The sequence below is a fragment of the Erpetoichthys calabaricus genome, chromosome 3, assembly GCF_900747795.2.
Source record: "Erpetoichthys calabaricus chromosome 3, fErpCal1.3, whole genome shotgun sequence".
NCBI classification, from domain to species: domain Eukaryota; kingdom Metazoa; phylum Chordata; class Cladistia; order Polypteriformes; family Polypteridae; genus Erpetoichthys; species Erpetoichthys calabaricus.
The window spans coordinates 291,021,345-291,252,397 of record NC_041396.2 but is presented as its reverse complement, the minus strand read 5'-3'; the positions used below and the strand labels follow the sequence as shown (position 1 = coordinate 291,252,397).

At 40.0% G+C, this 231,053-nt stretch overlaps 3 protein-coding genes and 1 pseudogene across 6 annotated transcripts; 1 reads left to right on the top strand and 3 right to left on the bottom strand.

The window, feature by feature from the left end:
• Positions 1-21,267: 21,267 nt before the first annotated feature.
• On the bottom strand, positions 21,268-55,295 carry LOC114649090 (transmembrane protein 106C-like). The gene is made up of 8 exons (XM_028798521.2): positions 54,808-55,295; positions 48,113-48,350; positions 47,440-47,503; positions 34,647-34,806; positions 34,300-34,440; positions 27,353-27,402; positions 22,247-22,300; positions 21,268-21,684 (listed from the first exon to the last, which is right to left on the bottom strand). Exons 2-8 carry the CDS (start codon positions 48,327-48,329, stop codon positions 21,558-21,560), a joined length of 813 nt encoding a protein of 270 aa, XP_028654354.1. The 5' UTR covers positions 48,330-48,350; positions 54,808-55,295; the 3' UTR covers positions 21,268-21,557.
• Positions 28,560-165,595, top strand: aaas (achalasia, adrenocortical insufficiency, alacrimia). Of its 3 annotated transcripts, none has more exons than XM_051924357.1 (17): positions 28,560-28,582; positions 74,106-74,231; positions 80,657-80,784; positions 82,745-82,800; positions 90,300-90,388; positions 92,816-92,862; positions 102,827-102,925; positions 111,866-112,009; positions 112,277-112,397; positions 112,514-112,638; positions 113,138-113,198; positions 115,224-115,314; positions 131,240-131,333; positions 132,343-132,413; positions 140,887-140,965; positions 156,288-156,372; positions 163,740-165,595. In XM_051924357.1, exons 2-17 carry the CDS (start codon positions 74,121-74,123, stop codon positions 163,884-163,886), a joined length of 1,548 nt encoding a protein of 515 aa, XP_051780317.1. In that variant the 5' UTR covers positions 28,560-28,582; positions 74,106-74,120; the 3' UTR covers positions 163,887-165,595. The 3 variants fall into 3 exon arrangements, with proteins under 3 accessions (XP_051780317.1, XP_028654350.2, XP_028654349.2); XM_028798517.2 differs by lacking the exon at positions 28,560-28,582 and adding an exon at positions 69,279-69,364 and having other exon boundaries at positions 132,346-132,413; XM_028798516.2 differs by lacking the exon at positions 28,560-28,582 and adding an exon at positions 69,279-69,364.
• LOC114649091 (ferritin, middle subunit-like) lies at positions 65,669-66,202 on the bottom strand (annotated as a pseudogene).
• Positions 165,596-171,070: 5,475 nt separating the features above from the next.
• On the bottom strand, positions 171,071-220,123 carry LOC114649088 (leucine-rich repeat-containing protein 3-like). Of its 2 annotated transcripts, none has more exons than XM_028798518.2 (3): positions 219,951-220,123; positions 216,991-217,076; positions 171,071-172,066 (listed from the first exon to the last, which is right to left on the bottom strand). In XM_028798518.2, exon 3 carries the CDS (start codon positions 172,009-172,011, stop codon positions 171,238-171,240), a length of 774 nt encoding a protein of 257 aa, XP_028654351.1. In that variant the 5' UTR covers positions 172,012-172,066; positions 216,991-217,076; positions 219,951-220,123; the 3' UTR covers positions 171,071-171,237. The 2 variants fall into 2 exon arrangements, with proteins under 2 accessions (XP_028654351.1, XP_051780333.1); XM_051924373.1 differs by lacking the exon at positions 219,951-220,123 and adding an exon at positions 219,501-219,939.
• Between the last annotated feature and the right edge of the window lie 10,930 nt (positions 220,124-231,053).

Below are 231,053 nucleotides of genomic sequence, written 5' to 3'. Positions count from 1 at the left end.
TTCCAGAACGTTCTTGAGCAACTGTGATGCATTCTGTTGGGAAGAGGAACATAATAATGGGGATTGAATGCATTACATGTTGTGGGAGAGATGCTTTGGGCTTGTCAGGTTTAAAGATTCCCAGTAAAAATGTTCAGTTAACGGCTCGGTCAACCAAATGAGTCCAAAAACTTTAATCACCTGAAGGCAAAATGTTGTGTGTTCTTTGTGGGACTGATGCCTTTATCTGAGGTGACGTTCCAGATCATGAAATACTGGTGTCTGTTTCCAAATAAAGTTTGGGGCGCAGGCAGGTTATACAGGAAGGCAAAGGTGGGATCAGAACTGGCAACCAGGTGGTTTGAAGTCCACTGCTTGGTGCCTGACATTCTAGTGGGAAACATAAAAATGAGAGACATTTTATAAAGAAGTTAGTCCATGAAGCTCACCTGATGGATTCGATAGATAGATAGATAGATAGATAGATAGATAGATAGATAGATAGATAGATAGATAGGCACTATATAATAGATAGATAGATAGATAGATAGATAGATAGATAGATAGATAGATAGATAGATAGATAGATAGATAGGCACTATATAATAGATAGATAGATAGATAGGCACTATTAGATAGATAGATAGATAGATAGATAGATAGATAGATAGATAGATAGATAGATAGATAGATAGATAGATAGGCACTATATAATAGATAGATAGATATGAAAGGCACTATATAATAGATAGATAGATATGAAAGGCACTATATAATAGATAGATAGATACTTTATTAATCCCAAAGGGAAAATTCACATACTCCAGCAGCAGCATACTGATAAAGAAACAATCTTAAATTAAAGAGTAATAAAAATGCAGGTAAAAACAGACAATAACTTTGAATGATGTTAACGTTTACCCTGAAGGGTGGAATTGAAGAGTCGCTTAATATTAATAATTAATATTATTAGAGGCTTTTGATGACTGCACCTTCTAATCATTCTGGACTTTATTATAACTTGCTTTGTAAGTCGCCTTGGTTAGACGTGTCTCGTAAGTAAACTAATAATAATCAGTAGTAGTAGCAGTAGCATCGTCACAAAGTATACTGAAGTTTTTACTTAACTTACCGGACCAACAAGCAACATCAGTGGCGTAGCTGTGTGCTGGAGTGGGGGGGGGGGGCTAGGGGGCAAGGCGCAGTATCCAGGGGGCGCCGAATTAATGTTCCCCATTGCATTTTGGCAAACAGGAGGGGTCGCGAAATCTTCAGTTGTCCCCGGGCGCTGTAAACCCGAGCTACGCCTCTGAGCAACATGTCGCCACTTTCCAGCACCATGATAAACAACAATGTATTTAAACAGAGAACTAAATTTTATTTAATAGACACAAAGCAGCTGACCCAGTGCCGGATTAACCAATAGGCACATGTAGCATATGCTACAGGCCCCGCAATTTCGGGGGCCCCCAAATGGTGGACCCAATATTTAATTGAAAAACTGGTCTTTAAGAATATTATCTTTACGTTTTTAAACTGTAAATTTCTTACACAACAAAACTTTAGGGGCCCAACACATAAAATTCACATAAATATTATAAGATTCTTATTATAATCGAGAGTAAAATAATTATTTAGTCTGGTTTGAACTGTTCAGAATCTAAACTTCAGATGATGCAGACCAAAAGGGCCCCCAAATTTGAAATGTGCTACGGGCCCCCAAAGCTCTTAATCCGGCCCTGAGCTGACCTGATGCACAACAGCGTTGCCCTGATGTTTCATCCATCTTGTTTTTAAAAATCATTCCAGCGATATTGATTTAGTAGTTTGGTCCAAATTCCCAGGAACTGTGTGTGTGAAAATGAACTCCTTGTGCCTTATTCTTGAATACTGATAGCATATTATCTCTTCAGTCGACCCCATTGTGACATCATCCATCATCCTCCTTAGTTCATGCTGGGTGTCTTAAGGTGTATTAAACCTATGGCGGACAAAATTAAATAAATGCGAAAATAAACGTACTGTGAAATGTGACCATTAATAAAGAAAAAGAGCATGACATGTAAACATTAATAAATAAATGTGTTATGGAATATGTTTTTTCTTTCATTTTTTTTTTTGTAATGCTCCTTCAAGCGCCACATAAAATGCGGCTAGAGTTTAAAACTGTCACTTTCACTCGTCAAAGCGCAGAGGGCGGGCTCTATCGAGTACGGTTATTTGATTGGCAAATCGCACGCGGTGGGCGTGGCTGTATGTGCTTTGATTGACTTGGGAATCCAGTGGTTCCTGTGCATCTTCGAATATGAGTGCCCAGAAATCCTGCACGAAGCGGCTACTTTAATTCCATAAACTCAAAAATCATCATTAGGAGCCTACATCTGAAGTGTCTGCTGTAAATATGATATTCGATGGCTGATTGTTTGAATCCGGTGTACCGACGACTCACCAATTAAAGCACAGCACGTGCAAGAGCCCGCCCTCTCAGCTTTGACAAGTGAAAGTGACAGTTTTAAATTCAAGTAGCATCATGTTGCATTTGGAGGAATAGTCAGTCATTCAGTCAGTCAGTCTCCAACCCGCTATATCCAAACACAGGGTTCCGGGGGTCTGCTGGAGCCAATCCCAGCCAACCCAGGGCGCAAGGCAGGAAACAAACCCCGGGCAGGGCGCCAGCCCACCGCAGGGTACACACACACACCAAGCACACACTAGGGACAATTTCGGATCGCCAATGCACCTAACCTGCATGTCTTTGGACTGTGGGAGGAAACCGGAGCACCATTTGGAGGAATATTACGGATAAAATTAATTAAACAAATTACTATCACATTTTATGCTCCCCTTTCTTTATTAATTGTCACATTCCACGGTCGATTTAATTATTTGCGTATTTGTTGATGCATTTAATTGTATCCAATGGATGCAGTCTCCTGCTGCTTTCTGTATAGCGTGCACTTCCTCTTAATAGCCAGTAGATGTCAGAATATGTGCGCGCATGCTTGCACTCGGGTTAATAATCTGGGATCCTCGGGTGTTTTGTCACGTGGTGGGCCCAGCAGCGCGCTGTATCAGCGTATGCTCCAAACCTCTCTCTGTATATTTAACCGGGTGCGTTTACATGTGTTTTAATAAGCCGATGTTTCACTGAAACTGGTTTCAAATATGCTACTTATACCGTTATTCCGTTCAGAGAAACCAGGTTTACCATAATAAGTAACTCAGTTATGTGATCATGTTAACCCTTCAGAGTAGTTCGTAGTTCGCGCATGCCCGTTGCACTCTGTTAACCCGCACGTGTCCGTTGCTTCGCACACTCAGCAGGCACGGGTAGAATAACGATGGAAGCGTCAACAAAGATCAATTTTCTAAGGCAAAAGGTCGTGCGATCGCATTATTCCTTCTCCTGTCTGAAATAATCTGTCTCAGTATGTCAGACATCGTTAAATTTATGTTGATGAGGTGAACGTTCAGAGTTAAACTCAGCAACAACAGTCACGAGAGATTCAGGCTCCTTTTCTTGTTCCCGGATTCACAGTGGCCGTTGATGACGTTTGACCTTTTTTTTTAGTGGATTATTGTGACATCGGAGCGTTTTGCCAAAGGAGAACTCCGTAAGTGGATGCGCACAGATAAACCTTTATAAGAAAAACGAGGTTTCTGTCAGTTTTGTGTGCGCACGTAAACGCACTCAATGATCTCTTCGTTTTGTATCGCGTGCACTTCCTCCTTATGGCCACTAGATGTCAGCATATGTATTTCAGGAACTGGGAGGACGCAGTGTTTCCGCCTCAGTGTCGCGTGCACCTCCTCTTAATGGCCACTGGGTGTCCAACACCATCCATCCATTTTCCAACCCCTCTTATCCTGAGCAGGACTGCGTATTTAATTCACTGTTTAGCTGAAGGAATTCTGTTGACTCACCTTTGAGGTCTTTGTGTTGGTGCCTTGATTGCACTTCTGGGTGTCATCAGATGTACGTTTTACTGTGAAGAACTCTTCTGCGCAATTGTTACGTATGTCTAAGGCCATTTAAAACGGGGCCGGTTTTGGAAAGCTTAGGCTGGTGGGCCAGTTAATACCACTATAAAAGAGCAGGGGGGGTGTCGGTGTCCCCCTTGACATTTGACAAGCAGTGGGGGTCCCCCTTTGCGTTTACCAAGCTTGCAACATGATGGGGTTGGGGTCATACTCCTAGATCCAGCCTTGATTTTAAAAAGCTGCTTTAGGTCTCCACGTCCCTTTTTCAGTTTCATCTTTTGTCTGCCAAATGAGCACATGCCGTTCCATTGGGGGGCTGTGCCACTCGACACCCTTTTTAATGCCACTGTGGCTTTTTTGGTAACGTGGTGATGAGAACATCACACGGTGCTGCAGAGGTGGTCTTACCTTCACATCAGTTTGTGAAGAATGTTCATTAAATTGAATTCAATAGATTTTATGATACTGGAATTTTACAGTTTTGCTTACTGTCTCCTTCCCCTTCCTCCTCTTCATCTTGTCCCACTTCCACTTGGGGTCAGTGTGCTTGATCTACCTTCTCCAAAAAGCTTGGTCATCCAGCGGCTTCTTTTACTTCATCCATCCTCCTCCACTTTGGCCTCCCTCACTTTCTCTTCCACTGGACTTCCACTCCCATCATTCTTTTCCACACGTATTCATTGACTCTGCTCATCACATGTCCATCATTCCACTTTACCCTGCTTTCCTCTTCTTTCTTAGATGTCTCTTCCACTTTTGTTGTCTCTCTGATTATCTCATTTCCCATTTTGTCTTTTTTTGTAACTCCACACCTCCATCTCCACATTCTCATTTCGGTCACATCCAGCTTCTCCTATGCTCCCTTTACTTCCCAAGGTGTGGCTCCATACATCATTGCTGGTCTCACTCCTGTCTTAAACACCTTTAACCTTTGCCGTAATTCTTCGATCACACAACACTCCTTGTACCTTCATCCAATTGCTCCATCCACTCTGTTCTCAACAGGTTATCTCTGCATCAACTTTTCCATCTTAAATCCTAGATATTGAAATTTATCCACTCTTTTCAGTGGCTCCCCCTACCGGCTAATTTCTGAATCAGTCAAATTTGCCTACTGTCCGGCAGGGCTGTCTTAACAGGATTATAGTCCACCCTGGGGAAAGCACTGCACTGGGATCCCTACCCACACAACCACTCACAGGAATAAAAATGTAAATGGTGGATAAAATTAAACATATATTCATTGTATTGGTACTTCCAACAAAATCAGTGTTTAAACATTAAAAAATATGCTGTACACCAAAGATTAATCAACAAAAACGTCTGAACAATATAACATGAACCTTGAAAATCACAAAACTTTCAACATATAAGTGATACTCAATTGGTAAATCATACAGACGGAGATGGCACAGTATGAAATTACTATGATTTTGTTCAACATAAACATTTGTGAAATTTCTGTACAGAGAATTGAGTTGAAGTGACGTTAACACATACGCTTTTATTTTATGTAGTGCATGAGATCCGTACACATACAGGAACGTGAGGGTGCAGAGGTGAGTGACTGTGATACTAAATCAGAGGCGAATGGCAATGTCCACTTGTAACACAATAACACATATTGATAGTTTAGTATAGCATAGTATTTATTTATAGTATTATAGTTTATGGTATTATAGTAGTATATTATTAGAGTTTATAGTAGTATAGTATTTATTTATAGTATTATAGTTTATAGTATTATAGTAGTATATTATTAGAGTTTATAGTAGTATAGTATTTATTTATAGTATTATAGTTTATAGTATTATAGTAGTATATTATTAGAGTTTACAGTAGTATAGTATTTATTTATAGTATTATAGTTTATAGTATTACAGTAGTATAGTATTTATTTATAGTATTATAGTAGTATAGTATCTATTTATAGTATTAGTTTATAGAATTATAGTAGTATATTATTAGAGTTTATAGTAGTATAGTATTTATTTATAGTATTATAGTTTATAGTATTATAGTAGTATATTATTAGAGTTTATAGTAGTACAGTAATCCCTCCTCCATCGGTGGGGATGCGTTCCAGAGCCACCCGCGAAATAAGAAAATCTGCGAAGTAGAAACCATATGTTTATATGGTTATTTTTATATTGTCATGCTTGGGTCACAGATTTGCACAGAAACACAGGAGGTTGTAGAGAGACAGGAACGTTATTCAAACACTGCAAACAAACATTTGTCTCTTTTTCAAAAGTTTAAACTGTGCTCCATGACAAGACAGAGATGACAGTTCCGTCTCACAATTAAAAGAATGCAAACATATCTTCCTCTTCAAACGATTGCACGTCAGGAGCAGATCATGTCACAGAGATAGAGAAAAGCAAATAAATCAATAGGGCAGTTTGCTTTTAAATATGTGAAGCACCGGCACAAAGCTGTTGAAGGCGGCAGCTCACACCCCCTCTGTCAGGAGCAGATAAAGAGAGAGAGAGAGAGAGAGAGAGAGAGAGAGAGTTTGTTTTTCAATCAAAAATCAATACGTGCCCTTTGAGCTTTTAAGTATGCGAAGCACCGTGCAGCATGTCGTTTCAGGAAGCAGCTGCACAAAAGATAGCAACGTGAAGATAATCTTTCAGCATTTTTAGACGAGCATCCGTATCGTCTAGGTGTGCGAACAGCCCCCCTGCTCAATCCCCATACGTCAGGATCAGAAAAAGTCAGCGCAAGAGACAGAGAAAAGTAAGCCGGGTAGCTTCTCAGCCATCTGCCAATAGCGTCCCTTGTATGAAATCAACTGGGCAAACCAACTGAGGAAGCATGTACCAGAAATTAAAAGACCCATTGTCCGCAGAAACCCGCGAAGCAGCGAAAAATCCGCGATATATATTTAAATATGCTTACATATAAAATCCGCGATGGAGTGAAGCCGCGAAAGGCGAAGCGCAATATAACAACAACAACAACAACATTTATTTATATAGCACATTTTCATACAAAAAGTAGCTCAAAGTGCTTTACATAATGAAGAAAAAAAGAATAAAAGACAAAAAAGAAATTAAAATAAGACAACCTTAGTTAACATAATAAGGAGTAAGGTCCGATGGCCAGGGTGGACAGAAAAAAAAAAAAAAAAACTCCAGAAGGCTGGAGAAAAAAAATAAAATCTGTAGGGGTTCCAGGCCACGAGACCGCCCAGTCCCCTTTGGGCATTCTACCTAACATAAATGAAATAGTCCTCTTTGTAGTTAGGGTTCTCACGGAGTCACTTGATGCTGATGGTTATACAGACTTCTGGCTTTTAATCCATCCATCATTGTTGGAACATCATGGTGCTTTGGGTAGATGGTGGTGGCACAAGCCACCACCAATAGGACACCGGAAAAGGAAACAGAAGAGAGAGTAGGGGTTAGTACAAATTTTGAATGAATAGTTATTATAATGCTGCGGTGGGTTGGCACCCTGCCCAGGATTGGTTCCCTGCCTTGTGCCCTGTGTTGGCTGGGATTGGCTCCAGCAGACCCCCGTGACCCTGTGTTTGGATTCAGCGGGTTGGAAAATGGATGGATGGATAGTTATTATAATGAATTGGATATACAGAGTGTCAGGATTAAATTACAGTGAAGTTATGAGAAGGCCATGTTAAAGTAATGTGTTTTCAGTAGTTTTTTAAAGTGCTCCACTGTATTAGCCTGGCGAATTCCTACTGGCAGGCTATTCCAGATTTTAGGTGCATAACAGCAGAAGGCCGCCTCACCACTTCTTTTAAGTTTTGCTCTTGGAATTCTAAGGAGACACTCAGTTGAGGATCTGAGGTTGCGATTTGGAATATAAGGTGTCAGACATTCCGATATATAAGACGGGGCGAGATTATTTAAAGCTTTATAAACCATAAGCAGAATTTTAAAGTCAATTCTGAATGACACAGGTAACCAGTGTAGTGACATCAAAACTGGAGAAATGTGTTCGGATTTTCTTTTCCTGGTAAGGATTCTAGCAGCTGCATTCTGCACTAACTGCAAACGATTGATGTCTTTTTTGGGGAGTCCTGAGAGGAGTGCATTACAGTAATCTAGCCGACTAAAGACAAACGCATGAACTAATTTCTCTGCATCTTTCGATGATATAAGAGGTCTAACTTTTGCTATGTTCCTTAGGTGAAAAAATGCTGTCCTAGTGATTTTATTAATATGCGATTTAAAATTCAGATTACAATCAACGGTTACCCCTAAGCTTTTTACCTCCGATTTGACTTTTAATCCTAATGCATCCAGTTTATTTCTAATAGCCTCATTGTATCCATTATTGCCAATCACTAAGATTTCGGTTTTTTCTTTATTTAATTTGAGAAAGTTACTATTCATCCATTCTGAGATACAGGTTAGACATTGTGTTAGCGAATCAAGAGATTTGGGGTCATCAGGTGCTATTGATAAATACAGCTGTGTGTCATCAGCATAGCTGTGGTAGCTCACGTTATGTCCCGAGATAATCTGACCTAATGGAAGCATGTAGATGGAGAAGAGCAGCGGACCCAGGATAGAGCCTTGTGGAACACCATATAGAATATCATGTGTCTTTGAGTTATAATTACCACAACTAACAAAGAATTTTCTCCCTGCCAGGTAGGATTCAAACCAGTTTAAGACACTGCCAGAGAGGCCCACCCATTGACTAAGGCGATTCTTAGGAATATTATGATCAATAGTGTCAAATGCGGCACTCAAATCTAAGAGGATGAGAACAGATAAATGGCCTCTGTCTGCATTTACCCGCAAGTCATTTACTACTTTAACGAGTGCAGTTTCTGTGCTGTGATTTGTTCTACAACCTGACTGAAATTTATCAAGAATAGCAGGTTTGTTGAGGTGCTCATTTAACTGCATAATGACTGCCTTCTCTAGAATTTTACTTAAGAAAGGCAGGTTAGAGATGGGTCTATAATTTTCAGCGAGGGATTACTGTATAGTATTTATTTATAGTATTATAGTTTATAGTATTACAGTAGTATAGTATATATTTATAGTATTAAATTTTATAGTATTATAATAGTATAGTATTTGTTTATAGTATTAGTTTATAGCATTATAGTAGTATATTATTAGAGTTTATAGTAGTATAGTATTTATTTATAGTATTATAGTTTATAGTATTACAGTAGTATAGTATTTATTTATAGTATTATAGTTTATAGTATAGTAGTATAGTATTTATTTATAGTATTATAGTTTATAGTAGTATATTATTATAGTTTATAGTATATAGTAGTATAGTATTTATTTATAATATTATAGTTTATAGTATTATAGTACTATAGTATTTGTTTATAGTATTATAGTAGTATAGTAGTTATTTATAGTATTATAGTTTATAGTATTATAGTACTATAGTATTTGTTTATAGTATTAATGATAGTATAGTATTTATAGTATTATAACTTATAGTATTACAGTAGTATAGTATTTATTTATAGTATTATATTTTATAGTATTATAGTAGTATAGTATTTATTTATAGTATTATAGTTTATAGTATTACAGTAGTATAGTGTTTATTTATAGTATTATAGTTTATAGTATTATAGTAGTATATTATTATAATTTATAGTATTATAGTAGTGTAGTAGTTATTTATAGTATTATAGTAGTTTAGTGTTTATTTATAGTATTATAGTTTATAGTATTATAGTATTTGTTTATAGTATTATAGTAGTGTAGTAGTTATTTATAGTATTATAGTTTATAGTATTATAGTAGTATAGTATTTATTTATAATATTATATTTATATTATTACAGTAGTATATTTATTTATAGTATTATATTTTATAGTATTATAGTAGTATAGTATTTATTTATAGTATTATAGTTTATAGTATTATAGTAGTATAGTATTATAGTAGTTTAGTATTTATTTAAAGTATTATAGTTTACAGTATTATAGTAGTTATTTATAATATAGTTTATAGTACTAAAGTAGTATAGTATTTATTTATAATATTATATTTTATATTATTACAGTAGTATATTTATTTATAGTATTATTTTATAGTATTATAGTAGTATAGTATTTATTTATAGTATTATAGTATTATAGTAGTTATTTATAATATAGTTTATAGTACTATAGTAGTTTAGTATTTGTTTAAAGTATTATAGTTTATAGTATTATAGTAGTTATTTATAATATAGTTTATAGTACTATAGTAGTTTAGTATTTATTTAAAGTATTATAGTTTATAGTATTATAGTAGTTATTTATAATATAGTTTATAGTACTATAGTAGTATAGTATTTATTTATAATATTATATTTTATATTATTACAGTAGTATATTTATTTATAGTATTATTTTATAGTATTATAGTAGTATAGTATTTATTTATAGTATTATAGTAGTATAGTATTATAGTAGTTTAGTATTTATTTATAGTGTTATATTTTATAGTATTATAGTAGTTTAGTATTTATTTAAAGTATTATAGTTTATAGTATTATAATAGTTATTTATAATATAGTTTATAGTACTATAGTAGTTTAGTATTTATTTAAAGTATTATAGTTTATAGTATTATAGTAGTTATTTATAATATAGTTTATAGTACTATAGTAGTATAGTATTTATTTATTGACAGCAAGTCACAACATAGCAACTGCCCAGTGTCCCCATGCCTTAAGACGGCCCTGCTGTCTGGTGTACACAAACTTTACATCAGGGGTCTCGTACACCAGTCCTGGTGGGCCACAGTGGCTGCTGGTTTTCATTCTCGCCCATTTCCTAATCAGCGCACAGTTTTCACTGCTAATTAATTCCTTTTCCCATCATTTTCATAGCCCTATTTTTAAGGTTTCAGTCCTCTGAATTGATTCTTTTCTTCGTTAAATGGCAGCCAAACAGAAATGAGACGTGAAACGAGCCGACAGATGAGCAGCTAAACTGGGATTTCAAACTCCAGCCAGTTTCTTAATGAGAAGCCCATTTTTGTTGTTACTAAAACCCGTTCAGTTATTTCCATGGCTTGTTGAAGCCACAGCAGACATTTCCGATTCCAATTTGGTTGATTTTCTATTTTTTCTAAGAACACCGTCCAAATGTTTTGGTGCCCAAGCAGATCAGCCGTACTGCGACCTTCATCTTTCTTTATTTTCAGATCTTGTGTGATGGGCACAGGTGAGCTGGTCATGTGGCGGCTTGTTTTGTGTCTCATTATTGTTTGGCTGCTAATTAAAGAAAAAGAGACAACTAAGGGGCCTGAGTCAAGTTAATTAAAACTAAAGCAAAAGAAGTTAATTAGCAGCAAAATTAATAATTAGTATCACTACTTAAAAGATAGTTAGACTGAAAACCTGCAGCCACTGCGGCCCACCAGGACTGGAAGTGGACACCCCTGTCGTAAGGGAATGCAAACATGCGTACACGTGCCGATAAAGGTGAAACACGTGTCATGAGGGCTTTATATTACAGTATTTGGCAAATAGTGTATTTTATGTATATACTAGGGGGCTTTGTCCCCTGCTTGCTTTGCTCGCCAACCCCCAGGTAGGTGCTGTGTGCTACCCACTTCACGGATCTGCTGCTCGCTTAAGGGGAAGCGGCTGTTCAATTTAAACAGATTGTTATTTTCATGGGAATTCTTACAAATGCACAATAGAACTGACTATTCTACATTACAGTGAGTAATTAACCACAGTAAAAAATAGTAAAACGTAATAAATTGAAAGTAAATTATGTTTCATCATGACGAAGCAACATATAACTGCCCGTGATTGAATTTTGTTTCTTTTTCTTTTAAATAAAATGACTTTTTTAAATGTTTGTCTCTGAGATTTGTAAATTGTCTTTCCAAAAGCTATTCTAACAGGAAACTGTTAACGTTTTAATATGAATGGCATATCAAGATCTCCTTTGGTGTCTAATGTTATCCCCTGAAGATGTACTACATTACCTTTCTTGGATACATCTTTCTTTCTACAGTAATTCTTGCAGTGGAAGACCGGACGGTGTTAACAATTGTTGATATTCTTCATGAGATTGTAAGTTGATGTTTTCATCTTCCGCACGATCACCACCAACTGTTTCAGCGTAGTCTATTGATAGGCATTTAATAAATTTGCAGTGTAACCGATCGACAATTTTCACATTAATTTGTTTGACTTCATTGTTTCTCTGTGCTAGGATTGCCCGTGTCCTCATTTTTCTGTTGACAACAGTACCGTGTGTGTGGTTGAATATGGTTGAGTGGAGGGCAGGACTTGAAAAAAATCTCATGGCGAAAGTCTTGTCTCGCAGGACTTGAAAAAAATCTCTCGAAAAAAGTCTCGTCACGTCCCAGGATTTTTTTATATAATAGATATATATATATATATATATATATATATATATATATATATATATACCCTGCCCAGGATTGGTTCCTGCCTTGTGCCCTGTGTTGGCTGGGATTGGCTCCAGCAGACCCCCGTGACCCTGTGTTCGGATTCAGCGGGTTGGACAATGGATGGATGGATGGATGGATATATATATATATATATATATAATATATATATATATATATATATATATATATATATATATATATATATACACACTAACTGTCCCCCGCGGCTCGGCTCCCGTAGTAGTGAAACAGGACAGTAAGGAGGGCCCTGCTGCCCGGCTCCCCACTCCTGATGTCACCTCAGCCCGTAGCCTCTGTCTCGAGTTAGCTTGAATGTATGAAACTTTGATATTTAGCGCGATGAGAGAAGTCACAAAATCAACCGGAATGTTCAAGCAAATAATAGAAAAAAAAACCAGATCCGTTAAGTAGTTCTCTCGTGAAAAGCGGACAGACAGACAGACAGACGTTGTATTTTATATAGAGAGATAATGTCTTTTGGTACCATATTTCTCTCGTCTGACTATTTCTGCGATGAAGATGCTCGTACACAGGTTCAGATACCGTTTGTCCTGCATTTCTAAAGAAGAACACAGTCCCAAAGAGCAAGTGCCCCCTGCTGGAGTCAGTTAGCATTTGATGACAAATCAGTTTAAGACTTTTTACTATGATTTCAGTTTTAGTTTTAGATTAAGGTTCATCTCCCGAGCCTCTTCAATAAAAGTCCTTCGTAGCTTAGCTGGTTCAGGGTGGCAGAGTACCAGTGTCTGTTCCAGCCCCACTGGGTGCCAGGTGGTAATCCGCTCTGGTCCAGGGCCCGACTCCATCCCAGAGCTCAGTCCCACACACCCAAAACTCACTCACAGGGTGCCAGTTTATTGTTTTCTTTCAGCTGCTGTCTTTATCCAAAGTGACTTACAATATTTGAGTTTCATTCCAACAGTTCATTCTTTTTCTATTTTATTTGTGCACAAGCAGCCTGAAGTGATTTGCTCGGAGTCACACACTGTGAGTAGCAGGAACACACAACCTCTGGGTCTGATGTCCAAAACCTTAACCACTACGCCCACCACAATGGAGTGTCGCCAGTTAACCTTAAAGATTAGAACTCGTTCAGTTTGCGACGTACACATGGGGCGCTACAAGAGGGGCGGCCAGGGAAGGTGGCAGACACCGGCGACACCTCCGTCTTACTGAGTTTGCTGCAGCGCCACGGGGATTAAAGTCCTCATCAGCCACCAGCGAGCTGAACAGCAGGAAGGTAGGAGGTGTGAATGGAGGTACTGAAGGGTGAGAACTGGCACAGTGAGCTCTCATCTGAAACAAGCAGCCGTCTGTCCCATCTTAGACAAGCTATATATATATATATTTTAATTCCCCTTCTTTCATATTTTCCATCTACATAATTAACATGGTTTAGTTTCAGTGCAATGCTTTTAAAATTACTCTGAATTATACACAAAAACCAAGGCCTACAGCGTGCAGCTGGGTATACACTGAAGCAGACCAGACACACAGCCATCATATTGTGTGGCGTCAAGAAGCTGCCGGCAACTTCCTACGGGACGTCTTGTGTTCAGCCACTGCAAATGAAAAAGGAAAGATGTGCAGATGACTTGGCAAATAAAATAAAATAAATAAAAAAATAAAAAACAACAAGGGAAACTACCTCTAAAACTACAAAAGAAGGACCAGTGTACTGCTCTGCTACCCGTACCCCTTCATGGAATGTAAATGCTTAACAGAAGGGGTCCGTACTGTCAATAGATGGATATTAGGAGCAGCACTGTATAACATATAGATAGATATGAAAGATACTTTATAATACACAGATACAAAAGGCACTACATAATAGATAGATAGATAGATAGATAGATAGATAGATAGATAGATAGATAGATAGATATGAAAGGTGCTATATAATAGATAGATAGATAGATAGATAGATAGATAGATAGATAGATAGATAGATAGATAGATAGATAGATATGAAAGGCACTATATAATAGATAGATAGATAGATAGATAGATAGATAGATAGATAGATAGATAGATAGATAGATAGATAGATAGAGTGCATCCAGAAAGTATTCACAGCGCATCACTTTTTCCACATTTTATGTTACAGCCTTATTCCAAAATGGATTAAATTAATTTTTTTCCTCAGAATTCTACACACAACACCCCATAATGACAACATGAAAAAAGTTTACTTGAGATTTTTGCAAATTTATTAAAAATAAAAAAAATTGAGAAAGCACATGTACATAAGTATTCACAGCCTTTGCTGTGAAGCTCAAAATTGAGCTCCGGTGCATCCTGTTTCCCCTGATCATCCTTGAGATGTTTCTGCAGCTTCATTGGAGCCCACCTGTGGTAAATTCAGTTGACTGGACATGATTTGGAAAGGCACACACCTGTCTATATAAGGTCCCACAGTTGACAGTTCATGTCAGAGCACAAACCAAGCATGAAGTCAAAGGAATTGTCTGTAGACCTCCGAGACAGGATTGTCTCGAGGCACATATCTGGGGAAGGTTACAGAAAAATTTCTGCTGCTTTGAAGGTCCCAATGAGCACAGTGGCCTCCATCATCCGTAAGTGGAAGAAGTTCGAAACCACCAGGACTCTTCCTAGAGCCGGCCGGCCATCTAAACTGAGCGATCGGGGGAGAAGGGCCTTAGTCAGGGAGGTGACCAAGAACCCGATGGTCACTCTGTCAGAGCTCCAGAGGTCCTCTGTGGAGAAAGGAGAACCTTCCAGAAGGACAACCATCTCACCAGCAATCCACCAATCAGGCCTGTATGGTAGAGTGGCCAGACGGAAGCCACTCCTTAGTAAAAGGCACATGGCAGCCTGCCTGGAGTTTGCCAAAAGGCACCTGAAGGACTCTCAGACCATGAGAAAGAAAATTCTCTGGTCTGAGGAGACAAAGATTGAACTCTTTGGTGTAAATGCCAGGCGTCACGTTTGGAGGAAACCAGGCACCGCTCATCACCAGGCCAATACCATCCCTACAGTGAAGCATGGTGGTGGCAGCATCATGCTGTGGGGATGTTTTTCAGGAGCAGGGACTGGGAGACTAGTCAGGATAAAGGGAAAGATGACTGCAGCAATGTACAGAGACATCCTGGATGAAAACCTGCTCCAGAGCGCTCTTGACCTCAGACTGGGGTGACGGTTCATCTTTCAGCAGGACAACGACCCTAAGCACACAGCCAAGACATCAAAGGAGTGGCTTCAGGACAACTCTGTGAATGTCCTTGAGTGGCCCAGCCAGAGCCCAGACTTGAGTCCGATTGAACATCTCTGGAGAGATCTTAAAATGGCTATGCACCGACGCTTCCCATCCAACCTGATGGAGCTTGAGAGGTGCTGCAAAGAGGAATGGGCAAAACTGGCCAAGGATAGGTGTGCCAAGCTTGTGGCATCATATTCAAAAAGACTTGAGGCTGGAATTGCTGCCAAAGGTGCATCGACAAAGTATTGAGCAAAGGCTGTGAATACTTATGGACATGGGATTTCTCAGTTTTTTTTATTTTTAATAAATTTGCAAAAATCTCAAGTAAACTTTTTTCACGTTGTCATTATGGGGTGTTGTGTGTAGAATTCTGAGGAAAAAAATGAATTTAATCCATTTTGGAATAAGGCTGTAACATAACACAATGTGGAAAAAGTGATGCGCTGTGAAGACTTTCCGGATGCACTGTAGATAGATAGATAGATATGAAAGGCACTATATAACAAATAGATATGAAAGATGTAATATAATATACAGAGAGATAGTATGACCAGTAGGGGTGCTGCAGCTTCCCATATCTCAGGTACAACCACACAGACACAAGTCCTGGGTTCAAAATAAAGGATTTGTAATCCACCTAACTCAAATACAACAATGATCACAGCCAATATACGGACTATAAGAAGTCTCTCTCGCGCTCTCTTTCTCTCCTTCAATGAGTGTCGCCCCCTGCCTCCCAACTCTGACTGGCAGCGGGCATTCTTTTAATATCAATCCAGGAACTGATTCCAGTCTCCTCTCTCTTCTCCCAAGTTGTTCAGAGTACTTCTGGGTTGTGTAGGAACCAGGGCAGTCTTCCCCTGGCAGCACCCTCTGGTGGTCCACAAAGACAGCGACAGGGTTGTGTTTCTGGATTCCATTTCCCATGCAACCCTGTGGGTGTCCTAATCAGGTTTAGTCCTGTGGAACACTGCCACCGGCTGTGTGGGAGGAATGACCTGCTCCTGGTTTGCCCATTCTCCCAGTCCTTCCATTATGGCCTCCTGGCCAGGTATGAAACATTCTGTTATCCCGGCCATGATGTCTGTCCTCCATTCTGGGAACCCACAATAGATAAATATGAAAAATGCTATATGATAGATAGATAGATAGATAGATAGATAGATAGATAGATAGATAGATAGATAGATAGATAGATGTGAAAGCACCATATAGTATAAAAAGATACATAGTTTTGTCGTGGCAGGGTGACCCTAATTCTCTCTTTCAGCCTCTTTACTATGTAGACTGACCAGAATGCCCCCAAATCCCACCTACAGCCCGTGCGTGTGTACTTTAATCAGCCAGGTCACTCTTGGGAGTGACTGCTACTGTAGTTCATTACGTCTCCCTTTCATATTCATTTATGATCCCGGTGAATCAGGCAGAGTACCAGAACAGACAGGAGAGAAAGTCACACTTTTATTTCATACACAGATTTATTTCAGGTTTCCAATTGTACCGCCAAATACAAGCAGAATCATACAACCCGGATAAGTTCATCTAAGTGCTTAGTCTCCTCTACCAGGTGGTTCCCGGTCTTAGTTTGCAGAATGGTCTCTGGTCCGATGTGGTCCGGCACTGCCCTTGGATTGAATGGCCAAAACAATACAGCATGGCCTTCTGAATGAATGAAGCAGCAGAGAGATATTTTGCCTCTTTGTTGGCCTAAATCTATGCTAGTCGGGCTTCCTAGATGTTCCCTCTCAGACCACTGAGATGTCCCCCAGTTCATTCAAGTCCTGTTTAGGTATGATTCAGCCCCAACCCCATTCCAGATACCGGCCAGAGCAGATCTGTTCATTTTAATTTCATCTTGGCCACTTTTATACCCCCAGGCTGTCATCCCAGCAGGGGAAGGGGTGCTGGTGCTTCTATAACTTGTTTGCCTTCTGGAGGCTGTCAAATTCTACCTGTGCAACTAAATCCACACTTGTGATGTCACAGATAACATTATCAAAGAGGCAGCTTCACACTCCGCAGGGGTGATGGTTATAGCAAAGCACTTTGTGCAATCAGTTACAACCCTATCGATACAGAGCCTTCAAGCCCCAGTCCAGTTCCAGCCAGTCAGTCAGTCAGTCAGTCAGTCAGTTCCTACTTGTGGCATCAACAGCTGCTCACAGAAATCTGATCTGGTACATTGTAAAGAACTGCCTGATAAAGCTTATTATTTTTAATGAAAGTAAGAAGTGTGACTTTGATATAGTTAATCTAGAAAATATTTATCACCATTTATGCTAGATATTGCCAAATTTTCGCTCTCCACTATCGACAGATAGGAAAGGCACTATATATTGATGTCTATATGATCCTTTTTTCCTGTGTTCAGTGAAATTCTTACATGTATAAACTAATTAACATGTTGCCACTCTCCACGGCCGTAATTAGTTAAGTATAACAACCTTACGTCAAAACGTTGGTCATCCTTACCTGAACAAATCTCTCAACACACTTTACAACACTACCTTCCTTTAGGAGATCACTCCAGATTATAAAAGCTTATTCTTGTACATAAAGTTTCTGAATAACAAAGCTTCAATTACTAAAGTGGAAACATCAAATTTTATTGGAATTGTTGCCAAGTGTCCGCTCCATATTTCAGAAATCGATAAAGTTATGTTTATGAGCTGAACACACAGTAACACAATCTGGGGAGCAGAAGGGTAATAAATTATTGAACACCCAGTCATATGTAACACGCGTTACATTTATGAGGGAAGCTCAAAAAGTTTCCGTACTTTTTTTTTACCTCAAATTATTAAGAATTTCAAATACAAATGACATCACTTTTCTACACAGTCACCTTAGTTTGCAATGCAATTTTCCCAGTGTTGTACCAACTTTTAATGCCCAATTACTACTCCTCCCGCCTTCACCGTTTCCAACAAAAATATAAAAGTACACTGCGGTGGGTTGGCACCCTGCCCGGGATTGTTTCCTGCCTTGTACCCTGTGTTGGCTGGGATTGGCTCCAGCGGACCCCCGTGACCCTGTGTTCGGATTCAGCGGGTTGGAAAATGGATGGATGGATGGATATAAAAGTACAGAAACTTTTTGAACGTCCCTCGTAAATGTAATGTGTGTTACATACTGTACGAGGGGTGTTCAATAATTTATCTACCCGAGTATAAAAGAAAATAACAAGCATAACAAACATGGTGAAACAAGTCTGGGGATGTGGTGACAGGTCTTAAGGTTAATCCTGCACAGTTGTGGCACAGTGCGAGTCTAACATTCCAAGAGACAGGAGATCAGGAGAGTTTTCGTGAGAATCCATCCATCCATTTTCCAACCCGCTGAATCCGAACACAGGGTCACGGGGGTCTGCTGGAGTCAATCCCAGCCAACACAGGGCACAAGGCAGGAACCAATCCCAGGCAGGGTGCCAACCCACCGCAGGACACACAAACACACTCACACACCAAGCACACACTAGGGCCAATTTAGAATCACCAGTCCACCTAACCTGTAGATTTGAAGCAACGTTCAGTGATAAAATTTCTCACAAAAGAAGGGAAAAAGCCAAAGGAGATCCCTGAACGCATGACTGCAGTTTATAGTGAGTCTGCCCTATCATCCTACAAAGTCAAAGTTTGGTAGCAAGCCATTTAAGTGGGGTAGAGAGTCTATTGAAGATGACCCTCACACTGGACGGCCTGTGGAAGTGTGCAAGAAAGTCGAGGATTTCATTTTATCAGATGGACGAATTAAGGTTTTCCAAATACCTGAAGAAATGGGCCTCTTGGCAGATGCAGTTTGGAAAATAATTTGTGAAAAGTTGGGCAAGTCAAAGGTCAGTGTGAGATGGGTTCCAAGAATGCTGACGCCATGTCAGAAGGCCACAAGGCTCCTGTGCAGTCATAAGAGCTTGGAGATGCTCCTTGAAGACCAAGTGAATTTTTTTCATCGTTTGGTGACTGGAGATGTGAATTGGGTCTGTCAGAGATCCTGAGTCCAAAATGGAGTCAATGCAGTAGAAGCACAAGTCTTCCCCCACCCCAAAAAATTTCAAGACAGAAAAATGTGTAAGCAAAGTCATGGTAACTGTCTTCTGGGATATTGAAGGACTTTTGCTTTTAGAGTTTATGTAACACAAGATAACCATAGCCGGTTATGGAGAGTTACGCCAACTCAACAATCGTTTTGCGGGAGTCAATCAAGGAGAAAAGATGTGGAAAACTCAAAAATGTGCCAATGTCACGTCAATCACAGGCTGCCATCAGAGAAGGTGGGTTCTGCAGCAGAACCATCCACCCTAAAGTCCAGACCGGGCTACCTTGGATGGTTTCCTTTTCCGAGTTTTGAAGAAATCACTCTGTGGACAGCGGTTTTCAAGGGATGAACATGTCATGGCAGCTGTGACAGCCTGGTTTGAAGGTCAAACAGAAGATTTTTTTCAAAGGGGTAAAAGCCATTACAGGAAAATTCTCTCTCTATTAGATATATACATATATATCTGTGATATAAAAAATCTTGGGACGAGACGAGACCTGTTCAGAGGGATGAGACGTGACTTTTTCAGTGAGATACTTTCATGTCCTGCGAGACGAGACTTTGTGCCAAGAGATTTAACCACACCAGGGCCTGAACTAAAAGACAAAGAGTAGATAACAAAGTACAATGTCGTAAAGAGGTTCCAAAATTTCTCTTTTACCTTTTCGTCAATATTGCATTCAATTTTGATTCCGTGTTTGGAATTACATCGTGACAACGCAACGTATAACTGCCCGTGAGTGAATATCGTTTCTTTCTCTCTACAAGAAATGTGTCTTGACATAACCACGCAGGACTTTTCCCAATCTCTTTGCATAAGCTCTTGTCTCACGGGGCTTCCGGCCCCAGCCATGGTTTCATCACTTGGCACAAAGACTTGTCTTGCGGGACGTGAAACTGTCTCTGAGACAATCACGTCTTGTCTTCATCCAAGATTTTTTTTAATAATAGAGAGATATCCTTCTAGAAATAAGCAAAGTCACAAACGCAAAAATAAGGCCTCTTTGCTTTTTTTGCTTTCTGGTATATGAAGTATAGGAAAGTATTGAAATCGTCCAAAGATTCGATATCGAGATTTTGATGAATCTCGATGTTTTAAACCTCCATGACTTTCTCGTATACAAAGTATAGGTAAAGTATTGGAATCCTCCAAAAATTCAATTTTCGACATTTTGAAGAATCTCGATGTTTTTGGAATTATATATGTATGTGTGTGTGCATGTGTGTGTGTGTGTGTGCGTGCATGCATATGTGTGTGTGTGTGTGCGTGTGTGTGTGTATAAACACGATAACAAGTATGCTTTCACTTAGGACAACCAAATTTTGCATACAAGTATTAGATACAAAACATAGAAATCTGTCAACTTTTGAGCTATTTCCGCTAACCAGAAGTGGTACTTTACCTTTAATTCATGCAGCTGCAGAGTCAGATTTATTCAACTTTACTTTTATAACAATTATTCAATATATTACTAATTTAATTTGATTTGTTGTTGATGGTCCTTTAATGTACATAATATAAAAATATAATCATTTCTTGCAGTTTACTTCTCAAATATCCACCCCATATCTGAGTATATGAGAAAGTCCAGGGGAGACCACTCCCGATTATTAAATAAATAAATACTTGCATCAAGGAAATTGAACAAGATAACTATAATAGTTGAACACCAAATATTTAATCTTATATACTGTTTGTCCATTCATATCAAGAAAAAGAAATGCCCCTGCAGCATGACACACATCTTTTGTAACAGAAAGCTGACTCTGACCAATTCTGAAAACATGCTCAATACTTAGTCTGTCCTGAGAAAGCCTCAGTCAGTCCCTCAGAAAGTGCCACCATACATCATAAGAGAGTGGCATGGATGTTCACAAAAAAGGCAGGTTGGCAGCTCATTCCGATTCCAAGAACATGTGGCTTTTATCTGCAGCCGCCAGCAAGCCTCTCACTGAGCTACAAAAGGAACTGGATACCCACTGCGTGCTGTCGAGTTTGAACCACAGTCAATGTACCGGTACGATTCCAAAGACTTCTGGGTAGTCCTAACCATATAAGAGGTCTTCACAGAGGTCCTGAAATGAAGTAAAGTGGAGAGAGATCAAGTAACAAAATAATTAATACCTTAAACTCTACTAGGAAGCTTATTACAGTACAAGTTAGAGACAACAAAGTCACCAAACACTTCAAAGTCTCCTTCTAGAGTTCACCTGTGCCCTGGAGTATGACAATATTAACATGGAGGGTAGATTAGTACAAGAACAGTGCAGTGTTTGTGTCTGCTAATGTGTAAAACAGCCAATGAGAGGCACTTGGACATTCTCACTACCTACTATATAATGAAGTAAAGAAGTTGTACTGAAGGTTATTTTAATAAATATTCAAACTCATTATAATAAACTGAATTAAAAAATACATATATAAAATAAGAATTTTAACAAAACTAAAAAGACTGATTAAAAACATGCTACACTGCAAATGTTTAAAATAAATCAACCATAAAAGCTAACAACCACTGAACCTGTAATCTGAACCACTCAAAGTGTAATCTGGAGATACAAGATAGGAATCAACACTCAAAGGGGTGCAGTTACCCAAACATCACCCACATTAAATGAATAAAACAATGATACTTACTGCATAAACACTACGATGTTATGCACCTTAACTGTGGGCATCGTGCAGAATGTGCTGTGAAGAAACAACCAAGAGCATTTTACAAGTTGGACACAAAGTGCCAAACGCCTTCTTTCGATCAAAATTGAAACTTCACCACTGTGACCACAGACTGATGCCTCCCACCCAACCTGTCCCCCCCACACCTCAAGCCATGTAAGCCAGGGGTCCCCAACAACAGTCCTGGTGGGCCGCAGTGGCTGCAGGTTTTCATTCTAACCCTTTTCTTAATTAGTGACCCATTTCTGCTGCTAATTAACTTCTTTTGAATTAATATTATTTGACTTGCTCTTGAAGACGCACACCCCTTAATTGTTTTGTTTTTCCTTAATTAGCCACCAAACAATAATGAGATACAAAATGAGCCAAAACAGGACCAGCAAACTGTGACCATCATATGAGATCTGAAAATAAAGAAAGATGGCTGTCTTAGGAATGTTGAGCTGCTCAGGTCCCCAAAACATTTGACCAGCGCTCTTAGAAAAGAGAAAATCAACAATTTTAGAAATGTCACAATGAGAGCAGCAACAAGCCATGGAATTAAAGAACAAGTTTAATTAATGACAAGACTCAGCACCTCATTAAGCAACTGGTTGGAGTTTGAGGCCCTGACTTAGTTGGTCTTCTGTTGGCTCACTCACTTCACATTTCATTTCTGATTGGGTGCCATTTAAGGAAAGAAATTAAACAATTCAGAGGAACAAATCTGAAAAAAAAAACAATTAAAATTAATTCAAAGGAAGTTAATTAGCAGCAAAAACAGGCCACTAAGTAAGAAAAGGGTTAGAATGAAAACCTTTAGCCACTGTGGCCCTCCAGGACCACAGTTGGGGACCTCTGGTGTAAGCTATACAGCAGACCAAAATTAAATTACAGTGATCCCTCCTCGATCGCGGGGGTTACGTTCCAGATCCCCCCGTGAAAGGTGAAAATCCGCGACGTGAAAACCATATGTTTATATGGTTATTTTCATATATTTTAAGCCCTTATAAACTTTCCCACACTCTTGTAATCATTTCCCGCACAGTTATACAGCATAAACCCTTTGTACAGTGATCCCTCGCTATATCGCGCTTCGCCTTTCGCGGCTTCACTCCATCGCGGATTTTATATGTAAGCATATTTAAATATATATCGCGGATTTTTCGCTGCTTCGCGGGTTTCTGCGGACAATGGGTCTTTTAATTTCTGGTACATGCTTCCTCAGTTGGTTTGCCCAGTTGATTTCATACAAGGGACGCTATTGGCAGATGGCTGAGAAGCTACCCAACTTACTTTCTCTCTCTCTCTCTCTTTCGCTGACGTAGGGGGGTGTGAGCAGGGGGGCTGTGTGCAGCTGCTTCCTGAAAGACATGCTGCACGGTGCTTCGCATACTTAAAAGCTCAAAGGGCACGTATTGATTTTTGACTTTTTTTTTTCTCTCTCTCTCTCTCCCTGCTCCTGACGGAGGGGGTGTGAGCTGCCGCCTTCAACAGCTTTGTACCGGCGGTGCTTCGCATACTTAAAAGCCAAAAAGCCCTATTGATTTTTTTTTTTTTGACTGCTTGCTTTGCACTCCTTTGAAAAGGAAGATATGTTTGCATTCTTTTAATTGTGAGACTGAACTGTCATCTCTGTCTTGTCATGGAGCACAGTTTAAACTTTTGAAAAAGAGACAAATGTTTGTTTGCAGTGTTTGAATAACGTTCCTGTCTCTCTACAACCTCCTGTGTTTCTGCGCAAATCTGTGACCCAAGCATGACAATATAAAAATAACCATATAAACATATGGTTTCTACTTCGCGGATTTTCCTATTTCGCGGGTGGCTCTGGAACGCAACCCCCGCGATGGAGGAGGGATTACTGTATTCTCTTAGATATTAGGTAGGATTCGTTGAAATTATGTATGTAAACACAGTTTATATATAGTAAAACCTAAATGTTATTTTAAAGATATCAAGCGTCTCCGATATCACATATGTTACAGCCTTACGATAGACAGGCCACCAGCAATAAATACATACAATGCAAGAAAAATTGTATACAGTAAAATGTGTGTACAGTGACACTAAACATACGTACATGTACTAAGTACTGTACGTAGAAAATTAATTATGGTTACTCACCAACAATGACACGACGACTTGTCTGATAACGATGAGTTTAATTTTACTGCACGACAAAGGAGAGCGTTACAGGTCTTCTAAAGGAGACTCCTCTTCAGGCGACTGTGTAGCACCACTGTTGTTCTTCTTCCAGCAGTCTTCAATCCAAATCCCTAAAGCAGACTACCGCCTTATTACGTCCACTTGCGACTCATTTCGTGCCCTGGTTAAAGTACACTGCGGCAGTAGATCTTATATTCTTTTCCTCCTTTTTAAATAAAAAGAACCATGGACTCACTGATGCCATAATGGCGTCCTACAGCAGCGTAGCTGTTCCCTTCCTTCAACATATCCAAAACTTTACCTTTTCGGGAATTGTTAGCATCTTCTGTTGGCGCTTAGGCACGGCCCCTGAAGCAGTAGCAGGAGCAGATCGTTTTGGAGACATAACGAAGGGCTTGACTATGCACAAAAGTTAACTCTTTACACAGCGAAACACGTTGATGCTGAATGAGCGAGACAAGATTTCCTGGTTAATGCAAAGCAGAATCGAATTCGCCGCTCCGTCGCTGAGCCAATCAGTACCCAGGAACTTAACCGTGTGCTCTGATTGGGTAACTTCTTTGCCATCCGCCAATAGCTTCCCTTGTATGAAATCAACTGGGCAAACCAACTGAGGAAGCATGTACCAGAAATAAAAAGACCCATTGTCCGCAGAAATCCGCGAACCAGCAAAAAAATCTGCGTTATATATTTAGATATGCTTACATCTAAAATCCACGATAGAGTGAAGCAGCAAAAGTCGAAGCAAGGGATTACTGTACCACAAAAGTGTAGATAATTATTGAAGTGACCTCATATTTTGCAAAAAATGAGATGAACAAAGGATTGGTGGCCAAGCTGTTCTGATGTTCAGGATAGTGCGGGACTTCCTGGTTAACTACACATTTGCACAGCTCCCTTCTGCAACACCTCATGTTTTTCAGTGCCACAGCCTGATGTTTGCTTATGTCTTATTAACAGTTATGGAGAAGCAGAGACGCTGACAGGGTACTAAGTGGGGTTTAAATTTTGCTATTTAAATGTAAACAATTATTATTATTACTTTTCATAGTGAGTGGGGAGCCACTTCCGTAGAAGGCTGGTGTGCTTCAATATCTGCAATAAGATGCAGCAGATGTTCTATCAGAAGGTTGTGGCGAGCGCCCTCTGCTACGCGGTGGTGTGCTGGGGAGGCAGCATAAAGAAGAGGGACGCCTCACGCCTGGACAAACTGGTGAGGAAGACAGGCTCTATTTTAGGCAAGGAGCTGGACAGTTTGACATCTGTGGCAGAGTGACGGGCGCTGAGCAGACTCCTGTCAATCATGGAGAATCCACTGCATCCATTGAACAGTATCATCTCCAGACAGAGGAGCAGCTTCAGCGACAGACTGATGTCAATGTCCTGCTCCACTGACAGACTGAGGAGATTGTTCCTCCCCCGCACTATGCGACTCTTCAGTTCCACCCGGGGGGGGGGGGGGGGGGGGGTAAATGTTAACATTATACAAAGTTATTGTCTGTTATACCTACATTATTATCACTCTTTAATTTAATATTGTTTTTTTATCAATATGCTGCTGCTGGAGTATGTGAATTTCCCCTTGGGATTAATAAAGTATCTATCTATCTATCTATCTATCTACTTGAGCTACCACTAGTAGTAGCATCCACCTGGATGATACGGTGGCAGCCATTTTTTTTGTCTGTTTTGCACCAGTATGCTCATCACACATTAACTATTAGGTGGAGATGTGGTGAAAGAGATAGCCAGTTAGAGACAGAGGATGTTTAGGGGGCCAGAGTGACTATGACATGGGGGACAAATTAGCCTGGACATCAGGATACACCCTACTCTTTATAAAGGATAACCAGAGATCTTTTATGACCACAGAGAGTCAGGACTTTGATTTTACATCTCATTCGAAGAACAGCGCCATTTTTACAGCACAGTGTCCCCAACACTGCACTGGGACATTGGGATCAACATTCAGACCACAGGGTAACCACCCATTGCTGGCCTCACCAACAACTCTTCCAGCAGCAACCCAAGCTTTTCCAGATGGTCTCCCATTTAATAGTTAGTCAGAGGATATTAATGAAATGTAGGGGTTAAAAGACACATTCTGAACACAAAGTGCCAGCATATACAATTGTAAGTGTCGGAGTGGATGGACTGGCATCTCCACAGGGATCAAGGTTAATTCCCTACTATAATGGAAGGACAGAGGGAGGCTGCTTTCTGGGACCGTGCAGTCCACCTGTACATAAGGTGACAGCATCCCTCTGGGGGAAATCCCATTTGTAATCCCAAAGGACATACTGGGAGCTGTAGTCTCAAGAGGCAGCCCTATTGGGGTAATCCGGTGCCGCCATGAGGAGCTTCAGGGGAACGCTGTCCCTACGGTCCCCAAGAGTCGAGATGAGGTGGGCAAAACTCATGGAGGAGTGGTGGAAGGAAAGAAGAACGTGACTAATTGTATGTATTATTATTGTGATGAACTGATTTAACCCTGTAAGGGTTAAAGTTCTTTTTAAACATCCTTTTATTTTACCTAAAATTGTGTTTGGCTGAGTTGTGTCTGCTGTTTGGGGCTCTGTGGCACCCCCTTATGGCCACACACTATACATGGATATACAGTAGTTCCTTGTACTTAATGAATCATATCACACTAACCGCAAACCCATGATCAAAACGCCACAACAATGTACTGAAAGTACATGAAAAATTATTAACTTGGTGTCAGGAATGAATTTAACATGGCGAAAAAAAACAAAAACACAAAGCGTTCTTTTTAAAACAAAGGTCTACAACGCCTGTGGGCTTCCACAACCACATTGGCCCCTTCGTGCAGTAGTTGAAGCAGAAAAGAATATAAAGCTCAATGCGAGCTCTTGAAATGTAGAACAAAATATAGATTTCCATATTTAATTTACTCACTAGACAAATGACAAGCTGCTGCCAATTTCCATATCGACTGTAAAGTTCACCTGCAAAAAAAAAAAAAACATCTTAAGCACGGCCCTATGAAGGCCAGCTGTAAGGAGCGGCTAGAGAAAGGATTGAGAAGGGCTCTAGTATCACTTTTAGACCTGAGCAGAACGTCCCAAATCCTTCACATGCTTAACAGACCATTACAAACCAGAACAAGTAGGAGATGTGGTTTAAACTTGTATTCATACATTACAGATTAACATTCTTTATCTCAAGCATTCTAATTATGCCCAAAACAGAAGCAAATTAATGAGTGTGACAACATACCACCAATACAACCTGGATAGGGAGCTGCTTGTCTTGCTAATGCTAGACTGCCAGGTAGGCTGATCGGTCTCTGATCTAGCATGCTCTCTTAATGTATGTAATGACAGAGAGTTTTCTGTATTAGCCTGAATTTATTTTGGGCTTCCCTTACGCACTACTTGGACCATTGTGATGTCATAGTGTAGGGCCGACTCCTGTGTCATGTTCATTCCTTATGCCCTTAGAACAATCTTGTTTAGGCATGACTTATGTCCTTGAAATTTCTGACAGCTCAGCTTTTCACTATAGACCGTGGGCTAATGCATACTTATTTTTCTTCTTGCACGTTCACTACTTGCATGTGAAGGCCTCTAGTTCTTAGTTTACACTGTGTGGTAAAGCGACGTCCGCGGCTGATTGGCGTATTTTAAATAAATAATTACCGCACTTGTGTATTAGTGTGGGGTGTGGCGAGAGTGGCTCATGTTCGTGATGTGGGAGCAGACGGCTCTGCACTCAGTACACAGGTGCTGGATTGCCCGTGACCCTAATTGGCACCGGGAGCTGAAGATTGCCGCAGCTGTGCTACATCCCTGGTTTTATAAAGGAAGCCAAGTGCTACACCAGGAAGAAACCAAAAAAGGACAGATCGGAAAGAGAAAACAAACGAGACTGAGAGACAACCGTGACAACAGCATTGGGGAGAGCGGCAGGATGAGCCCGGAAGCCTGCCGGGGGGGAGCAAGGGATTGGTGCTCTTGGGTCAGATCGTCCCCACTGATTAATTTTCAAGGAGTGGGTGTGATCGAGGTGGCGTCCTCCCCTGGGATCCGAGTGACTACTGCAAGAGCCTGAAGGAAGACTGGAAGACAACCGATCCCAAGCAGTCTGGCCGACACCACTCCAGGCGGCTAAGACGGGGGTCGGGAGGTAAGGACCATGGCTACTAGTGTCTTCACCAGTTAAGCGAGCAATGGGTGAGATGGGGAGACAGAATTGGAGAGGTGCTGGGCTTGTTAGGCAAGATTTGAAGGACCCGATGGTCATTTGTTTTTAACTCGTTTTAATCTGGATTTTAAACTCACAGACTGGCACCGTTTGCTTCGCTCGCCCACCCCCGGGTTTGGTTAACCGGATATGCAATTTAAAAAGATTGTTATTTTCATGGGAATTGTTATATACTATTTCGATTCTATGTTGCATCGCTTCTCCCTGATCATAAATATACACCTGACCGAATTGTGGTTTCTTCAAAATTAAACTTGTCATAGCTTTAATTGTTGCAGGACCACAGATTCTCATAGCCTATGGTCCATTATTGTGTAAATCTACGTTTTGTGCATTGAATGATGTGAACGCGAAAAGATTATTGTAGACTCGGATATTTTGCCTGTAGTGTTTGTGGATTTCACTTTCACTAAACAACAAATCTTTTATTTTCCGTAGTTACGCCTCTTCACTGGGAAGAAACACTACTTTTCCCTGATGGCAACATGAATTAGACAATCTGCAAGTCTCTGACTTAAACTTTAAAGCCTTACAATATCTACATACTTCTGTCATATCACCTATGTCCATATATTCAATCTCTTTTTGCTGTTCCATTATTTCATCGAGTAATAATTTCCGTTTGTTTGTGCTAATGCGATCTTTACTTTTTTTTTTTTTTTTGATACTTTCGAATTCCACTGCTTTCATAATCTGTAACTTGCTCTGTATGTGTATCACGCCAATGTTTTTGAACGTCTTTATGAAGTCTTTTATTTCTGACCTCAATTGGACCTACAAGGTTTTCAGTCCAACTTGGTCCGGGCTGATTATTACTTTCCTTATTTTCTGAATTTGCATTTAGATTATTATTGTTCTTTTTTGCCTTCTTTTCTCTCCAACGCTTTTGGGTCTCTTTTCGATGCGCTGCTCTTTTTTCTTCGCTTAGTTGTTGACGTGCAATCTAGAATGTATAAAATTTTTAAGAGCTTAGAGCACAATAAGTGCGTCTGCCAAAAGCATTCCAGCAACTGAGAGGTTAGATGTCCGTGATCTTATTTTAAATTGGTTCTTCTTGTGGGACGTCAAAGTGTCTTTCCCGAGAAGGTCACGTCTCGACCCAAGATTTTTGTTTATATACAGTAATAGAGAAATTTATTTATTATGGAAGGAGCACTGCACTTTGGAACATTTGTTTCTTTGGACTGTTTTGAATAAAGTACTTTTTCACCCCTTGCTTTGTGTGCGTTTGTCCTCATTTGCCGGCTCATCCTGGTCATGACTATTGATGGTGTTGAGTTCAAGAGGCTCCCAAAGCAGAAGTGGGTCCCGCACTGTCACATACTTATTCCTGTGATAAGTGGTCCGTGGCACTGTGCAGGCTTTTAAATACTGTAAGTAATCGCGTCCCTAGAGCATGCAGGCTCAAAAAAAGGTGCAAGTGTACATATGACGGCTCTGATCTGGGGTTGATTGCAATGCTTTGCGGATCACACACTCACATGCAATTGCGAGTGGATCAGTCAGGTGCTTTATTCACACCTCGGGTCACATCTGCACTCGATCAGGCTATATAAAGGAGCCTGCACAGCACAGGGAAGGGAGAGAACAAAAGATTGTAGGAGGTTAAAGAGGGAAGAGAGAGCGTGAATGAAAGTGGCAGGATCAGGGAATGCAAGGGTGCAGAGGAAAGGAGGCAGGCAGCTGGGAGGAGAGCACCTAGGAGGAGCACAAGGATGACACTCAAGGGGGCTGAAGAGAGCCACTCCAACTGAACATTTTTTGGGGTAGCCCAATGTTCACAGGGAGCTCCCACGTAAGGCCAAGGAGTAGCAGCAAGAGACGAAGGGGCAAGACGAGGTGAGGTGTGTGACGCAGTGCTGAAAGCCCATGGGACAGCAGTGACCTGAGCCTGTGATAAAATGTTGGCTGTGCTGTCGATTTTAGAAGGATGCTCCTGGGATTGTCAGTTTTTGGAACCGACTCCTGACTTGGGATTGTAAGCTCATTTTAATGGATCATTTATTTGATTGCTTTAACCTCTACATTCACTTTGAACTTTATGGATTATTTATTGATGACTTTGATCAATGCACTGTTTGGACACTGTTTATTTGGTTCTGTTTTAATAAAAGCATTGAGCACTTTTACGCCAACTCCTTGCTAGAAGTGTGTGTAGTCATTTGCCTGGCTCATCTCGGTTCACGACCATGGATGGTGCCAGGTTTCAAGAGGCTCCTGCTAGTGACAGGGAAGTGTGGAGCTAACTGGACCATTACAGTTCTCAGCTGGCATTATTTGAAACATAACAGGATCTTATCCATACTAGTTCTGACCTGAGGCCTTAATTATAAAGCTTGCATCCACACAAAAAGAGTCTTGAAATAGGCATATGCAAACGTTGGGATTTACAGAAGAAAACTTGATGGACAAATGTGCGTATATTTACACCAACTCTGACCCATGCGTACGCAATACAGAGACTGGGAAATGATGACACCCTTGATAAAGTAGGGAAATGCAGCCAAACCAGTTAAATGACAATATACACACAATATTAGAATATTATAATTATAATGGATCGGTGATAATTCATATCACCAAGCTGTTGTAATAATGTGTGTTAAATTGACAAACACGTTAAACCTCAAAGGTGTTGAATATGATGTACAGACTGTATTTTAGTTTCCTTTTAAGAAGGCCAATGCAGCACAATTTCACTGAAGAACGTTTTGGGTTTTTCGTCATTTTATATCGGCTACCTGTTGTCACTTCTAAGGGAACTGGCTGACAGGTCAGGAATATCACATCTAAGTATCACTCCATCATGCCTGCTGTGCTGAACAACAACAACAACATTTACTTAAATAGCACATTTTCATACAAATGATGTAGCTCAAAGTGCTTTACAAGATGAAGAAAGAAAAATATAAAAATAAGATTAGGAAATACTAAGTAACAAATAATAAAGTAAGGTCAGATGTCCAGGAGGACAGAAAAAAAAAAAAAAAACTGGAGGAAAAAAAAACAAAAAACAAAAGCTGCAGGGGTTCCAAGGCCACGAGACCGCCCAGCCCTCACTGGGTATTCTATCAAAAAAAATGATCTTAATCAGTTCTCATGGTTTTCAGGCTTCACGTGGAAGAATTAGAAAGCCATTAGCTGACAAAGGTCAGGTCAAGTCAGGTTGGGGAGCATGCACTGGTATAGTACGTTGTTGCACACACCACACAACAAAACAGCTTGAGATCCTGGTTGGTAACCCACCCAGGTCCAGCTGGTCCAGTCCCACCCTCCAGAAATGAGCATCTATCTTCCGCAGCCAGATGTTACTTGGGCATCCACTTGGCCTGGTCCAGCTGCTCGGGTATTAAACAATGAGGATCCTGTGAACCAGATCACTCTCAGGTAATCGCACCACATAATAATTCATTAATAAATAATAATAATAATAATAATTCATTACATTTATATAGCGCTTTTCTTAGTACTCAAAGCGCTATCCACACAGGGAGGAACCGGGAAGCGAACCCACAATCTTCCACAGTCTCCTTACTGCAAAGCAGCAGCACTACCACTGCGCCACCTGTGAGGACATGGCCGTAGTGCCATAACTGACGCTCACTCACAAAGCAGGTAATGTGCCTCATTTGGGACTCCATAAACAACTGCTCATTCGACACAAAGTCAAACCAGCGGTACCCAAGGATTCTCCGAAGAGACAACAGTACCGAAGCTGACCAATCACATACATATTTCTATCAACATAAAAAGTCAATTTACATTAGTGTCCAGTTCTCCTAATGTAATCGGATCACTTTACTGCACCCATATTGGAATAAGGGCATCTAGCGAGAACGAAGTTACTTTTTTTAACTGTAAGCTGTTACATTATAGTAATGCACAAGTCATATGTGATGCCAAGATGAAGCTGACAAATATTGTGTCTCCATGGCCTCAGTCAACCCATGATTAATTTATTTTGTGGCAAACTAATTTTGTTAGACAAACCAAAGTTTTTCATATATTCTATACAATTTGTGCCAGGTAATAGCAGCTACCCACTGAGATGGGGGCACCTTATGCCTTTCCCAGTTCCCAGAACACAGAGGACAGGCGCTAGAATGCCACACATGATCTTGTGCACTCAGTTGCAGCATGCAGGCAGATGCTCTTGAATGCAGGTGTTGGGGTCTCAACACGTCAGGAGGAAGGCTGCTCTACTTGCCAATGAACATGTGCAACATCGCAATCGAGTAAGTATGTGGGTGATTAGCATTGAGGCATGTTTGTGAACACACATTTGTAAGGTGATTGTGATTTGTAAAGAGTAACTTGCATAGAAATGTGCGTACGCCAGGTTTTATAAAACTGATTTTTTTGGTGTACCAATTTCCCTGCTTCTTTGGTGTGCGCATACTTTCAAGATCGAATTTATGCAGTTTTATAAATTAACTTTTACAGCTTTGTTCCAAGTACATATCCATTCATCCATCTTCCGCTTATCCAAGGTCGGCTCGCGGGGGCAGCAGCTTGAGCAGAGATGCCCAGACTTCCCTCTCCCCGGCCACTACTTCTAGCTCTTCCCCCGCAGTCCCGCCCACGTAGTAGTGAATTTGGACAAACTTTAAAAATCAATAAACCAACAGGTATTGCTAGCTAAGCACAAGCAAGGTATGCTCCGAAATGTGGCCAGAGGTACACCAATTCAAACGGAGGCTGGCGATTGAGTGAGGAGGGCCCACGCGGCTCCCCACTCCTGACGTCACGCTTCCCCCTCCCCCTAGGCCTGCAGCCTCTGTCTCGGAATAGCATGAATAAATCACTCCTGCAAGTTAACTATAATAGCGCGATGAGAGAAGTCACAAAATCAAACAGAATGTTCAAGCAAATTATCGAAAAAACCCAATCTAAATCCGTTAAGTAGTTCTATCGTTCGGTAGTTAAGTGGAGGCAAGGTACACTCTAAGGCTGGTGTGTGAGTGAGGAGGGCCCCTCCCAGCCCCCCACTGCTGATGTCACGCTTCCCCCCTCCCCTCGGCTCGCAGCCTCCATCTCGGTTTAGCAAGAATAAATTGCTCCTGTAAGCGATTTATGATACTAAGTGCGATGACAGAAGTTGCAAAATCAACCAGAATATTCAAGCAAATTACCGAAAAAACCCGATCTAAATCCATTAAGTAATTCTCATGTTCGCTAGCTAAGCGGAGGTAAGGAACACACCGAGGCTGGAATGTTAGTGAGGAGGAGGAGGAGGAGGAGGGCCCCCCCTCCCCTCAGCCTGCTGCATCTCTCTTGAATTTGCGCAAATAAATCTGTACCGCACACAAACTATGATATATAGTGCAATGAGAGAAGTCGCAAAATCAAACGGAATGTTCAAACAAGTTATAGAATAAAACAACCTAAATCCGTTAAGTAGTTCTCTTGTGAAAAGCGGACTGACAGACAGACGTTGGATTTTATATATATATATATATATATATATATATATATATATATATATATATATATATATATATATATATATATATATATATATATACACACACACACACACACACACACACACACACAGAGAGAGAGGAGTAAAATAAGAAAACAAACCACACCATCCTCATGTCAAAACTATAGAAAAGCCATAAAGCAGCATAGCCCACCTGTTTTTGTGTGAGAGGCTGTATTGCCATGACCCTATTTAGCTGCTGGGTGCCAATTATGGTCTTCATAAACAGAACTTGACTGGTCACACTGTCCACATGCACGGTAAAGAAGTTGGAGTTGCTGACGTTCAGGGTGCTCTGCAATAAAAACAGCCTACCAATAACTGCGGTCCTCCTTTAGTTTGTCACATGTTAAGCTATCTATCGGAGCAGTATGTACCCCAAGAGCTGCATTTTTATAATCAGAATCAAAGCTCCTATATTAAATTGAAGTGTTTGACTTTAATACATGAACCCCATATAACATTTAATTTATAAAAAAAAAAGAAAAGAAAAACACTTACTGTCATGCTGATGAAAACTTTAGTGTGGTTCTTATCAAAACGTACAACTACCACTTTAGTCCCATCATCTTCCACCAGAATGGACCGAGGAAACAAGAAAAATGCCACAAGAGATGAAGCGAAAAGGCACATAATCACAGAGATGACTACGTAGAGTTTCCTAAAAGAAAGAGGGCAAAACACAAGTGTACATTTTCACCAAGTACACAGCAAGCAAAAGGATCACACTAACAATATGAAAAGGTTAATGAGAATGGCCTGGTCGCACTTTTAAATTTGATATTCTCCCAATTCATACATAACATACCAAAAAAGGGTCACATTGTGGCCTCAATATACACCATGAACACCAAGGATTTAAAGGATATTTATACCAATTGTGACCCCTGTTGCTGACCATTCGCCATCTCGGACGGTGCCAGCTACACAAAGAAAGCTTGGTAGGTGGTCTGCTGTGCATTCCTCCTGACTGCCACCAGCAGCTGCACACTGGCACTTTGTTAAACAGTAAACCAACAGCAAACTAGCACCACTGCTCTTTAAAAACTCCCTCTTAGGCTGTATTTCAACTGGATACAAGCACACTCTTAACTTGCCCTCTACAGCTCAGCTGTGTGCTTAACTGTGTAGTGTGCTTGTCACACGATGTTTAGAATATTTAAAACCGAGTTCTCACCTGCCCTTTTGGTCTCTCCTTTTCCGCTCTTCTCTAGACTGTGTCTGCCCCAGCCAGTGTTTCTCAGCTGCTGACCCTACTCATGGAAGCAGGCTTTGTGTTCGGTTAATCTGAAGAAGGGATTGTCCTTGTCGCTGCTCATATCTTGTGTGTTTGTGTGTTGAAGTAAAAGCTCCTATTTTGAATAAAGCCTTAAACCTGTTCCTGCCTGGTCAACAAAAAATTTATTTTGCCTTGGAAATCAGGTCTTGCCTTCCTGACTCTTGTTCAACTCTGCAACCCAAGCTTGACAAAATGTGTAAGGATATCACAAGGAATAATACTTGGCTACCAAGTCAATACCAAAATTCCAAAAAATATGACGGTACAGTGGAACCTCGGTTTGCGAGCATAATTCGTTCCGGAAACGTGCTTGTAATCCAAAGCACTCGTATATCAAAGCGAATATACCCATAAGAAATAATGGAAACTCAGATAATTCGTTTCACAACCCACAAATATTTATATAAAAATGATTTATACAAAATATAAAGTAAAAATACATAAAACAAATTAACCTGCACTTTACCTTCGAAAAGAATCGTGGCTGGTGTTAGGGAGACAAGAGGAGTTATTGTGTAGGACGACTTTTACTCTAACTAACGGAATCACTGCTATCTGTTGGCTCACTGGAATCTTTTCTTTTTTTTGCGAATTTTAACAAGGAAACGTATCCAATGACAGTTGCTTTTGCCTGAAGAGTCAGTACACTTGGACACAAAATAAAAAAATGCTTTATGCACTGTAAGGTTTCTAAACTCTTTTGGGAGTATAAAAATAGCTTACATTGGTGTTGATATGGCATTGCACCAACACATGTCGAAAAGAAAAAACAAAAAAAGCTTCAGCCATGGTAAACTCCGTTTTCCACGGCATGCTTTGCCATTTTGTTTATGGGTCGTACTTGAAACGCTGTATTTCATCACCCGTATAACCCTGTTAAAGATGTGTTCATCTGTAGAAAAATTAGTCGCAACTTCAAGCCACTGCTGTTTCTGTTTCTGTTCATCTGCCACGAGGCAAACAGGCAACACTACATGGCCAATCCTGGAATTAAATTGTCATATCCCATTGATTCGTATGTGCTTGGAGAACACAATGATGTGATCGATGAGATGCAAGATGTAATTGTTTAACTTGTAGTGTCACAAATTTGTAGTAGGAGATAAAATGATGACGAGATTAATGGCTTTTTAATACCATGACCTACAAGAGTTCCAATAAAATAACAGAGGCTTTGTATTATTTCTCCGATTGTAATGAGCACATTACAGATGGCCATCCAAGGATTTGTTTGTTTTCTAAGTGGAGTATATAGTTTTCGGTTGTGGGAGAAAACCATGCAAGCTTCAACAATTACACATATAGGACTGTGGAATTCACTAATTCAACAGTACAGATATAACAGTGCTTCAATTGTTATTTTTAGATACTGATTTTAAGCAGTATTTTCCATTAACTGGAAAGAAAATGCAAAAGAATAAATTTAGAATTTGGACAAGGTTAAGATAAATCAGGTGGTCCACCTGTGCGTTTACATAAGCCTCAATAACCCAGTTATTCAAAGACACCAGATTTTTAAAATGTCATGTAAACTGTTACTCCGGTTGAAGAAATCAGACTGTTGGTTTCTGAGAAACCTGGTTAACAGAGGTAGAATTCTCCATGAATACCGATTAATGTGGCCTTGTAAACCCTTAATTGGGTTACTGTTAAGAATTTTGTGGTTTACGAAGTTGGACACAAAAATAAGAATTTTTTTCAAAGGCTGGAGGGATGTCAGTTCCGACATTTGCCAGTAGGTGAGTGTACTAGACTGCCCTCTGCATCACTTGGCCAAGTGGCGTCCTCGGGGAAAGGTCTGGAAGGTCTGGAATTCATGCATTTATTTCTAGTAGGATTGAATACTGCAATGTGGTGTTCACTGGATGTTCAAACTGTTCTCTATACAGTTAATCCAAAGCAGCTGCAAGAATTATTACAAGAACAAGAAAGTATGAACACATAACTCCAGTTCTTAAATCCTTACACTGGCTCCCGGTTAAGTTTAGGGCAGATTTCAAAGTTCTCCTTTTAACATATAAAGCATTAAATGGCCAAGGTCCGGCTTACTTGTCTGAACTTATCATGACTTACAAACCACAGCGCACATTAAGATCTCAAGCTTTTAAATCCCAACTGAAGACTCACTACGTCAGTTTAGCACACCCTGACTAGAGCTGCTGATTAACTGTACAGACTGCATCTCTGTTGTTAGTCATTAGCACTAAAACATAAGTAACATGATAGTTATAATTTGTTACTAACTCTCACCTATTCTGTTTCTCTTCTCTGTACTCAAACGTGGCACTTGGTGCCACGGCCTACCTGCCAAGTTGTTTTGCCTGCCTAAGATAAAGTCATCCCTGATGGAGGATCGCAGGAATCTTGGGGTAGAGGGGTCCTTTCATCGGATTGGCTGGCCAAGCAATGTTTCAGCTGTGGAATGGCCAAATGGGTGAGGCAGCTTGATGGCTGAGGTCTCCAGGACTTCAAACAAATCCAAATCATATTATGTGATATCATCTACTGTTAAATTCTGGTCCGTACTTGTAAAAGTTTTATTTTTTATACTGTATTGAGGATTTGTTCTGTTCTGTGTATTGTATTGTATTGACCCCCTTCTTTTTGACACCAACTGCATGCCCAAGCTACCTGGAAAGGGGTCTCTTTTTGAACTGCCTTTCCCAAGGTTTCTTCCATATTTTTGGGAGTTTTTCCTTTTCTTCTTAGACAGTCAAGGCTGGGGGGCTGTCAAGAGGCAGGGCCTGTTAAAGCCCGTTGTGGCACTTCTTCTGTGATTTTGGGCTATACAAAAATAAATTGTACTGTATTGTAAGGTCAATGTCATTTTTTTCTTGTGCCTGTATTACCGTCTTCATCAATTATGTGATGGAAGACAAGTTCAGTTTCCTTTTGGGGAAAACAGCAGTAGAAGCTGACACAATGCTTCGAGAGAATTTCAAAGAAGAATCTTTGAGCCATGCAAGGGTTTTTACCTGAAAGTGCTCAAACAATTGTGTGATGCTGTGCAGAGAAAACAACCTGAATTCCAGCGATCAGGCGAGTGGCTTTGGCATCACGACAAATGCTCCCGCCCACACAGCATTGAGTGTGCGGCAGTTTCTCATGAAAAACGGGATAACAATCTTCCCCACGGACCTTGCACCCTGTGATTTTTTATTTCTTTTTTTTTTTATTATTATTAATATTTTTTTTTTATTAATTTTCATTGTAATCATTCCATACAAACAGATCAATTTATAACCCAACAAATTTGAAGACAAATCAAACCCCACCCCTGAGAAGGAGAGCTTAGCTAAAGGAAAATTGCTTTAAGCTTTTTAATAAGGCAACATTAGACAAAAGAAGGGGAGAAGTAAATATCTATATAAATAAGAGATGGAGAAGGGAGTTAAATGCAATAATAGTTAATTCTCTTATTCTAAAATAATATTGATTAAATCCTGCCATGTTTTGAAAAAATTTTGTACAGATCCTCTAACTGAAAATTTGATTTTTTCCAATTTCAAATAATATAAAACATCGGTTTCCCACTGACTTATAAGAGGAGAATTAGGATTCTTCCAATTTAACAAAATAAGTCTGCGTGCCAAGAGTGTAGTGAATGCAATCACCGTTTGCTTGTCCTTCTCCAATTCCAGTCCATCTGGAAGGACACCAAACACAGCTGTTAGTGGGTTAGGAGGGATTGTGATACTAAGGCTGTCTGAGAGGCACTTAAAAATTTTTGTCCAAAATGATGTTAGTTTGGTGCAGGCCCAGAACATGTGACCCAGTGAGGCAGGAGCTTGGTTGCAGCGCTCGCAGGTTGGATCCTGGCCTGGAAACATTTTGGACAGTTTTAAGCGAGACAGATGAGCTCGATATATAATTTTTAGTTGAATAATTCTATGCTTTGCGCATATAGAACTCGAGTGAATTCTCTGCTTTGCTACCTTCCACTCCTTTTCTGATATATTGATTAAGAGATCTTCTTCCCAATGTCCTCTTGGATCTTTGAAAGGTAGGGAATCTAATAAGATTTTATATATTGCGGAAATAGTGTTTGTTTCCTCGGAATTGAGCAGTATTTTTTCCAGCATTGTGGAGGGTGCAAGGTGGGGGAAATCGGGTAATTTCTGTTTAACAAAATTTCTAATTTGAAGATAGTAAAAGAAATGTGTAGCTGGGAGGTTAAATTTTGAACGTAATTGTTCAAAAGATGTAAATATGTTGTCTATATAAAGATCTCTGAGCATTTTAATCCCAAAACTTTTCCAGGTATTAAAAACTGGATATACTTGCGAAGGTTGAAAGAGGTGGTTCTCTTGCAGAGGTGCCACTGATAAAAGATTTTCCATCTTAAAATGCTTCCTAATTTGGTTCCATATTCTGAGTGAGTAAAGCACAATTGGGTTATTAGTATATTTGCGATAACTTTCATTTATTGGAGAGCAGAGCAGGTAATATAAAGAAGTACTACAGGATTTTACTTCTATTGCGGACCAAGCCGGTGTATGTTCATTTATTTGTGTCCAGGTTTTTATGGCTTGTATGTTTGCTGCCCAGTAATAAAACTGAAAATTAGGTAAAGCCATGCCACCTTCTGCCTGAGGTCTTTGTAGGGTCGCTCTTCGGATATGTGGGTGTTTTGAGTTCCAAATGAATGAGGTTATTATTGAATCTAACTGTTTAAAAAACGATTTATTGATATATATTGAAATGTTTTGAAATAAAAAGAGAAGTTTAGGAAGGATATTCATCTTAACAATGTTAATTCTTCCGGCTAGAGTGAGATGAAGGGTTGACCATCTATGCAAGTCTTGCTTAATTTTTTCCATACAGATGCCAAAATTTTGTTGATAAAGAGCTTTATGTTTACTTGTGATATTTACCCCTAGGTATTTAAACTGATCTGCTATGGTAAAAGGTAGGGTGTCTAATCCAATATTATATGCTTGTGAATTCACTGGAAAGAGTATACTTTTATTCAGATTAATTCTAAGACCAGATATCTTTTGAAATTCTGTTAGTGCTGTTAAAACAACAGGGACAGTGTTTTCTGGGTCCGATATATATAAGACCATATCATCTGCATATAGAGAAATTTTCTGTTCCAGTCCTTCTCTGACAATCCCCTTTATCTGATAAGAATTTCGGCAGTGAACCGCCAGTGGTTCAATAGCGATTGCAAACAACAGTGGCGACAAGGGACATCCTTGTCTGGTACCACGTTCTAGTTTAAAGTAGTCTGAGCAAATGTTATTAATACAAACTGAAGCTTCTGGACTGGTATACAGTAGTTTGATCCAAGCACAAATATTCGGGCCAAACCCAAATTTCTCCAATGCAGTGAAAAGGTAATTCCATTCGATCATGTCAAATGCCTTTTCTGCGTCTAATGATAGTAATATCTCTGGGGTGTTTGATTTTGCTGGTGAATATATAACATTAAACAAGCGTCGGAGATTTGAAGATAGATGTCGGCCTTTAATAAATCCAGTTTGATCTTGTGATATTACCGAGGGCAGCACTTTCTCCATCCTTCTAGCTAGGATTTTTGAGAGTATCTTAACATCATTATTCAGGAGTGAAATTGGTCTATATGATGCACATTGTAACAAGTCCTTATTTTGTTTAGGAAAGACGGTGATTAATGCTTGTCGAAATGTTTGAGGTAGTATTTGGTGGTCTTTAGCTTCTGTAAATGTTGCCAATAAGAGTGGAGCTAGCTGAGTGGAGAATTTCTTATAAAACTCTACGGGGTAACCATCAGGGCCTGATGATTTCCCGCTTTGTAGTGACTTTATAGCGTCTAGTAATTCTGTTAGCGTTAGAGGTTTATCCAGTTCCTCAGCACTTAAAGCATCTATTTGTGGTATTTGTGAATTATCCAGAAATGCATTAGATTGCGTGTTGTCTTCTTTGGGCTCAGTGGAATATAAAGACTTATAGTAATCTCTAAATGTGTGCATTATTTTATTATGGTCGATGATTTCTTCTCCATTCTTGTTGGTGATTACTGGTATTGCATTGTGAACTTCTTGTTTATGAATTTGTTGAGCTAAAAGCTTATTAGCTTTTTCTCCGTGTTCATAGTAATGCTGTCTAGACTTATAAATAAGTTGTTCAGTTTCTTTAGTTTTTAAGATGTTAAGTTCTGTATGCAGGGCCTGCCTTTTCCTGTGAAGAGCTTCACTTGGACACCTGGCTTGTTCTTCATCTATTCTAGTAATTTCATTTCTTAGCTCTGACACTTTCTTGGTTTCTAATTTATTTCTATGGGAAAGATATGAAATAATCTGGCCTCTTAAGAAGGCCTTTAGAGTTTCCCAGAGTGTTCCTGCAGAAACCTCTGTGGACGTGTTTGTCTCTAGGAAGAAGCTGATTTGTTTCTTATTTCTAAGAATGAAGTGGGACCTCTAAAGAAAAGCATTTTCAGGATGTAGAGGAGGCCAAGAAGCAAACCATGGAGGTACTGAAGGCTATCTATCACAAGGCAAGAGTTTCAGAAGAGTTTTGAACAATGAAAAAAGCAGTGGGACAAGTGTATTGTGTCTCAGGGAGAGTATTTTGAGGGTGATTAAATTTTGGAAATGTATATCTCTCTGAACATTTTTTTAAATAATCTCTGTATTTTTTGTTCCCCCTCGTATGTATGTCCATTCACTCTGTCAGCCTGCGCATGTATTTGCTTCACACACAATTTCAGCAGCCATGGGCAGAAGCATCCACAAAATATACTTTCAGAGGCAAACATTCCACAGGATTTCATTATTCCTTCCACTGGATGAAATAATCTTTCTCAAAATTTTAGAAATCACTAAATTTATGTTGATAAGCTGAATGTACAGTGCTAAACTCAGTAGCACAATCTTGAGAGCAGTAGGGTACCATTGATGGATTAAAGGCCAGAAGTCCACATGATCATCATCATCATCAAGTGCTTCCATGAGAACCTTGAATACAATGAGGACTGATTGAGGTCATTTATGTTAGGTAGAATGCCTAGAGGGGGCTGGGTGGTCTTGTGGCCTTGGAACCCCTGCAGATTTTATTTTTTTCTCCAGCTGTCTGGAGATGTTTTTGTTTTTCTGTCCTCCCTGGCCATCAGACCTTACTTTTATTCTATGTTAATTAGTGTTCCCTTATTTTAATTCTTATTTCTTTTGCCTTTTTTTCTCTTTCTGCATCATGTAAAGCACTTTGAGCTACAAAATTTGTAAGAAAATGTGCTATAGAAATAAATGTTGTTGTTGTAGGGTAACACGTTAAAAGTAATGTGCGTTACTTAGTCCAGTTACTTTTTACAGTATTGAATAACCTAAAGCAAAACTTATCTTACTGAAGTAAAAATACCTGCATTATTATTATTCCAGCCACACCTGGTATTAGGCAAGAAGCATGTATACTGATACACTGCTCTTTTGCAGGGCTCAGCCACACAGCTAAGCAGAAAAGAGTGTGCTGTGTGAAATCAGGTAATAAAAACCTATAAATAAATCATCAATTTAACTGAACAGATTTATAAAAAACAACAAAATTATCACAGTGTCATGATTATTTTTAGATTCACAGTGGCCGATGATGACGTTGAACTCTTTTTTGCAGAGTTTAATGATGTTGAAGCACTTTGACAAAGAGGAACTCATTGGGCCCCATGTATAACGGTGTGCATACAATTCACACTAAAACATGGTGTACGGACAAAACTGGAAATGTGCATGCACACAAAAAACTCCAGATGCATAAAACTGTGCATACACCAAGTTCCACACACATCCCCTTTATAAATCCCAATGAACGTGAAATTTAACACACATGCACGCGTCTACAGCCCCACCCCAACTCCTCACCAGAATTTCACATATTTGTATATGCAAATCAATATAAATAGCCCCTTCTGTTCTGAGTTTTGTTAAAAGATACTGGCAAAAGAACAATTTCAGCTAATGCAAAGTGGAGGCAAGCAAAAATGCACTATTTGTTGGCTTAAGCAGGGGTATAAGCAACAAAAGGAAATTGATGGAGTAATACAGCATGGCAGAAACACTACAAAGTTTAAGTTTAGACAGTTGTACAGTGTCAGAAATAAAAAGTGGTCAGATATCAAAGTCGATGTGAAAAGGTGAGTTGCAGTCCACAGTCTGTTTATTCTGTTTCAAACAATATTAGAAAAGCTGACACCCGTGCCAAAGATGCAAATCCACGTGGCGATGGTGCTGCTGTGCCCAGGACATCTTCGGGTGCTGGCCGCACACACACCTCTTCCTTAGAAACCACTGGGCAACCATCTAGCCATTAGTTGACAAGATGATGTTGTGGGGTCACAAATTGCAATGCAATAGATAGATAGATAGATAGATAGATAGATAGATAGATAGATAGATAGATAGATAGATAGATAGATAGATAGATAGATAGATAGATAGATAGATAGATAGATAGATAGATAGATAGATAGATAGATAGATAGATAGATAGATAGATAGATAGATAGATAGATAGATACTTTATTAATCCCAAGGGGAAATTCACATTCTCCAGCAGCAGCATACTGATACACAATAGTGTATACTGTAAGAGATGTGGCCAATGAACTAAGGAATATAAGGGCTGTACTATGTGAAATTGACCACAAATTAAATGAATTGGTTAAAAATAAATGCTGTGTCTGATTACATTCAAACTAAGTTGTAACGCTGTTCGATTTGGCTGATCATTTGGTTGGTCAGGTTCATCATACCACATCTCTTCAGGTGCAGGTAAGCCAAAATTGTGTGCCATAGTATGCAGCACACCACATGCTTGCACAATGCAACACACTTCAGTGGACTATAGAGCAGCATATTAATAGATTGGAAATACTTTCTATTTACATAAGCAAATTAATTCTCTAAAGGCACCTTTATAGTGTAGCGTTGGTGCCGAGTGCCACAATGGATAGATTCCCTACTCTTTACATGACTCTTTGAGGTGACTCACTATCCTTAAAAAGGACAGCTTGCCTTTTGCAGTACTAGTTTGAAAAAAGCATATGCCACCGTGAGGAGTTGCCGTTTTTATAGGCACTCCTTCTATAGATGATATAATGCCAACTCATTCTTTTGGTGGTTCATCCCTGTCTGATGTAACTTGACCAATGCCATTGCAATAGCAATTTGTGTACAGTTGACAACTCTGATTACATTTGGAAAACTAGATGTCGCTGCGAATTGTGCTTTGATGTTTCCCAGTTCAACCACAGCATAAGGAAATCATATATATCTGGATGGCAAGCGGATCCCATACAATCAGCATGACGTGACATGGCAATAACTGAGAAAGACCTGATCAGTCAGCAAGTTTAAGTTGAAAAGCTGCTGTGGCTAAAAACCTGAGAGTAGACAGAACTTGCAAAGGAGCAGGTAGAGCACAATTCCTCAAAGTCCGCCTTTGAAAAGTCAGTTCCAGTTCAGCACACAGCTTCAAGAGGATAGCTCTTGGAAATCAAAATCAACTTAGAAGCCTGTCATCATCATCTATAAATACTTTATTCTTCCATTTGCAATGTCTTCTAGCAACGCTAAAGCAGCTATGGTAGTTGGAATAGTTTGTCCATTCTGTGCACCATTATATTGTTACAGAATGATTACAATCAAGTGAATTACATTTGTAAACGATATGCAATTAATTTTGAATCCAGCATCATTGATGCAAATATAAAAAAGAAAGGCAGAACACAGAAACAGTGGCACTGCGCTGACGCTGAATGCCTCCCGTTTGCAAAACCGAGCAGAAACTTGCATATGCACGGTGTGAGGCTGCCGTGAAGATGTGTGTTGCTTTATGCTAAGTTTAGTTTTTGTATATCTTGAAGTATGCGTGGGAACAGGCGTATGCAACATTTTTCTGCATACACACCGTTTATTCATGAGGCTCAAGAACATTACTTGCGCATGTAAACCTGGATTATTATCTGGATTATTCACCTTAATCCGGTTATTTGTGTGAAAATAAAAACACTGCATGATAATGACAGTCTTTATAAACCCAGTACAAGTTTATAATATCTTGTCCTCCTCTTCATTACACTGGGGAAATTTCTTTGTCTATCATACATTAAAATCCAAGCTCTGCATTGTATTTTGATATTTATGAACGCCAACACTTGTTTATTTAAATGACAGTTGGGTAACTACTTGATGGTTATTTTAAAGTAGCTGTGTAAGCCTGTGCTTTAAAAAGCCTGGGCTCATAGAAACCATGGATTCTGGCACTTCAATCAATCGCATCGGTTGTGCATTAGCGGCTAAGCAAAGTTCTCTTTCCTTGGCAGTTTCGTTTTGCCGATGTGCTCGACTCTGTTGTCTATCAGTGGCTAAGTGATTTTCTCTCTGTCCTTGGAGGTTTCATTTTGCCGATGTGCTCGCCTCGCTTGTGTATTAATGGCTAAGCGAGTTTCTCTTTTCTCTGCAATTTCACTTTGGCAACAGAGTCGATTTCTTTGAGGTTCATGCTGTAGCCTCACACTTCCGGGCCACACAGACAGATAGACACACACACACACCTCCACGTGTAGACGTTTATTTAGAAGATACTTTATTGGCCATTTTAAAGCTGCTGTTAATATTAGTATCTTTATATTGAATATTCCAGGGGTACAGAACCCCAAGCCTGGAGGTCCACAAAGGCTGTAGGTTTTTGCTTTGATCAAATTGTTAATTAGAACCCATTTATTTACTACTAAAGCATAGTTTTTTTGGTCTTAGTTTTAGTTAACTCGGAACCCTTAATTCGTCCTGCGGTGGGTTGGCACCCTGCCCAGGATTGTTTCCTGCCTTGTGCCCTGTGTTGGCTGGGATTGGCTCCAGTAGACCCCAGTGACCCTGTGTTTGGATTCAGCGGGTTGGAAAATGGATGGATGGATGGAACCCTTAATTCCCTATTTTAGTTTTAAACAGTTGAATTAACGTTTTAATTCCTGCCTCTTTTCTTAACCAGCCATCAGTTAATAATGTGGTACAAATACAAATATGACAAACAGCTCTCCAGCTAATGTGCTTCCATTTAAACCTGTGTATGTGCATCATGAGGTATCTGCATTAGTATAATCATCTTCTTCTTTCGGATGTTCCTGTTAGGGGTCACCACAGCGGATTACCTTTTTCCATATCTTCTTGTCCTCTGCATCTTGCTCTGTCACACCCATCACCTGCATGTCCTCTCTCCCCATATCCATAAATCTTCTCTTAGGCCTTCCTCTTTTCCTCGTGCCTGGCAGCTCTATCCTTAGCACCCTTCTCTCATTATACCCAGCATCTCTCCTTTGCGCATGTCCAAACCAATGCAATCTCGCCTCTCTAACTTTTGTCACCAAAATGTCCAACCTGCTGGCATTCTGAATCAAAAGGGTTACCACAGTTTGGCTGTTATATCAGCAAAATGTGTCTACTGTGTTAAATCAAAAATTTGAATCAAATTTTGTGCACTTAATGAGTTCTTGACATTTTTTTATTTTTTATTTGCCATTGTTTATTTGTTCTATGCCTCGATTTCCTGAAACAGTAAGACATTAAGCTAGGTGCATTTCCATAAAAACTGAGGTGTTCTAAAACATTTAACTGGTAGTGTAGCCGTCATGTTTAAAGCCTTTATGCAGAAGAATCCAAGTGGGCTCGAGTTTGCCCTGCACTGATACTGAACTGATAAATTTCTACCAAGCCAAGTTTCGGTTCCCCAAAACTCTATACTGAATAAAAACAATAAAAGGAAAATAAATATACATGGGCAGATGAAATGCATTGAAGTTTGCATGAACTAAGAAAACAATGGCTACCTGATCCTGATTTACAGGCTAGGCTTGAAATGTCAAAATTGTGCAATTTTCAAGACCTAAAACTGGAAATGCTGATTCAAATTGGCCAGTGTAGGTGATATATCAGTGATTTATTCCTGACATTAAAATACAAGCCATTACGCCCATAGTTTTGTTTTTCTTTTTTTTCACTGGAGCTAGTGACAGAAAACAAACTCTTAAGCATTCACTGTACTCACGTTCTCTGTGGCTGTAGTCTGTGATCACTGTATGGAATTAAAGCTACCAGCTCATTCACTTGATCTGTAACACAAAAGGGGTAAGTTTTAATGACATACCGTTGAATATTAAACCATCCTCCATTTTACTGTTGCCAATATGAATCAAAGCATTTCTTAGATCTACATCAACAATCTCAACACTACATTTTAAAAACCATGTGTCTTAATCCATCCATCCATCCATTATCCAACCCACCATATCCTAACACAGGGTCATGGGGGTCTGCTGGAGCCAATCCCAGCCAACACAGGGCACAAGGCAGGAACAAATTCCTAGGCAGGGCACCAGCCCATTGCAGGACACACACACACACCAAGCACATACTAGGGACAATTTAGGATTGCCAATGCACCTAACCTGCATGTCTTTGGAATGTGGGAGGAAACTGGAGCACCCGGAGGAGAACATGCAAACTCCACGCAGGGAGGACCCAGGAAGCGAACCCAGGTCTCCTTAATGCGAGGCAGCAGCGCTACCACTGCACCGCCGTGCCACCTGTGTCTTAATCTTTGGATCAAATATCTACAGAATTTTCAGTGGTGCATAAAACTCCCTTCCATTGGTAAGAAGCATCATGTCTCTCATATGTTTCCGAGTTACCACGTCTCCAAAAATGCAAGGAAGACTCACCATTAGGTATTCGTCCTGTGCCCTGGCATGTTGGACATGTGACACTGTCCCTCCCAGTGAACTCCACATAGGGAAACTGGGCAATGTCATTTTGTCTGTCCAGGTCATCCAGAGAGTTGTTACCATCGTTGTTACTCCTGTTCTTATGGTCATTCTCAACCAAGGGCTGAAAGGCCCTCTGGGACAAGTATGACCCCATTGCTGGAAAGTTGACCATTTATCCAGCTTTCTAATGGAACTGTAAAAAAAAGAAAAATGAATCAGTCTACTTTTGGAAGTTAAGAATTTTTTGAACCCTAACCACATCATCTTTAATACCTCATTATTTACCACTTAAAAATCATAAAAGAAAGACTCTAGCTCACATTGGCTGAAATTTAGTATGTTCCACTGAAGAAAAGACAGACAACAACAGCATTTATCTATATAGTGCATTTTCATACAAATGATGTAGCTGAAAGTGCTTTACAAGACGAAGAAAGAAAGGTTTATAAAAAATCTACTCTATATACAGTGTATATATAAAATCCTAAGTCTAAAAGTGCAACGATTTTGTGCAATGATTTTATGTGACGTTCTATTTATTTATTTATTATTATTTTATTGATTTTATTGAAATCACACAACATTCCATACAAATAAATCAATTTTTACAAAAATAAGATGTGATGTTTTTATGTCACTTTTTTGTCACACTTAAATCGGTTTATTTTAAAACCTACATAATAATAATAATAATAATTCATTACATTTATATAGTGCTTTTCTCAGTACTCAAAGCGCTATATGTTTGGTATCATTCTTTTCAGAATTTATCGAACTTTAATGTGATGTTGTTAGATTTTCAGATTCTTATTCCATTTTTAAATTATAAACTAAAATATTAATAAAGCTATGGTTTTTATTTTTGATCAAGTAAACTTTTTTTCACAGGAACAAACTATTAAAAAAATATCTATTCATAACACCAATGTTTGTATTTAGGTGATTTAGTTAGCTGAATGTCGAGTTACAATGACCCATTGCATACCACTTTAGTTTTCACGTGATTTTTCCTGTTATTTAAATGAGTAACTTTTTAAAAAACAATTTTTTTATCTATAAGAATGTTAGTTAAAACGAATGGATCGTTTATTTAGTCTCTTATAAATACTCATCAAGCATAGTGTACCTCAGTTTAACGTGAATAGTCCAATCAGTAATAGAGTAAACATTTTATTCTCATTTCATGATTTTTCCTCCATTAAATAATTAATTTTTCTTTTACACATTTATAGAATTTTGTGATTTTGACTCCAATAAATAATCATTTTTCTTTTATACATTTACAGATTTTACTAATATTCTGGCCGCAACGGGGGTTTGGGCACCAAAGGAGCCGGGGGGGCTTGCTCCCCCTAGTAGAAATATAAAAATAAGATTAGGCAATACTAAATAACAAAGAATAATGTAAGGTCCGATGGCCAGCAGGACAGAACAAACAAACAAACAAAAAAAAAAAACTCCAGAGAGCCAGGGGAAAAAAAATAAAATCTGCAGGGGTTCCAAGACCATGAGACCACCCAGCCCCAACTGGGCATTCTACCTAACATAATAAATGATCTAAATTAAATCAAAATCAAATGATCAAATGATCTAAATCAAATGATCTGTCAAACGGCCTTCACAGCCATGAAGAGATGATCACAGATTTGTGAAATGCCAGTGGTTTCCTCATTTTAAAAGGACTCTTGCTGTATATAATCACACAGGCTAAGTTCACATTTTCTTCATCTGTTATAACTGCTCAGTCGCCTACTCTACTGTATATTCAAGATTTCTATTTTGTCCACATATTAGGAATCTTTGCAAAGCCCAAAGAACAAGTTTCACGTAAAAGACGCCATCACTGAACTAAATGGTTCTTTGTCAAGCAATGGTTCTATGAGGAGCCACACAACCCAGTAAATTACCATTACAGAGCCAGGATTTTTTAAAGTGCAAGTCCTCCCATAATGTTGAGTTTCTCACCTGATCACAAAGACTGCTACACAGCATCTAGTCTTTATGCTTATTAAAATCTCTATAAAGTCAAGCTTAACCTTGGAGGCAGAAAAAAATGAATAGTTATATTAGTGGTTCAACTAAATATACAAATTGGAATTTGAAACCGATACAGAAAAATAGTTAAAGAAAATGTCAGAGTGGACAGTCTGACGATACAAAAGCAAACACAGGCTCAGTCCAGGAACATCGTTAGTTTTAACAGATATCATGAACAAAGCCCCCCTCTGAATATTACATGAGCCGCTTAGCAGATAGTACGTTTAGGGGTTCACCCGCGGGGTTTTGTGCAAGTCGTACTTAACCTGTAATTGCTGAGCGCTTTGAGTAGTGAGAAAAGCACTATATAAATGCAAAGAATTATTATTATTATTATTATTTTAAACAACTTTGGAGGGTTGATTAGTCTGCTTGAAGATTAGGGCCTGAACATCAGAGATCAGGGGTTTAAGCCTGTGATGCCCCCTCAATGACCTGAAGCGACAACCCCCCTCCCCTCGTGACACCACTGGCTTAGTAACAACTATTTTACTAAAAGTGTATGATCAAAATAAGAAGTACATTCTACACACTAGTCTAACAAGTCTGAATTCATTAACACCAGTCTGCAACAAAATCTTCCCATGCAAAAAAAAAAGCAGAGGATGTGATAGGCTTAGGTGTGCTGAACTTATTTCTGAAACTGGAGTTTCTTTACCACAAACCCTTTAAGCATGATTTTGATTGAGTGAAAAATGCTGTTTTGAAAAATAAAATGTTTTTTCATAAAATAAACTACAATAGATAGATAGATAGATAGATAGATAGATAGATAGATAGATAGATAGATAGATAGATAGATAGATAGATAGATATTTTTATTTTATTTGAGGTATATTTTGATCTGAAAAAATTTTATTCATTCAAAATAGCCAAAATGTTATATTTAGAAGGTTAGACAGATGTCATTTTCATGTCCAGAAGACAGAAAGTTGTTGTTTAAATGGTTTTTACAAAAACTTGAATTTTCAGTTTGACCTGTCCATTGTCATGACCAGAAGCGGACTGGGTTTCAAAATCGGCCCTGTCCTCCTTCAATGAGTAAGGTGACAAGGTGAAACGCACTCGGCCCATTATTCATTAGAATTTTCTTAAAATTTGTGATGAGTACGCAGCTCGCTACTTGCTATGAGCCTATGATATGAACTGTTGCCAAACTTAATCTGTACACCATTGTTTAGACACAACTTAAAATTTGACAACATGCATAAAATGTAATGAAAAATAAAAATTTAGCAACATGGCTTACATGTTATTAGAGTACATGTCACATGTCAATGTCATGTCCAAGTGCCAGTACTCTAGTAGGCTAGTGGCTTACGCAGTTCGCTGCTTATAGATAGATAGATAGATAGATAGATAGATAGATAGATAGATAGATAGATAGATAGATAGATAGATAGATAGATAGATAGATAGATAGATAGATAGATAGATAGATAGATAGATAGATACTTTATTAATCCCAATGGGAAATTCACAATTATTTAGCAGCCACATCATCAACAATACTGTTAGTGTCAAGTATGGCTACAATACTTTTCTCCACCGAAATCAACATGAACGCCTCAAGATGTTTCTCCTCGTTTCTTTTGCTTCCTCCATATTTGGCAACAGATGCTGAATGGCTGAAATCAACAACAATGATATAAGGTCAAACAAGGACGAGATCATAAGTGTGTGTTAATAGACCTTTACTTAATTCAATGCCAAATAATTACCCATATAGGTGGTTAGGCGGCCAAAAGCAAAGTAAGTGATTACAGGTATGAAACAATTATTTTCAACTCGATAATCAAACTGCTCATTTACAATGGAAAAAATTGAAAATGGATTGAAATGTTCCATTAACTTAACGATAAACTATAAATGTTCCGTCCTAATATGAAAAATTCCTATCCTGTGGTTTAGAACTTTATTTCATCATACTAATAATCACAGCTGAAAACCACTAATTATCGTTCACGCCGAGGACCAGAGAACAATAAAATGCATAATACATAATCTAAACTAATTATTAGTACCGAAGAATTTAAATACTTGATATGAGATAAAATAAATTGCAATAATGTACAGTATATGCTAACCAAAATGTAGCGGTATCGAAACAGAAATTGGCAAAAGGCAGTTTTGACCAAATTTTTCACTGCAACGTTGTGTATTGACAACTAAAACAACTTGATGACATAATACGGTATATTATATAGGACTACTGTATATAAATCACAGTATGGGACAGATAATGTTTAGTAGTTTAGAAAATTTATTTTAATGTCAAACAGTAACCAGTACATAAAATTTATTTCATGAAACGGCCGGCCCATGATCAGACCAGAGTCCGCACCCCACCGGGCATTGCCCAAATACCCTAATGGCCAGTCTGCCCCGGTCATGACCAAGTAACAGGTAAACAAACAGTAAAAGATCAATATTAAATTATTAATTGTAAAAATAAGTTTACTTTTTCTGTAAAATGTTTTTTAAATGTTCATCTCTTAAAAACCAGATGTGATAGATCAATTCTGGCACCATAATTGGATTCAGCATTCTCAGATCTAAAAGATCACCTAATAGTTTTAATGAAAACAAAAGTTATTTTGTTTTGCAGAATAGGATAAAGCTGCTGAATGGGTTTTTTTCCCCAATATCACACAGCCAATGAAGCACATCTTTCAACACAATTAAGCACCTTAATGATAATAATAAAGAACCAGGAGTAGCTTACATAAAATGTAAGAATGAGGAAAACAATAATAATAATAATAATACCGGGCTATTCAAAATGAAAGAGCAGATTTCAAAAATGTATTTCAAACAAACTGTATAAGACAGAAACACATTCTGCACATCACTGGATAGAGGAAAGTTCAAAGTTTAAAAGCCCGCCTAAAAGTACCAGTGAATGCCACTGAGCGCTGTTTCTGGGTTATAGTAAAATGGTGACAACACCACAAGATCCGGCCTTACCTGAACAACACCATTCCAGGACGATGGACTGGAAGAGGTGGACAACAAGATCTTGCTCTTCGTCTATGGCCTCCCAGGTCTCCAGACCTAACCCCCTGAGATTTTTATCTATGGGGTCCATTAAAGAAAGCGTGTTTGTTCCACCTATGCCTGCTAATCTTCAAGATTTGCGATATTGAATTGAGGAAGCTTAAGGACCAGTTGACTCGTGTGTTGCAAGAAATGGTCTACGGTTTTGATGTTTGTCACGCTACACACAGTGGTCATGTTGAGTGTTTGCAACCTCAAGGACCAAAGGACCAAACTTTGAACTTTCCTTTATCCAGTGATATGCGGAATGTGTTTCTGTCTTAAACAGTTCGTTTGAAGTAACTTTTTGAAATCTGCTCTTTCATTTTGAATAGCCCTATATATTGTTGGTATTATATTATTATTATTTAATAAGAATTCATAAATAATAAAGATTGAAAATCATAAAATACAGTGAAATATATAAGGGTCATGGAACTATTAAATATCCATTAAACTGCATCCCCCAATTAAATTTACCAATCTTTCCAGAGTTCTTTTCTTCACATACTTTAAGTCATTTAGAAAAATTGAGAAACAAGGAGTAATATCATGAAGCTTAAATTTCTGAAAAATGGATCTTAAATAGATCTTTAAAAGGTCATCCTTTTTTTTCTAACATAAAAGCAAAAAATAATATAATCTCCAGGGAAACTGTCAAGGTAATAATTTTTTTTGGTGTAACAAATACCAGAATTTTTTTGAATAATACAAAAGAAAAATTCAGTTATTATAATAAAACCAAATCGCAGTCTTAAAAGTTCCTTACAAGGGTATATATTATTTAAATGTCTTTAGATTTTGGAGATTTTGGAGGAACAGGAAACTTGAAATATTTAGTTCTTAAATGATTGTTCTCTGAATAATACTGTGACGAGAAGTTCTTATTTGAATAGATATGACATAATATGTTGTTAAAAGGACAACGAATGAATTCCTTTGACGGTGCACTATTGCTGCAAGTCCGTGAATTGATAATGAAATAAGATGGGCAGTTACTGCAACAGAATTTGAAAATGTACTCAGTGCCATTCTTAGAAATGTAGCTGGAGTAGCCTTAATTATCAAATCATATTTTTTTTTACTAACTTTGAATTTATATTTTGAATAGAAATTTAGAAAAAGTGTCATATTTTCTTTTCGTATCTATTTGATGCCGTGCAGCACAAATTCCCAGTGCAATCCAGATCAATAACGGGCAGCCAAACGTGTGAGCGCGTGTGCCAGCTCGTTGCTTGGCCTCCCTGCCAGTGTATGGTCCGGCATTGCTTCCCATGATCCCAGAAGTCACGCAGTCACAAATACAAATGCTACTTTGTTGATGCGCTCTTCGTGTTCGGGGCAGCATTCTGATCAGAGTGGACGGTGCTCAAAACGGCCTCCCTTCTTTTTAATTTCTTTACGTATGAGTGCCAGATAATAGATGGCTGAATATTTATAGAGCCATATCGGGACTACGAACCGATGTAAATCGCACACTTTCTCTTTAATTTCAATCAAAATGCTCTTTCATTTATTGCGAGGGCAAACGTGGTTGCCTAAAAACAGATGCCTATACAGTAGGGAAGACCTCCCACCTGTTACTGCAGCAGCCTCGACGCGCTCTCCGCCGCCACGCATGAGCAAGGCTCCTCCACACTTCCCACCTCAAGGCAAGATGCCACTAGGCTGCGCTTCTGTTCTTGTAGTTCACCAACTGTTTTCCAGGTACCTCAACCGCCGTCCTCGTAGTCTACTTCCGATCTTTCTTGTCTTTCGTATCGAAACCGAAAAAAAAAAACGCCCAAGTGCTCTGCTAGTAAAGAAAGCGCGTCTCCATCACGTGACGATGAGTGGGCGGGGTCTTGTCCACGAGATTGGCGATGCTGGGCTACCTGAACGCTCCTGAAGCTAGCATGGAGGAGCTCGCTTGTCTGTTGTCATTTGCTCAATGACTTTGTTCTGGCATATTTCAGTCACACAGATGTGATACAAACATCAGGACTGAATACAGTCAGTATGCTTATGCAATCAATACACCAGGCATCCCACACTCATGGCTGGATTAATCAAATCGGGGGACCCTTGGCTGTGGCATCTCTCCTCCCCTTACACAACGTAAAAGTGGATGAAAAGAAAAGAGCGTAATGGGATGTAAATAAAAGTGATATTTTAAATGAAACCGAATCACAGAAAATGTCTAGCCCAAACCTAAACAGAACAAAACATAATCCACTTCTTAAGCAACGTATACAAACACGATTGCAGGAGACTTAAAAGTAGGAAGAACATGATAGTTTGCCATAGAGGACAAATAACGGATTTTAGAATATCGCCTCAGATTGGCCAGTAAAGACCAGCCATTCTTCAACTGTTTTTTTCTACTTCCAAACCACCTTGTAAAATGAAGGCCATAACGGCCAATCCTACAGACTCCTTCACATTTTACACATTTTGTTATATTACAGCCTTATACTAAAATCATTTAAATTAATTTTCCCTCACCAGTTAACACTTAATATTCCAGAGGGACAAAGTGAAAACAAGATTTTAGAAATTTTTTGGAAATTTATTAAAAATTTAAAAAAAAAAATGTATTCTATTGACACAAGAATTCAAACCTTTTACTGGGTACTTAGTTGAAGCCCCTTTGGTAGAGTCTTCTTGGATCTTCTTGGGAATTTTCTGCCATTCTTCTCTACAGATCCTCTGAAGCTCTGGCAGGTTGGATGGAGACCGTCAGTGGACAGTTACTTTCAGGTCTCTCCAGAGATGATTGGTTGGTTGAGTTTGATTTAGCTGGGCCATTCAGAGACATTCATAGAGTTATCCCTAAGCGAATCCTGTGTTGTCTTTGCTTTATATTTAGGGTCATTGTCCAGTTGGAAAGTGAACCTTTGACCTAGTCTCAGGTCCAAGAGATCTAGAGCAGGTTTTCATTAAAGATATTGCTGCACTTTGGTCCATTCAGCTTTCTCACAACTGTGTCTAGTCTCACAGTCCCTGCTACTGAAAAATAACCCCATGCTTCACTGTTGGAATAGTATTGTACAGGCGATGAGTGGTGCCTGGTTTCCTGAAGACATGATGCTTAGAATTGAGGTCAGACGTTTTCTTGTTGGTTCCATCTCTCCAGAGAATCTTGTGTGAAAGGATCAGACTCGACACACTTCAAAAGGTTTGGGGCAGCCACCCATATATTATCCCTGGCTGCAATGGGTTTGTTTTTTGTAGACAGAAGTGTCTCTGATGGAGTCCAGACATGAACTGTTTGAGGTTTGAGAAAATGGTGGTTTTAACAGACAAGACCGGAAGTGACTTAGGGGAACCGGAAGTGACCTTCTTCTGACATCATCGTAGGCATTGGAGCCGGAAGTGATGTCAGCCTAGGCACCTGAACCAGAAATGACGTCTTCAGAGATGAGTCAGACAGGTTTTCCCTGTGGCTGGTCTGCAGAGATAACAGGAGAAGGTTTAATGCACCCCGCCACCCCCTGGCCAGGCGTGGAATTACATTTGCTTTGTCCATACAACATCCTCCTACTCGCACGTGCGTGACACTTGACTCTCATAGATTGAGAGCAAGCAAGCTTTCATGTGTCTTCTGGCCACTCTGCCGTAAACACCTAGAATAGTGAAGTCTTGAAGTAGTAGTTGTCCTTCTGGAAGTTTCTCCCATCTCCATGCAGGTCCTCTGCAGCTCAGCTAGAGTGACCAATGGGTTTTTGGTCACCTTTTTTACCAAGGTGCCTTCTCCCCTGGCTGCTCAAATTGGCCAGGTGGTCAGTTATAGGAAGGATGAGAGCTGGTCTAAACCAATTTAAGAAAATATAGAAGCCACCGTTTTCTTGGGAACGTTCAATGCTATGGAAATTTTTGAATCCTAGTGCATATCTGTCCCTCAGAACAATCTTGTCTCTAAACTCTGCAATAAATTCTTTGGACCTTATGGCTTTGTTTTTGTTCAGCTGTGGTACCTTCTATAGGTAGGAGTGTGAAAGTCCATAATCATGTAATCCTGTCCAATGGATTGAATTGACCACAGGTAGACTCCAAACACAGTATAGAAACATCTCGATGATGATGAACATAATGGGATACACCTGAGGCAAAGCAAAGGATCTAAATACTAGTGTCAATGTGGTATTATGTAGCTTTTTTATTTTTAATAAATTTGCAAAAAATTTCGAAAATGCTGTTTTCATTTTAGCATTCTGTGGTATTACGAGTTGTGTGATGAGGGAAAAAATAATCTAAAGAGAATGTTTGAATGAGTGATAGTTGTTTGATTAACTGACTGTTTTATATGGGCCAAAATATGGCTCCAATGTGGGTGACCCGTATAGGATGCATCAAACTGTGCACTCAGGGATCTTATGTGTTCCATATAGTGTAGTACAGTGCACTATTACTGATTGTCTGGTATAGGTGTGCTGGGAGAAAGCAAAAACTTGGACACTTTGGGGGTCTCTGGGGATAGGGATATAAACCCTTGGTCTAGATAAATGCACCTAAGTTTGAAGCAATCATTTAAAATAATGAAAAATTTTTTAACTTACATTTACTTATGTGGGTGTCATCTTTATTCTAGCATTTGAAATACGATTGGTTACAATTATTTTGTTATTGCAATTGAAGCACAGTCTGGTGAAGTGAATCGCTCCTTGTTTCAAAAGTCCAAGGCCTTAACCACTATGCAACACTTACGCCAAGAATTTATTCAAAGAACATCAAAACATGTTTTTACATTTTACTTTTAACAAACTTAAAATGCCAGTGGCGGCACGGTGGCGCAGTGGGTAGTGCTGTTGCCTCGCAGTTAGGATACCTGGGTTCACTTCCTGGGTCCTCCCTGTGTGGAGTTTGCATGTTATTCCTGTATCTGCGTGGGTTTCCTCTGTGTGCTCCGGTTTCCTCCCACACTCCAAAGACATGCAGGTTAGGAGTATTGGTGATCCAAAATTGTCCCTGGTGTGTGGGTGCGTGTGTGTGTGTGTGTGTGCCCTGCGGTGGGCTAGCACCCTGCCCGGGGTTTGTTCCTGCCTTGCATCCTGTGCTGACTGGGATTGGCTCCAGCAGACCCCTGTGACCCTGTGTTAGGATATAACGGGTTGGATAATGACTGACTGACTAAAATGGCAATTTAAATTACACCAAATTTCTTACCATAAAAGTAATCTTGTCACACACGTGCGATTAGGAGGCAGCTAAGGGCTTGAGTAACGGTAATACTATGCCAGACCAGGGGTTGGCAGTGTGCTGATTGTCTCTCTCAGTCTCTTGCAGACCATTCTTGGGAAATCCCATCGGGTTCCAACGCCACAGATGACATCACTTCCGGTTCCTGCACCACTGATGACATCACTTCTGGTCCCGATGGTGCCGCTTCCAGTCCTGGGGCCACTGATGATGTCACTTCCAGTCCCTGAAGATGTCACTTCTGGTTTCAGCTTGGATGACCTCATTTCCTCTCCCAACCTTTAAAAACTGCCATCTTACCTCCATTTGATCAGTTCAGTTTTGGACTCTGTCCTGTAAACAACTCAGCTTTGTTTCTAAACCTTTTGCAGCCAGGATCATATTATACGGGTGGCTGCCCCAAACCTTTGTGACTGTCTGGAGTCAATTTTGTTACATCTCCAATTAAAGTTCCATATCCTGCAAATTCATAATCTGCACAGGAAAATGTTCTGATGTGTTTTAACAAATTTGTGGTTCAAGTGTGGTATAGTGGTTATGGCTTTGGACCTCAGACCCTGAAGTTGTGAGTACAAATCCCACTACTGCCACCATGTTTAGGTTTAGGTTTAGGTTTCTTTATTTAGTCATGTTTACACAAGAAAACATGAAATTTGCCTTCTCAGTTGCATCTAATAACAGGAAACAGACAGAATGAAATAAAACAGACAAATAGAAATAAGAAAGTTTAAGGTAAGGCAGTTAGATAAAACATATTTACACCAAAAAAAAAAGGTAACAGGATATATATCAAAACCTTAAACATAATCTCCGATATTTCTTATTGAAAAGTCGTGTGGTACTAGGAAGAAAGGAGTTTCTGGAGCGATTTGTGTGGGTTTTCAAAGCAACTATCCTTCCTGATTTACTGAAGTTTAGTTCTGCATGTAATGGATGTCTGTCATCAGTTGAGATGATTTCCAGTTTCTTTAGCATTGCCCTCTGACACACAGTAGTCAAATCATCTACATCAGCCCCAATAACTTTAGCTGCATACTTTGTAATCTGCTGGAACTTTTTTGAGTTTTGGTTTGTCAGACTGTTAAACCAGGCAATGAAACTGAAAGTGACCACAGACTGGATCATACTGCGATAGAAGGACAACATGAGGTCCTTGTCTACTTTAAATAGTTTGAGTTTATGGAGGAGAAATAAGCGCTGGTTGCATTTAGAATATAATTTTTTTGTATTTGTATTCCAGTTAAGATTGTTATCTAGGTAAGTTCCTAAGTATTTATATTCATTCACTATTTCTACCTCCTCTCCCAGAACTACAATACGTGAATATACAGATTTCTGTCTCTTAAAATCAAATATCATTTCTTTGGTCTTTTTTACATTCAGAGTGAGAGAGTTTTTATTGCACCAGTTTACCATATAGTCCACTTGATTTAGATAGTGGCTTTCATCCTCCCCAGATATGCACCCTATGGTCATGGTGTCATCCGCATACTTAATTTAATTTAATAATGGAGCAGTGGTCATTGTTCTGTCTCAGGTCACTTGTGTACAGAGTAAACAGTAATGGTGATAAGACACCCCTGTGGATTTCCTGTGTTTGAATGAATGACTGATGAAAAAGTGTCCTGAACTTTAACTGTCTGTGAACGATTTAAAAGAAAGTTCTGAATCCATAGTGTGATAAATGGGTTTACATTCATACTGTTTAATTTCCCAATCAGTATATGAGGCTGTATAGTATTGAATGCTGAAGAAAAATCCAAAAATAGTGCTCTGACATATGAACCAGGCTGATCAAGAAAGGTATAGATTTGATGTAAGATAACAAGCAAAGCATCTTCCACACTTCTGTTTGCACAATAAGCAAATTGATTGTTGTCTTGAAAAGACTTTGTCTCTGTCATTAAAATGTTTTTCACCAAGTGTTCAAAGCATGTCATAATGAACCAGGTACTTCATCTGCCTCTGTTCCAACTGGAAAAACAAAAGTAATGTAACCAATTGTATCTCTTATGTTAAAGTCACCTTGGATAAGGATGTCAGCCAAATAAGTAAATTTAACTTAATAAACCTTTAATTATTTTAAATGTTTATCTCAAGCTTTGGTGCATATTACCTAGACCAGGTTCTCCCATTCCAGCCCTTATGGATTTTTGCTTTCTCCCAGCTCGCCTGTACCAGGCAATCAGTTAACAGTGTACTAACCCATATAAACCCCATATGATCCTTGGAGGCATAATTTGATGAGTCCCATGCAGACCATCCATATGTGATCCCCATTTTGGCCCGTATAAAACACAGTGGGGGCCCATATGGGCTGGCTACCTTTGTATGTCTAAGAAACAGGTAGAAGGTTGCATTTTCAAAACTAAAGTTATGACTTCCTGGTCTGTTATCAAATTAAAAAAGTGGTGTGTAGAAGGTGACACTTGGATTTCCAATGTAGCATTTAATTTGTGAGGTGACAGTGAAATCTGTGATCTTATTGTATATTGTCAATTTTGTCATTAAAGAAGTTCATAAAGTCTGCACTGCTAATACCTGCCTGCTTCTGGGTATTTTGTATTGTAGTTCACAGTTCCTATTTGTTAGATTTGCAGTTGTTCTAAACTGTATGCTAGGGTTATTACAGTTGTTATCTATAAATCTTGAATAGCAGAATAACAGTGAGCAACAGGGAGAGCTTTCTTTTTATCTCTCTCTGTTCATCCAATTCTGAAGATCTGCAGTAGTTTTATTAAACTGGGGTAAGTTTCTATGATCTTTAATCATTTTTGTTTTAAGGGGAGCTAGTGTATCAAAAGCCTCTTTCAAAGTCACATTATAATTTGATGTTAGCTGATCAAGTTTATCAAATTATCTACAGATTTTAATGCAGAATTATAATCTAGATCAGGGTTTCTCAAATGTTTTTCAACCATGGCCCCCTTTCGACCTTGTTTCCTTCCTGTGGCCCCCCGCCTTACCGGTAGAAAGGTAGCTATCTAAAAGTTTTGTTTGTAAATAGAACATGTTTTATTATAACAAAATACAATTTATTACATTACAATGCAAATTACATACAATCACTTCTTAATTTATAAAATACAAAAATGTATACTTTAAGTATTTCTAGATCAATGTGACCCTTGTGCTTGATGACCAAAAACAAGGTTTTTTAAATCTGTTTCTATTGCTGTGAGGGATAACTGAAGAGGCTCAGTAAATAATTCACACCCCTGAAACCTAATTCTGTATTACTACAAATTTCACTTGTTGACTCCAAATCTGAAAACCGTTTTCGTCCAGTACATCTCATTGTTTAGTTATGATGTTCCAGGTCTTGGACAACTAGTTCCAGGTCTTGGACAACTAGGGTGACTGGACAGTAAAGGTGATGCGTTTCAGCATTTAAGAAATAAGTCTGATCTCGAGAAAAGTGAAGCCAAATTAAGGAAGGTGTTTTTGTTGGCCCTGAAATACATGAACTGATGCTTGACAATGAGTACAAAAAGAACTGAAGCCAACTGAATCAGCACCCTCATTCGTGCAGGTTGTCCAGAATGTTCTTCATAGTCACAGAGCAGAGAATTATACTGAGCTTGTGGAGAATATGCTGAAAGTATATCAGCTTACGGGAGCCAGAATGTCACTGAAGGCGCATTTTTTACATTCTCATCTCAACTTTTTTCCACCAAATCTAAGCAATGTCAGAGATGAGCACGGGGAAAGATTTCATCAAGATATAAAGGTGATGGAAAACTGATATCAGGGAAATATTCACTCTGAACATGATAGGTGACTACTGTTGGTTCTTGCAAAGAGAGACGGATGTGCAGTGCAAGAGCAAAAGCGAGTGCCTCCAATAATTTTGGGCATGCTGACCTCACTTTTATATTGACGTAAATTGACATAAACATGTTTTAACGTGTCTCTGGTATCGTCTTCTGGTTTGTTTTCAGATTAAACACATCAAAACAATTTTGGTGAGACATAGTTCAAACTCCAGACTATAGATAGATAGATAGATAGATAGATAGATAGATAGATAGATAGATAGATAGATAGATAGATAGATAGATAGATAGATAGATAGATAGATAGATAGATAGATAGATAGATAGATAGATAGATAGATAGATAGATAGATAGATACTTTATTAATCCCATGGGGAAATTCACATACTCCTGCAGCAGCCTGCTGATAAAGAAACAATATTAAATTAAAGAGCGATAAAAAATGCAGGTAAAACAGACAATAACTTTGTATAATGTTAACATTTACCCCCCGGGTGGAATTGAAGAGTCGCATAGTGTGGAGGAGGAACGATCTCCTCAGTCTGTCAGTGGAGCAGGACGGTGACAGCAGTCTGTTGCTGAAGCTGCTCCTCTGTCTGGAGATGATACTGTTCAATGGATGCAGTGGATTCTCCATGATTGACAGGAGCCTGCTCAGCGCCCGTCACTCTGCCACAGATGTTAAACTGTCCAGCTCCATGCCTACAATATAGCCTGCCTTCCTCACCAGTTTGTCCAGGCGTGAGGTGTCCTTCTTCTTTATGCTGCCTCTCCAGTACACCACTGCGTAGAAGAGGGCACTCGCCACAACCCTCTGATAGAACATCTGCAGCATCTTATTGCAGATGTTGAAGGATGCCAGCCTTCTAAGGAAGTATAACCAGCTCTGTCCTGTCTTGCACAGAGAATCAGTATTGGTAGTCCAGTCTAATTTATTATCCAGCTGCACTCCCAGGTATTTATAGGTCTGCACCCTCTGCACACAGTCACCTCTGATGATCACGGGGTCCAAGAGGGGCCTGGGTCTCCTAAAATCCACCACCAGCTCCTTGGTTTTGCTGGTGTTCAGGTGTAGGTGGTTTGAGTTGCACCATTTAACAAAGTCCTTGATTAGGTTCCTATACTCCTCCTCCTCCTGCCCACTCCTGATGCAGCCCATGATAGCAGTGTCGTCAGCAAACTTTTGCACGTGGCAGGACTCTGAGTTGTATTGGAAGTCCGATGTATATAGGCTGAACAGGACCGGAGAAAGTACAGTCCCCTGCGGCGCTCCTGTGTTGCTGACCACAATGTCAGACCTGCAGTTCCCAACATGCACATACTGAGGTCTGTCTGTAAGATAGTCCACGATCCATGCCACCAGGCATGAATCTACTCTCATCTCTGTCAGCTTGTCCCTAAGGAGCAGAGGTTGGATGGTGTTGAAGGCACTAGAGAAGTCCAGAAACATAAAGATATCGTGTTGATATATTATATTGATATTCAAAAGTGTCAAAATGTTAATGATGTGTATTTCAAAAACCTGACATGCTAGCTAATTCCGATTTCATATATGAAATCAGTGTAAAAAACTTAATAAAGAGATGCTCTGAAGTTCCCAGAAGTAAACAAAAAATATTTTTTTGTAGACCAGTGAATTGAAAGGCTATTTTCAAGGACATTCATTTTTTGGTTTTAACGAAATATGCAAATTTTAAAAGAAATATTTGCATTCTTTATTATTTTGCAAAATGAGTCTATTGTAAATTTTGAATGTGCAGATTGATTGGAAAAGGTGCATCCCTAATTCAAGATAAACTCTCAAATTGGAAATAAAAGTTATTTTCAACAGCAACTGTGAAAGGAATGGCAAAAACAAGAGCTACAATACCTCTAATATTCATAGGAAGAAACAGCACTAACACTGCTACAGCCACTCACCTTTCCCGTGACACATGAGATACTGAAATCACCCTAGGGTACCACACAGGGGTTGGAGTGAGATAAAGGGAGGAGGATGGAAGGGGGAAGCGATGTTGCCGTAACAGAGTGTGCTTGTAGTTTCGTCTACTTGGAAGCACAGTCATTTCACTTCTGTTTTCTTTTTTCTTCGCTTCCGACTTCTCTCTGTGGCCCCCTAATCTTGTGCTGTGGCCCCCCTTTTACGTAATTTTCACCTGTGGCCCCCTTGGAAAATCCTGTGGCCACCATATGGCCCCAGGTTGAGAACCCCTGATCTAGATGTCAGACAATCCTTGTTTTGATCATGGGGTGTATTGGTAAAGGTAAGATCAATCTAAAGTAATTAAGTAGTGTTCAGAAAAAACTTAATTTAATGGAGTAATAGTTCAGTTTTAAATCTCAACTCTGTAAGTAATAATTAAAGCTAATGTGTAGTTATGGCTATGAGTTGGGCCATTGACAACCTGTCAAAACCCCACTGAGTGTTAGTTTCCATATCAATGTGTATATTTAAATACCCATCAACACTACATGATAGTAATTTATAGTCAAATCAGTATGGAGAGAGCTGGGAAGACTCTGCACAAATAAGGCTGCAGTGCAAGATGGAGCTAGTTCCAGGGTTCTTAAAAACTGGTGCCAGTCAGTTCTGTGGAGTCCCTCAGCACCTGTCCTCCCTTTTTCTGAGTTTGAAGAAGAGTTCCACAGCTGTGGAAAACATCCTGTAGAGTCCCATTGCCATCGACAGGGCATTCCAGTGATCCCAAGGATTTCAGACAAGTTACTCTTACTTCATACATCCTAGAATTAAGATAATGTAGACTTTATTATCCCAGAGGGAAATTTGTTTGCAGCAGGAAAATACAAAAATGCAGAAAGCATTGTTACAGAGATCCAATAGATAAACAGAGACGCAACATTTGACAACCAATGTTATTGCATAAACACACACTCAAGATCAATACAAAAAAGCATAATTACTATCAGTCAGTCATCGTCCAACCCGCTATATCCTAACACAGGGTCAAGGGGGTCAGCTGGAGCCAATCTCAGCCAGCACAGGGTGCAAGGCAGGAACAAATCCCAAGCAGGGCGTCAGCCCACCGCAGAAAATTACTATCAACAGTACACAAGATAACAATGTAGAATTTAACATTTAGCAGCATCCCTACAAGGAACAGAATTTAAAATGCGTATAGCTCTAGGAATAAAAGAGTTCTTAAACCTGTTGCTCTTTACATTTTGAAACCTAAATCTGCAGCCTGATGGCAACAGCTGGAATTTAGAGAAAATCCTGAAGACCTTTGAGAGGCAGGTCCTGAAACACCTCCACCCCCCTGGTTTCCAAACATATTGATCCTCTGCAGTTTGCTTATAAGACACATACAGGTGTGGAGGATGCTTTAATTTACATGCCCCACAGATACTACTCACACTTGGACAAAGCTGACACAAAGCCGATTTTTGCACTGCCTTACACTTGTACATTGGTTTTTGAGGCCAAGTCACCAACACATTAATTATTTTATGGCTTAAGTTGGTTTAGCTGCTCTCCTTTAGAGTAATCTTGTGCTCTACAAGCCTGCTGTTACTGGCTGCAGTCTTGATCAGGTTAGTGATGTGGTCACACAGCTTCTTAATAGTTTCGACCTGTTCATTCCTGTAGTGAGTCTCCAAGAAGTCATGCAAATTATGGTCTACATGGGTAGAAGTGATGTTGTGCAGATCCAGCACAGCCTGGTTGACACTTTTCTCTAGCTTCAGGACAGCCTGCATGGCATCCAGACCAGAACCCCATTCATCTTTTTCAGGTTTCTTAAAATCCTGGAGGAAGATGCGGCTGCTTTGCTTGTTGTGGAATGCCATGAGCTTGTTGGCATGTTCTTGTTCCTCTCCATTCCGCTCCTTGAAGAACTTGGCAAAGCCTTTCAGGGCCACATCGTCACACTTGAAATAGTGAGCCATGGACAGGTAAGTGAAATATGTAGTCAACTCCATGCTGATCATGAGATTGATGGCAGTCTCACAGTCGCTGTGGTAATTCTGGAAGATTTAGGATGCCATTGCGATGGTTTACTTTACAATCCAGATAAAAAAACAGAGTCAAGAAGACAAAGTTGGAGTGTTAAAAAAAAAGCTTCGGAATGTTGGGTAGAGTGGTGGCTCTGAGGCAAGGGATCTGTGGCAGCAATCGAAAGGTTGCTGGTTAGAATCCTGTAAATGCTGGAAGTAACTCTATTTATTGGGTCCTTGAGCAAGGCCCTTAACCTGCAATTGCTTTGTTCTGGGTATGACATTAATCTGCATCCAACTTGCAGGGAAAACTTGGGGGTTGGTGGCAGGATTGGCAGTCCAGCCACCATAAAAAAAACCTCCCAGTGTTCCATTGTGGTGCTGAGGTGTCACCCATTCTATGGCTGCACTTGGTTCCTAATCTGGGTGGTTCGTCATGTGGTGGGTGCAGCAACCCGCTGTAATCTGTGCATCCTCCCAACTTCTTTAACGTCATTCTGCCTCATTTAATGGGGAAACAGCTCAAGGCTATGCATCTTGATAGCTCCACAAACTTGTGGATCATGGACTACCTGACCAACAGACAGTTTGTGAAGCTGAGGGACTGTGTGTCATAAATGGCGGTGTGTAATACTGGAGTACCAAACGGAACCATCCTGTCTCCCTAAATGTTTACCCACTAAGCAATGGACTTGTAGAGCTTGCCATTTACATAAGTTCTCAGATGACTCATCCATCATAGGCAGCATTAATGATGGAGAGAAGTTGGAATGGGGGACGCTTGTGGAGGACTTTGTCTTGTGGTGCAGGTAGAACCACTTGCAGCTCAACATCAGCAAAACAAAAGAGGTGGTGGTGGCATGTCATGGAGCCTCTGAGACCAGTCGACATTCAGGGAAAGGAAATGGAAGTGGTGCAGAGCTACAAGAATTTGCAGGTTCACATAAACAGCAAACTGGACTGGTCTGACCATAGTCTGGCGCCACACAAGAAGGGCCAGAGAAGACTGTACCTCCTGAGAAGATTCATGCAGTAAACTGCTGGAGATGATTCACCAGTCAATAGTAGCCAGTGTGTTGTTCTATGCTGTGGTCACCTGGGGAAGCACCTTGAGCTCAAAAGAAGCACAATGCCTGATCAAACTTCTCAGGAGCACCTGCTCTATCACAGGGCTAACTGTGGGCACACTAGTAGTGATTGTAGAAAAAAGAATGGTGGTAAAAAAAAGCAAAATCTGCAGGGATTCTGAGGCCACGAGACCACCCAACCCCCAAGGGCATTCTACCTAAAATTCTTCTTCTACTTCTTTTGGCTGCTCCCGTTAGGGGTTGCCACAGCGGATCATCTTTTTCCATCTCTTTCTGTCCTCTGCATCTTGTTCTGTTACACTCATCACCTGCATGTCCTCTCTCACCACAACCATAAACCTCCTCTTAGGCCTTCCTCTGTTCCTTTTCCCTGGCAGCTCTATCCTTAGCATCTTTCTCCCAATATACCCAGCATCTCTCCTCTGCACATGTCCAAACCAACGCAATCTCGCCTCTCTGACTTTGTCTCCCAACCATCCAACTTGAGCTGACCCTCTAATGTACTCATTTCTAATCCTGTCCATCCTCGTCACACCCAATGCAAATCTTAGCATCTTTAACTCGGCCACCTAAAGCTCTGTCTACACTCTCTTTTTCACCTCTCTCCCACAATCCCCATTACTCTGTACTGTTGATCCCAAGTATTTAAACTCATCCAACTTCACCAACTCTGCTCCCTGCATCCTCACCATTCCACTGACCTCCCTCTCATTTACACACATGTACTCTGTCTTGTTCCTACTGACCTTCATTCCTCTCCTCTCTAGAGCATATCATCACGTCTCAAGGGTCTCCTCAACCTGCTCCCTACTATCACTACAGATCACAATGTCATCAGCAAACATCATAGTCCACGGGGACTCCTGTCTAATCTAATCTGTCAACCTGTTCATCACCATTGCAAATAAGAAGGGGCTCAGAGCCGATCCCTGATGTAATCCCACCTCCACCTTGAATGCATCCGTCACTCCTATTGCAGACCTCACCACTGTCACACTTCCCTCGTACATATCCTGTACAACTCTTACAAACTTCTCTGTCACTCCCGACTTCCTCATGCAATACCACAACTCCTCTCGAGGCACCCTGTCATATGCTTTCTCCAGGTTCACAAAGATGTAATACAACTCCTTCTGGCCTTCTCTATACTTCTCTATCAACATCCTCAAAGCAAACATTGATTTTGTGGTACTCTTTCCTGGCATGAAACCATACTGCTGCTCACTAATCATCACCTCACTTCTTAACCGAGCTTCCACTACTCTTTCCCATAACTTCTTGCTGTGGGTCATCAATTTTATCCCCCTGAAATTAATACAGTCCTGCACATACCCCTTATTCTTAAATATCAGCACCAGTACACTTCTCCACTCCTCAGGCATCCTCTCACTTTCCAAGATTTCATTAAACAATCTGGTTAAAAACTCCACTAAAACTCCATTCTACCTAAAATAAATGATCTAATTCAGTCTTCATGGTTTTCAGAATTCACATGAAAGAATTTGACGGCACGTCCTTAATGATAATACTTTTTAAGTTAATTTTACAATGTCTGCACAATATGCATTTTATTTATGTATTGATTGTATTATTTCTCCTATGAAAATGTTTGTGTTTTTTTTATTTTTGCTGCTGTATTCATCTAAACTTTATCTAAACTACTGGAATCAATTTTAATATCTATTATGAGTGCTTCAAAGGATGTATATTCACTAGTGATTAGAAATGTGCTTATTTTGCTCTTTATTTAAGTCAGACGTTTCACTTGGATTATTAATAAGAAATCGCAGCATGGTTTGTCCCTACTTATTTAATTAAATTATGGATCGCAATACCTGAGCAAATGTATTTGTTATCCCAAATGTTTTAAGCACCGGTCGGTTTTCGTTTGTAATATTATTAGAAATCCTTCTCTTCACGCTTTAATCACCCATCTTCATCACTTCAAGGTTTTTCAGCAGCCCATTTCCACACGCCTCCAAATTAGAAATACAAGCAATTGGTCCTCCCTGTCGTTAGAGGGCGAACTCAAAGTTCATCGGGCACTTTAGAAGGTTCCGCCTACAAGACGTTCTACGTCGGCGGGCTTTATAATCACACTAGCAGAGGTCTGATTTATTCGGACCAAGCGTTGTTGGTGAGTAGCGTAGGTTAGACGGGAGAAATGTAACTTTGAAGTTGGAGTTTGCAGAATTCATTATTACAATAGTCATGTAACTGAAATTTAAAGTAAACGTTAGTGATCTGTGAGACGCGCGGTGTATTCCGTATAAGAGCCAAAAGCGTCCAGCCGCTACCTCACACGGAATTTGTTTTTATTTTGATACATTTATGCTTCCTGTCACTTATGTATTAGCGATTTTAATCTGCATATAGATGTACTGCATGGGTGTTCATCAGAAATATTTTATCTCACTGCCTTCCTTGGAGTAATTGATGGAAGAAGCGCAACCTTTTAAAATTAAACTACAACATAAGCAGTGCTAATTTGGACTAAACCCTGCTTAAGAAAATGAGCTTTTAATTCTCAGTGATGATACAATCATACCTTCCTCTTTGGCAAGAAATGTCGTATTTTTGATGCTTTCATTTTACGCTTGCCATATAATACATTAACAAAGATTTTCTGACTTTCACCCCCGCAATATATTCCGTGTCAAGTCGTTCTCTTTTCTGATACGGAGAAGCGGCTTCTTTGACCTCCCGCACTAACTACTGTACCTCTGCCAGCAAGTAGCCCCTCTAATTCGTTACCTCAGATGGTTCAGAACTCTCCATTAGAGTCCCATTCAGAGATGCAACAGGGAGCAAATACCATTTGTTCCAAATTTAATGACATTCTTTGTCAGTATTTACCATCGGGTAAATATCAGTCCGGGAGACAGTTAAGAAGCAAATGTTCCGAGTTACAAGGTTCGCAAATGAAGAGCTCAGAACAAAATTGAAATGAGTTATACTTCCCTTAGTTACAGGAGCCAAACAGCTTAGACTAAAATTAATCAAACAAGAGAGTCTTGAAATGCTTCTTAAACACGGTTAGGGAGTCAAAATTCCAAATGGAGGTAGGAACTGCACATGAAAAGGGTCAGCATTGAGATTTTCTGCAACACAAAGGTGGCATAAGCAGAGGCTGTTCATAAGGACACCTGTGTGGTTAAGAAAGAGGATATGACTTTACAAGTGTCTCGATACATACAGTAGACATTGATATACAGTAAATAGATAGCTATCTCACTAATTCATATAAAATAACTGTACAACAGTGAACTCCTACATCACTACAGTCTTGTTTGCTTACTCCAATTCACAGATGGCGAGTGTCTTGTCCTGCCCCAGGCTAATATGTGCTCAGTGTATGACACAGCTTTAAGTTCTCTTGAACCCAGACTTTGGAATACCTCCATAAAGATTTGGCTTTTAAAGGGCAGCTTAAGAAGCATCTGTTTAGGAAGGCTTTTAACAAGTCTCTATATATCCAGGTCATAAATAAATAAATAGTATTTACAAATTGTTATGTATCCATGGTATTTTAGAATTGTCTCCTGTTATAATTCACAAAAGTGTTTCATGTATTTATCTTTTATTTGATGTTTATTGTTTAATATTAGCTTCTGTCTAGTGTTACTTATTTCAATAGCTTTTTCTAAGCTTTTATTGCTGCTGGACCCCCTTTAATATTTGTGAAGTGCTTTGAGCACAGGAAAAATGCTGTATAAATTTGACCTATTATTATGAAGCACAAAATGCTTTCAGCTGTCAGCTTGTAACAAAGTAGTTGTGCCGTAAGAGCTACCCAGGGGTGCTGTGTAAATAATAGTATAGTGTACCTGGGTGTGAACCCGAGAGGGACAATATCCTTGGGTGATCAAGACCAGTCTGAGGAGGACAAGACTATCTGGAGAAGCCGGCATAAAAGCAGCTCCGTGATTGTGATGTTGCAGACATGGCACTTAGGGGACTTAAGACGCATCTCCAGGCTGCTTGAGTCCATCTGCCTGGGTGTGTGGTTGCCAGTGAGTCTCACAGGACCAGTGGATAGTAGGCATACATGTTGCCCCTGAGGCAGAGAGGGGCAGGCAAAGCAGCTTGGAGATGCCACCAAAATGCTCACTAAGTGCAGTGTCTGCGAACACTGATCACCAACTCCAAGCTGTTTTTCTACTGGTTCTCTGGTAAATGTTTGAAATATAATGTGTTTGTGGTTAGTAAGATAGTGGTGTGCCTTGGGGTGATTTTGGTTACATAAAGTGTGCCACCACATACTTTAGTAAAGAGTGTAAAACAGTCTGTTGCATTATATTTATGGATGCAGCATATCATTATATTACACATTTAACAGCCGAAAAAAATATATATACTTAGTTCCAAGTAATCTAATTTAGAGTTGCAGGGAGTCCGAGCCAATTCATCACAGGGCCTGCACACTTACACCAACACTCACATAGGGGCCAAGTTAAAAACAGTAGTATTAAATAGATTTCTAGAGCTGCCTGTGTTGGGTTTCCCTAAATTCCAATTTAAACATGATGTGTTGTACTGATATCAAAAGTACCAATTGGTGAATATGGTAAGATGTTACCTGCATCTCTGTAACTTGGTGCTTACGCGTCCGGCCATATCCTTCTTACACAAAGGTTGTTACAGTATTTTTAGAAGTATTTTATCCAGTATATATAACAATAAGTTTGTGATTTTATCTGTTTGTGCTCCAGGTGGCTGGAGAGAAAAAAAAATCTGCAGGGGTTCCAAGGCCATGAGACCGCCCAGCCCCCTCTAGGCATTCTACCTAAGATAAATGACCTCAATCAGTCCTCGTGGTTTTCAGGCTTCCATCAATGTAGGGACATCACGGTGCTTTGATCAGGTGGTGGGGGCGCAGATCACCACAACAGAAAACCGGAAAAAGAACAGCAGAGAAAGTAGAGTTTAGTATGGATTTTGGAGCCACCATGAATCCATCCATCCATCCATTGTCTCCCGCTTATCCGAGGTCGGGTCGTGGGGGCAGCAGCTTGAGCAGAGATGCCCAGACTTCCCTCTCCCCAGCCACTTCTTCTAGCTCTTCCGGGAGAATCTCAAGACGTTCCCAGGCCAGTCGAGAGACATAGTCCCTCCAACGTGTCCTGGGTCTTCCCCGGGGCCTCCTCCCGGTTAGACGTGCCCGGAACACCTCACCAGGGAGGCGTCCAGGAGGCATCCTGATCAGATGCCCGAGCCACCTCATCTGACTCCTCTTGATGCGGAGGAGCAGCGGCTCTACTCTGAGCCCCTCCCGGATGACTGAGCTTCTCACCCTATCATTAAGGGAGAGCCCAGACACCCTGCGGAGGAAACTCATTTCAGCCGCTTGTATTCGCGATCTCGTTCTTTCGGTCACTACCCATAGCTCATGACCATAGGTGAGGGTAGGAACATAGATCGACTGGTAAATTGAGAGCTTCGCCTTGCGGCTCAGCTCCTTTTTCACCACGACAGACCGATGCAGCGCCCGCATTACTGCGGATGCCGCACCGATCCGCCTGTCGATCTCACGCTCCATTCTTCCCTCACTCGTGAACAAGACCCCGAGATACTTGAACTCCTCCACTTGGGGCAGGATCTCGCTACCAACCCTGAGAGGGCACTCCACCCTTTTCCAGCTGAGGACCATGGTCTCGGATTTGGAGGTGCTGATTCTCATCCCAGCCGCTTCACACTCGGCTGCGAACCGATCCAGAGAGAGCTGAAGATCACGGCCTGATGAAGCAAACAGGACAACATCATCTGCAAAAAGCAGTGACCCAATCCTGAGCCCACCAAACCGGACCCCCTCAACACCCTGGCTGCGCCTAGAAATTCTGTCCATAAAAGTTATGAACAGAATCGGTGACAAAGGGCAGCCCTGGCGGAGTCCAACCCTCACTGGAAATGGGTTCGACTTACTGCCGGCAATGCGGACCAAGCTCTGGCACCGATCGTACAGGGACCGAACAGCCCTTATCAGGGGGGCTGGTACCCCATACTCTCGGAGTACCCCCCACAGGATTCCCCGAGGGACACGGTCGAATGCCTTTTCCAAGTCCACAAAACACATGTAGACTGGTTGGGCAAACACACATGAATAATATTGATAATTAAATGCACATACAGAATATCAGGGTTACACTAAAATGAAGCTATGAGAATGCATGTTAAAATAATGTGTTTTTAGCAGTTTTTTAAAGTGATCCACTGTAGTAGTCTGGCAAATTTCTATTGGTAAGCTATTCCAAATTTTAGGTGCAAAACAGCAGAAGGCCTCCTCACCAATCAATGCTAATCAATGCTTGGAGTTTGTCAGAATTGGTGGGTTTTTGTTTGTCCACTCGCCTCTTGAGGATTGACCACAAGTTCTTAATGGTTTTGAGGTCTGGTGAGTTTCCTGGCCATGGACCCAAAATTTTGATGTTTTGTTCTCTGAGACATTTAGTTATCACTTTTGCCTTATGGCCCAGTGTTCCATCATGCTGGAAAAGGCATTGTTGGTCACCAAACTGTTCTTGGATGGTTGGGAGAAGTTGCTCTCAGAGGATGTTTTGGTACCATTCTTTATTCATGGCTGTGTTCTTAGGCAAAATTGTGAGTGAGCCCACTCCCTTGGCTGAGAAGCAACCCATTGAATATGTATACATTTAAATTACCCCCTATATATCCTTCACTAATGTAACACAAATTACTGTGGATAGGGATTGGGTTCTGGTATAAATACAACTGTTCTTTTATTACAACCTTCTTGCTTTGTTTTTTTTATATTATTTGGGCTGTTTAAATCTTCAAAGTTGCACTTTCTTCATTTTGTAGATATTTGTTATGAGTTTGGCAAAACAGAGTGTTGAATGACATTGTTTCTTTACCCTTAGCTTAGTACTTCAGCCATGTGCTCCTTGTCGTTGTTCCCTCCTCCTCCACCTGATGGACACACCACATTATATGAATCTAACAATGAGCTGGTACACAGCAACAGCCTGGACAGCTACCAGAAGCAGGTATGGAAAGCAGTGACTGTGATTAAGATGTTACAAAAGCAATGCATAATGATAATCTGAATAGTTCAACTGGTATTAATAGCAGTAATGATTGTGAAGTAAATATCTAATGATTGTTATATTGAGTGTCTTGATGTATTAATTTGTAATTTCTCACATTTTCATTGGTTTTGTAATGAATCGATTTTAATGTAACTTACAAGTCAATTGGGCATATAATGGTATGTCATGTACAAATCAAATATAGGTCAATATATCAGAAGATATCGTATGAATTAATCCCTGAGATGTGTAAGCATCCTTAAGGTTAGCATGTTTAAAACTGATCAATATATTAACAAATCTCATCCCATTATCTGAAACCACTTCTCCTACTGAGGGTTGTGACGGCACCAGGCTGAGCAGATCAGCCCAGCCCAGCCCAAATCAATATACGGACAGCAATACAAATTTCCATACTGGATCGGTCGAGCCCCGGGTTAACAACAACCGCCACCAGTATACTGTTAGTCAACAAGGTGCTGGTGGAAATTGGGCTACTGTTGGCCGAAGAAGGAGAAGAAGAGGGGGGAGATGTGTCCGGAGGCAGGAGGAGAGGAGGAAGGTAAAGGGAGTGGAACTGAGGGTAGGAACTTTGAATGTTGGCAGTATGACTGGTAAGGGGGAGAGAGTTAGCCGATATGATGGAGAGAAGGAAGGTTGATATATTGTGCGTGCAAGAGACTAAATGAAAGGGGAGTAAGGCCAGGTGGGTCGGAGGTGGATTCAAATTGTTTTATCATGGTGTGGATAGGATGAGAAATGGAGTAGGGGTTATTCTGAAGGAACAGTATGTCAAAGTGTCGGACAGAGTAATGATTATGAAGCTGGAAATTGGAGGTGTGATGATGAATGTTGTTAGTGCATATGCCCTGCAAGTTGGGTGTGCAATGGATGACAGAGAAGATTTTTGGAGTGAGTTGGATGAAGGGATGAACAGTGTACCCAAGGGACAGAAAGTGGTGATTGGAGCGGATTTCAATGGACATGTTGTTGAAGGGAACAGAGGAGACGAGGAGGTGATGGGTAGGTATGGTGTCAAGGAGAGGAATGAAGAAGGTCAGAGGATAGTGGATTTTGCCAAAAGTATGGACATGGCTGTGGTGAATACGTATTTTAAGAAGAGGGAGGAACATAGGGTGATGTACAAGAGTGGAGGAAGATGCACACAGGATGATTACATCCTATGCAGAAGAGTCAATTTGAAGGAGATTGAAGACTGCAGAGTAGTGGCAGGGGAAAGTGTAGTTAAGTAGCATAGGATGGTAAAGAAGAAGTGGGATAGTCAGAGAGATGCAGAAAGTAGACAAGAGTACAAGGAGAAAAGGCACATGGTGAAGAGAGTGGCGAAGGCTAAAGAAAAAGCGTATGATGAGTTGTATGAGAGGTTGGACACTAAGGAAGGGAGAAAAGGACCTGTACTGATTGGCTAGACAGAGGGACTGAGCTGGGAAATATGTGCAGCAGGTTAGGGTAATAAAGCATAAAGATGGAAACGTACTCACAAGCGAGGAGAGTGTGTTGAGCAGATGGAAAGAGCACTTTGAGAGGCTTATGAATGAAGAGAACGAGAGAAAGAGATGGTTGGATGATGTGGAGATAGTGAATCAGGAAGTGCAACGGATTAGCAAGGAGGAAGTAAGGATGGCTTTGAAGAATGGAAAAGCCGTTGGTCCAGATGACATACCTGTTGAAGCATGGCGGTGTTTAGGAGAGATGGCAGTGGAGTTTTTAACCAGATTGTTTAATGGAATCTTAGAAAGTGAGAGGATGCCTGAGGAGTGGAGAAGTGTACTGATGCCGATATTTAAGGATAAGGGGGATGTGCAGGACTATAGTAACTACAGGGGGATAAAATTGATGAGCCACAGCATGAAGTTATGGGAAAGAGTAGTGGAAGCTAGGTTAAGAAGTGAGGTGATGATTAGTGAGCAGCAGTATAGTTTCATGCCAAGAAGGAGCACCAGATTTGCGATGTTTGCTCTGAGGGTGTTGGAGAAGTTTAGAGAAGGCCAGAAAGAGTTGCATTGCGTCTTTGTGGACGCCTCGAGAGGAGTTGTTGTATTGTATGAGGAAGGTCGGGAATGGCAGAGAAGAATGTAAGAGTTGTACAGGATATGTACGAGGGAAGTGGGACACTGGTGAGGTCTGTGGTAGGAGTGACGGATGCATTCAAGGTGGAGGTGGGATTACATCAGGGATCGGCTCTGAGTCCTTTCTTATTTGCACTGGTGATGGACAGGTTGACAGACGAGATTAGACAGGAGTCCCCGTGGACTATGATGTTTGCTGATGACATTGTGATCTGTAGCGATGGTAGGGAGCAGGTTGAGGAGGCCCTGGAGAGGTGGAGATATGCTCTAGAGAGGAGAGGAATGAAGGTCAGTAGGAACAAGACAGAAAATGTGTAAATGAGAGGGAGGTCAGTGGAATGGTAAGGATGCAAGGAGTAGAGTTGGTGAAGGTGGATGAGTTTAAATACTTGGGATCAACAGTACAGTGTAATGGGGATTGTGGAAGAGAGGTGAAAAAGAGTGCAGGCAGTGTGGAATGGGTTGAGAAGAGTGTCAAGAGTAATTTGTGACAGACGGATATCAGCAAGAGTGAAAGGGAAGGTCTACAGGACGGTAGTGAGACCAGCTATGTTATATGGGTTGGAGACAGTGGCACTGACCAGAAAGCAGGAGACCGAGCCGGAGGTGGCCGAGTTAAAGATGCTAAGATTTGCAATGGGTGTGATGAGGATGGGTAGGATTAGAAATGAGTACATTACAGGGTCAGCTCAAGTTGGATGGTTGGGAGACAAAGTTAGAGAGGCGAGATTGCGTTGGTTTGGACATGTGCAGAGGAGAGATGCTGGGTATATTGGGAGACGGATGCTGAGGATAGAGCTGCCAGGGAAAAGGAACAGAGGAAGGCCTAAGAGGAGGTTTATGGATGTGGTGAGAGAGGACATGCAGGTGATGAGTGTAACAGAACAAGATGCAGAGGACAGAAAGAGATGGAAAAAGATGATCCGCTGTGGCAACCCCTAACGGGAGCAGCTGAAAGAAGAACATATCTACTAACTAATATGCCACTGTCTAATTGAGATGGCCTATTAGACTGCATTTAGGACACTAAACTAAACTCCACCACCACCTGCACCTGGATAAAGTTAGATCAACTGACAATGAACCCCTTTCTGAGTTCCACAATAGTGATGTCACCAGTGTGTCCTGGTTATGCAATGACATTCACTATGTTTTTATATATATATATATATATATATATATATATATATATATATATATATATATATATATATATAATATTTCACCCCGTAAATTTTATATTTACAAAAAAACTAATGTCTGTTAGAATCTATGACCCCAACAACCTAGGTGTAGACCCAAATACCATCATTCTATGTCTTGGTTATGGAGATATTCATCTATAGTTGTTCTATGGCAGCCATCATGGATGCCATATTTAATATAGCAGCTCAGATAGCATTTATGATAAAATATAATATCTTTTTTTGTGTCAATGGCTTTGAAAATTGTCTAGAGCCCCAACACATTTTTCGTATGCCAATTACTTGCTGTGATATATTATAGTACTAGAAATGGCAGCCATGTTGAAAAATGACCACCATCTTGAATTTTTGAATGGCCAGCACACTTTTTGAAGTGGACCATAAAGAAAATCCTTGCCAACTTTCTTGCTTGTATCACTGTTTGAACAATTCTTATGGAATATGCAATTATCTGCTGCTCTATAGAATTTTGTCTTTAGACAAAACCATGGACTAGTACAGCACCTGCCGAGCAGCTTCTGCCACTACTGTATGCTTGTTGATCTCTTCCATCACTCGTTAACTGATCTTGTGGTGCTTGAACTCCTCCACTATGGTCAGGTCCCCCCCGCCACCAAACACACATACTTGGAGAGAGCAATCCTTTCTTTTCTGAGAGAGAACCATAACCTTGTACTTGGAAGTGCTGATCCTTATTTCTGACACTTCTCACTCTGCAGCATATTGCTTGAGAGTGTGCTGAAGGTCACATTCAGATGAAGCAAAGAGAACATCATAAAGCAGCAATGCTACCCACCATAGCTTTCCGAAATGGACAGCCTCACTTCCTCAGCTGCACTTTAATATCCTGTCCATGAAGACCAGATGCCGGTAATGTTAATATACAGCCTTGATGGAGTGTGGTACCATTCTCTTTGGTCATTTTTTAAGTATTGAGACCACCACACCATTCTGCCAGTCCAAAGTTACTTGACCTGCCTTTTATGTGAGAATGAATAGATGTGTTAACCATGTTATCCAAATGATGTCCAAAGCTTTCAACGTCTCTGGCCAGATCTCCTACATCACAGCTGCCTTACCACCATGGAGTCCTTGTGCCTCCATAGTGACTTAAGCATTACTGATGAGATCCCCCACCAACACGCCTCTTGATAGGATGGCATGTTCAATGGGTTGAGAAATACCTTAGAACGTTACTTCTACCGCTCAAGAGTTTCCCCAGAAGAGGTTAGAACCTCTCCATGCCTGCATAACCTATTCTGGGCAAGGTCATGCCTTCATCTTCTGAGAGGTCAAACAGTTTCCCAGAACAGCCTCAAGACTGTCAGATTGTCTTTCTCTAATAGCTTCTTCAAACTCCTTTTATGCTTGAGTTTTTGCTTCTGTATCCACGATTACAGGATCTCTTCTTAGCCTTTCGGTACCTCTCAAATGACTCGGAAGATCCTAATGAGAACATTTCTCTGAAGGCCACCTTCTTCAGTCTGGCAGCATCCCTTACTTTTTAGTGCCCATCATTGGGTACTTAGGTTGCCTTCATGTAATACCCTGACTGCCTTAAGACCACAGCTTTTAGCAGTGATTTTCACAATTGAGGTCTTGAACAGGGTTTATTTGACCTCAATATCCCCAACCTCACTTTGCAGGTAAAAGCTTAACTGATCACAAGCGAGAACCTCAGCAAACTGGTGACAAAAAAGCCATACTTTTACTAAGTTTTACTAAGTGTTGAATCATGAAGCAAACTATGCACATTCCTGTTTGGAGGTGGGGAAGGAGGTGTGTCTCATGATTGGCTGGTTAGTACTCCCATCGCCTTTGCCTCGCTATTTTTGCTCTCAAATAATTCTGGCAGTAGATCACTACAAGAGTGCCGCAAAAAATCATGCGACTGCAAAACACGTGGCAAGTGCATTGCTCTGTCCAGCAGAGAGCGCTAACTCCCTTGTTGGAATGAGTTCTTTTTTAATTGTGGCTTGTTACATAACCCGAAGCTATATAGATATAATATAAAAAAGCAATACCCTTCCCTTAGTGATACGGCGGTAAGAAATCACATAGGAGAAATAATTTGGCTTTCTTTAATGACGGATTATGCTGCATAACAGACAAAGGAAGCCATGAGTGGGGAGTGGGGGCCGGATGTGTAGAGTCTACCATTTTTTCCATTTCGTTGGAAGGATTTTCAGGATCGGATGATGTTATCTCCCATCCGTCCGTCGGCTGCAAAGTTGTGCCGGGCAATGTTCCAAGCCTTTATACTCTTTCTTCATGTGCAGGCCCCCACTTAGGTGAATCATGCCATTCCAAACAAGGCAAAGAGAATACAGTTTCATGCTGACTTTGAAACACAAAAATAGTATACAATGCCCATTTCGCAGTTGTCCCTGTCTTATCTTCTAATGCTTGCCTAGCAGTTCTACATGATGAGCCCCCGTGCTAAATCTGGCTTTGTGTTAGCTATGCATGTGAGTAGAAGAAAAGTAGATTTATAAAATATTTGTACAGAGCAGAGTGACATATGAAACATATACACTTACTACAATCGCTCATGCTCAAAATGTAATGGGTTTGTAAAATGCTCTCAAAATGTAACTCTCGCTTACAAAATGTGTTTACCTCGCATACAAACTTTTGGCTGTAATCTAACTCCATATAGCAACCCAAGCTTTTCCTATCTGGTCTCCCATCCAAGTACTGACTGGACTCAAACATGCTTAGCTTCAGATGGATGAGCTGTTCTGAAGTGCATGTGGTGTAGCTGCTGGCCATTCAGATCTGTTAAAGGATTAAAGATTGTTCTGAAACCAAAACTATCTGATAAATAAACAAAAACCTGATTTGAATAGAAGCTATGCATGTGACATGACCTAGTTGGGCAGTTGCCTGATGACAACAGGGCCAGATAAACTTTGGATGATCTGAGTTGAGAGAAATGCATGCCATGCACAACTTTAAATTGAATTAGACCATGCTTTCACAAACGTTAATGAGTAATTTTTTTAAAATTTGTTCCTGAGTCAGTATCTGGAATTCTGTTTAAGAAGTCCTCTTTCTGATGCTTGATTTGATAGTTGTTCTTTTTTAGGAATGGGATCCCCCTTCTCTCCATATTTCTAAGGAAACACTGAAGCCCCACTGCCGTCCCGAGAGCAGCAGTAAATCTGCCTTTATCCATCATCAGGAGACACTGTGGATGAGGACTGCCAGTGCCTGGTGAGAGACACAACCTGCTCTGAATAGTCTCTCTTTATGCAGAAGTCTGTCTAATAATTGGCCATTTGCCTTGGTGTTTTTTGCTGCATTTCTGAAAGACAACACCATTTTTATTACACACTTAAGCAAAGCAAGCTAACAAAATATGTAATGTAGCTTTACCAAGAAAAAAGTATTAAAGACCAGTTGTATTTACAAATATGTGGAGATACCAAGATTTGATCTTCATTTAAACAGTACTGTATAGATAAAGGATATATAATTTGGGAGTGGAAGGAGAGAGAGAGTGAAAATTTGACTTGGCAATAATATGTTAAACAATGAACAGATTGAACAGATATGCCTTTTCCACCAGTACTTTTCAATACTTTTTCAGTACTGGTATACTGTGCAACCCTAATATAAACATAGCCTATAATGAATTTTTAAAAAAAAATTTTTATATAAGCTATATGGGTTTGCTGACTTATCGTTTCATCTGTTAAAAAGCTGTAACTACATAATTGATGCTAGGGATATCATTTACAGTATGTATTTCATATTAAACTTTCTGAAGGAGGTGAAGGTAAATATTTTGGTGTATAGAGGAAAATATTGAACATGAGTGTTAGAAACAGAACATATTCAGCTTGCTTCTAATGTGGATTAGAGGACGGTGATGATGTGCATACCATCAGTGTGTTTTTGAAATATGCCAGTTAATTCCAGAAAATTTCATTTTCAGAAGTCTTTGTATTTGGGATTAGTTCCATTTGAGATATGCTACCACTTCGACCATTTAAACCCAGTACCATAATATACTGTAGGTATTGCTTCTTCATCCATGCAGTGTTTTCAGATTGCTGAGCATGACAACCATTAACCTACCTGTTTTCTTGTAGATTTAACTGGTTTAGTTGTGCTTTTATCCTGTGGAGAAAAGATGTTTAAATCTTTATAGTTAATATTTATTTTACCTACACAATTAGCTACTGCTTTTTCTGTATTTAAAAAAAAAAAAAAACCTTGTAAGATTCAAGTGGGAGCGTATGGTTTATAGTTCAATAAATGTGAGGCATGGTATGTGCATGGTTTGGTAGTATGATAGTGTCCTGGAGAGCAACTTACCCTTCACTTTTCTTCTTTGTTTTAATGTATCTTCAGGAATCTGAATGTTTTGTGCTCTTGACATTAAATTGTTTTAAAACTGACAATTTACAGTAATTAGCAGCAGGCACAAACCTCCATGTGCCCTAGGGTTCTCTGCCCTATTCACTGTTCTCCAAAAACATACAGTTTGTCATTTAAAAAATATAAATTTGTGAAGTGCTGCTGGCTTGAACAGCTAATTATGACACAGTCAACTGAACTCTGTTTCTTCCATACCGAGTCTTCTTGCATCCACCAGTGAAGAACAGCACCTGTGATTTTTCTTTTATCCTCTCCCGGCTCAACAAACCACTTGAGGATCCCTGTTTTCGGCGCTGACCTACATGTGTGTCTGTCAATAAGCAAGACTTCTACTTTCATGATTTCCCAGTGGAACTGGACTTGGATAATCTCCAGCTACTTAAAGAAAACCGGAGTATTTCATCTAAGCGTTTACTTTCACATACCCTCCTGAGACATGAGCTTGATTTGTTAGTTTTATACTTTTTTTTAAAATTTTCGTTTAAACTGGACTTGACTCCAAAATATACTCATGAAATAGATAGTGATGTGGTTATACATATTATAAATTGGTGGTTTTATGTAATCTTGCTCTCTGCTTCTGTCAAGTTTTATGTAGAGGAGAAAGTAGGGTGAAATTACATCTTTTATTGGCTGACTAAATAGATTTAATAAAAGGTGTCATTTCACCCTACTTTCTCCTGTATCAATCTATGGCTAACATGATACAACACTCTACTGCTAAAGTTGTATGTAGAAAATAATCAGTTTCATGATGGAAATAAAGAGTTCTTTCCTCTGGTTGTTTCAGGCATGATGCTGGTCTTACTGGTTTATTGGATGAAATTTCTCACTCGGCAAATGAAGGTACGTGATGGTATGAGCACTTTTTCTCAGGAGACTGTTTTCCTTTAATGTGGATTGTGATATCCTTTACATGTTTCATGTTCTATATCTCTGAGATGGCTTTTGCAATTTTCTACACTGTGGTGTGCTGAGCTGGGCCAGAAACATCACTTTAAGAGAGGCCTACCAAAACAACAAGCATATTTGTAAGGTGGGGATCAGTCATGATCAGTCTTGTCCTGTTGGAGGTAGCAGCAAAGGAGAAATTGAAAAGGAAACTGAGTGCTATTATGAAGAATGCTGCACAACCTTTCTCTGGCGCCTTATCATTAAGAACTTTCAGGCTACACTGTTTTCAACAAAAGTGTGTAAAGAAATGCTACTAGGGCTCCTTTAATGGCAATATGCCTTAATAATGTCTCACTTTTTTTCCTGAGCTTCCATAAAAAAATTCAGTTTTACCCTTAGGATAAGTAAAGACACATCTATCAATCTATCCAACAGTTGCTGCCCCAGACTAGTACGGAGTCTAATTTGTTGCTTCATCTCTTTGACTACTTGGAATGATCTTTCAATTCTTTTATTTGTCAAACACTAGTCTAAACCTTTATGTAATGACACTATTTATAGTTTTTACTTTGGGGCCTGTATTTTCAATGTAGCCTATTTAATGCAAGTATTTTAAAATATACACAACATTGAATACTCTTTACTTAAAAATAATACGATTATTGAAAGATGACCCATTTTTAAATATTTCACATTTTAGTGGTATTGACCATTGGTGGACTCGAGTTTTGTCATATAGTGTGTGTGCATCCTTTAGGAAGAACATTATATTTTTGCCAGCTTAATTATTTCTTAATTGGAGTAAAGGCTTTTATACTGTACAACTCCTGAACTTTTAGTTTTGTGGTATCAACAGATTTGATCTCTTTAAGAGAGACTCTATCAGTTGTAACATTTATTTTAAAATAATTGCCCATATATCCTCTCCTGCTTTTTGCAAAAGTTCTTCTTCTTGTTTAATTTTGAAGCAGCCATTTAAGAGATCTATGGTTTAGAATGTTATAGCTGATCATGCCTGTGCATCCATTACTGCCTATTAACATGATTTTTGTATTTCCATGTGTATTAATTTTACAAAGAGTTTGCCAATTTGATTACATAACAAACAGTATTACAATATAGAAAGTGTCTTGTGGTGGTGCTGCCTTTTATATAAAATTAGCTGTGAAATTTCCAAAGACAATGGCCCTTGGTTATATTGCAGTTGGTTAATCAAGTGTGTCAAAATTACTATGTAACTAACTCAGTACTTTTTGTATACAATATTTGTAGGTTTAGTTCACTGCAGCTCCTTGCTTTTGAATATGCTACATACAATTACACTTGACTAAAGTATTCCTGATATTTATCAATTCTTGCTTCTCTTAGTGACTGGCCTTGGCTTTTGTTGATGATCACTGCAAAACACAATTTTAGACTAAACTATTTTTTTTATTTAAATGGGTAATCAGTAAGAATAACCTGAATTTTGGGAGTATTTACTACTGTTGTTTGATTTTCATTTGTTTGTATCGGTCACTCAGGCATTACTTATTGTGTTTTTCATTAGTTATATATTCAAGATTTAAGTTTTTGTTTTGTTCAAATCATAGCCAGACAAAGTTGAAGCACTGAATCATCTTGTACATTAAATTATTACAAACAGCAATGTTGTTTGGTGCTGTACATTTAGGTGTTGCAATGAATTTGTTTTAATTATGGGGTGGATTTCAGCAGTAGTTGAAGTGGAATATAACAGCTGGTACTATGGTGTGAAGGCTTCTTATATGATTGCTAGGGGTTGCATATCGGCTCTCTTCAAGTACTGGTTTTCTCCAAGTAAATGTATGGTAGTGATGTCTTTGTTGGTCAAGAAAAGAAGACACAGGAGTGAAAAATGTAAGCAATGAAAGGAACGACTTTTTTATGAAGGAGTGAGATTTAAAATGGGAGAGAAGTAAAGATTGTGCAAATAGAGAACAGGTAACACAAATCTTGTGAATTACAGTATATGCACAGTTGCTCACCCCTTTCCCTTTTGGTTTTGTGGGGTGGTTAACTAAACTGTGTTAGTTTTTAAAATGATGCAGTTGCCGCCTGGATTTGTTGGACACAAGGAAACAGCTTCTCTTGTATTTCTCTACGCCTCTCTGGCAATTTGACTCAAGCTTTACGCTAAACATGTCTTACTTGAGCTTAGTTGAACCTTCCTCCTTTCACTTCACAGCTCATACCATATATCTTCTTGACCAGTGGTTGAAGTGAATCCATACAAGACGTACTCTGTGTTGTTGACTTCTTTTTCCCTTTTGTGATGCGTTAAATATTTATTTGACATTTTAGCATAGTGGTTAGCCCTCGTAGATTGGAGTGTGTTTATTTTTGTATATGAGTTTTAGATCGGAACGTGTTGATGTTACTGTATGAAATCAGAGACCATCAAGCCCTGGGGCCTCATGCATAAAATGTGTGTACGGACAAAAATTTTGTGTACGCCCATTTCCACGCTCACTTTGAGATGTATAAAAACTAAACTTGGCATAAAGCCACGCACATTCTCATGCCTTAACATGTGCGTATGCAAGCTCCCACTTGGTTTTGCAAACTGGCGGTACCCAGCATCAAAGCAGTGCTACTGTTCTATGTGGTTTCCCATTCTTTAGATTCATATCCCTGATGCGACATTAACGGCATATTGTTTATAAATTTAAGGCATCAGATTGTAATCAACCTGTAACATCATAATGGTCCACGGAATGGCCGAACTATTCCATGTACCACAGGTGCTTTAGTGTTACTCATAGTACATCTCTCACTGCCTCAGCCATGCGCACAGTCTATTTCAACCTCTCCCATTCTGCAAACGCTTCAGAGCCTTTCCTGCACGAACCTCGAGGTTCAAAAACCGCTTCATTCCAAGAGATATAAATGCACTCATTCTGTCCATCAAGTGCTCCCGGTAGAATTATTTGTACTTAGAATTACAATAACTTCACTGTAAACTTGGACAACAGTTGTAATATTGCACAACCTGAGCCACTTTATAAACCATTTGCCCTATCTGCACTATATGTATATGTATATTGTACTTATGCTTTCATATTGTGTATTTCTCATTGTTTTTAATTGTAATATTATTTTATTTTTTATAGAAAAATAAGTTTATGGAGGATTTGCATATTGAATCTCATTGTACCATACAATAACAATAAAGGGATTCAATTCATTAGAAGAGAGCACATATTTGCAGATGATGACTGGCTTCTAAGTTGATTTAGATTTCCAAGAGTTATCTTCTTGGAGTTCTTGATATCATTTTTAAAATGAAATGCAGTAAAGTATGTATATTACATTATACAGATACATTTCTAACTTCATTTAAATAATGCATACTGCTAATAATGTGTGGTCACGGTGGCACAGCGGTAGTGATGAGCTGGCTCCCTGTCCAGGGATTGATCCTGCCTTGCTCTGTATGCTTGCTGGGACTGGTGGGACCCTGGCTGGATAGAATGCTGGATGTAATAAGTAAACATGTACTGTGAAGATATTTCAATGTTCTTTAAAAGTTTTGAAGAATCTGCTTTCTAAGCTTACAAATGGCTTGGCATTTAATACAGGACTTATTATGTGGCGATTGGTTACATGGAGAAAGAAAAGGAAGGACATGAATTGGGGGTTGGTACATTTGAAAGAGGCAGTACTGCTGTATTAAATTATTTCATTGAGGGTCGTGCACGTCCTTCAAAGGGTCTTGCGGGAGACAGAAGCAATCTCTGGACGGGGCGCCAGCTCATCGTTACCACTGCGCCTTTGTACCTCCATGCTTTAATCCACTTCATCATGAAAATGATATCAAGTGTACATCTTAGTATTTAAATTGTTTAGTGAGCAGTAATGTCATGAATATAATGTATTCTGTGTCCTGTTGGCTTAAGAGAATACCCATTTAAGAAGCACGTAGTGATTCACACATGCAGAGCACATAGAAGAACACATACAATACAAAGCATTTAATGTGCTACTTTAGTTACGATGGGATCTGAGAAACTCTGGTAAATTTAACATTGATTTTAAAATTAAGATTACGACGTTCTACTTTAATGACAAAATAAACTCTGAGATTAAAGTGGACATTTCAACCTTTTTTTCACTTTGTCCCTATTTTTTTTTTTCTTTCTCTGTACCCAAATGCGCTTCTGTATGACACTCAGATGGTGGGCTATGACTCGCCTTTTCACGGTGACTTTGATATTTGACCAATTCTTGTTTTATTTCAGTCACTATGCATCTTTAAGATCATGAGTGTCTCTGCCACTTTGTCGTCTTAACACTTTCTACCCTATTACTAGTGGTAACAGTTGTACTTATGTCACAGAGGTCATCTTAAAAGGATGAGAAATTGTGTTTATTAAAAAAATAATAATTCTCAGCAGCTTATTGCATGACATAACCACTGTCAGTTTCACCACTGATATTGAGCATCAGTGTTTGTCCAGTGTCTATTATCACTTAATTGCACAGTGGATAGGGGAGAACTTTGCTATCCAGTGGGTTATTCTCCATGCAGAGGAATTTTGAAGCCAAACTATAGCAGATACAGTTCAGAAAATGCTTGCCACTATGGCAATTCCAAAAAATTGCTCGAGGGGCACTGGACAATGGCTGACCCTGCGCTCTGACCCCAAGGGGTATGCGAAAACTAACAAATTTCTAATGCAAGAAATTATATAAAGCGAAATAAAGAACAAAAAAAAAAAAGATGTTGTAGTCCCAAGATTTTCCTGTGTTGCTCATACACTCTGCTGTGCAAAAACACCCTCTGCCACTGCCAGCTGAAGTGTTGCAGATGCTGTGACAAAAAAAAGAAATCACTATTTAAACTAAACTACATATTAATTTCAGAATGCTTAATTACTTTCTAAGCTTTTGTAATTTAGACATAGGAGGGCATTTCTTTGCAAATTGCTGTATCGGATAGAATGGTTTTCTGATAGAATGTGATGGAATAGAATCCGTGGTGTGCTTCATCATTGCTTCATAATGTGAAGTATTACTGGTATAGAGCCTTGCTGTTTACTGTAACACTGCAAACAAGCACTGGACATAAAACTTGCATGTTGGCTTTATTGATCTGTGTGTTAGCATCAATATTGACAACTCTGTATTCAAAGTGATTATTTAGCTAGAGCAATGCTGTTTTTGCTTTTGTCTAAAAAAGATCACACATTTCTGTCCCAATTCATTTTTAAAAAATTTTCCATATACAGTACTCGTTAGTAGCCTCCTTAGCGTTACATTTTTTTCTTGAAAAAACATGTAAGAAGCGTTGCATTTTTTGGCTTAAAAATGACACAATTATTAAATCTAATCGTTCTACTATTAAACGAGCAAAACGCAAAAAGTACAAAGTCCGAAGTGTAGAAAGTATAATAATGATACAAATAATAATGAATAATAATAATAAATATTCTGCTAATACCATACAGTATATACTGTCAAAATGTATAATTTGTGTGGTATACCTTGAAGCATGGTGAAATACACAATCCTACCTCCGTCGGGACAATAGCAGCTGATTTTCTTTCCAGACTGATCATCTTTTGAACTGCACATGTGAGATTGACACAAGCGTCACTTTTGGATTCATCAGTATCACTTTCAATTTCACTGCCTGCAGACAGATTCACTTTGTCATCACTGCTTGTGTTATCATCAAGAGTGTGCAACATACGGGCTGCTGAACAATGTTTTTATGAGGCTAGGAGAAGACGTGTCTGCACCGTTGCCTGGGTAACACTAAGGCCTGTCGCTTAATTAGGACACACCTATATCGTTTCCCAAGCAACCCTTGGCACAAATGCTGTTGGCACTTTTATAGCCTGAGTAATCCTTGGAATCTAACGCTTAGACGAGACACATCTGTACAGTTGCCTGAGTGACGCTGAGGACTAACGCTTTTAGCACTGTTTGTTCAGCCCAAGTGATGCTTAGGTCTAACACGAAGGAGGTTAAAAACTTGTTCAAATTTTTAATAGTGGCTAATTAAAAAAAAAAAAAACCCAAAAAATCCTTATTTGCCAAAATTTCTTAAATATGTAGCCTTTTTAAACAATCTTTTCAATTACTTCAAAGTTTGCCGTCTATGGGAGAAAATACTGTCAAAAAAATAAGTAGATACAAAAAAGGCCTTGAAAAATCGTTCACTAAGTAAAGGTTTATTTTAACAAAAGACACTGAAATACACAAAGCTCTAAGAAAATAAAGGAATTGTCTGAAAAGGCTAGGTAATCCATAGCACCAAAGTCCCAAAACAGAATCCAAGGACAGTCAAAAACAGAGTACAGGTTCAAAAATCAAGGAATTCACAAAGCAATAGCAAAGGCACAGTTAAACACAAGAAACACTCCACTACCTAGCATGTACGAAGTGAACTGTCAGGAACAATGGAAAGCCCTTCCAATATATAGGTTGGAGGGCAGTTCCTGGTGGTGATTGGCAGGGGGTGGTGATTGGCAGGTGCTTCTGCCCCTTGGGGAACCACCCACAAAACACATAGGATGTAATCAAATAAACATGAAGGATATACATAATAAGCAAAAGAAACATTAATACAAATAAATGAAACAAAATGGACAAGAAACACTACTTTGAAAAAGTTGCCTATTGTTTGGACATAAAACTGGGATGCATATAATTAAAAAAAAAAAAAAAAAAATGTTTTCTATTATAGATAAAAGGATCAGTTCTTTTCAAACATCAGTACAGCCAAGGAGGCCAAAGAGATGACGTAGCTGGAGCTGCAGGAATTGTGTGGCCTTGAGGCAGCTGACAGCAGCACCACCTGCCCAATTGTCCCTGGAAGGACCAGCCAAGTAGTAATTTGGAGCATATGTTTAATGAAAATTATAAATCGGGCATGCAGTGGCATCAATGAGCTGTGTTCTGGTAGCTGCTGACATACATCTGGAAACTACCTGGGAAAGACTTCAGTTTCTCAGTTAGACAAACCATTTAAGTACTGGCCAGTTAAAGTACAGTTTCTCACTTTGGCTAAGATGTGCACTGTCACATATTGTTAATGAAACCAGAAACAAGTTTACAGCTGGAAACATGCAAAGATGCATCTGTTCACCAAAAGTAATCTGCCACTTTTAAAAATGGGGTTCGAATCTATTCTATGCAATGTACAGTACCCTACTTTGACTGCATTATACTGGTCTTTGCATATTTACAGATGTTTGCTTCCTCATGAAATGTAAAATTATATCTGACTTAACAGCATAGGTAATCAGCTTTTTTTTGAAGGAGTAGATATTTCTCGATATTTTTACTGCTTTACAGTGGGTTTAAATTAGAATAATTTACATTGTTACCATTTTTCAAAAGAATAAGTTATTGGTGTTTTTCTGATTAGGTTGTGTTAAAAGATAAACAATCCTGACTATATTTATTGTTTCTTGTCTCTACAGTCCCAAAGTGGATGAAAGTTGCTTCTTGCCTGACCCTTGCACTTCTACGGTGGACATCTTTTCATGGGTCTTTGTTTCCTCATCTCAGTGTAAGTTTGAAGAAACATGAGCTGTTAAAGTTGGGTGATCAGAAACATGGCTTTATTTATAATACATTGAGTTATTTAAAAATGTAAAAAATACACCTCTAATAAAGTTATAGAACTTTGCCATAAGAAAATGTGTTAATAAAAAAGTCTTAATTTTAAAGATTTATTAAAAGAAGCACAGTAACCATTTTTGGCTGTTAAGGGTTGCCAAGTTTTCCCAGATGCCAGCCAAATGCCTTTGCTCCATAAAGTGATTGATGATGATAAACCTGATAAAGGTGTATTTCAACTGTATGGAAAAATTATGTATATTGAAAAGAAACACTTCAAAGCCTAATTTCATTATGGTGTCGTTAAAATGCTGCTTCACCATCATAATTACTAAATTTAATTTTATATGATGTAGGAGTGGGCAGTATGGTCAAATTCCATATCATGGTATAATTCAAAATTGTGATGATTTCAGTAGATGCCGGTATAATGTACTGTTTGTATATACTTTTTTTATAATGAAATGTATTCTTGAACAAATAAAAATGTATTAATGATTAACTGTTAAACACAAGTAAGCCTTTGTCAACCCCCACTGGTCTAATGGATTTGATAGCCCAGCCTGAACAGAAAACAGAGCAACTACTTTCTTACTCACTGAGACATGCTACATCCCAGAATACACAGGACAAGAGACAGTTTTTTCTGTCTTCTCTCCCTGCCTCAAACTGTAGACTTTAAACATTCCTACACCTGTCCAACCTGCCTAATCCAGTTTAGAGTGGTAGTGGACTAGAACCAGCATAATCGGGTTGAACTGTACATCACTCTATGTAATAATGTAAAAAGTGTTAGGCCCACTTATTACACACAGTTCATGCACAAGTTAATACGTAGCCAATATGTGTAAGCCACTAACTAATATACATATTTGCCAGTTTGAGATTTGTTTTTTGTATTTAAATGTTTTGGAAGTTTTACACTAAAGTGCATCATACTGATAAAATGTTTTTTTTCCTTTCTAAATCCATACTGCAAGAAACATTTCATCCACCTTGTCAGATCAACCAAAATATATATTGCCCATTTCTAATATGAGGTCATTCCATCTTAAAGTTCTTCATGGGTACTGTACAGAATATTTGCTTCCATACCTTTTACAGTTGAGGTTTAGGAAGTTTAAGTGATTCATTCAGGGTCATATAACACTAGTTAGGCCTATACTTTCTGTTTTATTTTCTGTTTCATGCATTTGCCATTTGATTGTAATCCTGACTTTAAGCTGAAAAAAAGTTATATCCTACACATTTGCTTTGTTTAAAGAATTATTGGTATCTATATGGTTGCGAGACATGGATGCTATCCAGTGACCTGAAACCAAGACTGGACTCCTTTGGTACTGTGTCTCTCTCCTTGGGTACCGCTGGTTGGACTTTGTGTCAAATGAGCAGTTGCTCATGGAGTCCCGAATGAGGCACATTACCTGCATTGTGAGGGAGCGTCAGTTACGGCACTACGGCCATGTGGCACGTTTCCCTGAGGGTGATCCAGATCGTTAAATCCACATTGTTGGGGACCCGAGTGGCTGGACCAGGCCAAGGGGTTGCCCATGTAACACCTTGCTGCGGCAGATAGAGGGTCATTTCTGGAGGGTGGGACTGGACTCTGCCTGGGGGGTTGCCAACCGGGATCCCGAGTTGTATTGTCGTGTAGTGGGTGCGGCAACGCACTGTACCGGTCCATGCTCCCCAACTTGACTTGACTTGGTATCTAAAGTTGGTTAAATACTGTTTGTTTTTCCCTAATATTAAATTGTTGTAATATGTAAGTTGCTTGGGGTAAAGGTGTCAGGTCCGCAAATGGATTTTAAATGCTGCTTGTATGTGAATTTTCATTTGTACAGTAAACTGATGCCTGAAGTGTTATTTCTGATTATAAGTTACAATTTGTAGCTTAGTAAAGCATTTGAATAATTAAGTATTCCCCTGGTCTCATCTATCAAAACATTTTGCTAAATGAAAGTGAAATTATATTTATCTGTGGGAACTGTATAAAGTAATTTATTACTTAATCTTTAATCTTTATTTTGAGAAATTAACAGCATGTACCATTTTAAGGTACTTTATAAGGATTGCAAGTTTACTGTACAGTTTTGCATGTATCATACCCAATTACTAATGGGAAACTGGAAGGTCTTGTAGGTTCTGGTAAGTAAAAAAGGACAAGTCTTCATATTATTTACAAATGTATTATAACTTTTTGATGTGTGTGGTGCAACAGTTTTTCCACTAATAATGTAGAGATGATTGTAGTGACAAATGTGTACTTCCTATTTCACTTCATAAATACGTTCATAAAATGAAAACCAACATTAGTGACTTGGAGAAAAGACAAAGGCTTTTTTTTTTATTCACTTTTTTTTTTTTATTTCCTCAGATGAGCAGTGATGACATGATAACAGAGTTTTCACAGGCCATGGACTGGTAAGTGGGAACACTTAAAATCTGCATCTTGAACATCCTTAAATTCTGAATTGATTACTAAGTTTCAAAATCTTGTTTAAACAATCATTTTTATTTAACAATGATGAACTGGCAATCGTATTAAATAAAGCTTGTACAGTAGGTAAAAGCCATGAGTGATCACGTCTGCATCTGTACCGTATGTACCTAAACTTTCACAATATGGCTATTTACATATTGCTAACTTCCTGAATCCTCCAAATTGGTAACTTGACATTTGCATGTCAATATTTTGTCCCCTCCAACATAAACCAGAAAAAACCCTTTGCAGACGATAACATTCAACGTAAAAGTGCAGCTTTATTTTCAGAGCAGGTATCTACTTCTGCCCTTGTTCCTTTATAAGAGGAGTGATTCATTTTGAATCTGTATCCTAATCAACGAGATGTGAGGTGGTGCTTTTGTATAGTACAGTGCACCGTGTCATTATTCCTACAGTATCCTACAGATAATCTGTAAGAAGCTACCAATGTTTTAAAACTTGGTTTGCTACTGAACTGCCTATGTGAAGTAGAGCATAGAGGGCCACGTGTATCTTAAGCAGTGCTTTAGAACTGTATGTGCTCAGTCGAGAAGAATGTTTTGGGGTCAGTTTCAGGGGATAAAAACACATTTTTTGATTGCTCTGTTAGCCTGTTTCAGTTCCGCAAGAATGACAGGAAAGAGAAATGGTGGAAAAAAAATACCATCCGGAAACACTCTTATTTGACATCTTAAACTTTTTGGTGTCGGGCAGTATTAAAACAGCAGTCTGAACCCTATGTAATCTCAATTGCATATCAATGTTAAACATGTTTTGTAATGATATTAACAAAAGCAGTTTGTCCTGGGTGGAACTAGACACAATTGATAAAATGAAACCAGAATTATACTCCTCAGCCAAATTTTATTTTATAGACTATTTTCCTTGTATTTAGGTGCATTTCCAAACATCAAATTGAGTATGTTAACAATCGGCTAATCTTTACGACCATAACATTCTAGCAAGAAATGAATGGACCGTCATTTTTAAGGTGCTTCAGATGAATAGCAGAACTGTTTAAAGACTAGATGGTTTTGTTTGATCCAATGCTGCCTGGGGCATGATGGTTGAAAATACTGAGCAATAGACCCAATTTCTGCAGAGCCCAAATGGAGAAACGTGCTGTTTTAACAATATCAGATGTAAATCTTATTTTATTGTAAGAGAAGTTCTTCATATATTAATACATTCATCTGCTGAATGCCAATACCAGAGGCAATGCTCATTTAACTACTAACCTTCCATACTTCGGTCTTTTATTGCTTTCCATTTCTGGCAATTAGTGACATCCCCTGCACATTAATTGCATTTTGATTAATTAATGCATGCATTTGAATTTAGTGTACATAATGCTAAGAGAGTGCATGAAGTTTAAGTGTTTTGAAGTGACATCCACATTGTCAAAGTCAAAAGGTACAACATTCACTCCTTCACTTAAGTTCAGTATTACACTTTTTACCACATTTACTTTGTTTGTATTTATGCGCATAATGGCAACATTCAAATCTGACATTGCTAAGCTTGTGTTTCAAAGTGGTTGTTCATTCTACAATCCGTTGTAATAGCATGGAATAAAAGGTGATTCAAAGGTTGGGAGATTGAAAGAATTAATGCAATAGCTGCTGGGAATTAAGGCATTGACTTTTCCAGGTGTTGGCTCTCCATGCTGACATCAAGGTGAATTTAAGAGTCTCCTGCAGTGAAGAAGATTGGTTATGGAGGAGAGAGGTTGAGAGTTTGAAGAATAACAGTGAGAAAGAGAAGAGGGATGGATCAATACTAATAAGCTGAAGTGGATTGGCTAGTAGCAGAATAGAAGTCAAAGTTGTTAATTCGTGCTAAACAGTTGCAGTTACTGCAGTTGCAGTTGCAGTAACAGTTGTTACTTTAATTTTGTCACTTGAATAAATAATATAATACTGTATGTCCCTGATTGACTTACAAGAAATTGTTGGCTATTTGCAGATTGATAATACCTTTTATTATCCCTGTGTCTTTGTGAGCTTCCCTCAGGTGCTCTGGTTTCTTCCCATTGTTCATAATCATATAGGTTAGGTGAGCTGACGTTGTTAAATTGGCCCAATGTGTGTGTTTGCCATACAGTGTGCTGACACTCTGTCCAAATTGGCCTTCCTTTAGTGTTAGATTAGTATTGGCTTTCGGACACGGTACCGGCAAGGTGTGTAGCATAATCATGTGCTCCTTTGCTTTGCTACAGGCTATGATTCCACTTTCAAATTCTCAAGTGCTTCGAGTAGCCTCTTGGGGGGTCTTCTGTCCATGAAAAAGTCTAAAGTACTTTGAATGGGAGGCTTCCCCTTTAAGGGGATAATTTTCCATTAAACCTACAGCGTAACTCCATGCCTTGCTAGAAGCAGTGGTTCCCCTTTGAATACTATAGTACTGGTCTTATTAAACTTTTGAATCTGAGGACCCAAGTTAGAAAATTGGTATGTGAACACTCATTAAAATTATAATGGCTGAGGTCTTTAATTGCATTTTAAATCCAGACCTAGATAGGTCTCCTGCCAAAGGGGTGATGACATCTAACACAGCAAAGACAATTAGTTTGTAACTGATCACAACTTATCAGACCCCTGGAGATTTCTAAACCCAAACTCAAGAGCATATTCCTTCTACTCACCAATGCATCATTGCTACTCATGAATTGATTATTTCTTTGTAGATAATTTCTACAAATACATCCTTAGAGGATTCTGTAGGAAACAATTAAGGCTTTCTTAAGAGGACAAATTATCTCCTATCTTTCCCACAGAAGTAAATTGGAAACCAAAAAGGTATCGGAGCTAATCAGTGAAATTACTAGAATAGATCAAGAACAATCCAGGTTTCCAAATGAGGCACTTCATAGGAAAAGACAGACTCTGCATTCAGAAGTCAACCTCTTGACAACTAAAGAAACAGAACAACTCATTTTTAAATCAAGACATCATTACTATGAACATGGAGAGAAAGCTAATAAGATCTTAGCTCAACAAATCCAGAAGCAGGAAGTTTGCAATGCAATTACCAACATAGACGGGAGACAAAATTATTGACCATATAAATATAAAGCACACATTTAGAGACTACTATAAGTCCTTGTATTCTGAGTTTAAAGACAAGACACAATCTAATGCATTTCTGGATGCATTACAGATACCACAAATAGATACTCTCAGTCCAGAGGAATTGGATAAACCTCTGGCACTATTAGAATTACTTGATACTATAAACTCACTTCAGTGTGGGAAAGCAGCAGGCCCTGATGGCTAACCTGCTGAATTTTATAAGAAATTCTCAATTAAGCTATCTCCCATTTTATTAGCCACATTTACTGAAGCTGGAGACAATACAATTCTAACTCAACCTTTTTACTAAGCATCAATTACTGTCTTTCCTAAGCAAAATAAGGACTTATTACAATGTGCATCATACAGACCAATTTCACTTTTGAATAATGATGTTAGGCAGCACGGTGGCACAGTGGTAGCGGTGCTGCCTCGTAGTAAGGAGACCTGGGTTCGCTTCCCAGGTCCTCCCTGTGAGGAGTTTGCATGTTCTCCCCATGTCTGCGTGGATTTCCTCCAAAGACATGCAGGTTAGGTGCATTGCCAATCATAAATTGTGCCTAGTGTGTGCTTGGTGTGTGGGTGTGTGTGCCCTGCGGTGGGCTGGCACCCTGCCAAGGGATTTGTTCCTGCCTTGCGCCCTGTGTTGGCTACACCCCGTGACCCTGTGTTAGGATATAGCGGGTTGGATGATGGATGGGTGGATAATGATGTTAAGAAACTCTCTGATGTCCAAGCTAGAAGGATAGAAAAAGTTCTTCCTTCGGTAATATCACAAGACCAAATTGGATTCATTAAAGGCAGACACTTGGCTTTGATTCTTCGATGCCTGTTTAATCTAACACATTCACCCACAAAGTCTAACACCCTGGAAATGATTATATCGTTGGATGCAGAAAAAGCATTTGCTATGGCTGAATTGAACTACCTTATTACTACATTGGAGAAATTTTGGGTTTGGCCTGAACATTTGTGCATAGATCAAACTACTGTATACCAGTCCAGAAGCTTCAGTTTGTATTAACAACATTAATTCAGACTACTTCAAACTAGAACGTGGTACTAGACAAGAATGCCTCTTGTCACCACTGCTTTTTGCATTTGCCATTGAGCCACTGGCAGTTCACTGTTAAATGCTTATGAGATAAAGGGGATTATCAGAGAAGGACTTGAACAGAAAATTTCTCTATATGCAAGTGATATGGTACTGTATATATCAGATCTACAGAATACTGTGCCTGTAGTCCTATCAACACTAACAATTTCAGAAGATTTCTGGTCGCAGAATTAATTTGACTAAAATTGTGCTCATTCCAGTGAATTCTCAAGCACATATTATTAGATTGGAGACCTTCCCTTTTATCATTGCAGATCAGTTTAAATACCTAGGTGTTTAACATCAAAAGTAAACATAAAGCTCTTTATCAACAAAATTTTGCCGTCTGTTTGGAAAAAATTAAGCAAGACTTGCATAGATGGTCTACCCTTCATCTCACTTTAGCTGGAAGAGTTAACATTGTCAAGATGAATATCCTTCCTAAGCTTCTTTTTCTATTTCAAAACATTCCAATATTCATCAGTAAATCTTTTTTTTAAGAAATTAGATTCAACCATAACCTCTTTTATTTGGAATTCAAAACACGTATCCAAAGGGCGACCCTACAAAGACCTAAGGCAGAAAGTGGCATGGCTCTACCTAACTTTCAATTTTATTACTGGGTAGCAAATATGCAAGCTATAAAAACATGGACATTGACACAAATAGATGAACATACAGTACATTGGCTTGGTCCTCAATAGAAATAAAATCATGCAGTACTTCTTTATATTCCTTGCTTTGTACACCAATAAGTACAAGTCATCGCCAATATACTAACAACCTAATTGTGCTTCACTCACTCAGAATATGGAACCAATGTAGGAAGAATTTTAAGGTAGAGAAGCTTTTATCTGTGGCACCTCTTCACGAGTACCACATTTTACCTCCCTCTCTCAAACGTACTAGGACAGGATCTCTGTAATGTATGAAAACATTTTACAGTCCTTTCTTTTCAACAATCCAAGAGTACAATGGGAAAAGGATCTCTCACTTAACATTTCAGTATAGGAGTGGAAGGTAGCAATGCAAAGAATTCACTCGAGCTCCATATGCGCAAAGCATACAATTATTCAACTTAAAATTATATATCAAGCCCATCTGTCTCATTTAAAATTGTCCAAAATGGTTCCAGGGCAAGATCCAAACTGTGAATGTTGCAATCATGTTCTAGCCTCACTGGGACACATGTTTTGGAGGTGCACCAAAATAACATCATTCTGGACCAAAATCTTTAAAAGCCTTTCAGACAGCCTTGGAGTCACAATCTCACTAACAGCTGTGTTTGGTGTACTTCCAGGTGGGCTTAAAGTGGAGAAGGACAACAAACTGTGATTGCCTTTACTACAGTAGTGGCATGTAGACTTATCTTGCTCAACAGGAAGAATCCTAACTCACCTATTCTAAGACAGTGGGTAACTGATGTTATATACTATTTGAAATTGGAAAAAAATCAAATTCTCACTTAGAGGATCTGTTCAAAACTTTATTAAAACCTGGCAGAATCTAATAAATAACATTTTAGAATAAACATTTAAATTGAGGACGCAGATTCTCTCTCCTTTCTTATTCCATTTATTTTTATTCATTTATTAATTTATTTACTAGTTTAAAGTTTTACTCTGCTGGCCTAGCTCTCTTTCTCATGGGTGGGGTTTGATTTGTTTCAAACCTAATATTGTTAAACTTGACTTGCTTGTATGGAATGTTATTTGATTTTTATCATAATGACAGCGGAGTTGCAAGAGACAGGTAACTGACTATATAATAAAAAATTGGAGAAAAATGGAAGAGAGTATTTTTTTTAAAGAATTCACCATGTATCCATTTTCCAAACCCACTTATTCAGAGCAGGGTCGTGGTTCAGCAGGAACCTATCCCAGAAAGTATGGAATGCAAGGCAGGAACAATCCCCAGACAGGGCTCAAGTCCATTACAGAGAAAACACGCACACCAGGACAAATTTAACATTACCAGTCCACCTAACCTGCATGTCCTTGAATTGTCGAAGAAAACCAGAGCACCTGGAGGAGTCCCAAACGCAGACAAGGAAAACATGAAAAATCCACAGCTCACCTTGAGCTTGAACCTAAAACAGTAATTATTTAAAATAGGAATAGATTCCTGATGTATATCTATGCCAGTGAAATGCTTGAAAAATTCTTAGGGTACAGTGTCAGGGTATGAGGACTTTGGAAAGCATAGTATTGAAGGTCACTTAGTACCAGATAAGAATTGAAACAGTTCAACAATTAATTGGTGCAGTTTATTTACTTTGTCTAAAAAAAAAAATACATTTTAAATAACATTTTTCAAATGAGCTCCGCCATTAACAATTCAGTTTTCTAAATGAGTTTGCAAATAGTCCAATCTACCTTGGTTTCCATTTAACAATTCAGTTAACCTGTGAAAAAAGTCAAATTATTTAAAATGAATAAATATCCACTACCTTAATTTTATACTGGTGTTGGGATAAATCTTGCTGAATAATTCAGCACACAGTCCAATATGAAATATTCAACTGTATCAACTAACATCTTGCTGAACGTCTACAGTGTGTTTCAACCTTTACATAGTTTGTTCTTACAGTTCCCAATGGTCTAACATTACCATTTTATTGATATTTATGCAGACTACTTTAAAATATCACGAGAAGGGATTCTTCCTTGTAAAGGCACATTAAACTTTATGTAAAATCTTCTTTGCATGTCCATTACAGATTCACTGTAGATTCAACGTATGCCTCAACAGTGAACCAGCAACGAGGCACTGACCAGTTCTACGTTACCACCAATACTGTATTTAGCTTACAGCAGTGCCATGGCACATTATATATACTTCATGCACTAAGCCTGAACATTGTCACATTCTTGTCTTTCACTGGTCATTTTTATTTCAACATTTCAAATTAGTGCTGCTGTCCCTTCACCTCACAAGCTCATCTGTCATTCTCTCCTGCCTCCCCTTTCTTATGTTTCTTTGCTGTCAGTCTTGACTGATTGTTTAATAGGTTGTGTGACAGGAGATTGGGAATATTTGTTATATTTTCATTCCACAGAAGTGAACGCTCTCTGTAATGAGTCACCTGAGTTGTTTCACATCTTATACTAGAGAAATAAATAGTATGCTAAATGACAGCTGGCATATTATTTAACACAGAATTTGAACCTGGATGCAACTCTGCAAGTTTACTCTACAATCATGTAAGAAATGTAGTTTAAGAAACACTGACCTTGTGTGTTGAAAGGGGAGGAGGGTGGGGTTTGTCTAAAGTGTGTCAGAGAATGGAAGAACAAACAAACGGCTTCATCACTCTACCTGCCTTGCACCCGATGATTGCTGGGATAGGCTCCAGCTTCACTACGACCCTGCCCTGGATAAGCAGGTTAGGAAGAACGAAAGATGGATGGATGGAAATTAAGAGTTTACAGAAGTTCAAGAGAAACAGAACTATTATAAGAGAGAACAACCAGAAGACACGCTCGATAACTTTCAACTTGGCTAAAGAAAAGAGGTTTTGCCATCTAATAACAGGCTTATAGATCATTTTGGGGTCAGATCTGCCCAGTGGTGCAAACAGTTTCACATATAAAGGCATCTTTAACATTTAAATAAAGCAGGTCCAGCTTATTGTGTTCACAAGCAGAGTGTGGCACATACTGATGGAAGTTTTTTAATAGCTTCTTCCAAAGTGATGTGATTATAGTCACCACATATAACTGCAGGGTCAGAATGATTCATCATTTAAATGTTGGTAAAAAGGGTGAATCCTTTCTGTTGCTGTGTCCTTATTTGTAGAGAAAGCTACATAAAATTTAATTAGGATGATGTGACTTATCTCCCTAGGCAGATAATGTGGACAAATTCCTACGGCCACTATTTTAATGTCTGCAATACAAATTTTAACTTAATTCTTCATTCTTCTTTCACATAGATGACCTGTCCCCATCTTGCCTTTTTTTCCACTCTATCAAATCTTATCAGATGAAATCCATCTAGCATAAAAACACTGTCAGGAGAATGAAGTTTAAGATAGCCTGAAGAATTTTTTTTAAATATAAATTGATTCATCATATGGGCCTGAGGCCCAGGAAAAAAAAAACTCACTAACTTGTTATTTAAATGTTAAGAAAAATGCAGAAAACAGTCATTTTTCACATTTAATAGTTGTAAAGAGTGATTGTTAGTGCCAGTCTATGGCATCTGCAAAATAGCACAGATAGTACCAAGTAAACAGCTTTATAGTTTGAGTCTATTCCCTTTTTATCAATATCTTCATCTTATTAAGGGTTTGACATACAAAAATAAATGCAGAAAAATTCTTACCAACAAAATAAGTGATCTGAAAGAGAAAGGTTTATTACAGTAAATTGAGCTCATCATATAGAACACATTGTCGCACTTTGTTAAAAAAAAAACTTTGTTGGGATATGTATCAAGACGTGCATTTATTGTCTGGATGCTTAATGTATTTTGATTTCCTTTGTGTTTTCCCGTTATTTTCTTCAATATTGTGTACATAATTTGAAATGATTATCAATGTCCCTTAGGAAGTCAGAAATGCAGTTGTTTCTGTCCTACATTGTTCTGTATTAGTTCACATGTCTGATTTGCTCATGCACAATTATTTAGGTATTTAAAATTATTCCAGTTTGCAGGTATAAGTACGTTATTAGTATCCTATACATTTCTCTGTTCCTATATGGACCACTGTGATAACTGTTCCATTAGATAATGGAATAGCTTGGGTAATGCAAGCCTTACTTACTGGAAGTAATTTAATAACCAAATTCCCGAATATTAGAGTGGTTTAAATATCTGGGTGCACACATACAATGACTCACTTTGCAGACCATTGGACTCGTGCTTCTAGACCACAATTTAAAAACTGTCTTACAGGATATTTTGACTTTCCCCATATTCAAAGTGAATGTCATGTTTTTCCAATGTATTGTCATGAGTTTCCAATGAATTTGTAGACTTAAATTTGCTGCATTAAAAGCATTTGTGTATCCTTCCAATTTCAGTGTGCTACAGTGTATTTTTATAATTTGCTGTAATTTCAACTTACAGTCAAATGTATAGCAGTTATTAACTGGCAAGACACTTCTTACAAATTAAAGAATGTAGTTTTTTGTAGGAACAGAGACAATATAGAATATGTACATACTTTGTTGAGAGTCACTTTGGTTATGTGGTATAATATTTTTGACCATCCCAGACCCTGAAATTGTTTAGAATCCTTAATCTAAATTAATTTAGAAACTGAGAATCATGTTTAGCTAAATAAGTTCAGTGAAAGTTATAAATTAGCTTTAACTAAATGGACTGGTTATAATGAAAACCTGCACCCACTGACCCTGTGCAGACTGATTGAGTGGCCAGGTTTTAAGGAACTGTAGCCGTTTTGTATTCTGGGGTAAATTTCTCACTTGGAAGAAAATTGTTGTTTAATTTTTTAATAAATATTAAAATTACCAAGAGGTCCTAGATAGTAGTATGATTGACACCTGAAAATCTTAATAATTCAGGTGAACAGTGATTGACAAACTAGATTGGGATAAATCTAGACCCAATCAATAAATTAAGCAGTTATGCGTCACACGTTCAGTATTTTGTCATTAACCAGACTATTTTATGCTTTGTATCTTATGTGGGTATGCTTGAAAATTCCCACTTGTGAGCATGTCATACAGTATGTGCCTAGATTAGCATTATTTATTTGTCATGTTTCAGGGCAGGCTGTTCTGTTCGTTGTCTGGCCTGGCATCCTCATGCTGACAAGTTCGCTGTGGCTCTGCTGGATGATTCAATTCGAGTACACAACTCCAAAAGGTAACTGCAGTTATATTAAAACTTTTAGTTGCTCTCTGTTCAGATTCTAACTTTACTCTTTATCAATAATTGTAACATGGCAATTTAAATATGTTGTGGACATGAGCTTTATTCACTGTCGCCAGGTATGAGTTATGACATATATGATAGTGAAAATTCTTAAAATCATAAAAATCTTAAAAGCATAAAATACCACTTATCTCTTCTCCAAGGTTTTACATATTTTTAAACCCAGTTTATTCTTCTTACTGGGAAAATGTTTAGACAAATCATGGCACCCTATCCAGAAGTCATTTGGTACTTACAGGGAATTTCTAAGCTCTTCTAGGGTAACTGAGACATATAATCCCTTTATCTTGTTCAGAAGGCAATCTCAATACATGTTAACCTCCTTAGCGTTGGACCCGAGTATTACTTGGATTGTAAAAACAGTGCTAAAGGTGTTAGTCCCGAGTGTGACGCGGGCAACTGTCTTGTGTAAGACCCGAGGTTTACAGATCAAGTAAAAGTGCCAACAGCATTAGTGCTGAGCGTTACTGGGGCAACGATATAGGATGGAGTGTTGGCTCTGAGGCTAGGGATATGCACTGGCAATCGGAAGGTTGCCGGTTCGAATCCCGTAAATGCCAAAAGGGACTCTGCTCTGTTGGGCCCTTCAGCAAGACCCTTAACCTGCAATTATTTTTATTATGTCTTTTGTAAGCATCAGGCATGAGTGTTACCTGGGGAACGGTGTCATCATGCCTATAGCCTCATAATGGCAACTTGTAAGGAAATTCTTCTCTTCAGTACTGATGACGAAGTGAATCTGTTTTCAGGCAGTGAAACTGCAACATTCAGTGAAACAAAGTGATTAAAGACTGAAGAACAGTCGTAGACTACTAAGCACTGTTGTAAGTCGCTCTGGATAAGAGCGTCTGCTAAATGATGTAAATGTAAAATGTAATGATTTTGGGAATCCGAAAGTGACACTCTTGTCACTCGCACATGTGCAGTGTGCTATTCATATTATTTGCATCATTATTATATTTTCTAGGGATGCACGATAATATCGGATTTATATTTGTATCGGCAGATAATGGGTTAAAATAATTTTATCGGCATCGGACCGATGACTAAATTGGACCGATAATTCGAACCGATATTGATGACGCATTCACTGTGTTCCGGATGTGCCGGACGTTTAGGCGACGCTGGGCTACTGTGCGAAAATGTCTGCGGTGTGGAAGTTTTTCATAGTGAGTGAGAGTGACATAAAATATGCCATTTGCAACACTTGTTTGACTAATGTTTTGCGTGGAGGGACCAAAGTGCGAAATTTCAATACCACCAACTTAATTACACACTTGAAGACACGCCATCCCGACAAATATACAGAATTCCTCAGAGCAAAAGAGGAGAATCCTGCGCCACCGCGCACAAAATCAAAAACTGCCGTTAATCAACGTGTTGATCAGTTACTTGAAAAATCAAAGAAATTTGATAAAGACAACCCTAAAGCTAAAACAATTACTGCAAAGGTGATGGAATTTATTGCCCTGGACGATCAGCCATTTTCTGTTGTCGAAGATACAGGATTTCGAAGGCTGCTTGAGTATCTCGAGCCCCGTTACCAGATACCCAGTCGCCGTTATTTTTCGGACATAGCGCTTCCAGAGTTGCATAAAATTGTGGAAAGTCATGTGCACACACTCCTTGCTGAAGATGTCACAGCCATAAGCTTTACCACTGATATATGGACATCTGATATGAGTGCTATTAGTATGCTTAGTTTAACTGCTCAGTGGATCGACCACAAGTTTGAATTGCAGAAAGCAATCTTGCACGCCCAAGAATGCTCCGGATCACACACGGGTGCTGCACTCTCTGTAGCTTTTAAAAGAATGTTTGAAACATGGAAAATACCCAAAGAGAATGTTCATGTAGTATTACGAGACAATGCACGCAACATTGCAAAGGCTATGGAGGAATGCGGGATCCCAAGTCTGCCATGTATGGCTCATACTTTACAGCTTGCCGTGAACGATGGCGTACTATCCCAGCGCAGTGTCTCTGATACAATAGCGATCGGCAGAAAAATAGTCGGTCACTTTAAGCATTCACAATTAGCCAACTCGCGTCTCAAAACTATACAAACTGAACTTGGTATGCAGCCGAAAATGCTTCAGCAAGATGTTTCGACTAGATGGAGCAGCACATTCTATATGCTGCAAAGCTTGCTGGAGCTGAAAAGAGCCCTTGGGGCTTATGCCTCCGATTTTGAGTTACCTGCAACTCTAACGCCTAATCAGTGGGGTTTGATCGAGAACATAATCACACTCCTTGCTCCATTTGAACAACTGACAAAAGAAATTTGCCAGTCTGAAGCCTTGGCTTCTAACGTTATTCCCTCAATTAATGCCTTAAAACGACTGTTGACTAAAAGTGCTCATACTGACTTCGGAGTCAAAACCAGTAAAAGCGCTCTCTTGGAGGCTGTAAACAATCGTTTCATTGAGATTTACAAAGAATCCATGTACTGTGTTGCCACTATTGTAGACCCGAGATACAAAGACCGCTATTTCGATGCAGATGTAAAATCACTGGCATTCAAAATGTTGCAAGCTCAGGTGGAACTTGCATCGAACGAAATGCAGACGACTGAATCACAGATAGATGGTCCACAAAAGAAAAGGGCCAAGAGAAATGACGAAGTGGCTTGCACGCTCTTCGAAATGTACAACGAAATTCTTGAAGAGAACACATTGATGCCTCGGGAAAACAGCCAGATGACAACAGAGGTGAGTTAAAAAAAAAAGGCTCTGTGGAGATCATTACAACATTGTTTTAAGTAAATAACATGGGCTGTCGGATATAATATCACTATTCTAACATAATTCGAATGTATACAAAATCTTGGAAGGCAAAAAAGAAAAACGGCAATCGAATGTAAAAAGAGCGGTTGTTGGTTTTACCTCGCACTAACTTTGGCTTCATGTTACTTAAGACGTGCTGGACACTTTTGTGGGATTTTACAGATCTGTTTTTGCACGTAAGTTTTTAGGATCAGTCTATGCGTATTTCTAAATTGTTAACCCATATTGTTATTAGTCATTAGTTAAACGGTCGGCATCTTCTGTGTTAAACACAACCATTTTAAAGATTGCTAGTTTTCATCAAGCGACTGAGCCAACTATAGCCTATGCTTCTTTGCTTCATATTGTTGTTCGGTGCGTGTTAACTAAATAGTTTCATAAATAAACAAACTCGTTTTACATTTTTTTGTTACTTTGAAAAATGCTGTCTGCTAATAATTGATTATAATACTTTGTTGAGGTCTTTCAAGTATTTTGTGTAACATTTAATACACTTGTTTCATTTGTAAAACACTTAAAGGGTCACAATGCTTCAGTTTATTTACTGTAAAAAATAGACAAAGGGATATAAGGTCCTCTGGCCTCTAGGAAAAAAAGAAAAAAAAATGACTGCATTTACTTTGTTTGAGCAATCACTGACAATTTTGTTTGTTTTTCTTTTGAACGTTGTCTTTAGAAAGTGCCAGTGCGGTTTGTGTCTTACTTCTCTTTGCGTTGCTTTTTGTGGGACAGCCAATCACATTCATGGAAGACACTGTTTTCAACTGAGTCTCTTAAGCAATAATGAGCAACTTGTAAGCAGATCATGATCATGCCCAATGCGTCGATCGTGTTGCATTCAAAAAAAATTTTTTTTTAAACGTTAGTCTATCATATATCCTCCCTATGGCATCTGCCACTTGATTGACATACAGGGCGGCCAGTCTGAGATCTCTTTTCTTCTAACACACTAGTCATCCCGCACTCACGATCAAACGCGCGAGCTACTGCAAAACTCCGGCTGTTGATCTAGTTAGCCTTCCAATTTATATCGACTAAAGAAGGGATTTAAAAAAAAAAAATTTGTTTGGGCAGGGTATGGGCTGGATGTGGAATTGGAAGAGGATTTTTTACTCACAATGTCACAATCGAAGTGCGTTTGTCTGATATGTCAATCTATCATTGCTATTCCAAACAAGGAAAATGTGGAAAGGCACTTTCGGACTGTTCATAAAAACTACGAAACTGACTTCCTTCCGAAAAGCGATCCGAGAAAGAGAAAGGAGAGGGAACTAAAATCGCCGTTAATCGGACAGCCGTCATTTTTCACATTCAGCTGAAGTCTGAGGCTCATGGACAGTTTTGGAACTTACTCACAGAGAAAAAGTTCCCAAAAATGAGGAAATGTGCTGCCTCCTTGACTGCATTATTCGGCTCTACTTATTTATGCGAGTCAGCCTTTTCCCATATGAAGATTATTAAATCCAAGTACTGTAGTGACCATAAATGTATTGAATTGTTATTGTGCCATAAGGGTTATTCAGTTATGCAAGGTATGACAACATATATTTTATGTATAATGTATACTCAGTATATATATATATATATATATATATATATATATATATATATATATATATATATATATATATATAATTTTTAATGTAGGTAGATCATTTCGATCTGGTCATTTTAAAAGTAGCTCGCAAGCCGAAAAAGTGTGGACACCCCTGATCTACAGTGAAAAGCAAAAATATTAATAATAAAATGTTTCAAAAAACAGCAAATACAATACAGACATGCATTCAATTCAAATGCCATATACTTTTTTTTATTGTAAGGATTCTAATCTTAATCTGACAGCCCTGGTAAAAGCCAAAATGCAGATCTATCTTTTAGATATGAAAGATGACACAGAATATAATATTGTATATGTATGCATGCTACTTGGCAGGTGCAGGGATTTCTTTCTGAAGCACCAATCCCGAGGAATGAAAATCCACTGAAATATTGGAACAACAACTGGAGTCGGTTTCCTACCATTGCCAAAGTAGCACGCAAGTTCCTGTCAGCCCCATGTACTAGCGTGGATAGCGAGAGATTATTCAGTTTGGCTTCTAATGTGATCAACGAAAAGAGAAACAGAATTTCCTGTGGCAAGGCAGAGATGCTCTTGTTCGTTAAGAAAAACCTCCCCATCATGCTTAAAAAATAGAAAAGAATGATAAGCCTCCAGAAAAAAAAAGTTACTTATTTCTTTACTGTTGTACGCTTTTCTGATTTTTAAAATTATAGATTGGTTAGATTTATTCCATCAAAAAAGAAAGAAAAAATGTTACGTGGTAAACTATTTAATACTGCAGACTGTAAAACAAAGGATCAGATAGCCAGTCAAATGTGATTGAGCAGAAGCCATTTTAATGATTGTAAATAATCTGCAAAAGTTGTTATTCTTAAGTTGTATTGCTTATTTCATTGTAATTGTACATTTTACCATTTTTTTTCAGTTTTCATTTTTTTTGATTATTGTTGAATTTGTTGTATTTGTTCCATCAAAAAGAAAGAGAAAAGTTATTTAAAGCAAAAACCTGTAGAACTGTTACCCATATAACCAACAGGTAGCCAGCTAAATGTGGCAGATATCATTTGTTTTTAATGATTGAATGTGGTGTGCAAAATTGTTATACAAATAAATGTTCACTTTGTCTGTAATTCTTGTCCAGACAGATCAAGTCTCATTTTTCTCTGTATCTTATAAATATGTATATCGGCATCGGCAGATAAGTACATAGACATTATCGGATATCGGCATCGGCCCAAAATTCCCATATCGGTGCATCCCTAATATTTTCTATACTTTTGACTTTGTACTTTTAACGTTTTGCATGTTTTGCAGTCGATAGATGAGATTTAATAAAAAATGTAAATTTTTTTAAGCCAAAAATACAATGCTTTTACAAGTTTTTTTGACAAAAAATGTAATGCTAAGGAGGTTAATGCAACCTCAACTGGGTCCTCAGTCCAGAGTGGTAGCAGTTCTAATCACAGAACTTTATTCTTTAGTACCTCACCCTAACAGAGAAAATGATCATGGCAACAGTCTCAGTGGCTGCTGTTATCAAAAGTTTAATTCTTCTGACCATCACCCAAAGCTCGTATTTATAGCTAATGAGGTGGTGGTTGACTGAACATAAACAATTGCCGTAACCCTCAGTCATAAACCAAACTCCAGAGTACTTAAATTCCTGTACCTGAGATAACTGTTCCTGCCTTTCTTGCAGTGAGCAAACCAGAGTTTTCCAGAAGAGGATTATGGCCTCTAGTCTTGACTGGATATATAATACAGGTGCTAATACATCTGTCATCACGAAGTGCTTTGAGAAACTGGTGCGGAGTCATATCATCGCCTGCCTGCCAGCAGACCTGGACCCATTTCAATTTGCTTACAAAGCAAAGAGATCCACGGAGGATGCTGTGGCCACAGTCCTTCATGCTGCCCTGACCCACCTGGAGCAATAGGGCAGTTACGCCAGACTGCTCTTTGTGGACTTCAGCTCGGCGTTTAACACCATCCTTCCACAACAACTGGTGTCCAAATTGGCAGATCTGGGACTTCCATCACTCACCTACAGTTGGATACTGTACTTCCTGTCTGGTCGCTCCCAGAGGGTCAGGCTGGGTCCCCACACCTCCACTGCTCTCAGCCTCAACACCGAGACACTGCAGGGTTGTGTGCTCAGCCTGCTCCTCTACACCCTCTATAAATATGACTGTGTCCCCACTCACCATAGCAACAAGATCATAAAGTTCGCGAATGACACGATGATGGTCGGATTCATCTCGGGCAAAGACGGCGAGCTGGCATACAGGGATGAAGTGGAGCGGCTGTTAGAGTGGTGCAGAGTCAATAACCTGCTCCTCAACACCACAGAAATGAAGGAGCTTGTTATTGACTTTAGAAAAAACAAAACTGACATCCAGCCACTCATCATTGGCGGGGACTGTGTGGAGAGGGTCCCGGTGTTCAGGTTTCTGGGCAATGAGCTGGAGGATGACCTGACCTGGAGCGCCAACACCAAGGAGCTGCTGAATAAGGCACAACAGAGACTGTATTTTCTGAGAATCCTCAGTTTGAACCATCTCCCCAAAAATCTGCTCCTTGCCTTTTATCACTGTTCCATCGAGAATGTGCTTACATATGGACTTGTGTGTGTGGTACAGCAGCTGCACTTCCTCAGAAAGGAAAGCTCTCCACAGGGTCGTCAGGACAGCGGAGAGAAAAATTTGTTGTACCCTCCCCACTCTGAAACAAACCTATACCTCCTGATGCCGCAAAAAAGCAATAGACATTTCACAGGATTCATCACATCCCGGTCATTGCCTCTTCCAGCTTTTGCCATCGGGCAAGAGATACAGAGCAATGAAAACCAGGACAAACCGCCTTAAAAACAGCTTTTATCTGAAAGCAATCATGGCCCTGAACTCAGAATAAAACTGTTCCATATTATTCTCCCAATGTGCAATATAGACCTTAAGGCAACCAGTGCAATTTGTATATATAACAAGTGCAATTTGTATTTTGTAAAGTACTTTTATTACTATTCGGTTTATTATTTTCTCTCTTCTTGTCTTTTTAACTCTTATGCCTTACACTGAGTCGACTGCACCTTTAATTTCATTGTTCCTTTGTAAAAGTGACAATGACAATAAAAGATCTACCTATCTAAATACAGTAATGTTCAAAGGTTTGGGGACACCCAGTCTTTTCATATGAATAGAGATATCAATAGAAATTCATTCTATGAGGTCCTGACATTCCTAAAGTTCAGTTCTGGATTCAAAAATGGCCAAAATGAAAACAACTTTCTCAAGAAACATGTCAGTCTACTGTGTTTTTATTTCTGCTGAAGGCCAATTACCAATGTCATCTACATCAGGGAAAAGACAATACTGGGATGCTGGCCTTAGAGGCTGAGTTTCAATGAAAAAGCCATACTGCATGTGAAACTGTCAAATAAAAAAAAAAGGTTAAAGGGGCACAAAAAACACAGACCGTAGGCAGAAGATGACTGAAAAGTGTATTATGTTCAGCATCCTGGTGTCATCTTTTCTCTGTTGCAGATGACACTGGTATTTGATGTGTATTTAGTGAAGAAGACCACTGAAGTCCTGTAAACAAAGCATTCATTTCTCAAACTACAGAGTCTGATACACTTCGCCTCTTCTTTTTCTGTCCTGGTTAGTTCCAGTTCTTTTCTCAAGACTATAATTGACACCTCTGTATGAGCTCTTCAGTTTCTTGGCAATTTGTTGTATGGAATAACTTTCATTCTGCAGAAAAAAAAAAAAAAAAACACAATAGACTGACAAATTTTTTGAGAAAGCAGTTTTATTTTGGCACTTTCTGAACCCAGAGCTGAACTTTAGGAATACCAGTACATTGTAAGAAAGAGGAAGAGGATAACAGGTTTCAGCAAGGCTAATGCACTTAGAAAGGTTTCTCTAATTACCAATTGACATTAACACATGACAAATTAAGGATACATTAAGGTGGCTGACCATTAGGACACTAAAGGAGTTGCTGTTGAAAATGGGGGCTTTGCTGTCTCATGTTAATACATTTAAAATTTGTCATTTCAAGCAGCAGTACCCATTATACACACCTCTAATGCTTTGGCTATATTTTTTTAAGTCAATTTAAGGCATGAATTTTTGGGTGACTACAAACTTTTGACTGCTACTGTATATTGGCTTAGCTTACAAATAGCGGAGTCGGAGTGGGTGATACCATTAATTGACGAGTCAAAGGATTTGTGTATGGACTCCACAGTTACTTCAGTTGCCAAAGTTTATATATAGGTTTATGAGGTATATTCTCACATATGCCTGGTGATGCAATTGACCTCCATCCCTGACTTTGCAGTGAGTGAGCTAGCCCACATGGCAGGTCCATGTTTCGTCTTCAGGCTGTGGGGTCATTCAGTTAACAACTACTTATCAGTAAACACCAACTCAATGTAATTTTTCAAGTAATATATCTGTACTGTATATTTTTTTTAATAATTATCTCAATAAAAGAAACTTCTCATCTGTATTTATTTTACAGTGCCACCGCCCCAACTCTAAAACACAGACTACAGAGAAATGTGGCAGCTCTGGCTTGGAAACCACTTTGTGCTTCAGCACTAGCTGTGGCATGCCAGAACTGTGTACTTGTGTGGCATGTGGACCCAACCTCTCTGTCCACAAGGTGATTTGATCTTGGCTTTTTCATCTGAACATGTCTGTTAATTCCTTTAATGTCTGCTCCTGTTGTCTAGTATTCATAAGTTTTCTGGGTAGCTATTATAACTTTTGAAATCCTGGATAATTATTTTTAAGAAACACATAACTTGTCGTTCTGTTTTGAGCAATGTCTGGATTCAGTCATTGCACATATTTTGTAATAATTCAACAAGACAGTGAGAGAGCCTGTGATCTTCATGTTTCTAAAGTTCATGTTTGTATAATTCCTCAGACCTTCTTCTGGCTGTGCTCAGGTCTTGTCTCACCCCGGTCACTCACCAGTAACTTCACTTGCTTGGTCTCCAAGTGGAGGTATACTTCTCTCTGCTTCACCTGTTGACACGTCCATGTTGGTAAGGTTTACTGTTGGAGTCACTTCAACAAGCTCTTTGCTTATCATCCAATCTTAATCCTAATGCAGGGTATTGAACCTTACTTTCCATGACTTTTTATTTTTATTATATACTAGGTTTGGGATGTGGCCAGTGAGAGTTGCATTCCTCTTCAGAGAGTTGGAGGGGGTGGTGTTACTTTCCTTTCTTGGGCACCCAATGGGAGTCGTCTCCTGGCAGCCACTCCATCATCTTTATTCAGGTGTCCCGTCTTCACTATTATTTATTTGTTAAGGCAATTGGGAAACCAGAGACACTCTTACTCACCTGACCATTTGACTTTCTTATAGAAAGAAAAAGACATGTTGCCCTCCATTCGCCACCTATGTTCTTCATTTAATAGTGGTGGAGTATACAGATAGATTTAACATTTTCATTATTTGTAAAGAAAAAAAAGAAATGGGATGATTCGGATCATAGCCTGGCACATTAATAGGTTACTGAAGCATGATATTCTAGGTAGAAGAAAACCTACAAGTAAATTTAAAATATCTAAAATCCACTTTGTCAGCTGTAAGGCTATACTTTGGAGTTTTTTCCTTTTCTTGTTTTTAATAACTATAGTCAAACCTTTATTAACACATTGTGCCCTTTACGTATTATGAGTTGCTACTTCCTCCAGTGTATTTGTAAAGTAAATGCAGGAGGTAAGCTTGAAGGATGCCATATTAAACTATGAAATATTTATTATCGGCTTGCAGGGTCTGGGAAACACAAACATGGACTTGTGAGCGGTGGCCCACTCTGAAAGGACGTTGTCAGGTAAATCACATCAAAGTTGACAGCTTTTCACAAGATGAGGCTCTGTTAGGGCAAAATAAACAAGCTTCTTGCAGTGCAGTGAATTATTATTTATGAATGGTTTGCTTGCAGCAAGTCATTATTTAATATTTTAAAATAAATAATGCAGACTGGCCTAGATGCAGTTAAAATTGATGTGTGCTATTGGTTCCCAACTTCTGAAAAGTTTGACTTCGTTTTTGCATATTTCAACCTAATTTTCAATGTGATTTCAATATCAGTTTTATTGGGGGTGTTAAAATAAAGCAGTAAATCAAAATATTCTATTTTAGATTATATAAAGTTATTAGTCTTGTATTATATTATTAGTCTTCAATGTTTATATTACTTTTACATCTTCACCCATATATAACGAATTTAAGCTTTTCATCTGAAATCACAGTACAGAAAGTTTATTTTTTTGCAAAAATATATTGACAATTTAGATTAACATAAAAATTAACTATACTAATTTCATCCATGCATACATCCATTTTCATATCTTTTTAATTTCAGTATAGCGTAGTAATGTCAGACCGAATCAGCTTCAGATTCTGGCTTTCAAAAATTAGAATTTAGCACTGAGCAACCAAACTTAATGATATCAAATGGAAATAAAATATTTTTCATCAGCAGCAATTGTCAGAACATTTTTGGATTAGCTTAATTCAGCATAATCAAGAAAAGATCAGGGAGGATTTAACGATGCTTCATGTGGTTTTGGTTAAGAATGGGTAATCACAATACCTGAAAATACTACACCTCATTCTAAGTGTGCTGTTGAGTCGATGTAAAACACACAGCGGCACTTTTGGAACATCGCTGTTTTCAGATTAATTCCAGAAAAGTGTATTTATTGAACAGTGTGAACAAAGAGTGAAAATAAAACTTCAAACTCTTTGTCATGTCTTTTAACATGTGTAATTGTAACTGTGTCTGCCCAACATACCCACTTGTTTTGTAATTACTTTTTTCTGTCGTCTTTCCACCAAAAACAGTGACTTCTACCTGTTTTCGAGTATTTAATTAAAAACTCCTCCCAGTTGCACAATGAATGAACCTGTGAATGAATGATGACACTTTAAAACTAATCCTGAAGTCACTTGTGACCAAGTCCTGAAATGGACTTCCAGCGTATGGAGCTGCAGCACTTTTCTTACAGGGACACCCTGCTAGAACTAGTGGCCCCTGGTGCCCCAGACCCTGAGCGGTCTATTGCTATTAAGGTGCATAAGGTGCAAGATCTCTGTTAAAGGCATAACATGCTTCCAGCAGCAACTGTTTGCTATCTGTTGTTGAGGAGACATTGTCTCCAATTGCCTTTCTTCCTTGGCCCCTCTTTCTCTATGTCTGTATTGGATGAGGAACCAGCTGTGCCTGCCAACCCTGAGGATCACTGCTTGCTTCTGAAAGGAAAATAAATATGTGAGCCGTGACTTTAACCATTGCTTTTGTAGCCAAAGCGAACAGAAAATGTTGTTTACTCACAAATTAAACTAAAACCAGCCTGTGAAAAGTTTAACATAGTAGGCTGTGTTTCATGGTAAAGATACTACTTTATTATAGCTCATACATATTTAAAAGCACTTTCCTAAGCGTTCAGTGATATTGCAAGTTGTAATAAAAAAGAGGTAAAGAGGGCAATTAATCTTTCTTCTGATTTAGTAACCATTTTTTAGGTTCATCCAGAAAGGCTGGTTCCCTCAAAACTTTTGTGGTATTGGAGTAGAAGTTTTTACAGCCAGATGCCTTTTATAACTCCCAACACTACTTCAGTTGCCTTTTGCAACACACAAGAGTGACAGTGTCCTTATTCTTATCCCAGGTCATGGGTGCATAAACAGGGCAGTTAAGGCTATGCGAAAAATTAGCCAAGATGAATTGAAAGCAAAATAGGAGTATGAGAAATTAAGACTTTGTTATATTTGTACTAATATTTTGACAGTGTTCTTACAATGAGTACATTTTTCATTAACCTTTTTTTCTTCTTTTGCACCATCCTCACAGACTGGTTGCTGGAGTCCTGATGGGAGTCGCCTTTTATTTGCAGTGCAGGGAGAGAGTCTGATTTATTCTTTGTCTTTTATGGACACTCCTGGTAAGATTGCTCTTTGGGAAGTTTAATCCTAAAATGATTGTTAACCAAAATGTCTGATAATAGCATATTCATTATCGAGGCTGTAAGTTTTTTTTTATTTATTGTTTGTCTTTTATGTTTCATGGGGTGAGAACTTTGGGAAACTTGGCCTGGGTTCAGCTAATTACGGTTGCTACATCCATCCATCCATCCATTGTCTCCCGCTTATCTGAGGTCGGGTCGCGGGGGCAGCAGCTTGAGCAGAGATGCCCAGACTTCCCTCTCCCCGGCCACTTCTTCTAGCTCTTCCGGGAGAATCCCAAGGAGTTCCCAGGCCAGTCGAGAGACATAGTCCCTCCAGCATGTCCTGGGTCTTCCCCGGGGCCTCCTCCCGGTTAGACGTGCCCGGAACACCTCACCAGGGAGGCGTCCAGGAGGCATCCTGATCAGATGCCCGAGCCACCTCATCTGACTCCTCTCGATGCGGAGGAGCAGCGGCTCTACTCTGAGCCCCTCCCGGATGACTGAGCTTCTCACCCTATCTTTAAGGGAAAGCCCAGACACCCTGCGGAGGAAACTCATTTCAGCCGCTTGTATTCGCGATCTCGTTCTTTCGGTCACTACCCATAGTTCATGACCATAGGTGAGGGTAGGAACATAGATCGACTGGTAAATTGAGAGCTTTGCCTTGCGGCTCAGCTCCTTTTTCACCACGACAGACCGATGCAGCGCCCGCATTACTGCGGATGCCGCACCAATCCGCCTGTCGATCTCACGCTCCATTCTTCCCTCACTCGTGAACAAGACCCCGAGATACTTGAACTCCTCCACTTGGGGCAGGATCTCGCTACCAACCCTGAGAGGGCACTCCACCCTTTTCCAGCTGAGGACCATGGTCTCGGATTTGGAGGTGCTGATTCTCATCCCAGCCGCTTCACACTCGGCTGCGAACCGATCCAGAGAGAGCTGAAGATCACGGCCTGATGAAGCAAACAGGACAACATCATCTGCAAAAAGCAGTGACCCAATCCTGAGCCCACCAAACCGGACCCCCTCAACGCCCTGGCTGCGCCTAGAAATTCTGTCCATAAAAGTTCGGAGTACCCACCCTTTTTGGAGTCCCTGGAGGGGGTGCTAGAGGGCATACCTTCTGGGGACTCCCTCGTTCTGCTGGGAGACTTCAATGCTCACGTGGGCAATGACAGTGAGACCTGGAAGGGCGTGATTGGGAGGAATGGCCCCCCCGATCTGAACCCGAGCGGTGTTCTGTTATTGGACTTCTGTGCTCGTCACGGATTGTCCATTACGAACACCATGTTCAAGCATAGGGGTGTTCATATGTGCACTTGGCACCAGGACACCCTAGGCCTCAGTTCGATGATCGACTTTGTGGTCGTGTCGTCGGACTTGCGGCCACATGTCTTGGACACTCGGGTGAAGAGAGGGGCGGAGCTGTCAACTGATCACCACCTGGTGGTGAGTTGGCTTCGATGGTGGGGGAGGATGCCGGTCAGGCGTGGTAGGCCCAAACGTGTTGTGAGGGTCTGCTGGGAACGTCTGGCAGAGCCCCCTGTCAGAAGTAGCTTCAACTCCCACCTCCGGCAGAACTTCGACCACATCCTGAGGGAGGTGGGGAACATTGAGTCCGAATGGGCCATGTTCCGTGCCTCTATTGTCGAGGCAGCTGACCGGAGCTGTGGCCGTAAGGTGGTCGGTGCCTGTCGTGGCGGCAATCCCCGAACCCGTTGGTGGACACCGGCGGTGAAGGATGCCGTCAAGCTGAAGAAGGAGTTCTACAGGAACCTTTTGTCCTGTGGGACTCTGGAGGCAGCTGATAGGTACCGGCAGGCCAAGCGGAATGCGGCTTTGGTGGTTGCTGAGGCAAAAACTCGGGCGTGGGAGGAGTTTGGGGAGGCCATGGAGAACAACTTTTGGATGGCTTCGAGGAGATTCTGGTCCACCATCCGGCGTCTCAGGAAGGAGAAGCAGTGCAGTGTCAACACTGTATATGGTGGGGATGGTGCGCTGCTGACCTCGACTCGGGACGTTGTGGGTCGGTGGGGGGAGTACTTTGAAGACCTACTCAATCCCATTAACATGCCTTCCAATGAGGAAGCAGAGCCTGGGGACTCAGAGGTGGGCTCCCCCATCTCTGGGACTGAGGTCACCGAGGTGGTCAAAAAACTCCTTGGTGGCAGGGCTCCAGGGGTGGATGAGATACGCCCGGAGTTCCTCAAGGCTCTAGATGTTGTAGGACTGTCTTGGTTGACACGCCTCTGCAACATCGCATGGACATCAGGGACAGTGCCTCTGGATTGGCAGACCGGGGTGGTGGTCCCCCTCTTTAAGAAAGGGGATCGGAGGGTGTGTTCCAACTACAGAGGGATCACACTCCTCAGCCTCCCTGGAAAAGTCTATTCAGGGGTCCTGGAGAGGAGGGTCCGTCGGATAGTCGAGCCTCGGATTCAGGAGGAACAGTTTGGTTTTCGTCCTGGTCGCGGAACAGTGGACCAGCTCTATACCCTTAGCAGGGTCCTGGAGGGTGCATGGGGGTTTGCCCAACCAGTCTACATGCGTTTTGTGGACTTGGAAAAGGCATTCGACCGTGTCCCTCGGGGAATCCTGTGGGGGGTACTCCGAGAGTATGGGGTACCGGCCCCCTTGATAAGGGCTGTTCGGTCCCTGTACAACCGGTGCCAGAGCTTGGTCCGCATTGCCGGCAGTAAGTCGAACCCATTTCCAGTGAGAGTTGGACTCCGCCAGGGCTGCCCTTTGTCACCGATTCTGTTCATAACTTTTATGGACAGAATTTCTAGGCGGTTGCTACATTTTCAAGGTAATGATTGAACTGCATAAGGATTCAAGAAATGTTTTCTTTTGATTCTGGAATTTGACTTAAAACCACATACTATTAGTATGATTTCTGTCTCTTTTCTAATGTGAAACTTAATCACAGTGATTTAACAAATTAAAAAAAAACCTAGATGCTATATCTTTCTTTATATTTGCAGTGTGTGTATATTTACACTGAGCTATTCTCTCAAAGCTTCAGTAGCCTGAATTCAAATCCTGTCACAGTCACGATCTTTGTGGACTGTGCATTTTATTAGCAAGTCTGTGTTGGTTTCTCTGGGAACTATGATTTCATCCCACTTATGGCAGATGTGGAGATTAGTGTGAATTGGATTGGTGTGAATGCATGTGTGCATTTATTCCTTATTGATTTCTCCCTCCGGGGTTGGCTCTTTAATAGAAGATCAAACAAGAAACACTGTGGATTATATCCTTGTCAACATTCATTCTTCAGTTACTCAATCTGTACTATGTGGGTTTGCACAAAGCCATATATTACTTACAGATAACAGGATGGCCATAGAAGTACAGTAGAGTCTTGCTCATCCAACATTCTGTATTATCCGACGTCCAATCGCAAAAAAAATACGCATCAATCGGCAACAAGAACTGCATGTTGCAAGCGTGTTTTAGTCTATTTTTTGTTGCTAAGTTCATTTTTCAGTTAAATGTTTGTTGTTTTGTTAAACATGATTACAGTGGATTATGTGGCTGGCCCTCTCTAGCGTGCGTGTCTCTCACGTGCGTGCGCGCGTGTGTGTGCATGTGCGTCTCTCTCGTGCGTGTTTGTTTGTGTGTGTGTGTGTGTGCGCGTCTCTCTCGTGCGTGCGTGTGTGTGAACTCAGCAAGTGACTCGTTATCAGATAAACTAGCATGATTAAAGTATATCAGTGCTCAACTCAGGCAGCATCTTGCAAATAATAAAAATGTTGTTAAAACTTTAGCCTCCCTTACTCCTTAGTTTTAAAATTAATGTTATTTAGCCACTTTGTCATGATGTTTACATTTATTTGCCAAGTACGTTTATTAATGACTGAGTAAAGCACAGTTGTTCCTCAATTTTAGCTAAATAGAAAAACCATGAGTAAGTTTTGTATCTCACATCTTTGATCCTAGGAGGTATTTTTTTTAACTGTTTTTGGCTAAGGCTGTAAGTGACCAATGAATGTGAATTGATTGGCTTAGAATAGTTTCTTGTAGTTTTTATTGATGCTACTGTAACATTGGGCCGAGTTGTCTGTCCAGAAAAATGTAGCAGGTCTCAATGTGCAACTATTCTGCTGACTTTACTATTCTGTCATTTCAGGGCATACTGTAAAATGCTACACTTGTCTTAACTAACCTTTGATGTCCCTGTTTTCGGCTATTGACGATTTATGTGTAGCTTGCATGCATGTCAAAATACTTAATTTAGCCATGTGTACTTTTCTAAGCTTCTTATAATTCAGTATTTTCTATGTGTTTCACATAGAACTTTCAAATGGTGTTTTTAGGGTTTTAAGTAGAGTGGTAATTTAAGTTCTATCATTACAGAAGGACTTGGACAGGCTTGGGTAGATTTGTGGCAGATGAAATTTAATGTCAGTAAATGTAAAGTATTACTCATAGGAAGTAAAAATGTGAGGTTTGAATATACAATGGGCAGTCGGAAAATCGAGAGTACACCTTATGAGAAGGATTTAGGAGTCGTAGTGGACTCTAAGCTATCGAATTCCCGACAGTGTTCAGCAGCCGATTAAGAAGGCTGACAGAATGTCAGGTTATATAGCGCCTTGATGTGTGGAGTTCAAGTCACAGGAGGTTCTGCTCAAGCTTTATAACACGCTGGTGAGGCCTCATCTGGAGTCCTGGGTGAAGTTTTGGACTCCAGGCTACAAAAAGGACATGGCAGCTCTAGAAAAGGTCCAGAGAAGAGCGACTAAGCTGATTCAGAGCTACAGGGGTTGAATTATGAGGAAAGATTAAAAGCGCTGAGCCTTTACAGTTTAAACAAAAGAAGATTAAGAGGAGACCTGACTGAAGTGTTTATTATGAAGGGATTTAGTGCAGTGGATCAAGATGGTGACTTTAAAATGAGTTCATCAAGAACATGGGGGCACAGTTGGAAACTTGTTAAGGGAAAATTTCACACAAACATTAAGAAGTTTTTCTTTACACAAAGAACGATAGACATTTGGAATAAGCTGCCAAGTAGTGCGGTAGACAGTAAACCTTCAGGAACTTTCAAAACTCAGTGGTTTTTTGGAAGAAATAAGTGGATAGGACTGGCGAGCTTTGTTGGGCTGAATGGCCTGTTCTTGTCTAGAGTGTTCTAATGTTCTAAAGTTCACTATTAAACATTACATTTGACTTCTTTAAAATGAATATTGATCAGTAGTTTCATTTCTTGCATGGCAACTCTAAATTTTATTTTAATTTATTTCTACAAGTTGCTGTAGAAAATAATGTGAATCACTGCAAATTACTCTTCTCAAAGTGTTCCTTGGATCCAAAAAAGAATTATATACAAAACTTTTTGTCCGAAACAAAATATGTGTTGGCTGCAGCACAATGTTTACATTAGTGTCAACATCTCTGAAAAAGCAGTTTGCCAGATGGATCATCTTAGTATATTATGTAGAATTGTCATACTAGCCAATGCTTCTTTGTAATATGAAGCTTTCTACTTGTTGTGTATGCTTAATTTAATTCTAAAACTTAACATCTTGATTTAAATTGAATTCTCAGACTGTCATGTTATCAGGTTAAGTTCCACAAGGTGGAGCTCTATATTCGCGTTTCTGCGTTTACACATTTTATTTATGATATGTACTTTGTCTGAATTTCTTCCTTCAGCAAGTACAATATGTCCAGATTTGTATTTCCTTTTGAGGTGTGTTCATTTTATGCAAAAAGCACCTGCGATAGCCAAATCTGTTAGTCTACATGAAACATCTCATCTGCCGGTCAACCAGTTATGTTGAAATTTGCCGCACTTGGTCTTCAAAAAAAAAAATTGTTGCAACACTTCCATTTTCATTGTACAGCACGGCTTAGTCAAGATATCACAAAGTTTTGAAATTTCAAAATATCCCACTGAAAACTGGTGATGAATTTGTAAACTTGACCGTCTTAAACCAGAAAAACATTCCTCACAAATTCAGTTATGAATTAGTGTATTATTTCAAATTTAGCTTGAGAGAGGTTACTTCATCTTGTATATATTATATATTTTCATCTTTTATTAGTCAGATAGCCACTCAGTACAAGTCAGTCTTGTGTATATGCAAGGAACTTATATGTACACATATACATGTCTCTGCTGCGCTGAGGTAAATTTAAATGCAGAATTTAAAAAATGTGAATGGAAGAAGCAATCAATTATGTATGGGTCACTCTGTAATCACAGAGAGAACAAATAGAATCAGTATTTACATTAAACTAACAACAACCTTATTGTTACAATACTAAATATAATTATTGCAAAGAATGGATGTTATCAGCCTGCAGATGAAAGGTGTTTAAACTAATTAATTACATGGGAAAGGTGCAGCTGTACTAATTAATATAAATAGAATGGGGTTAGAAAGGGAACCTGCAGGTTAAAGATTGAAGCCGTGGGCAATGCAACAAGGACTGCTGCAGTATACAGTTTCTATGGTGCACGAAGAGGGTGATTATGCCGTACATATACAGTACATATACATACATATACTGTATATCTATATACATATACATACATATATATCTATATACATATACATATACACATTTCATCCATCCATCCATTTTCCAACCCGCTGAATCCGAACACAGGGTCACGGGGGGTCTGCTGGAGCCAATCCCAGCCAACACAGGGCACAAGGCAGGAACCAATCCCGGGCAGGGTGCCAACCCACCGCAGTATACACATGCATATACATACATATATATCTATATACATATACACACGCATATCCATATGTGTGTGTATATATATATATATATATATATATATATATATATAATATATTAATTGCATAGTTTTACTGTAATGCTTGTGGTTGGTCTGCCATTCGGCAAACAGCAGTAGTGTGTGTACGACTGATGAGCCCAAATGAGGGCGAAACATGTGTCGCGTACTCTTTGCTTTATTTGACAGTAAAACTATGCAACATTCCATGATCTGCTTCTCTCAACTTTAAGAGGGCACCGTGGCGGATGTTTGCCAAATGGCAGACCAACCACAAGCGTTACCTGGTAGGTAACCACCCACACAATTCAGGTCATCGAGACTCAGACTACGAATTCAATGAATGTAATTACTCCGGACCTACAGGCTGTCAAATAAAGGAACTACACACCGTGGCGCAGTGTAAAGGGACTTCGTCTTTGATTCTGACGTCCGAGGTTCGATTCCCTGAGAGGGGAGCAGTAGAGTGTGTACGCCTGATGAGCCCAAATGAGGGCGAAACACGTGTCGCGTACTCTTTGCTTTGTTTGACAGTAAAACTATGCAACATTCCTGATCTGCTTCTCGCAACTGAATGTTTGCCGAATGGCAGACCAACCACAAGCGTTACCTGGTAGGTAACCACCCACAAAATTCAGGTTGTCGAGACTCAGACTACGAGAAAAAATGAATCGTGTATCATAAAGTAGTTTTTATTCCTGAGCTTTCAACCCCTGCCAGGGGTCTTCATCAGGGGATAATGCTTAGACTTACAAGAATCAACGGCAATATATAGCAAAAAATTACATGGAGGGGTTGGGGAGGTGACTAAGTCAGTGTGATTGGAGGGGGGGGTATTGAATCAGAACCCCCACCCCACCTGGCACTCACTCCCTTATCACCACAAGGTGTCTGAAGGTACAGCGCGCATCCTGGCTAAGTCAGGCATCAGAATAGCACACAAACCCACGAACAATTTGTGCACGATCCTCTTTAATGCTAAAAACAAGAAATCGACATCAGAAACACGAAACGCAGTTTATAGCATTCCATGCAGTTCTTGCTCAGCAGTATACATAGGACAAACTTCAAAAAGATTCGCAACACGTATACAGGAATATCGCAACGCCGTCAGAAGAAAGGACTCGCTATCATTGATCTATACACATACTAAATCAACAGGACATACATTTAACTGGGACAATGTACAAGTAAAATTTATTTTATTTATATATATATATAATATCCATCCATCCATCCATTTTCCAACCCGCTGAATCCGAACACAGGGTCACGGGGGTCTGCTGGAGCCAATCCCAGCCAACACAGGGCACAAGACAGGAACCAATCCCGGGCAGGGTGCCAACCCACCGCAGGACACACACAAACACACCCACACACAAAGCACACACTAGGGCCAATTTAGAACCGCCAATCCACCTAACCTGCATGTCTTTGGACTGTGGGAGGAAACCGGAGCGCCCGGAGGAAACCCACGCAGACACGGGGAGAACATGCAAACTCCACGCAGGGAGGACCCGGGAAGCGAACCCGGGTCCCCAGGTCTTCCAACTGCGAGGCAGCAGCGCTACCCACTGCGCCACCGTGCCGCCCTATATATATATATATATATATATATATATATATATATATATATAAAATAAAATATGTGTGTGTGTGTATATATGTACAGTATATGTGTGTATATATAATTTATTTATACACACATACTTTCATTACTCAGAAAGTTTGGGTAATTTTTTTGTTTCTCTACAGTTAAGCCTGCAGCAATACACACCCCCTTAAGTGCTGCACATTCTTTAACACTAGAATTACCAGAGTCTACGAAAAAACTCGTCAATCCGGCCCACCTTAAAACTGTTCTCATAGCTCCTTTGTCTTCTAAATGTGCCGATTAACACGAGCAGCAAGCAGCCGGCTATTCCATCCCCCACCGCCGCAGAACGTTCACTACGTTTTTGCAGCTCATGCCTTGTTTGATTATCTGGGAGTGACTGAAGTGCTGGAGTATTAGATTGGAAATAATAGATCGCTATTTGGAACACACGCATTTCATGTTTTATGTTTCATATTTTAGTAGTAAATGACAAAATGTAGGCATAAACTATATAATGTATGAAGCCTGAAGTCCAAAGATCAAGTTAACACTTTCACAAAAGATTCAAATATAAGACAACAGCTTCTGTGGCATAGCGGTAAGATTTGCTGACTTGTAATCAAGAGTCCCCGGTTCGATCCCCACTCACTCCTATATTTGCCGTTTTCGTGAGCTCCTCTTTTTGTTAATATTATACAGTACACACATACATTTGGTTTGCGTCTAACACACGGTGTGCATTTATAGGACTTGTAAAAGTTACCGTTTTTTTTTTACTTCTCTCTAAATCACGATACATACTATCTAACGCTGTTATTTTTTATTTGAAATGGAATAACTGGAGATGTGAGTGGTGTTTTGAGACAATGTAACTGGACATTCTCTCTTCTGGAGGAATAAAAGCTGACACACAAACACTGGCGAATCTGCCTTCTTCGTATCTCACCGTCACTTGATTTTTTTTTATTCAGTTTTATTGAGTGTTCCTGCTCATGCTGAATTAGTGTGCACCTTATGGTGTATGATGTCAAAAAAACAGGTATATATGATATTTGGAATTATTCGTTTTATCACCTGTATAGTACATTTCGGAAAACTTTGTGACACGGATGCAGCATTATTCATATTATTCATATTCATTCGCATAACATCTTGCGGTTTGTAATCAGTGACTGCGTGTTTTTTTCCCCGATCTTGTCAGTCCCCACATGTTGCTGTATGCTGTTTCTTTTGTACTCCAGGACATGCAGAGGATAGAATAGTACAGAGCAGTAAGTTCAGCGCTATATGCAATCATCAGATTCAAATGTTAACTGTTCACACACATGCAAGGATAGTCTTTCCTACATTTACAACGTGTGTACCTGTTACAATGTACATGCTTCTCTCTATGCTGTGGTTCCTATTACACACCTGAAAGAAAGAGACAATATATGTGAAAACATCATCGCACTAATGCAAATATTATTTGAAAACGAACAGCGTCAGATCGGGTGTGGATTTATGTTGGCGCTATTACTGAAAGAAAAAAAGATCAACATGTGCGTTGATCCTGCAGCTATTCTGTTGATCCTCCGTTATTCCGTTTCAAATAAAAAATAACAGCGTCAGATCCCTGGGTGGGGGTTGCGGTAAAATGTATCATGATCGTGATTTAGAGAGAATAAAAGTAAAAAAAACGGTAACTTTTACAAGTCCTATAAATGCACACCGTGTGTTAGACGCAAACCAAATGTATGTGTGTACTGTATAATATTAACAAAAAGAGGAGCTCAAAACTGAAAACGGCAAATATAGGAGTGAGTGGGGATCGAACCGGGGACTCTTGATTACAAGTCAGCAAATCTTACCGCTATGCCATGGACACTGTTGTATTATCCTTGAATCTTTTGTGAAAGTGTTTACTTGATCTTTGGACTTCAGGCTTCATACATTATATAGTTTATGCCTACATTTTGTCATTTTCTACTAAAATATGATAAACGTTTCTGTTTTAAAAATGTGTTCACACAGATTACTGTAGAAACGGAACACAAATGAAATGTGTGTGTTCCAAATAGCGATCTATTATTTCCACTCTAAAACTCCAGCACTTCAGTCACTCCTAGATAATCAAACAAGGCATGAGCTGCGAAAACTTAGTGAACGTTCTGCGGTGGTGGGGCATGGAATAGCCGGCTGCTTGCTGCTCGTGTTAATCGGCACATTTAGAAGACAAAAGAGAGCTGAGAACGGTTTTAAGGTGGGCAGCATCTATGAGTTTTTTCGTAGACTCTGGTAATTCTAGTGTTAATGGCTGGATATGTCCCCCTCAGTAGAGGTAGACCATATTGCAGACATCTCCTCACTTGTTGCAGTGGCAGTATAAAAGCTGCTTCAGTCTTATTGTTTGTTTTAGTCAATGCTGTAATACTTTTCACATCAGCTTTCCCAATGAAGTAAAGTGAAAAGCTGTCTGATCTGAGTAAAAATTAGAAGATTGATATGGCTGTTTTAAGACTTTCCATTGTTTTTCCTGATGTCTTCTCAGTTTTTTTTTGGTAGTGTGTTTTGAGTCATTGTTTTTCTTTATGAAGAACTAGGGGGCTCCGCCCCCTGCTCGCTTCGCTCGCCAACCCCTGGCGTTGGGACATGAGAAAGAGTCAGATGTATGAATTAGATATAGAATAGTGTGCAGCTTTGGATGATGCCCATAGAAATAACAAATAGAGTGTTTGTCATATATTAATGTTTTATTGGAATATTTCTTTGTATACAACATTAGTAGTAAAGATGGTGTCTTGTCCTTGAATGAGTCTTCCTTGGCATGGATTATTTATAATTTTAACTTTAACGTCAGATGAACGGCGAACACGTGAGAAGGCAACATAAAGTTGTCCATGTCCAAAAACGGGTTCAGAGAGGTAGATGCCAACCTTGTCCATGGTTTGTCCTTGTGATTTGTTGATGGTCATGGCAAGTGCAGGTTTAATGGGGAACTGTCGGCGTTTCAATGTAAAAGGTAATTCTAGCTCAGAACTTGTAAGGTCAATTCTAGGAATGAGAACAGTATTGTTAGCATGTGATCCTGTAAGAACTGTCGCTTGAATAACATTGCGTGTCATGGTGTTGACGACTAACCGTGTGCCATTGCATAAACCCTGTTTTGTGTTAAGGTTTCTTAATAGCATGATTATTGTTCCGTTTTTAAGGGCAAGGTCGTGTTGTGGTAATCCGGCAGGGTTAATAGTGTTCAAATATTCTAAGGGGAAATTTATATGTTCATTGTCGTCATCAGAGTCAACTTTGTCTGAGCTTAGAAAGATCTGTGTCTCTCCAGGAAGTAATGAAATGACTTGGTTATTAATGTGATTAACATTAATATTTTTTGGACATAATATAGTGCGTTGTGTTAACAGGGGTATTTGGTCTAATGTGATTGCTGTTCCAAATATCTCTTTTACTAAGTCGTCTGAGATAAAGGATTGTGGAATGGAAATAATATCTGGGTGAAGTCCATCTGTATTTGTGAGTGTACCATTTCCCAGTTGTATTAGCCAACTGTTATATTCTGGATCTGGACATCGCATGTTTTGTACCAACTGTATTGTTTTAAAGCAATGCCAATTGTCTGCGTATTTTAAGGTGGACTGAACAATAGCTGAGCGCATGGCATGTGGAACAATAGCTAAGCATTGTCTAAAATCTCCTCCTAATAAAAGAACTTTTCCTCCAAAGGGAATATTATTATTCATCAACGTTTGTAGAAGTTTATCAATGGTGTTGAGTAAGTGACTGGATGCCATTGTACATTCATCAATAATTATCAGTTTTGCAAGACGGATGTCTCGGGCATTGCTACTGTGAATGTTCATAGTGGATACTGATGTCTCTGTGATTGGGACCGGTATTTTGAATATTGAGTGACATGTACGACCATTTATTAACAGATTTGCTGCCACTCCGGAGGATCGCAGTCACTGTTAATATGTTTCCTTTTCTGCAGTTGAACGGTTAATAGTGCTTTATTGTAAGGAGATCCACCTATGCTGACACCTATGCTGTCTAGTGTGAAGGTGTTGACGTTCACTTTAGAATATGTGGCTTTGGGTGTCACTTCTTATGGATGTGTGTGTGGGGGGGGGGGGGGGGGGGGTGAGGATTGTTGTTGCGCGAGCGTCTTCTTTCTTTTTGTGTTCCTGTGTCTTGTTTGAATCCCCCTCTTTGTGTGTGTCCCGTCCGTTGCTTGTAGGGTCTGTTGGGTGGGCTTCGCTCGCCAACCCCTGGTGTTGGGAATGACAAAGAGCGTGATGTATGAATGAGATATAGAATAGTGTGACGGTGTAGCTGATGCAAATAGAAATCAAACAATAAAGTGTGTGGCACAGTGTAAAGGTTTATTTGAAAATTTCTTTGTACACGCCGTTTAAGTGTAAAAGGTAATTCCAGCTCAGAACTTGTAAGGTCATTTAAGATGGTTATTGTTGTGATCAGAGTCAAGTTTGTCAGAGCTTCGAAAGAGTTGTGTCTCTCCAGGAAGTAATGGAATGACTTGGGTATTTATGTTTTCCACATTAATATTTTTTGGACATAATATAGTGCGTTGTGTTAAAAGGGGCATTTGGTCTAATGAGATTGCTGTTCCAAATGTCTCTGTAACTAAGTCGTCGCAGATAAAGGCTTGAGGAATTGTAATAATATGTGGCTGAAGTCCATCTGTATTGGTGAGTGTACCATCTCTCAGTTGTAATAAGCAATTGTTATGATCTGGTTCTGGACATCGTATCTTTTTTACTAACTGTATCTTTTGAAAGTAATGCCAATTGTCTGCGTATTTTAAGGTGCACTGAACAATAGCTGAGCGCATGGCATCTGGAAGAATAGCTAATCACTGTCTAAAATCTCCTCCTCATAAAAGTACCTTTCCTCCAAATCTAATATTATTATTCATAAACGTTTGTAGAAGTTTATGAATGGTGTTGAGTAAGTGACTTCATGTCATTGAACATTCATCAATAAACAACATTTTTTCAAGACGGATGTCACGTGCAGTGCCACCGTTAATGTTCATAGTGGATACCGATTTGTAGGATCTAATGCAGTTGATAAAGATTTAACTTTCAGGTACATCGTCAGTTATAAGCTTCTGTAGATATTCAGTATATGAATGTAAAGAAGGCAGTCTAATTTGACCCTTTTGACAACAACGTGTAAATGTATAACTTGTATTGCCAGTTGTTTCTTCAGGGAAGTGAACTGAATGACAATGATTGCAAATGACATCCATTAATCCGAATGAATTTTCCTGGTGTATGTTTTCCTTGTGCCGTTTGAGAGGCGCGTTGTTGCATGTGTAGTATTTGGGACGTGTTGTTTTGGAGCTGTAATCGATTTGCCTGTGCTGTGTGAGAAGCCCGTTGTAGCCTTCGCTGCCATTAACGTATGTCTGAGACGGGAGGTGTTTCGTTTTGAATCCGTGCTTGTTGCGATGCAACACTTTGATTGATAGATTGCGTAATGTGGATCTAGGATGTAGATTTGTGCATATTTGCGTTGTTGATTTGTTTCAGGGTGCACTGTTCCAATGCGATGCAGTATTTGTGCACATATGCGAAAGCAGTATGGTCCATTGCCTTTTGTTGGCCTGATATTTACTCCGGTATATGCAAAAGCAAATGAACTATTGTAGGATCTAATGCAGTTCATAAAGTTTTTACTTTTAGGTACATCGTTAGTTAGAAGCTTTAGTTGAGCTTTGCGTTTTTGGAGTCGAGACATTTTTTCTTATGGATGTGTGGGGGGGGGGGATCGTTGTTGCGCGAGCGTTTTGTTTCTTTTTGTGTTCCTGTGTCTTGTTTGAATCCTCCTCTTTGTGTGTGTCCCGTCCCTTGCTTGTAGGGTCTGTGGGGTGGTTTTGTGTTCTTTTTTTTGGTCTTCCATGGGCTTGTTGAATCCCCCTCTTGGTGTGTGTCCCGTCCCGTCCCGTGCCTGTAGGGTGGCGGGGGGGGGGGGGGGGGGGGGGGGGTATGGTCGTGCCTTGCTATTGGGCGCTCGTCTGTTCTTTTTTTTTTGGTGTGTTTAGTTTCGTGTGCAATGTGTTTCGTGCTTTCCCCTCGTTTGAGTACTCTTTTATGTGCCTTTTCCTTATTTTGGTGCTTGTTGAGCCTCATTTTTGTGACTCCTTTCTGTATGTGCTCACTCCTGTTTTCTGTGCTCTTGTCGGACTCTTTTTGCGCCTGCGTCTCTCGCGGCCCCTCATCCGCCTCTCTCCCCCTCTTTGTGTGTCCCGTCCCTTGCTTGTAGGGTCTGTGGGGTGGTTTTGTGTTCTTTTTTTTGGTCTTCCATGGGCTTGTTGAATCCCCCTCTTGGTGTGTGTCCCGTCCCGTGCCTGTAGGGTGGCGGGGGGATGGTCGTGCCTTGCTATTGTGCGCTCGTCTGTTCTTTTTTTTTGGTGTGTTTAGTTTCGTGTGCAATGTGTTTCGTGCTTTCCCCTCGTTTGAGTGCTCTTTAATGTTTTTTTTCCTTATTTTGGTGCTTGTTGAGCCTCATTTTTGTGACTCCTTTCTGTATGTGCTCACTCCTGTTTTCTGTGCTCTTGTCGGACTCTTTTTGCGCCTGCGTCTCTCGCGGACCCTCATCCGCCTCTCTCGCCCTCTTTTGTCCGCCTTTCTCGGGTCCTCAGCCGACTCTCGCGGACTGTTTGTTGCGCCGGCGCAGTACGTCTTTTTGCAGCTACGGCCCATGGCCGGATGTGCCTGCGTCCATCATCCGGTTTAGCATTCTGCTCACTCCTGTTTTCTGTGCTCTTGTCGGACTCTTTTTGCGCCTGCGTCTCTCGCGGACCCTCATCCGCCTCTCTCGCCCTCTTTTGTCCGCCTTTCTCGGGTCCTCAGCCGACTCTCGCGGACTGTTTGTTGCGCCGGCGCAGTACGTCTTTTTGCAGCTACGGCCCATGGCCGGATGTGCCTGCGTCCATCATCCGGTTTAGCATTCTCGGTTAGTAATATGGATCACACGACAGTGTGTCTACTGTAGTTGAGGCCGGAATTCACCAAATTCAGAAAAATGCAAAGACTGTATCCTTCACTGCCCCTTTTATGGACATCTTGCATGTTTAGAATAAACACAACAGAGGTTCCTTTGCAGCCAAGTGCCCCAGTATGTAAGCTCACCTTAATTATAATGGTAATATTACAAAAAGGTATATTATTTATACAGTACTGTAGCATACATTAAAAAAAAAATAGTTATTAATGAAAGTTGCATTGTTCTTTTTTGCTTGGTTTATTCCTTCAAGTGCTTAATTACACAAAAAATATACCAATACTAACTATAATAATTATAGAAGCCTATATATCGAGGCATTCTGGTCTATGTGGAATAGTTTCTTTAGTGTGAATACGATATGTATATCCAAATGATACTTGATAAACCCAAATTCTGTTTGATAATGTTTAGCATTATGCACTGGCTTTATGGCTGCTTCAGCATTATGTTGGTCATGAATACTTGTCACAGATAAATTGTACGCTACACACAGATTACTGTAAAAGCTGTTTGTTTTATTTTGCTTTTTTCCACTACAGGGGAACCTTTAGGACAAGTTGGTGGTTCAAAGATGGCATCTGTTGTAGCTGACCTATCTGAAACAACCTTTAACACTTTGAGTGGAGAGGTGAGGTAAGTATAAAGGTGACAGTTCCTTCAAACGTATAGCTGTTTAATTGCACAATATCATTCAGTATAAAAATAAGTGTTAAACGTTTGTTATCAACCTTATTAATATCCATCTAATTTCAACAGGGATTGTGTACCTCTTTATTATAAATTCAGATCATTGCTGGTGTTTTACTTACCCTAAAGGGCTTTTATTTTTTGTTTGCAGTATTTGCCAGCTACTGTAGTCTTCTCCACCCACTGTTGATGCTGTAATGGCAACCATGTTAAATACCCAAACCATGTTACTGCATGTTAAGTCTTGTAAAACTAATTGTGGGTACTTAGAAGCATGTTCAAAGTTAAAACTTTGAGATTCTTCTACTGTACTTCCAAGGTGATAAACAAGACCTTTTGATGTTAATATCTAATCATAATGCATGGCTGAAGTGAATAAGGAGGTTTTATTTCTTTTGGAAAAATAGTTTTATGATCAAAGAAATAACAGTATTACTATAGAGTTACGTTAAATTGTTAAATTTAGAGAATCATAACTAATATGTATAGTTTTAGTGGCTGTCCATCTTTCAACAAAGATAGCCACGATAGGAAGGGATTAGGTGGGGCCCCATTTGCGAACAGTGATACACAGTAGAAGTTCAAAAAATCAATGCCAAATGAAAATCTCATACTTGAATTGGTATGGGTTTGTTAGTAAGGAGAAAATCCAAAAAAAATTAAGTGAAATTTGCTACATTATATTCCAGTAATTTTAACAATTGTATAATAAGACATAAGTGACAAACAAATTTGCTTTATAAATAGTGGTTCTTTCAATTTTTCTCATCTTTTGACTTTTTGGCTTCTTTACAATCTGGATTACTATTTTATATTACTATATAAATGCCTTTTCATGCTTTTTGTGAATGTGATTTTAATATTTAATGTATTTATTTGTTGGTATGCTATATTTTAATGTTTTCTTCCACATTTTTGATTGATTTGTGTACTATTGTACTTGTTTATTTTAAAGCAGGATTGGAGGAGAAGTACAGTCACTTGTATGGGATCCTAGGGGAGAAAGACTAGCCGTACTGATCAAAGGTAACAGTGGCTTTGCCAACCTTTTATTATTTTGTGATCAAAGTAATAGGAAAAGTGAAACTTGGCAGACTTAAGCATCAAGGTTTTTTGTTTTTTTTTGCTGTCGTGCTAAGTGTGACTCATTTTATTAATTGTAGTTCTGCTTTCATTTGCCATTAAGATATTTGATGAAGCTAGTATTCTTTTGTGACTGATGGTTCAGAAGAAAACCTAATATACTTACAACCATGGAAGCAATAAATGTCAAAAAGAGTCTCTGTAGTACTTGTCATAGTATAGTTAGGTTTATCAGGGAATATGACCCAGCTGCTTCAACCTTGTTTTTGAATATTCTGAGAAATAATTCCGGATATAATTGATCATTCTGTTTTTTGAACACACTTTTTCTTTGGCAAGGCCGTGGAGAGCCAGAGCCGGTTTTCTAAAATACTGAGTACAAGGCAAAAATTCACCCCAGTGGAACTTAAGTCTTTCATAAAATAATGTGTGTGTGTATATGTGTGTGTGTGTATATATATGTGTATGTGTGTGTATATGTGTATATATATTTTATATATATATATATATATATATATATATATATATATATATATATATACAGTAACCCCTCCTCCATCGCTGGGGTTGCGTTCCAGAGCCACCCACGAAATAAGAAAATCCGCGAAGTAGAAACCATATGTTTATATGGTTATTTTTATATTGTCATGCTTGGGTCACAGATTTGCGCAGAAACACAGGAGGTTGTAGAGAGACAGGAACGTTATTCAAACACTGCAGACAAACATTTGTCTCTTTTTCAAAAGTTTAAACTGTGCTCCATGACAAGACAGAGATGACAGTTCCGTCTCACAATTAAAAGAATGCAAACATATCTTCCTCTTCAAAGGAGTGCGAGTCAGGAGCAGAGCATGTCAGAGAGAGAGAGAGAGAGAGACAAAAGCAAACAAATCAATAGGGCTGTTTGGCTGTTAAGTATGCGAAGCACAAACAGCACAAAGCTGTTGAAGGCGGCAGCTCACACCCCCTCTGTCAGGAGCAGAGAGAGAGAGAGAGAGATAAAAACAAACAGTGAAAAATCAATACGTGCCCTTTGAGCTTTTAAGTATGCGAAGCACCGTGCAGCATGTCGCTTTAGGAAGCAGCTTGCACAGAAGGTAGCAACGTGAAGATAATCTTTCAGCATTTTTAGACGAGCGTCCGTATCGTCTAGGTTTGCGAACAGCCCCCCTGCTCAATCCCCCTACGTCAGGATCAGAGAAACTCAGCGCAAGAGAGAGAGAGAGAGGGAGAAAAGTAAGTTGGGTAGCTTCTCAGCCATCTGCCAATAGCGTCCCTTGTATGAAATCAACTGGGCAAACCAACTGAGGAAGCATGTACAAGAAATTAAAAGATCCATTGTCCGCAGAAATCCGCGAACCAGCAAAAAATCCGCGATATATATTTAAATATGCTTACATATAAAATCCGCGATGGAGTGAAGCCGCGAAAGGCGAAGCGCGATATAGTGAGGGATTACTGTATATAAAATTAGAAAAAAAACGCAAGGTTGACTCACTCAGTCACTCGCTAACAAAAACAGTTTTTCCCATTTAGCTGAAATTTGGCATGATGGTACATCTGGGGTAGTAGACATTTCAGTATTTCATTATATAAGGGGAAAAATGAAACCCAGAATAGTGAAAGCAAAACACCCTGAATCTCAAAAATGCTTTGACCAATTTACACTTCAAATAATGTATTATTGATAATATTCATAAATAACAATATGCAAAGTACATTTGAATATTGGCAACCATACAACCTGTTTAATTTCAGGTGGCACACAGACTTGTTTGTTACTTAAAATGTTTCTAGTTAAGGCATCATTTGAGATCAGCTTTCTTCAGAACAGGCCACATGCCTATCTCAATATGGCTGCTGAGCTGTGCTCTTCATTGTGTTGTCCTTTTCAGTTCATGGTGTGTGATGGTCTTTCATCTGTTTGGTAAGAGAGAGAGTGAGTGAGGAAAAGCAAGCAAATTTATAGGTTTTCTGTCCAACCCCTAGAGCCAATAGGACGTCATGGTACTTAAAGGCTTCTGATACAAGCCAGTTCCAAACAGCCATACTTCAGACCAATTAGGGGATAGAACACCATCACACCTGCCCTCCAAACCAATTGTTAAGGTAAAGCTTGGCAGTTAGGCAGCCTGGCATTTCTGTGGGGGGTTGACTGGGAGTCCTGCAGAGAGATATTGGCCAGACTTGTTTGAGGCACTTCCCCCAACCCTGTCGTAAAATTACAGAGAGACTCATTCCTAAAAGGGGGGAAGGGGTTCTTCTCTTTCTCTCTCTCTCTCTCTCTCCCATCAACCATTGCTGTTATTATCAATAATGTAACATGCTTTGTCTAAGTTACAAATAAAGACATACAAAATGTTTATCAACTTGTATGCAAAATTTCACATCACAACAAGTGCTCATCTTAGAGCAGTGTTTCTCAGCCTTCAGATTGTGGCTTTGGAACTCAGTTTTACCTTTACAAGTCACTTGATGACCCACAGACAGCATTTAAAGTGAGGGATTTCCCCCTTTATTTCCCCCTTTGACAAGTGCACAACCTTGTGTTTTTTTAAAATAATAACTCTGTTGTCCACCTGCATATTGTCAGTAAGTTCACATTACAATTCAACAAACAGTGTTAAGAAATTTGAGGTTTATTTAAAAAAAAACAAAAAAAAAAAAAAACGCCACAAATAAACTAATGGTGCCAAGCCACAATTAACTATGATGAAGAGTGATTTATTCTTTAGATGATGAAGAATGCTGATTTTTCAGAATGTGATAAGAAGGGAACAGGACGGTGCTTTGGAACAAGTAAAAGGAACCATTAACTTTTGTTTTTACATCCTCCTATACGAAGTATATAGAAAGTATTGTAATCGTCCAAAAATTCAACATTGAGATTTTGATGAATCTCGACATTTTAGACCTCCCCAAGTCCGAAAAATACCAGTTTTGGAATTATGTCTGTGTGTGTGTGTGTGTGTGTGTGTGTGTGTATGTAAACACGTTAACTTTAGTACGCTTTCACTTTGGTCAACCAAATTTTACATACAAGTATTAGATACAAAACGTAGATTTCTGTCAACTTTTGAGCTATTTCCGTTAACCTTAAGTAGTACTTTACCTTTTATTCATGCAGCTGCAGAATCCGGTTTAATGTAAATAATACAAAAATATAATCATTGTCTTGTGGTTTACTCCTCAAATATCCATCCCCATATCTAAGTATGCGAGAAAGTCTAGGGGAGACCCCTCCTGATTTTTTTGGTGGGTAAACATGTATTTAAACCACCAGTATATTGAGGCAGGTGCTAATTTGAGGTGTGGATGCTAATGGAGAGTTGTTTTTTTTTTTTTTTTTTTTTTTTTTTTTTTTAAGCAGTTAACTAACATTACCAAATACCTTTTTAATATGGATTTCTGCTGCAATCATTTTCACAGCAACATCACCAAGGACTGTATATAGAATGTGCAACAGTATTCAGTTCAAATGAACTTACAATACTAGCCCATGATTAAAAAAAAAAAAAAAAAAAATATATATATATATATATATATATATATATATATATATATATATATATATATATATATATATATATATATATATTGTTTTCAGAGAAGTATTTACGATACATATGATTAATCACTGGAACTAAAACAAAGGCCTTAGAAAATTTCCCAGAGTGAAGCTGGGTAACACAGCTAGTATATTATAAAATATCTTCATTACTTACAAGCTCTGAAATAGTCTTGTTTTCCTTTCCACAAATGTACTTCTCTTCTCTCCTCTCTCTTATTTCATTTGTATCAGACTGTTAATTATCCCCTAAGCAAAAATGGAATAAAGTTAATGGCTGGCCATTTTTCAGCAGTAGTGCAGCTTTTGCAAGAAATATTTCCCTGCCACCTGAAGTAGAATGTTTAAAATCACAACTTAAGCGAGTACTCCATCCAAAAATTATATATTTTTTTTATATGTTACTTGCCCCACGTAATTTGCATTGATGGCTGAGAAAAAAATTAAATGTCATGTTTTGACACAGAATAGAGATTAAAAAATGTCTAATATAATAGAAGTCAATTGTGACCAGTGCTGTACAACAGAAACCATTGTGGAAAAAAAAAATCTCACGTTGCTCATGTCGCATAATTCATATTTCAGTTATACTGTTGTTTGTTCATAACGTGCAAAATGCATGCATTTTTCCTAAAATATTCTTAATGAGGAGGAGAGACGGATCTTAATTTCAAAAAGGTGATCCCATGTGACTTGCCTTTCCTATATATAATGTGTGTTGATCTTCCTAGAAGTATCTGTTAAACTGTATTTTACCAAAAATATTAGCTTTTTAAAGTTTTGTGCATTTGACCGGATAACTGACATATGAATTAAGCAACACTAGTAATGTGAGAATTTTTTTTTACCCCCATGGATGCTTTTCACATCATTTGTTGTTGTAAAGAACTGGTTACCTGTGGCTTGTAATACATTTTTTTCCTATGTTCTGTATAAAAAAATGAAGTGAAAAATGTATCATTACAAATTACATGGGTAAGTAGCATATTAAAAAAATATCAATTTTGGGTGGAATATTCCTTTAAGATGCACTTTATTATTTCAGTATACAGTAGTGCTGGGCGGTATGGCCAAAATTCTATATCACGATATTTTTCAAAATTATACCAGTTTCACGGTATTCAGTGGTATTTTTTTCCGATGCATGAGTGGATGTTAACCACATTTTCCACTGCAATTACTGGCTAAGAATAACGTATTCCACTGTCATAAGAACTGTACAAAAAACATTTTAATGTGCACACAAGTATTAGTACAGATTTGCATGGCCCCATAAATTGATAGTTTTCAAGGGGGTGGCACTAATGAAGAGAAGGAATCACATTGCATGACAGATGCAGTTAAAATATAGAGACTTTTTATTGAACAAAGTTTGCAAACAACTTAAACTAAAATTTTGACAACACATTTTCAACCATCCAAAGAGGCATTTACACTTACTAAAATATCCAGAGGTACTTGTCAAAAGTTGTATTTATTGCAGTGAACATTTCTTAAAAAAGGAATAAATAGTAAATATTTTTTGTAAACCAACTACACTTTGTTAATGTTAACAATCTCTGTCCTCTGACACGTTAAAGTGACTTTTTAAACAATCTTCACCATCATTAAACTGCATAATATTTAAACTAATGAATAATAACAATAAAATAAATAATAGTGCAACTTCCAGTAATAATACTATTACTTCCAAAACTTCAAAGCCCAGGTGCATTACACAGTATTCACCAAATTAAAATAAAACAAGTGCAACTTGGTGATGACATCTTTACCAGCTGAACCATCATTAAGGCAAACTACATTAATATGGACCTTGCTTCAAGCTAAGCTATAAACATAAATAATAAAACTGCAAATTGCATTTATAATGCTATTTGTGGTATATCCCTACGGAAACATATTAGGGCCATGGTGAAGAAAAAAAAAAACTGTCGAGAATAAAGTCGATATGTTGACTTTATTCTCAACATTTCCACTTTAATCTCAACGCTTATGTCGAGATTAAAGTTGACATTTCCACTTTATTCTCAGTATTTATTTTGTCATTAAAGTAGAATGTTGTAAACTAAACTTCATCCTAAAATCAATGTTTAATTTACTAGATTTTCTCAAACCCCGTCATATGTTAATGTAGCACTTTAAATGCTTTGTGTTAAGTTTTCCCTGACCCAGTTGTTAATCACTACGCGCTTCTTAAACTGACCTCCTCTTGCACTAAGAGGAGGCGCAGGCAGCGATCACCACACAGAATACATTCACTTCATGATATTCATACTCTCTGAAAATGTAGAATGCTAAGATAAATTTTCATGATGAAATGCATTAAAGCAGGTATTAAACATACACGGTAGTGCTGCTCCCTTGCAGTAAGGGGTCCCCAGGTGTACGTTCAGTGTAGAGAACTTTATGGCAGGTGTGACGAGGCTCCAAAAAACTGGATGTATAAATGGGTTCGTGATCTGATGGTCGGAGACACGAACACAGAATTCAATGGATGTTCTTCTGGGCGGGATTTCTTTATTGTATGCGTGCTGTCTGTCTGATGGACCAAACCCCCACTTCCTATCCTTCCTTTTTCTTTCTCTACATAACCAATCACCACACAATAAACGTCTTTGTGAAATTAAAACTAGTTATAAACTTAGACCACGGAGTGTTCAGAACTTTAAAAAAAAAAAAAAAAAATCTTAAAGCAAGCAAAAATCCCAGCAAGCATTGTGTGCGAGGCAGGAGCAACTCCTGAACAGGGCACCAGCACATCGCAGGGTGAATACGATCAATATATACACTAGCAGGGTCAATATAGCATAACAAAACCCCACATCCTACATGACTCTGAAAGGAAACTGAAGCAGGCCGAGTAAACCCACCAGATAAACATGCAAATTCAAGGCAGGGAACACCCAGGACCCCCTTGCTGCCATGCTACCTTTTCCCAAATGATTAATACATGCTTTAATGCATTTCATCATGAAAATGATATCAAGTATTTATCTTAGCATTTTAAATGTTCAGGGAGCAGGAATATCATGAAATTAATGTATTCTGTGTGGTGATCGCTTTCTGCGCCTCCATTTAGTGCAAGAGGAAGTCAGTTGAAGAAGCACATAGCGATTAACATGGCTCGGGGAACACTTAACACAAAGCATTTAATGTGCTACATAACTTATGACGGGGTTTGAGAAAATCTAGTAAATTAAATATTCATTTTAAAATGAAGTTTACTTTACGATGTTCTACTTTAATGACAAATTACGAGAATAAAGTCAACATGTTGACTTTAATCTCGACATAAGCATCGAGATTAAAGTGGAAATGTCGAGAATAAATTCAACATGTCATCACATTATTACCCAGTACCCAGGTACATTACACAGTATTGGGGAAAAAAAATAAAACAAGTACAACTTGGCTTGCAGTATTATCCAGTAGTATAGAAACAGTATTCACACATTTGAACATAATGGTCCACATCCAACCGTTTTAAGCCAAAGTATCTCCAGACAACAGACACAGCTCCTTTTTTCGGCAAAAGTTCTTCTGTGTCATCACGTTCAACTTTATCATCTGCAACAGCTTCAGTTTCAGAATGTTCTCGGTCCATTTTCACCCTTCAATACCTCTACTAACGCATGTATTCCATTGCATGCTTGTTTAGCGGTGCAGCAGTGAAAAAGGTCCCCCCTTAAACAGTTTCCCGCTGCGCCACGTTCTGAACGTTGTTTAGGCTATTTAAACTGGTGTTGCGGTATAAGAAAAATCCATATCACAACAAAAATAAGAAACGGTTTTTGGTATGAACCGGTATACCGCCCAGCAGTACTATACAGTATATCGGGACTTGAGGTTTAGAAAGAAACTATTCATCGTGTGGCCCACTCCTGCACACACCCGCGCTCACACTTAATGCTTTTTCTTCTTTTTCATTAATCATTGATACTTTTATTTCTTGAGTATTTCTGTTCAGCTGTTTAGAGAAAAATGAATAATGCAAATAAGTGGCAATGCTGTTGTTTCAAACCAAATTACTCAAGGGTGCCATGGTCCTCTCCAAACTCTGGCAGATTTATGCCTGTTGTATTTGAAGTTATGTTAAAAAATGGCCAGAAGCTCAGACTTATTGCCAGGGGATTTTCTTTATTATATATAATAGTTGTAAATTCACTGCCTTGCCTTTTCATGTTTGTAAATGTTGATAGAGCATCTAGAATTCTCCCTTCAGTCAAAAGTAGGAAACGTATTCCTAAATGGGAGTTGGCTGGTGTATATGAAATAAGGGACAGATGCTTAAAGCAGCAGTTTGCTTTTCATGTCTCTGAAGTATAGCCCAAGGGGCAAATGCCTCATTATAGTCTGCAGAAGGACTCCTTTCCCCACACTTTAAGAAGCTCTGACAACGCCCTCTGAAGTGGTGTGTGAAGGAGAAGGGCCCTGTGCTGAAATGAAGCATCATATTGTGTGGACTTTCTGTGCACGCTACCTATACATATTCAGAAATCTTATTATCATATCTTAAATATGCGCTGACTTTGAGGATCCGCTGTTGAGTCAAGAAGTCTTGTTTGCTTGGGCTGTTTTTATGAATAAATGAGCACCATCCAGCATGCAGTGACTAAGCCTAACTGTGCTTAGAGAAGAAATCACACTTTGCTGCACTGCATACGTTTTGCAAATCATCAAACTGTCACACACTGTTGCCCTCAAAAGTGTGAAAGAAAAACATCTTTTTTTCTTCACTACTTTTCTCATGTATTCATTTACAGATCAACTGAGTTTCCTAAGCACCACTAGCTGTGACCATTCCTTATCTTTTTAAAAAAAAAATTATTTCTAATATTTTTTCTCTAGGAGACCTGGATAGAGATACCAGAGCCATCATTGCCATCTTTAAAACTCGTAATAGTCCAGTCTTTGAACTTCTTCCATGGTAAGTATTTATTTTCCCACCTTGGCAAGAATCAAGTTCATCCATCTGTCACGCCCAACGTCTTTAATCAAATATGTGAATTTTAGATTCTGGCCTTTTAGCAACAGATAACTGACAAGATCCTGTTTTGAAGGGGGTCAGTACTCTGTAGCATGGCAAATACAATCGCAGTCACAAGTTCAAATATCATATTGAAACAGTTGACAGCTGTCAGCTGACTGTTACAAATATCACAAAGAAGACCAAATACCCAAACACCATTTCTCTCTGAATAAATTGAGCATTCAGACATAATATAAAGGGTGTTAATATCTCTTCTTGGATTTCCCGTGAAGCTGCTAATTGATCATCATAGTGGCTGAGCTGCTTTATATTTGAAAACTACCATTTAAGAAATGTGATGTAAAACAAATTGAGTTTCTTTGGAAGAGTTCTGTAGGACAAAATGCCATTGCTGCTCTTCTCTTTGTAACGTAGCATAAGAGACTTTAGCTACAGAGCTTAGCTGCAGTACATTCAATTAAAATTTAACGTCAGACCCTCATTTCAGGAAAAAAAGATGTGCAGCTTTTCTGCCAGATAGCTATAGTGGGGTCATTTTTTTATTGCAGCATTTTTGCCTTATCTGATAAGGCAATACCAATCGCAGTTGAATGACACTTTTATAGATGTTGACAGTTCAATTTTGTAAACCTATGATGAACAAACCTCTGCACCTGTAATCAACTAAAAAGCCTTTGTGCTCCCAAGATAGCAAAGTTAAAATGTCAATTTTTTCCTCTATAACCTGTTGTTGGCCTTTTTGCATCAGCCAAGACAGAGTTCAGCTTCTAATCCATAACGAAAACATAGCCTAAAGTGGTCTCTGCAACAAAAGGCTAGTGCAACCCTCCCTTCTACCCAAAGGATAACACTGGATAATGAAGATTTTGCTTCTTGAACACTTTTGGGTGCATCTTATGGATTTTGGCTTGCTCATCACAAAAATGATCTCTTTTATTTTCTAATCACTTAACCGTTTTATTGCCAATAACATTTTTGTTTCTATAATTCATTGTCAAACAAAGGATGTAGCTCATGTGCTTTACAAGAAATCAAAGAAAAAAACAAATGGGTAAGAAAATGAATTATTGTTATACCTAAAATAGTAAACAAAAATAAATCACGCTATCATAATACAGATCTACAAGTAAAGTAGATTTCTTATTTATATACAGTATGTCCCTAGTGTTTGCTTGGTGTGTGTGTGTGTGGGTGTGTGCCCTGCGGTGGGCTGGCGCCCTGCCCAGGGTTTGTTTCCTGCCTTGCGCCCTGTGTTGGCTGGGATTGGCTCCAGCAGACGCCCGTGACCCTGTGTTAGGATATAGCGTGTTGGATAATGGATGGATGGATGTGTTTTCAAGTCTCTAATGATGTGTTCAAAGCTATGGTCTGATGTCAGGGGAAAAGATCAACTTTCGGGGACATTTTTTTTGTGTGTTTTCCTGACATAACTTTACATGTACAACAACTACAACTGGAGCATCTACGATGATCCAAAAGTATGGACTCTGCTACTAAGGGCTCGTTTATACTTCACGCTCAGAGCACGTACGCGCCCACATCATGGCTGCCATACATTTCCAGCGTTCATTTGATGCGTCCTCTGAGCAGGTCCTCAAAAATTAATGTGACGTGTGCGCAAGTTGCAGTACCAGCAAAAAGTCGGGGGGGGGGGGGGGGGGGGTGCAGTTTGCTAAAAGTTGGAATGTGACGTCAGAGTCTCTGGTTACTATCTACTTGTGACAGAAAGCCGCTTTACGGATCCTACGAGATCGATGTGCGCGCTTCGATGTTTGATGAATGGTTCGATGTGGTGAAGCAAAATGCCGACATGCAAATGCATTTGTGGTGCTTTTATATTCAAGTGTCACATATTTCCGATCATAATGACACGATACATTTTAAGTCTCACATATCGTCTTCTGTTCCGTCTGTTTCATCCTCCGTACCTGACAGCTGCACAAACAGCTATAGATCGCCACACAGAACACATTAAATGTATGATATTCCAACTCTCTGCACATTTAGAATCCTTAGATTTATACTTGATATCACTTTCATGATGAAATGCATTAAATTATGTCTGTTAAATTTTACAGATAAATCGTTAATTTTGTTTAAATAATGAATACTGTTGTTAATTACACACATGGGGGTGACACGGTGGCAGAGCGGTAGCACTGCTGTCTCGCCAGGAGTCACGTCACTGGTATTCTCTGCCTGGAGTTTACATGTTTTCCTTCTGGGCTTCCACACTGTGCTCCGGTTCCCTTCCAAAGATATGCAGATTTGGTGATACTAAAATGACGCTAGTGTATGTGAATGCTTGTATTCACCTTGCGCTGAGCAAATGCCTGTCCAGGGATTGTTTCAGCCTCGTGCCCAATGCTTTCTGGAATGGACAAATCCCTGGATTAATGGATTTAATCATTAAACATCCTTTTCAGAGATATCGTGGTAAGGTGTCATCAGAATTTAATGGGCATTCCAGGCAATTCACAACACAACAAAGCCAAACCTGTTCTCACCGTGATGATATCTCGCACTGCCACCTGATGGATTCCTCCTGATTTCCGTAAAGTACACGCGCAAGTATAAACACTACAACACTTGCGTACCAGGAGCATCCGCTGCAGCATGTGTCGCGTCGCGTGAAATATAAACCCGGCCTAAGAGTGCTGCTTGGATATGTCAAGTACTGTTGTTTCATTTGTGAATGGGACATCCGTGCTAAAGAACTGCATTACTTTAAAAAGAACTGGCTTCTTTATCAGCATTTGGTTCCAGGTCAGAAAAGTCCGGCAAATAAACCCCTTGTCTCCCCAACAAAGATTTTTTTTTTTTGGGCTTTCTCAGTATTAAACTTGGACTGATTCAAAATTTTGTGAAAGTTCATGAACAAGGAAGGTGAAGGATTTTTTTGAGACAGATGGTTACATAGATAACTGATGCCAGTCCAAACATCAAAAATGTCGTCAGTGACATGCAGTTGGAAGGTCTGCCAGAAAATCTCATGGACAGCTTTCAAGGATATTGTTGAGAATTTTCTAGGCAAATACAGAGCACCAAACTGTGCTTCAAGCATACAAAACCATAAACTGCAAAAATTCACCAAAGATTCATTTTCTGCATTCACACTTAGACTTCTCTGCTAATCTTTGAGACTTCTTTTCTGCTAATCTTTGTATTAGGGCAATTGGAATTCTTCAATGGTGGTGCTGGATACCAAAAAGAGAAACTTTACACGATGAGTAAAAACAAAGAGGCAACAAAATATTTTTTTTATATTGTTTTTTTTCCCCAAATACTTATGGTATTAAGTCAATCTAAAATTATATTTGTGTTCAGAGGTCTATCAGAATTGCCAAAAAGTTTTAAGGAAGAGAGCCCATTATGAAGACAGGATTTGGTGCTGCATTGATATAGTGAGAGGAACATGCAGGAGAGACCATATGTAAAAGCAACACATTTGATTTGCTGAAGAAAAGAACTGAACAACAACAACCCCCCCAGTTAGTGTATGTATTTTATGCTAACAAAAAAGAATCACTGTGTAAGACCTCAGTCACTGTAAACAGAGTACAGCACAAGGTGCAGCCAAACAGGAAAAAACCTTGACAAAGGAAGATGAAATGCGCTCATTTTTTCCTTCTTTATATGAAAGTGAATATCTCTCCTTCATCCCAAAAGAGAAAAGTTTTCGAAATAAAGTGTTACCTCTATGCTATGGGCGGAGTGGTGGCTCTGAGGCTAGGGATTTGCACTGGCAATTTGAAGGCTGCCGGTTCGAATCCCGTAAACACCAAAAGTGACTACTTCGTTGGGCCCTTGAGCAAGGCCCTTAACCTTAACCGTCCTGGGTATGTCGTTAATCTGCATCCAGCCCTGCAGGTAGGTCCTCCAATTTACAGGGAAAACTTAGGGGTTGGTGGAAGAATTGGCACTCCAGCCACCATAAAAAAAAAAACTCGAACTGGATCCATTCCATCTGAACTAGCCACCACCAAAAGGACACCGGAAAAGGAAACAGAAGAGAGAGTATGGGTTAGTACAGATTTTAGAGCCACCATGAATAGTTATTATAATGAATTGGATATACATTGGAGCATCAGGATTTATATTACAGTGAAGTTATGAGAAGGCCATGTTAAAATAATGTGTTTTCAGCAGTTTTTTTTAAAGTGCTCCACTGTATTAGCCTGGCGAATTCCTATCGGCAGGCTATTCCAGATTTTAGGTGCATAACAGCAGAAGGCCGCCTCACCACTTCTTTTAAGTTTTGCTCTTGGAATTCTAAAGAGACACTCATTTGAGGATCTGAGGTAAAGATTTGGAATATAAGATGTCAGACATTCCGATATATAAGATGGAGCGAGATTATTTAAGGCTTTATAAACCATAAGCAGAATTTTAAAGTCAATCCTGAATGACACAGGTAACCAGTGTACTGACATCAAAACTGGAGAAATGTGCTCGGATTTTCTTTTCCTGGTTAGGATTCTAGCAGCTGCATTCTGTACTAGTTGCAAACGATTTATGTCTTTTTTTGGGTATTCCTGAGAGGATTGCGTTACAGTAATCTAGCCGACTGAAAACAAACGTGTGAACTAATTTCTCAGCCTCTTTCAATGATATAAGAGGTCTAACTTTTGCTGTTTCTTAAGTGAAAAAATGCTGTCCGAGTGATCTAATTAATATGCGATTTAAAATTCAGATTACAGTCAACAGTTACCCCTAAGCTTTTTACCTCCGTCTAGACTTTTAATCCTAATTCATCCAGTTTATTTCTAATAGCCTCATTGTATCCATTATTGCCAATCACTAAGATTTCAGTTTTCTCTTTATTTAGCTTGAGAAAGTTACTATTCATCCATTCTGAAATACAAGTCAGACATTGTGTTAGTGAATCAAGAGAATCGGGGTCATCAGGTGCTATTGATAAATACAGCTGTGTGTCATCAGCATAGCTGTGGTAGCTCACGTTGTGCCCTGAGATAATCTGACCTAACGGAAGCATGTAGATTGAGAAGAGCAGCGGACCCAGGATAGAGCCTTGTGGAACACCATATAGGATATCATGTATCTTTGAGTTGTAATTACCACAACTAACAAAGAATTTTCTCCCTGCCAGGTAGGATTCAAACCAATTTAAGACACTGCCAGAGAGGCCCACCCATTGACTAAGGCGATTTCTAAGAATATTATGATCAATGGTGTCAAATGCGGCACTCAGATCTAAGAGGATGAGAACAGATAAATGGCCTCTGTCTGCATTTACCCGCAAGTCATTTACTACTTTGAGTGCAGTTTCTGTGCTGTGATTTGTTCTGAAACCTGACTGAAATTTATCAAGAATAGCATGTTTATTGAGGTGGTCATTTAATTGCATAATGACTGCCTTCTCCAGAATTTTACTTAAGAAAGGCAGGTTAGAGATGGGTCTAAAATTTTCAAGAGCAGAGGGTTCAAGATTATTTTTCTTAAGTAGGGACCCCCGTATCTAATGATGAATTTACTATGTCAAGAATATTATCAATTAGCACGCCCGATACTTCTTTGAAAAAATTTGTTGGTATTGGGTCAAGGACGCAGGTGGAGGGTTTCAGTTGAGAAATTATTTTATGTAAATCAGGTAAATCTATCCTAGTGAAAGAGTTTAATTTGTTTATAATGGAATGCTGGGGTTTAGGAGGATCCATAGTGTTGGGGAGATATACTATGTTATTTCTAATATCATTAATTTTTTGAGTGAAAAATACAGCAATAGCCTCACAGGTTTTACTGGAAGTACTTAGGAGGCATTCCTTTGAGTTACCTGGGTTTAACAAACGATCAATCGTCGAGAATAATCTTAGAGAAATAGCAGCGCCTCTCAAGACAGACTGTGTTATTGTATTCTGTTATTTTAACTTTTAATATTTCATAGTGGATAGTTAGTTTAGTCTTCCTCCATTTACGCTCAGCTCTACGGCATGTTCTCTTTAAATCAGACACTCTTTGGGTCTTCCATGGTATAATAATGCTAGAAAATTTTTTAACTGTCTTTTCAGGTGCAACTATGTCAACAGCAGCTCTCACTTTAGTATGAAATCTTTCCACCTTACAATTTACATTATCCTCGCTATTATAGTTGGCACTATAAACGGACTGATTGCTTAGAATGTTTGTAAGTTTTAAAGCTGCTGATGAGTCAAAGAAGTGTTTTTTTTAACAATATGCTTCTCATGTGTGTTTTCTATCATTATTTCTATATTAAAAAGTAGAAGAAAATGGTCTGATAGACCCGTATCAATGACCTGCTTTATATCAACTTTTAGTCCTTTAGTAATCACTAAGTCTAACGTATGACCTGCTTTATGTGTAGGCTGATTAACGAGCTGTCTCAAATCAAAAGAGTCCAGGAGGTTCATAAATTCTTTTACTTTTTGGTCACACTGATTATCTATATGAAAATTAAAGTCGGCGACTATTAAGAGTGTGTCATAGTTGGTAATTAAAATTGACATTAAGTCAGAGAATTCCTCAAAGAAAGATGCGTTGAATTTAGGAGGTCTATACACGGATAATACTAGAACATGAGAATCTCCATGAATAACAACGGCGAGATACTGAAAGGACTTGAATTTACCAAAACTGACATCTTTACACTTTAACCGGCTTGAGTAAATGTTTGCCAAGCCCCAGCCTCTCTTTCCTTGGTGATCTGCACGAGTAAAACTGTAATCCGGAGGCGCAGATTCGATTAAAACAGCTGCGCCATCTGAGCCACGTTTCACTTAGTGCAATAAAATCTATTTTTCTATCACTAATAAGATTGTTGATAAAAAACGTCTTGTTAGTTAAAGATGTAACATTTAATAGTGCCATATTTAATATTTCGGAGGGGCAGAGATGAATACTATGCGTTATTGATATTTGGAACAGGAACAAGTTATTTTTATTAGCGCCGCTCTGTGCGTATTTTTTGTATAACCTATAATCTGTTTTTATAGTTTTAATACATTGTTCATCTAAAGTAGTAATTTTAATTAAATTATTGGTGTTGATGCCGTATTGCCTGGATTTTCTATGTGCATTGAGATTGGTTATTACAGTATTCATGTTGTGCACTTTTACGGAAGATTTTATTAAACAATTATGTCCTAGCACAGCAGTAGCATTTCGGAAGGGGTTAAGAGTAGAGATAGATATACAGTATCTAAGGTAATTCGTTTTCTTGACTGTTTTCGGAGAAGACCCGGGCGCCAAAACTGTTCGGATGCAGGCCATCTCGCTTGAAGAAACGCGGTCTTTCCCAAAAGAGGTCCCAGTTGTTGATGAACCCGATGTCTTGATTCTTGCAGAAACCCTGCAGCCAGTTGTTTAATCCTAGCAGACGACTGTAGTACTCGTTTGATAGTCTGACGAGAGGTGGTGGACCCGAAATGGAGATCTTTGCCAAGGGGGTCCTCTCCTTCGTGTCTTTAATTAGTGCTGCGAAGTCAGCCTTGAGGATTTCCGACTGTGGGTGCCTTATGTCGTTTACGCCGGCATGCAAAACAATCGCTCCAACTGCCCTATTTTTGTGCTTCTCGTAGGTTGCCGGGAGCACGTCTCATCACATCTCGGACACGAGCACCGGGAAAACAAGAAACAAACGATTTTCGATTAGGGCATGCGATATTGATGTTTCTAACAATAGAATCACCTACAACTATTACATCACCAGGAGCTGAAGGCAAACTGGGGACGCGGAGAGGGTCGAACCGGTTCTGAGTCAAGATGCTCACCTGTGCCGATGAAGGTGTTCTGGCCTTGAACCCCCGCCTGCATAGCTGAAATACGCCGAGGTCATCATCGGTGTCGCTCCTATGAGACGCGGGGGTGAAGTTCACTTGAGCTGCACAACGCGGGGTGGTTGTTACGCCAATTACAGATGGGGAGGACAGTTTATCCAGCAGCCGAGCCTACAGATCCCTAAGGGGTCTTCGTCTGGACAGGAGTTTCTGAATCTGTTCGTCGAGTGCCTGGAGTTCTTCTACGACGACGGCAACGCGATTCATCTCACTGTCGGCCATTGTCTGCTTCTGCTTCCGCTTCGTGCCCAAGGAAGAATGAGAGAGAGAGATTGGTTACTCCAATCAGAAGTAAATGTGGACAACAAATAAGAACAAGTATAATTCTTCTCTGTGTCCCATTAATAGGAGAAAGAAAGAAAAAGATTGTGTTATTTATAATTACAGTATATACATTTTAATTATCTGTTATCCTTGGTAGAAAATAGTTTATCGCCACTTGCAGATTGCACACAAAGAAAGTGAAGTATGATTTGTGTATACCTTTTGTCAATTCGTGAACTTGTTCATAAATTGAAATGTGTTATCTTTTCATAGTTCTGGCAACCTGACTTGGATTTGAGGCTGAGTTATACCCTGAGACCAATTTTAAATTATTATTAAAAAAAAAAAAAATTGTCTTCAGCGTGATTCTATAGCTTATGACCAGTTTTCAAGTAGGGGACAGCTTGAACATTTTCAATATCTGCTTAAAGTAACACTTTTGAAATGTGGGTTGTCCTTTTGTTGTTAGATAGAGAGTGCAATTTGGTCAGTTTGCAAGTACTGTGTGCTTGAGATTTAAAAATGCTCATCTGTTTATGAAATATGACTTTCAAGGGAGCTAAATTAGTGGATAAGGAAAATGCTGCCAAGAATGCTGGCTTAATCCAGAACATAAGCAAACCAGACTTGGCACCGAGAAACGTTATACTGTTTATTATGGACTTAAAAATCATAATTCAAAGCGATTGAAGAATCAATTAATTTAAAAATGTGCTGCCTGCTTTTTTTTTTTTTTTTTTTTTTTTTACAACTTTTCACATTTTTGATTTTTAGTTTTCATTGTGAGCAACTAACTTGCTGGTCTGCAGAATATATGAAAAAGCTGCTACTGTGTATGTGTATGTATAAAATGTGTTACAATAGTAGATACCTCTGCGTACCAACGTAACCAGGCAAGTCCCAGATATGTGAGAATTAAACTTGAGAAGTAATTGTTTATGTGAGGGTAATGTCAGTGGCGTAGCTCGAGTTCATGCCGCTCTGGGCAGGGCGGTGCTTCAATTTGCCACCCTCCAACATATCTGAATATGTTAACCTATTCAAATAGAAAATTAAAATGATGTATCACACATCACACCCCCGCTACATCGCAGATTTATTAATACTATTATTATTACTAGTGGGCTCCGCCCCTTTCTCGCTTCTCTCGCCCACCCCCGGGTTTGGTTTACCGGATAAATAATTTAAAGAGATTATTTTCATGGGAATTGTTACATATGCATTATTTTCATTTTTACTTTAAAACTTTTGTAAAAACAATATCTGTCCTTTATTTCCTGCCCCAGGCGTGGTTAAATCTCTTTCTCGCTGGACTTATAACGCTGCTCGCGTTATGAAGGGGGGGTCTGAACGCACGCTAAAGAGATGTGATTGGTTCAGCTGGTGTCTTGCTGCTGCTGCTGGCCAGGTGTATGTTGTGCTTGTCGCGCTTTGCGTCAATCACTTAAAAGCCTGTACAGCAGCTGTCCTTTTGCCACTTCGCGTCTCTGGCGCTCGCTTTGTGAAGGGGCGGAGCTGAACGCATGCTAAGCCGAAGTGGACAGATCAGCTACTGGCTTTGTGCTGCTTCTACCAAGATGCCTGTTCTGCTTGTCTCTGTGCGTTCTGAAGGAGGGGGTGGGGGGGCAGAATGCACGTTAAGGAGAAGTGCTCGGATCATCTGCTGGGTTTCTGCAGCTGCTGCTGGCAAGCTGTGCATTCTGCTTGTTGTTGTTTTAAGAGCTGGGAGCACCTGAAGTCTGTCTTCCAAAAGCATTCCAACAACTGCTAGGTTAGATGTCCGTGAACTTGTTTTAAATTGTTTGTAAGCAGGGCGTGTCGTCAAAGTGTCTGTCCGAGGTGTTCTGGTCTCGATTGCTTCGCTCAACAACCCCCCCAAACCCCTCCCCCCACCAAGTTCCCCGGAGGCGCACTATGCTTCTGCCACTGCGCATTGTGAAGGGGGGGAGCTGAATGCACGCTAAGGAGAAGTGGACTTTGTGCTGCTTCTGCCAAGATGCTTGTTCTGCTTGTCTCTCTGCGTGTCAATCATTTAAAAGCCCGTACAGCAGTTGTCCTTCCGTCTCACTGCCTTGTCTTGCATGACGTTAAAATGTTTTATAATAGAGAGATGTTACTCATATCCTTAGTCCGACATCCACATATCATATGTGTTTACAAAGTGTGTTTTAATAAGTTTACATGTGTTTAAAGCGTGTGGGAGGGGTATTTTAAGGCTTAAGCTATAAAAAAAAAATAATTATTTATATGGTCTTTCTATATCTCGGATTTTCACCTATCGCTGATGGGTCTGGAACGTAACTTCCGCGATAGGCGGGGGATCACCGTATACAGAAAAATTAAGATAAATTTTGCATTGATTTATTCATATATAGAGAAACAGCAATATTTTTTTTTATTATTTTTGAAGCATTTGTGGATAAATATCAGAGAATTTTACTTTTTTCATTCATGGGTGATATTTTTCTGAACCCTGCTGCTTTCACACGACTTGTACTGAGCCTTTTGGACAATAATGCCGCCCCCAAAAATGTGCCGCCCAGGGTGGACCACCCCCCTCCACCCACCCCTAGCTACGCCACTGGGTAATGTACAATAAAAATAAACAATCTTCTCTTCATTGTGCTTGAATATTTGGTTAGGTGGCTTGTTAACTATCCCACCTCATTTACCAAACCAGCCAGGACTTCCACTCACCTTCCATTTCATCTCACATATTTTTGAAATATTTTATTACAAATTCAAGCTTTGCTCTTCTCCCGACATTTATATTCAGTTGGACACTGGGAAACTCAATATGATAATAATGTCGAAGAACTTCCCCAGAATGATGTTTGGGCTCTGGGAAGACCTACACAGCCCAATAATCAACTGGGTAGAGTGTCCTCTTATAGACACTCTTCTTTAATAGGACCACTACTCTTTAGTACTTTCAGCCCACACTATATCCCCACACACATTAGGTAGGAAGATTTCAGCACTATCCTGAAAGGGCCTTCTGCTACTACTTTAATCTCAATAGTGTACTTTCCTACATGGTGCAAATAGGATATCGACTCCTGGGATACCCGGTACATTTAAATGCCCTACAGCCAACCTCAAAAGGGGCTCTCCATTCACCACCATACTTTATTTTTCACTTGATGTATGCCAAGCCTTTTCCTGGTTCTGTCCCATGCTTATGTATCTGTTACAACTTTTAACAGTAAATAAAATTGTCTTGTTTGTGTATTTGTTTTTTTGACATTTTATCCAGTCACTGGGTGGGAATGTAATTAGTTTAGTAAATGGGCTGAAGGACAGGCAGGCACAATCATGTAGTGGCTAAGGTTATAGAGTTTCTTAAAACCGCAGGTTTGATTGTTGAATTCCCTACCTGTTGAGAAACTGCTAAAAAGGTACATAAACAGTTATCTTTTATCTTGATCTTGCAGATTGCTTTGCATGAAGGCATCACACAGATCTATATATAAAAAATGTTAAGGGTTTTGTCCATCTGTCACATAATTATTTGCTAACCATTGGTGCTAGAACCTTTATCTTTGTCATAATCGAAAGTTAATGATATATGCTGGTGAGGCAAATAAATTTGGTTGGCAGCAACTTCTGTGAAGTTATCAGGATTCGGTTCATGTCTTTCTTTTCGGCAAACTGTTTGACTGGGTGACAACAGCTGCGACATCTTCTGAGCTTGAAGTGCATTGCTGACACTGCTCACAAGAACAACAGCAGTGCCAGCATCCTCACACCACAGTGATTGTTCACCAAAAATACAGTGTTGCACACTGTGATGGTGGGAATGAGAATTTCGATGGCCACATCTCCTGAGCACCAAGTTTAACACATGAATATACTGTAGAGCATTTGAGAAGCTGCCTAATACTGTGGCTCAATGACATGCCACACATACTCTACACTCCATAATACAAGAACACCAACGATGGAGAAGTGTATGCTGGGCAATTGCCAAATACTAAAAATTTCTGCCCATATGCAAACATTGCTTTTATGGCCTTACTTCAATACTCTATATGAATCATCTTTTAAGGATCGGAAGTCTGCATGTTTCCTTGTATGCAATAATACAATGTAGCTGATTTGATTATATGAATACTGCCCTATATAATACAGCACATAATTTTGCTATTTTGGGATGATTGGATAGGAGTTTTATTTCTAAGCAGCAGTGAGCCTTAAAAATTATAAAAATCATGTCTGGTCTGGCACCTTGTAATGTCTACGGGGTACTTTATTGGAAATCGACTTGACAACTCCAGCAGTGGTTCTTAATTTCTGCAAATGAAAAGGCTTCCTTTCACAAGACAAGTAGGAGTTATCCATCATGGCAAAGAAAATTAAAATGGATTTTTTTTCTCCTAGTCTTATTTGCCAACTTTAATCAGGTGTATTTTTTTTTTTTTTTAATTTTCAGGAATAACACATAAATAATTTGATGCAGAGAACAGAAAGATCACTTCCCAGATTATTTAAATTCTTCTTTGTAAAAGACTTGTTTGTTCTTTTACCCATGCACTCCCATGGCTGGCTTGGAAATTACTGCTCTTGTTCTAGTGATCCCTGTGTAGCCTTAATGTTTGTAATTTGTCAGAATGAAGTGTAATTGGTGGTGAAAATGAGTTTTGACAGGCTAGCATCTGAGGGCAAGAAGGCCAAAGCAGTCTGACCATAGTGTCTTTATTGCTACTGGATTTCCTGACTACCCCCACCCCCCTCCATCCCCATTTAAAGTGACCAACATCTTACAAAAAAGCCTTTGCTGCAAGGATTGAAGTGCTTTTTCTCAGGCGTGAACCTGCCTCTTTGTAACGGTACATGCTGACATTCCTGAAATTAACGACAAGAATGGTTTATTTTTTTTTTACCAGGACCAGATCAAATATTATTTGTCACAAACCATTCCCTGTATACATGTTTGACTTCTGTCCTGTGGCAGTTTCCCTAGCTTGACCGTGTGTCCCTGTGCTTTTGATTCCCAGTAATGTCTGTATATGTGAGAAAACCTCATCAACACAAAAATTCCTTGGTATCCTCTCAGAACTGTTATTTTCGTGAAACCTTTTTTTTAAGCATGAAAGAGCTTCCAGGCTACATAAATAATTTGTGACTGCAGATGCATCGAATGTCTGTTCACCTTTGAACCTAAATGTAATCTGTAGGGACTCTAAATTGATCCATAGCTTTATTGGAAGAGTGTTAACATCATGTCAGTAAAATCTGAATACCACCAGCTCATGCTATCTGTCATCCCTTGTCTTTATTCTTTATGGGCCATGTTGAGGTTAAAGCATGAATTTAAGATGGGGGCAGTGGATCACAAATCATTTATCCTGACTGGTTTCAGTTGTTTCATGCTCTATACATATGGTTGTGCTCTTCTTTCCTATTTGTCTGGCTGTCTAAACCATCTGTTATCTCACACATTCTATCTTTTTGACATATTGGAGGAAAGGACCCAGGAGACCAACTGTGACAAAATATATATAATTTATTTATTTATCAGTTACATTTAGCAAGCTATGAAATGAACATGGTCTGCACTGAGATAGCTAGGCCTCAGTCTAAATGTTTCTGTCTTGCTACATTGATTTGAATCAGAAGGCTTCTTATAGAGGCACAGTTTTATATTGATATGTGTGTTCTTTTGTTCAGTATTTCAAATCTGTCCCTGTTTTGCTTTATTATGAACTAATTTTGCATGTTTTCAAATTATCAGTACTGCTTTCTTTCAGTTATATATGTACTAAAGGTTAAATCCCGTTATAGCAAATACCGAAGTAACGCAATTTTCAGAATAACAAATACTTTTTGTGGGCCTGGACAAACGTTCATAAAATATCATGTTAATAGATAGATACTTTATTAATCCCAACGGGAAATTAACATATTCCAGCAGCTGCATACTGATAAAAAAAACAATATTAAAGAGTGATAAAAATGCAGGTATAACAGACAATAACTTTGAATAATGTTAACGTTACCCCCTCGGGTGGAATTGAAGAGTCGCATAGTGTGGGGGAGGAACAATCTCCTCAGTCTGTCAATGGAGCAGGACATTGACAGCAGTCTGTCGCTGAAGCTGCTCCTCTGTCTGGAGATACTGTTCAGTGGATGCAGTGGATTCTCCATGATTGATAGGAGCCTGCTGAGCGCCCGTCGCTCTGCCACAGATGTCAAACTGTCCAGCTCCATGCCTACAATAGAGCCTGCCTTCCTCACCAGTTTGTCCAGGCGTGAGGCGTCCTTCTTCTTTATGCTGCCTCCCCAGCACACCACCGCGTAGAAGAGGGCGCACGCCACAGCCGTCTGATAGAACCTCTGAATCTCGTTTTAATGAAATATAAATCTCAATATAGCAAACATTTTTTTTCGACCAAAAATGGCCACCAAAGATGATAATGTAATGCAAAAAATACTTAATGCCACTCCTACACTCTTCCGAGTCTTGGGAGCCCTGCAACAGGTTGTCTCAAAGAGAGAGACAGTCTGTTGCGAAATTTCTGGTCTCAGGCAGGCTAGCACCGAAGTCAGTGCTGCACTGAGCGTCCGTATGAGTAATTGTGTTTTGTGCGAATACTGTACTGTTTGAGTTTCAGAACGCTTCTCAGTTTTCTTTGAGATGAACACAAAAAAGTGATAAACTGGATTAGTTTATGCTGAAAGAAAAATTAACAATCCTGGAAAAAGTTGTGTCTGGAATGAAGAAAAACGATGTGGTGAAAGCATTTTGGAATCACGCCTTCATCTTTATCTAATGACTTGTTTTCATTTCTAAGTTGCATTCCTAGTAGTAATGCCACTACTTTTAGATCACCACAGATGTTGTAGTTGTTATGTGGTATTTACACTTGCAATATGAGAGGAAATCACAAAAACATGAGATTGCAATTAAAAGAACGTGATAGGAAAATTTAAAGGTGACTTTTGTGATCAGCAGAAGAAAACGAAGAAGGTAAACCCAAAAATATGCAAGAAGTGAAATGTTTGTTGTTGAGTATAATCTGTTTTCTGTTCCATATCTGAGTATTTATCAGCAGTGGTTTCCACATTGCTAACACAAACTGTTCCAATCAATCCTGTTACTACAGATGTTTGCAGATAATGAATGTAAACCAGCTGCCTGTCTAACGGACACATTTGTTTTCCTCTCTTTCTCTGTGTAGTGGATTTATCCAAGGCTGTGTTGGAGAAGAGCCACAGCTGATCCAGTTCCACATGCAATTCAAAAAGGGAGCTTTACTGACTGTGGTAAGATGCTGCTGTTTACTTCCCATGCTCAGAGGTTTTCAGCAAGATCAATATGAGTAAATTTGTGTTAATATAATAAGGCAGAAGGTGCATTATGCTGAGGTTTTTGCCACTGATTATCTGGGATGGAAACCCACAACCACTATATGGTCTTTCAGTAATCAGGGTTTCTAGCTGCACAAAGCTAAGAATATTTGCCCCATTACAATGAAGGAAAAAGTAGTTTCTTTAAAAAAAAAAAAGTCTATTGTGGGATTTTTATCGTGGCTGTACAAGTCGTCTCCAGCATTGTAAAAGATCATCAAAGTTCTATTTTCACTTCTATTGTTATATTTCCACACTATAATGAGTTTCTTACTTGCATGTCTCCTACTTATAAGTGACAGTAATAATTCATTAGACTTAAGTGGACTAGAGGCTACCAACTCCTTTCAAAGATATTTGGATGATCTCCTGACAGTAGGTACAAATAGGGTCTTCTATATTCTTTAAAGGGAATATGGACCCTCCTTTATGTTTTCCAGGGAGGTAACATAGTGTGGGACTATTGTGAATGAATCCTTACAGAAATGTATGTATAAAAGCAAACATCTAAGCAAGCCAGTTGGACTTGATTTAGTGAGTTAAAGGTTTAGACCCTGTGAAACCTCAGAGAGGAAAACTTATGAATAAAAACTTTTTCTGACCCTGACACATGCAAATCTAAAAAAGGCTAAGAAAAAAGTGTTTACTTTGTAAAACATTACTTGAGTACCCTTCAAATTTCGATAAATATAATAATTTGGATTGGGGAACACAGTGATCCCTTAGAACAGGGGTCTTCAATCACAGTCCTGGAGGGCCGCAGTGGCTGCAGGTTTTTGCTCCAACCCAACTGCTTAATAAGAAGCACGTATTGCTCAAGTAACACTTCTGCTTCACTTTAGTTGTCTCGCTCGTTAAGATTTTGAACCCTTATTGCTTATTTTAGTCTTAAACAGCCATATTCTTGGCTTTTAATTGCTCCTTATTAGCAATAACATACAAATGACAAAAGAGACCAGCATTTCTCCATTTAGCTTGTTACCATTTACACCTGTGTGTATTTATTATGCAGTATTGGGTTAAATTAAATACTTGGAAGGAAATTGAAGAGGAAAAAGTGAAGGACAGAGAATTACTCATCCATTTTAGCATTCAAATCATTTGGATGATATCCTTAGAAAGGGAAAGAAAATCCAGGATATAAGAATTACCTGACATAGGAGAGTTAAAGCACTAACAAGCCATGAAATTAAATTATTGGCAAGAATTGCTATCTAATTAAGCAACCAGGTTAGAACAAAAACCTGCAGCCACTGTGGCCCTCCAGGACTGTGATTGGGGACCCCTGCCATAGAATGTTAGTTCTTTGAGCTTTTTAAAGCATACAACTCTAAAACAAAATCTTGTTCTCTGTGGAGATTTGAATCAAACCAAACTGAATAAAGTAGTCCGAAACAGTCTTTCTTAAACTTGTTTTTTTTTTTCACAAATCAATCTTGCCCTTCTTAGTGACCCAATCTATGATGACCGACCATCAGATTGGAGGGGTCCCCCATGGAATTAGGGTTTTCCCTCTTGGAGAATCGATGCCGACAATCAAAACAGAACAGACACTTTGCAAAACATACCCTTTCTGATTAAATACAATGGTGAGTCACGACGCTGCACAACCCATAACGCGGCAACCTCTCACCAATTTTGTGTCGTGACCCTTAGTTTAAAAAGTTGTTGTCTAAAGCATCATTCAGTGCAGGTTCTCATCATCATTGTTTTGGAGTCTCAAGGAGATATGTAATTGTATATTTAACATGGAATAAGCAAGAAGTAGAAGACAATTGGTAAGGACAACGGGGAATTCTGGAATTTGCCTTCCAAACAGCTGTTTATTTTTGCGAGTAATGTATATTTTATGAATCCTGTCAGTTGTTATTGGTGTGTGGGGCCAGATGCAATTCTCAGGATAAGGATACAAGTCTGGGGGCAGATTGTTAAAAAGTCTGTAACGAATAGCAGCAAAATCCTCTATTAAAATGGCTCTGCCCACAGGGTTTTTACCAAAAACTCGCACCAATTTCCTCCTGTCCATGCATTTAAACTTTGATGTTGCAGTGTCCCCTATCACCTCACACATTGGGCAGATATTTTAAGAAGTAGCCACAGAAAGACGGACAGGGCAAAAGAAACTGATGAACAGACTTCACACTGAGGAAAAAATAGAAAGATAAAATACCTGTTATCCATTCAAGAGCTCAGAAGTACAAGGTAACAGAAGCTTGATTAATTTCTACATCTTTCTGGCAGTTTGACTATAGCAATACTACATGGCTTAACGATAGATCCATATTACTAACCGAGAATGGTAAACCGGATGGCATGGACGCAGGTTTACTAACTAAACCGGATGGCATGGACACAGGTACACGGCAATGGGACCATGTAATGTACTGCGCAGGCGCTTACAGCGCACGTCTCATAAACCGCAATTGAAGTCGTATCCACCGCGAACGAAGGACTCCCGGCCCAAAAATGAAACAGCTCAACTGACATGAATGAGAAATGAAGCAACAAGGCGCCCATAGCTAACGACTACTGACACAGCCACGCCAAAAAGAGGATTCTGCGCTGCAGCCCGGATTCAAACGGAAGAGGCTACGGCGGCCCCACAGGTCCACAAAGATAGTACGAGAGGCTCTGGCGTCACCGCCATATTGTGAGTGGCACTACTATGGAAGGCGCTGGCGTCACTGCCATATTGTGCATGGCACTACTGCGGAGTGAAGTTAGGAGTAATGTGCTGCTTGGGATTGTACAAACCGCTGAATGCTTTACACCAAATTCAAACACAATACAGCTCAACGATACAACCACGAGCTCACCTGGATACGATCAATGAACGCAGGCGCTTACAACGCGCGTCTGAAACTGTGGAAGCACAGCAGACACGGGTTCAGAACGAACGAGCTCGACTGACAGATATACAAACACAAGCCCTGCTGAATAAAATCAATGTACGCAGGCGCGTACAACGCGCATCTAAAATGCTGCAAGCAAAGCGGGCACGGCTCCAAGACGAACAAGCTCAACTAATGTGTTTCAGGATACCCAACGCCGGGGGTAGGCGAGCGCAGCGAGCAGGGGGCGGAGCCCCCCTTGTCATAATATAAACAATACTTGCTATGTATACACTGCATGTTAAAATGCTGTGACTGTAGTCTGGTATGGCATGTTTGATATTCCAAGTTAGACAATTTTAACTCGCCTTAGGTGTTCGTTTGCAGTCAGAAGATAGATGTTTTGCAGCCTCTTGCATGGTTCAGCTGCAGTGGTGTCAGTGTTATTAAACACATTTACTGTGCAGTTATATCTCCTGTGGTTTGTTGTAATCAACATGTTTAACAGGAGTTCATTATACTTGGTGTGTTTGATTTAAATGCATATTTTACAGTCCATATTTCCACAAAGTAAACTGACAATTCTGTGAATTTCACTTTGACTCCTACTTTTTTGTTGTTAAGACTTGGCCCAGGTTCAGAACCGGGAAAACACTTTGAAAGTTTAGTTTAATGTAGAAAAAGTACTACACGTGGACCAAAGGAACATCACTTACCAATACAAGATGGGAGACACTGTCCTACAGGAGTCAACCTCGGCTTAGATGTTGTATCGGCATAAACCCCTAAATCCTTTTCATTGTGTTGAACCAATTATAAAGGGAAATCAAATATTAGGTTATAACATAAAAACTGTTGAATATGAATCGAGGGATGTTAAACTTTATAATGCACTAGTGAGACCATCTCTGAAGTATTGTGAGCAGTTCTGGTCACCACGATACAAGAAAGACATAGCAGCACTTGAAGCTGTGCAGAGGAGAGCAACCAGGTGCATCATGGGATACTGTGACAGACTCTGAGAATTAAACCTGTTTAGTATAGAGGACACTGCACGAGCCACCTAATCAGTTCTTAAAAATTCTCAAAGGCACTGATAAAGTAGATCCAGCAGAATTCTTTCAATTAAATGGATAATCAGTGGAAATTAAGCTGAAGGGCATTTAGGGCTGAAGCCAGGAAGCACTTGTCTAGTCAAAGAACTGCAGGAATATAGAACAAACTACAGAGGCATGTAGGTGAAGCTGAAATCTTAACAGTGTTTAAGAAGTGCCTCGATGAGACATTGGGACAGCTTAGCTCTTAGCTAAACGAGCAAGCTTGATGGACTGAGTGGTCTCCTCTTATTTGTCAGGTTTCTTTTGTTTTTATGAGACAGACCGAGACTGCATCTAGCCACCAGAAATGCATCATTTATATTTTACCACTAGCCTAGTGATGTCTCTGTACGCCAAAGGATAACATGGTTTTACAGAATGTTTATTTCTTTTAACAAGTTATAATAATAATAATCCTGGTGACCCCTAAATGAATCCAGCCAAAAGAATTTTTACACTTAGGTAATGCTTTTCTCACTAGTCTAAAAGTGCTTCACATAGACAATGGGAAGCCACTTCGTTCACCACCAATGTGTAACGTCCACTTGGATGATGTGATGGCAGCCATTCTAGCGCAAGACAATCAGACAATCGTCTGTTTAGCCAGGTCATCAAGGGAACACTCATCTTTTTTGAAAATATGCCCAGGAATCTTTTATGACCATAGAAAGTCAGGACTTTGGTTTTATATCTCATCCAAAGGGTGGCCCCTGCTGGCCTCACCAACACCTCTTCTAGCAGCATCCTGAGCTTCTTTGGTTGATCTCCCATCCAAGTAATGGCCAAGCCCAAACATGCTGTTCAAGCTTCAGGTGGATCACCTGTTCTGAAATGCAGTTGGTAGAGCTGCTTAAGTTTGTTTTTGACACACAATGTATTCTCCACACACACGATGAACATTATATATGTTTAACAAGGGTCTTCTGTGGACACTTTTCGGCCGTGGGTTTATCCATCATAACCACAAGCTGTCAACAGGATGACGATAACAAGGGTGTCATTGCGCTATGCCATTTAAAATCACCGCCCTTACTTTGATCTCCGCCTTCAGGACCTGCAGGACCCTTTTTTCAAGAATTAGTGTGTTTTTAAAGACTGTGGAACTTTTGTAGCACCACAGGAATGCTGGCTATTTGCAGTTCATGTAACTTTTTCTTTTTTGTTTAAACTCTTACTTCAGGGTATGTAATTTTCTTTCAATCAAGAGCTATTCTTCCTGGGGCTTGGGCGATAAATGGTGCTGCTTGGTTGACCTGGAGCCCGCTTACAAATGTGTTAGCAGTTTGGACTTTGGAAGGTTATCGGTGAAGACAGAGTGCCGCACTTTGCACTATATCATTCTCTATAGCTGCCTCCCTGGTGCACTGCTTTGTGAAGACACAATCGTTACAAAGCAATAAAGTGGGGGGTATGGGGTCTTCCTAAACTCCTAATTGAAAGTAACCAGGGACCACATGTGGCTCAGGGCACATACTGTACATTGTGCAGGGAGTCATTGGTTCCTAAAAACAAGCCCTTGTGGTGTGAAAATACCTATTGTGAACTGTCTAATTGTTCCCATCCCAGCCGCTTCACACTCGGCTGCGAACCGATCCAGAGAGAGCTGAAGATCATGGCCTGATGAAGCAAACGGGACCACATCATCTGCAAAAAGCAGTGACCCAATCCTGAGTCTACCAAACAGTACCCCCTCAACGCCCTGGCTGCGCCTACAAATTCTGTCCATAAAAGTTATGAACAGAATCGGTGACAAAGGGCAGCCCTGGCGGAGTCCAACTGTCACTGGAAACGGGTTCGACTTACTGCCGGCAATGCGGACCAAGCTCTGGCACCGATTGTACAGGGACCGAACAGCCCTTATCAGGGGGTCTGGTACCCTATGCTCTGAGTACCCCCCACAGGATTCCCCGAGGGACACGGTCGAATGCCTTTTCCAAGTCCACAAAACACATGTAGACTGGTTGGGCGAACTCCCATGCACCCTCCAGGACTCTGCTAAGGGTGTAGAGCTGGTCCACTGTTCCGCGACCAGGACGAAAACCACACTGTTCCTCCTGAATCCAAGGTTTGACTATCCAACGGACCCTCCTCTCCAGGACCCCCGAATAGACTTTTCCAGGGAGGCTGAGGAGTGTGATCCCTCTGTAGTTGGAACACACTTTCTTAAAGAGGGGGACTACCACCCCGGTCTGCCAATCCAGTGGCACTGTCCCTGATGTCCATGCGATGTTGCAGAGGCATGTCAACCAAGACAGTCCTACAACATCCAGCCTTGAGGAACTCCGGGCGTATCTCATCCACCCCCAGGGTCCTGCCACCAAGGAGTTTTTTGACCACCTCGGTGACCTCAGTCCCAGAGATGGTGGAGCCCACCTCTGAGTCCCCAGGCTCTGCTTCCTCATTGGAAGGCATGTTAGTGGGATTGAGGAGGTCTTCGAAGTACTCCCCCCACCGACCCACAACGTCCCGAGTCGAGGTCAGCAGCGCACCATCACCACCATATACAGTGATCTTCAGCTCTCTCTGGATCGGTTCGCAGCCGAGTGTGAAGCGGCTGGGATGGGAATCAGCACCTCCAAATCCGAGACCATGGTCCTCAGCCGGAAAAGGGTGGAGTGCCCTCTCAGGGTTGGTAGCGAGACCCTGCCCCAAGTGGAGGAGTTCAAGTATCTTGGGGTCCTGGTGAGGTGTTCTGGGCACATCCAACCGGGAGGAGGCCCCGGGGAAGACCCAGGACACACTGGAGGGACTATGTCTCTCGGCTGGCCTGGGAATGCCTTGGGATTCTCCCAGAAGAGCTAGAAGAAGTGGCTTGGGAGTGGGAAGTCTGGGCATCTCTGCTCAAGCTGCTGCCCCCGCGACCTGACCTCGGATAAGCGGAAGAGGATGGATTTATGGATAATTGTTCCCACCCACACTTAAGCCAGATTAACTCATGGTTGTCTTCCAGAATGTATATTATACGGCTGGCTCTGTGAGAGCAGGGAAGCCCTGAATTTTATTTCTTTGAATTGGTAAGAATCTGCTTGTTAAATATGCATACTAATTATGTAATGTGAATGCTGGTAAGATTCATCAAAGTGTGCAGAAGAATCACGTTTTCTTGATTGTGATGAATACATTTTAATTTTTTTTTCTGTGAAATTATTGTAGTAAAATGTATTTTATCGAGTATGTGTATGAATCAGCAAATAATTTAGTACATGTGTACATTTATTAATACTTTGATAAGAATGTCAGCACCATTAGCTAAGGGGAGAGCCCAGTCTGTCATTCAAGCCGAGTGGCATACAGTTTTGGTTTTGTGTGTTAACCCAGACAGTCCAGTGGAGTAATTGTGTTCTATCTTTGACAGTGCTGGTCCAGTGGGAGAATCTGCCATGTTCCCTTCTACTTCGTGACTGCCGGATTGCCTCGCCTCAGCCTGGGCTCAAGCCCACCAGTTTCTCATTCTCAAGGTGTGAATATCGACAGGCAACTCTTCACAGAGATGAGCACTTGAAGCTACTTGCACTTGTGGACCCCACTCATTTATATTTGGAAAAAGGACTATGCAAAGGGATGTGGGACTGATTTGGCTTCCAATTTAAAGAGCAGAGGAAAAAATAATCTTTTAATGTCCTAATGTGTTACAGTGGTGGAAATGATTTCCGGTGTTGAATTTTGTGTGTATGTATTTTTTGCTTTTTATTTCATATAGTAAAGCACTAACTTATAATTGTAAGAACCGGCCTTTCTCCATATTTAACCACAGTTCCTGCTGCTGGAGTTGAAGGCTTGTAATGCTAATCCCAGAGGGTAATGATTAGATAATAGTGTACTGTGCAGTGCTCTGTGTACAGTTTTGCTGACCTCTGTGGGCAGCGAGAGTCCGCCCTTTTATTTCTAGTACATTTTTGCTTTAGGCAGCATGCTTAGAAACTCAGAGCCAAAAAGAAAAGCCTCTAAAATAGTTTATTGAAATATGTTTTAAAATTACACTTAAAAATGGCTTTTTAATACAAATTATGATCTCCACCCTGAATGCCTCATTTTCCACAAAAGGAGGAGCAGCTGGAAAATGTGGTGCAAAAAGTAAACCTAGTGAAAATCTGTAAAATTTTAACATTCTTTCTTGCTACTTCATTTACCCCTGGCAAGTCAGTTGCTGCTCTGAGGCCAAATGAAAACAGCAAACGCTTCAGAAATGACAATGCAGGCATTAGCATGTTTTAAAGGAGCATCTAAATTAAAAATTACAAAGCTATCCCTGAAAGTTGTAGAGAAAAACTAAGCAGCTCCAAAAAGAGCATGAACATTCATGATACTAACTTTGGAGTGACTCTGACCTATATTTGTGGAAAAGGTCCAAGTTGGGATTGCAGCTGGCTGAGCCCACAGCATTTTGCACAAGCGGGGCACGGGGTTCAGTAGCAGAGGCCCTTTCTTAACTTGACGCTGAGCCTTTCTTGAGAACCAAGATTAGCTGAACTGTTTCTGCAAGTAGCCTGGGTAGAGAGCTTCACCAATCTGTTTTATAGACAAAACTGAAATGGAAAGGCAGGGCAGGGCTCCCTTCTAAACTACATCAAAGAGGGGGGATGGATTCTCGTTTACTCCTTGTGTAGTCTACATTAGAGAAGATTGGTCATCTAGAGAAGCAAAAAAATCTCAAATTTAGAATTTAAAGATTGGGCTTTTGTCTTATATGTAGGGATGGGACAGTTACTGGCTGTTACAATTAACAACCCACTCGTTATTACACTACGTTATATTTTAGTTATCTCTAGAAACTTTGTCAGCTGCTGTGTTTTTGAAACAAATGCTGTATTCCCTAAAAAGTGCATAATCAAGCACAAGTACCAAAACTGGGTATCTAGTGCTTGATGAAAGTGGTTCAGAGCACTTTCAGCCTTCGAAAATTAAGTATGGTCCTATTTTGATTTTATTTTTAAAAGTGTTGGAGAAATTGACTATCCTATCTACAGAACGTGCAGAAAGAAAGTTGCAGAAATGTGCAGTTTAACTTGCTAATTGATTTTCCAATATGAGGTGTTCGTGTTATGTGCTCTAATGAGTATTTCACTACGTACAGTATGTGGGGCTTGAAATTTGTCACAGGATTGTGGGTATCCCAAACAAAATAAACAATTCCTACAAATTCTGATTTTTAAAGCACAAATTTCCCAGACATTTGTTTGGTAAGTAATTTCTCTTAGCTGTTGCAAGAATATTCACCATCTTTTCAAAATTACTATTGTAGTAATTGTGTATACTGTGTTACTTATTTATTTTTTTTCATTATATACTTTTTTTTTTTTTACTTGCATACATAAGATGTCATCTCTGTGATACAGTTGCTGCTGACTGGGGCTTGGCACTACAGTGATCCCTCGCTATATCGCGCTTCGTCTTTCGCAGCTTCACTCCATCGCGGATTTTAAATGTAAGCCTATGTGAATATATATCGCGGATTTTTCACTGCTTCGCGGATGTCTGCGGTCTACAGTACGTGTGCTTCCTCAGTTGATTTGCCCATTTGAATTCAAACAAGGGATGCATTTGAATTCAAACAAGGGACGCTATTGGCGGATGGCTGAGAAGCTACCCAATCAGAGCACGCAGTTAAGTTCCTGTGTGCTGCTGATTGGCTCAGCAACGGAGTGCTGCATTAACCAGGAAGTCTCATCTCACTCATTCAGCATTAATGCACGTTACTGCTAATGCTTCAGGATTGCAGAAAAGGTAAAAGTTTTGGATATGCTGAAGGAAGGAAACAGCTACACCGCTGTAGGACACAATTACAGCATCAATGAGTCCACGATTCTTTTTATTTAAAAAGGAGGAAAAGCATATAAGATCTACGGCCGCAGTGTCTTTTAATCAGGGCGCAAAACGAGTTGCAAGGGGACGTGATAAGGCAGTAGTCTGGATGAAATCTGCTTTAGGGATTTGGATTGAAGAGTGATGGAAGAAGAACAACGACAGTGCTAAACAGTCGCCTGAAGAGGCTCCTTTAGAAGAGCTGTAACGCTATCCTTTGTTGTGCAGTAAAATTAAACTCATCATTATCGGACAAGTCGTCGTGTCATTGTTGGTGAGTAACCATAATTAATTATTTACGTACAGTACTTATTACATGTACATAGTTTAGTGTCGCTGTACACACATTTTACTGTATACAATTTTTCTTGCATTGTACGTATTTATTGCTGGTGGCCTGTCTGTTGTAATGGCTGTAACATATGTGATATCGGAGACGCTCGATATCTTTAAAATAATATTTAGGTTTTAGTGTATGTAAACTGTTTACACATACATAATTTCAACGAATCTTACCTAATATCTAAGAGAATACAAAGGGTTTATGCTGTATAACTGTGCGTGAAATGTTTATAATAGTGTGGGAGAGTTTGTAAGGGCTTAAAATATATAAAAATAACCATATAAACATATGGTTTCTACTTCGCGGATTTTCTTATTTCGCGGGTGGCTCTGGAACGCAACCCCAGCGATGGAGGAGGGATTACTGTACAGGATTTGTCAATCGGCTGTTCAGTGTCGAAGATGCAGGCAAGGAGTGCCCTTTGTTTAGACCATGCTTTAGAAGAAACTACTAAGCTTTGCTGAAGGCAATAAACAGGCTGAAGTATATTCTAGTGCTAAAATCAATACAAAAGTTCCAGAATGGAATTCATGAAAGCTATTTAGTTTATTTGTCTGTTTGTGGCATCTGACATTAAAACAACTAGTTTAACCCTTATAAATACCTCTGGTAGTGACGGCATTTTTCCAGCTCTTACAGGGTCATATATTGCATATTTGCCCAAATATGCTTTGTTTATTTCATCTGCAGAAATTTACTACCAGAAATATGCCAAAATAATTAAAAATGTATTTTATTATGATTTGCCTAAAATGTATAGTCGTTAGCAGTCCTGAATGCGTTACAGTGTCTGTTTTTTTCATACACATTTTAAGTGCTGTGTTTGAGCTCAAACAAAACATCTTTTTTTCTAGGATTTCTTTGTAGGGATTACCAGTTTAGAGAGAGAAGAGATAGGAAAAGAAATGCCATGCCATGATGCCTCTTAGCACAGCAAGCCCTTGAAAGAGCTCGTCTTGTTGACAGCAGACTACCATTCGGAAAGAGTCATGGTGCAGATTGACACTTCTTATGCCAACAGTTCATGAATCTTGTAGAGCTCAGATGAGAAGAGGGGGTTGAAAGTGAAGGGGCAGGCAGCTGCAGAGAGTGAAACGGCACAAGTCACATCACCTGAAACTGCTTCTTATAGAAGCAAAAGTGGACAAAAAACACTGAAGTTGCTACATACTGTGTGTTCAGTATCTCTAGACTTCAAAACAATTGATTGCTGTAGAGTGTGCCAGGAGCCACATTGCAATAATCACAAAAATGTAAAAGTGGTCTGGGATTATTGTGCTTAGAGGCAGACAACAATTGTGTAATTTATATACAGTACTGTGCAAAAGTTTTAGGCAGGTGTGAAAAAATGCTGTAAACAAAGAATGCTTTCAAAAATGGAAGTGTTAATCATTTATTTTCATCAATCAACAAAATGCAGTGAATGAACAAAAGAGAAATCTAAATCAAAGCAATATTTGGTGTGACCACCCCCTTTGCCTTCAAAACAGCATCAATTCTTCTAGGTACACTTGCACACAGTTTTTGAAGGAACTCGGCTGGTAGGTTGTTCCAAACATCTTGGAGAACTAACCACAGATCATCTGTGGATGTAGGCTTCCTCACATCCTTCTATCTCTTCATGTAATCCCAGACACACTCGATGATGATGATAATAATAATAATTCTTTGCATTTATATAGCGCTTTTCTCACTACTCAAAGCGCTCAGCAATTGCAGGTTAAGGGCCCAACAGAGCAGAGTCCCTTTTGGCATTTGGCATTTACAGGATTCGAACTGGCAACCTTCCGATTGCCAGTGCATATCCCTGGGCTCTGTGGGGGCCATACCATCACTTCCAGGACTTCTTGTTCTTCTTTACGCTGAAGATAGTTCTTAATGACTTTGGCTGTATGTTTGGGGTCGTTGTCCTGCTGCAGAATAAATTTGGGGCAAATCATACGCCTCCCTGATGGTATTACTTGATGGATAAGTATCTGCCTGTATTTCCCAGCATTGAGAACACCATTAATCCTGACCAAATCTCCAACTCCATTTGCAGAAATGCAGCCCCAAACGTTCAAGGAACCTCCACCATGCTTCACTGTTGCCTGCAGACACTCATTATTGTACCGCTCTCCAGCCCTTCGACGAACAAACTGCCTTCTGCTACAGCCAAATATTTCAAATTTTGACTCATCAGTCCAGAGCACCTGCTGCCATTTTTCTGCACCCCAGTTCCTATGTTTTCGTGCATACTTGAGTCGCTTGGCCTTGTTTCCACGTCGGAGGTATGGCTTTTTGGCTGCAACTTTTCCATGAAGACCACTTCTGGCCAGACTTCTCCGGACAGTAGATGGGTGTACCTGGGTCCCACTGGTTTCTGCCAGTTCTGAGCTGATGGCACTGCTGGACATCTTCCGATTTCGAAGGGTAATAAGTTTGATGTGTCTTTCATCTGCTGCACTAAGTTTCCTTGGCCGACCACTGCGTCTGCGATCCTCAACGTTGCCCGTTTCTTTGTGCTTCTTCAAAAGAGCTTGAACAGCACATCTTGAAACCCCAGTCTGCTTTGAAATCTTTATCTGGGAGAGACCTTGCTGATGCAGTAGAACTACCTTGTGTCTTGTTGCTGTGCTCAATCTTGCCATGACATGAAACTGTCTTCCACAATCTCACCTTGGTAGCAGAGTTTGGCTATTCCTCACCCAGTTTGAAGCCTCCTACACAGCTGTTTCTGTTTCAGTTAATGACTGTGTTTCAACCTACGTGTGACATTGATGATCATTAGCACCTGTTTGGTATCATTGGTTGATCAGACACCTGACTAGAATCCTACAAAATCCCTGACTTTGTGCAAGTGTACCTAGAAGAATTGATGCTGGTTTGAAGGCAAAAGGTAGTAACACCAAATATTGATTTGATTTAGATTTTTCTTTTGTTCGGTCACTTTGTTTATTGTTATCAATTTATAAAATGCAATCATTATTTATATTTCTGAAAGCATTCTTTGTTTACAGCATTTTTTCACACCTGCCTAAAACTTTTGCACAGTACTGTATATATATATATTAGTTTAAAAACAAAGTGTTCAGGGAAGAGGTTTCAATAAAAGTTGGTTAGTTATTTGTGGTTTGATTTATATATAAATATATGCTGGGTTTCTAAAGACCCTAGGTATGCAATAGTGTTTGTTAAAAGCCCAATCCATGTATGCAAGAGTTAAAGCATGTGAGACAGTTAGTTAATTTTTGTTTTTTAAATGACAACAGTTTATGATCTGTTTCAACATTTTTAACAATACTGCGATACCGAAAACCATGATCATTTTGGTCACTGTAATCATAATGTGAAATTTTGAGATTTTCCAATCCCAACTTCTATACCAGATTGATCAGGAGTGGCTGAACTTGTCTTTTCTGAACTAAGATTCATTGGAAGAGAGGCAGTCTTGCCCCTCTTCCAGTTTCAGCTTTACTCTTTAAAGACGAGGATGGTCAGATTGGTATTTGTCTTAATTAGATCCCGAGGCTGCCTCTCTACTAGACTTGACTGGCTTAAAAAGGCTCATTCTGTTTAAACTAGAGTAGACACAATAAGGTTGTCCCTTCCTCAAAAGATGCCTAAAGCATAAAGGTTGTCTTTCCACTTGTTTTTACCTGGCCGGGTTTGGGACATCTGAGTTTCAGTAAAATACTGAACTTTAGTGTTTTCAGCTTGTTTTTCTTTCTTCTGGAGTATACTAGATTTGGTTAGGGAGACTACTTAGACTGTAATATGGGGGCTCAGACTGCCTTTTCTTCTAGTAGGTGTCATCCTGTTTGTTCTAAACTGGGCTCGGCTTGAAAATCGTGAACTGTGTTTGAAAAGTCCATCCCCCCTCGCTCTCTAATTGTTGGTAGATTCAACATTTTATTTTCTGAAGGTAAGCCATTCTCTTGTCTAAACCATTAGTTTTCAGACTTCAGGTCAGTTTATTCTCTAAACAGGTTTGAACTATAGAGATATTATGTTGTAACCAGGCTGCCTGGCAGAGTTCAGTATGCATCTTTTTTAAGTTGGACTGGAGGATCTGGATGTGTTCCTTCAGTACTCCAGACCAGACTGGACTCTTAAAGATTGAGTAGAGAATTTAAGCTAGCTTCTTGGTGAAGGCCAAGTTGGGCTAGAGATGCTAATGCTGCCTACACTAGACTATATGAAGTCACTAACCCAGCCTTTGTTTTGTTGGACTAGTTTTGAGGAGCTGTCTCTTTTTTACACCACTTTGAAATGGAGAACCCCAGAGCCTGTCTCTTTTGACTAGGACCATACTGAAGAATTATAGCCTTTGTCTCATACAAAACTAGAAGGAGCAAGAGAAGCTAAATCAGTCTATCATCTACATACATCGGCACAGTAAGTAAGGGATGTGGGGCTGAGTGACTTTAAAAAGGGTCTGAGGTAGTAAGTGCAGGTAGCAAAAAGAAAAATGTATCTTAAGCCTTTTCTTTGAGCACTGGAGACCGTGGTCAGAGGGTCACAGTCTGCTCATTCTCTAAAGGTTCTCTTTCTGTCTCTCAAAATAAAAAAAAAAATCTACTATAAAATACTTCTTTTGTAACAGTCTCTGCAGCCACATTGGTAATTGTTACAAGTCTGTTTTTAGTGCTTAATAACTTCTTCATTCCTGCTGGCCCATATCACTTTATGCGTGAGCTTATCCTTTGCCTTTTTGACCCATCACACTTCACATGCCTGTGCTGAGTGTGTCCGTCTCCGAGCCTCCCTTCAGAGGTGTTGGCAAGCTCTTCAGGTATTCCAGATGCCGCCGTGCCTCTGCTTGGTTCTGTCGCACATAATACACCACATAGGCGATGACCATAGTGAACCAGATGAACATGGTAACCAGCATTGCGATGTCAGTTGTTTTACGCTGCAGACTGCAAAAATTCACACCTGCATCCAATAGTTTGACCAGGGGCTGGCCTGCGTGCTCACTGCTCTGTTCTGAACTCTCACAAACAATGCCATTCACAGTCTCTGGTTCCAGGTTAAGAGTCTCCATCAGTTCCTGAAGAGCACATGTGCAATGCCAGGGGTTGTGGAACAGCCTGGTTTTGGCTCTGGTGAGTCCAAAATCTTCCCGGTTGGCTTGCTGAAGACGATTGTCAGAGAGGTCAAGCAGTTTGAGTTCGTCACTTAGGTGACGGAAGGCTCCTGGTGCCAAGCTGTCAATCTGGTTGTGAGAAAGGTAAAGTTCTCGCAAGTGGGGCAGGTTCTGGAAGACTCCATCTGGGATGGAGCTGATTTCATTGCCTTCCAGATGCAGGGCCACCGTGTTGGGCGGTATGGCCATCGGGATCTGCCGTAAGCCAACTCTGGCACAGTGCACTGTTTTAGTCTCCCAGGCACAATGGCATCCTTCAGGGCACAAGAGGATGCCTTGTCCGCACAGTGAAAGCACAAGAAAAGCCCAGAAGAGCTTCCCTGACTGCAGTGGAGCACGCCAACAGCCGGCCATATTTTATACATAGCCGCCGCTGGCCACAAGGGTGAAAGCACCTTCCTGCTGCAACCTGATGAGGGGAAAAAAATAATAGTAGATTAATTGATTTTGAAATAACAGATATGAGAATAATTAATTTCCTGCATCTTCACCCCCTTCAAATACTTTTTTGTTAGTCTAATACTTTTGAATGTTGCATTTTAGCTGTAGTAGATAAACTACACTGGGTTTACAAAACACAGATTTGTCACTCTTGTGTTTACTGTAGAAAGTGCCACTTGTAAAGGACAAGGCCACATGTGAACTGTGCAAAATGCTGAACTGCTTGCGTTACTCTCTGTGGTACTGGAGGGCTTCAGCAGTGGTTGGCTTTCATTATGAAGTCTTAATTAAGCTGTACACCTTGTGGCCACTTTTTTAGGCATCCTCACGCAGTACTGAGTAGAGCCACCTTGTGACCTCAAAACATTACGAACTTGTTGTGCCATGCACACAGAAAAAGAGTGCAAGTGAGAGGCAGGGGAAACTCCTACAGTTGCAGTAAATTACTGAATGATGAATCTAACCCTGCCTGTGTATTCAATCTCAGCCCCATGATGCTTCATTAAACTGAGATCAGGGGACCACAGAGGTCACTGCATTAAGGTGAATTTGTTGTGATATTCTTTTGAACCATTACAGGACCCTTCTGCAAAAAATGGAGGCTGGTTAAACTGTTGGAATAGCGTTGATCTGTGCGTATCAAGGGACAAAATTTATGTCATAAAAAGACTTTGACGGTACCAGAACCATCATCTCTTCACATTACTTTCTAATATACTGTGTGTTTGGGAGTATGTATATGTGTGTATATACAGTGCATCACTTTTTACACCTTTTGTTATGTTACAGCCTTATTCCAAAATGGATTAAATTCATTTTTTTCCTCAGAATTCTACACACAACACCCCATAATGACAACGTGAAAAAAGTTTACTTAAGGTTTTTGCAAATTTGTTAAAAATAAAAAAACTGAGAAATCCCATGTACATAAGTATTCACAGCCTTTGCTCAATACTTTGTCGATGCACCTTTGGCAGCAATTACAGCCTCAAGTCTTTTTGAATATGATGCCACAAGCTTGGCACACCTATCCTTGGCCAGTTTGGCCCATTCCTCTTTGCAGCACCTCTCAAGCTCCATCAGGTTGGATGGGAAGCGTCGGTGCACAGCCATTTTAAGATCTCTCCAGAGATGATCAATCGGATTCAAGTCTGGGCTCTGGCTGGGCCACTCAAGGACATTCACAGAGTTGTCCTGAAGCCACTCCTTTGATATCTTGGCTGTGTGCTTAGGGTCGTTGTCCTGCTGAAAGATGAACCGTCGCCCCAGTCTGAGGTCAAGAGCGCTCTGGAGCAGGTTTTCATCCAGGATGTCTCTGTACATTGCTGCAGTCATCTTTCCCTTTATCCTGACTAGTCTCCCAGTCCCTGCCGCTGAAAAACATCCCCACAGCATGATGCTGCCACCACCATGCTTCACTGTAGGGATGGTATTGGCCTGGTGATGAGCGGTGCCTGGTTTCCTCCAAACGTGACGCCTGGCATTCACACCAAAGAGTTCAATCATCAGATTGAGAATTTTCTTTCTCATGGTCTGAGAGTCCTTCAGGTGCATTTTGGCAAACTCCAGGCGGCTGCCATGTGCCTTTTACTAAGGAGTGGCTTCCGTCTGGCCACTCTACCATACAGGCCTGATTGGTGGATTGCTGCAGAGATGGTTGTCCTTCTGGAAGGTTCTCCTCTCTCCTCAGGGGACCTCTGGAGCTCTGACAGAGTGACCATCGGCTTCTTGGTCACCTCTCTGACTAATGCCCTTCTCCCCTGATCGCTCAGTTTAGATGGCCGACCAGCTCTAGGAAGAGTCCTGGTGGTTTCGAACTTCTTCCACTTACAGATGATGGAGGCCACTGTGCTCATTGGGACCTTCAAAGCAGCAGAAATTTTTCTGTAACCTTCCCCAGATTTGTGCCTCGAGACAATCCTGTCTCAGAGGGCTACAGACAATTCCTTTGACTTCATGCTTGGTTTGTGCTCTGACATGAACTGTCAACTGTGGGACCTTATATAGACAGGTGTGTGCCTTTCCAAATCATGTCCAGTCAACTGAATTTACCACAGGTGGACTCCAATGAAGCTGCAGAAACATCTCAAGGATGATCAGGGGAAACAGGATGCACCTGAGCTCAATTTCGAGCTTCATGGCAAAGGCTGTGAATACTTATGTACATGTGCTATCTCAGTTTTTTTATTTTTGATAAATCTGCAAAAATCTCAAACTTTTTTCATGTTGTCATTATGGGGTGTTGTGTGTAGAATTATGAGGAAAAAAATGAATTTAATCCATTTTGGAATAAGGCTGTAACATAACAAAATGTGGAAAAAGTGATGCGCTGTGAATACTTTCCGGATGCACTGTATACAGTATGTATAATATGTTATGCTTGGGTCACAGATTTGCACAGAAACACTGGAGGTTATAGAGACAGGAACTTCATTCAAACACTGCAAACGAACATTTGTCTCTTTCAAAAGTTTAAACGTGCTCCTTGACAAGACAGAGATGACAGTTCCGTCTCACAATTAAAAGAATGCAAACATATCTTCCTCTTCAAAGGAGTCAGGAGCAGAGAATGTCAGAAAAAGAGAGCGAGAGAGAGAAAAGAAATCAATCAAAAAAATCAATAGGTGCTGTTCAGGCTTTTAAGTAGGCGAAGTACCGTGCAACAGAGCAGCCTCAAGTAAGCCCAGCAAGTAAGGGACCAATGTGAAGGTAGTCTTTCAGCGTTTTTTAGAGGAGCGTTTGTATCCTCTAGATATATAGATAGATACTTTATTAATCCCAAGGGGAAATTCACATACTCCAGCAGCAGCATATTGATAAAAAAACAATATTAAATTAAAGAGTGATAAAAATGCAGGTATAACAGAAATTAACTTAGTATAATGTTAAATGTATACCCCCCCCCCCCCCCCCCAACCGAAGTAGAATTGAAGAGTCGCATAGTGTGGGGGAGGAACGATCTCCTCAGTCTGTCAGTGGAGCAGGACAGTGACAGCAGTCTGTCTCTGAAGCTGCTCCTCTGTCTGGAGATGATCCTGTTCAGTGGATGCAGTGGATTCTCCATGATTGACAGGAGTCTGCTCAGTGCCCGTCGCTCTGCCACGGATGTCAAACTGTCCAGCTCCATGCCTACAATAGAGCCTGCCTTCCTCACCAGTTTCCTCTTCTTTATGCTGCCTCCCCAGCACACCACCACGTAGAAGAGGGCGCTTGCCACAACAGTCTGATAAAACATCTGCAGCATCTTTAGGGGTGTGATCAGCCCCCCCGTTCACAATATATATAATATATATATGCAAGAGAAGGTCTGTGATACGGTTTGCATATTTTCAGCTGGAGATCCACAAAGGGAGAAAAATTAATCACATATCATAAAGTACCTTTTATTTCTGAGCTTTCATCCCCTGCCAGGTGTCTTCATCAGAGGATAATGCTTAGACTTACAAGAATCAAAGGCAATATACAGCAAAAAAATTACGTTGGGAGGTGGTGGAGGTTGCAAAGTCAGTGTGATCGGGGGGATTGCGAGAACGCCATCAATGGACACTTGGACATAAATCCAGCATATGCAATCTTAAGAAGAACATATTCATAAACGGGGCTGTTCGGTCCCTGTACGATCGTTGCCAGAGCCTGGTCCGCATTGCTGGCAGTAAGTCGAACCCGTTTCCAGTGAGAGTTGGACTCCGCCAGGGCTGCCCTTTGTCACCGATTCTGTTCATAACTTTTATGGACAGAATTTCTAGGCGCAGCCAGGGCGTTTAGGGGGTCCGGTTTGGTGGGCTCAGGATTGGGTCACTGCTTTTTGCAGATGATGTTGTCCTGTCTGCTTCATCAGGCCGTGATCTTCAGCTCTCTCTGGATCGGTTCGCAGCCGAGTGTGAAGCGGTTGGGATGAGAATCAGCACCTCCAAATCCGAGACCATGGTCCTCAGCCGGAAAAGGGTAGAGTGCCCTCTCAGGGTTGGTAGCGAGATCCTGCCCCAAGTGGAGGAGTTCAAGTATCTCGGGGTCTTGTTCAGGAGTGAGGGAAGAATGGAGCGTGAGATCGACTGGCGGATTGGTGCGGCATCCGCAGTAATGCGGGCGCTGCATCGGTCTGTCGTGGTGAAAAAGGAGCTGAGCCGCAAGGCGAAGCTCTCAATTTACCAGTCGATCTATGTTCCTACCCTCACCTATGGTCATGAGCTATGGGTAGTGACCGAAAGAACGAGATCGCGAATACAAGCGGCTGAAATGAGTTTCCTCCGCAGGGTGTCTGGGCTTTCCCTTAAAGATAGGGTGAGAAGCTCAGTCATCCGGGAGGGGCTCAGAGTAGAGCCGCTGCTCCTCCGCATCGAGAGGAGTCAGATGAGGTGGCTCGGGCATCTGATCAGGATGCCTCCTGGACGCCTCCCTGGTGAGGTGTTCCGGGCACGTCTAACCGGGAGGAGGCCCCAGGGAAGACCCAGGACACATTGGAGGGACTATGTCTCTCGACTGGCCTGGGAACGCCTTGGGATTCTCCCGGAAGAGCTAGAAGAAGTGGCCGGGGAGAGGGAAGTCTGGGCATCTCTGCTCAAGCTGCTGTCCCCGCGACCTGACCTCGAATAAGCGGGAGACAATGGATGGATGGACTTTACACCCAGTACCCCCCCCCCTCCTGATCACTCTGACGACTTAGCCACCTCCCCCATACATAATTTTTTTGCTATATATTGCCTTTGATTCTTATAAGTCTAATCATTATCCTCTGATGAAGACCCCTGGCAGGGGTTGAAAGCTCAGGAATAAAAACTACTTTACAATACGTGATTCATTTTTCTCCCTTTGTGGATCTCCAGCTGCAAATATAATATATATATATATTCATAGCATTCATAGTCTGAATCACAATCTGATTGTATGGGTGATTACCTATCAGATAACGCTTGTGGTTGGTCTGCAAGTTGGCAAGCATCCACCATGGTGCCCTCTCAGTTGCGAGAAGCAGATCATAGAATGTTGCATAGTTTACGGTCAAATAATGTAAAGAGTACGTGACATGTGTTTCGCCCTTATTTGGGCTCATCAGGCGTACACACTAACTGCACCCCTCTCGGGGATCGAACCTCGAGCATCAGAGGTGAAGCGCCACGGCGTGCGGTTCGTTTATTTGACAGCCTGGAGATCGGGGTGATTACATTCATAGCATTTGTAGTCTGAATCACAATCTGATTGTATGGGTGGTTACCTACCAGGTAATGCTTGTGGTTGGTCTGCAAGTCGGCAAACATCCACCACGGTGCCCTCTCATACAATCAGATTGTGGTGCTGACGTCCGAGGTTCGATCCCTGAGAGGGGTGCAGTGAGTGTGTACGCCTGATGAGCCCAAATAAGGGCGAAACACATGTCACGTACTCTTTACATTATTTGACAGTAAACTATACAATATATTTATATAATCCTTATTCCTGGGCAAAAATTGCCAACTCCAGATGAGCCAAACTGATAGTCTTGCCCAAAAAGACTGAGTACTGTAATAAAATGAAAAGGGTCTTCAATTAAGTATCAGTTTAGGGGGTGTGCACACTAATACAGCAGGGTTTTTGTTTGATTTTGTTTTTTCCTATGGGTTTCCTCTGGGCGCTCTGGTTTCCTCCCACAGTCCAAAGACCGCAGGTTAGGCGCATTGACGATCCTAAATTGTCCCTAGTGTGTGTGTGTGCCCTGCGGTGGGCTGGTGCCCTGCCTGGGATTTGTTCCTGCCTTGTGCCCTGTGTTGGCTGGGATTGGCTCCAACAGACCCCTGTGACCCTCTGTTAGGATAGCGGGTTGGATAATGACTGACTGACTGACTTTTTCTGATTTGTTTTAACGTTCTTTGTATAGATTGCAGTTTAGGAATGAAGGTGGAATAAGTTCTGACAGGATTTCTCTTGGGTTCATTTTTATATCACACAAAACCTGCCATTTTGCCAGGGGTGTGTAGACTTTTTATATCCACTGTGTGTATGTATGCTTGTGGTATATGTATAAATATATACATATGTGTGTATATATATGATATGAGAGAGAGAGATACAACCACCTATTGTGTACAGAGCCATTCAAAAGTATTCAAACCCTTGATCAATTGTCTGTGATGAATAACAAATCTTTTGTCTTCTGAGATATTTTTATATAATGTACTGAAAGTACATTTCTGTATGTGACATCATGTTGGAAAAAAAAATCTTAAATAAATAAATCTGCTGTTTGCACAAGTCTTCATTATCTGTACTGTTGCAAACTCAGTTTGCCTAATGAGGATACAACTGCCATCTACTTGGCCTTGGCCTCCACTACTAAATAATTCATATAACTACCACATTTTCACAATTAAGTGAAGATTATTCAGGTTGTGAATATGATGGACAGCTGTAAAAATGAACACTAAGGAGTGCTCCAAATAACTAAGAGATAAAAATAACAGAAACATAAACTAGGAAATTGGCAGCAAACAATATCCATGTGTTTAGCCATCCCAGTGGGCGCTGTTCATTCAGCTATCGGGAAGTGACGTCAAACAGTGTACTTAAATGCGGTCTAGAAAAGGTCACCCCTCAAAACTGTCTGTACAAATAAGGAGACTTGTGAGAGAAGCCAGAAAGGCCGCTGATCACTTTGAAAGAGCTACAGAGTTAAGTGGCTGAGGCTGAAGGACAGGTACATCAGTCAAGCATATCAAGAGCTCTGTAGAACACTGGTCTGCATGGGATGGTGGAACAGATTGAATCATTGGCCAGAAAAAACCATAGGGAAGCATGTCTGGATTTTGCCAACAAGTCGTGTGACCCAGCTGCAATATGGAAGATGTTTTTATTGTAATTCGAGACCAAGATACAGTAGTTATATGGCCCACGTTCAAAGAAGTGTGGTGCAAATGTAATGTTGCTAACACCATAAACACCAGGCGCCTCATGTATAAACCGTGTGTATGCACAGAAATGTCACAAATGCTTGTCTCCACGCTCACTTCAAGATGCATAAAAACTAAACTTGGTGTAACGCTATACACATTTTCACGGCAGCCTCAGATCATGTGTACGCACGTTTCTGCTTGATTCTGTAAATGGCTGGCCCCCAGCGTCAAAGCCATGCTACTGATTCTGTGTTGTCTCCCTTTCTTTTTTTTTACATTCACATCCATGATGCAGGATTTATCTAATACATGAAATTAATTGTATATAGTTTACAAATTTAAAGCACTTGACTGTAATCATTCTGTAACAATAATGTTGCACGGATTGGCCAAACTAGTCCAACTACCATGGCTGCTTGAGCGTTGTTAGAAGATATCACAAAGGGAAGAATAAAAAGAGAGTACATATTCATAGATGATGATGATGACTGGCTTCTAAGTCGATTTAGATTTCCAAGAGCTCTTCTCTTGGCGCTGAGTGCTGAGCTGGCGCCTGCTTTACAAAGGCAGGCTTTTGAGAATTGTGCTCTATCTGCTCCTTTACAAGTTCTGTCCACGGTTGAGTTTATAACCACAGGAGCTTTTCAACGTGAAATTGCTGGCCAATCGGAATTTCTCAGTTTTCACAGACTCGCGCCATGCCAGATGTACAGTGCATCCGGAAAGTATTCACAGCGCATCACTTTTTCCACATTTTGTTATGTTACAGCCTTATTCCAAAATAGATTAAATTCATTTTTTTCCTCAGAATTCTACACACAACACCCCATAATGACAACGTGAAAAAAGTTTACTTGAGGTTTTTGCAAATTTATTAAAAATAAAAAAACTGAGAAATCCCATGTACATAAGTATTCACAGCCTTTGCTCAATACTTTGTCGATGCACCTTTGGCAGCAATTCCAGCCTCAAGTCTTTTTGAATATGATGCCACAAGCTTGGCACACCTATCCTTGGCCAGTTTCGCCCATTCCTCTTTGCAGCACCTCTCAAGCTCCATCAGGTTGGATGGGAAGCGTCGGTGCACAGCCATTTTAAGATCTCTCCAGAGATGTTCAATCGGATTCAAGTCTGGGCTCTGGCTGGGCCACTCAAGGACATTCACAGAGTTGTCCTGAAGCCACTCCTTTGATATCTTGGCTGTGTGCTTAGGGTCGTTGTCCTGCTGAAAGATGATCCGTCGCCCCAGTCTGAGGTCAAGACTGCTCTGGAGCAGGTTTTCATCCAGGATGTCTCTGTACATTGCTGCAGTCATCTTTCCCTTTATCCTGACTAGTCTCCCAATCCCTGCCACTGAAAAACATCCCCACAGCATGATGCTGCCACCACTATGCTTCACTGTAGGGATGATATTGTCCTGGTGATGAGCAGTGCCTGGTTTCCTCCAAACGTGACGCCAGGCATTCACACCAAAGAGTTCAATCTTTGTCTCATCAGACCAGAGAATTTTCTTTCTCATGGTCTGAGAGTCCTTCAGGTGCCTTTTGGCAAACTCCAGGCGGGCTGCCATGTGCCTTTTATTAAGGAGTGGCTTCCGTCTGGCCACTATACCATACAGGCCTGATTGGTGGATTGCTGCAGAGATGGTGGTCCTTCTGGAAGGTTCTCCTCTCCACAGAGGACCTCTAGATCTCTGACAGAGTGACCATTGGGTTCTTGGTCACCTCCCTGACTAAGGCCCTTCTCCCCCGATCACTCAGTTTAGATGGCCGGCCAGCTCTAGGAAGAGTCCTGGTGGTTTCGAACTTCTTCCACTTACGGATGATGGAGGCCAGTGTGCTCATTGGGACCTTCAAAGCAGCAGACATTTTTTTGTAACCTTCCCCAGATTTGTGCCTCGAGACAATCCTGTCTTGGAGGTCTACAGACAATTCCTTTGCCTTCATGCTTGGTTTGTGCTCTGACATGAACTGTCAACTGTGGGACGTTATATAGACAGGTGTGTGCCTTTCCAAATCATGTCCAATCAACTGAATTTACCACAGGTGGACTCCAATTAAGCTGCAGAAACATCTCAAGGATGATCAGGGGAAACAGGATGCACATGAGCTCAATTTTGAGCTTCATGGCAAAGGCTGTGAATACTTATGTACATGTGCTTTCTCAATTTTTTTATTTTTAATAAATTTGCAAAAATCTCAAATGTTTTTCACGTTGTCATTATGGGGTGTTGTGTGTAGAATTCTGAGGGAAAAAAATGAATTTAATCCATTTTGGAATAAGGCTGTAACATAATAAAATGTGGAAAAAGTGATTCGCTGTGAATACTTTCCGGATGCACTGTATAGAATGGTATTGTCATCCATATCCATATATAATATATACTAGGGGGCTTCGCCCCCTGCTCTCTTCGCTCGCCAGCCCCCATTTTTGTTTTTCTGGATACACACTTTTAAGATTTTTTTTTTCTTTGAATTGTTGCTATTTCATTAGTTTCACTTTTATTTCAGAACTTCTGTAAAAACAATATTTGGAATCTTTCGAGACCCAACGTGCTGAATCTTTTTAATGAGTTCAGTGACACATGTGTTTAATGACTTTGTACCACAATTCAGGATAGGTTTCTCTGTTTGGAATTTCAGCACAGACAATACGATCTACAGTACATCATCAGCAGTTAATAACTTTTTTTGCAAAGTAACCAATAAATGCATGTGAGGTAAACTACGTTTTTGAAATTCTCTTGCCTTTAACTTCAAAGTCTTACAATATTTACATACTTCTGAAATATCACCTATGTTCATATATTTGATCTCTATTCGCCTTTTCGTTATTTCTCAGAGTAATAATTTCTCTTTCTTTGCACTAATGCGAAGTTTACTTTCTTTTTTTTTGACACTGTAGTTTTTTTCTGCTTTCATATTCTGTATCTTGCTCTGCATGTGTTTCGCGCTTATGTTTTTTTTTTTGAGTCTTTTGAATTCCAGTTTTCATTATCTCTAACCTGCTCTGCATGTGTTTGGACCCCTTGTTTTTTAACCTTTTTTTGACGTTTTACTTTGTTTTCTACTCTGTCTTTTATTTCTGACCTCCCTTTATCCTGCTTTTTTTAATGACACCTGGTCCGTGGTGATTATTTTCCCTTTTTCAAGTAATAATTTCTGTTTGTTTGTGCTCCTTTGATCTTTTTTTTTTTATACTTTCTAATTTTCCTACTTTCATATTCTTTAACTTTCTCCACATGTGTATCGCGCCAACTATTTTTTTTTTTGAGCCTTTCAAATTCTACTGCTTTCATAATCTCTAATCTGCTCTGCATGTGTATAGCGCCAACATCCGGATTGGACGTGCTTTTTTTAATTCCACTTGTTCCGGGCTGATAATTACTTATCATTACTTTCATAATCTCTAATCTGCTCTGCGTGTGTATAGCGCAAACGTCCCGATTGGATATGCTTTTTTTTTTTTTTTTTAATTCCACTTGTTCCGGGCTGATAATTACTTTCCTTATTTTCTGAATTTGCACCTAGATTATTCTTTTTCTTTTTGTCTCTCCAACGCTTTTGAGTCCCTTTTCTCCGTACTGCTTTCTTCTTCGCTTTGTCGTCTACGTTTCATTTATAACGTATTGTCCTTATACGCTTTATATGCGCTTTGAGCCCTGGATCTGTGTGTGTTCAAAGCCAAAGCACTCATTTATTTGGTAAGTAGGGCGTGTCTTGCAAGAATCTCATGTTCTAAGTCATCGCGAGATGGTCCTGGGTCAATCACTTGGCACAAAGTCTCATGTTTAAGGTCCCCGCGAGATGCTCGGTGGCCAATCTCTCTAGTCTCACGGGTCTTCTAAGTGTCTTCTGTGATCTTAATGTGAAGAACACGTATCATAGCCGTAACTGTTTCTCTACAGGATTTTTTTTTATAATAGAGATATATACACACACACACACACAATTTTCTTACACTGTGGTTGAACTTGGAAACATTACAGCGCAATTCACAGTAACATCTGGTTTTCCAAATGTAATCCGAGCCAGTGACTGTCAGTGACATTCAGTTGTAACCTTCATTTACATAATCTTAGTGAGTTGGAAGCAGTTGGCGGCACACTGCTGTGACCATCAGTCATCTAGTGTGACATCCCCATAGACTAATTCCAGCTAGTCCTTGACTCACCCAACAACATCAAACAGATTTAATTTTGTTTTAGTTGTGTGGGTGGGCTCTGTGTGCAGACAACCACTGAATGCTGTTCCAGTAGTACAATGCATAGAATGCAGCGATGATGAATAAGGAGCATTGGAGTTTTAGACCTCACAAACAGTAGAGAAGCTCATCTATCTGATATTTTGTGCTTTATGTATCATGAAATAATGGGGTAGGAAAAAAGAAAAAAACTTGCCATTATTTTTACCCTTCGTACAGCACCAACTCTATGTGTGCTGTCTGATAGAGCTGGTGCTTTATGAAGGGGTGATATGTACAGCGAGTTTGGCCATATTCTCCACCCTTTCTTTCTTTTTGCCAATCTGTCATTGTACATAACACATGAGACAGACTGATGAACTTCTCTTCTGTTTGTGAAGTCCAAAACACCTGCGTTCCTTATTCCTTGCCTACATTCTAGGCACTGTATTTCCAGATGAACATTCATAGTTTTTCAGCTATATGACTAAAACAATATAAAACCTGCTTGATTTTGTCTGTGTGAGCTGTGGGACTAGTTGGAGAGAGTTGTTTGGGTATGTTGCATTACGCGAATGGACTTCATGGGAGTGAGCTCCAAACTCACTAATATTAATGTAGATAATGGCTACAACTTAAAATCACTGGAAAACTCGTCAAATTTGACAGTGGTCTCAAGCAAGTCCGGTGAAGAATAGCATGCTAGCTACAATTCTGGTGGGTCAGCGTTGGGAAGCATCGTGCAGTGCTAAAGGTGTATCACTTGACAACAAAAAAGCGGTTTCTGAAATCACTTCAAATTTTTTTTTTGTCTGCCATCTCCTAACTCTCACCAGTATGAGAAACCCCAAGACACATGGTATACCGTTTGACTGATCTTGATATCTAGTTTGCAAGACGTCCCTCCCTTCCACTTTTGGCCCTCTAGACCCGAAAAAAACCCCTAATTTTAGCCAATTTTTGGATCCTATTTTGCATGGAAAATTACACCCTTATGATAAACACTAAACCGATAAGGTACCTTCAGTAAAAATAATCCAAAGGATTTAAAAGTTGTGCAGGCCACATCAACCAACCCTAAGGGTTTATCTGCTAATGGAGTATGAGAGGTCAATGTTACTCCTTTTCACGAAACTACAAAAAAATGTGGATCAGTAATATAGGCTTATGGAGTGTTGTTTTGTGCTATTTCGAGGTTGCTGATCATTTTATTCTTTACTGGTTGTCATAGCCCTCTAAAAGCTTCTTCCAGAAGGTTAAAAGTGACAAATTCCAAATATAAATTATGCAGGGTATCGGTTTAGACCAGTATTTCAAGGTTAGTGAATATGAATGTTGTTTTTAAATTTTTCTCTTACAACCTAGAGATCATTTAGACTTTTACATTTAAAGTGAAACACATTTTAAAATTTCTAATATTTGATGCAACTGTTTGTTTATTATGTACTTCTTCTACTTCATAAAAGTAAAATTACATTTCTTATGAACAGCCGAATTATGGCAGTTTATGCTAATTCGTTTTTTTATTTAAAAAAAATCTAACACAATTGACTGAAGTGAAAGGTCAGCGTTATGTCTCAACCCATATAATTCGTGTACCGTTGTTTTCGCCGACTTGTCCGGCTCGGGGCTCCGACTTCGTAAGGCGTTCACGGAAACTCAGATTTTCCTGACTGTCCAATAGAAACGCAGCATACGTGTTCTAATTTCGCCGCCCTCTCGCTCTCTCTGTAAAAAAAGCCCGCCATAACTACGCGCCCATTCTGAACCAATCATACACACGCACAGGGGGCTGGGCGGCACGGCGCCGTGCCAATATGACAGACCAACGTGCTCCAGTGAAAGCACAAATACAGTCGTGCTTTTCTCCTGTATGAAACAAACACCATAAGCTAAAAAGAAAAACTAGAAATGTTAAAAGAGAAGTATGGGAAAGTTAAAAGGGACGAAGGCAGATAAGAAGAAACAGCGGAGTTGGACTTCGTGGACACGCTGAAGTCTATTAAGCAGGTTTGGCAATGTTACTTTTGCCGTATTATGAAATTAATTGTAATTGAAAAATTATTCAATAAAAATATCGGTGCCATGTAGGAAATGCCACGACTTTATATATTAGATTGTGCAGTCAACGGTAGAATAATGTAAATGAATAAACGTCTATTAACCTGCAATTGCTTCGTACTGGGTACAACGTTAATCTGCATCCAGCCCTACAAGCAGGTTCGCCAACCTACTGGGAAAACATGGGGGTTGTTAGCAGGATTGACACCCAGCCACCGTTTAAAAAAAACAAAAAAAAAAACACTCGTACTATCCCAGTGCGGTGCTGGGGTTTCACTCGCTGCACTCGGGTCCCAATCCACGTGGTGTGGCGAGTGCAGCAGCGCGTTATGAGCGCATGCTCCTAAACTCTCCCTGTCTTGCTCTAATTAGTTGAGCATTATACGTTCAGAATTTCCAGTTTGCCTGGAAACGCCGAGAAGCGGCTGTGCGGAGCTTTGGGCGCTTCGCCAAACGTGCCGCTCCGATTCGAATCACCTCTTGAGTGGCAGGTGTGGGCTCAAATTTATGCAAATATTAAAATGAATTGAATTTTCATTCATTTGCCGGGCAATTTGTGTGTTAATTAACTGGAGTGCAGGAGCGTGATGGTAATTTTGCAGCCACCTGCTACTTGCACGTTGCCGTTTCCTTGTGGTGACCTCAATCCATCACTTTAAATAAACGGATGTTTATTTTCGTGTTTCATTCACTTTACTTATTTAAAAACGCGCATGCATTTCCGTGTTGGCACTTAATATCCTTTTTCTCACATGTTTTGATTTTGGCAGGGCTCAAGTGGAGAATGTTATGAGAAGACTGAACGACACAGGTCATCTGTCGGTTTTATGTGTTAATGAAAATATTTATGAATACCCGCTGGAACAGTGAATGGAGATTTGACATTTCACATTGAGACCATTTTTTAACTTTTATGAGCCATGTTAATGCAGCTCACTGCTCTTTTTTTGTATTTTTATTAAAAGGTGGACTCTGTCATAGTGTGTTGTACAGGAAAACAAGGGTTCAGCTTTTCAGCCATAGGATATAGCGCCTCAAAGCAGTGAAGACCATCTCAAGACACTGTACAGATACATCAAGCTAAGTATTAATGTATGTATTGTTATTGCAGTGGAAGCACAAGCAAGTGTAGAGACTCACCAAGAGTCCCAAGGTGATGCATTATAATTCCTATGTAGCAGCTTTCTATACTGAAGACCATTCTAAGGCACTATACAAGGACAGAATTAGGGGATATTTGTTAGTGTACACACATAGTGTATGCAGTGGATTCAGAAAGAATTTAGACCCTTTCACTTTCTGCACACTGTGTGTTGCAGATTTAATTTTAAATGGATAAATTATCCATCAGTATACTCAAACTATAATTACAAAGTGAAAATGTATTTTCAGAATGGTTTCCAGATTTATCACAAATCAAAAACTAAAATCTCTCATTCATAGATGTGTTTAGGCCCTTGGCTGTGACACTCCAAATTGTGCTCAGGTGCATCCTGTTTACTTTAATTCTCCTTAAGATGTGTGTGAAACTTGACTGTAGTCCACCTGTGTCCAACTGAATTAATTGGACTCCGTTTAGAATATGTGAGGTCCACAATTCACACTTCATGTCAGGACAAAAACCAAGAAACATGAAGTCTATGGAACTCTTCATAGACCTTAGACTGTGGTGAGGCAATTTTCAAAACAAAGTTATGTAACCATTTCTAAAGTTTTGGGTGTTCCTAGAAGCACAGTGGCCTCAAGAAATGTGAAATGGAAGAAGTTTGTGACCCCCAGAACACAACCTGGAGTTGGCCATCTAGGCAAACTGAGTAACCAGGCAAGAAGGAGTTTGGTCAGTGAAGTGACCAAGAACCCATTGATCATTCTAACAGAGTTTTTAGAAGTTCTGTGCTAAGAATATTTTGGAAGGACAAGCATATAATCGGCACTCCAACAATCAAGAGTTTATGGTAGAGTAGATAGACAGAAGCCAGTCTTGAGTAAAAGGCATAGGACAGTTTAAAGGACACTGAAAGCACAAGGAAAAAGATTCAGTGGTCTGATGAGACAAAAAACAAACTCTTTGGGCAGAACTCAAAGCACGCTGTCCGGCGAAAACCAGTCACTGCTCATCACCTGCCTGATACCATCCCTAAGGTGAACTGTGGTGGTGGCAGCACCATACTATGTGGATGCAGGGACAGGGAGACTGGTGTAGAACTGGAGGAAGGATGAATGCAGCTAAATAAAGATAAGTCCTTTAAGTAAACCTGCTACACAGTGTACGCCACCTCAGACTGGGGCGATGGGTTACCTTTCATCACAACAATGACGATACTGGAGGGTCTCTGGGACAAGACTCTGACTGACCTTGACTGGCCCAGACACAAACCCCATAGAACATGAGTGGAGAGACCTGAAGATGGCACTTCACAGATGCTTTCCTTCCAATTTACCTTGACAGGATCTGCCAGGAAGAATGGAATAAGGTACCTAAATCCAGGTGTTCAGAGCTTGTAGAGACTTACCAAGAAGACTCAGAGCTGGATTTGCTGTCAAATGGGCTTGACACAGTACTGAATTTTTTTGTCTGAATACTTTTATGAATGAGAGATTTCAATTTATTATTTTTAATATTTTCCAAACCTTTCTGTAGGTTTTTACTTGATGTTATTATGGATTATTAAGTGTGGTAAAAATGTATCAATTTAAAATTCCATCCACAACACATTAAAGTGTACAAAAGGTGAAAAGATCTGAATACTTTCTGAATCCACTTCGAGCACAACCCTTGAATTGCTGGGTATGTCACATTTAGCAACTACGTGCTACCCTTCCAGCATAATTATGCCCAAACCTTTTTCTGAATGTCCTCTAGAAGTATGATGCATAGAATGTAGGAATGGAATAAGGAACACAGATGTTTTGGACCTCACAAATAGAAGGGAACCTAATCTATCAGATGTCTTAGGGTTTATATACCTCAAAAGAATGGAAAGAAGGACCAAAACTGCAGATGAACTTGCTGTACCTGTAAACCCACCATTCAGCACCAGCTCCATCAGGCAGCATGCTCTTGTCTGGCAGAAGAAGGGGCAGCCTTAGATGCTAAGCGTGTCTTGAACGGCGATTTTCAGGTATTTAAAGTGCATAGTCCAGAGATGAGATCAGCAACTATGATCTGCAAATCTGACACAACCTACAACTTGAAGACACATAATGTGACATTGATTTAATGTTATATAAATGAAGTCTGTCACTGAATATCACTGGAAAAATTGTGTAATGTGGCATGGCCTGTACATAGTGCCTTTTGTATCTATGGTTGTGCAGTGTCTTTTATATCGGTCTTGTATGGTACCGTTCAGATTTGTTTTTTTTAGCATGTACTGCCATATCTATCTATCTTTTACAGTGCTTATTCATCATAACACCTTTTTTAATTGTCTTGCATAACAAATTTCATATCTAATAATGAACATTATCCTGCTTCAAGCATAACAGAGCATAGTTGGAGCTCTGACAGGTTCAAAGGCTCACCCATTGCTAGGCACAGATTCAGCAGAGGAGGCTGAACAGACATCCTTGAGCTGTCTAACACCCTTAACTGCGATATTTATGAGGCCTAACAAACTTCATTTTACAGGGTGAGCCAAAAAAAGTATCACATTTCAAAGGTTTATTCTACAAAAATGCTACAAGATAAAATACATTTCATTACGACACAAGAAAGGCTATACAAAATAGATTTTTTTCACTGTGTTTTAAAAACGATGAGATGATTTCTGAACGCTTTAATGACTTGTTCAGTCATTTCAAGGGGAATAATGGCTTCAAGGTTTTGAGGTTGGTGTGTGAATACCTTCGACTTGAGAGGGCCCCTCAAGAAGAAGTCACTTGGAGTGAGATCAGACGAACTTGAAGGACACCCGACATCGCTCCACAGGAGGATCGGCTTCCCCAGAAACATCTCCCTCAAAACTTGCATGGATCTCCACGCCATATGAGCTATTGCTCCATCATTGTGAAACCAGGCATCCACCACCAGTTGGAGCTGCAAAAAGTTCTGTGTCATTTCAGGGTAACGTTATGAAGTGACGGTGACTGTAACCCCCCCCCCCCCCCCCCCCCCCAATAAAAAAGTTAGGACCTAAAATGCCAAATTCTGCAATGGCACACCAAACTGTAACACGCTCACTGTTCAGGGGTCTCTGATGAAGTTCATGAGGGTTGGTTTCAGCCCAGTAGTGAAAGTTTTCCTTATTTACTCAACCATTCAAATGGAAATGTGCCTCGTCGCTGACGTCACATGACGATGGCATCTCGATGAGTGGTTTGCAGAATGTTCGCACACACAACTCTATGGCTCCCTCAGTCTCTCTCAGTGAAATCCTGCACTACCATCATTTTGTATGGATAGAAATTAAGGTCCTCATGCAAAATCAAAGACGTGTTGCAAATGCCTAAGGCAGAAGTGTGCTGAACATCTTGGAGACTGTATAATTGATGCTCTTACAGCTTGGATGTTTTCAGCCGTTCGTACACTCCGCGGATGGCCTGGAGATTTTCTGTTCAATGTTACACCTGTCTGTCTAAATTTAGCCACACACTAAAGAATTGTTTTCCGATGTGGGACGTCGCCATTAGGGGGAATGCTGAAGTGTGGTTGGAAGGCGCATTGCATAGTGATATTGATTTGTTGTTTTTTAAGAATGCTTCGACAGCGAAAGCACGGTGCGCACCGGACCAAGGCATGTTGCAGACTGAAAACTTCAAGAAGATCAGCCTATCAAAGGACCCCCACCCAAACAACCCACTTGGCTGCCTCTACCTGGCACAATGACCTTGACAAATGTGGTACTTCATTTTGGCACACCCTGTATATTGGAGCTCTTTTTATAATAGTAAAATCCATCTCAATGTGGTTTACAAACACAATGTACACACAGCATGAGTGTTAACATCTCGTGGTGGGTCACAGAGTGAGTCCGCCAGCAGAGTGGACAGAGCCTGTGATCATAATTACTATTGTGCTTTTCCATGTGACTATTATCTCCGCTCTTTACAGGTGTAGTTCACCAATTTAACTCATGCTTTACCTTGAAAAGATTTCTTGTTCATTCTGATTTATTTGTTTGTCAAAGTGCTTTCGATGTAGTATTTTTTGAATGTTTTAACTTGTGACATTACATAGCATTCACAAAACTGCTTAAACCAGTTGAGAGAGATGGAGCAGCACTGGACAGAGTGTTGATTCATTGCAGGGTTTACTTGCATACACCATGACAAAGGGCCAACTCAGCAGTGACAGGTAACCTCTTCCTTGCTTACTAATATTTTCTCTTGTATGTGTGTGTATGGTATATGTACTTGTATTTATGTGAATATGTATACACACTACACACTTATGCCCTCTCTGGCACATCATCATTTGCACATGTCCTTTATAACTGCACTATTTTGTATCTGGTTATAGTAAAGGCTGTTTAACTTCTGTTATCTGTATGTGATGTTGTGTTATGTTGTAAGAAGCTACCAAGTTAAATTCCTGTACATTAAGTAAAGGCGAATAAAATTGATTCTGTGAAGAAAACCCACACAGATTTGAGAGGAACATGCAAAGTCCACACAGCCAGTGACCATGTGTGGTGCTTAAACCCAAGACACTTGTTTGCTCGCTCATGAATTTGAAATGCAATTCACAATTCAGAGTAAATGAGGGGATTAAAAATAGAAAGAATGTTTGAGTTTATTAAGCATGGGAAGCGACCCTTGTGAAATCTGTGAAACGGCACAATGATAATGAATAAGTAAGTAAATCTTTTATTGCCATAACAACATCATTTGCATGGAATTTGATGTGGTGAAGCTCATACTAATAAACCCTTTAAAGAGTTTTTGTCACCAGAATACAAAATTACCATTTTTATTATTATGATTATAATTATTTTACCCACTCAGGTTTTCAGGGATTATTTTTAATTTTAAATTTTGTTGTGGAGAATGGACAAGCCCTAGCACGATGGCTCCCCAGATGGTCAGCAAACAGCTGCCAGATCACCCGTCCACCACCCCCCACCCCATGTCTGTTATCCCCAGGTTCCGTTTCATCATGATGAGCCCACTTAATCTCCACATGCTGAAATCTTTTTAATCCTTGTACGATAAACCCAGTAAGCCCCTGTGCGCCATGCACATTCAGCGGTTTCTGACAGCACGCTTCCTCTCATGTGATTTTGTTGCGGGGCAACGTGTTTTTCCCCAGCAGGCCTACTTGGGTCAGTCCATCTGTTTAGTGGGAGTCTGACAATTTCTGTTTTTAAGAAAGGGATTAAGTCAGAGGTATGGAGGGCAGCAAGAAGGTGGAGGTCGAGGGGGGGCATTATTGGTGGTCATATCTAGGCTCCTGTACTTAGTCTGCCCATCTCTCTCTTGTTCTCTGCTTTTTTCTTTGGTCTTTCTCTTCAGTTCACTCTCCAGTTCTCGGTATCCTCTTAAGGGAGCTGCTGACTGAGATTGACTGCTTTAATTTTTCAGTAGTCTTTAAAGCTGCACCCCACCCCACCCCCACCATCATCTTCCCTAATCGCAGTGTCTGAAGTGGTGGGAACTAGGTCACCGTCTCTGTGAGCACGCCTGAGCGGACAGAATAAAGGGAGCCACTCAACAGACCGCAGCTCTTGGCCTTCTGTGAGGTGAGTGACTTCATGCGACACACGAGCCCTTAAAATCTCGGAAAGTTGCTACAGTTCTGTTAAAGAGCACTGGAGAATGCAAGTGAATGACTTAACAGTATTTCTGAATTTTGTAACAAAACATGTCCCATACCATTTTCAGAATCTAGATTATAAAAACTGCAGGAAAAAGAGAAACACATGAAAATTGCAGAGTCTCTATTAAAATAAGCAAACAAAAAATTTTTGGATCCTAACTGTTCAGATCAAAAACTTACTCTCCAGATGGGTACTGATCTGAGGAGGGCTTGGGTTCAGAGGTGGCCAGTGAACTTGTGCTTTATGGTTCAGCATTTTAGCCACGAGGTCATAACACGCCATATAAAAACACTCTGTCTGATAATTAGTGGGTCAATCTTTGTTCTCTGTGGTGTCTTTCTATACTAAACACTTTACATTTACAGTACAGCTGCATCTGGCAAGTGAAATAACTTGCTCAAGATCACACAAGGTGCCAAAGTTTTAACTGAGATGGCAGCAGTGTCATTTTATTTAGCACTTTTACACCGTAAAGACAATTCTACACTTCCTCATAGGTATAATATATTTTGGTCTATATTCTATAATGTGGGCTCTGGTAGGTTAAACGACTTGATCAGGGTTATACCAGGTGTCTGGCACTGACTGAACTGGTAAACTTGTCATTGTGTTTATCAGGGGTCCTCAGTCACAGTCCTGGAGGGCTGCAGTGGCTGCAGGTTTTTGTTCTAACCCAGTTACTTAATTAGAAAGCAATCCTTGCCAATAATTTAATTTCGTGGCTTGTTCGTGCTTTAACTCTGCTATGTCAGGTAATTCTCTTATCCTAGATTTTCTTCCCCTTTCTAAGAATATCATCCAAATGATTTGAAGGCTAAAATGGAGGAGTAATTCTCTGTCCTTCACTTTTTTCTCTTCACTTTCCTTCCAAGTACAGTATTTAATTTAACCCAATAGTGCATAATAAATACACACAAGTGTAAATGGTAACAAGCTAAATAGAGAAATGCTTGTCTCTTTTTAGTCATTTGCATGTTATTACTAATTAGGAGTGATTAAAAACCAATAATACAGCTGTTTAAGACTAAAATAAGCAATAAGGGTTAAATATCTTTGAGTGCGGCAACTAAAGTGAAGCAGAAGTGTTACTTGAGCAATAAGTGCTTCTTATTAAGCAATTGGATTGGAACAAAAACCTGCAGCCACTGCGGTCCTCCAGGGCCGTGACCGAGGACCCCAGGTATATACTGTATAGTGCTTTTCCAATTAACTACATAGTGAGCACTAGGCAAGTTAAGAGTTACAGACCGGGTCACACAGGCAGTCGGTGACAGGGACTGATCTGGTAACTTTGTATCGTATATAATGCCTGAAGACTCCACATAGAAAGGGAGTTGAACCCAAGTCTCTGGGGCCTTATGACAGGCAGAACTAAACCCTGGTGCTGTCCATCACCTAACTTCTTATTGTGTTTTATCAATAGAATGATTGTGTCAGCAAGTTAATACCCATTCTTGGTGCAAGCCATTTTTGAAATTGGGGACGTTGTTTTAATTGTAGAAGATGCTGCACCCCGCAATTCCTGGGTGATGGGTCGAGTCATCAAGACAATGCCAGAAGCCAAAGGCGTAGTCGGAAAAGTTAGTGTGCAGACCAAAACCAGCATACTGGACAGACCAGTGAATAAACTGCCTGCTTCAAGAAACAACCAATGTTTCAAATAAGAAATTTTTAAATGTTTGCAATGTTATTACTAACGACTTGAAAATAATAGCTAATGTGAAAGTACAGTTAGTGGCTGTTATTGATGTAAAGCATATTAATTGTCTCTGCTCCTGCATTGCCTATTAGGGGCCGGAAATGTAAAAGCCAATCTTAGAAAGTTAAAGCTTTGAGTTAACTATTAGTATTTGCTTAATTTGAATAGAATGTAATTTTCTTTCTTAGACAATGGTATAGCCTTTTAATCCCTGTAAATTAATATGAGAGAGAACTTTCTTGCTATACCTAAGATCTTCTTCTTTCGGCTGCTCCCGTTAGGGCTCGCCACAGCGGATCATCTTCTTACATATCTGTCTGTCCTCTGCATCTTGTTCTGTTACACTCATCACCTGCATGTCCTCTCTCACCACAGCCATAAACTTTCTCTTAGGCCTTCCTATTTTCCTCTTCCCTGGCAGCTCTATCCTTAGCATCCTTCTCCCAATATACCCAGCAATTGTTAACTCAGTCAGTTGTTGCTTAGAATATGTTCTAGTGATAGCAAGGACCAAAACACGTATTTACAGCATGAAAATGAGATAAGCATACAATTTTCTGACGAAAAGTTGTAGCTGCGTTTACCCCAAATTACCAAAGTTCAGCAGCTCTAGTTTGCAGATGTGATTCAGCAAAAGCTTGATGTGTTGAAACAATTCCACAGACAAAATATCCATCCATCCATTATCCAACCCACTGAATCCGAACACAGGGTCACGGGAGTCTTCTGGAGTCAATCCCAGCCAACACAGGGCACAAGGCAGGAACCAATCCCGGGCAGGGTGCCAACCCACCGCAGGACACACACAAACACACCCACACACCAAGCACACACTAAGGCCAATTTAGAATCGCCAATCCACCTAACCTGCATGTCTTTGGACTGTGGGAGGAAACCCACGCAGACAACATGCAAACTCCACGCAGGGAGGACCGGGAATTGAACCCAGGTCTCCCAACTGCGAGGCAGCAGCGCTACCCACTGTGCCACCGTGCTGCCCCCAGACAAAATATCTTCATTTTAAAAACTTCAGTAAAAATTCAAAGTAAAACAGTTCACACAAAAATAGAGAAAAAAAAATTGATGTAGAAAAGAAAAGTTCTTGTTTAAAGCTTAAAAATCTTGCTTCATTTCATTAAGTTTGTTTACAGTTGAACCATCTCTAAACAATCAGAAAACTGTTTGCTTATCCCATTTTCATTCCGTTAATGGGTCTTTCAGTCCCTGTGAGCACTGGGACCTGTTCTAAACCACAACTGACTCAATGAACACACTGTATCTTAGTTATAGCAAGAAAGTTCTCTCTTATATTAATTTACAGGGGGCAAAAGTCTATACCATTGTCTGTGACTATGAAAGAAAATGATATTCTATTCAAATTAAGCAAACACTAATGCGAGTTTAACTCAAAGCTTTAACTATCTAAGATTGGCTCTTACACCCATAATTTAATGTGTCATGATCAGGCTATTCTGGCATATTATACTGGAAATGGTCTGTCACTTAACTGTTGATAGTGTTATGTAGGAAATAGGGAATAATTTACATTGAGGTTTATTTATTTGCCAGATGGTTTAACCCAAAAAAAATCTACACATCATAGATAGATAGATACTTTATTAATCCCAATGGGAAATTCACATTCTCCAGCAGCAGCATACTGATACAATAAACAATATTAAATTAAAGATTGATAATAATGCAGGTAAAAAACAGACAATAATGTATAATGTTAGATGTTAACGTTTACCCCCCCGGGTGGAATTGAAGAGTCGCATAGTTTGGGGGAGGAACGATCTCCTCAGTCTGTCAGTAGAGCAGGACAGTGACAGCAGTCTGTCGCTGAAGCTGCTCTTCTGTCTGGAGATGATACTATTTAGTGGGTGCAGTGGATTCTCCATAATTGATAGGAGTCTGCTGAGCGCCCGTCGCTCTGCCACAGATGTTAAACTGTCCAGCTCCATGCCAACAATAGAGCCTGCCTTCCTCACCAGTTTGTCCAGGAGTGATCATTTAGTTTCATGTATTTTTTGTCCCCAAAAATTTGGGCAGGACATTGCAGAAATCTGGCCCAGGTAATGCCGTACAGTAGATATAATATTTTTGGGGAACAGTTCAGAATATGGGGCTATGTGGCATTAGATGGTGCTACATGAAAAAGGTAAACAAAGGCCATGTTTGATTTATGTAGGCATATCTTTTTAATCGATGGACTATAGCTAGTCTTTAAAGCCTTGCTCTAAAATATTACACACTGTATTACAGAGCATTACTTTGGTTCACAATAATTCCAAAAATTATGTTGAGTTTGTTGTTGCTTTTATAATTTCTTAGTTATGCATATACTGTATGTATTAAAAAATGGCTGTGTGCATAGTAATATACTATAAAAAAACATACCCTATTGTTTTCAGATTTATTCATTACAACTAATACATTCTTCCTCTCTATTGTCATGATTAAAATAGCCAGAAGAGGAATGATAAAGTATTAAGTGCACAAGTGTGCTTAAAGGTGATCCATGTGTTTCCTGAAGTTGAATTGCTTACAATAAAATACAAGTGGAGTCTTATATTGTGTAATGAACGCCAAGCAGGAGCGGCTGATTGGACTGTTAATCTTTCTTTACATGATGAGTTTGTTTCTGTTATACCAGACTGTCAATATTTCTGGATATGTGTTTTTGGACTAGGGTATTTTACAGAGTAACACACTCTGCTTATTCTCAGGGAAAGTTTTATAATGATTGTGGGCCATCTTTGATGTGGTAGCTAAGTGGTTAGCAATGCTGCTTCACTACTCCAGAGTCCTGGGTTCAAACAAGCACGACAGTTGAACAAACTACTGCGTTCTTTTGATCTCAGTCAGCGTGTCACCCAGCCAACACACAAGGGATGACATATGCTAGACTTAGGTATTTCAAAAGGATTTTAAATCGATGTGACGCAGGTCCTGGATTTTGGCACAGCTATTTTTGCATTTTATTTGATGTAGAAATATCTGTGGCTAAAACTAAAGCACAGCTCGGCGTTAAAAGGTGTATTTTGAAGCTGCAGCTCCTTTTAGGTTTGCTAGTATTTTCAATAGTTGGTCTGAATTTAGTGCTTATCCTAGAACAGCCAGCAATGTAAACAGTAAGAACAAAAATTTTTTTTGTGCAGCGCTGAGGGCTTCAGTCAACGTAGTACATTGTAAAAAAAAAAAAAAAAAAAAAACTGTTAGGAGACCTTCCACTATTAAAATATCATGGAAAACTAGACTGGACAAAAAATAAAAAAAGGAAATCTAACTTATCAGTCCATTATGAAATAATAAAGGTGCACATACAGTAACTAAATATATATTTAATATATTCACTGAGAAAATCTGTGGTCTGTGCCTACTTCACATATCCCTGTGCCTAAGACAATAAGAGCAGACTGTCTGAATGACCACACGCTGACGGTACTCACTCCAGACATGATGAAGTGCTTAAAGAGATGGGTGCTGGGACACATCAAAAAGAATAATCGACACAATCATGATGACCTCCAGTTTGCATATTGTCACAACCAGTCCCCAGAGGTTGCCATATCCCTTGCACTTCTTACCATCCTGGCACATTCTGTATAATTAAAATCTGTTGTGTCAGAGTCCAGTTTATAGATCATTAACTGTGTGCGGTCTTCTGGACAAAAAACAACCTAAAGATTCCCTAGCAGTTTTATTTTATTGGTGAACTTGCAGAGGCGTAAGCTAAATGGGCCGGGACAGGTCGTAGTCGAGTGCAGCTGAGGCACAAATTGAGCAGGACAAGCTAGAACCTGTCTCCACAAATGTATGGTAGGTCATTGTGTGAGCGTACAAGGTGCATGTACCACAAAGCGGAGTTTGACTGCTTGGGTTGAATGAGAAGTGATAGGCAAGCATGTGCCATCTCAAGTGCAACTCGCGCTTGTTTAAGCTTCTATATCTTCTGTAGAACTCACAGAGCGGACATCTCGATACACACACACACGTCTTTCATAGTGAATAGTGAGGTGCAGGAGCTGAAAAAATTTAAAAATGCATGCATGCATGCACCATCTAGTGGCTGTGGTTAAGAGTGAGAAGAGCAGACTGCTCCATATACCACAGGTCTTTAGTTTATATATGTCTAATGGCTAAGCCTGTAATGCTGTTGGTTCATCAAAGCTGACTACCAAACTCTTCAATTTATGCTTCATTGCTACACCCTGCAATTGAGTTTTGGATTTCTTAACCAAAAGACCTCAGCATGTAAGGACTGGTAACATCACATCCTCCATGCTGATCACTGACACAGGCACTCCACAGGATAGTGTTCCAAGGCCCCTTCTGTACTGTTTGTTCAGGTAACGTTATGTCATCAAACACAACTCCAACTCCATTATTAAATTTTCTGAAGATACCATCTTCATAGGCCTAATGGCTAAGAATGATGAGGCCACTCAGAGAATAGGACTACCTGCTGAGTGGAAAGACAAAAATCTCACTCTTCTTGTCACAAAAACTAAGTAGCTGGTCATACATGTCAGAAAGCATAAAACAGACCACACTGACATCTACAGCAGAGGGAGATGCTGATGACAGAGTGAACAGCTTTAAACTGGAGTTAACCAAAACTGACACTCAGAAGTGTGCACAACACATTTTAACTCTTGAGAAGAAGGGTTCCTAGTGCATGTACTTCCTTAGACGTCTGAGGGCAGCTATCATATCTCCATATGTTCTCATGAACTTCTACAGGTGCATAGTGGAGCCCGTCCGTAATATCACATCCTACTATGGCACCAGCTGGGCTCAAGAATGTAAAGCACTGCAGAGGGTGGTGAAGGTGGCACAGACCATTACCAGCACCTTCTGTTCAGAACATATATAACTCTTACTGCCTTAGAAAGGCAAAAAGGATTTTAATGACCTCTGCCATCCTGCAAAGCCCCTTTTTTTTAACCCCCCTCTTTGTTGCAGACAGTACAGGACTATTGACACAAACCAGTAGATATTGGGTCAGTTTCTACCCACAAGGTGTAAGGTTACTAAACTGTCAATGATAAGAACAAATATCGTGCATATATTGTGTGTGTGTGTGTGTGTATATATATATATATATATATATAATATATATATAATAATAATACACACATTAGGGATGTGTCCCCCTATGGAGGCCCAACCCCCAATCGATAGCTCGCTTTGCTTGCCATCAGTGCACAGCAAAAAAAATAAATAACCCTTTTCACAATATTTCACACAGACCGCTCGTCAGACACACCAATCCGGTTCTGAAGCAGGTGAGAACCTGGCCAGCAGAAGCCATCTCTGCCCTTCAGGACTGTTTTGGGTGCACTGACTGAGAGATGTTTAGAGAGGCTGCAACCAACAGCAACTGTATCAACTTGGAGGAGTACACATCAGCAGTGACCAGCTACATCTGTAAGTGCATTGATGCCAAGTACATCACTGCACGCCCCAACCAGAAACCGTGGATTACAAAGGAAGTGCGTGTGCTACTGAAGACCAGGAAGGTGACGAAATCGCCCTGAGAACAGCGAGGGCCAAACTATCCCGCGCCATCACAGCAGTAAATCGCACGCATGTCCAGAGAATCCAGGGACTTTTTCTATGTCACAAAGACGCATGAAGCATGTGGAAAGGCATCCAGGCTATCATTAATTACAGGACAATCATATTCATAATAAATAAAACAATATGACCGGCACCCCCACCCCAACGAATTGTGAAATATCCATCCATCCATCCATTTTCCAACCCGCTGAATCCGAACACAGGGTCACGGGGGCCTGCTGGAGCCAATCCCAGCCAACACAGGGCACAAGGCAGGAACCAATCCCAGGCAGGGTGCCAACCCACTGCAGGACACACACAAACACACCCACACACCAAGCACACACTAGGGCCAATTTAGAATCGCCAATCCACCTAACCTGCATGTCTTTGGACTGTGGGAGGAAACCCACACAGACACAGGGAGAACATGCAAAATCCACGCAGGGAGGACCTGGGAAGCGAACCAGGTCTCCCAACTGCGAGGCAGCAACGCTACCCACTGCGCCACCGTGCCGCCCACCTGTAAATATATATAATATATTATGCACTTTTTATTTTATAAGTTTAGTCTTTTGTTAAATGTTACTCAGTGTTTGTAAGCCACAACAATATTGTTACAGCCCTTAAACCTGAACTTTATCATGTTAGAGTGCTGAAAAGTAGCCTGATGATTCATGTTGGCAGTAAAGGCATGCCTTGTATCTTGTATGTTGTGTGCTTTCAAACAGCACAGTAAATATATTAATCTAATTACAAATAGTGAAGTCAGAATCGGTGGTACTAGAAATTAAGGCGCCCGAGTTGGAATGCAAGGTTTTGCGTATGGACTCTACAGCCCAGCTTGAGAGGCAGTCCTAGTTTTCTTATAAATGAAAATGCGGGATGTCCCAGAGTATTATTTTCAACTGATTACCTATTAAACCTAGCCCCATGGACGGATAAAAGCAGATCAAAATTAGGCTTTTGCAGCAGCTAAATAAAATTAGATTTAATGTAATGCAGCCCTGAAAAGCAAACTTTGTTGAATATCAATATGCTCAATACAGTGAATGAAACTCCTTTTAGTCAAATAGGTTTACCTGAACTTTGTAGATTAACCACTCAGTTGAAACTGTTCACGTGTATCCTTGACCCAGTCCCAGTAGGCTTTTTCAAAGATGTTTCTGATGTGCTAATTGACAGTCTACTCGAAATCTGTTCATTAGGTGCTGGCTTATAAAGACTGTATTAGTTAAATTCCAGTTTAACAAAGGTAATCTTGACGCTTTCGTCTTGCACAATTTTAGACCTATGTCTATAATATAAAATTGTAGAAAGACATTTTTAAGCAGCTAAATGATTAAAAATTATATTGATACATTTTAGTCGGGTTTTAACCCAGGCAATAGTGCTGAAACTGCATGGCAAACAATATATCTGTTCTTGTTCTCTTGACTTGAGAGCAGCATCTGACACCATAGGCAACATGACTGTCATAAATTGCCTCAGGTAATGCCTTAGACTGGTTTTTAATCTTACATTACAGTTAGAAGATTATTTGTAAATTGTTGAGATTATACAGTATGTCAGAAGTCCATGATATTGTCTGTGGTGTACTGCAAGGCTCAGTTCTGAGCCCACTGTTCGTACGTGCTCCTGTTAGACCAGATTAAGTGGAAACACAAGATGAGCTACCACAGATATACAGAGGCCACACAGTTTTATTTATCTATAGAACCTGATGAACATGAGGGTCTGTGCCTGTTGATCAAATGTTGTACTTGCATTACTGGTTGATAGCAACTTCCTCAAGCTAAGCAAAGAAAAATCAGTTTTTGACAAAAATGAAAAAGCAAGACTCATAAAAATAAACTTGATCACCTTGCCTTACAAGTCAAAACAGAATAGAATGTATATGTTGTATATGGTCTTGGATATACACTTCAAATCACAGATTAATCACATTACTTACTTAAGAAATATTGCAAAATTAGACTTTATCATCTCAATATGCTAAAAAATTAATCCATGCTTTTATTTTTAGCCGACTGCAATATACTCCTCATAGAACTACCTAAGAAAGACATACAGTAAATGAGATATAGCTAGTTCCAGTGCAGCAGCAAGGATGTTAACTAGTGAACAAATCTGAAAAAAATCCCACCAGTCTTCACATTGTTAAAATGATTAATTTTGCATTATTTCTCTCTTATTTTTTCCTTTGTAATTGTATTGTTTATCTTGATTTTCAGAAATTCTTGGCAACTATGCTCCCTGACAATAAAAAAAGTTTATGTTATTTGATCATTTAAGTTCTTATAAAGCACTTTAAGTTACACATTTTGTATTGAAGTATGCTATACAGTGATCCCTCGCTATATCGCGCTTCGCCTTTCGCGGCTTCACTCCATCGCGGATTTTATATGTAAGCATATTTAAATATATATCGCGGGTTTTTTGCTGGTTCGCGGATTTCTGCGGACAATGGGTCTTTTAATTTCTGGTACATGCTTCCTCAGTTGGTTTGCCCAGTTGATTTCATACAAGGGACGCTATTGGCAGATGGCAGAGAAGCTACCCAACTTACTTTTCTCTCTCTCTCTCTCTTGCGCTGACTTTCTCTGATCCTGACGTAGGGGGTGTGAGCAGGGGGGCTGTTCGCACACCTAGACGATACAGACGCTCGTCTAAAAATGCTGAAAGATTATCTTCACGTTGCTACCTTCTGTGCAGCTGCTTCGTGAAGCGACATGCTGCACGGTGCTTCGCATACTTAAAAGCACGAAGGGCATGTATTGATTTTTGATTGTTTGTTTTTCTCTGTCTCTCTCTCTCTTTGTCTGCTCCTGACGGAGGGGGTGTGAGCTGCCGCCTTCAACAGCTTTGTGCCTCTGTGCTTCGCATACTTAAAAGCCAAACAGCCCTATTGATTTGTTTGCTTTTCTCTCTCTCTGATGCGCACTCCTTTGAAGAGGAAGATATGTTTGCATTCTTTTAATTGTCAGACAGAACTGTCATCTCTGTCTTGTCATGGAGCACAGTTTAAACTTTTGAAAAAGAGACAAATGTTTGTTTGCAGTGTTTGAATAACGTTCCTGTCTCTCTACAACCTCCTGTGTTTCTGCGCAAATCTGTGACCCAAGCATGACAATATAAAAATAACCATATAAACATATGGTTTCTACTTCGCGGATTTTCTTATTTCGCGGGTGGCTCTGGAACGCAACCCCCGCGATGGAGGAGGGATTACTGTATAGATAAATGTTGTTGGCTAAAGCCACTGTCAAATTATGTGACTTCTAGTCATGGGGTATGTCAGGCTTGCCAACAGCACTTGCTGATCTCGTTACCGGACCGTGTCAGTTTAAACAGCTTAAAATCAATGGACATGTCAGATTACTTGACTGCATGCTGACCTTCCAGTATAGTCATTCTCACCCCTTTTATTAAAGCCAGAAGTGTGCTGCCTGATGGAACCAGATATGTTTTAAGGATATGTCGAGTTCAGTCGCAATTCTGACTTTCTTTCTTTTTTCTATTCTGTCATGGTACATAAAACAAAGACAGACAAGCCTCTCTTCTGTTTGTGAGGTCCAAAACATCTGCATAACTTATTCCTTCTCACTCCTTCTCATGTATGCATTGTACTTCTAAATAAGCATTCATTGGTTGTCAGCCCTCATGCACATACAGCTCAACCCTATGACTAAAGACAAAATCATCCCTGTTCGATTTTGTCAGGGCAAGTTGTGGACTAGCTGGAATGATTCGTTAGGCATGTCACATTAGGCAACTGGCTGGCTCTGATGGAAAAATCACTGGGAAAGTCAGTCAAGTTCAAATACTGGTAGCCTAGTGGGTAGCTCCATCCGAGTGAACACAAACTGATCACATAAGTGGCTGAATCCTATACAACTGCTGAAACATCACGGACTTGGACATGAGCCCCGAAATAGCAGGTGACAAAGAACTGAATTAGCCCTGCCACCAGACAAAAAGAGCGTACAATCCTTTCACAAGGATGATAAAATGGAACTAGTAATGGTAAGTAATATATTGCACTGTTTTTTCTGGCATTAGTATGCAAAGTGTAAAAGGTATTGAATTCAGTCGTCCTGTGGGCAGAATACTGATGTTGAGGCAAGGGGAGTAAAATGTCAGTTCAACTTTTAGATTACTCTGCTTTTTACAATTAATCCTGCTGATGTGCATTTTATATTTGCATTTCAGATTTGGTTTTCGAACAAGATATGACTTTTAACATTAAGAAATTAAGTTCTAAGCACCACATGTTCTGTACGGTGGATATGGAAGGTATTCAGACTCCTTTACTTTCTGCACACTTTATCATGTTTTAGATTTAATTATAAAAGGATACATTTGCCATTGTTGCCTGACAATCTTAAAATAACATCCCCCAAAAACTGCTGGTGTCCTTCTATCGCTGCTCTATTGAGAGTATCCTGTGCTACTGCCTCTGCGTGGGGTTTTCCAGCTGCAAAACAGTGCAGAGGAAAGCAATTCAGCAGATCGTAAAGACTGTCCAGCAGATCATTGGCTGCTCTTTACCCCCACCTAATTTCGTTGTCACCTAATTTCGTTGTATCTTTTACAATGACAATAAAGATCTTCTTCTTCTTTTATGTTGAGACAGTCGTCCTTCTGATGGTTTCTCCCATTTCAGAAGAAGATTTCTGAAGAAAGTAGACTTCTGTTACAGTGACCATTGGGTGTCCCACCAAACTGGGTAACCAGGGAGGTGACCAAGAACCCAACTCTAAGAAGAGTCCTGGTGGTTCTAGACTTCCTCCATTTCACAATCATTGAGACCAAATTGCCCCTTTGGGAATGGTTTTATCACCTTGCTCAAATCTACACCTCATCACACCTTGCTCCTGTAGGTCAACTGAGAGTTCCTTGGACTTCATGGCTTGTTTTTTGTCTGACATGCAATGACAATTGTGGGACCTTTTACGCACAGGTACACACGTGTGCCTTTCTAAATGATGTCCAGTCAATTTGGTTTGTCACAGCTGGACTTAAATTAAGTTCTACAAACATCTCAAGGATAATTAATGGAAACTGGAGGCACTTGGCCACAATTTGTAGTGCCACAGCAAAGGGACTGAATACTAATATGAATCAGGGCCGTCTTAACGCCCCACGAGCATAGGGGCCCCATGCTAATCTATGTATATTGTGACTTGCTGTCAATAAATACAATACTATACTATACTAAACTATCAATATTTGTTATTGTGTTACAAGTGGACATTGGCATGATTGTATCACACTCTGATTTAGTATCACAGTCACCTCTGCAACCTCACGTGCCTGTATGTGTACAGATCTCACACACTACATAAAATAAAAGCGTATGGGTTAACGTCACTTCATCTCAATTCTCTGCAAAGAAATTTCACAAATGTTTGTGTTGTACAAATAAATAATTCATAGTAATTTCATACTGTGCCATCTCCATCTGTATGGTTTACCAATTGAGTATCGTTTATATGTTGAATTTCTTTGTGTTTTTCGAGGTGCTCAGATGTTTGTGTTGATTAATCTTTACTGTACAGCATGTTTTTTTAATGTTTAAACACTCATTTTGTTGGAAGTACCAATACCAATTAATATATGTTTAATTTTATCTACCATTTACATTTTTATCCCTATGAGTGGTTGTGTGGGTAGGGGCCCAAGGGCACTGGTTTGCCCTTGGGGCCTATAATGCTCTTAAGACGGCCCTGATATGAATGAGAGATTTCAGATTGTGATTTTTAATAAATTTAATTCTTAAATAATGTTTTCACTTTTTATGGGTTATTGAGTATAGATTGATGGCAAAAATGACAAATGTATCTATTTAAAATTAAATCTCCGACACAGTATAGTGTCCAGAAAGTTTATTTGGCTTTGGCCATTTATGTGAGACCTACAGTATGTTACTTATTTTCCATTTCAGCGTAGTATTGATCAATAAGTAAGACATTTGCCATTGAAGTTTGACTCTTTTCTATACACATTCAAATGTGTATTTTGCAAAAGATGTATAGAAAAGATTGCATCCCACAGTTGTTAATATTATTTTATTGGTCTTATTTTTTATTGTTTGCTTTTTCTAGGGCATTGTAGTCGCTGTTATTAAAATGTGTCTTGGTATCTGTTGCAGTTGAGTTGTGTCCTCTTCAACTGTATGTTACGCACCCTCCTTCCCTCCTGCTCTGGTCTGACACTTTTCATGACTTCTAGCAACTATTTATGTGACACCAGTGTCCCCAATATGTGTACCTTGTGCTGTGCATTTTACATGTAGAAAACTGGAGTTATTGAGGCTGTTCAGAGATGAATATTTTGATCATGAGCTTCTTGGTTTTTTAAGTTTTGTAAGCAAATGACAAATGTTTATTTTGTTTCTCTAATAAGTTATGATGGACCTTATACAGTACTGTACTTCAGTGTACGTATCAATGTACTTCAGTGATACGTCTTCATGTGACGATTAGCTTTCCTGGTCTCGGAATTATAACTTGCTCACTTGTCTCTTATCTGGGACCAGAAACAGTGCAGTTTCTGGTGTACCTTCTGTTGTTTTTTTGAGTTGTAAACTCCACACTAATGTGTTTTCATTTAAAAATGCGTACATCTGTCTATATTTTTTGCCTTTTGTCCACACTACCCCATCATTTTTGATCCCTGAAAACGAAGATTTTAAGAAACACCCTCCAGAGCCATAGACGTCTGAAAACATAACGTCAGCATTTTGGTATGGATGGGTTTATATGCTGTTTTTCCAAAAAGATGCTCTGCTTGTTTGTGCTTATTTCATAGCATTTCCCTGATTGGATCCTGCTCATTATAATGGTTCATTCCCTGATTGTTACCCTTTACAAAAGAAAAACGTTTTTCAGTATAATGCCCATAAAAGAGTTGCTTTCAGTGGTGTTTGTTGTGCTGGTTACCTGTGCGTAAATTGCGTTTTGTAAAGTTTGAATGCTGCATACATGAGTTAAAACACATTACTTCCCAGTCGCTGTAGTTGTGTGAAAAATCCCAAGGCCGGCAGCGTTACCATTGTAGTGAAAAATTCAGAACCCCATGAAAATCAGATTGTAAATAACTCCGTTGACAGCCTGTAATCAACGTTTATTAAATCTGTTCAATAAGGAGGAGCGCATACCGCCGCAAAATGAATAACAAGGTGCTTAATGAAGTGGATGGGTGTAGAATGCAGCCGAGCTCACCATATTACAGGACAGAGAGAAACACAAAAGCACAATGCAGTGAAGGGGAGATACAGGCGCCCACACACATTTCTTTTTTTTAATTTCCTCTATTGAGTTAATTTTACAAATGTTATTTGGTACAGGATGTGCTCTGATTGCTGTGTACTGTTTATAATCAATTGTCTTGTGAATGAACATAGAGTGGAAGCACTTTTTTTTTTTTTTTTTTTTTTTTTAAGTGTCGTTTTAACATTTGGTTTGTTTTTATTTAATTACAAGATGACCATCACCAGTTCGGAAGACTGTTACTTTTATTTTTAAATAGAAATGTGGTAGTGTGGCTGTAGCCAACCCTCCTGGAGTAAAGCTGTAGTGTTAGCCACCCTACCACTTTACTCCCCCTAGCAGGTCAACTATCAAGAAATCCAAAGCATTATGGGAGTACTTACAGTCCCACAGACAATCTCAGACATGTCAGCTTCACTTCACCTACTGTATGTGTACTGACTGGCATCAAAACAACAACTCAACCTTAAGTTAAACGATTTAATTGGTTAGATGGATTTTGCGGTACAGTGTTGAATGGTTCCTTGTTGGTTTTAGACATCTCAAATTTGCTTTGCCAGTATTAATGCCACACTTGACATTTTAAATGAGAGTGGGATTTGAGATATGGTTGTTGATTTTGGAAGAAAAACTGAGTGCGTTAGTAGAGGGTTGAGGGGTTAGCACCACTAGACTGTTTTTAAAGGAAAGTGGAAGCGTCAGTCTCCACTTCAGATCTAGCTTCACTGACTCTGGGAAAGGTGAGCGTGAACCTGTGGTTTAACTGTGTCCCTCAATGTTAAAACTGGAGAACACTAGCAGACTTTCACTATAAATGCCAATTCTCATTTTCATTGGCATTGCAGGTAAAGACAAACAGACCCTTTTGGGTTTTCAGCTAAAAACATAAAAGATACAAAGGTTGGGAAGAAATATTTCACTTAGGAGTGATGGCAATCAGGAACTGTCTCTTCCGACTGATGCTACTGTTCTGTCCATCATCCCTTAGCTGTCGGTGGGAGTATCAGAAGTCTGGAGGGCCATAAAAAACTCAACAAGACATAATTCATGTATTGTTCACGATGTTTCCTGTGGCCAGCCATTTACGTATTGATTCTTTTATCAATATTTCCTTGAACATTTCTTAAAATAGGCACCCAGAGACTCTGTGTTGTGAATTCAGAAAAGAAACAAATGGATTTATTAAAGGGCCAAGCTGTAGTGATTACAGCCTTTTACCAGCAAACTGATGAGCTTTTGAAAGGATACGTCCGGCTGGTCCAGTGTTCAAGCTTTGTTGCAAGATTTAATTCATATTAGTGAAAATATGCATTGTCGGAATGCCACGTGAGAAAGCTGAAAGGTACTTTAGAAAATAATGGTCGATGTATTTGATGGTTAAATTTACATCGATACATGAACAAGACCACCTTTCTTCAGGGTGCAGCTGTTATGATGCCTCTCACTCCCTTGTACTGCGCAGCACTTTGGAATTGTCGTGCAGCTCCTGAAACTCCACTTTGAATGCTCATTGTCTGTTGGTACTTCACAGCAATCAGTCGATACTTCACGGTAGAAAACTCGGGTAGTGTAGTGGGGACTGTAGGCATCGGTTGTAAAAGGAAAGTACCAGATCATCTATTATACATATCTGTTCACTAGTTAAAATATATAATATATATATATATGACAAGAACATCAGTAGTAAGTATGAATGGCTCAGCTTGGTCAGCCACAAAAACATAACTGTATTTCTGTAGTTGAGTGTATTGGCAGTTTGCATAATTCATGAATTGTTTCATGATGAAAATCAATACTTATTGTGTGTGGTATTGTGATGGGCCACTGAGATGGTGTTGGTCAATATAATTTACTGTGCTTAACTGTTTATAGCTTGAGACTAGTGATGATGGGTCAAATTTGCCAAACCATTTTTTTGTGGTAAATATGCTGTGTTTGCCAATAGTGATGAGCGAACCCCTATCCAGTTCTCTTCACTCTGTCTTTTTTGAAATCATGAAAATATTTGGTTACTTCACTGAACTCTGCGAAATACATTGAAGGAAGGACTGAACTGGTGGCTTATATTATGGTGTAAAGGTCTTTTTAATGTCCCTGAGGGCTAGAGGAGCATCTGTCAACTCTGCTAGACTGATTTATGTGATCATGTCTATAAGGCAGCAGTGCTAACAACTATGCCTCTGTGCCTTAAACAACAAAAGACACTGGCAGAACAAATATCACAAGCAAATTGCAACAAATTACCACAAACTATCAATAATTAAATAAAATATAGATCATTTTGCTCACAGTTTTAACCATACACCACACATTGGCTGTACCATGATGCGGGACTGGTTTGTTCCTTTGCTTGAAGTCATGGCTCCAGGCACAGCTGGAACATCTTATTTGTTTCCCATATACAGTATCTGTGCAGATGCTTCACACTTTTTTCATTCATGAGGAAGATAGAAACACCTTGTAAATAGTACTAAATCTGTTAGTAGTATTATTCACACTTCATATGAAAGTGATTTGGGAAGGGCTTCTTTAAGGCTTACTTTAACTAGTAGCTGAGGCAAATGGCTAATTATGCCTGCAAATTTGAAATGCTGTGCTGCGGGGATACATGGATCAGTGTTAAGTATCCAGAGGCAGTACTCATAATATTCTTATATTGGCCATCAATTTTTTTTTTTTTATGCTGTAAATCCAGTTGGTGTAGTAATCGGGTTATGACATAAGTAGATCAGAAATGTTCATCTAAGCCAGCTGCATGGTGAATTTCCAAGAAAATATTTGCTGAACAATGTCATGGTTGAACAAAGCATATTTGCAACCTCACTAATCAACACTAATCACTGTGGCCTTGTTCGCTGAACATTTTCCTGGAAATTTGCCACGGAAATGGTGCCCAGTACCCCATGATGCTTTACGAGGCCAATGGGATTTTGCAGAGCTGTAGTAGCCATGCATAGAACTTTTACGCATGCGCACTGTAAGCGTACACCACCTCAACTGCTTCATGTATACGTGATGTCACTACTCCAGCCGCATTTGCACTTTGCATGCATTTAAAAGAGAAACAAAAAAACTCATCGTATTTTCATTAAGAGATACTTCAGCTGACCATAATGAGAATATTATGAAAGTGCTTCATTGTTCTGCATCGATTCCTTGTATTTTGTGTCTTCACTGCTGAATTTAAGCATGTTATCCTCCTCGTTATGTAGCAACCCAAATATATAATAACACTGATCCCTCGCATCACATCCTCTCTGGGTGTGCTGATACACACCAGTTACACATACATTGTCTGCTGGTACTCCAAAGCTCAGGCAGGTAAGTATCTGGTGTTTCTTTTGACTGAGCAAAATTGCACATGAAGGTGGCATGCACCTTCTTCCCTTGTTAGGACCCATCCTGCTTCCAAAATGGCTGGAGCTCCAGCCACCAGGATTCAGAGACTGATTTTTGCTACCTTCTTCAAAGGATCTCTGTGACTGTAATGTCTGACATGTGAGAAGCACGGTGAGCTAAGGTCAACCCCTGCCAACTTGAGTGTCTGTCCCTGGGCCCTGTTTAATGAACATTGCAAAGCAAAGCTTCACTGGGAGCTGTAATCTCTTGAATTGAAAGGGCATGTCCATCGTGATTAGAGGAATGTGAGGGATTAAAGTCCTCACGTCAATGTTACATCAGACCGACTCGAACGGAGGCTGGTGCATGAGTGAGGAGGGCCCCGCCCGCTTCCCCCTCCCCTCAGCCTCTCTCTCAGAATAAATCGGTACCGCAAGCGAACTATGATACTTGGTGCGATGAGAGAAGTTGCAGAATCAACCAGAATGCTCAAGCAAATTCTAAAAAAAAAAACCCTGATCTAAATCCATTAAGTAGTTCTCTCATGAAAAGCAGACAGACAGACAGACGTTGGATTTTATATATATTTCCTGTGTTCTCGTTTAGCTGGCAGGCCACACTTTTTTTTATGTACATTAGCATTTTTCCTAATTTTTACTCGTTTTTACAAGTGTGTTATGCTTTTTTTCATCTGCACATTCACTCACTGAGCACATTTTTAGGCACACCTGTGTATCCATGCAATTATGTATTTAGCCTATCATGTGTACAATGCACAAAATCATGGCGAAGCAGGTCAGGAGTTTCAGTTAATGTTTAAATCAAAACACCAGAATGTGGTCAAATGTGATCTCAGTAATTTTGCCTGTGACCTGATTGTTGGTTCCAGATGGGCTGGTAAGTATTTTTGTAACTGCTGATCTCCAGGGATTTTCACGCACAACAGTCTCTAGAATTTACTCAGGATGGTGCAAGAAACAAAACAAAAAAAAAAAAACAACCAATGACAGTAGTTCTGAGGACAGAAACGCCATGTTGATTAGAGAGTTCTCAGGAGAATGGCCAGACTGCTTCAGCTGACTGAAATGCTACTGCAACTTCCATAACCAATCTGGAGAACTGTAGTGAGTAGAAAAGAATCTCGGAATGTACAACATGTCAGACCTTGAGGCATATGGGCTACAAGAGCAGGAGACCACATCGGGTTTCACTCCTGCCAGCCAAGAACAGCAAGCTGAGGCTACAGTGAGCACAGGCTCACTAAAACTGGACATTGGTAGCCTGGTCTGATGAATCTCAATTTCTGCTGAGACACATAATTAGTAGGGCTCAAATTGGTGCCAACAGCATGAATCCTGTCATCTAGCCTACTTAGTGCCAACACTACTGGTTGGTGGTGGTGTAATTGTGTGGGGATTTTTTTTCTTGTCACACTTTGGGGCCATTAGTACCAATCAATCATTGATGGAATGCCACAGCCTACTAGAGTATCCCTTCTTGACCACAATTTACTCCTCTTCTAATGGCAACTTCTAGTATGATAATGCACCAAGTCACAAAGCAAAACTTGTCTCAAACTGGTTTTATGAACATGACATTGAGTTCAGTGTTCTTTAGCATCCTTCCCAGTCACCGGATCTGAATTCGGTGTAACATCTGTGAGATGTGGTAGTGGGAGATTGGCAGCATGAACTGGATCTATCTGTCTTTCCAAAGTGCAAACTACTGACAGATTTGTAAGATGGAGGCATTGGTTGTGGACACAATCACCCAAACTCCATCCACGATAGTTCCTGGTTGAACGAAAAGTAAATACCCTGGAGTAAGAGCTAAAAAAACTACAAAAGGCCTGAGTTTCTGCAGTGGGAATGCTACAGAAATTTCCTGAGTTTCTAAGAAGTCTTTGTTTTCTGTAGTGGGAAGCGCCTAATTATATACTGTAGTATCATTACATCATTAGATCTGTAAAGCACTTTGGGATGGTAGCTATAGTAGAATATATAAAAATAAACATTTTTTTTTTTTTTTTTAAATAAAATTAGTTTTCCTCTTCTTGCTCGTGTAATGCTTTTTTTTTTTTTTTTTTTGGTCCGTGCTACTGCTTCACAGCTCCATTGTCCTCTTTGTGGAGTTTGCAGGTTCACCCCATGTCTACCTTATGTGGGTTGTTCTTCTCCAGGCTCTTTGTTTTATTCCCCATCCCAAAGTTGTGTGTTGGGTGAACTGGTGATCCAAAATTGGTGTTGATGTATGCATGGATGGTCTCTGTGATGAGCCGATGCCCCAATCCTGCCTTTTGTCCAAGGCCCCCAGGACAAGCTTTTTTAGGCTGCAGTTCTGTTTAGTTTTTATAGTGCTGTTTAGTGAGTGCAATCTGAATGCTGTAACAAGTTGCCAGGGCAATGCAATTACAGACGTTACTAATTACATATTGAGTTGACATAAAGGCAAAAGTTTGTTTAAACAGACAGGAAAACAAAGTAGTTTGAAACCGATTAACATATATTAAACCAAAACTTGCATTGTTATTGGAAAAAAAAAATAGCACCACCCTGCCACACTACTCCCCTGTCCGCTGTATGATGTTTGTTGTCCAGACCACCTTTGACATTATTGAGGACATTTTTGGAATATATCTAGAAATAAAAGAAAGGGAATCACTTCATTGGTCACCAAAAATATCCCCCGAAATCAGACGGTTGGGTAATCCTTAACAGTGAAACTTGGGGAATGGGATCTTGTAGGTGTTTATAGATAAGGAGCCTCCCGGTTATACCAAGTTAAGGAAAGTCCGGAAATACGCTGCAGAGAAATGATAGGAAAGAAAGGAAAAGTGCCCACAAAAGCAGGAAAGGCAGTTTTACACCCACGGAAGCAGGAGTCTGGAATGAGTAACCCTATTGTGCTGCTCAAGTGAACACCCCACTATCTTGATGGCGCAGTCAGATCAGGCCGTGCCAAACCAAACCAAACCTGTGGGAGCAGCAGACTAAATGGCCTGCCATTATTTGTAGAGGCCCCAAACATAAACAAGAAAAAAAGGGAAAAATGTAGTCTTAATAAAAGTACAACAAGGCACTCAAGTCATTGTGGACCCCACACACCTCTCACATTTTGAAGGTGTTCAAAACAAAAGGCGCACTATGAAATAATTCCATAGAACTGCCAGACCGGGGAGCTGAAACTCATTTTTTTGGGGAGTTTGGGCAAGAGGGAGTGTTCCAGTTATTGAGGGATTACATGTCTCAGCCTAACTGGGAACAGGAGTGTACTGGAACAAAGTATCCATCCGATAGTTGCAACTGGGGTTGAAGAAGAGCCATGTGGACTCTGTACTGGACAGGGAACAGCTGTCCTTGCCCTGAGGTTTGGGTTGACATGGCACTTTGCCATACCTGTTTACATGTACTTTGTGGTCTATACACGTAGGATACTGTAGAAGGTGTTAAGCGACACTTCCTTGATTCTTTCACTCTTTACATGGTCTAAATGTGACACGGGCGTCCTCATGTTTCTAAAATGTCAAACCTTGCAGATTAAGTGACATACTAAGAATTGGAAAGGGTGATGGGGACTGGACACAGTAGCAGAGGATTTTATAAAGCACCTTCCTGCACAGAATACTATTCTGATACACATTACACGCTCATCATCCTATAGTCGTGTCCTTATTTGTACAATGTAAGCCGAGAGGGGTTAGATGTAAAATTGAAAGTTATGCAGGTACATTAGAGGGTCCGCCAAGGTTGGACAGTGGGGAGACAAATTCAGGGAGGCAAGATTGCATTGGTTTGGACATGTGCAGAGGACAGATGCTGGATATATTGTGAGAAGGATGTTATGGATAGAGCTGTCAGGCAAGAGGAACAGAAGAATGCCTAAGAGAAGATTTATGGATGTGGTGAGAGAGGACATGCAGGTGATGGAGAGGACAGGAAGATATGGAAGAAGATGACCCGCTGTGGCGACTCCTAACAGCCAAAAGAAGGAGAGGAGTCAGTGATGAGATTGAAGTTATTGCATAATGTGCCATTCTATAGTGAACGGTACCCCAAAGCTCTTTGCATGCTACTCATATTCTGTCTGTACTTCTACAGTGTAAGCCCAGCAAAGTCAAATACTACATTCAGAGTCACAAAGTTATGCAGGGACTTGTTAGTGAGGTTGATACTTATATAGTGCTTTTCATTAATGAACACATCTCAAAGTCAATTACATGCTTATCATGGTATAACTGTAACCATCATTCTTCATTTAAACCCTGGCAGGTGAAGAGTCTTGATTAGAGTCACAAAGGAAGGCACAGGTGAGAATTGATATTAATTGTATGTGACGCCTTTGACTATAAACAGAATCCCAGTGCACCCATCATGTTCATTAAAGTACATCCGTGTTCATATTTCTACAGTGTTAGCTTTGGCAGCTTTAGGGTCATATGCAGAGACAGTGGTAGGTTTGACCTGCTGGGGCTCCACAGAATCACCCAGGAAGTTTTGTGTGCCCTGTGGTTTTTGGGCCTTGAAGAGAGCTGGGTTGCAGGTTGAACACTTTGTGGCAGAGGATTACAGTATGTCTGAGGACTGTTTGGTCAGATTTAAACTTGCAAGTGCTCCACCTAATGAACTGTGAATTGGCTCTGAGATGCTTCAATACACCATGTTGCCTGTGAGGCGAGACTCTGAGAAAGTTAAATTAGGAACACACAATGAGGTGAGCAGTTAACAGCTGAAGTTTTGTTTTAAAGAACTGGGGAGGTTTTTTTTTCTTCTTTATTTCACCCTATACAATCTCTTCTATTAGGAGTTTGTTTAACTCATTGGGGGTCAGTGTGCAGGGTCAGCCATTGTACAGCACCCCAGGAGCAATTACAGGTTAACTGCCTTGCTCAGGGGCCCAGCAGAGAAGGATGTCTTTTGGCAGTAACGGGAATTTGAACCAGCAACCTTCTGGATATTAGCGCAGATTCTTAGCCTACTATGGGACACTTTACTAAGGCGGAGTGGTAGCTCTGAGGTGTTGGGCTCTACATCTCCTTTGTGATCCTGAGACAAGTAGAACTATATGATTATACATTGCATGTGAAAAGCATAGTGGGAAGGTGTTCACCAAAGACAGGCACTATACATAAAACAAATCCGTCTCAAACAGTCTCATATTATCGGGTGGACTTGAGTTTAGTCACTTCGCCTTCCACTGCTTGCCATGTGCAAGTATGGAAACACTTGTACTGTATCTGTAAGAAATCTTGAAGTTTTGGTCACTATGAAAAGGCAGTATGCAAAACAAGAACCACTTCTTCCACTGGCTCACAGTATAACCACAGTATGACCAGGCACGGGATACCTACCTAACCAGTTTCTGTTCACATTGTGGAAATAAAATCTGTTGTGCACCTCAGCAAGACTCTGGGGTGGTGTTCACCATGAAGAGACACTGCACAAGCAACAAGGATAAGTCTGTGTCACTGACTTGTGTGAACTTACGGAATGCCACATTGTGAAAACAAGGTCTTGGAATGGTGTTCAATATAAATGGGCGCTAAATAAGCCAACAATGATCAATCCAGGTGGCGCAGTGGGTAGCGCTGCTGCCTCACAGTTAGGAGACCCGGGTTCGGATGTTCTCCCCGTGTCTGTGTGGGTTTCCTCCGGGTGCTCCGGTTTCCTCCCACAGTCCAAAGATATGCAGGTTAGGTGTATTGGCGATCCTAAATTGTCCCTAGTGTGTGCTTGGTGTGTGTGTGTGTGCGCCCTGCGGTGGGCTGGCGACCTGCCCGGGGTTTGTTTCCTGCCTTGAGCCCTGTGCTAGCTGGTATTGGCTCCAGCAGACCCCGTGACCCTGTAGTTAGGATACAGCAGGTTGGATGATGGATGGATGATCAATCCATCTGCTGACCCACTGTGTGACCTGGAGTGAGTAATATAATCTGCAGCAGTAAAAGTTAGAGTCAATTTATGAAGGAATTTATTCATTCCAGTGCTAAAAATAAACTACAGGAAGTAAAATTGTAATTTATTTGGAATTTCAGGAGTTTAAATTCACTTCAGTGAAATTCGGTGGCTTTCCTTGTTCTGTGTTTGTCTTAGCATATTTATTACATTGTTATACAGTATACAGCTATAAATATAACTAAAGTGTATGTAACTCTACAGTATATAACAAAATTAAAGGTCCAGTGTTCAAGTAGTATGATGTATGAAAAGTAACTTAAAGAAAATTGAGAAATTGTTATTGAATTTTTGTATATAATAAAAATAATAATACATTTTATGAATAGTGACCTTCCCATGCTGAAAGTGTTTACAGCTTTTACCAGTAAAGGAATTCAAAAATAGTTTTTTTTTTTTTTTTCAAAATGTAAGACCTTCAATCGACACAAAAAAATTGCAAACATACATGTCTTTTAATTATTTAATATAGCAAGGTTTTCAAAGGGAAAAATACAAATTATTTTCAATTAAATGAATTTACTGATTATATATTTAAAACTACTCATAAAACGCCACATAAAATTATAAAAGGCAAAATAAAAACTCTAAAATTGTGTGAGGCCCAAAGGTGTAGCTCGTTTAGTCCGCCACTCCTTTGCCATATTGTTTCAGAAACCTTTGTCAGAATTCACGCAACACCGCCTGATTAAAAGCAGGAAAACTTTATGGAAGAAAGACCCGTCGTTGCCAAAGCCAAACAATGAGGGGGTTTGAATTTAGAAACACAGGAAACGGGCTCTCCGCATGACGAAGGGAAAGCTACAGATTGCATGGGCTACCTTCGAGACCCCAGTCTAGTACCTCACCTGACCTGCTAAAACAGGAAACTGAAACACAAAAGGCGCTATATCTGAACGACATTTGTCAGACTACACAAGGGAGATGGGGGGAAGCCTACAGAGAAAAACCTTGGCGTACAGTGACAGTGACACACAGTCAGTCAGCGGGTCACGTGTCCATGTCACGGAGTCTCCCGAGACCCCGCTGCGCCGGAGCGATCTGCACCTACTGCGCTTCACACGCATCCTTCGCATGAATATTAATACGGACGAACTCTAATCACTCGAGCAATTAACACAAGGGAAACTCTCTTCAAAATGTCCCCCGGAGGAACTTCTTCTGAATTAAATTTCATTTCAGGGAAATTAAACCGCTGCTTACCTTGTGGAATCAGGGTCCGCGGAGACCCGGCCGGCGCTCAAACTGGAGCTGAAGCCTTCAGAGGTAAAGCCTGGCCAGGAAACCCGCTGTGTTAAAATCAAACATAGAAAAAAATCTTAAATAGGATTTGCAGAAAACGTGAAGGTAAAATATATATAATATATATATATATACTGTATATATAATTTAAACAACAGATTAAATATTAAGGCTGTCCAGATCCTTTGGTTGCCCTGGTGTGTGCGATAATAAAAGCTCTGGACCTCAACCCTTGAGGCTGTGTGTTCAAATCCCTCTATTGACACTGTGTGACCATGATCAAGTAACTTCACCTCTCTGTGCTCCAACTGAAAAAAAAACCGAAAGAAACGTAACCAAATTATACCTGACGTTAGCCAAGTAATAAAAATGATTTATTCAATAAAAATCGAATGGCGAGGTTTCCGTCCGAGATGGAAGAGCAACGTTCAAATGGCGAAAAGAAATATGTACGGCGAGAAAAATACTGTAACATACATAGAGAGCTTCACGGGGCCATTACTGTCACAATGACATTCTTACTCGTATGTGCTAATCAACGTGCAACACGTCCATCCATCCATCCATTTTCCAACCCGCTGAATCCGAACACAGGGTCACGGGGTCTGCTGGAGCCAATCCCAGCCAACACAGGGTACAAGGCAGGAACCACTCTCCTTTATATAGTGCCTTGAACAGTGTTAAAGAAAGATAACACGACTATGAGGAGTACTGCATAAATCATTCATAGAAGAAACTGGAATGCTTTATAGTGCCTTGAATAAAATATTAAATGTAATAAAGAAAATATTTATTTCTAACTGTACCTTAAACAAAATTTTACAGATTGTAAGGGAAAAAGAAAGAAAGCAAGCCTTAATTTTGGATAGTGCTCTGAAGAGAACTTAGATTGTCAAGGGGGAATATTTATTCCGAACAGTTCCATAACAAACTGTCAAAAGAATGAGGAAAAGACTTATATGGTGACTTGCACAACATTTTAAATGATATAAAAATACATATTTATAGGTTTTTAACTACAATTTCCCTTTTATTACAGGCCTTTATTACAATCATTTTTAGAAGAAAGACAAAAATATGTTTATAATGCCTTGCACGAAATATTTGAGGTAATGAAAAGGAAAGTGTATTTTGTAACACAAAAGTGCCAAAGAGATGCAGTACGAGGAACCGTTTTTAGTTCACAAAAGAACCATCCACATGAAGGTTCCAGAAAGATCTTTTTATCTATTTAGATCCGTAACATGTTCCAAAAATTGACGTTAATAGATGGTAATGGATTTGTAAAATGCCAGTGGGTTCCTGATTTGTAAAAGGACTATCATTACATACAATAACACAGACAGTTCAGATTTTCTTGATCTGTTGTATCTTCTTATAGGTTGCCTATACTACACATTAAAGATTTCTTGCTCTGTCCATATATTAAGAATCTTTTCAAAACCCACAGAACAAACTTAATGTGCAAAGAATTCTCAGAATGAGAAGGTTCTTTGTCAGGCAAGGGCTCTATGAGAAACTGCCCAAGCCAGTCAAGTGCCATGAAAGGGCCAGGACTTGTCGGAGTGTACATCAAGTGAAGGAAAGGAGGACTGTTCTGTATAGAGTCTTGAATTCAACTGTAATAAATCTTTTATTTAATATAGTCCATATTATTATTTGGCTGACACCATTATCAAAGGCGACTTGCAAAATCTGAGATACAATTAGTTTCATTTCTGTTATTTTATGTTTTCCCCAATTAGAGCACAGGCAGGTGAAGTGAGTTGCTCAGGGTCATACAGCACCGCCAGCGACACCCGCGGGGTTTGAAGTCCAAAGCAGTAACCACTAAGCCACTCTGCCTGCCTTAAAAGAGATTGACTGATATACCATGAATAAAAACATGCGAGAGTGTGTTGTAATGGGAGTCCAGAAATCTGTCTGTTCTTGTTAAAAAGCATTCAATAAATAATTGGGGACAATACATAAGTAATAAACAAGACATTTGAGCTGAAAGTGTAAGAAATCGGTGATTCATTTTCACGCCGCGCTTCTTACGGGGGATGGAAGAAGTAACACCATCAATAATAAATAGCTGGTATGTGAACTTGTAAGGACAGTGGGGTCCAAATCAATCGTATCGATCTGCCACATGGAAGCCGTCAGTAATAAGAGGCGTGTAGTGACATAAACGAACTCCGACATAAAGATAAATCTGAAATCGGGGAACAAGACAAAAAGCCGATGAGGTGACAGTTCCCAGTGTTTGAGACCCGAAAGTTCGGGTATTGCAGAGCAGAGAGGAGAGTAAGGCTGAGGAAACGCTTTCCTTTATTTATTTATTTTTTTTAATTACCGATTACTGACTAAATAAAGTAGGCGTAAACCAGGACAAAAAAACGGTGGGTAAAAAAAAACATTAAACATAATTGGTAACCCCTCGAGTTTTAAAGCCGTTCCCTCCCATCTTCAAAAGTGTACTTACTTACCGTCTATGAAAAGAATAGGAGGAGATTCAAAGACCATGGAGACCAGTAGTAATTGGCACCAACTCCATCAAAATTTAAAAAAAGAAATATTTGTATAGGATAGGAAAAAGGCTCAAATGTTACCTGAAAAATGGTTACGTAAGATAAAAGGCGGAGTAGGATGCTGTTAAGACTTAGACGAAACACGGAGAAGACTGCGCGTCCATCTATACATTATGTAATTTTAAAAAGCCTCACTATTTTGTCATACGAATGTTTGCAGTCGTGATGATGATGAGAAGTACAAACAGACATCCTCCGCACATCCCACTGCCCAATCCACACCCCTGCACCTCGACCACCGCACCAATTCGGAAAGCTGGACGGACCGTGACTTCTGGACTCCCACTCTTTATTGGGTCCCTGATCTTCGGGACTTCAAAGGCGGAACGGCGTAGCCCCCTCTCTCACCGCAAGCGATCCAGCGGAGCTTCTCCAGTCGGACAGCTGGTGTCGCTCATTTATGCAAGTTCGCCGTTTAGAGATGCTACCTCGCATCCCTCTGCCAGACTAGCCGAGGCAGCCGCTCGGTTTTAGACTTCCTTTTTTTCTCTCCAATAGATTGACCCTCCCAGATTTCATGAAATAGGCTGTCCCAAGGTGCGGCCGGATTTAAAGGGACACACACTTCTTGGCCGCCGCCGCCGCTCATTGGCGTCATCCAGAAGCACGTTTTCTTCTGGGTATTCCGTGCTGACAAGCATCACTTTATATTAAATCATAATCCATCCCAGTAGACACCTGTCCTCGACGGGACGCCTCTTCAGTTACTACTAATAAGGGTTGTACACAAGAGAACTAATGGCAATAATCGTCATTAATCAAATCGATATTTACTGGGTTCTATCGATTCGTATTTCTAATGGTGGCAGTCCGTCAATCTTTGCATTAAATAAATAAGCACATACGTACACTGTATTCACAAAGTCTTCAGACGTCTTCTCTTTCTTAACATTCTGTTATGTTACAGCCTTGTGCTAAAATCGTTTATGTTATTTTTTTCTGTCATCAAACAACATAATACTCCAGTGTGACAAAGCAAAAACAAGATTTTAGAAATTTTTGCACATTTCTTAAAAAAAAAAAATCATATTGACACAAGTATTCAGAACTTTTCCTCAGTACTTGGGCAGCCTGGAGTCTTCTTAGATTTGACATTACATGCGTTACACAACTGGATTTGGAGACTTTCTGCCATTCTTTACTGCAGATCCTCTCAAGCACTCTGTCAAGCTGGATGGAGACCATTGGTGGACGGCTCTCGTCAGGCCTTTCAAGAGATGTTTGATTCAGGTTTGGGCTCCAGCCAGGCCACTCAAGAACATTCACAGAGTTGTCCTGAAACCACTTCAGTGTTGTCTTTTCTTTCTGCTTAGGGCCATTGAAGTTTCAGCCCAGTTGGAGGTCCAGAGCACTCCAGAACAGGTTTTCATTACTGTACTTTGCTCTACTGAGCTTTCCTTCAGTCCTGTATAGTCCTCCAGCCCCTGATGCTACCATCACCATTCCTCACTGTTGGAATGGTATTGCACAGGTGATAAGCAGTAAATGGTTTCCACCAAACCTAATGCTAATCTTGCTTTCATGAGACCAGAGAATCTCATTTCTCACAATCTGAGAGTTCTTTAGGTGCCTTTTTGCAAACTCCAAGGGGGCTTCCATTTGTCTTATGGCCACTCTTCCATAAATCCCAGACTGGTAGAGTGTTGCAGTGATGGTTGTTCCTCTGGACGTTTCTCCCATCTCCACACAGGTTTTCTGGAGCTTAGCCAGAGTGTCCTAGCAGAGTGTCAAGGTTGCTCAGGTTGGATGGAGACCGTCAATGGACAGGTGTTTTCGGGTCTCTCCAGAGATGTTCGTTAGGTTTCAAGTCCAGATGGGCTACTCAAAGAGATTCATTCACATAGTTGTCCCTAAGCCACTCCCTGTGTTGCCCTTTCTCTGTGATCCTTTGGTCCGGTCTGAGGTCCAGAGTGCTGTGGAGCAGGTTTTCATTAAGGGTATCTTTGTATTTTGCTCCTTTTAGCTTTCTCTTAACCTTGTCTAGTTTCTCAGTCCCTGATGTGTCCACCACCAGCCTTCTCAAGTTAAGGTATGATATTGCACAGGTGATGAGTGGTGCCTGGTTTCCTCTAAACACAATACTCAGAACTGAGGCCAAACAGTTTAATCTTGGTTTCATCAGACCAGGGCCTTTTTGCAAACTCCAAGAGGGTTTCCATGCGTCTTTTATTGATTAGATGACTCTGCATGGCCAGTCTGCCTATACGTTAAGATCAGTGAAGTGTTGCACTGGTGGTTGCCCTACTAGAAGTTTCTACCACTCCACACAGATCTGGAGTTCAGCCAGAGTGACCATCAGGTTCTTAGTCACCTCTCTTAATAAGGCCTTTCACTGCTGATAGCTCAGTTTGTCTGAGTGGAAAGATCTAGGAGGAGTCCTGGTTGCTTCAGAAGTGTTTTTGTAGCCTTGTCTAGATCTATGATTTGACAGAATCCTGTCTCTATAAACTCTGCAGGCAATTCTTTCGACCTCATGGCTTGGTTTGTGCTCAACTGTGGATCTTCTGTAGACAGATGTGTGTTTTTACTAAGTGATCCACAGGTAGACTCGACACAAAGGTGTAGAAACAGCTCAGCGATGATCAACAGAATGGGTGGCAGCTGAGCCAAAGAAAGGGGTCTGAATACTTGTGTCATTGTATTAGTTTTTACAAATTTACAAATTGCACCCTTATCCAATCTTGTTTTCACTTGGCCATTCTGGGATATTAAGTGTTGTTTGATGAGGGAAAGCATTAATGTAACAGTTTTATCGCAAAATCCAACCTCTGCTGTTTAGGGACAAGCTGACAGAGATGGGAGTAGATTCATACCTGGTGGCATGGATCGTGGACTATCTTAAAGACAGACCTCAGTATGTGTGTCTTGGGAACTGCACGTCTGACATTGTGGTCAGCAACACAGGAGCGCCACAAGGGACTGTACTTTCTCCGGTCCTGTTCAGCCTATATACATCGGACTTCCAACACAACTCGGAGTCCTGCCACATGCAAAAGTTCGCCGATGACACTGCTATCGTGGGCTGCATCAGGAGTGGGCAGGAGGAGGAGTATAGGGACCTAATCAATGACTTTGTTAAATGGTGCAACTCAAACCACCTACACCTGAACACCAGCAAAACCAAGGAGCTGGTGGTGGATTTTAGGAGGCCTAAACCCCTCATGGACCCCGTGATCATCAGAGGTGACTGTGTGCAGATGGTGCAGACCTATAAATACCTGGGAGTGCATCTGGATGATAAATTAGACTGGACTGCCAATACTGATGCTCTGTGTAAGAAAGGACAAAGCCGGTTATACTTCCTTAGACGGCTGGAGTCCTTCAACATCTGCAATAAGATGCTGCAGATGTTCTATCAGACAGTTGTGGCGAGCGCCCTCTTCTACGCAGTGGTGTGCTGGGGAGGCAGCATTAAGAAGAAGGACGCCTCACGCCTGGACAAACTGGTGAGGAAGGCAGGCTCTATTGTTGGCATGGAGCTGGACAGTTTGACATCTGTGGCAGAGCGACGGGCGCTGAGCAGACTCCTGTCAATCATGGAGAATCCACTGCATCCACTAAACAGTATCATCTCCAGACAGAGGAGCAGCTTCAGCGACAGACTGCTGTCACTGTCCTGCTCCACAGACACACTGAGGAAATCGTTCCTCCCCCAAACTATGCGACTCTTCAATTCCACCCGGGGGGGTAAACGTTAACATTATATAAAGTTATTGTCTGTTATACCTGCATTATTATCACTCTTTAATTTAATATTGTTTTTTTGTATCAGTATGCTGCTGCTGGAGTATGTGAATTTCCCCTTGGGATTAATAAAGTATCTATCTATCTATCTATCTATCTATCTATCTATTAATTAAAATATGAAAGAGTCTGAAGACTTTCTGAATGCACCGTACACACATACAGTAAATAAGTCAATTAGCAAGAAGTCGACAGGTCTTACATACACACATGGAGATTAGGTGGTACAGTAATAACCACAGAAGACAGTTGGTTTATTCTCAGATGGCATGACTTAACAATAAGGTTTTATTATACTGTAGATTTATATGCTAAATACATCCATCCATCATCCAGCCCGCTATATCCTAACTACAGGGTCATGGGGGTCTGCTGGAGCCAATCCCAGCCAACACTGGGCGCAAGACAGGAAACAAACCCCAGGCAGGGCGTGCACACACACATACACACACCAAGCACACACTAGGGACAATTTAGAATCGCCAATGCACCTAACCTGCATGTCTTTGGACTGTGGGAGGAAACCCACGCAGACACGGGGAGAACATGCAAACTCCACGCAGGGAGGACCCGGGAAGCGAACCCAGGTCTCCTAACTGCGAGGCAACAGCGTTACCCACTGCTCCACCGTGCCGCCCACTAAATACAATAATAATACAAATTGTATCATGGAGCATGTTCTATCAGGCTACAAAAAGGACATAACGGTGCTAGAAAAGGTCCTGGAAGAGCAACAAGGTTCATTGCAGGATGACGGGTTGAGTTATGAGGAAAGATTAAAAGAGTTGAGCATTTACAGTTTAAGCAAAAGAAGATTCAGAGAAGACCTGACTGAAGTGTTTAAAATTATGAAGGGAATTAGTCCTGTGGATTGAGATGGGGACTTTAAAATGAGTTCATCAAGAACACAATAAGATGCTGCAGATGGTCTATCAGACAGTTGTGGCGAGCGCCCTCTTCTACGCGGTGGTGTGCTGGGGAGGCAGCATTAAGAGGAAAGACACCTCACGCCTGGAAAGACTGGTGAGGAAGGCAGGCTCTATTGTTGGCATTGAGCTGGACAGTTTAACATCTGTGGCAGAGCGACGGGCGCTCAGCAGGCTCCTATCAATTATGGAGAATCCACTGCATCCACTGAATAGTATCAACTCCAGACAGAAGAGCAGCTTCAGCGACAGACTGCTGTCATTGTCCTGCTCCACTGACAAACTGAGGAGATCGTTCCTCCACCAAACTATGTGACTCTTCAATTCCACCTGGGGGGGGTAAACGTTAACATTTAACATTATACATAGTTATTGTCTGTTTTTCACCTGCATTATTATCATTCTTTAATTTAATATTATTTATTGTATCAGTGTGCTGCAGCTGGAGAATGTGAATTTCCCACTGGGATTAATAAAGTATCTATCTATCTATCTATCTATCTATCTATCTATCTATCTATCTATCTATCTATCTATCTATCTATCTATCTATCTATCTATCTATCTATCTATCTATCTATCTATCTATCTATCTATCTATCTATCTATCTATCTATCTATCTATCTAACACGGGGACACAGTTAGAAACTTGTGAAGGGGAAATTTCACACAAACATTAGGAAGTTTTTCTTTACACAGAGAACCACAGACACATATAATAAGTGACCAAGTAATGTGGTGGACAGGAGGACTTTAGGGACCTTCAAAGCTCAACTTGCTGTTATTTTGGAAGAATTAAGTGGATAGGACTGGTGAGCTTTTTTGGCAGAATGGCCTGTTCTCGTCTAGATTGTTCTAATGATTGCTTTTCATAGGGTGCAGAGTACCACTTTCCAAAATACTTTTTTGCCTGGAGGATCCATGCGGACATATCCCAAACGTTTGTCAGTCAGTCAACCATTCTATAATCCAATTCAGGAAGTTAAGCCCATCTCAGAATCATTAGGCATCAGTCACACTCTTAAAAATAAAGGTCGCAAAGTGGCTCTTCAGAGCAATGCCATAAGGAAATCTATCTTGGTTTCCAAAAGAACCATCCACATGGAGATTCCAGAAGGAATCTTTATGTATTTAGATCTCTAACAAGTTTGAAAACTAGCCAGGAATAGATGATATCAGATTTGTAAAATGACAATGAGTTCCTGATTTTAAAATGATTCTCGCTGTATGCAGTCACACAAGCTACGTTTGGGTTTTCTTGATCTTTTGTATACTTTCAGGTTGATGGTTAAACATTAAAGATGTCTATTTTGCCCACAGAATTAGGAATCTTTTCAAAACTCAAATAACCAACTTCATATACAGAGGAGCCTTCCCAGACTGTTATGGTAGTTTGTCAAGCAATCGGTCTATGAGGAACCACACAACCCAGTAAAGTGCCATTAAAGAGCCATCATTGTTAAGAATGCAGGTACACTACTGAGCCAAGATGGGGTGCTGGTCCATGACAGGTCACGTTTGCTGCATCCGGCACTGATTGATTAAGAACACCTTATCCGCCCTGTAAGTGGGGCGCTGCCTTTCTTGCTGGACACTGCCATTTAGGTCTGCTTTCTGACGAATGAGCCTCATTTACAGGCCTATCAGCTTTGATGAATTAGCAGGCAGGTGAGTAATGGCTGAGGATTTACTCAGCAGCCGCCTGCTCGCCTGTTTGCTCCTTGTAGCGTGTGACTCGCAATGTCGGCCTGCTTTGTGCTCCGTTATTTTCTTTTCGATGATTCAGCCTTTGAGGTGTAAAATCCCATACATCTAAAGGGTGCTATGCGATACTACTACTATTAAATATCGGGAGTGGTCTCCCCTAGACATCCTCATATACTCAGATACCTAGACATCCTCATATACTCAGATATGGGGATGGATATTTGAGGAGTAAACCGCAAGACAATGATTCTATTTGTATATTATGTACATTAAAGAACCATCAACAACAAATCAAATCAAAGTAATAATACAGTATATTAAACACTTGTTTTAAAAGTTAAGTTGAATAAATCTGACTCTGTAGCTGAATAAATAATAAAAAAAATAAATCGAGTATATGTTCAGGTAAAGTACCACGTCCGGTTAGCGGAAATCGCTCAAAAGTTTTGTACCTAACACTTGTATGCAAAATTTGGTTGATCTTAGTGAAAGTTAACTCAAGTTATCGTGTTTACACACCACACCCACACACACCCCCACACACACACACACACACACACACACACACACACACAGACAGACAGACAGACATAATATCAAAAATGGTACTTCTGGACTCTGGGAGGTCTAAAACGTCGAGATTCATCAAAATCTCGATATTTTGGACAATTACAATAGCTTTCCCTACACTTCGTATACAAAAAAAGTAATAATAATTTACTTCCAATCACATTTTATTTGTATAACCGCTACTGCACATGGTCTCACAGGAATTAGGATTATAAAAGCAGAATAAATTTTTAATGAGAAGAAAAGTAACAAAGTCGCTGTATTACTGACATTAGTAGAGTCGATAATAACAATAATGTGATGGTGCCGCTGAAGGGGGCGGCATGATAGCACAGTGGTGGCAGTGCTGCCTCGCAGCAAGGAGATCAGGGTTCACATTCCAGAGTTCTGCAGGGGCTTCCTCCCACAATCCAAAGACATGCAGGTTAGGTGGGCTGGCGACACTAATTTGGCCTTAGTGTGTGTGTGTGTGTGTGTGTGTGTGTGTGTGTGCGTGTGTTCACCTTGGCACCCTGTCTAGAGATTGCTCCTGCTTGGCCTCTTATGCTTGCTGGGATCGGCTCTAGCCTCCCAGAACACTGCTCAGAATTAAGTGGATTTAAAAGACGATATGATATGATATGGTGTGGCTCAGTTACTACTGCTAGTTTAATGTCACTCATTACATCCATCCATCCATTTGCAGGACACATTCGAGCGCATGCCCACACTATTTCATTTGGGGTCTGTTTCAGTAATGCAGCACACAAGGAGAACAAAACAAAAAACATAAGGATGTGAGCAGAACATGAGAGTGAGCCGGCAGAGATTTGAATGCAGCTCTCACGTGTCAAGAACAGAGTTAAGTCAATGTGCCACTCTGCATCAATAACAGTAGTAATACAAAGAACAGAGAGAGCTGCATAGGGTGGCGCGGGGACGCAGAGGCTCGAATGGCACCTAATTACAGCACTCGCTTGTTTGTTTGAATTTCCTCCCACAATCAAAATACAAGCCAGCATCCTGACTGCTGACTTGATACAGTCTCAGCGTGAGCAAACTTGTGTCCGACATCTCCTCCATTGGGTCAGCCTGTCATCCTTATCTGTATCCGATGAAGCAGATGACTGATAGGTGGGCAGAAACAAAATGGAACAAAGGATTAGCATGTTGGTCCAGAGTGGGGTCCTGGTGTGGGCTTTGTGACTGATACAGCCGAAATAAATGCCCCTAAAGCAGTGGGGGGAAAAAAGAAGAAGGGGGCTCCTGGTTTCTGCAGCTACCAAGGTTGTGTTTAAATGTTCTTGCTACAGTTCCTAGGAGGTAATAATAGTAATAATACATTTTATTTATTTGTAGACGCCTTTCTAAACACTCAAGGACACCGAATAATAGATAAAACAGATTATAAGCAAAACTAAAATACAAAGTCAGAAAGAGCAATTGTAATCAAAGAGAAAAAGCAGTCTTAAACAAATGAGTTTTAATTTTAGATTTGAAAAGTGAAAATGATTCAGTATTTCTAAGTAGTGAGTTCCAGAGCTGGGGAGCAGAGCAACTGAATGCTCTACTCCCAGGGCCGGATTTATATGAAAAGAGGCCCTAGGCTATTCCACTTATGAGGCCCTTTCACCTTCCATTTTTAAGTTTGTAAATTACATGAGAGATAATAAAATACGTAATACGCGTTGATCTTAACAAATACATTTTTATGTTTGTTTATTAGTCATATGCGTAGAATTTCTCCTTATTTTTGGTTCAGTGTTTTAGTGTTCACTGTTTTTAGAATAGTGTAATTTTAATTTTGCTAACAATTTGAATGTAGGCCCCTCTTGATCTTGAGGCCCTAGGCTGAAGCCTAGTTAGCCTATAGGAAAATCCGGCCCTGTCTACTCCCCATAGTGGTAAGACAGACGAAGGGGACAGTCAAGTGGATGGAGGAAACAATAATCAGTTAACACGTGTGGCATTGTACTACAAAGAGATTGTGAGAAGTGCCAGTACTGAATATACCCTGGCGAGTACAAGCCCACCTCAAGCACTGAATAAGTGGGTTCATAAAACATAATAAAAAGGGTACCCAGTCCTGCGATTGGCCCTTCATTGCAGCTGATGCTTTGGGGGTAGACATCAATCTCTAATAACCCTGGTCTTAACAAAGCCGGTATGCACTTAAAGAGATGAATTATTAATCAGACCATTTGCGGCGCTCGCTTAACTCTCTGATGGACACGGTGAGCCTGATTCTGGTAGAAAAGAAGGGCACACTCTAGACGGGATGCCGGCGGACCCATTACAGTCTGCATTAGCACGTACCCTCGTAATAGCTGTGCTGTCATCCCAGTGGTAATCGTGACTGGAGTGTTCAAGTAGTTCTTGTTCTGTAGATGTTAGCAATGAGCTCATGACGGTATCATTAGTGTCTTCTGTTAATACGAGGGACGTTCAAAAAGTTTCCGCACTTTTATATTTTCGTTGGAAACGGTGAAGGCGGGAGGAGGAGTCTTTGGGCGTGTCTCACAGTGTCACGTGACTAGCTCCGTGTGGCAAGCCGGTGGCCGTTGCAGTTCACTATAAGAGCTGTCACCCTGTGGTGAAGATGGCTGCGATTGCACCAAAGAGGAACAGCGTTCTGTCAAACGAGTTTTGTGGGCAGAAGGTTTGCCAGGAGCACAAATTCATCCCTGCTTGTGTGCTCAGTGTGGGGATAAAGTTATCTCTCGTAGAGTCGTCTATGAGTGGATTGAAATGTTCGAAAATGGCCGTACTAGTTTGACGGATGCAGAGCGCTGCGGACGTCCAGCTACAGCCACGACCACCAGGAATGAAGAAAGAACCCCGATGTGAAAGCAGTGGTGCATCAGTCGCTATGCGCTCAGACAAAAACATTTTTTTTTTCTGATGGCATTAAAAAGTTGGTACGATGCTCAGAAAATGGCATCGCAAAGGAAGGTGACTATGTAGAAAAGTGATGTCATTTGTTTTTGAAATTCTTCATAAATAGAGTTAAAAAAAAAAAGAAGTGCTGAATCTTTTTACACATCCCTGTAGAAAAACCACGGACACGTTTGGGTTTTCTTGCTCTGTTGTATCCTGGTGGGTCACATACTAGACAATAAAGATTTCTGTTTTGTCCACAGATTAGGAACCTATTCAAAATCCAAAGAACTAATTGAATATGCAAAGATGCCCTCCCAGAATGAAATGGTTCTCTGTCAAACAATGTTTTTTAAAGGAACCACCCAACCCAATGAAGTGCCAGATAAGAACCAGTATGTTCAACAGTGCAACCATTGTCTATACCCACTTCTCCAGAGCAGGATCACTGGGAAGCTGAAGCCTATCCCAGCAACAATTAGGGTGCAAGGCAGGAACAATCCCTGGAAGGGGCCCAAACCCCAATCTTTGAACTATTTTGGGGGATCTCAAGTGGACAAGTGGAGAACATGCAAACTCCACACATGAAGCAACCAGGATGTGAACCCCCTTAGTGTGGCACCATGTCACCTCCAAGATTCAGACAGTTTCTTTGTGGAGTTTGAAGATTCTCCCTATTGGCTCTGTTCATACACTTTACATTAATTACATGACATTGTCTCTGCCTTGATCTCATATGAGTAAGTCTGGGTGTGTGTCTGAGTGATTTCTATGGTGGCCTTCTTCATGATGGGCACCGGCCATAAAGTGAATAATCAGTCTGAAAAAAATGAATGGATGGGCCTTCATACAGTATTGCTGTTGTTTTACATTACAGAAGATATCACACGGATTACTGTCAATGACATTACATTAATATTATGCACTGTTTTTATTTTTTTCTTCTCAAGGTAGTCTGATTGTTTTTATATAGCTCCCATTTTATGTGTGACAGCAATGGGAGCTGTAAAATATCTCAGACTTCAAAAAGAGTAAGCATGCCACGAAAAATGAAAACATAATGACAGTCACAGCACTGTAGCTTTGCTGCTTCGCACATACAGTGTCCATGGTCCGTATGGAGTTTGTGTGTTCTTACCAGGAAGGTGTTGATTTTCTTTTTACATCTCCCACCCACATGGAGGTGCAGGTTAGGGTTAACTGGTAATGCTGAACTGGCCCAGTGTGAATAGACTGGCACCCGGTCTAGCACTCTTAATAATATTGGTTCCTTAATGGCATTCTACTGGGTTATGTGGTTCCTAGTAGCTCCTTTGCTTGAAAAAGAACCATTTGATACTGGGAAGAGTACTTTGCATTTGAATTTGGTTCATTGGGCTATGCGGACAAAACACAAATCATTAATGTATATAATAGACAAACAGGCTACACTGAACAGAGTCTGAAAGTGGCCTATGTTGTTGTAGGCAGTAAAAGTCCTTCCCCACAATCCTGCTGTAGAAAATGGATGCACTGTTGAACATGCTGGCTCTAAACTGGCACTTTATTGGCTTGTGTGGTTCCTCAAAGAACCAGGCAGTCAGTCAGTCAGTCATTGTCCAACCCGCTATATCCTAACACAGGGTCACGGGGGGTCTGCTGGAGCCA

Excerpts from the sequence above, each read along its gene's own strand:
- LOC114649090 (XM_028798521.2), bottom strand. The coding sequence starts at position 48,329 with ATGGTCAACTTTCCAGCAATGGGGTCATACTTGTCCCAGAGGGCCTTT. Across the intron at positions 34,807-47,439 it reads AGACTACAGCCACAGAGAAC|GAAACTCTACGTAGTCATCT; the intron begins GTGAGTACAGTG and ends TCTTTCTTTTAG. Across the intron at positions 21,685-22,246 it reads AACATCGTAGTGTTTATGCA|GACCTCTGTGAAGACCTCTT; the intron begins GTAAGTATCATT and ends ACTTCATTTCAG.
- aaas (XM_051924357.1), top strand. The coding sequence starts at position 74,121 with ATGTGCTCCTTGTCGTTGTTCCCTCCTCCTCCACCTGATGGACACACC. Across the intron at positions 92,863-102,826 it reads TTTTCACAGGCCATGGACTG|GGCAGGCTGTTCTGTTCGTT; the intron begins GTAAGTGGGAAC and ends GTCATGTTTCAG. Across the intron at positions 131,334-132,342 it reads ACTTTGAGTGGAGAGGTGAG|CAGGATTGGAGGAGAAGTAC; the intron begins GTAAGTATAAAG and ends TTTATTTTAAAG.
- LOC114649088 (XM_028798518.2), bottom strand. The coding sequence starts at position 172,011 with ATGGCCGGCTGTTGGCGTGCTCCACTGCAGTCAGGGAAGCTCTTCTGG.